General features: G+C 45.6%; 4 protein-coding genes and 1 pseudogene across 22 annotated transcripts; all 5 read right to left on the bottom strand.

Annotated features, from left to right (window-relative positions):
• Nucleotides 1-2359: 2359 nt before the first annotated feature.
• SORBS3 (sorbin and SH3 domain containing 3) lies at nucleotides 2360-34626 on the bottom strand. Of its 7 annotated transcripts, none has more exons than XM_084768008.1 (23): nucleotides 34149-34626; nucleotides 33926-34047; nucleotides 29900-30043; nucleotides 25470-25614; nucleotides 25142-25259; nucleotides 23597-23790; nucleotides 20993-21056; nucleotides 17018-17056; nucleotides 16515-16608; nucleotides 14665-14755; nucleotides 14368-14454; nucleotides 14213-14266; nucleotides 13266-13352; nucleotides 12725-12798; nucleotides 12059-12201; nucleotides 11777-11829; nucleotides 11615-11661; nucleotides 11298-11412; nucleotides 7809-7934; nucleotides 5712-6020; nucleotides 4924-5027; nucleotides 4586-4692; nucleotides 2360-3148 (listed from the first exon to the last, which is right to left on the bottom strand). In XM_084768008.1, the coding sequence occupies exons 3-23, from the start codon at nucleotides 29998-30000 to the stop codon at nucleotides 3087-3089; spliced, it is 2214 nt and encodes a 737-aa protein (XP_084624134.1). In that variant the 5' UTR covers nucleotides 30001-30043; nucleotides 33926-34047; nucleotides 34149-34626; the 3' UTR covers nucleotides 2360-3086. The 7 variants fall into 7 exon arrangements, with proteins under 7 accessions (XP_084624134.1, XP_084624135.1, XP_084624136.1 ...); XM_084768009.1 differs by having other exon boundaries at nucleotides 33926-34011; XM_084768010.1 differs by lacking the exon at nucleotides 33926-34047.
• Nucleotides 34627-37589: 2963 nt separating this feature from the next.
• PPP3CC (protein phosphatase 3 catalytic subunit gamma) lies at nucleotides 37590-113752 on the bottom strand. Of its 6 annotated transcripts, none has more exons than XM_084767151.1 (15): nucleotides 113438-113749; nucleotides 91143-91340; nucleotides 90525-90649; nucleotides 79123-79234; nucleotides 68375-68520; nucleotides 66885-67024; nucleotides 63834-63911; nucleotides 63658-63752; nucleotides 60336-60461; nucleotides 58573-58641; nucleotides 45923-45949; nucleotides 44992-45070; nucleotides 44332-44429; nucleotides 39093-39122; nucleotides 37590-37936 (listed from the first exon to the last, which is right to left on the bottom strand). In XM_084767151.1, exons 1-15 carry the CDS (start codon nucleotides 113484-113486, stop codon nucleotides 37776-37778), a joined length of 1533 nt encoding a protein of 510 aa, XP_084623277.1. In that variant the 5' UTR covers nucleotides 113487-113749; the 3' UTR covers nucleotides 37590-37775. The 6 variants fall into 6 exon arrangements, with proteins under 6 accessions (XP_084623277.1, XP_084623282.1, XP_084623279.1 ...); XM_084767156.1 differs by lacking the exon at nucleotides 113438-113749 and adding an exon at nucleotides 112946-113049; XM_084767153.1 differs by lacking the exon at nucleotides 39093-39122 and having other exon boundaries at nucleotides 113438-113750.
• On the bottom strand, nucleotides 50101-53047 carry LOC311588978 (ribonuclease P protein subunit p29-like; annotated as a pseudogene). The gene has a single exon. The product of its transcript is annotated as a ribonuclease P protein subunit p29-like (transcript).
• Nucleotides 113753-126290: 12538 nt separating the features above from the next.
• Nucleotides 126291-174122, bottom strand: SLC39A14 (solute carrier family 39 member 14). Of its 6 annotated transcripts, none has more exons than XM_084767686.1 (9): nucleotides 173969-174122; nucleotides 141596-141868; nucleotides 139071-139257; nucleotides 136326-136495; nucleotides 133293-133412; nucleotides 132580-132768; nucleotides 132255-132462; nucleotides 131135-131319; nucleotides 126291-129606 (listed from the first exon to the last, which is right to left on the bottom strand). In XM_084767686.1, the coding sequence occupies exons 2-9, from the start codon at nucleotides 141851-141853 to the stop codon at nucleotides 129460-129462; spliced, it is 1464 nt and encodes a 487-aa protein (XP_084623812.1). In that variant the 5' UTR covers nucleotides 141854-141868; nucleotides 173969-174122; the 3' UTR covers nucleotides 126291-129459. The 6 variants fall into 6 exon arrangements, with proteins under 6 accessions (XP_084623812.1, XP_084623813.1, XP_084623809.1 ...); XM_084767687.1 differs by lacking the exon at nucleotides 173969-174122 and adding an exon at nucleotides 156019-156103; XM_084767683.1 differs by lacking the exons at nucleotides 136326-136495; nucleotides 173969-174122 and adding exons at nucleotides 138329-138498; nucleotides 152418-152638.
• Nucleotides 174123-185208: 11086 nt separating this feature from the next.
• On the bottom strand, nucleotides 185209-241228 carry PIWIL2 (piwi like RNA-mediated gene silencing 2). Of its 2 annotated transcripts, none has more exons than XM_084768297.1 (23): nucleotides 241149-241228; nucleotides 238223-238459; nucleotides 235121-235208; nucleotides 234574-234712; nucleotides 233044-233250; nucleotides 232249-232359; nucleotides 219215-219332; nucleotides 218152-218276; nucleotides 216382-216462; nucleotides 215995-216108; nucleotides 207230-207418; nucleotides 206608-206692; nucleotides 205092-205181; nucleotides 203170-203310; nucleotides 201153-201266; nucleotides 200007-200195; nucleotides 198644-198745; nucleotides 197419-197535; nucleotides 196489-196577; nucleotides 196047-196152; nucleotides 189618-189871; nucleotides 188848-188955; nucleotides 185209-186266 (listed from the first exon to the last, which is right to left on the bottom strand). In XM_084768297.1, exons 2-23 carry the CDS (start codon nucleotides 238412-238414, stop codon nucleotides 186110-186112), a joined length of 2916 nt encoding a protein of 971 aa, XP_084624423.1. In that variant the 5' UTR covers nucleotides 238415-238459; nucleotides 241149-241228; the 3' UTR covers nucleotides 185209-186109. The 2 variants fall into 2 exon arrangements, with proteins under 2 accessions (XP_084624423.1, XP_084624424.1); XM_084768298.1 differs by lacking the exon at nucleotides 241149-241228 and adding an exon at nucleotides 240873-240932.
• Nucleotides 241229-242772: the final 1544 nt, after the last annotated feature.

Genomic DNA, 242772 nt, shown 5'->3' with positions numbered 1-242772 from the left:
GGAAAGAGGGGGACCTCAGCTGAGGAGCTGCTTCGCTCAGACAGCGGGTAGTTTCTTGATCGCTGATTGCTGCTGGGAGGATCCGGCCCACTGTGGGCGGTTCCATCCCTTAGCTGGTGGTCCTGGATGGTATAAGCAAAGCAGGCCTTACCAGCCGTGGAGAGCAAGCCACTAAGCAGTGTTCCTCCACAGTTTCTGCTCCAGTTCCTGCCTCGAGTTCCTTTGACGATGATGGACTGTGATACAGAACTGCAAGCTGAAATAAATTCTTTTTACCCCAAGTTGCTTTTGGTCACGTTCTATCACAGCAATACAAACCCTGACTATGACAGGTTCTTTTGTTTTTTGTTTTGTTTTATCACAGCAACAGAGAAACGAAGCCAGGACAGGCAGTTTCCACAGCTCTTTGGGTTTCCCCTTGAAGTATTAATCCATCTTGCTCTCCTGCTCTACAGATAATTTCCTATAGAAGAAGCTCAAGGATTACAAAGCAGAAAGGTAAAAGGATGTGGTAGTAAGGCAGGCAACAGGGGAAAAAAATCACCTTCAGCTCATCCAATCAATTATTCAACAATATTCATTAACAAGTACTGTATTTATTGAGCACCCACTGTGTGCAAGGTTCTGTGCCATACTGTGCTCGGGAACCCTCAAGGATCCTCAGACAGGCTCTGTAAACACGCAGGTTAATCCGCAGGCCTCCTTGCTCTGGGTGGAGTATTCACAAATCCCGCTGCGAAATCCACAGGCCTGACTCTGGCTTGCAGAAAGGACCCATCCTTCTCTGAATGATTCTGCCACACCACACACCCTTCACCTGTCTGGTGGGCGGAGGAGGGGGGCCATTGTAACAGCCTCTGGCCTTCTTCACCAGGCCAAAGTGCCAAAGTAGCCATTTTACAGACCTGCCCCATGGCAGGTGAGAGAGGCTCCAGGGCCTCATCAAAGAGGTTTGGTTTCTACCCGGGGTGGTGGTGGTGGTGGGGTGTGTGTGTGTGTGTGTGTGTGTGTGTGTGTGTGTGTGTGTGTGTGTTTCAACCCTGAAGTGTTTCATGAGGACTCCAAGGAACATAAAGCAAGCTAGGGTTGAGGGATCAAAAGCAGGCCAGCAGGGGGCCCCAGAGAGTCATCCTTTCTAGACAAGAATGGGCTGGACTCGCCCATCCAGAGCCAGACCAAGATGAGCACTGGGTGCAGGGACTGAATGGGAGGAGGGCAGAAGGGCACGCAGGTCTCGTTCTGCAAGCAGCTGTTTAACCACCCTGGCTGAGGGCCAAGGCACACTAAGGCTCAAGGAACTAGCCAGGGCCAGGCCACTGCCCCGTGCACCTAGGCTTTCCCCTGTCCTGACAAAACCAGGCACACCACTCTTTATGCCAATTACCAGCTCTGCCCACTTGCCTCGGGTCAGCACACCTCAAGTGACAGGCTAAGGAGGCAGGAGTACCAGGAAGAAGAGAGACGGCCCAACCTTAGGCCATCCCAAAATCGTCCTAAGTGATTCTCCTCCTCGGGGGGCCTCTGGATTGGGGCTACAGGGCACTGGGGTAGATAAGGTTGACCTGACTCAGGACATGGCCCCCAGATTTCTGAACTTCTCTCCTGTCATCAATTGTACTGTTTGGGTTCAATGACACCCATGTAGCACCTTACTGCCTGTTCAACTGTCGATGACAGGCAAGAGCCCAGCTTCCTATCAGTGGGTGTGGTGGCTCTAAGTGGAGGCTGCAGCCTCTGATTCCAGGCCAACCTGGGTCATAAAGTGAGACTCTGACTCAACAAGAAAGAGATGGAGTTTTCCTTTTCTGGAGGAAAGGCCGGTCTGGGATGTGCTAATGTCCCCAGAGGCCACCAAACCCTTGGGTAAGAAGAATTACTTGGGCTACTCCCATCTGCCCCACCCACTCCTGGCTTCCCCAAACTGAATGTTCAATGACCTGAGCCTGCAAAAGAAAAACACAAGGGCTTGGGGTGGGAATGCAGCACAGAAAAGGAGAATGTTAGCGGAGAGTGGTTAGAAATGTCCTTAAGTTCAGTGACCTCATGGTAACACTCCAGAATCAAGAACACACATGGGTCCCCAGCTCTGACTCTCCCATCAGGCCTTGCCTTGTCGCCACTGGCATTAGTTCTCAGCACCTCTGGTCAAATACCTGGTCCTTGGGTCTGCTGCTCCTTTGTGCCTGTCATCCCTGCTGAGACAGGAGACTGGTGATTTACTCCCCTCCTACACACAGCTGGCCCGCATACCTCGAACCACAAGCGGTGACAAAAAGAACTCCCACAATCCTAAATGGGCAGAGTCCCCTTCCCACCCGCTCCCCTACACCCACCCAAAGGAAAATGATGCAGACGCGTCCATGGTAGCCACGTTTATTTTTACATTCTCTTCCAGAGGGGACCTAGTCACTGGGAAGAGCGGGGAATTAGGGCAGCAAGTATGTCTTCCTGTAAATCTATATTCTGATAGGCCAGGGCAGTTGTGTGCCTCGGTCTGTTAGGGCTGAGGGCATATACACAGAGGCCCTTACCCCTGCAGGGGCTCAGTAGCCTCTGAGGAAGCCTTGAGGCAAGGCCTCTCACTGCGCCTTGAAGGCTGAGAAGGTGTTCCCCACTTTGCTTCCAAGGCCCAGCTGGAGGCCAGAAGGCAACGTGGTGGCAGGCAAGCTGGTGAGAAATGGGAGGAGGCCTTTGGTCTCCATCAGGGTAGGAGGCTGGTCCTTATTAGAGGAACCCCATGGGGGTGAAGCGAGAGCCAGTCCCCTTTAGGGGAAATGCTGGGGGGCAGGGGGGAGGCTTGGGGGGGTTCTGGTCTCAATAAGGCCTGGAGACAGTCTCCACATGAAAGCAGACGTCTGTATTTGAGGGGCGGTGAAGGGGCTGTCAAAGGAATGCCTGTGACTTGCGGGTGGGAATCAGTCCAGGGGAGTTCAAGGGGGTTTGAAAGGAAAGTTACTGGGGATCTCTGCAGATGCTGGGGACACAGGTCCTGGGGGAAGAGGATGTGGGGGAGGAGCTCTCTCCCTCCCATAGTACTACTGCTCCCCACCCCATCCTCGTTGGCTCCAAATTGCCATGGAGACCACTCACACCGGGGCTACATAATTTCCAGGGAATGTCCCAAATTTCTGAGTTCTCCGGGAAACACCTGAAAAAGGAAAGGCACGTTATGCATGCAGGTTAGGGCGCGCCCTCCGCTGACAGACTCTGGAACTGCAAGTGGAATCGGGTTCGCAGCGAAAGGACTTGATTTCCTCTCCTCGTTCCTGCCCCCTAGCGGTGGAAGTAAAGCTGCACTTCCAAACCAACCAATGAAGACAGCTCTGCGCACAGGAGGGACTCCATGTTTCTTTGAGAAAAACCGGGAACCGGGAAGAGGAATCACAGACCTTCTACAGGGAGGAGCCCCCTGATCTAGGAGAACACCTTCATTTCAGAGATAGGTACCCGGCTGCCTAGGGGTAGAGTTGGGATGGTGAGCCAGGTTTCTAGCTTGCTAAGACAACCACTCCTCCCAGAAGCACATGTCCTGGGGTGAGGGAAGGAATGTACTTGAAATGTACTAGTGAGAAGAAGGGGCTAGGCCTTTTAATTTTCTTTCTTTTTAACTAATCTACACATAAATGGCCACATACGGCTATTGGGTAACCATATCAGACACAAGTCCAAGCCACGCCCCATAGCATTACGGCTTCTGCCACAGACAGAGTGCTTCTTCTTCTTGTCTATAGAAGTCTACAAAACTTCATTCATGGTATAAAAGAAACACCAAACTGAGCCACTGAGAGCCAGACTAGAAGGGGACTACATTATCAAGGGTCTATCCCTATGACCTCCTCTTCCCAGGCAGGGCGTCAACCCCTTGGGCATCAAAGTTGGCTCATTAGAAGTCTAGTCACTCACTTCTCTCCCTGACCTATCCTTTGAAGCCAAGAGTACATGAGGTTGGCCCACTTTGGGGAGGCTGGCGGGTGGGTCAGCTGGCACCAGACTAGATCAGTATAAGGCGTTAGGTCTTAGTCCTTTAAGAATAATAGCCTGGGCCAGTAGTGAGGGGTTGAGATTTTCTTTTTGTTTGTTTTTGTTTTGGGGGTGTTGAGATAGGGTTTCACTCTATAGCCCTGGCTGTCCTGGAACTCACTCTGTAGACCAGGCTGGCTCAAACTCATAGAGAAGTTGCCTGTCTCTGCCTCCCAAGTGCTGGGATTAAAGGTGTGCACCACCACTGCCTGGCTGGCTGTGACCTTACATTGTTTCTCAGGTTGTGGGAGTGGGTGGGGCCAGGGTAGAGGATGCTGGGATGTGAGGCCTGCTTGAGGAAGCAGTGGTACACAGAGGGAAGGAGCAGGGGTCTGGGAGTCAGGAATCCTGTCGCAAGTGTGACTCTTTCACTGAGCACACACTGAGGCAGTTTCCCCTAGCCCTTGCCTCTCTCTTCAGGACAGGAAGGAGGCATTGTCAACTCAAAGGGAAGGCGTGGGTGTTGGCTATGTATCTGTATCGATCCAGCACTGCCACTTAAGTCCTAGAGGAGACCCTAAGATAACCTCTTTCTGACTGGCCCTCCCCTCCACAGACTGCATACCCACAAACCAGCCGTCGTCACATTGCTGCATGACATCCACACGGTCCCCTTCTCGGAGTTCCAGCTCATCCTCATTCTGAGGCCTGTACTGGTACATAGCCCGGTACCTGTGGCAAATGACAGTATGGCAGCCAGAGGACTTGGGCTCCTTCCCAGACTGGCTGGCAGTTCTATCAAGAGCTGTCACTTTGGGTGCCCACTCCACATCACCTAAGCATCAAAAGACTAGCTCTCCATAGGAGTTCCCCCAACCTATAGGCGAAGGAGAGTCAGGCCCTGGGTCAGTGTTGCTTGCCAACAACTCCCACCCAAGGCAAGCACCGTTCACTGGTACTCACGGAGTCCAGTGTATCTCTGTGGTGCTTGGGGAGGAGGGCCCCAGGTCTACGGGATGGCTGGTGCTTCGAGGATGGGACAGGGCTGGTCCAGGGCTACTGAGGTTCTGGGGGGTTCATGGGAAGAAAGTCCAGAAAGAGGAAGTGTGAGGGAGAAGTAATAGACTGGGGTACCACAGAGCCTAATGATCCGTTTTCATGCTATTTCATCAAATTCCCAGGCCCAGGAGGCACTTGGTGTGGGCTCAGGCCCTGGGCAGGGTGAGTGGCTGAACTTCTGAGCAACAAGGGTAAAACAAGTCTGAGGAGGAGTCAGGAGCAGCCTTCCCTGCTCAGAGAGGCATGCTGGGTTGAACATGTGGACCCAGGGCCAAGTGCATACTGAAGGATTGCCAAACACCTTTGCTCAGACCTACCCCATCCATCCTCTACAGCGAGAACTGCTAGCTCTTCTACATATGGAGACTCAAACTCAGAGAGTGCAAGCCACTTACCTGCGGGCCACACAGCAAGCAAACACTAGAGCCCTCATACCCAGTACTACCCTTATTAAGATGTACACTGCTAAAGTGGTACTCTAGAGGGCCAAGTCTAGACTGTCTAGGCTGCCCAAAAGCCTCTCTGAGATGGAGGATGAAAGATCAGAACAACCTCAAGGAGGTTGGAGCCAAAGCAAGATGGGGCCATGGTAGGTTCTGCCCAGCTTTCCACACTTCTCTGGAGGCTATCCAGGGAGGATGACCAGTACTGACTAGTCTGAGGAAGGCAGGGTGAGAAGCAGGCCACCTCACCTGGCTTTGGGATCTGGGCTCCTGGTGGGTGATGGGGAAAGGGAAGGCAGAGCGGCGAGGGGAGGTCCGACCTCCCCAGTCAGTGGGATCCACGTGCGTCGAGGGGGAGCTGGGGTGGCAGGCTAGACGAGCGGTGGCTGTCAGGTGAGGCGACGCAGGGAGCTGGGGGCTGTCATCGCAGACCCGGATCCGGGGCTCCTTGTTTATCTGCACGTAGCTGGCAGGGAAGATGCCTTGGCGCCCCGTGCCTGTGATGCGTCCCTCGTACCAATGTTCGTTCACCTTGCGGATCAGGCAGATGTGCTCCCCCTGAGGGGTTAGAGAGGCGTTCACGTGAGCAGGGCTTTCTTGGCCATCACACACCCGAGGGTGGCCTACCTGGGCCATTTCATTCAGGCCTAACAGGGATCAGGCTCAGAGAGGCTCAGCCGGATACCCAAAGTCACATAGCTGAAAAGAGAGGACTCAGGAACAAAGGGAAGACCAAGCTATTCGCATAGCAGGCAGTGCTGGGTTTGGACCAGGTCTTGCCCCTGGCAAAGCTCATAACACGATCAATCCCTAACTCCAATCACTAAGTACATAGGTACGAACCCTAATGCCAAGTCCAAGCTATATGGCCTTGGGCAAGCTGCTCTGCCCCTCTGAGCTTGGTTTCCTCGTGTGTCAAGTGGGATAACTAGTCACCCTAGTTGCTATGAGACACAGAATCAAGGAGTGGCCTTATAAGTAGCCCGGGGCAGATCTTAACATGCCACCACAACTCAGGCCTGTCCCTGACTCACACGTCCTGTGACATGCCACAGGCAGAAAGCATTCTCAGGATAAGCTGATGGAGGTTGGTGTGGAACTGCCACCAAGTCAGCAGGCTACTCTCAGGAGGATGTCCCCAACTCTCACTATCCAGTCCTCTCTCCTGCCCAGCCGCGCACCGCACCTCCTCCCCTGTCTGGAGCCAGCTTTTCTTAGAGGCACTCATTAGGGGTATCTGTAGCCTTTGACCTCAAATTCAACCAAAAGAAGGCTAGTTCCTCATCTCACAGAAACTTCTCAAACTTTCTTCACCATAATCTCTCGCAAAACATACATGTCAGTGACATCCCAGAAGTCATATACACACATGTATGTGTACACACAAGGGCCTCAAGTTTGATACAGTACCCTTTACACACAAAACTTCTTTCTGTCCCTTTAAAAATGTAGAGTATGATCCTCATGGTCCCACCAACCAGGTGATGAAAGACACAATGCTAGGGCCAGGCATGATGGCTCACACCTGTAATCCTAGTATTTGGGCAGCTGAGGCAGGGGGACTTTGGTGAGTCCCAGGCAATCCTGGCCTATACAGTGAATTCTAGGCCAACCAGAATGACAGAGTGAAACTCTGCTCATGGCATTCTTTCAAACATGGAAAAAAATTGGTCAAGCCACGGCACATGCCTATAGTCCCAGCTACTTGGGAGGCTAAGGCCAGAGTATCAAAAGTTCAGGGCCTGAGGGCTAGAGAGATGCTCAGTGGTTAGGAGTACCTGATGTTCTTGCAGAGGGCTGGATCCCATCCCCAGCACCGGGTAGTGGCTCACAACCATCTCTTATTCCTGGTTTCAGGGGATTGATACTCACCCCTAGCCTGCACACTTGTGGTAAACATATACATGCAGGCAAAACACTCATACATTAAAAAAAAAAAAAAGTTCAAGGCTAGCCTGGGCTACAGAGCAAGTGCAAGGCCAACCTGGGCTATAGAATGAGCCCAAGGACAAGCTGGGCTATAGAGTGATTCCAAGATTAGCCTGGGCTAAGGAGTGAGTTCAAGGACAGCTTGGTCAACTTAGCAAGACTCTGCCTCAAAATTAAAAGTAAAATGAGGGCCGTAACTCAGCATTTGCCTTGTGCGGCCAGGGTCCTTGGTTCAGTCACCAGTACTGGGGTGAAAAAAAAAAATCAAGGGTAACCTATTCCAAGGGATTGAAAAAAAAAAAAAACCCTACAATTCTGAGTACAGTTGACATTTTTTTTTTTAATGTTCATTTCACTCTGCAGGATTCCCCCCCCCCCCCACACACACACACTCTACCACGCCCTGCCTGGCCTCACCTTTCGGAAGGACAGCTCCACCTCCAGGTCTCCCTTGAAGGTGTACTGGGCTACGGCGTCTCCATACTCCAGCACCTGGTATGTGGGAGGCTTGATGGGCTTAGGGATCTCATGTGCAGGCAGAACCTGCAGGGAGGACGTGAGAGAAGTTCAGACCGGATAGCAACACCAAACGACGCTCCCGGAAGAATGAGCAGCGCAGACAAGGCTGTTCCTGGTCAGATGTCACATCCAGACACTGACCAGACGCCGCCTTGGAGGTGGCAGTTGTGAGGACAGGCAGGCTCTGTAAGATGGGTCATCCGGGGGAGGTTTGCTGGAGGAAGACGTTTCAGTGGAGTGATGTGCAGTTGGACAGGCAGAGCAGGGTGGTGGATGCAAAGAAAGAAGGCAGCCCAATTAGAGTTGCATGGATACAGTGAGAGTCAGGTGAGACGGTGTGCCAGTTTGAATAAGAATGGTCCCCCATATCAGGGTCATGTATTTGAACACTTAGTCACCGGGGAGTGGTACTGTTTGAAGGATTAGAAGGATTAGGAGGTGTGGCCTTGTTGGAGGAAGCATATCTCTGGGGGGTGGGGCTTTGGGATTTTAAAAGTTCAAGCCAGGCCTAGTGACTCCGTCTGGGCCCCTCCCCCACCCCTGCCTGTGGACTGGCTGTAGCTCTCAGCTACTGCTCCAGCTCCATATGTGCCACCATGCTCTCTGCCAGGATGATAAATGAACGAAGACTCTGAAACACAAGCCAGCCACCAGTTAAATGCTTTCTTCCATAAAAGTTTCCTTGGTCGTGGCGTCTCTTCAGAGCAATAGCACAGTGAGTAAGACATACAGTCTAGAGGTCTTGGTCAGGTTCATTTTTCTCTGCTAGTTAAAGAATACAAAGGAAGCCAGGCGTGGTGGCGCCGCCTTTAATCCCAGCCAGCACTCTGGAGGCAGAGGCAGGCGGATCTCTGGGAGTTTTAGGCCAGCCTGGTCTACAGTTTGAGTTCCAGGGTAGCCAGGGCAAAAGGTATTTGTCAGGGCTGAGGAAACACACACATGCAGCACACAGGGGGAAAAAAAAATAAAGACTCTCTGCAAGGGAAAGCAAAAAAAATTCCAGTCTTTCCTGCGTGCTAATGGTAATTTTAAGCATCTGAAGGCTCTTCCTCCCCTGATTTAGGGTTGGTCAGTTTGAAGAAAGCTAGAACGGCGGATTGGCCCACAACTGTTGTGTAATATGCCCAGTCCACAACCTTGCTGAGCCAGTCCATCAGCAGGAGGCCTGCTAAAGAGACAAAGGCTTACAGAGCCTTTGTTTGAAGCTGGTCAGGCTTTTGTCTCAAGTCAGAAAAGGTGAGGAAGAAGCCAGACATCTTAGAAATTCACCATCTATTACCTAGCCATGGCCTTTCTCCCTCTGCCTACCAGGGAGTCTGTCTAGCTCCTAGTCTCTCAAGGGTTCTGAGCTGCAAAGTAACTTGTTCTAAATATTATTATTATTATTATTATTTGAACACAGGGGTCTCACTGTATAGCTCTGACTATTCCGGAACTCACTATATAGACCAGACTGGCCTCAAACTCACAGAGATCCACTTGCCTCTGCCTCCCAAGTGCCACTACACCTGGCTTAATTTAGTCCATCTTGTACCACCGCTAGGGGGCAAGTGGCCCTTGGTTCAAGTATCTTGGTCCCTCCTCCCTTTTGGCCCCACCATGGCTCTGAAACCCCATGTGTTGTTGGTTGACCCTATTCATAAAAATCAATAAGCTAACTGACCATTTCACACCACACTGAAGATGACTGCTGGGCTTAGATAACTATATATACTTAGTAAAACCACTGAAGACAAAGAGATGAATGTATGGGTGGGCAGACTCTATCATACCTGTTAAATCAAGAGCCTAAATTATAACAGCCTACCCAGATATCAAAGGGAAACCACAAAGGAAGTGGGAAAGTAATAATAAGAAGAGTAGCAATAATAATAATCACAATTTAGTCAGGCCTGGTGGCATATGCCTTTGATTGCAAGCATTTGGGAGGCAGAGGCAAGCAGATCTCTGTGAGTTCAAGACTAGCCTAGTCTACATCCAGGGCTACACAATAAGATCCCGTCTCAAAACAAAACAAAAACAAAAAAATTAATTCTTTTTATTTTAATGTGTTTATTTATTTATTTTTATTTGTGGGATGCAGCTAAAACAGTGATTAGAGAAAAACTTATAGGATCAAATACTAGTATTATCAATCACCTAAACTAACAGGAGGCACGAAGATCAGCATAAATTTGAGGCCAGCCAGGGCTACATAGTGACTTCCAGGCTAGCCTGAGCTACTGTGCCACTCTTGTCAGATGAAAAAGAAAAGAGAAGAAGAAGGAGGAGGAGAAGAAGGAGGAGGAGGAGGAGGAGGAGGAGAAAAGGCTAAACTTTCACTTACAAACTAAACAAGAAAAGTTGAAGAAACAAAAGAATAAAGATGAAATTGAAAACAAAAAATAGAGAAAAGCTGTTGAAACTGAAGTAAGCTACTAGAAAAGACTGAGGAAATAAATCTGTGACCAGAATAAAAGGATACACAGTTGCGACACTGGGACCTTGAGGACAATCGCTAGGTTACTAACATTGAGGAAAGATTGTTGCCATAGAGGTGGCTCAATGAGGGGAGAAGCCTGATGACCCGAGGACCTGGGGACAAAGCCAATAGCAAACAGGAGATCCTGCCTCAAAGTGGAAGGTAAGAACTGAGACCCCAGATTTGCCCTCTGATGACCAGATGTGCACCATAGCTGGTTTGCACCTTCACATACAAACATATCCACACATACATGAATAAGTATATTTTTATAATTTATTTAATTTTTTATTGTATGTGCATTGGTGTTTTGCCTGTATTCACGTCTGTGTGTAGGGTCAATTCCTTTGGATCTGGAGTTACAGACAGTTGTAAGCTGCCACGAGTGTGCTGGGAACTGAACCCAGGTCCTCTGGAAGAGCAGCCACTAAGCCATCTCTCCACACCCAGGAGTAAATGTTTTTAAAATATAAGGGGATATTATGAACAACTTTATGTCAGAGGCTTAGCTAGCTGTGACTTAAGACAGATACTAAAAATAACCTATAGGTCTCGGCCTGTGTTTAGACATGACTCTGCCACTCACTGCAGAAGAGATAATTATGACTCCCCAGCCAGTGTGAGGAACAAACGGGTAACAGTCCTGAAAGAAGTGACACATTTGCAGGTTAGTTGAGATCAGGATAGAAAGATGGGGGTCTGAGAGTTAAAATCTGGGGCCCACATGGGATGTTGGCTTCTAGTCAAGGGGCTCATTTTCCTCCTCTGGGCTGGGAGACAGATAGATAGGTGATGTGTGGGCCAAAGACATTCAAGCAAGAGAGCCCAGAGCTCTCAGTTTTGCAAGAAACCTCAAGTCTGCAGTGTTAAGTCTTTTCCCAAGCCGTAGAGCCTCCCAGTAGGTTTGCTCCGTCTCTCCCACTAACCTCCACATAATTAGCTGGGAAGATGCCCAGTCGGCCATGATGTTCCCCTTCTAGCCAGTTCTTGTCCACTTCTTTGTGGATGTAGACGATGTCACCCTTCTGTAGGGTCAGCTCCCTGCAGGTGAGAGAGCAGGGATACGGCACCAGGTTCCTGAGTCCCTGCCCTGCGTGCCACCTCCCGCTCCAGCCTTCTGCCCACTGAAGTCCTTCCCCACCTCCCTCATCCTCCCCCACCCTCCCTCTACCCACCCCCCACCCCCCTACACATAGTGCAGACTGCCTAAGGATGGAGGGGAAAACCTGAAAAGACCACTTACTTGGGAGACTGCGCCTGGAAGTCAAACTTGACCCGGGCAGCCTTCCTCTGGGAAGGGAGAGAGGACAGAACGGGGCTAACTCAGCAAGACAGGGACCTGCCCAGACAACTCCTTGACCCCTGACCCCTGACCCCTGACCCCTGACCCTGAGGACTCTCTTACCTTCTTCTCCTCCTTCCTCGCAGGGCTGCTACCCCTTTCAGAGGCACTAGGCTCTGTGGAGAAGCACCACCTCAGCTTGGGGAGGTCATGTCTGGGGGGTGGGGTGGGGGGTTGGATCGGGTTGGGGTGGGTTATGTTTCCCCCAACCCAGGTTAGGCACAGGGAAGCAAGGGGCTCTGTGACCTTCCCGGCCCCCCACCCTCCCCTTCCTAGGGCACCACATAGTTGTAATAGAACCAGTCGAAGGCCTGTCACTGCCAACAAAACCAGGGTTTGTCTTACCTCGGGTTGAGGAAGGGTAGACAAAATCTCTCCGTCCCAGAAAGGGACTTCCTCCTCCATCTGCCATTCTGTGGGGGCTCAAGGGTCGGGAGGAACCGAAGTAAGGTGCATGCGGGGAGTTGGGCCTCCAAGGTGAGGATGGGCTGCAGGGACAGAGGCAGTTTGAGTCACCTGTCTGGAACTTTCCATCCCTCAGGGCTGGTCTGCATACCTTACTGACCTCCTAGGCCTTCCCACTACCCATATCCTGTCCCCTGCCTCCCAAGGCGGCTTCCCAGGTCCCAGGCTCTCAACAGGATGTCCTACTTCCCCTGCGCGCCGGAGGGCCGGGAAGGGTGAGGCCTTGGGTTTGCAGAGGTTTCCCCCCCTCCCCCCGCCAAATGTCAGGACTCCGGTCCCACCACCCGCGCTGCCACCCCTGCTGCCACTACCACCACAGGCGCCTTCGGTTTAGCTCAGGTGGCCCTCAGCGGGGGCAGACAGTCCCAGCAGAGGTGCCGTTGGAGTGGCCCTAGGCCACTTTTGCCGATCTTCAGGCCCCTCCTCTAAGGTTCGCCCGTCCCCCATCTTGGGCAGGGCCATCGCCCCCTCTCCAGGCCCTTCCGCGCGCCACGTCCCCTCCCCCGGGAACAGACCCTCAGTGCTAGCAGCGTCTTTGCCACTCACCGGGCGGAGGGCCGCTGCTCCGGGACCTGCTGCTCAGCGGACCGTCCTGGAGTCTGAGAAGTCTGAGAAGAGTTCTGCGCAGGGACACCGGACGTGATCAGAGCCTGGGACCCGGGGACCCCAGCAGCCCCGGCCAGTTACCGCCACCTCCTCCGGAAAAGTTTGCAGCTCAGGAGGGAAGGAGGCCGGAGAGGGGCGGGACGCGGGGTCCTAGAGGCGGCCCGAGCCTTCTTACAGGGGAGGAGGCAAGAAGGAAGGAGGCTGGCCTCGGGAAGCCAGGGCCTGGTTAGGTCTAAGGGTCCCTGGGGTTGCGACTTGGGGGATGGGGCCTGGTAGGGTGGGGGGCCCCTGGAACCGACTGCATCAGAATTGGCCAGGAAGGGTTCATGGGTTAACTTAGAAAGTCGACGCCCAGTGCTTTGCAGCTCAAAGAAGGCTGAAGTCCGCCCAAGGTTTCCAGTTTCTAGGTCTGCCTGCTTCCCTCCGTTGCCTGCTGCTGTGGCTAAGGCCCTCCCTTCAGCAGCCCTCTGGAGGCTGGTACCTTGGGGGACGGCAGACGGTTCTCGATGGCCCGCAGGTCCTTGTCCAGTTCTGCGCTCAGCTTGGCTAATTCTCTCTCTAGCAGGACCTGGGGGGGGGGGGGAATAATATCCTTTGGGGGAAGTGTATTGGTGGCTAGTCAGAGGTCAGAAGTGAGAGGCTGGTCAGGGGCAGGCCTCAGGGAGGGGACAAGGACAGGTTTCCCATGCCTTCAGGCATGCTTCAACACTTTAACCACGCAGGCAGCAGGAATGTGTCACGTCATCCCTGTCACCAGTCCCCAACCCAGACTCCAGGGAATCCCGAGTGCCTTAGTCTTTCCAGGCCTTTTTAAGTTGAGGGGAAAGAAGTGGAATGGGTAGTATTTTTTAAGGACCCGAGGGCCTGCCAAATTCTTTTCTATTTGCTTCCATGGACTTCCACGGCCTGTTCATTGCACCCAACCATCACACAACTCAGACTCATTCCGATGGACTGAGCCTTACACACACATACACGCACGCACACATGGACACATGCACACGCACGTTTACTCACAGGTACACACACACACACACACACACACACACACACACACACACACACACACACACACACCGGCCCTAGTCTCTGCTTACACTTTTTCCTAGAGAGGCTCACTGTCAGCCTAGCCGAACTCAGCTCCATTTTGTGAGTACTTTTGATGACTCCAGTCCACACTAACTGGTCTGTGTGTGTGTGTGTGTGTGTGTGTGTGTGTGTGTGTGTGTGTGTGTGTGTTTACTAGTCATCTACTGCTTTCCGGCACTGTCCTTGGTGCTAGGGATGGAGATGAAAATGGATGGGACTAGGCCAAGCTGGAACCTTGGATCTAGGGCCTTTATCCATGGCTCCTAAGACCACATTGCCTGGAGTCACCCTTGTTACTGCTGACACTGGTGTCCCCCTATCCCACCCGGCAGCACTCACCTCAATGGGCTGGGCAGGCTTCTCAACAGGGCCGTCCACCAGTGGTTTCTTGGGCTGCAGGGTGGGAAGGTTAGGTCAAAGGGGATGGACTCGCATGGAGCAGGTTCCAGGTGAGAGGTGTGGCCAGTCCTGGAGGACTCTGCTAATGCTCTCACCTTATGTCCACTTTCTAGTTCTTGCAGAAACTGGTTCCAGGAGTCTTCCGACCAGACATTCTCTCCTTTCTCTCGACGTCTGGATACCTGCATGGATGTGGGTGGCCATGAGCTTGAGCGGAGGGACCCTGGGGCTGGAGCCAGAGTCTAAAGGCGGGCCTTGTCTTCCCTGACATGGCCACAAGTCCCTTCTTTAGTACGCAAGCCGGAATCAGGGAGTTATCTGCCCCATGGCAACAGATAGGTGTGGCCAGAGACCATGCAGCTGGGGTGGTGTTGGGGGGCAGAATGGCCTACCTGACTTGGGGGGTGGAGCCCCGAAGAGGACTGTCCAAGATTATAGTTAAAGGTCTTTCGAGATGTCTCTTCAGAGTGGTTCCAGTTTCTTCTGAAGAAAGAAAAAAATACCACTTCAGCTTCCTTTCAGAAAAGTGAGGCAGCAGGGTGTGGTGGTGCACGCCTTTAATCCCAGCACTGAGGCAGAGGCAGACAGATCTCTGTGAGTTTGAGGCTAACCTGGTCTACAAAGTGAGTCCAGGACAGCCGGTGCTACACAGAGAAACCCTGTCTTTAAAAAAAGCAAAAATAAACACACACACACAAAAGAAAGAAGGAAGGAAGGAAGGAAGAGAGAAAGAAAGAGAGAGAGAAAGAAAGAAAAGAAAACTGAATAGGCGAGAATGTAACCAAAGAAGGGGCTGTGCCCTTTCCTCTACCACTGTCCACATCCTACAGAGTGAGTCTACTTACCCACTTACTGTAGAAGTACTGTTGTGGAACAGACAGTGCATGAGTTTGGGGTTTGAACCCAGCCTCATCACCTAGTAGCTATGTGACCTAGTAGCTATGGCAAGCTGTATGGAACCTTGGGCTCGACACTGCTAAAAGGAGAGTGACTTTCAAGGGAGCATGTGCTAAGTGCCCAGCAAAAGACCTGTACAAACATGGCTCCACGGGTAGCCAGGATCTCTCTTGTGCAAGAGCATCCCGCATTTGTGTTTGGTGTGGCGTGTGTGCTGGTACAGCTAGTTTTCAGGATGCTACAGTCAAGTGACCTTAAAAACCACAGCCCAGAGTGTAAGATGACACACAAGTCCAAGGAAAGCCTGGGGGCACCTCTTCCCAGGAGATTTGAACCTCAGGTTCATGGGCCTCGGATCCAGTATTAAAACCTGCATGGCCAACCTCAAGTCACTGAGGTGTCCTGTCTACCTTAGCTTTCAGCTTGAGTTTCCTTTCTGGGTGGCTTTCATATCCCAGCCTCGGGTTTTAGTCTGAAAGGCACCCATGGGATAACTGAGCTTATCAAATGATGGCATGTCTGACCACAGGGGAGGACCCGTTGCCTATAATTATGGCTGTTCCCGTTTCGACAATAAAAAGGTGATCATGGGAATGGAATGTGCTGTTTGCAGAAGGAAGTGCTCATCATACGGGAACCTGTGAGTTAGGATGTTTGCAGACTTGCTATAGGCCATCACAATGCAAGGCGCATACACTTGCTCATTCAGTCCTCACAGTCTGCCCCCCCCCCCACCATCCCCACTTACAAGACGAGACATTGACACTCAAGGCCAGATGACTAGTGACAGTGCACTGACCTAGACCTCGACTCAGGGTTCAAGCTGGACCTCTGTCACGACCTCACAGATGACAGAGGCCACCAGTCAACGATGGCTATGCTGCTGAACTGAATTCTGCCCCTTACAGGCACACACAGCTGGTGTACTTAACCACAGAGCAGAGTTCCCCAAGGTGGAGCAGAGCACCTGTGCTCTCAGCACAGGGGAAGGGATGTCTTCCTTTCTCTGGAGGGCACGTCTGAGCCACACTCCAGCAGAAGCCTGGGTTCGTCCACGCTACAGGTTATCTCAGTCTTTAAAGTGGAATAGCCACATGTCCAAGCTGCCTTTCCATCCCTGGTACCCTGGACCCACACATCACTCATGGTCTCTGATGCACAAGAGTGGGTCTATTCCTGCCTCTCTTTGACTCTAAGTGAGTTTGGATCTCTGCAGTGGTGAAGACCTTCTGAGCTCCTCTAGAACCCAGTAGAGGAATAGACTCCTTTCCTGTCTGCTCCCAGGTTGTGTCGTCTTTGGCCACAAGGGGACACTAGTCTCTACAGTGCCTTGCCCACAGCTCACCCGCTAGAAGTCACAGCTGTACCAGGCCTGGAAGCAGGTCTTTGCTGGGGCCCTGGATGCCTGGGGTCCGCAGAAGAGGCACGTGAGGAAACCACTGGAGGTGAAAGACAGACAGACAAGGACTAAGGTTGGACAGCTGTTTAAGGCTCTGGTACCCACTTCCATCCTACCACCTAGATGACAGGCTCACAGAGACAGAGATGAGCCCCCAGCTAGTACATGAGCTTTGTACCAAGGCCTCTATGATACAAACTCCTCAAAACAGCTTTGGGACAAGATGGTATCCCCATTTTACAGATAAGAAAAGAGAGGCCCAGGGAAATCTTGTCAGCAGATGGCAAAACGAGGGCGCTCTGGACAATGAAGGTAGTCTTAGCCATCTCCTGCCAGAGGATTTAGTGTTCCCAGAGGTGGCCCTTAAAGTCCTCTTGCGTGGAATCACACCACCCAGGAAGGCTCAGGCTGTGCCTCCAGACTCAGACCAGTGAACCCATACCCCTCACCTTTGGGCGAGTCTTCCGAGGTCCAGTCCACTTGTAGGTCTGGGGGATAAAGAGGACCAGGTCAGCCATGGAACACAGAGTGAGGACAGGGTGCTCCTCCGGGGAGCCTGCCTAGCCGCTCCCAGCCTCCCCTTCTGCCTGCAGCAGGGGCTGAGGGCTGAGTCAGGGCCTGAAGAATGTCCTGAGGGAGGGAAGGAATGGGGAGGGCAGCCCTTGGGAGGGCTTGAAACGCCTGCCTCTGGCAAGCTTTAGGCCTGGGAGAGCCAAATGGGTGGGAACCACGCCCTTTAGGTCCTCCTGATGGTTCCCACGTACACCTTCTCCTGATGACCTGGTCATGCCGGCTTGGGGAAGCTGTGCTTACCACCACCCCGCCTTTCTCTTCTCCAACTACACCTCCTATTTCTCATTTTGTCCAGACCCACACCTCCCAGGGCCTTTCAGAGGTTGGAGTGAGGGAGGTGCTTAGTAGGAGGTTCCTAAAACCCAAGTGCCTTCCTCAGGGGCCAGCCTTCACCCGCCTCTGCTGCTGGGGCGTCTGCTTGTCTCTCACAGCAACCATACCGCTGTGCCTCCAGCTCCCACTCCTCTTTCCGAACAAGCCTACTGCTCACCGCTGCTGCCCCCACCACTCTGACCAAAGGGCTCAGGACCTCCATGGCACCCAGCCTTGTGGTCAGCTTCCAAGTCAGCTAGCCTGACTCAGTGGCAGCATTTGTCACAGCTCTTCCCATTCTGAAAGTCCTTTTCTCTCATCTGCCTCAGGGAGATTTGCCTCTCCTTCAGTCTCTCTAGAGGCATCTCCAGACTCCAGGCTGCTTTGCTCTCTCCAGTGGGGCTTCTCCAAACCCACATGCCTAGGAGGTTCAGTCCTAAAGACTGTCTCTCCATCTCCCTGTGTGATCTTGGCTAGTCTTGAGGCTTTTCAAATACACTCAGGCTTATTTTCACAGGGCATCTATACCCGTGGATTCAACCAGACCCACTTTGTTAATAGAAATCACATCTATGCTGCACATGTACTCAAACTATTACTTGTCATTATTCCCTAAACAACACAGTATAGTGTAGGCTCCTAAATACAGCCTTTATTTGCTCAGAGGTTAAGAGGACCAGCTGCTCTTCCAGAGGTTCTGAGTTCAATTCCCAGCAACCACATGGTGACTCACAACCATCTATAATGAGATTTGGTGCCCTCTTCTGGCTTCCAGGTATAAAGCAGTCATATTCAATCAATCAATCAATCAATCAATGTAATCTAGAGGCAATATCAGGTCCATGAGAGGATGTATGGGGTTATATGCAAATATGACTACTTATACCTAAATTTATTGTTCTTTTTTTATTTTTTATTTTATATACACTTGTCACTGAACCACATGCATGCCTGGTTCCCCATGAAGGCCAAAAGAGCGTGCCAGAGCCCCTGAGCTGGATTTACAGATGGTTGTGAGCTGTCATGTAGGTGGTAGGAATTGAACCTGGGACTTCTAGAAGAGCAGACACTTAACTCTCCGGCCATTTCAGTTTCTTTTTTTTTTCCTTTGTTGTGTGTATGTGTGTAGACACATGCATGCCACAGCATGTGTGTAAGGGTCAGAGGGCAACTTGCAAACATCGGGCCTTTCCTTCTACTATGTGAGTTTTGAAGATTGTCAGGCCTGGAAGCCTTTCCCCGCCAAGTCATCATGTCAAGCCACTTTTAGCTTTTCTTTGAGATAGGGACTCACATCACAGCCTAGGTTGGCCTAGACCTCATGGCCAGCTTCCTGCCTCTGCTTCCTGAGGGCTCACCATGGAGTCCTACAGCCATAGCTTTGGCTATGGCACTTCATACAAGGACTTGTTCTTGCAGGGGACCAATCTCCTTCAGCTGCTGAGGGGTAAGGATGGTGTTATCTCTTCCCACAGCTCTAGTTTATAGCCAAGCCAAGGCTACTCATTAGGACTGCCAAGGACTGGGAGTCACGGTCTTTTTTTGAGTCCCAGGTATTTCCATGTGCAGCTGAGACCTTGTCCCTGAACTAGCCTTGGGCATTCTGCTGCCTGCTCTACTTGGGTGTGACATGCCCTGAAAACCAAAAGCCTTGTTATCGTTGTTGTTGGGTTTTTGTTTCGTTTTGAGACAATGACTCATGATGTAGCCCTGGCCTGGCTGCCCTGGAACTTGCTGTGTAGACCAGGCTGGCCTTGAACTCACAGAGATTCTCCTGCCTCCATCTCCCAAGTGCTGGGACTAAATGTGTGCGCCACCACGCCAGGCTGTGAATGCATTTTAACCCTGGGCCCTCTGCAGTCTTCCCTGTCTCTAGGCAGCACCAAAGCCAGGCATACTCCTGTGTCCCCTGAGGCAAGAAGACTGAGAACTTTAGGCCAACCAGCCTCAGCTACATGCAAGCTCAAAGCCAGCCTGGAATACAGGAGACCCTGTCTGAAAAATAAAAGCCGAGGCCGGGCGTGGTGGCGCACACCTTTAATCCCAGCACTCAGGAGGCAGAGGCAAGCAGATCGCTGTGAGTTCGAGGCCAGCCTGGTCTACAAAGCAAGTCTAGGACAGCCAAGACTACACAGAGAAACCCTGTCTCAAAAGACAAAAAAAAAAAAAAAAAAAAAAAAAAAAAAAAAAAAAAGAAAGAAAGAAAGAAAGAAAGAAAAAGAAAAAGAAAAGCAGAACAGCAGCGTCATCTTTCAACTTGCTAAGGTTTAAATTCACTCTTGATGCTTTTCTTTCAAGCCGTATCCAAACATGATCCAATGTCAATGACTGCGCTTGGAATCTTCCTGGAATTCCATTCCATCCAACTGCCCACTGCCCTGGACTGGGGTAGACTGGTTAAGAGCAGAGCTTCCATGGTGCCACCCCCCCACCCCCACCCCCACTCCTGCACCCCACACCATCCCCTACCCCCACCCTCACTCCGTCTCCAGCCTTGCCAATCAGGGGAATTGGTGGCCCTGTTTCCTCCATCTCTTCTGCGTCTGGCAGTGTGGGAGATCCTTCCAGCCTTCACTGTTAGAACTCTTCACTCTGCTGCTCAGAATTGCCCAGGGTTCTAGGTTCCTTATTTAGTAGAAGCCAAAGTCCTCTTAGGGACCTCATAAGACCTTACCCTATGACCTCTCTAGCTGTGTCTCCTACCCTGACTCTCCCCCTGCTGCAGCCCAGGGGCTCCTGGCTGGTGTAGCATGGGCTAAAAGAGCTTTCCTTCTGGGTCTTCGGAGCATCCCCTGCAGACAACACGTTCCTCTCTATGCTTTCTGGAATGAGCTCAAGGCCCTCTTCACAGGGTCCTTCCCTGTCTGCTCTGAGTCAGGTCTCAGCCTAACTGCACTAAGTCACTTCGCAGCCTTCTTTGGTTTTATTCTAGCCCTTTCCACCATCTTCTTATTGTGCACCTTCCTAGAACAGTGCTCAGCACATAGTAAGTCCTCAGGCACAGACAGGCAAGAACTGACTTATTGCACAAATGGCCTGTAGCGAGCGTACTGGCTTTTGGAAGACACCATGCTGCCATACTGCAGCCTAACCAAAAGCCCAAGGGGTCACAAGAAGCCCCTAGAGGACCTCAGGGAAACGCCACTGTCCACCCAAGGATGCTCTGGAGGCCACTGTTGACCTCAAGCATTGGTGGAACAGAAAAACGGCCCCCCTCCCTTCCTCCCTCCCTCCCTCCCTCTCTCCTGCTCTTCCTCTTTTCTTTTCTTTTTTCCCCTCTTTCTTTTTTAGATTTTTGAGATAGAGTCCCACTTTGTAGTCTAGGCTATCCTCAAATCTGTGATGCCCCTGCCTCTGCCTCCCAAATACTGGAGTTACAGACGTCAACTTTTTTGATGTATGCTCTTTTCAGGACCACTCACCTTAGAGCTTGGAGAGAGAAGTCAAAAGAATCTCGTAAGCAAAGAAATCCTCCTTTCTATGCCTCCCACAAGTCCCAGATTGTTGGGAGTCTACCGGGCCCTGGAAGGGTGTCTAACCTGGCATTTTCCGGTGAATTTGCTGGAACATTCTCCGATACCAGTCTCTGGGGCTGTCAACACTCTGAGATCAGAAAATTAAAATCAGGTATGTCTGCTCACCCACCCTTCTCAGGCCTCCCTGCTCACCCGTCCTCCCCAGTGACAAGCCACAAGAGTTTTCCTTAATGAGACCCTTTTCTGGGCACCTTGAAATCCCTATAGATGGCCGGGATCTGGGGAATGGCTCTGGTGGTGGTGGTGGTGGTGGTGGTGGTGGTGGTGGTGGTGGTGAGGTGGTGGTGGTGGTGGTGGTGGTGGTGGTGGTGGTGGTGGTGAGGTGGTGGTGGTGGTGGTGGTGGTGGTGGTGGTGGTGGTGGTGGTGGTGGTGGTGGTGAGGTGGTGGTGGTGTGGTGGTGGTGATGGTGGTGGTGGTGGTGGTGGTGGTGGTGGTGGTGGTGGTGTGGTGGTGGTGTGGTGGTGGTGGTGGTGGTGGTGGTGGTGGTGGTGAGGTGGTGGTGGTGGTGGTGGTGGTGGTGGTGGTGGTGAGGTGGTGGTGGTGGTGGTGGTGGTGGTGGTGGTGGTGGTGGTGGTGTGGTGGTGGTGGTGGTGGTGGTGGTGAGGTGGTGGTGGTGTGGTGGTGGTGGTGGTGTGGTGGTGGTGGTGGTGGTGGTGGTGGTGGTGGTGGTGTGGTGGTGTGGTGGTGGTGGTGGTGGTGGTAGTGGTGGTGGTGGTGGTGTGGTGGTGTGGTGGTGGTGGTGGTGGTGGTGTGGTGGTGGTGGTGGTGGTGGTGTGGTGGTGGTGGTGGTGGTGGTGGTGTGGTGGTGGTGGTGGTGTGGTGGTTGTGGTGATGGTGGTGGTGGTGATGGTGTGCACCTGAGTGCATATAGGTACAGGTGGGCACGTACATGTGGAGGCCAGAGGTCTATTGCTCTCCACTAAGTTTTTAAATTTTTCTGTCATCTATTATTGGGGGTGGGATGTGCACATGCCACACACATATGTGGAGACCAGAGGACAATTTACAGGAATAGGACAATTTACAGGAATAGGTTCTCTCTTGCTATCCTACGGGTTCTGGGGATCAAAGTTGGGTCATCAGGAATGAGGGCAACTGCTTTTATCCATCCCTTTACCTAATGTATTTTTATTCATTTATTTTTATTTTTTTAAAGATGTATTTATTATGTATACAAAGTTCTGCCTGCATGTGTGACTGCCCACCACAAGAGGGCACCAGATCTCATTATAGATGGTTATGATCTACCATGTAGTTGCTGGGAATTGAACTCAGGACCTCTAGAAGAACAGACAAGTGCTCTTAACCTCTGAGCCATCTTTCCAGCCCTATTCACTTATATTTTTAAAGATTTTTAAAATATGTATGTGTTGCAGGATATTTGATCCCAGTGTTTCAATTAAAACATGTATGAGTATTTTGCTTGCATCCTCAGAGGTCAAAAAAGAGTGTTGGAGTCCCTGGAACCAGTTGTGGACAGTTGTGAGCTGCCATGTGGGTGCTGGGGAATCAAGCCTGATCCCCCTCAAGAACAAGTGCTCTTAACCACAGAGCCATCTCCTCAGCTCCTTATTTTTATTTTGTTTTATTTCCGAGACCACGATTCACTAACAGGGAGTCTTTGGCTGGCCTAGAACTCACCATGTAAACTGGGCTGAACTCACAGAGATTCTCCTGCCTCTGCCTCCTGAGTGCTGAGATTAAAGGTGCGCGCCACCACACCCGGCTTTTTCCTTGTGTTTTAACACATCTATATGTGCACACACATGCAATGCATACACACGAGTTCATGTTTGTGTGGGTGTAGGTGTGGTTGTATGCGTGTGTGTATGCGTATTGGAGGCCAGAGGTCAACCTCAAGTATTATTTTTCAAGCACTGTCCACTTGTTTTGTTTTATTTTGTTTTTTGAGACAGGGTTTCTCTGTGTAGCCCTGGCTGGAGCTCAGAGATCTGCCTGCCTCTGCCTTCCCCATGCTGGGATTATAAGCATGTGCCTCCATGCCCATCTTTTTTTTTTTTAATGTAAGTTCCAGGGACTTGAACCCAGGCTTATATATATTTAAAAAAAAGAAAAGCACTTTACTGACTGAGCTGTCTCCTTAGTCTTCTTGATGCTTCTACAATGAGCATTTTTCTACATGAGGAAACAAAAGTAACACTGTAGAGAGAGAGGGCATTTCACATAACCCACCACGTCTGGACCTTACAAAGCAAGAAGAGTGTGACTCTGAGTAAACGCAGTTAGCGCAAGATATGAAGGCAATGGAAGGCCAGGGTCGCAGGAGTCCTGGGGGGTGGGGGTGGGGAGGACAGGATCCTTCCCTGCCTGCCTTGGCAATCTCACCCAGGATTCACACCAGGACTCAGCCAGTAAACAGACAGCTATTTTGTGGGTGCTATGCTAGGCCTTTGGGACATAAAACTAAGGGCATCCCTGCTGGGTTTAGCCCTTAAAGTGGTGGCTTTCCGTCTTCGGCCTCTGTACCATATAACATGTGTGTTGACTCAGACGGCCTTCATGCCTCACCCCTATTATACGCATAGAGATCAAACTTAGGAGGGCCTCCGGGCCCCTCTTTCTGTGACCCCCAGCCCTGGACTCACAGATCGGGGAGCAATGGGCATGCCGCTCTCATCCACGGGCCCGATTCCCTGGTACTTCACCCAGCGCTTGTCCCGTCGCTTGTTGTCCTTGGTCCATGTGGCTGACCAGTTCTGGGCATGCTGGGAGGCAGGCTGCTTTGGGCTGGCCGAGGGTCTGCTCCCAGGGCCTGGCCAAGTCTGATACCACGCTGGGTCTATGAGAGGTATGTGAGAACATTAGCTGAAAGGCAGGAGATCCCACCTGTCCTTGTCTGTCTCTCCTCAGAACATTGATCCCTGTGAGTTCAAAGTTTCAACCGCTCTTTGTTTGTTTGGCTGGGTGATGCCAACTCCACAAGCGCCCCAGGCTTCTGCTTGTTTATTTCTTAATTTTAAGAGGAGTTTGTCTGGAGCAGTCTGTGTCCATCCCCACCCCGCTCTGTTCTCCTAGGACTGCCCTAAGAGTTTGCAGGAGGAGGGCTGGGAATAATTACATGTATTAAATGCTGGGGACATCCCAGCTAGGGTGTGGCAAGGCTGATTCTGGGCTGCAGGGGGTTTGGTTGAGGGGAGGGGCGGGGGGCTCAGGGCAGGGAATGGGACTGGAATGACCCAGCTCTGCCACCTACTGGCTGTTTAAGTTTAGGCCCTTTAATCACTCTCATGGTGGCTTGGTTTCTAATTGTATAAAAGGACAGTCATTTCAGCAGAGATGCGGTGACCTTCCAGGCTGTGCCACGGTGCCTAGCGCGTACAGACAACAGCCCGCAGAGAAGCTAGAAACTCATTCCCCAGGCATGTATTCTGTGCCCCCAACTTCTCCCACAACATATAGCATCTGAGCATATGTTCAGTATAATGACTTCAAGGCCAGAGGGTCAAGGGTGTGGATCTCAATGCAGCCTCAGCTACCCCGGAGCATCTCTGAGACTGGATCCTCACCGGGAAGATGCCCATTATAGACCCTGACTCTTGGCTTGGATGTGGATGGATCGGATAAGGTTAGACTCATGAAATGTCTGCTCAGCGTTGTCCTGCTGAGAGCACTCAATAATTAATTGTCAGATGACCGAGGTCCTTAGCGCAGTGTCTGACTCCAGGGAATGCTGAGTAAAGGATGCCATCTCTCGCAGGGCTGGATTTCACTGAGGGGTCTTGTGGAGCTCGGAGACCTTAGGGCCTAGATGGCAAGCTCTCAAGCTGCATCAGAGTCCCGAGTGTCCGAGGGGGCCTGGTCCCTGTCTATTCTTGAGCTAACACTTCTCATCCTCCCATTTGCATCACTGGCCCTGTTACAGTTCCCTTGACCCCTAAGGCCATGGCTTCCTGCACATGTACTTCCCTTGTCAAGAGGGAGGGAAGGGCTGGATCAGACTGTTCTCTCTTCAAGGTTCCTTTCTGAAGATGAACGTGATCACCCAGAGAACACGAAGCTGAAGCCACAGTTCCCTGGGGAATCTTATCGTGGCCTTGAAAGATCCACACCCTTCCACCTGGCACAGGGAACTCGCTCGCCTCCATCCCCTGCATAAGCTTTCTAGACCACATCATCCCAAGCAGACTCACCTGGATGCTGGGAACCATCTCTCCTGGGCGGGGCATAGCCATTGCACACAGTCCTGGGCGCAGGGTCGTGGAACTGGAAATTAAGGGTGTTGGAGCCACCATTCCGGATCACAGGCACCTGTGGGGAGGGGCCGGGAGCAGCAAGCTCAGGGCCCAGGGATTCCACTGGAGTGGGAAGGGATGACAACCTGGGCCTCCTGGGGGAGCCATGGAGATCACTCTGGAGCTCTCTTCAGACCTTCTTCCCTCCTTACACTTTCAATCCTCTGCTCCCCCACCGGGCCTGCTAGTGTCCCCATCAACTTCTGGCCCACAACTGTTCACTCACCCTTGACCCCCGGGAAGATGGGCCTATATGGGTCCGTAGATGGCCAGGGATGAAATCGTCCAGACTGAGCCCAGCAGGGAAGCCTTGCATGCTTGGGTCAAAGTTGGAGGACACAGGATGTGCCTGCTGCTCCTTCGCGTGTGCTCTGCAGGCCAGGAGGAAGGAAGGGAAAGCCTTGCTGGGCTGGACTGCCTGGGACCTCTTGACTCAACCCACTGGTGGGGGAGGAAGGTAGGTTGTGGGAGGGAATTATGGGCAGCTGGGGGGGGGGAGCTCAAGGACCCAGGAAACAGGCAGCTCTGGGCACCCGCCTGCAGGCTGCCAGTGCAGACTCCCAGAGGCACAATAGACTGCTTGTTAGGCCTGAGGCAGGAGTTCTGGGTGGGAGTGGGGGAGGGGAAGCCAGGCAAGGAGGAGGATAGGAGGCTGGCCAGCAGCAGGCATGCAGCCTGCTGACCACCCCCCTCGGGGGCTCTCTGTGCCAGGATAGTCAACTCCCCTAGAGGGAAGGGACAGGGGAACTAGGGCAGCTAACAGAGAGGACCTGAGCACACAAGCCTTTGTTTTCGTTCTTTTGCCACCCTCGCGTCCTGGGTAGCATCTGCTTGTTTTTCAGGCACAAGGGCAGTCAGCATCAAGGCCACCTTCCTGCTGACCACTGGGAAGCAGCCAGCAGTGCCCTCATCCCTAGCAGGGCCAAGGAGAGAGCATGGTGGAGCATTGCCAGGCAGGGGAGCCACTCCTCCTGGGATCAAGGGAATGTAGGCTGCCCGCTGGCCTCCTGTGCAGAGCACAGTTCTAGAACACTCAGGGCCTGTGCTAGGTGGATGGAAAGCGAGGCAGCAGATGACAATGCAACACAAGAGGACTTGATCCTGCCCTGGGGGGGGGGGTAGTGGTGCTAAATTCTAGAAGTCTCTCTCTTGCACACTCACATACACTCCTGAACCTGCAAGCTTGGCTTTGAAGGGAGGGTCCTCCCTTGGCTGACAGCATCATGCTCAACAAGCCAGTAGGTTCTTCTGCCTCACTCAAGGGTGAGCAGAAGGGAGCTCAGGGCATCTGGAAGATGGAGGCAATCAAAGAGGTACACAAAGAGGTCATAGTGCATGGGCACAAAGGGGCTTTGGGGGCCCAGAGAGCTATGGTGCATAATCTGCACCTCTTCACCTTCATAGCTGGATGGGGCCCTAGTGAAATAAACTTACTACCCCCTCTGGGGCTCTCTGTGTCAAGATAGCCAGTTGCCCTAGAAGGAAGGCACGGGGGAACTAGGGCAGCTAGCAGAGAGGACCTGGCCACCTTTTGTCCTGGGCCAAATCCGGCTTGTATGTGCCTGTGGGGTTTGTGGCGGCTCTATGCAAGGCTACCAGATACCTCAGGAGGTATCCTGTGTGTGGTAGGATATGTTCAGTGACATGACTATGACTGGGGTGGGGGTGGGGGGTGCGGCAGGGTGGATCATGTGAGCATCAGGGGGTTAAAATAAAAAGCATGCCAGCAAACAGTCACGTGAAGAGCATAAGAGCTGTGGGGGACTGAGGGCATAAAGACAGTACAACAGAGGCCTGTGGGCCCTCGCCTTCTACACCAAGTTTCTGCTCAGGCGTTGGCAAGGATACAAAGGAGGCTAGGGGCAGCACCCTCTCTGGTCTGCATTTGTGGGGATTCCTTCTGACATCTGAGTAGCCTGTTGGGGACCCAGCCAATCCCTGACTTGTGGGGTGGGGAAGTTGAGTCTGGAGGAGGTGCAGCCCACCAGCTGGATCCAATTAAAGCTCTTACCAACAGCCAAAGACACAAACACACCCCAGTTCCCGCCCCTTGGACTTCTTCCAAGGGAAAGTGAGGCAAGGCAGGATTGAAGATCAAGGAAGCCTGGGCACACTAGCTGTAGGGCTACCCATCCCTGCTTGGCTCGTGGCTGGAGGCCAAGTTGCCCTCAGCATCAGCAGTTGCAACCATCATCAGCTGACAGGCCTTCCTTCCCTAATGTTACTGTCCCACCCTCCTAGCAAAGCTAGAAGTGTCCTCTCCAGGGAAGAAGAGTCAATTCCCCCATCACCACCTGGTTTCAGGAGCTGCTGACCCTGGGGTACCTCTATCTGCTCCTCTCCCACTCGGCTCCATGTAAAGGCCCTCCTGAGAAGACACAGAGGTGGGATGGGGCCGGAAGGTGGTCCTGGTTTTTCTCCCAGCAGGCCTGCCTGGAGACATTAGGCAGAACCCTAAGCAAGACAGGAGGCCTCCTGGGGGATTGGTGTCTGTCCAGCATAGAACAGAAGGTGTCCAGACACCTGTGGTGAGTTCTCAGAAATCAGGCAGCCCCTGCATCCAAGCAGCCCTCTCCAAAGGGCTGAAAGAATGAAGTATTTCTAGGTTTGGTAGACACCTTCCCACCTCAGAGTGAGGCCCTGAAGGTGGGAACTCTATCCTCTGCCTTTCCAGGTCTTACCCAACTACAGCTCCCCGTGGACAGGGTCAGGGTTTTTCTGGATTGTGGGTAATGGAACTTCGCACGATCTCAGAGCCTGGAAGCCCGGGGGAGGGGCTCTATGCCTTCCTCTTGTCCGTCCCAGGCTGTGTCTTGCCTCCTTCCCGCCCCTTTTAGTCCCCGCACCTACCTTCCCCGGTGAGCAGGTTGGAGAGCTTGGGGCCGCCCAGGAGGGCAGGACCATCCCAGCCAGCTCCTGCCTGGCGCAGCCACAGCGAGCCCTCGGGGGGGAAAGAGGGCAGGGAGAAGTACGCGCGGTTGCGGCCCTCGTGACTGGTCAAGACGCTGGGCCAGGCTGGGCGCCCAACGAGGAAGAGGGAGGCCAAGGGGGCGCGCTTGGAGGCAGAACCCTGAGAGTTGTTCGGCGGGAGGAGTTTGGGGCTCAGATTTAGACTGTGAGCCCGGGCTGTGTTGGGGTGGAGTAGAGGTGCCGGCTACTCCCTTCTTCACCCCTGCGAGTGCCCTGTGTCCTGAGAGACACCACAGGACGCTGTGGCCCCTTGCCTAAGGGGCCGGGCCGTCCAGGAGGCGGCGCCGGGAGGGGCCACCAAGGGTCCCTGGGGAGCCCACTGGGTTTCCCAGATGCCTTCTCCGGCCCCCACCGCAAAGCTGGCGTCGGAAGGGGGCGGGCGAGCTGGCGGGGGCCACTCAGAGTTTCCAGCGACATTTCCAGGGTGTGGGAAGCGAGCTGCTTTGCAGAGCCAGGACAGAGGGCAGGAGTGATTAACCAAACAAGCCATGGGAGCCAGACCCCGGGTGGAGCCAGCATTAGATATGCAGCCCGCAGCCTTGGAGAGGCAGGAGACAGGCCCGGAGGCAGACAGGCTGGGACCGAGATAAGGGAGCCCCACAGCCAGGGTGGCCCAGGGGTGAAGGCAGCGCCCACTTGGGGAAGAGAGTTCGTGCCTGTCTAAACGTGCCGGCCGGCCATTTGCAAACCCACGTGTACTGGCAAACCTTAGGATGCTCACACACGTACAAAATTTGGGGAGGAAATTCACCTACGAGAGTAAGCGGCTCCCGGGACGAGCCGCAAGCGCTGCCGAGGATAAGGGTGGGGTCTCGTGGGCGGGGATGAGCTTGGGAGGGTCTTGGTGTTCCCATTCACTGTATTTGTTTTGATATTGCTTTTCCGCTGTTCCTGCGGTGCTGACGTGGATCCCAAAGACACCACCCACTGGCTCTCCATTCTCTCTGGCCCTCCCTCCTCCCCCCTCCTCTTCCAGTCTCCTGGCTGGCAGGTGCCAGGCAAATGTTTACGGACAATGGAAACCCCGGAGTACTTCTAGCGGGTGACTCACTTCTGGGATACCCAAGTCCCCAACAAACCAACCAGTAAAAATGGTTTCTGATCCACTTTAGCGATGTGTTGGGTATGGTCAGTGATACCTACTGCAGTTTCATTGGTGCCTGAGGCAACCTGAGTGTTAGTGGGTTTTTTTCACAACCCCTAGCACACTCACTTATTAGCTTCACATCTCCCAGCTGTGGGGAAAGAACTACTTGTGGTGCTCTCAAACAAGATCCCCTGGGAAACTTAGGCCAAGGAACAGCTCAAGGGGTGACGTGCCAGGACCTCCCTCCATGGGTGAGTCTTGAGGAAGCAGCAAGTAGCTTCCACAGATGTAAAGCTGCTAACGGGACTCCGGCTCTCAGATGTGAGGACTTTTAACAGAGGCAGCTATTTCACAGTGCAGGGGGCTAAAAGCGACTCCCTAATGAGGCCTTTTTTTTAGGAAAACTGAAGGGAGACGGATGGAGTGGGCCTGCAAGAGGGTCCTTCACGCGTGGAGGAGCCCCGAGACCCTCTCTGAGGTCAGGCAGCAGTATGCAGGCCCTCTGAAGCTTGAATTGGCCGTCCATCTCAGGGAAGCAGCCTCTTTCTTCCCTGTGGGATTAAAAGTACTCCCCACTTCCCTCCCCCAAGTTTTCCCACCTGTCAGGATCCTTGGGGCTAAGAAGGGCCACATCACTTTCACTGTCTTCCTTGCTCTCCAACGAAGTGGAAGATCTTCTAACTCCAGGAATCCTGGCCATGCCCCTCACCAGCAGAGGACTTCTTAGGCGCTAAGGCTCTGACCTGGACTCCAAGATAAATATTTAATGTAGAGGGTGCCGCTGAGCTGCTAAAGGTCCCAGCTTCCTGTTTCTCACAAGAGAAGGCACAGACAGCCTGGGCGAGGAGCTGGGGCCTGGCTACTAGTCCCATCTCTATGGGAATGGGGAGTCCAGTAAACAGTCTCGGAGGATAAAGCAGGGGGAGAAGGGAGCAATGGAGAGCTGAGCTTTTTTGCTTAGCTGTTTCAGCTCTGCCTGGCCACTGAGACCTGGCCTGGCTTATCACCTCTGGGGTTGGTGGCCCCTCTGTGTTTTCAGGTATCTGGGGATGCAAGATCACTAGGACTACAGGGCAAGGAAATCCAAGGAAACGTGAATAATCTCCCCCTTTCTGCCCATATTTAGGGAACATTCCTCCTCCTTTAAGAAGATTAAGGAGAAACATGTAGAAAGGTTCAGAGATAGGACTAAGCCACAGGTGTCTGGTTTCCTGGCCCCTCCCCCTAGCTCCAGCTCAGTGCTGCCTTGCCCCAAAGCTGGGCAGCTTCCAGGTAACACAGTTCCAGATAGCGTAGCCCTGGTCAGTATGCTCTGCTCTGTCTTCCTGCACGCCCTCCTGTCTAAGGGGGACCTCCTTCCCTATTAGTTGGCTGCCTGCCCGCCTCTGCCATGGCCTTGAGTCAAGGGCTGCACGTGGCCTCCACAGCCACCTGAGCCCATGTAAACACAGTTACGTAACTGCTGTTTTTCCGAGCTATCTGATTCCAGTCACCAGGAGCCCCACCCAGCCCCGGGCAACCAATTCTGTCTCTGCACATTCCCCACCCCTCACCCCCATGGTAGTCTGTCCTCTGCCACCAACTCAAAGTCCCATTAGTCATTAGTGTTGAGAGTGTAGCATTTGGATGAGTCACTGACATTTCCTCTGCCACACACCCCTGTCCTTCATGCTAGATAGAAGGGCACCTGCTATTTCTCTCCTGCAGACAATCTTTAGTATATTCTTCAGGTAGGCTTTCATATCCATTCTGGTTTGAGCTCCTTGGAGAGTGTTTTCTTCCTACAGACCAGAAGGGAGTAGCCAAGAACACAGAGACTGTTCTAGAGGGGACCACAAGTAACCCAACAGCGAGGAACCGAAGCCAAGTCACCATGGATATACTAGCACAGACCTCTCGACTCTGTTTCATCCCTGGGGCCATCTCCTGACTCCTGACTCCAGCTCCTGCAGTACTGCCAAGCTCTATCAATGGCCCCACATATGCCAACCACTTTTGGGAACAGAGGCAAGCAAGGGAGGAAAGTGAAGTGACCCAGTTTGGGGCTCCAAGGGCCCTCTTGCGCATTGGCCTATCTGGAAGTCTGAGGTTTTGTTTTGGTTCAGTCACTGCAACGTGAAGGAACTCTGGGGATGGTGATGACAACAATAAAATATACAGTGCAGGTCAGGGATGGCCAGTGTCAGACCTGGCAGCTGGGGCAGGTATGTAAAACCCACGAGAACAAGAGGTTTAAAGATTTCAGATCTGCTTTGTAGAAGTATTTTCAAAGCACACATATCACAGGCAGGTGCCTCATGGCTCTCAACATCTATACCCCAAAGGCTTGTGAAAAGAATCAGTCCCTACCCAGTTTACCCAGCCTGTCCTCCAGGAGGCCTGGACACTGACTGATGTCATACCCACCATGTGTTCCTTTTCATGGGTGAACAAACAGATGCCATGGGCTGACAGGATGCCTCTGAGAAGACCAAGCCAGACAGACTTCCTTTGGTTCTTACAAAGGATGCAAAGAGCAAGGGGCTGTCAGCTCTTAGGGAAGCAGACTTCACAGGGGACGATAAACGAGTGATGACCTCAGAGGGGAATACAAGCCAAGCCGGCTCAGCCACAGCCAAGGGCACAGAATCAGGGTCTGGAAAAGTAGGCCTGCCTCAGCCACCTTCCATCCCTGCTCAGGTAAACTGATATGAGAGAGACAGAGAGCTGATTGGTTAACCAGAGGGTACCACGGGGTAGAGCGCTGGTATCCAAAGGCTAACCTATCTTTCTGCCTCCTTCAGTTCTACGATAAAGTCTCCACTCCACAGCATAAAGACTTAATTTACCTACAAGTGACAAATCCAGTCAAGAGTAAGAAGATTTTTAAAATGAAATCTTAGAGTTGTGAGCGAAGAAGAAAAAGAAAGAAAGGAAGGAAGGAAGGAAGGAAGGAAGAAGAAGAAGAAGAAGAAGAAGAAGAAGAAGAAGAAGAGCCATTTAATTGCCCAGAGCAGACAACAAAGTAGGGATTAGGTCCTGGTCTAGCAGGGGCTAGTGTGACTCAGTGTTTCATCTTTCTTTCCTAGGCTCTTCAGAAGCTTCCCACGACTCTGTGAATAAGGGCAAACATTACATCACCTCACTGGGGCTTTAGCTAAGGGATAAGGCCACTGTTAACTCAGGATGTCACTGGGGTAACAGAACATAAAATGCTCACTTGGCTTTTGTGCAGTTAAAAATCTGGGCTCATTTTTCTGGTCTGAAAATTGCGCAGTGTCGTTGTATTTGATGTTAATGTTGCTATTTGGGTCCAGCAGATCTAGCTTTAGCCTTTGCACCTCGGTTGTCATAATCTGTCCAAATCCCTCTCCAGGGCCCCAGCCTTTCCCTATCTCCACCCCCAAGCTGTGCAGTGATGCTTATCTGCTCTTGTGAATTCCCAGCCCCTTGGGATCTATCTGCTTTTCAGAGGTCTCCAAGGCTGGTCTGATACTTCCAAGCTTGGTAGTACAACTCTCCATCAACTCCCTCTGGCTTCTGGCTTTTCCCAGGCTGGAATGTCCATGGTAAGGATCATGTACAAACTTATTAAATGACTATCGTAAAGCATATTTTTTGTGATTTGTATGTTTCTGTGTTATCATTCTTCTTCTTTCAAGGCGAGGCCTCTGCTGTAGAAGTCACAGAGGAGCAGGGGCTAGAAAAGGAGTTAGTGGTGGGCATAATTCCAGGAGGAGGCAGGAGACAAAGGCAGGGCATTTATGTGTGGAAAAGCAGAAACTCAGGAGAGGCCATCAAAGCTTTAACTATGGCTGGAGGATCCTCTCTGGGGAAGGGACTCCATTGGCATTGTCAAGAGATCAGACCAGACATCAGAAACCTGGCTTTCCCTCACCCCTGGAATTACTGACTGGGTCAGAGCCAAATAAAACGATCAGTCCCTGAACCAAGGAAATAAAGACATAGGGAGTCAATAACGTAATCCTTCCATTTTTAAGGGCATTTTCTTCTTTTAATCTTACAACTTCCAACGTACAGTAAGAAAGTTCTTATAAAATGTTTATTCACACAAACTTATTAATGTTGTCTGTGCTGATAGGGAACATTTCTACGACTGTTCCCAAGGTAACAGAAGGCAAGAGAATGCAGGTAACTTCTAAGCACAAGCAAATAGGCCATCACGGCTCAAGAGAGACACCAGCTGCTTTATCATCTAGGCAGCAAAACCAGGACCCAAGCCTGGAAAGGTGATAGGAGAAAGAGCTATGGGTTAGGATGCTGCACGGGAGGAGCGAGACAGGCATCCTGATGGCATCTTCACAAAGGTTCCCAGACAGATGAAAACACATTTTCCCCCCTCTTGTTTTAAGTGCAGGTTTTCATTATGTAGCCCTGGCTACCCTGGCATTTACTGTGAGATCAGGCTGGCCTCAAATTTTCCAGCGATCCTCTTGCTTCATCACGTGCCTACCCCAAGACACATCTTTATCAGCCCCAGTAATAATCTCTGGCTGCCTACTTCTAATCATGTGCACTTCACTTTGATATGCCCACTGCCCCCGCCCCCATAACCAAGCTGACACAGAGGGTACTTGGAGAACTGTGAAAAGGGAGCAGCGAAGGGAATGTGGGCAGGGACTTACAGGCAGGCAGAGTGCTTGGCTCTACTTCAGAGCTGCACAGAGGGATGGTCCATGTCCACGGTCCTTGCTGCTTGATCTGAAACCACCTAGACTTGGCATGAAAGCGTTGACGATGCATAACCCTGGCTCAAACAAAGGTGTTATTTAGCACGTCTTGCTATGGTTGCTGAGGTGTGAGGCCAAGGCCTCCCAGGAGGGAATGTGCTCCCCGTATCATCCTTACCTTTGTGACTGCATAGATGAAGGCAGCTAACACTGACCCCATTCACTTTGGCTGGCTAGATAGAGGCAGGGCAGCTCCCAAATCCCAATGTCATGTAGTCTCCCTCTCAAACTGTCAGTGGTACAGAGCCCTATTGTTACTACAGCTCACTGCTGGCATCCTAGATGAGAGCATTGTGCCTGTCCTTCGGCTGACCAGCTTTCTTCTCCGCACAGGTCTGCTCTTTCCTAGCCCTTCCCTATGGGCTTCTGATCATGGCAAGAACTGAAAGGGATTCCTCCGTGTGCCCCAAACCTCCTCAGTGTCTCAGTGTGCCATCCTGGCAGCTCTTTTCACCCATCTAGCAGATTACAGGAAAGATGGGTCGGGTGTCAGATGAGGTCAGCCCCCACGGCTAGAACCACAAACAACCTAGCAAACTGGAGACTCACTCCCAACACTGAGCTCTAGGCCCACACTTCCTCTTGAATTTTTTTTCTGCCTGGGTAAGGAAAACTGAATGTAAAGCACCTGAGGTTCCACCGTTTCCATAACAGCTAGGTTAAATACTGAGGTTCTAGAATGTTCCCTCAGCACGTTTTTACTAGTTAGGAAATAATTTTCAATACAAATATTGGGCAGAAAAACCCGATGATCATTAATATGAAGAACACTATGACTTGTCAGTGTAGGGCAGGATTTTCCTAAACTAGTACAGCTGGTCACAAAGATTGGCCAGCATAGACCTATTTCTCTCTGTAATAGCCCTGGACTCACTCTGCCTCTGCCTCCAGAGTGCTGGAGTTAAAGGTGTGTGCCACCACCCTCAGTGACTTATTTCTCTAGAGTGGGAACTTTACAGATATATATATATATATATATATATATATATATATATATATATATATATATGTATATATATATATATATATACATATATATATATATATATATATATATATATATATGATACAGGCAATACTTGGGAGATCAGCTAGAAGATTTTCATAAAGGCAGGGGAAAGGATTTCAGCTTCCTCATTTGCAGACTATGCTTGCACAATGGCTGTAAAAGCAGGAAGTCCAGCTGCATCTCACATGTCTTAGGATATTCCTCTTACATACACCAGCTGCCTTGGATTTTGTGTTTGAAAGCCACACAGAAAAAAAAAAAAAAAGAACTAAGGGATAATGAATGCCAAAGCTGGCAGAGGCCTCAAAGCTACTCCACTCTCAGCAATCCTCCTGCCTTCGCTCCTTAATGACATCAAACGATGTTTTCTATTTACCTAACCCATTCTGAAGTGTCAGGAAATCGTTCCTAAGTTACTAGGCTAGTAAAACAAACGTTCACTAGTGAGAAAAACTTGCTTCCAGATAGCAAGCTATTCTGGAAGAAAAGAAAAGAAAGGCAATGAAAAAAGAAAGTGGTGAGTGAGGACAATGCTGGCATTCCTGGACAGTCTGCCGCCTCTGTTCCTAGGCAAGGGGCCACAGCAAGCACGGCCACCCGCTGTGTGAGTGTGACAAGCCATGTATACTTTCATGGTCAATAGCTAGTGGCAAAAGGGGTAGCTGTCATCTTGAGATTGCAAAGGAAACAGAGTATGTTTACATGGCAGCAGACTATTAAGCACCCCCACCCCACGCACATCCACCCCACGTACGCACACATACTATTCTGATTCTAATCAGAACACAGAGACTAAAAAGAGACGTTCCTTTTGTATCAGCTGCTATTTTTTTTTTAACTTTAAAAAAATAGTCTTTGGTTAAGCGTCTATCTGTAGCCACAGGTGGGAAGTCCTGTCTGTGTCAAGTGAAGTTTCAGAAGTTGGCGAAGGAGTGCTCTGACATTCCCAGAACGCTGCTCAAAGAACTGGGTTACCTGGGCTGGAGAAGATGGCTCAGCGGTTAAGAGCACTGGCTGCTTTTCCAGAGGACCTTTCAAGTTTAATCCCCAGCACCCACATGGCAGCTAGCTTCACAGAGATCCACCTGCCTCTGCCTCCCAAGTGCTAGGATTAAAGGCGTGCGCCACCACCAGGCTTCTTTAATTTCTTTGAATGGGAGAAAGTTCTTAAAAAGAAGGTTCCCATGGACCTAATGTGAAACGTGAACAAGTGGGTAATGTTTTCTGGCATCTTTAAAATACAGATTCAAAGGCTGGGCATCCCAGCACTTAGGAGGCAGAGGCAAGAGGATTGCTGTGAGTTCGAGGCCAGCCTGGTCTACAAAGTGAGTTCAAGACAGCCAAGGCTACATAGAGAAACTCTTTGTCTCAGAAAAAAAATTTTTTTTTGATGTCTGATGTGATGACACAAAAGGACTTGGGCAGGTCTCAGTGCTCATGACCTCAAGGCATTCAGAAGTGCAACTTCCTTTGCAGATGCATTCATCTGGGACTAAAATCTGAAAGCAAAAGTCAGACATGCCTGTAATCCCAGCACTTGGGAGGCAGAGGCAGGCAGATGGCTGTGAGCTCGAGGCCAGCCTGCTCTACAGAATCGAGCCCAGGGCAGCCAAGGCTACACAGGAAAACCTTGTTCGAAAAACCAACCAACCGAACAACCAACCAACCAAACAAAACAAAAAACAAAAAACTGAAAGCAAAGGCTCTGGCAAGTGTTGAAACTTTGAAAAATCTCCTTTAAACTTCTGAGGGGACTTTAAGCAGCTCTAAAAAAAACAAAACCTCTCAGTATTATTTAATTTTTTTAAATTGCATTTACTCATTTATGTGTGTCCCACTGTGCTTGTGTGAAGGCCAGAGCACAACTTTTGTGACTTGGTTCTCTTCTTCTACCATGTGGATCGGGGACTCAAACTCAAGTGGGCAGGCTTAGCCACGCCCCTAGCCCACCCTCACTGTTCCTTTTCAGGAGGAACTTTATAAAACACATCGAAGTGAACCAAGGGCTAAAGTAGAGCTGGGTAGTGGAGTACACGTGAGCCGTGTGTTCAGTCCTATGTATCACACACAAACAAACAACACCCCATATTCATGGACCTGAGAGTCCAAAAGGAAGTAAATTATTATGGAAGCCAGTCCCACCTGGATCCTATAATCACTAGATTAGACTGCTCTCTTGTTAGTTCAAGTCTCCCTCAGAAGAGAAGCCACTGAAATCTAAGCGGTTTCCTTTAATGGTCACGAGCAGAAAGGGGAAAAAAATGAGAAGAGATGTTTGAGTTAGCAAAGTGACGAGTTGTAAATGCAAGAAGTCACCCCCTAAAGCAAAAGAAGAGCTAGAAGTCTGAGCCAGAAACTGAAGGTCGAGGTTTCCAAGTCCCATTTTATTACAGGAAGGCCCCTTTATAGCATAAGACTTCAACACACACACACACACACACACACACACACACACACACACACAGACAGACACACACACACAAAGACACACCAGGTCCTTTCCTAAAATTAGGACAAGGGGGGGGGGACAAAACAGCAGTACTTTTTACATATAGTGAACATAAATTAGAAGAATTTATAAAAGTGTCATCTCTCTTACAGAATAAATGCAACTGAATTACAAATGCACCTCCAAGTTTAAGTTGTTTGAGTTGTTTCTGTTTTGTTTCCAATAATAAATAAATACGATCTGTTTGCAGGGCTGGGCCCATCCGTGCTGCACAGGGTCCAGAGTCACTACAGGGCTTTCTTTCCGTGGTCGCTCCGCCGCACCATCTTTGCTGGCCCATCAGGATACACGCCCTCTTTTCGGGGTGGCATTCTCTCATTAATTCGGTCTAGACCTCGGGCTTCTTCAAAACTTCGGATCTTGTGTGAAATTGTAAACCCTCTGACGGCTGCAGAAAAACAGGAGAGGGAGTAGGAAGTGCTCAGGGAGGTGGGAAGTTAACAGCTTAAACCAAGTTTCCAAGCACACAGCGATCTCCTAGGAACATACAGATCTGCTGACAGGCAGCATGTGACTAAAGCTGCCTTGTCCACAAACACTGCCTCTACACAGCTCAAAGTGTGGTAGAAGCTGGCGTAAGAGTAACAATTCTGGCAGAAATAAACTTGACAAATAAAAATTAGTTCTTATTTAGGCCCCGCACATTTGAAATAGTGCTTCTTATGAGAAACCTGCTCTAGCCTAGAAAAAGGTAACACCAGGAGCGCACACAACAACCACACAGACCATTGCTCCCAGCACAACCATCACACTGACCACACAGAAGTAACAAGAGAGCCATCTGCCCAAGACAGCTTTCTGTCTTCCCAGCCAGGAGCTGACCCAGGTTAAAATCCTCAGCACAGCTTCTAGACGCTTCTCCATCTGACTCAACGTTGAAGGTTCTTTCTTGAAGTATTAGAGATTGAACCCTGGGCCTCACACACCCTAAGCAAACATCCTGCCATGGAGCTATAATTCCAACCAGATTCAATTTTGCATCGTCAAGGAATCAATTCCCCCTTAAATCACCTTATCTGATGAACTGACTAAATCTACAGCTAAGGCTTACGAATACCAATGGTTTTCATTAAAAAATTCATGACTTGTACTCCACAGAAACAAAGGTACCTTAGCTGGAATGCCTTAGGGCAACCTCAGAAATGAAGCATCTAAACTAGTCTACTTTGGCCTCCACTCCTGCTAACTGTTTGACTCCTTAGGTAATGAAGCATGCCTATCTGACTCTCTTAATAAAGAAAAAAACAAAAAAACAAAAAAACAAAACAAAAACAAAAAAAACCCAAAACCCACTTAAATCATCTGACCTCTGTCATTACCAACTGTACAAACTTCAGTCACTATGTAAAACTGACAGACTTAGAAAGGACATAGGCTGTGTGAAGGTCGTCTGAGAAGCAGGGTGGCGTGTGGCCATGCTGAGGGCCAGCCTCTCCCTTTCTGTCAGGGTTCTGGAGATGCGAGTGAGTTTACAGAGGCTGGTGAAGCTCTGAGACTGCTGCACAGACCCAGGGGCACTGCTGCTGGGTAAGATACGGTCATACCTTCCTGAGCTTCTGTCGCTTCCACTGTGGCTTTACGACGGCAGGAGCAGTGCATGCAAAAATGAAGACAGAGAGAGAGAGAGAGAGTGAACCAACAGCGGTGCTGCCGGCACAGACAGCCCAGGGTCCCATCTGCCAGCACACCTGCCCAGAACGGAAGTCACCTGGAGTTGAGAGAAGTTAGGGGAGTCCCACAAGGAGCTGGAGGGTGTGCGTAAGGGGTGGTAGGCTCTAACGTTTCTAACACTTCAGCTGGCATGGGATGCTGCTCTCTTCATTTGAAATAGCCAACCGCTAGTTTATGTCTCGTGATCGCACATCACGATGACTTGTCAAATTAGATAATTTAACATCACAACTGTGTTTGAGTCTCTAACTGCTCAGATTGTCTCAAGCAAGCTGTTGCTTGGTTCTATTTAAAAATCTTATTTAATCATGCTTGTTACTGTTCTCTAATGAGTGATGCATGGTCCAACTGTCCTAAACCAGATGATGATGATGATGATGATGGCGACGATGATGACAGAATAGAGTAGTGCTTGAATAGCTCTGGCATTTGGAAGGGGAGAAAAGTAGGTTATAAGCAAGGGGTTACTTTTGGTCTAGGGGGGAACAACTAGGCACCGATTTGAAGTCTAATTCATGTACCCATCTGAGACGGGAGCTATGGCAGAGGCTCACACTGACACCCCATTCGGTTTCTGTTCCTTGTGCAACAGAGCAGGTCAGTTACTAAGAAAGCTATCTTCTCCTTCTCAGTGACAGAAATGGAAGCAATTTAAAAATGAGCACCAAGAGGGAAACTTCCTCCTGCTATTGTTGGTCAGGCAGTAAAGCTGTAATACATGAAAAAGTTCTAGGGTACCGCCTGAAGGATCCCATTAGAATCCTGCCAACTCCTCCAACTGCGACTTTCCTAAGGAAGGGAGGAAGGACTCTCAGCAGCAAGACCACTGTGAGGCTTTACCCATCACTATGAGGAGCAGGAGAACTGCCAAGCTACTTAACCTCCCACTGCAACATGAGAGCCAGCATCTGGGGGCAAGCACTGCTTGTCCTGGCTTGTAGGAAGGCCTGTGTTACAGCACTGCCACTTCCTCCCTGACTTCAGATGGGTCTGAGAAGCTGCACAAGGCAATGGCAGTGACTTCTCACAGAGCGGGATGTTGCCCATGCAGATGTGAGAAAGTGGGAGCCAAAGGTTTGTCTAAAATTCTATGGATAGCAATGGCCTACTTAGATTTTATTTTAGATGTACTTAATTCATGTGTATGGATGTTTTGCCTGCATATATGGAGGTCATAGGAGGGTGTCATAGCCCCTGGAACTGGAATTAAAGATGATTGTGAGGCATCATGTGAGTGTTTGGAAGCAAATCCAGGTCCCCTGCAAGGATAACAAGTGCTCTTAGGACTGTTGAGGACTCTACAGTCTCTCAGTATCACATTTTTGGGGCCCTCACAGAAATTTTTTTTTTTGGACTGGGTATTAGTATATCAATCTGTACCAAGGGACATAACAAGAAAAAAATTATGCCATAAAACTGTTTAGAGTGTGTAAGTGCTTTTTTGTTTGTTTGTTTGTTTCTAGACAGGGTTTCTCTGTGTAGCCTTGGCTGTCCTGGACTCCCTTTGAAGACCCAGTTGGCCTCGAACTCACAGCGATCTACCTCCCTCTGCCTCTGCTTCCCGAGTGCTGGGATTAAAGGCGTGCGCCACCACGACCAGCTTTTTTTGGTTTTTCAAGATAGGGTTTCTCTGTGTAGCTTTGGCTGTCCTAGATTCGCTTTGTCGACCAGGCTGGCCTCGAACTCACAGCAATCTGCCTCCCTCTGCCTCCTGAGTGGTGATGTTCATATTGAGACAGGCTCTCAATATGTAGCCTTGGCTGGCCTGGAACTCACTATGTAGAGTAGATTAGCCTTGAGCATCCAGGGACCTAACTGATTCTGCTACCACGTCTGGCAAAGCCAATGATTTTGATGCTTTTTATAGCTGAACACTACACCCTTTCATCACCTTCCAAATAAGCTCTCTGCCCATTAGCAGCCATTTCCATTTCCCTTCTTCCTGTCATCCCTTAGCCTTAGTCAACTACTGATCTACTTCCTGTCCCTGTACATCTGGACATGTGATGTAAGTGGAACCATGTTAGATGTCTTTAGTGAAAGCTTTTATTTAGCATGATGTGTTTCATGTTTGCTCACATTAATGTATGAGCATGTACTTCCTTCTTCTTAGGGCTAGGTGAAATCCCCACTGTATAAACCTTACTTTGTTATCCAATGGATGAACACTGCCATTGCCTCCCCTTTTAGGGTGTTCTGAGGAATGCCACTTGAGGCTCTGATGGAGAGTGTACAGGTTTTGGTGAGGACATAGCTTATTCCTCTCAGTGGATGGAAGAAATGTAGGGTGGCACTGCTGATTTTATGGTAACTCTATTTAGTCCTCTGAAGAACTACCAGAATGTTTTCTCTACGGTAGCTATAATACAATATCCCCTTCCGCACCATATAAAGGACCCAATTTCTCTGCAATCTCATCGTTTTCCTTTCCTTTTTACCCCCAGTCTTTTTTTTTTTTTTTTAAGATTTATGTATTTATTATGTATACAGTGCTCTGCCTGCATGTATGCCTACAGGTCAGAAGAAGATATCAGATCACATTATAGATGGTTGTGAGCCACTATGTAGGTGCTGGGAATTGAACTCAGGACCTCTGGATGAGTAGTCAGTGCTCTTAACCTGAGCCATCTTTCCTGCTCCTTTTCCCCCAGTCTTAAGGATCAAAGCAAAGGTTTTGTGCACACAGGCAAGAGCTCTGTGACAGACATCTAAGCCTTCATTAATAAGAAAAACTTTCAAGGCAGGGTCTCATATAGGCTGGGTCAGGCCTGAAACTTGCTTTGTGACTAGACTATTGAACTCCTTCCTGATTCTCCCCCGTCTGCCACTCAAGTGCTGAGATTACTTGCATGTGACCACATCCAGCTCTCCAGGCTGGCCTCAAACTCAAGAGATCTGCCCGCCTCTGCCTCCAGCATGCTGGGATTAAAAGTGTGTGCCACCCCACTCAGAGATCTGCCTGCCTCTGCCTCCAGCATGCTGGGATTAAAAGTGTGTGCCACCCCTCTCAGAGATCTGCCTGCCTCTGCCTCCAGCATGCTGGGATTAAAAGTGTGTGCCACCCCACTCAGAGATCTGCCCGCCTCTGCCTCCAGCATGCTGGGATTAAAGGTGCAGCACCACCACCCAGCCTGACTTTTCCCCCAAACCTGTATTAGTAACTACTGATTGACTGTGGGTCCTAATTTCTGTTTTTACATTTATTTTTATTTTATGTGTATGGCTTTTCCCCCCTGCTTGTATATATGTATACCATTTGCATGGTTGTAGCCTGTGGAGATCTGAAAAAGGTGTCAAATCCTCTGGAACTGAAGTTATGGATGGTTGTGAGCCACTATGTGGGTGCTTGGAACCAAATCTGGGTCCTCACCGAAAGTAGCAAGTGCTCTTAGCTATTAAGCCATCTCTCCAGGCCCTTAAGTGTCCCTTTACATTATACTGTGTGTGTGCAAGTGTGCACTCATGAGCGTGCCACAGCACACATGTGGAGGTTACAGAATCCACCAGTGGGTCTGAACTCAGGCAATCAAGTTTGGCAGTTAAGTATCTTTCATTACCCACCGAGTCATCTTGCAGGCCCATAGGGCATTTCCAAATCATCTTCAAACCAATGGCTGCGGGAGTTTTGCTTTTACATGTCCACCTCCTCCCCTTCACGTCCTCTCCTTTTCTTGGTTAGTAACTCATTGAATCTGTTTAGCCTCCTTCATGTGGCTGTGAAGCTAGCCACGGAAGCATGCTCACCCTATCAAAGGCCGTACTCCCATAAGAAATGTGCAGGGTTTTAAAATTTAAGATACTTATTGACTTTTGTTAATTAGTCATGGAGAATTTCTGTGAGCAGTTCTGATGAGAGTGTGTTAGGGTAACAGGAAGTAACACGGGCTAAGAAAAAAGAGCAACGTCTACTTAGCTTCAAGTCCTTACTTGAAAAGTTTTGAAAATTTAGTGATCCACAAAGTTGCTTTAATCTAAAAAAATTTTTTTTGTTTTTTGCTAGATCTCATAAACTAATCTATGAATCAAAGGCAGCAAGATAATTTCATAGATTTGTTTCCTTGAGATATATATGTTTCTTCACACCCTTTTGGACTTGGTCCCGATATATTTTATGTCTCTTCATTCCTGGTTTGAATTAGTGTTTTAATCAATTTAGGGTTACATATACGTTATCCAAAGCATGCAGAATTCTCCAGCAATGTCATCGGCTTTCAGAGCCCATCACTCTCGCTTACTGATGGACAGGAGCTGAGCTGTGCGCTGATGCCAGTGCAGCAGGTCCAGTGGGTGGGCAGTGGCCACGGTGGCAAAGAGCTTCTTCACAGCAGCAGGCAGGGGGGCTGCTTCTGCTCTGGGGCTGTCATGGTAAGACCACAGGAACCGTCCTCTGGTAGGCACGTATGGTAATTTCTCTGGGATAGTCTTGGAGTTGCAGGGTATGGGTACAAATGTGCTTAGCTTTATTGGCTATCAGCTGGCCAGAATGGCTGAGTCTATTTATAAGCTCAGTAGCCTATATCTAATCCAGTGTGCCATAGACACACCAACACTTGATCTTGTCAGACTTTAACATTTCAGCCATTCTTGTGGGTATGCAGTTGTGTTTCCAGATGAGTAACTGCATTAGGCATCTTCGTAGATGTTTGCCGGCCATGTGGAAATCCTCTTTGGTGAAATAAACAAATAAAATCATTGGACTATATTTTAATGTTCTTTTTTCTTATTATTTGTTGTCTATCCTGAAACAAGGCCTTTGTCAGATATAGATAGTGCAGAAATTTTCTGTGGCTTGCCTTTTTCCTTCTCTAACTGTGTATTTTCATTAGGAGAATTTAATTTTAATAACCTTTATTTTCTTTCTTTTCTGTCTCTAATTAAAGACTTTGTCTACTCCAATGCCTGTTCTCCACACTTTTTCTGAATTTGTTTTAAATTTTGCATTTAAATTATAATCTATTTTGAATTATTTTTGTGTGTACACAGGAAGGAATAAGGGTCATGATTCCTCTTTCCATGGATAAATTTCCTTTGCTCTAGTGCTAGGTTCTAAACAAAGTCCCTGACTGCTGGTAACGGGGTGCACCTTTTGGGAAGAGGCATCTTCATACTCACCAGTCTCAATAGTCTTCTTTCCTCCAGAAAGGACCCCCAATGGGAGTGTGCCTGTGGGAGTGAGTCCCTTGAGGGTCAGCACACTCTCACTCTCTTCCCTGCAAAGGAACATGGAAGCCCTGGTTAATGCCAGGGAGCTGTGGCACAGCAAAGTGACATCTGAAGGACAGCAACAGAAAGGCAAAGAGGCATGAAGACAGGTCCCCCATCTTCATCTGTCCCAGGTTTTCTGCAAACACTTCAGATTAAAACAGTTAGCCAGCCCTTTTTTCACCTAGAGGCACTGGTAGCAAGGCATTGCTCCCCACACTTTATCCCATTTGCTCTAACTGACAACACGTGAGCGAGGTCCTATTATAATCTCTAGTTTATAGACAAGAAAAGCTAAGACCCAGAGATTGAACCCAAGACAACACAGCTAAGGAAAGCCAGAATCTGAACATGGGGAAGCTGGCTCTAAAATCCACACTAAATCTCTACATCTATGCAACTAAATGAAGGTTTTCCAAACACTCGCTTTCGCATGAAATCTGGTTCAACCTGCACTTAACCGGAAGTCTTGCAATTCCAGCCCCAGACTGTAACCTTAGAAACACTAAAGCTAACTTCTAATGCACTTCTTAACTTCCTTTAAACCACAATGTGATGACAGAGCCTTACCGAAGAACTGAAAAGACCCGCGCCATTTTCCCAATGGCTCTGACTTTATTCTTGATGACTTCTTTTCGAGTTGAAGTGCCTTAGAAAATACAAAGAACAAATGAGTTAAAGGAATGCGTTTAACAAGACAGCTCTTTTCAAATGCAAGATGGACTGTCTTTTGTATTTAAGTTAAAGAGAAACTTAAAAAAGGAGAAGAATCAAAGCCTATTAAAAAAAAAATTAAAAATCCCAGGAAGTTCCAAGGAACAAGGGGGAAAACAGGAGAGAATGAAGGAGAGCATGGATGAAGGGGTCACAAAAAGACACTGGGTCATGGATGGGGAGCAGGAAGTTTTGTAGTTCTGAAATGTTGGACGCAGTGACTAATGAAACACAAAGACACAAACCTCACAATGACAGCTCTACAAGCCAAAATCTCTTTTGAGAATGCTGTATACCACCTTTGGATGCAGGGTCTGGTCTGCCAAAGGGAGCAGCTGTCCTGAACACAGGAAGAGTCACTTTCATTCTACAATCTTCATTATTCACACCAGTGAGCTACTTGTTCCTTCAGAATACTGCTAACAACTGTGCCACACAGATTACAAGGATGGGTAAGGTATTCTAAAGCCCCACCCTGAAGTTCATACAAGACTTTAGGGCCTTTATCTTAAGATTTAGGAAACAGCCCAAACATGAAAGGAAAGATCCAGGCATACACCAGGCTACAGCATCCAAAAGTCAAAGATACACAGGCTTTCCCTCCTCTCTCCCACCTCTCAGTCCTTCGTGACCAAACAAAAGGTCCACAGAAAACAGCCATTCCCACTGAGAGGGAGGGTGGAAAGTCCCATGAAACTGCTCAGCTACCAATTCAAAAGGACCAAGCCATCAATGGTGGCAGAGCAGACAGCGAGAATTTAGCTCACAGCACATTTCAGTAGGATACCTTTCGGAGAGCTTGAAACGTAGTGATCTTCAGGGAGAAGAGACACCAAGAAATAAGGAGATGAAGACAGACACATGGGTGGAGAATGCGAGTTTGCATGGAAGAGAAAAAAAAATCCAAGTGAAATACATGGAGAGGAGCAGGCTGTGAGGGAAGCGGCTCAGAGACTGCCTGCACCATGACAGCCAAATACAGACTCTTTTTTTGTCCTTTCTCCCATTTCTTAATAGTTTAACCTTTCCCATTAATTCCCATCTACTATTATCTAACCCGCCTCCCCCCCCCCCAACCCAGCATGAAAATAACACAAAGATACTGCTTGTAGGACCATACAAAGAACAAAAACAACGGACAAGAGTAGTTTACAGATCTCCCAGCAGGAACACTGAGCTGCTGTTTGACTTGCTAGCACATCTCATTTTTCAGGAGCCATTTTCCCTTTTATAGGTCTAAGCCTTCAGGACTTCAAGTTGTTTTCTGTGTCTTCTGTAAAAGCCTTTGCTTAGGGGTCTGATGATCATTGGTGTTTGCTCATGATTAAGACAGGGAGGGAGTCAAAAGCTTCCAGAGCTGGGGAAAGGCAACTGATGGCTCTGAGCATTGCGTGTTGGGCCTCTGTTAGGGAAATGAGTTCTTGTTTGTTATTTACAGTCCAGATCCAAACCTCCTTTGGTTTTAGACATCAGCCTCCAGACATCAGAGAATGGACAGAGATCCCATGGCAAGCAGGGCTTTAACAGCTTTTCCAAAGGCTTTCATCTATTTTCCTTGGGTGAGCACAGAGTCCCTGCCTGTGCCTCTATTCCTGGTTCTAGAAACCAGTATTGACATTTAGCATCCCTTGGTTACTAAGTAGGACTTTAGTGCTCCCAAATCAACTAAGTGAATATACTAATGCATCTTAAAAACAATCTGTTACCTTGTTCCATTCCTAGATAGACTTTAAGGTCTGGTGGTTCTTTCTTACCGCAAGAAAATATCTTTGGGTTGTTTTTATTTTTGTGTCAATTTTTTAAGTAGCAGGTCTTATTCTGGCATTTTCCTACATGTGTTGTTATGTGTCTTCTAAATTGCCTCTCTTTCCACTGTCCTCCTCCAGCTAATTTGTTTTCTCAGCTTCCAAAAGCTCTATTGCCTCCATCTGTAGGCATGTAACTTTTACCTTTTTACTATGAAGCACAATGAACTTCCATGTTTTTATAAAGCAAACTGGTCACTACATAATTTGTTAAAAAGCACATGCCTATAAAAGTAGTCACCCAGGGCAATACCAATGTTGTGCACAACCCACAGTACCTCCCCTGTCTAAAGGACACCACTCTTTTGCTTTTCACTAGGTTTTTTTCTTGCTGTTGTTTTCCATTTTACCATGTTTGAATACATCCATATGCACTTGTTTTTCATTGTTTTTTATAAATATTTTTTCTTTAAAGATTTATTTATTATTTATACAGTATTCTGCCCACACATGTGCCTACCCACCACAAGAAGATACCAGATCTCATTACAGGTGGTTGTGAGCCACCATGTGGTTGCTGGGAATTGAACTTGGGACCTTCGGAAGAGCAGACGGTGCTCTTAACCTCTGAGCCATCTCTCCAGCCTTCATTTTTTTTTAAGTTGTATTTTTCCTCTCTTTGTGTGCACACTCAGCAAGTGGAGGTCAGAAGACAATTTATAGGAGTTATTTCTTTTCTTTCATCATGTTGATCCTGGGCATTAAACTAAGATCCTCAGGCCGGGCAGCAGGTACCTAAACCTACTGAGTCATCTCACTGGCCCAATTTTCAGGTTTTGGATTTCATATAGTTGTACAATTAAGCATTGGGGGTAAGGGGGATCTGGCTTATTTTATTCAACATTATGTTTGTAAGACTCATTCACATTTCACTGTGCCCATTTTTATCATCACATACTGTTCCACTGTAGCTCTATGCCACTATTTTGTTGTTGTTTTGTTTTGTTTTTTTGAGATAGTCTCTTTACATAGCCCTGGCTGTCCCAGAACTCACTAAGTAGACCAGGTTGGTCTCAAACTCACAGAGATGTTGGCATACAGTTATTGTTTAATTCAAATGCTGATTTCTGTATCTCCCATCTCTGGTTACAAGCCTTGTTCTGAGAATCTTCTGTCTCAGTGTTGTATAAACTCTGCTCCCCAATTGTATGCCAATAAAGCAGCTTATAGCCAATCACTGACTGAGTAGGGGAGAGAATAGGTCTGGACTTCCTGCCAGCCAGGGGAGGGGGAGTTAGAAGCGGAAGGAGGGGATTCAGCAAGGGACTCAGACACAGGCAGGGGTGTGGGAAAGATGAAGAAGATTTAGCTGGAGCAAAGAAAGAACTAAAGAGCAAGTAACTTAGGGGTTTTGGCAAAGATGGAGTCAGAATAACATAGAGGGTTAAAGACAGACTTAAACTGCTCAAGATTGTGCTATAAAGCTTTATAAACAAATATAAAAGAGTCTCGATAACTTGTGTGATAGTTGGGTTAAGAAATAAAGTAAGAGAAACAGTTTTATAAAAATGACTTTAACAGAGATGCGCCTGCCTCTGCCTCGCAAGTGTTAGAATTAAAGGTGTGTGCTACCTTGCCTGGTTGCCTATGCCACAATTTATCACCTGTTCGGCAATAATTACCTGGGCTGTTTCTAACTTTTGGCTATTGCATGTGAGGCTCTTGTATGTATATCTGTAGATCTGTGTTTGGTACACATATGCACCTGTTTCTGGTATGTTTAACTCTGGATAACAGCTTAGCACTGTCCATTAGAATGGGATCTACATATTTTTCCTGGTGTGTGTGAACACTCCCATTACTACATGTTCTTGCTTACACTGGGTATGGCTCATCTTTAATTCTGGCCAATCTGGTAAGTATGAAGTATTAGCTCATTATGATTTCAATTTGCACTTTCATGATTACTAATGTGGCTGAATATCTTTTCATATTTTTATTAGCCACTTGGAAATTCTCTTTGTGATGTGTCTATTCATCCCTCGTCATCTTAATTGGCAGTAATTCAGTCTTTTGTCAATGGGCCATGTGTTGGTAGTACTGCAAATATCCTGTCCTGGGCAGCTTGACTTTTCACATGCCGAACAGAGTATTTGAATAAGCAAATGCTTTTATCCTTATTTTGTTTTTAAAAAAAAATGTGTATTTTATGAGTGCTGTACCTATAAGTGTAAGTGTCTCATATGCATGCAGTGCCCTCAGAGGCCAGAGAGAGCTTTAGGTAAGGCTCCTGGAACTGGAGTTGGCAGCAGCCACATGGGTGTAAGAACTGCACAAGCTCTTATTCACGGAGATGTTTCTCCAGCCCAGATCTTGCTTTCAGTGTATTTAATTTATTAATAATTTTCTAGGAGGCTAGTACTTTTTGCATCCTGTTTAAAGGATTTTTCCATTGCAAGGTTATCAAGGTAATTCTTCATTATAAACACTACACACTTCATTATTTTACATTTAAGTTTTTTAAAACTGTTGCTGTTTGGGGTTGGAGAGATGGCTCAGTGGCTAAGAGCATTGTCTGCTCTTCCAGAGGTCCTGAGTTCAATTCCCAGCAACCACATGGTGGCTTACAACCATCTATAATGGGATTTGATTCCCCCTTCTGTCATATATGCAAATAGAACACTCAAATATATATATATATATATATATATTTTAAACCTGTTGCTGTTTGTTGAGACAAGGGCTCTCTATGAAGCTCAGGCTAACCTTGAATTCACTACATAACCCCACTGGCCTCAGTCTGTTCTCTTGCCCAGTCCCGAGTGCTGAAAGGACAGGGGTTCATCCCTGCCTTGTTCTTCTTCTCCTGTTTTTGCTGTGATGTAGTGATGCTAACAAAGCCACCCAGGACCTCACAACACTGGGCAAGTGCTCCACTGCTGAGCCCCAGCCTCAGCCTCTCTTACCTTTCATATCTGAATGAAATATAAGGCCACAAAAAGTAAGTATTTTGGAGGCACAAAATAAATTCCATATGAATTTATTTTTTCAAAAGTATTTGTTTAAAATGCCAATATTAGCCAGATATGGTGGCACATACCTTTTTTTTTTTTTTTTTTTTTTTTTTTTTGAGACAGGGTTTCTCTGTGTAGCTTTGGCTGTCTTAGACTCGCTTTTGTAGACCAGCTGGCCTGAACTCACAGCGATCCACCTGCCTCTGCCTCCTGAGTGCTGGGATTAAAGGCGTGGCCATACCTTTAATCCCAAAGCTGATGGATCTCTGTGAGTTCAAGGCCAGCCTGGTCTATGTACTGAGTTCCAGGACAGCCAGGGTATACACTGAGACCCTGTCTCAAACAAACAAACAAACAAACAAACAAAGCCATTCTCCAGTACCACCTCCAATAAAAATCAAGTATCCATAGACATGTGGCTTAATTCTGGATTCTCTAGTCTGTTTCAATGCTTCTCTAATCTTTTTTTTTTTTTATTAAGCATACAATGTTTTGCTTGCATGTATGCCTGCACACCAGAAGAGGGCACTGGATCTCATTATAGATGGTTGTGAGCCACCATGTAGTTGCTAGGAATTGAACTTGGGACCTTTGGAAGCTCTTAACCTTTGAGCCATCTCTCCAGCCCCTGAATTAATCATTTTAATTACTGTAGCTTTACAGTAAATCTTGACATATATAGAACAAGCCCTCTTCCTATGGTATTCTCTAAGCCTTGAGCCATTTCCCTATGAAGTTTAGAATCAATCAAGGTTAGGTGGTTGTACTGGCTAGTTTTATGTCACCTTGACACAGCTAGAGTCAAGACAGAGGAGGGAACCTCAATTGAGAAAATGTTTCCATAAGATCAGGCTGTAGGCAAGCCAGTAGGAGGACATTCTCTAAATTAGTGATTGACGGGGGAAGGCTCAGCCCGTTGTGGGTGGTGTTAGCCCTGGGCTGTGACCCTGGAGTCTATAAAAAAAAAAAGCATGCTGAACAAACCACGAGGAGCAAGTGAGTAAGCAGCACCCCTCCATGGCTTCTCAGGTCCCTGCTCACTTGAGTTCCTGCCTTGATTTCCTGTGGAGATGAACTGTGATGTGGAAGCATAAGCCGAGTAAACCCTCCCCTCCCCAAGTTTCTGGTCATGGTTTTCCTCACAGCAATAGTAACTCTTAAGCTGGTACCAGGCCAGTGGGGGCAGGGGAGGGCTGTGTAAGCACTCTGGAACTTTGGATTAGAAAAGCCACTGAGTGTTGAGAGCTCAATGAGCTGTTCTGTAAGAGGCTGGATGGTGAGAATGTTGAGAGCAGTGCAGACAATGGAGGCCTGGCTTGTGAGGTTTCAGAAGGCAGCAGAAGCTGGAGCAGACCATTTGATTACTCTGTGATATCTGGTCAGCTGGGGCTGAAAAATTGGCTGTGGTTAATAAAGAGACCAGAACCACTAAAGTACAACCTTTGCTGTACTGGATAATTGACGGTGGTCAGCTGGAGCTGAGAAATCAGTGGTGATCAAGAAGAAACCGGCATCATTGAGGAGAAATCTTCTGGGAAGTGTTTCCTGAGAGTTAGCCAAGAGTCACCCAGGTGGTACTGGTTTTGTAGGCATGAAGGGGTCATGGAGACCAGCTGAGGCGTGCCACTGTGAGAGGCCATGGTGAAGGGGCACCCTCAACAGCAAGACTGGCAGGGTCATGGAGAGGAGCTGAGGCTGCGCACCACGAAGAGAGCGTAGGAGAGGCTATTGGTGAACGCGCAGCCGAGCAGAAGACCCCAGCACTCTAGGGATGCCAGCACCATGGGATGAGCAGCAAGAACAGCAGCGGCAGTAGAGTGGGGCCTGCCCGAGCTTAGAGGACAGACTGTGCTGCATACTGAGAGGCAGAGACTGACCACAGTTCTTTGGGGGAACCCAGAAGACGGTGAGTGGGTCCCAGACATTGGGGGCTGAGTTACTTATTCAGATAGAGTTCGGTTTTGCTTTGTTCAGATTGTGACTGTGCCCTGGCTCTTCCCACTTGATGTGAGAAGGTATTTAATGTAATTTTGATTTTTGCAGGAGCCCACAGGTGAAAGATTTTGAACTTTTAAAACATATTTTGGAAGCTGGGCAGTGGTGGTACATGTCTTTAATCCCAGCACTCAGTAGGCAGAGGCAGGCGGATGGATCACTGTGAGTTCGAGGCCAGCCTGGTCTACAAAGTGAGTCCAGGACAGCCAAGTCTACACAGAGAAACCTTGCCTCGAAAAACCAAAATAGAACAATACCCGATTCAGCACGGAACGTTCAGCAAACACAGAAAAGTGTGAGACAGAACGTAAAGGCCCCTTGTCCAGATCAACTAAGGCTAATCCTGGTGTGTTTTCTGACAGTTTCCTCTCTACGGAACTGAAGCCACCTTAAGGTTACCTGAAAATGCAAATATCTAGCCCTGACTTCCTCCTGCATTGTTCAATGTTCTTCACCCACCCTGCTTTCCCTGTAGAGGCTGGCTACATTCAGAAGATTCTTCACAGAAAAGTGGGCATTTAGGGTGTCCCCAGTTCTCAGCTGTCAGGGGCATCTGTCTCCAGTGGCAAGAGTTCACAGGTCAATTTTTCCCTTTGCTTTGAACTTCTTGGCAGACCGCTCATTTGACCTAAGCTGTGATTTGCTTCCACAAATGTAGAAAATGATGTCATCAGTTTCTATGGGAAACACACAATTTAGCTTGGGGATAACTTTCAGGTGGTCTTCTTTGATGACGATCTTAAAGACATGCTTGGTCTCCTGAAGAAGGATTCCTGTGACCCCCACAGAGGAGGGGCACTTGGATTTTGTGAGTGTCTGGCTTGAGCCCATAGCACAGGCCTCAGATGTACTGCTTCCGGAGTTCATGCAGAGGGAGGAAGAGACTGTATATTTATTGCTCTAGTTTAATGTCAAAGAGCCACATGTCTCTCTGTTGGGCAGAGAGGCTTTGGATTTCTTCTTCTGCTTTGGCTTCTGGTGAGTGAAGTATTCCAAGACCACACCCTTGGGCTGTAGATGGCTCTCACAGTCTTGCTGGTTCAACTATGGTATGTTTTGCTTCAGGGAGGCACGTACAGCCTCAGCCTGCTGGGTTCCCTGCACATCATGGTCTTTGGCTTCTTTATGAGAAAAGACATGGTAGATCACACTCTTCATGGTGATGACTGCTCCTTCAGGACTCACTCATTCCTTTTCTTCACTTCTTCAGCAGCTTTCACCCACTAGGATTCTTCCTTCTCTAAGTTTCTACTTTTTCAGTTGTGCCCAAGAAATAACCTGGGTAATCACAGTACACAGACTCGCTCTAGCCCGTGTCTATGGACTGCGACCAGATTTCAGATGTCGTGATATTAATATTAACGTGCCATCTTGGGAATATATGAAGAGGGAAAGGTTCTAACTGAAAAGTGGTGTGTTTGTGTGTCAAGTTGACAAGGAGTCAGTTGTACTGGCAAGTTTTATGTCACCTTGATACAAGCTAAAGAGTCATGAGAGAGAAGGGAGCCTCAGTTGAGAAAATGCTTCCATAAGATCAGGCTGTAGGCAAGCTAGGAAGGCATTTTCTTAATTAGTGATTGATGGGGGAGGGCCCAGCCCACTGTGGGTGGTGGCATCCCTGGGCTGGTGGTCCTGGGTTCTATAACAAATCAGGCTGAGCAGGCTGTAAGAAGCAAGCCAGTAAGCAGCAGCCCCATGGCCTCTGAATCAGCTCCTGCCTCCTGGTGCCTGCACTGCTTGAGTTCCTGTCCTGACTTTCTCTGATGAACTGTGATGTTGAAGCATAAGCTGAATACACCCTTTCCTCCCACAATTATTTTTATATTTATTATTATTATTTTTTGGTCACGGTGTTTCAGGGGTCACGGTGACAGTACCCCTCAGCCAGTGGCGTGTTTGCTACTCTACAGCCCTTTGCTCTTGCACTTTATCCATATACCTGTTTTCATAAAACACGGCTAGATGTATATTCTCTTCTGTTTCATTTTTCATTCCATTTTCCCTATAACTTAAAAGTTACATAACAAACTATTTTAGCTGAACCTAGAGATTGCACTATGAATCTATTGCTTACTAAAATATAATGCTAAAGGCCAGAAGAATGCTGGTTTATCATGTATGATGAGAATGCATAGTCCCCTCTACATTTTACATCTATTCATCACAGTATTGGTTTTTGGGTTTTTCAGTTTTTTGTTTTGTTTTGTTTTTGTTTGTTTGGTTGGTTGGTTTTTTGAGACAGGGTTTCTCTGTGTAGCCTTGCCTGTCCTGGACTCATTTTGTAGACCAGGCTGGCCTCAAACTCACAGAGATCTGCCTCCCTCTGCCTCCTGAGTGCTGGGATTAAAGGCATGCGCTACCACTGCCCGGCACAGTATTGGTTTTATATGCCACTATTATTAGCATATGTTTTATTTATTGAGTCCAACAAGAATCCATGTTCACATAGTTCTGCACATGCTCTCTACCACTTGTACTCTTCATTCCTTCCTGGGTTTCTAACTTCTTTATAGTATTTTCCTTCTGGTTAGAATTTCATTTAGTATACATCTTCTGCTAATTCTCTTAGTAAAAATTTTAAGGGATGGAGAGGTATCTATACATATTTTACTTTTATTATTAAAATATTTTTGCTGTGCCTAAGATTGTAAATTATGAGTATTAATTTTCAGCACCTCATGCGTGTTGCTCCAAGCCCTGGTTTGCTGTTGCCATAAAGAACCTGCCTGTGCAGCTGCTTTCAGATCCCTCTTCCATCTTGAGGCCCTCACGTCAAGTGCTAGGACCCCTTCTTAGCATCTGCTGCTGTGTTAAGAGCTTCCTCTGGTAAAGCTCAGTGCCTTCTCAGTTCTTGGACCTGTTCAAAGACTACATCTTTCCCATTTTCTAGGTACTCCAGGCACGTATCTGCTACGCCTGTTCATTATATGTTCTGGTCTCTTAGCTGTTTTTGCATTCCCTTCTTGTCAGCTACTTTTATTCTGACCTACTTCCAGGTCAAGTAGTCTGTGTTTTTACTTCATTAAATTTGCTAATTTGTTACCTTTATTTTTTTCAGCCCTATAATTTCATTTTTGATCCTTTATAAAATCTGCTACATTCCTTCTTATAATTCACAGTTCTCTAACACCATTTTCAGCCTGGTCTTTTAAATTCTTAAACAAATTAAGCCAGGGATGGTGGTAGACACCTTTAATCCTAGGGCTCTGGAGGCCTAGGCAGGTGGATCTTTGCAAGTTTCAAGGCAGCCTAGTCTACATAGTGAATTCCAGGCCAGCCAATCTAACAAAAAGGAAATTAAGTTGTTTTTTAAATTTCATTTTGTTTTGTCCTGACAAAACCAGTGTCTGTGGACTCTGGAGGGCCTATATTTAATTTCTACTGCTTCTGAAAATTCATTATGCATCTCTGGCTGGCCCAGAACTTCCACAGACACACAGACAGACAGACAGACAGACTGACACACACACACACACACACACACACACACACACACACACACACACACACACACACACTTTCCTCTGTCTTTTAAGTATTGGAATTAAGGGTGTATGCCACCATGCTTAGATGGATTTTTAAAAAAATTTTGTTATTACTGCACGTGTGAGTGAGTATGTGGGTCTGTGAGACTGACTGTGTGTCTGTGTCTATGTAAACAGAGGTTTGTTCCACAGTGTGAACGTAGAGGGCAGAAAACAACTCTGTGGAGTTGGTTCTCTCCTTCTGCCTTTTTGTGGGTTCTGAGGTCAAATCTAGGATGTCAGGATTGTGCAGCAAGTCTCTCTCCCAACTGAGCCATCTTGCTAGCCCTGTTTCCGAGAATCCTTCATCTTCCTCATTCTGTTGTTGTGTCTCCTCATTTGCCTGGTTATTTTTGGTAGCCAGCCACATATTATACTTGACAGACTGCTTACTAAGATCTTGCATGCTGTTATTTTACAGAGGTCTTTTTGTCAGGTGTCTGCGGCTACTTTGTGTCAAAGCCTGAGACAATCTGCTCTTGCAGATTCACCCTGTGAGGTCCCAAACTAAAGAACAGAAACTTAGGATCATGTGCATACTCTGTGGGAGGTCTTAAAAACCCAGTGTTTTTTTCTGCTTATCTACACAAGGTTACAAAATTAAACTTTTAACCCCCCCTTTGAAATTCATGAATGTTCTCAAGAAAAATGGTTTCAAACATTAGTTTAACTGCATTTCTCTTTTTCAATTCTCAGTCTGCATTTTTTTTTTTTTTTTTTTTTTTTTTTTTGCTATTTTGTCTGCTTTCATACGGGTTTAAAACTATGCCAAAATTTTTTGTTTTTGTTTTTCAAGGCAGGGTTTCTTTCTTTCTTTCTTTTCTTTTTTTCTGGTTTTTCAAGATAGGGTTTCTCTGTATAGCCTTGGCTGTCCTGGACTTTGTAGACCAGGCTGGCCTTGAACTCACAGCGATTCACCTGCCTCTGCCTCCCGAGTGTTGGGATTAAAGGCGTGTGCCACCACTCCTGGCTTCAAGACAGGGTTTCTTTGTGTAGCCTTGGCTATTCTGGAACTCTGTTGACCAGGCTGGACTTGAACTCAAGAGATCTCTCTGTCTCTGCTTCCCAAGTGCTGGGATTAAAGGTGTGCACTGCCACCACCCATCTTCAAAAAACATTTTGTCTAGCTTTTCTGTCTTAACAGGCAGGGCAGAAGTAGAAATCCTTAAATTGTATTACTTGTAAAAACCCAAGTTCTGAGACTTGGTTCTGAGCTGGTTCAGTGGCTGGGGTGCTTGCTACGAAGCTGGACTGAGGTAGAGCCCTATAACCCACCCAGTGAAGAGAGAGAGCCAACTGCACACTGTGCAGCCTGAAGGTGCAGGTCATGGTGCAACTCATGGGAACTAGTTCTCTTTTGTCACGTGTGTCCCAAGGCCAAGGCTCGGGTCATCAGGCCTGTCAGCAAGGGCCTTCTCATCAGCTGAACTATCTCTCCAGCCCAAGAAGTTAACACAGATCATAGTTTATAATCATTTCAATTTCTATTTAGATTTGCATATAAGCTATATTAGATCCAGTTTTTAAATATACTTCATGCTCCCTAAGTTCTTTTTAAAGTTTCTCTTAGACTTTTTTAAATGATTGGCTCCATTCAACAACCTTTTATCCAGAAGAAATCACAAGCTACACTCCATCTGGTTTGCAACCTTCCATATAGAATCTAATAATAAATATGTTTGGGAATCTCCTGTAGACACCCAGTGAGAGCTGTGTGTTCTGCATCATACAACAGCTTATGTAATAGTTAAATGAATTGCCTTGGCACAGGCCTGCACAGAATGTGAATTGGAGATTTATACTTATGTGACACCATATTCCAGAAACTCCTGTATCCTCAGAAGAGTTAAGGCCTACCTTTCAGATCAGACCATTCACAACACACCAGAAGCACCTGGTTACAACTTAGTTTAAACTTAATTCTTCAAAAGGCAACAAACTAATCTATAGTGATAGAAACCAGAAAACAAAGCGCTTAAGTTCACACATAACCAGTGTTACTATACAAAACGACAATACAAAGATATCTCACATACCAATATGGCAGGCAAATCATGCATATAATCCAAGAGAAAACACTAGTAATATATGTATTGACATTCACAAAATAGAAAAAAATATGTTTTTTATTAAACATCATAAAAGCATAAATTAAAATGTTAGGGCTGGGATGCATCTCAGTAGTAATAGCTGCCTAGCTTGCACAATGTCTGAGTTCTAGCCTCAGCAGTGTGTGTGTGTGAACTCTAATAAGAAAATAAATAGCACTAGGAAAAAGCACTGTGAGCTATGAACCACATACAGAGATACAGAGTAACACTGCCTTTAAAAGGCTGTCAGTATCAGATTAAGTTTTAACTATTAACTAATATATATGCAGTTTCTAGACATTTGACCTCAAAAATAAACAAGAAAATGTTACTCTTAGAGCTTCTAATATTACATTTCTTTCTTCTATAGCATGTATCACTATCTGCATTATGTTTATTTCTTATTTGGCTTCTTTATAATACAATGCAAGTTTATTGAGAACAGAGGCATAAGCATCATTTGGTACACACAGGGCATCTAACAGAGACTGTTGATAGAACGTGCAATGATTTATCTATACAAATTTGAAAAACTGTTAGCAGGGTTTTTGTTTGTTTTTCAAGACAGGGTTTCTCTGAGTAGCTCTGGGACTTGCTCTGTAGACAAGGGCTGGCCTCGAACTCACAGAGATCCACCTGCCTGTGCCTCCTGAGTGTTGGGATTAAGGGTGTGTGCCGCTACTGTCTGTTGAAAAGTTGTAGCAGTTTTAAAAGCTAAAGTTGAGGGCAAAGGATAATATCCAGCACCATGTCTTGGTTAGCACAGAAAATGACGAACATGAGCAACTGTATAACCATAAGAAACTAGACTGTAAAGGAAAACAAAAAATAGATATGAAGACAGGGTACCATGTCACCTCACTTTTGTAAATGACAAAAATGAAAAGAAAAAAAAATCTATGTAAAGACAAAGACAGTTTACACATAGACATTAACGGTAGTCATCTGAGATGGCAGAATAGTGACTATTTTCTTCCTATTCAGTTTCCTATAGTTATTAGGCTTTTTCTTTTTAAACAATAAACATAGTTCTTTCTAGTCTGAATAAGACTAGTTTAAATAAGTTTACCTTCGTCGTCGTCGGTGATCATTTCATCATCAGAGCATATGTTGAGAATATTGACCAGCATCTCTGTAACTGTATGACAAAATAATGCAAAGTGTGCACAGTTAATTTGGCACTTTCAAATGTACATAAATAAAAATACATTAAGTAAACACTGGCAGAACAACTTATCATATTATAAGTAGCTATAAAAATTAGCATTAAAAGTAGACCATCAGGTTCAGAGAGAACTTATGCCCATACTTGTCCTGGTTAGACAAGAATCTAAGGATTCTATCACAGATTTGCTCAATTTTATTAGATAGCTGTTCGGAACCTTTGGCTCAGATATGCATATGAAAATGTCTTCTCATTTTACAAAGAAATTACAATAGGCCTACATTCAACAGGCCTGTTTTATGTTTGTATTGTCACTTGTGGCTCTGTTTTATGTCTGTGTAACTCACTCATGTAACAGTTTTATACCTGTACTCCTCTCTTGTGTAACTGTTTTATGTTTGTGCAGCTCATTTGTGTAACTGTTTTATGTTTGTACTGCTTTCTCTCATGTTGGGAGTTGGTCTAGTGATATATATTCTGATGCTAATTACTGGCTCCCAGGATCTAGTTGATGCCCTGATGAGCACATTCTCAGGTGCCCCAAATATTACTGCATAACCTTGCCTTCCTGTTTGACCAATAAAAAGCTAATACTTGAAAGGGGGCGGAGCTAATACCTGGGGCAGGGCTGGAGGAAAGAAGGTGTGGCGAAGGTTTGTGGGCTTTGGGAGAGAAGAATCTTGGGAAGGAGAAACAGACAGATACCAGAAGAGGAAGAAGGAAGAGAGTCACCATGGGACAGGAAAGAGCCACGTGGGCGCAGAGGAGGAATTCTGAAATTCCCCATGAAAAGACATGGCCCAGATGAACAACATTAGCAGTATTTGGGGGTTATGGATGGGAGGTAGCCCAGATAGAAATTATTAAAGCATATGGCATAGCATAGAGGCTGGGAAATAAGGGAAGGTAGTTAGGGGGTTAATATCTGCCATGCTCCAGGTGAAATAAGGCTATTCTAAAATCTCTCAGGGGCCTATGTCTTTATTGATTGTGGTGGTGGGTTGGGTAATACTGCCATAATAATTATAAGGCTATAATAAACATTAAGTTAACAGCAATACTTGCCTAACTGTGTTTTGTGTTTACGCAGCTCACTTGTGCAGCTGTGTTTTATACTTGTACCGCTCACTTGTGCAGCTGTACACATAAAACTCTACGACAACAAATTCTGTCTAAATCTCTTTAGGACTGATAATTCATGCAAGAAATAGGATGGTGGCCACACTAACATCTTGATCACACAGGACAGTTGCTCTAAATTGATATTTCAGATTTAAAAAAGCATAGTAGGCTAACATTCATGAACAGATTAATAGTATTTAAAAATCTTTGTAGAGGGCTCAGTGGATCAAGGTGTTCCTATGCAATCCTGGTGACCTGAGTTCAACCCCTAAAGCTCATGTAGAGGGAAGAGGAAAGAAGAAACCCCACAAACATGCCACAGTATGTGCCCCCAATCCTGTGCGCACGCACACACACACATACACACGATGCACATACGTAGATTTTTTTTGTAAGTAAAAATTAAAAAAAAAAAAACCTCTGTAGAGAACAACAACAACAACAACAACAAAAAAACAGCACACGTTTCTGATAAGCTTTGGGAATGTAAAGGTGTCTCGGTCAGGAGAGCGCTGGCGTTTAGACAGACACTGGCATTCTCTTACCTTTTTCTCCAACAAAAGGCAAAGACCACGTGAAAACATCCATGAAGTTTGGGAGCCAGTAGGGGTGTGGAGAGCAGTTAAACTGCCTGATGTTCATGACATTGTTTTCATATTTCAACACTGCAGCTAAAAAGTAAAAAGCAAGACGCTGGGCACAGAAAGCAGCTAGCATGCTTCGTCCCTGTGAACTGACTACACAGACTTTTCAATGACTTGTACACTCAGGCCAGGGCCGGGACAGCTTGACAAGTCTGAAGACTTTTATTGGGTCTGTTCTTTTAGGGATTACCACAAGGAACAAAGTTAATGGGCAAAGCATGGAAGGCACTGTGCTCTGAAACACTAAAAGTCTGCTGTACATTAGCTAGCAAAGAAACCTTAGATTCAACAGGAAAACTTCCTATACTTCCCACTTACTGGCCAACAGTTACAAGCCCAGCTTCAAAGGGCAAGTATCACCCACTGAACGGACACAGACTGTTTAGCTAGTCATAAGCCACAGCTAAAGCTTTCTATAAACTCTCTCGGATTTATCAAATCACAGTGGGGGCGATACATGGTAAACCTGGAGCAATTTATAATTAATGTCAAGGGAGTATATAATCTATCCTCACAGTGAATTTGTTTAAAATTTATTTTATTTATTGCATATGAGTGCTTTATCTGCAGGAGGGTATCAGATCACATTATAGATGGTTATGAGCCTCATGTGGTTTCTGGGAATTGAACTCTGGACCTCTGAAAGAGCAGGCGGTGCTCTTAACCACTGAGCCATCTCTCCAGTCCCACAGTGAATTATTTTAAAAATAGCAGTATCTTCTAGTCTTGACATTGTGAGAACTCCTAAAAACATTTAACAGTAACCATGTCACACAGTACATGCCTACTTGTTCCAAGCTGATTTTTTGTATGCTTTTTTAAATGAGCTCTGGCAAAGTTTTATTAAATAAGAACTTTCTTCTTTCACTTTTCACCAGTCTGTCCTGACATGCTTCTAATAGATTCAGAATCACCTGGGTCAATGACAGCCAGTGCGCGTACTCTGTAGTATTTTCTGCATGCTGGGCCCAGCTCAATAGTATTGCCGCTGTAGTGACGGACACCACTTCTGGCCAAGACGGCACAGTATCTCCTCAAGCTGGGACATTGTTGTCCAAGATAAGCAATTTTGCTTGGCCCTGTCTAATCATCTTCAGAGTGTTTGTACCCCAGCTTGCTCTTCCCACTTTTTAAACAAGCTGGATCCATGAGTTGACAGCCTATAGCGACTTTTTGTTCTGTTTTTGGTTTTGGTTAGATAGCATTTCTCTGTCTAACAACTCCGGCTGTCCTGGACTGGCTCTGAATACCAGGCTGGCCTCGAACTCACAGAGCTCCTCCTGCCTCTGCCTCCTAAGAGCTGGGATTAAAGGTGTGAGCCGCCACCACATCTTCCTGCAGCCATATCTTCCTGCCTTAGGTGAGAGACAGCCCCGACCAAGAGTAGCTGCCAAGGTGTCTCGGGACTGACAAAGGCGCCTTTATATTTTTAAGTTTCTTATTCTGTATCACCTATGCTGTTCTTTGTACTATTCTTTCAACTATGCTTTTCTGTTGGTTGGGTTTTTGTTTTGTTTTGTTTGGTTTTTTTTTTTCTGTTTTGAGACATGGTCTCTCTCCTTTCTCTCCCCTTTCCCCTCTTTCCCCCCTTCCCCCTCCCCTCTCACTATGTACCCCAGGCTAGTCTTGAATTCAGAGATCCACTTGCCTTCTGCCTCCTAAATTCTGAGATTAGTAAGGTGTATGCCACTATACCTGGATTTCTCTCAATTTTTCTTACTGAGACATGAAAGACAATTCTCTAGGAATGACAGACCAAGATCACATTGGGTTCCTGTTTTCTTGCTGTGATATAGACTAGTGTTCTAAACTTTAAGTTACTGAATATCTAAAATATATACGACAGACTACTAAAAACCAAACAAAAATAGGATTTCCAGTTTTTAAAAACTTAACTTTGCATTGGGCATGGTGGTGCATGCCTTTCATCCTAGCACTCAGAAAGCAGAGGCAGGCAGATCTCTGTGAGTTCGAGGCCAGCCTGGACTACAGAATGAGTTCCAGGAGAGCCAGGGTCACATAGAAAAACCCTCCCTCGGGGTGGGATGGGAAAGTTAGGGGGAAAACAAAAACAAAACACCACCAAATGAGTCCCAGCACTGGGGAGGCTAAAGCGGGATGGTGAGTTTGAAGCTGGCCTGGGCTGTTCACTGAGAGTTTTTTAAAATACTGAGGAAATAAAACGAAGTATCACCAAATGGTGATTTTTTGAGGTAATGTTATCAGATTATGCTAACTAACTGCTCTAACATAACTCTGAAACCACTTGTTAGTTTTACATTTTGACTCACTTATACCATCTACTATGATCACTATTTATATCCCCAAAGAGTCCAGTCTCTTAGGAGATGAAGGCCAAGGAGCAGCTTACACTCTAAACTTATTGACCTTCGTTCCAGTAAGAGCTCCTCTTTGCCTGGAGAGATGGCTCAGAGGTTAAGAGCACTGGCTGCTCTTGCAAAGGTCCTGAGTTCAATTCCCAGAAACTACATGGTGTCTCACAACCATCTACAATGAGATCTGGTGACCTCCTCTGGCGTCCAGGCAAATGGAACACTGTATACATAATAATAAGTAAATAAATCTTTTTTAAAAATGAGTATTTCAAGTGGGGGTGGGTTGGCAGAGGCAGGACAGATCTCTGAGTTCAAGGCTAGCCTGGTCTACAAAGTGAGTTCTAGGACAGCCAAGGCTCTATCTCGAGAAACCAAAATAAATAAAAAAAAAATTAATTAATTAACTCTTTAAAAAAAATCCCTTGGAGTATGGTAGTGCATGCCTATAACCCTGTCACTTGGGAGACTGAAGCACAAGGGCCCCAAATTCAAAGCCAGCCTGGATTACATAGCAAACCCCTGTCTTGAAACAAAGCAAATGAGAAGGGGGTGGGGAAGGGCGAGGTGTCAGGATCTTGTGGAGGCAGCTGCAGAGCAGGGTAAGATACCAGACCTTGAAGCTAAGGTCTTCCCCATGCTAAGCACATGCTTTAACCACAGAGCCACATCCCTTACCCACTGACTGAAGTTTTATCTGACTGAAATTTTGTACTTAAAAACTTGTGTTCAGGATCTAGCCGAGGGGTAGAGTACCTGTTTTGCAAACATGAGGTCCTGGGTTCAATCCACAGAATCAAAAAACACAGTAATAAAAATAAAGCACCAAATGAAGCTAGAGCTCATGGCCCCTGACAAATGCACACTCATGTGCTGCGGGGCTGTGTTACCTTTGTTGTTATAGACATCAAGGTAATTGGGGGCAGAGAAGATTGTGATGAGCGATGGAAAGCCGGTCACCTGGCTCTTCCTGTACATTCGGTACCTGCGAAAGAGGGAGAGCTCAGGCATCTGCGCACTAAAGGAAACTTCTGCAGGGATCTACAGGGGGCCTAGTGCAACTCACCCAGCATCCTGGGCTTCGTGGGCTCTGATTATTGATAACAAACTGTTGTTCTGTAAAAATTCACAAACTGCAGGGTAACTGGAAAGGAAAATGAGGAAACTTCAGTCCAGAATCACAGCAGTTTTGTTTTAACAGGAAGAAAGGGAGAACTCAATCTTAGAGTTGCTTTAAGGTTACAGATACTACAGACTACTCAATTTTTAAAAGATTTACTTTATGTCTATAAGGGTTTTGCCCTTGTGTGTACGTATGTGTACTGCATGAAGGCCCAGTGCGCGTAGAAGCATAAGGAAGGTGGCAGCAAGTGCTACAAAATGAGTGCATGGTTTTCTTCAATCATTAAACCTTTAGAAAAAGTAAAAGAATCCACATATAGCTTTGTATGTAATATCAACAGCAAGATAAGACTAAGCACAACTATTTCAGGAGTAGATATACATATTACAGACCATCATATTCTACTGATATCTGCATATACTCCTAAAATGGTCTTATTATTTCTACTTTTCTGGATGACACGTAGGAAGAACTAGAGAATATAAAATTACCCTGAGATTTGTAGATGTTAATTACACATTCGTTTCTAGAATTGGGATAAAACTAAGCTGGTATACTACTTGCCTAGCATATGAAGTCCTGGGCTCGCCCCTGTACCACACACTAGAGATGCTACACACGCTTGTCACCCCAGGACTCAAAAGGGAGACAGAAGAACCAGAAGTTCAAGGCCATCTTTTCCTACAGAGTAAATTTGGGACCAGCCTGGGATGCATGGGATCTTGTCTGAGAAAAAAGGGGGCAACTTTGTTTTCTACTATGCTCAGTGGAAAATGTTTGCTTTTCAGATCAAGTGTATATGACATGATCATGATTGCAGAACAGGAAGTCTTGGATCTTGATTGTCACAGACACAATGATCTATCAGCCATTCACAGACTATGAAGTGGTTTGGGGGAAGCCTTGGGAATGAGCTGTGAAATTTTGATAAAGCCTAAGACCAAGGAGTCATGCCATGACACACTGCTCCTGGGGGCTGTGTTAAGTGTTTCAGATGTTTTCTATAGAAAGACATTTTATATAAATATACTAATAAATCATTAACAATGAACTCAAAGCCAGTAACAGAACTCACACTGGACAAATCTAGCACAGACCTATTTTCTTTGTAAGTTACATTATAGCCTGCTGTGGGCATGAACACTAGACAGCGCTTAGGCACTATCCTTGAGTACCATTGTCAACACTGAAATAGATCACTGGCAAATAGTGTAAAAATAGTAATGAAAATGTAAGATAGAGGCTGGAGCGATGGGTCAGTGATTAAGAGCACTTGCTGCTCTTGCAGAAGACCTGGACTTGGTTCTTAGCACCCACCTCCACAATTCCAGTTCTAGGGGATCCAATGCCCTCTTCTGGCCTCCATGGGCACCAGGCTGACACATGGAGCAGAAACATACATGTGAGCAAAACACTCACACACATAAAACAAAAGAAACTGAGACTGAAAAAAAAAGTCAACGAGGTGCCTCAGGTGCTTCTGTTGTTCCACACAGTGTGCAGAATGCTTCAGGAGCTCTGTGAGGGCTGACTGGGTTACACTGAACTCAGGGGAGCGCGAGGATAGCTGCAAGCCCCAGGCTAAGTTTTTGAAGGAAGGTTTCTGGATAAAAGACCTGTGTTGTAAGAGGTGCTGGCCAGTGACCACAGAAACTCTATCAAATGACATTCAGCCAACAATGCCAAGTTCTTAGGCAATGTCAAAAGAAGGACATTTGCTCAGCTAATAAGTCACTAGAAAGATGGCCGAGTAGAATTTAAGAAAATAATTTAAAAAATATGTTTAAAGGCAAATTAAGGCTTCTTTTGTATACGTGTATCACCTAATTATTGTACTATCTTATCCAATTAGCAAGTTTTGTTTTGTTTTGAGACAAGGTTTCTCTGTGTAGCCTTGGCTGTCTTGAACTTGCTTTGTAGAACAGGCTGGCCTTGAACTCAGAGATCAGCCTGTATTTGCCTCCCAAGTGCTGAGATTAAAGGCCTGTGCCACTGTGTTTGGGTAATTAGCAAGTTTTTTAAAGAACTAAATAAATGCATTATTTGTCATGATAAAACACTGGAATTAAAATAATATGGAAGGGCTGGAGAGACGGCTCAGCAGTTAAGAACACTGGCTGTTCTTCCAGAGGACCTGGGTTCAATTCTCAGAACCCACATGATAGCTTATAACTGTACCTCCTGTTCCAGGGGATCTGACACCCCCCACAGACATACATGTAAGCAAAGCACCAATGTACATAAAATATAAATACATTTTTAAAAATTAGATTTCAAATGTCCTTATTTTCTCCACTTTTTTTTCTTGGTAAACAACACTAGGAGCTCACATGTGAGCTTCAGGACAATAACCAACTTCCAGGAAATGTCCTAGGTTTAGGTCACAGTGTCCTGGTTTTTTGTGTTTTGTTTTTTTCTATAGCAGAAGTTCCAAAATCTGGAGCTTTTAAAAAACATAACAGGACCCCTGGTCCAGGCCTTCTGAATTGGAATCTCTGTGGAAAAAGTAAAGTCATCTGATTTTTTTTTTTTTTTTTTGAGATGGTTTCACTGTGTAGCCTTGGCTGTCTTGGCACCCAGTATGTAGATAAGACTAGCCTTGAACTCACAGCAAGCAGCCTGCCTCTGTCTCTCAAATACTAGGATTAAAGTTGTGTGCCATCATGCTTGCTTAATATCTAGTTTTTTATGAAAAAAAATATATGCAGGACTAGAGAGATGTTCAGTGGTAAAGAGCACTTCTTGTTATGAGTGCTCTTGTTATGGGTCCTCTTGTAGAAGACCCAAATTCAGTTCTCAGCACCCACACTGGGCGCTTCACAGCTGCCTATAATTCCAGCTTCAGGGGGTCTTATGCCTCTGGCCTTTTTCTATAGGCATCTGCACTCATAGGCCCACACCCATGTATGTAATTAAAAATAGTAAGAATAAAGCTTTAAAAAATAAAATGGCTCCCCTTTTGTCTCCTTGCTTTCTCCGTGAGGATCAGCTCACCTGAAGAAGTAGGAGCAGCCGCGGACAGTGTTGTGGGTGTAGTGCTCCAGGGTCTTCTCACTGCCGTAGTCCTCCGAGGGGTCAGACCAGAGCAGGTCACACACTGGCCCAAAAGCAGGAGGCTCTGTAAACCTATCTAACTAGAAGACACACAAGAGCCAAAAGAAGAAGAAAAGAAGTCAGAAAAATAAAAAGGTTCTTGGAACTGTCAAAAACCCCCTTCACCTACAGGAATGCATTAAAAATGAGGCAGTGAGCCCCCAATGAGGGTTCTGTAATACATGTTAATAAATATCCTATCTCTGTAATCTAAGAATCCTATAGAAAAGGGCCTCTCATTCCATGCTGATCTAGTGCAGCATTCTAACTCAAATGTGGAATCAGGCGCCATGAACTCCTTAGACTAATGTAAAGTTAATTTCAGTTTTCAGTGGGGACAGGGTTACAGGAGAGCAGCGATTCTGTCCACTGCGCACTTCATCCCGATGGAGATGTTTCCTTTTGTAAAACGCCTTTTATTCTTTCCATTCCATGCAATGGGGCTACTTTAGTATTTGTTATTAGCTTATATTTCTAGTCACTGCTGCTGTAATTAAAGATACAAAAATCAGAGACTATAAATAATTAGATTTTAAACAGACTGGAACATCTGAGAGTCAAGAAGAGGGCTTCTGCGGAGTGAGAAGGAAGCTTTTTATTGCAGCTGACTCACAATTGTTAAACACAAAATCCACCAAAGGAGAAAGGCTAGATACTTAAAAAGCCAGCACAGAGCTACGCCTCATACTGAGGAGAGCGCTGTGAGCACAGGGAACTCCTGCTTGTATCTCTATGTGGGAACTGAGAGGATTTGAAGGCGAGGAGGCGCCATGAGCAATGGTGCACAAGGCTGGTCCTCTTCGCCCAGTCATGAGGACACGGAAACTTGAAAATAACCACATGTAAAGCAAGTGGAGCATGCAGCCCCTGTCATTAGGACGTTAGAGTCAGTGCCTCTCAGAGCTGGCAGGGCTCGGGCACTCACTCACATCTCTCCATTTTACCAAGAGGACGTCCTCACAGGTCAGGGGCCCAGCCAAGGCTCCACATTCATGTTCCTTCCTTGCACACTGGAACATAAAGCTTCAGAGCTGGGCACGGCGGCACATGCCCAATAGTTCTAGCATTTTAGTGGATGAGACAGGAGAACTGTGGAGTTCAAGACTAGCCTGCGCTTTACAGAGAGACCCTATTTAAAATATACACTTAATCTTAAAAAGTTTCAGAGTTATACTATAAGAATAGTATGCTTTTATTCAGTAAGACTTAATTTTAGCCTGGTGTGGTGGCGCACACCTGTAATCCCAGCACTCGGGAGGCAGAGGCAGGCAAATCGCTGTGAGTTTGAGGCCAGCCTGGTCTACAAAGTGAGTCTAGGACAGCCAGGGCTACACAGAGAAACCCTGTCTCTGAAAAAAAACAAAAAAAGAAAATAGCAAAAGGTTACTTACCTTCCTAATGTCGTCTAAACTAGTAATTTCAGGTGACATTCCTCCGTGTACACAGAGAAACTGCTGGTTTAAGAGAGCAGCAAGAGGAAGACAGTCGAAAGTGTTCATACATGCATCATACACCAGTTCTGAATACTTGATCCGACCTGCCAAAAGAGGACAAAGTCAGGGGATAAACAGTGTCATACTGGAAGAGACCCTGAGCAGGAGAAGCCAGCTCAGAAGCCACTGGCATCAGACAAGTCTGAAGACCCTGTCCCTGAGAAGATGTCTTTCAAGAGCGTCCTTTTGCTTCTAAAGGCAGGTATGACCTTGGATTCACTTTCTAGCTCTGCTGCCCTAGAGACTTGATGAGGCAGCTGGCTGCCAGCTGTCTTATTAGGCAGCATCACAGTACCTAGAGGGAGGCTATGGTTTGGGGCGCCTTTGAGAGTCCTTCTAGGATCCTCAAATGCTGCTGGTAAAGCATTTTATGAAGGATGCTGGCATTTGTGATCTGTGGGGCTTCTAAGGCAGAGTGGATCCCCCCGCAGCCCAAGTGGAACTATCCCCACAGAACTGAAAGCTATTTCTGTATCAGACACCTTTCTGACTATCTTTATGTGTATGAATGTGTGTTTGTGCACTAAGCGCATGCCCCCTGCATCAGGGAGCAGAAGAGGGCATCTAATACCTTGGAACTTGAGCCGCATACCATTGTGGTTCACCAAGTGGGTGCGGGGAACTGAGCCCAGGTCCTCTGGAAGAGCAACGGCTCTGACTGCTGAGCCATCTCTCCAGCCCCAGCGTACCTTCCCTTTACATAGTGAAATGCTTATGTTACCTTGCCTGTGGATCTCTCATCATTAACATTTTTTCCTACAGCCATGCATTCTTCTAGAATGTCTTTATAAAACTTAGATCACTTGTTCACTTGTCACTTGTTAGGTGCTATGTAAGATTAGGTCTAACTTTATTTTTGAAGTGTCATCTAACCTCAGAGCTGTTTCAATAACCTGAAGTTACAAACAGCTGGGACAGTTGTGGGCTGCCATGTGGGTTTCGAGGACTGAACCCTGGTTTTATGGCAGAACAGCCAGTGCCAGTGTCCAGTTGCCTTCCTCAGCTTTTAAGTGAACATGAGAATGGTACCTACTTGGTAGGGACTCTGTGAAGATGATGTTAGCACATAGCTGTAAGCATTGTGTGCCAGGCTTGGGTACACTGTAACCTTCACAGCACCAGGGCTTGTAAGGATTATCATTCCCATTATGTATTTGGGGAAACCAAACCACATGGGATGACAGCATTGCCAAGATTCCAAGCTATAGCGCTAAGGATCTAAGGCCCAAACTGAGAGAGTTAGGTTACAGATCATTCATCTGACCACCGTGCTGGCTCAGGCACTTAGCTCACTGACGTATATACTATGGTCACTCTACACATGTGTACTCACTATCCATGTGTAGCTATGCATTCATCAGAGAAAATTAGGAAAATATTGAAAAACGGGACTACAGATGCCATTTCTAGTCGAGTCCCCCCCAGGGGGATAAAGGCAACATTTGGCCTCCTATGTACCCACTTACTAATGTACCATGGGTTTCTTTTCACCTGATTAGGCTTTTGGCCTCCTGTCTTAGTTTACAAAATAGCTCGGTACTCTGTACATACTTGCTGTCTCTCTCCAGAGCTGGCATTTGTTTGGAAGTAAGCTAAGGACTTTTTTTTTTAGTCGTTAGGGTGGTGTGAACCACAGAGTAGTATGTCACTCTTACAAAGGGATTTCTATTGACATGAGTAACAAAGAGGGTTCTGCACTGGGTTTTAGGAGAAAATGTTCAGCACTGACCACATATTAAATATTTTTTGTTTGTTTTTATTTTGAACAGATGTTATACCCACAATTGGATCTGCTTTTGAAATAGCAAAGTAAGGGGCTGGAGATACGGCTCAGTTGTTAAGAGCACTGGCTGCTCTTCCAAGGGACCCAGGTTCAACTCCCAGTACCCACATTGGGAGCTCACAACTGTCTGTAACTCCAGCTCCAGATGATCTGACACCTTCACACAGACATACATGCAGGCAAAACACCAATGCACATAAAATAAAAATAAATTTCAAAAATAGAATAGAAAAGAAGTAACAAAGTAAGGCTATAACTATAAAGAGGAATAAAGCTGCATCAGTCCAGGTTCTTACAAACTCTGGGCTCATATTAAAGTAGCATATGCTGTAAAATGAACGGCTTTAACTGCCATTATGATAGTGTGCAAAGAGCCCACAGATGCTCTTAAACCCAAATCCTAATCGTGCAGTATCCACCACAAAGAGAAAACCTGAATTTTCATGAATGGAAGGCCTTCTCACCTCAAATGATCCCTTTGTTTACACTTTCCTTTTTGTTTGTTTTGGGTTTTTTTAGATGAGATTTCTCTGTGTAACAGTCCTGGCCATCCTGGAACTTGTTGTGTAGACCAGGCTGGCCTCAAACTCACAAAGACTCACTTGCCTCTCCCTCCCCAAGTGCTGGGATTAAAGTCGTGAGCCACCACACCTTGCTCTGGTTTACACTTTCTTTTAGGGATCTCTAGTCTTTCCCACTGTCTAGACACTGTGCACTCTGGTCTAGATTAAGATTCGTTAGCCTCACTTTATTCCATAAAGCCAAAGCCAGGCTTTAGCACTAAAACATGCCCTTTTCCCCCTAGAAGTTTAGAGATTACAAGAAGAAAATCAACACAAATCACCACCACCAAGACAGTCTGACTTGATGTCTACAGCTCTGTTCTCTTGTAGGTGACCTCATCTTCACAGAGTCTTAGAAGAGAAGGAACTCAGTGGACCACAGAGCTGCCTGCATGCATACTGCCATGTATACCTGCAGTCGCCTTAAAACACAGCTTGACTTTGAAACCCAAGACCAATAGTGTAATTTACAGAAGACCTGGAGCTGGGTACTTTATAAAGAAAAGAGCTTTGGTTAGCTTATATTTTTGGAGGTTTCCGGGTATGGGACCAACATTTGGTTCTTTACTGATGAGGACTTCATGTTGGGAGAATACATTAAAGAAGAACAGAACACAGGAGGCCAAAGACTAGAGGAGCCAGGCTTAGCAGCCCTCCTGGAAGAACTAATCAGGACCTCACAGTTACTTCCTTCTAAAGGCAGCGCCCCCAGTGACTCCCACTAGGCTCGACCTATTGAGGTTTCTCTTGTTAAAGAGTCCACACTGTCTGCTAACATGCCACACTGAAACCCACACATTCCTTGGGGGCGATACATTCAACTTATGACCACACCACAGCATCAAGAAAGAAAATGCTTGTTTATTTTGAAAGTCTATCTTTAGAGTTCTTTTCTTTTTTATTTATTTAATCACTTTATGGAGTAATCTCAGCCTCCTCTCCTCCTAGTCCCACCCTCACACCCCCTTCCCCTCCTTTCTTTTCATGGGTACTAATCCACACTGACACCTCAAGTCGCAGCAGGACTAAGTGCATCCTTTCTGAGTGAGGCCTGACAAGGCAGCCCAGCTAGGGGAAAGGGATCCAGAGGCAGGCAACAGAGTTGAGTCAGAGACAACTTCTACTATTGTTAAGGGACCCACATGTTAACCAACTTGCATATCTGCTACATACGTGTAGGGGGCCGAGATCCAGGCCATGCATGCTCTTTGGTTGGTGACTGAGTCTCTGAGAGCCCCTATGGGCCGAGGCTGGTTTGTTCTGTAGGTCTTCTTGTGGTGTCCTTGACCCCTCTGGTTCTCTCTATCCTTCCTCCCACTCTTCCACAAAACTCCCCAAGCTCTGCCTATTGTTTGTCTGTGGGACTCTGCATCTGTTTCCATCAGTTTCTGGATGAAGCCTCTCATAAGACAGTTGTGCTAGGCTTCTGTCTGCAAGCATAGTGGAGTATCATTAATAGTAACGGGTTAGCTCTCTCCCATAGGGTGGGTCTCAAGTTGCCATTCCCTCAATCTCTGCTCCATCTCAATCCCTATACTTCTTGTATGCAAGAAAATTCTTGGGTCAAAGGTTTTATGGGTGGGTTGGTGTCCCCATCCCTCTACTGGAAGTCCCATCTGGCTACAGAAGGTATAGCCAGTCTCACTTGACTTCGGGTTCCTTAACACCCCCACTGCTAGGTGTTTCAACTAGGGTTACCCCAAGACTCCTGGGAACCTCTCTGTCCCAGAGACACCCTCTCACACACAATTTCAGTTCCCTCTCCCCAGTCCCCCCTCGGTTCTCCCTATACCTGATGCCCACCTTTGATACCCTCCCCACCCCCTCTCCCACCCAGGTTCCTGCCTTCATCTACTTCAGATGTCTATTTTATTTCCTCTTCTGAGTGAGACTCAAGCATCCTCCCTTGGGCCTTCCTTGGGTCTGTAGACTGTAGCATGGTTATCCTGTACTTTATGGCTAATATCCACTTGTAAGTGAGTACATAGCATGTCTGTCTTTCTGGGTTTGGGTTACCTCACTCAGGATGATCTTTTCTGGTTTCATCCATTTGGCTGCAAATTGCATGAGGTCTTTGTTTTTAATAACTGTGTAGTATTCTCTATTACTTCATGTTTTTTCCTTCCTGGAGAGTCGTGGCAAACCTACGATCTGCCCACTTGAAAGTGTTTCCTTATACCATAGCTCCAACTTGACAACCATATTAAAATACAAAATCAGAAGCTGGAGAGATGGCTTGGATGCTAAGAGCTCTGGATCCCTAGAACTGGATTTAAGGAGAACTGTAAGCTGTTGTATTGGTGGAGACTTGGTGCAGTTCCCATCACCCACACATACCAGGTGGCTCCCAACCATCTGTGACTCCAGTTTTAGGAGCTCTGATCATGCTTCTGGCCTCTGAGGGCACCTGCACACATACAGTGCACATAACTCTGGCAGGCATACATATATACACATGAATAAAAACAGACTCAAAAATACAAGACATTTTTATATAAACTATAGTAATAATAATTTACTTACACATCATTAATGAGCAAAAAAGAGGGGGCTGAAGAAATGACTCGGTGGCTGAAAGCTGCTCTTGCAGAGGACCCAGGCTCAGTTCCCAGCACCCACACAGCAGCTCACAACTCATCCCCAACACCCTCTCTGGCCTCCTCAGGCATGAGGCACTAAAAGCACCTCCTCTCAAAGAGAATTTAGTTATTTTTCTTTGTTATTCAAATTATCTTATGCTTTGAGAAAAAAAAACTATTTTAAAAAGCTGCTTCTTGTTGGCTACAGAATCCCTGTGAATTATTATTAGACGCCATTCTTCATACGGGCATGAATGAAGATTTACAGATGTCTTTTTTCTGCTCATACAAAGAGCAGAGAACCAGCCTTGATTCTTCTGTGCATCACACACACCTTATACATCTATAATTTTATGACTATATAATGCTTGTGAGAAATTATGTGTTTTTAGAACAAAAGAATTGGACACTGATGCTGGATCATTCCTCTCAGCATGCTGGACACTGACATCCTGCATCCTTCATGTTCCAGCACCAAGTGCTTGTGTTACTGTGCCTCATCAGAACAGGACAGCTCCCAGGACAGCTTCAAAGAAAGCTTCCAATCCCAATTGGTCTAGCACTTCAGGATTGTCCAACTTAGGACTCTGGTTAAGCCTGGAATTTCTCAACATTTAGAAACTGGACTACAAATGCTATTCCTAATTGTTGAACCATCTCCCCAATTTTATTTGGGCCCCTACAAACGTATTATTCATCTCAAATCAACTGGAAAAAAACCTTAGGAGAATGATGCCCTATTTCCCTTAAAGGGGGTTTGGGTAGGTTTTTGGTTGCTTTCTTGGGTGATAGATATTTATTTTCATTGGGAGTTGGTTATAAGTTATTACTGGTATTATTCAGAGAGAAAACAAGGGTGGACTCAGGGATATCTCTCCTTTCCTTTATCCTTCATTCTTAGGTTTGGAGATAGGAGTGGAAGGGGGATACAGAAATATATAGGGATGAAGGACAAAAAGTAGATTAGTGAATCTACTCCTCAACTTAATTCCTTAATTGTTACTCAAAAGGTTATTTTTACTTCACTGATATAGAATTTTGTATATAGATGCAAAATAAGTTTAATTTTAGATAACTGGTATAGAATTCAAATTTTAGATTATTCTTCACATACATTTTATATATTTCTACTCTAATATGTGGTATTGTACCCATACAACTCAATTATAATACAAGGCTTACTTCCAACACTTTGAAAGTGCTATTGCAGACTGTTTAGGATAACTAAGTTATACAAGTTAGTTGTTAGTTGATTAAATCATGGTCATATCAATTACTAGTCTATTTTTATCACAAGAATGTACATCCAAGGTGTAACAGAAGGATACGATTCTACAGAAAGAAAAGGTAAAATAGATAAGGTCTTCAAAAACCTCAGAGGCCTACAGAATATGGCATTTAAAAGATGTTTTTATTATTTCAAAGCTACATTTGCAATGAGACAGGTTAACTCCTGGCAACACTCAGCCTACCTCAAAGAAGATGATGAGCATCAAAGAATCTCCTTATGGAGATGGCTTCAAATGTGGCAAACAATCCACTGGGGAAAATGTCCTCATTTCTACCACAGACAGAGTTCTGCCTAAAAATGGGCAAGCTTGGATGCAGGCAGAGTTCAATGACCAAACTCCGCCAAGACAGGGTAAGCAAGTCCTCAATAGTTCCTGCCTCACAAATATGTCTACCAGATATATTGGGCCAGAAGGCTGAAGATGATGCTCCAACGATAGAGAGTTTTGGGTGACTGTTCAGGTAGCAAACTGTCTCTCTCATCTTCTCATTTGGGAAGCTGCTAACCTGCACGCCCTGAATACTCAGGTAATTAATTTTATTCCCTCTCAAGTCTCTGATGGGGTTGAAGACCAGATAGTTTAGTTTTACAATTAAGCTTAGTTGTTTAGGGATTAAAATGTTTTTAGCTCTAATGTTTTAAGTTGATAATGATAAGATATGATAAATATTGATTTATATTCAGAATTTTAGACACACCAAGATAAGAAAGATGTTTTCTTCAAGTCTGCCAAATACAAATAGCCAAAACACCATGGATTTAACATATATATAATTCCTGATTGTTTCATGGTTCTTCTTGCTGTAGGTAGTTTATTGTGTATATAGAAAATATATAATAAAAAATTGTAAAAAACAAAACAAAAACAAAAACAAAACAAAACTTCCCAATATAAGGATGAATGTAACGGAGGCCTGGTTGACATAGGCCTGTGATTCCAGCTATCTAGGAGGTAAAGATGGGGCCCAAAATTTCAAGGCCTACCTGGACCTTATACTTTGTCTTAAAGCAAAAAGTAAAAATAGGACTTAAAAAAATTTTGATCTGAGCCAAGAACAGCACTCTCTTTAAAAGCAGTAATGGGCCTGCAGCTGCACACTCTGCAACTGTCACTCAGCATTAATTATATGGTTCTGATTCTAAAAGCCACAGTGGCCCACAGGCAAGACCCATGCACACAATGCTCTTTCCTTATATAGCAATAACATCTTATATTTGTACTTCAGTGTGTATGCTTGCTCCAAGATTTATTTGCATCTTGCATGAAGCATTAGAATCAAGTAGGAGATAAAATACACAGGAGACTAAGTGACTGGGCTGAAGTACGGCTAGAAGCACACTGAAAGCAAATGGAGAAGAGACATGAGCTAAGGAATTCTGGGCAAAATAAGATGCTTTAAAGCATTTCCTGAAGCTATTGTTCTATCTTCTAAAAATAGTCAGAACCAATTTTGGAACCAATTATGCTGATCACAAAAGAAATCTGCTTCACTCTCCACCACCAGAACCCACAAAGGAACAAACAAATGAAATCTTTTGCTTAAAGGGGGAGAATAGGTGGGAAGTTACAGTAAAGGTCCCTTAAAAACCAAACCAAACCAAAAGCCTGAACCTAAGTCCAATGAGCTGCTGTGCATAGCCTGGGCAACGCAGAGGACTCTCTCTCAAACAGAACCACACCCACTTCACTCCGAACAGGGCATCTACAGGCAACTTTCTTGCTGCTCACTTAATTCTAAGTGCAAGTAGCTGATTTCCATCAAGCAGATTCCAGGGCCTTTGTCAGCTGTTTTATACATATTATTTAATTTTCGAGGCAAAACAGTATGTTTTAGAGAAACTGCAAAGTACTTCAAAACATTCAAATTGTCAAGAGTAGAGAGTTTTCAAAGAGATTGACCCAGTCTCATTTCTTTTACATCACGTGTGCACATGGACACACACATTAATGTCACAAATGTGGAAGTCAAAGGACAACTTTCGGGAATTAATTCTTTGCTTCCTGAGGTTGCTCAGACCATCAGGCTCAGCAGTGAGAGCTTAGCCATCTGTCCCGCCCTGCAGTCATTCTTAAACAAGTGCACACAGCCCAAGTACTAGGAGTGTTTCAAAAACCATTTGTGGGCCAGAGAGACGGCTCAGTGTGACACGGCACTTGCTGCTGAACTGTACCTAAACCCAATCCTCGGGACCACACAGTAGAAGGGAGAGAACCGACCCAGTGACCTCCACTTAAGCCACAGCATGCTCATCCCCATGCACCCCCACACAAGGCTACACAAAGAAACCCTGTCTCAAAAAACCAGAGAGAGATAGAAGGATGGAGGGAGAGAGAGGAAGGGAGAGAGGACAGAGGGGCGAGAGGAGAGAGAGAGAATGAGAGAGAGAGAGAGAGAGAGAGAGAGAGAGAGAGAGAGAGAACAAAAGCCCTTTAAATACTTGGTTCCCAACTGAGTCACTTGTAAATTAACAGCTTGAAAAAAAAACCCATAATAGTGGCAAAAAAATGATTCAAACAATACTAGAGCAGATATGAAAATAAGCCCTTCTGACCGAGCAGCAGAAGTAAGCACTTTGTTTCTCTTCGCTAACAGCACAGCTGAGCATCTTTCCACACTGCACATCAGATCCCTTAATATTTAAATAGTGGCCTAGGCCTAGCATTGTTTTAAAAATATTCTGGGGCCAGGAAGATGACTCAGCAGGTGGAATACTGTCTGTGTAAGCTGAGGACCTGAGTGCAATCCTGGGAACGCCCACAAATCAAGGTAGAAGGGAAGACTGCACTCCACAGAGACTTCTGACCTCCACACGCCCACATCCTCTCTGATACTGACACAGTGGCCCTTTATTGACATGGAACTATTTTTTTGTTGTTGTTATAATTAACACTGCAGTGAACATCCTTAAGAAGCAAATATCTACTGTTTTGCTTTTGTCCATCTGTGTTAGACAAGCTCTATGTAACATGACTTCCAACCACCCACTTCTTGAGTCTGTGGGACTCTGACTATGATGAGCCTCTCACTGCTACACTTCACTAGAGAGAAAGGGGAGAGTCTCCTGGCTGGGCCTGGCCTGATCACACCAACCTTTGAAGAGCAGAGGTTTGCTCCAGCTGGCTGCCTATACAAGTCAGAGACTCATCCAGGCGGGGCCAGAAGAAAGCCAACCCTGGGAACTACCTATGGGAACCATATGTCAAAAATCTGAAAGCAGCCTTTAAAAACTAAGAGTGGCTCAACAGTTGGAAGCAGGCAGGAAAGTAAGGCCTCCTTTAATCCACAGTGGCAAGGAGTCCAAACAACTGCTGTCCTCAGAGGAAGATGCTAACACAGTCCTCACATACATAGCATGGTCCAAGCTGAGCAAAGCCTACTGGAGAATCCAGACTTCTGACTGTGCTGTGACATGATTCATGTGTGAGTCACTAAACTCCTGACAATTGCTTTGGCAGCAGCATACAATCTGCATAATATCTGACAACTCAAAATACCGAGAAGAGGGGATGCACACCTGCAATCTTTACGAATGTTACACCAGTTTGTTTGCTTGCTTGCTTATTTATTTATTTATTTATTTATTTATTTTTGGTTTTTTGAGACAGGGTCTCTCTGTGTAGCCTTGGCTGTCCTGGACTCGCTTTGTAGACCAGGCTGGCCTCAAACTCACAGCGATCTGCCTGCCTCTGCCTCCCAAGTGCTGGGATTAAAGGCGTGCGCCACCACGCCCGGTTATTACACCAGTTTAAATACCTATCAAGAGTAAATTTAATCTGGAAACCCTTCCTGGTCATTATCTGATGATGTGTTTATCGCAGTCATTTCTGGGGTTGGGGTGATCTGAAGATCCTTTACTTGCGACAGACTTTAGTGCCTGAGCAGATTTTCTCCTGTGCTGCTTTTTGAGACAGATGGGTTTCATACAGCTTAAGCTGCCCTTGAATTCACCAGCTAAGGCTGGCTTTGAATGCTAATCCTCCTGTGTCCACCTCTCAAGTGCTGGGACTACAGGCATAACTACAGAACCTGGCTTACAGTACTTTTTAATAACTCTGACCTTTCCTTTCAGGCTCCACTGGGAGGAAGGCTGCTGTCATGGCCCACCCCATGTCCAGTGAAGGAAGCTACTAGCAACACTATGAGCACACGAAACCCTGTCAGATGGAGACCAACCTATCAGTAAAGTGATGTGTGGGTGCTGAATAGACTCATTCTCTGAGGAGCAACGCAGGAGTGTTTTCTTTGTCTTCTTTTAAACAGGCTCTCACTCAGCTTCAAACGTGGTGATCCTTCTGCCTCAGCCTCCTAAGTGTTGTGTACAGGCAACAGCCACCAAACCTGGCTTGATTTTTTTTTTTGAAGGTATGATCTTGACAGAGCACGGCAGCACATGAGATACCCAAACATTCTAGAGAGCCGTATACTTACACTCCTGTTTGAAGGTGAAGTACTCTGTAAGATGTCTGCATTCATGATTTCCTCGAAGCAGAAACAATGTTTTGGGATGGTTAATCTTTAAACTCCATAGATACAGCACACACTAGGAGACACAATTAGAGGGTAAATGTTCTTCATGATAATACATTAAGACAATTTATCTAAAGCCAAATGACGTGCTATATGGTATATCTCACTGTAAGCCCCAAGTTGAAAAGGTAATCTTCTAGCTTTTGCATGTTACCCTTAAACTTGGTAGGATAAATAGCCTTCATAAAAATCTCTCCTAAGTATCTAAACAGTGAGAACTCTCTGGGAAAAGCTACCTACATACATATTATAGTCCTAAAATCTGCATCACTATTTTATAATGGAAAAACACTAGAATCAGAAACAAAGCAAGACTATTAACTATTTGTCATTATTCACCATTACAATATAATTAGACAAATGAAATCAAGTAAAAGCTTCAGTATAAGTAAAGAAAAAAATTAAAAGTATCATTATGTGTAGACAATATAACTGTATAACAGAAAAGTTGATGATAAAAGCAAGTTAAATAATAAAAGAATTCATCAAAATATGATATACAATTAAATACATAAAAACAAGCTTTTATATAAAAATAAGAAATAGGCTACCATGTTAGAAAAATTATATTCAGAAGAGCAACAAAAAGACTGGGAATATAGCTCAGTTAGGAGAGTGTCTGCTTAGCATGCACAAGGTCCTGAATTTGAACCCAACACCCATAAACATAACATGATGTCCCACACCCACAATACTAGCACTTAAGAAGTGGAAGCAGAAGAATCAGTGAGGAACCTGTAGTTCAAGGTCAGCTCCGCTACACAGTGAGTTGAAGCCACTTAGGCTACATTGTCTCAAAAAACAAACAAACAAACAAACCAACCAGGAGCTAAAAGACTGATGGCTCCTCCTTTTGTCAGTGACAGCCTTGCAGAGGAGACCCCATGGCAGCTGGTCTCCATTCCTTCTTCATGAGCTTGGGATGGGTTCCTTCCCCCCCCCCCCCACCTTGGGGAATAGGCTTCACTCCTGATAAGCTTCCTGGTTGTTTCTCAAGAAAATCAAAGACCATCAGCACCTAGCTCCAGTGATCTGAACAGCCCCAGGCCAGCGAGATGACCCCAAGCCCCACACAGCCAGGTGCCTGCTTCCCCCATCTCTCCTGACTAATTCTCTCTGGACTGTTTCTTTCTATGACTGTAAACATAGACAGTGCTTCATATTGTTACTGAGAAGATCAAGATGAATAACTTAAAAAAAAAAACAAACCACAATGTCTTGAGCCAGACAAGGTAGCATAGGCCTGACATCACTGTACTCATGCAAAAAGATGATGAATTCAAGGGTAGCTTAGATTACGTAAGAAACTCTAGACCAGCCTGGTTACATAATAAACCTCAGCTCATGAAATAAAATAAAGTAAAGAACCTGTGCCCCACCATGTGCCATAATATACCAGTGGTCCAGAAACAGCTCCAAGCTCATACGAACATCTGTACACAATAAAAGTGGCATCTCAAACCACCAGGTGAAAGCTGAGCATGGAGGCTCATGCCTGGAATCCCAGCACTGAGTAAGCTAAATCAGGAGGACTGCCTTGCATTGGAGGCTAGCCTGTGCTACAGTATAAAATCTTGTCTCATAAAAACAGAAAGAAAAAAAAAAAGATCACTAGGGTAGTGAGTTTTTTGTTTGTTTGTTTGTTTTTGTTTTTGTTTTTTGTTTTTAATGAAACAGCCCTGGGATTAGATGCCATTCCAAAAAAATTAAAATTGGATCTAATCATACATAGCACCTAACAAGTGACAAATAAACAAGTGATCTAAGTTTTACAAAGACATTATAGAAGAATGCATGGCTGTAGGAAATAAATTTTAATGACGAGAGACCCACAGGCAAGATAACAAACATTTCACTATGTAAAATTGAAGGTTTACTGGAGCTGGAGAGATGGCTCAGCAGTAACAGCTGTTGCTCTTCCAGAGGTCCTGGGCTCAGTTACCAGTACCCACATGGTGAACCACAATTGTATGTAACTCAAGTTCTAGGGTATCTGATGCTCTCTTCTGATTTCTAGGGTACCAGGCACGTACATGGCACACACACATACATTTTGGTCAACATTCATAAAATAAATTTATCTAAAAAAAAAAAAGGGCCAGGTGGTGGTGTATACCTTTAATCCCAGCACTCAGGAGGCAGAGGCAAGCAGATCTCTGAGTTCGAGGCCAGCCAGGTCTACAGAGCCAGTGATACAGAAAGAAACCCTACCTCAAACAAACAAACAAATTGCATAGTAAAGACAAGGTAGCAAAAACTGACAAACTACATATTTACTCAACTCTTGACCTATTTCTCTAAGTCATGTATTTTGATCAATATGAAAATACATACATGCTGAGACACTGTCATAGCAAAATATTGGCAATGAGGTTAAGCAACACCAGGACACTATAACAAAGAACGAGAAAGAACTATATAAATTGCTTTTGGAGTCATTTCTAGTTAGGTGGAAAAAACAATATAGAAAAGAGTATGGGATGTTACCCTTTATAAAGACAGAAATAAATGAAATGCACATATATCTGCTTAAGAAACAAGGAGAAGTTTATAAGTTGAACACTATAGAGGAAATAGGGGAGGGTGGGAACCCATGGGCGGGGATGAGGTGGATGGTTTCCCTCAGATTTATTTTGAGAGGGAAGGAGAGAGAGGGTGAAAGACTGTGTGTGTGTGTGTGTGTGTGTGTGTGTGTGTGTGTGTGTGTGTGTGTGTGTCCCTATCAGTCTGTCCATCTGTCCACCTGTGTCTGTATATATAAGTGCAAATGACCAAGGAAGCCTCAAAGTCCTGACCCAAATGCTTTTCAAGATGCCTAATCTGTTACTGATACCTCTTATCCTTATCAAAGATTGATTACCAAATTCCAAAATCTGAAATACTTCAGAATCTGAAACTTTGTGAGTGCCAACATGGTACTCCAAAAGGTTTAATTTTGGAGCATTTCAGCTTTTTTTTTTTCAGTATCTTTATCTTTTATTCTTCTCTAGTGAAAGAATAGTTATTACAAAAAGTTAATATACACTCACAAATGTTTATGTTTTCCAGAAGCAGAAACATGGGCTTTAGCTTATCATAACCTTTATATATACTAGACTACTACATTGAGGCATTTTGTTTTCACTGAAACTATCAGATCAATTGCTAATTAATACATTAAATAGTTCTAATTTTATTTTATTCACCTCTAATGTATTTTCAATTGTCACATCAGCCAAATACCTTCTGAAATTTTTTTACCATTTTTAAAATTAATTTGTTCATATTACATCTTGATTGTTAGCCCTTCCCCTGTTTCCTCCCATTCTTCCCTCCCTCCCACTTCCCCCCTTCTCCCCTCCCCTATGTCTGTGATTGAGGGAGACCTCCTCCCCCTATATATGCATTTCAGCTTTTTTTGGATGAGGGATGCTCCACTGGTAAAGTCTATACGAATGATTCAACACCCAAAAAAGCTCTGCAATCAGAAACACATCTGGTCTCGAGCATTTCAGATTCAAGCACTCAACCTGTACTAGATTTGATTCCTAACTGTACTGTCCTTAGGCTCTAGCAGTCCGTTTACTGCGGAACAGTCAGAGTAACTGTTCTAAAATACAAACATGACTGTGCCACTCCTCTCAAAGTCTCCCAAATCAGAAAAAAATAGCAATTAAAATAACAACACAGTGCTCCAGCATACAACAGGGACATATGCTCAACCATGTTCATAGCGGCCTTATTCATAATAGCCAGAACATGGAAACAGCCTAAGTGTACCTCAGTAGAAGAATGGATAAAGATACTGTGGTACATTTACACTATGGAATACTATTCAGCTATTAAAAACAAGGAATTCCCGAAATTTGTGGACAAATGGATTGAACTAGAAATGATCATAATGAGTGAGCTAACCCAGAAGCAGAGACTCAAACAGTATATACTCACTTATAACTGGACACTAGCCCAAGGGGCGTGTCCCATGAAAGTCTTCACTTACCAGGAAAGTGGGATAGATGTGAGGATATCCTATTGGGACTCTAGGTGAGAGAAATATAGGAGATACGGAAATAGAAGGATCCAGAGGGTCCTAGAAATCTACAAGAAGAACACTACGATGGGCAGATCTGGGCCCAGGGGTTCTGCTCGAACTATGGCACCAACCAAGGACAATACATGCAGTCAGCATCAAACCCAGACCCAGATCTAGCCAAGGGACAGGACATTCTCCACAGTTAAGTGGACTGACTTTCACATGAACTCTATTGCCCCATATTTGGCCATGTCCCCTTGATGGGGAGGCCCAATAGCACTCAGAGGAAGGATAGCAGACTACCAAGAAGAGACTTGATACCCTAGCATCATATTCAAGGGGAGGAGGTCCCCATCAGTCACAGTCATAGGGAAGGGGAATGGGGTGAAAGCGGGAGGGAGGGAGGAATGGGAGGATGCACGGGATGGGATAGCAATTGAGATTTTATTTTTCAATTTTAAAAAAAGAAATAAAAATAAAATACCAACACAGTGGCTTCATACAGAACTCAGAACAACTCTACACTCCCTGGCTATGGTATACAAGGTCTGCCAACACCCACGCTCTGTCTGTCTCTCTGCTGCATCTCCTCACTCTCCTCCCTCACAATTTTGCCCACTCCCCTAGTCTTGTTACTATGTGGGGGGTTCCTGCCACTGGGCTTTCACTCACTATGCCCTCTGCAGAGAATGACTTTCCGCTGATCTACGCTTGCTCTTGAAGGTCATTCCAGTTTCTACCCAAATGTTACCGCGCCTTAAAGGCCTCACTGAACCATCTAACTTAGTTGTTCCAATCTCCCTTTATACCTTTACTCTGATTTCAGCTTCATGGATGGGAAACAATAATACAGAAATTAGAATAGAAAACACTCAATAGAAAATCAGGAACTTAACTTTAAGAATGTGACTTAAAGTCAGACATGCTATTAAAGATGTATTCAAGTGAGATGACCAGTGGGTAAAAAGGCTTGCTGTATAAATCTGGTGACCCGAGTTCAATCCTGGGGACTCACATAAAAGTGAAAGGACACAGCAAATACCACAAAGGTGTCCTCTGACCTCTGCATGTGCACTGTAACACACCCACACCCACATACATCATGCACATACACCCCTCCCCCATATAGTAACACACTTTTTAAAATTAAAGGTATATTCAACAAGACACTAACTAGCACTGAACAAAATAAAAAATGGAAAATAAGCTTGAACCACTTTCGGTACAGTGACACAAAATCTAGTTAGCTGGGCCTGAGAGATAATTCAGCGAGTTAAGAAATTTGCTGCCTAAGTAACAACCTGAGTTCAATTCTTGGGACCCACAAAGTAGAGAGAACTGGCTCCTACAAATTGTCCTTTGACATCTATAGGCATGCATACACACACACACACACACACACACACACACACACACACACACACACACAGCTTAAAAATTAAAATCTAGGACATAGCTACAAAGCCAGTGAGCATTGTCATTTAACAAGATGTGGAGAAGCAGATGCTCAGTGATGGTCTCAACACTGTCACACAGGAACCAAGCCCTCTGTGATTCACAAAAGGCCTGCTCTTCACCCTGAGTCACACCTCACAGTCCTCACTGTCATGAAATGGCTAACCCAGGACACACGTCCACACCTGAAATGACAGGGTGGAACAGATGTCCAAAGCTCCCACCTGCAGCCACAGCATGGGGAAGGCAAAAGGGAACAGGTGTTCAAAGTCACCTGTGGATATACAGTGAACTCGAGGCCAGTCTGGGCTTTATGAGATTCTGCGTCAAACAAAGGAAAGCAAACCCCAAAGCTTTAACTTTTCAAGAGCCTCTTTATATAGAAAGATGTCCATCAGATAGACAGACAGACAGACAGACAGACAAAAAACACGAGTGTCTTCTATGTCAGTGGGCAGAAGGAGCCCGTGCTTGTCTTTAAGCTGATCCCACGTGGCAGGATTTGCCTTAGCAAGTTCAGAACACTCAGAAATCACTCCTGGGTTGGGGTAAAAGCCTTCCTGTCTTGAATCTGCAAGTTTCCCCTGCCACCCCATTCCTACTTTCTGAAATAAAACGGGGGTTTTGTTAAAGGAAGGAGGAGGAAAAGGCAACAAGCAACCTTCTAGAAGCCTATTTATCTAATATCTAAGTAATGGTAAATTAAACCATGGAGTTTATGCCATTATTTATATGCCTTTGTAGAAAAATTACTGACCAAAAATGCTTTTAATAGGATGCTGAATGGAAAAAGATTACAAAAGGAGTATTCATGGTAGTCCTGATTTTCTTTTGAAAATGAATGTGAGGGGCCAGAGAGACAGCTCAACAGTCCTTTGCAGATGGCCCAGATTCAGCACACAGCCTGCACGTGGTTACTCACGTCGTCTGCTAACTCCAGTCCCAGGGTGTCTGACACCCTCTTCTGGACTCTGTGGGTATTTGCATATACATAGACATGCATGCTGGTATGTCTGCACACCCGTAAATCCATACTCATAAAATAAATCCATACTCACAAAATACATGAATTAAATCTAATAAAAGGGATTGCAATATAAAAATACATATAAACATAAGAAAAAACATTACAACAACAAGGCAAGGCAAGGGAATAGCTTGGAGTACAGTCAGTATATAGCTACAGTGTGTGAGGGACTAGATTTCCTCTCTGGCAGCAGAAGAAGAATGAAAAATAGAAAAACAGGGGTTGGGGGCTAGAGAGAGGGTTCAGAGGTTAAGAGAACTGTTTGCTCTTCCAAAGGTCTTGAGTTCAATTTTCAGCACTCACATGGTAGCTCACAAGCATTTATATTGTAATCTGATGCCCTCTTCTGGCATGTAAGTATACATGCAACTAGAGCACTCATATACATAAAAATAAATTTAAAAAATTTTTTAAGATTAAAAAGAAAAAGATGGGCTGGAGAGACGAGCAGCTCAGAGAGCTTGTTGCTCTTTCAGAGTTTACTACCTGACTCCCTCCTTTGGCAGAGCTGCTTGTAACTCTAGTTCCAAGGGAATCTACAACTCTCTTCTGCCTCATAGGCACTTGCATATAAGCGACATAAACTCACACACACACACACACACACACACACACACGCTCACATACTAAAAATTTTAAGATAATAAAATAAAAACATTAAAGATAATGTCCAAAAACTAAAAATAAGCTGGACATGGTGATTTATGCTTATGTATGCTTTATATAGGGGGTAGAGACAGTCACATCAGGAGTCCATGGTCAGCCTTAGCTACATAGCAAGTTTCAGGCCTGGGCTATATAAGATGCTATCTAAGAAAAACTGGGAGAGGTGGTAGCTGGAGAGATGGCTCATCAGTTAACAGCTTTTATTGCTCCCGCTAAGGACCTGGTTTTGTTCCCAAGACCGACATACAAAAGTTCCTCTAACTCCAGTTCAGGTGATCGGCAAATGCTGTCTACTGACCTCTCTGGACATGAGGCATGTACTTAAATACATTCAGGCAACATTTATATACATAAAAGAAAAATAAGTAAAACCTTAAAAAAGAAAAAGAATTAAACCACCGCTATTACTACCAGTCAAGTTAAAAAACATCATATAAAACAAAGTCAAATGCAAACTACAATTTATTACTATTCATTCACTTAACAAACTGAATACCTACTATGTATCAGAAGGCTGGGGTAGGTCTTTAAGATTTATTTTGATTACTTTTAGTTTGTGTGTCTGTGTATGCCTGTGTGTTAGTATGTGCACACAAGGGGAGGTGCCCAAAGAAGAGTTATTTGGATCCCCTGGAGCTGGAGTTGTAGGCAGTTGTGAGCTGCCTGATACGTGTGTTGAGAACCAACCTTGGGTCCTGTGCAAGAACAGCACATGCTTTTACCCACCGAGCCATCTACTAGCCCTTGGGTATGGTCCTCATATGAAATGACTACTGTTGACTACAGGAACACTTCTATTATACTGAAAGGCCTGCTCATAAGAGAGCCTTTCCTATTGGATTCTCCTCCAGAGAACATGAGGCTCACTCTACTGCTGCGTGGCATCCTTCACATAAGTCTTGCCTGGACTGTATCTCTACAGCCTGCTAGAAAGTTGGCACTCGGGAAATTACTGATGACAAAGGGGAAAACATCCAACACAAAATTTCCTGGAAATGGTATGTAGACACAAATTTCACTGTGGATTTTAAAATGTGAGTCAGTAATTGTATCAGTGAATTGAAACTATTTAAAAATCAGGAAGTAGAGCCAGAGGAGGGCATATGCCTGGAGTCCAACTACTTAGGAGGCTGAAGCAGAAACTCATGACCAACCTGGTCTCACAGCAAGTTCCAGGCCAGCCAGAGCTACAGAGAGAAACCATGTCTTCAGAGAGAGAAAGAAAGAAAGAAAGAAAGAAAGAAAGAAAGAAACTGACAGACAGACAGATAGACCAGCCTGACTTGGGGAACACAAAGACACCTGCCTCCAAAATAGAGCAAAATCCCAAAGGCTGGGGATGGTGCTCAGCAGTAGAATTCATGCTGGGTTTAATCCCAGCACCTAAGAATAAATAAAAATTAAATTAAAAATTTAAAGGCCTATTTTTAAATAAATGTTAAGTCATAATAATAAATAATTAGAAGATACTTTGTCATCTTTTTATTTTTTTAAGGTTTTATTTTATTTTTAAGATTCTACATACATCGGTGCTTGTGTACACACATATGCCCATAGAGGCCAGAAGCATCTCATCTTTCCCAGAGCTAGAGTTACAGATGGCTATGAGCCACAAGAAGATGTGGGTGCTAGGAACTGAACACAGGTCCTTTGCAAAAGCAGCCTATGTGCCTAACTGCTAAGTTGTCTCTCCAGCCCCAATATTTATGTTTAATAACTTGTCCCAGGGACTAGGGATTTAGCTCAGTTGGAGAAGTATTTCCTTGACATGCACAAAATCATGGTTCAGTGTTCAGGACTACATACGTATTGAGGAAGTACAGACACAGGGCAACCAGAAGTTTAAGGTTATCCTCAGCTAGATAGCAAATTTGAGGCCAGGCAGGCTAAATCTCATGAAGCACTGCTTAAATCTAACAAAAGCAGGGAGCGGCGGGGAGGAGAGGAGGGGGAGGAAACTGTGGTCTGGATGTAAAAGAAAATAGGGGCTGGAAAGCTGGCTCAGTGGTTAAGAACATGTACTGTCTTTGCAGAGGACCTCAGTTCAATTCCCAGCACCCACATCAGGCAGCTTAAAACTGCTTATAACTCCAGCTCCAGGGGACACCCCTAAGCTCAGGTACATGCACGTATACAAGCATACACACATGTACCTGTAAATAAATTATAAAATATTAAAAATAATAACAGGAAAAAGGAAAAACAGCAACAACAAAATGCTTTCTGTTAAGTAAAACAATGAATGGATAATTGAAAACCTTATTCTTCCTTTCTGCCTCTTAAATCATCCGTGCTAACAGCCACATAAAGAGTAAGTGCAATGCACCTTTCACACAGCCACCCTTTGGCACTGTCACCTTTCACACAGCCACCCTTTGGCACTGTCACCTTTCACACAGCCACCCTTTGGCACTGTCTACTGAGACGATGTGACTGGAAAGAGGGCAGGTTTTCAGTGACACAGTCTAGAAGCACGGCCTCCATTCATCCCAGTACTTCCATTGAGGCCATCCTTCGATGCTCACTGTGAGCAGCAGGACAAGGCACGGCAGTGAAATGGACTTACTGTCTTAATCCATAGCAATATCCTATGTCCTTCTCAATCTGACACGGAGTAAATTTAAGGCAGTAGCAAATAAAACTGAATTTTTCTGACTCAGATTGTCTCTCCATGCCCTCCCCCCACCTTTTGCAGAACTGGGAATTAAAATTAGGAACTTTTGCATTCTAGGTAAGCACTCTGCCGCTGGGTTACATCCCTAGCACCCTATAGCGCCATTTAAGTGAACACTAAAATAAAAAAAAAAAATTTTTTTTTGTTCATTCTTCCTGGGTCTTCAGAACTAGCTCTTCTTTGAACAATGGGTAAGATAGTTGAGTTACATTTAAAAACAACTGAGGAGGAGGAAGAAGAGGAGGAAGGAAGAGAGAGGAGGAGGAAGAAGAGGAAGAGGAGGAAGTGGCAGAGGAGGAGGAGGAGGAGGCGACCTTTCTCTACCAGGAGCAAGCTAATACAGTGAAGTTCTCACATTATGAAGAGCACGCAGCCTAAAAGAACTACAACTCTATAGAATTTGTCATCTCCTGCTTTTTCTGGACATATTACAAACTTGACTATGAAGACTTCTTCAAAAATAATCTTTTATTTGTGAAGCTTGTAGAGGTAACTCCATAGACAGCAAACATGAATGTGTTATAATTGCATGGTAGTCAAGCCTTTGTATTAGGTCCTAAAATAATTTTATGTTTACACATATGTTTTTATTTCTACTCATTTTCTCATCATTTATTTCTTTTCTTTTCTTTCTTTTTTTTTTGGGGGGGGGTGTTGTTTTTTTGAGACAGAGTTTCTCTGTGTAGCCTTGGCTGTCCTGGACTTGCTTTGTAGACCAGGCTGGCCTCGAACTCACAGCGATCTGCCTGCATCTGTCTCCCGAGTGCTGGGATTAAAGGCGTGCACCACCACACCTGGCTCATCATTTATTTCTTAAAACATACAAAGGTAGGGGCCTGGCGTGGTGGCGCCCGCCTTTAATCCCAGCACTCGGGAGGCAGAGACAGGCGGATTGCTTTGAGTTCAAGGCCAGACTGGTCTACAAGGCCAGTCCAGGACAGCCAAGGCTACACAGAGAAACCATGTCTCAAAACAAACAAACAAACAAAAAAAAACATACAAAGGTAAACTCTCAGTTTTTATTAGCTCCACTTCACACTTCACTTTCCAGTGAATCCTAATGTCTGCCGTGTGCAACAGGACAGGAAACCCTCCTGTGAGGAGCTCATTGGTGCCTAGTTCTCCCAGGAAGCTAACTTAAGAGTTAGCTGTAGTCTTATAATTAAGGTTATCTAATCCAGATGCTGTTTAGAATGCAAAGCTATGTGTATCCTTTCAACATAGCCCAGACAGCATCTTTAAAGGGAAAGCTTAGCAAAATTAGCTTAATACAGCTTTCTATATGGCAGGTTTTCTACCTGTTCAAAAACAGATTTTTAAAAAATAAAATGTCTCTGGTTAAATGTCAAAAGTAACAAAGTGGGTAAATTCTACCAACACTCACATTGTACTCTCTCCTCCTAAGGAATGGAGAGCAGATCTTTTTAGAAGATGATACAATAGGGGCAGCAGAGCCAGGTTAACTTTACCTCTATACTGAAATAGCCTCTGTCCACATAGTCACCCAGAAAGAGGTAGCGAGTATTACTAGGTGATCCCCCAATTTCAAACAACTTCATCAGGTCGAAGAATTGTCCATGAACATCACCACATACTGGGCAAGAAAGACATGAGGCGAAAATTATAAATTAGAAGAAAAAAGGCATTAGAGCAACATGGCCCAAGTTTAATATTTAATTTAATCACTTCGGCTTTTGATTGTACTTCTATATAATTAGTTATGCAATCAATATTAAATACCCCTACTAGAAATATTAAGCAGTTAATAGTATACTTCTTTTTTTCAAAACAAATTCATCTTTAAGTGTGTGTGTGTGTGTGTGTGTGTGTGTGTGTGTGTGTGTGTGTGTGTGCATCTGCCTGTGGGGGGTATGTATAGGAGTGCAGTGCAGGCATCCATAGAGGCCAGAGGTGTGAGATTTTCCCCTATAGCTAGAGTTACAGTGGTTGTGAACCAGATAATCTGTGTACTTGGAATTAAACTCTGGTCCTCTAGCAGAGTGGTATGTGCTCTTAGCCATCCAGCTTTAGCCCCTAAAGTTGCCTTTTAAGGAACAAAAGTTCTGACCGTGAAACGCACGTCACACCTGTGATTGGAGCGTCCACCTCTATCATAGTCTTCTCTTGCCTCAGGATGGCAGCGCCGTCATTGATTATCTTTAAGGCTACTTCCTCTTCCACCCGGCCTTCTTTTACCAAATGGTTTTTCAAAACATCCATTTTAGGTTTCCCATTCTCAAATACTTCCTTCAAAGTTAGCCGTTGGGTTGGAGGAAAGGGGACAGCTAAGAAGAGAAAGAAATAATTTAAAATATTTAAATGTACAGATAACAACGACAAGCATACTTCTTAGAATAAACTAAGCCTCATAAGCAATCATAACTTCACAGTATTAGAATAATGTAAAAATTCTAAGATACTATGTATCAGAATTGATGATCCTAATTTTTTTTTTTTAAAGAATATGACTTCTAAATTTTATTTATTATGTATACAGTGCTCTGCCTACATGTAACACCTGAAGGCCAGAAGGGGGCACAAGATCTCATTGTAGATGGTTGTGAGCCACCATGTGGTTGCTGGGAACTGAACTCAGGACCTTTGGAAGAGCAAGCAGTGCTCTTAACCTCTGAGCCATCTCTCCAGCCCCAGTGATCCTAATTTTAAAACGGTCATAGTTCAAGTCATGTTGGTAAGTCTGTACATTTGTCTCTCTTTCACACACACACTGAATAAATTAATAGATGAATGAATGAATGCAACAAAGACATATGTTTTAATGACGCAGACGCCTGAAGATGTAGCTCAGTTGGTAGAGGACTTCCCTTGAATGGACAAAGGCCTGGGTTCAATCCACAGTGTCACATAAAACAGGCTGGGTGGCTCCCACCTGTAATCCCATCACCTGGAATGTAGAGTCAGTTGGGACAGAAGTTCAAGGTCATATCCAGATACAAAAAGAGTTCAAGGCCAAGCCGGGCAACATAGGACCTGGCAGCTATTTAGTATCTGCTTTCAACACTTGACCTAATATAACTTTCAACTATCAGGTAAAACCTTTGAAATGCATTAATTTAGCAGGCTGCTAGCTTCCACCAACCCCAAAGCTAAGAGTCTCATGCAGATAACGCTAAGACCTATAACTCTGTTGTAACCTGCCAACTTGATGCCTTGATTTATGACTCTTCTGTAGCTATAAGAAGTCCACATAACCCCTTCCACGCCAGAGCGTGTTATTCAAGGTGTAATTTGACAAGACTTAAAATTACTCGAAAGACAGACCTCTCAGTATGTCTATGAGGGTGCTTCCAGAGAGGCCTCACTGAGGGGGTAAAATCCATCAAGTCAATGACATGCTCCAGCAGGAAACCCGGAATAAAGAGCTCCAAGGAAAAGGTGGTATGCACCTGCCTTGCCTACCTTTATGTCTTCCTGAGTGGGTGCATCTATTGCTACTGCTGCCGTCAGATTCTAGTTTTCCCAGCTTCCTAGCACTGCCTCCTCCAGGGAGCTCCAGGTCTCCAGTGCCAGATGGGTACCGCTAAAGCATCTGGCTTCCTGGATTGAGCAGCTCCTGGGGTCTCAGACTCTCCACCATACAAAGGACTCCCACTGGACCCTACTGCATGAGTCAACCTAATAGATTTTTTATAATAATGTATACACACATTTATTTGGTTCGGCTCTTCTATAGAACCCTGACTATACGAAAATTGGTACTGAGAAGTGGGGCTATTACTCTGACTACTTGACCACGTGGTTCTTAGACCTTTCACAATTTCTTCTTGTGTCCTGAAAACTTAAAATGAGGATAAATTAAAAGGTAATATACTGGAGCTGGAGAGACAGCTCAGAGCACTTGCTGCTCTTGCAGAGGACGTGGGTTCAATTCCCAGCACCCACATAGTGGCTCACAGCCATCTGTCACTCTAGTTCCAGGGGATCTGACCACCAAGTGCACCAGGCAAACATACATGGAGGTGAAATGCTTATATATATTAAACCAAGGAAAAGAAATAAATCTTTTTTTAAAGGGAATATACTAAGAATTCTTTTGTGGAGGAAATTCCAACACAGCTCAACATCCAGGCTACAGCATGGTTATTGCTTACTGCTCTTAGATCTAGAGTGAAAGCAGAATCATAAAAAAGACACTATGTGCAGAGGAAGGAACATGGGCAACTTTAAGGAACATGTGCAGACAAGGTGGGTGCACACAAAGCAGCTGCAAGTGCTGTAAGAGATTAGCATCATTAAAGAGGAACTTCCCAGGTTGCACTGGGACAATAGGAAAGGTACTCAATAGCTCCAGCTTATGAAAATAGAAAACCTTTTGAAAGAAGGAGCAGAACTAAGAATGCAGCTGAGGGGGTTCCCTGCTCAAAAACAACAACAACAAAACAAACAAACAAATGGCCTAAGGCCTAGAGAAGTGTTTTCCAGTTCAGACACAAAAGGGCACAGAGGTTACAACAGCTGCAGGACGAGGGAACCAAACAGCATCTTGGGCTGCCAGCAGAACACAGCAGCACTGTCCACATGGTGGTGGCTTTGCAGTTAAATTCATGAGCTGAGGGGATGGTAGCACCCACGGTCAGACAGCATCACTCTGCCTCCTAAATGGACACAATGGGACCAGCTGCCTCGCGTCTGCCACAGCAGCTAGAGAACCGCTCTTGCTGCCACATCTTCCCTGCCGTGTTATACTACAGCCTTGAACTGGGAGCCCAGATAAGGCTTCCTTCCTCAGTCGCTGTGTTGAGTATCTGGTTACAGCAATGAGAAAAGTGGTATAGCAGCAACCCAGAGCTTTAGCCCCAAAGTATGGTCAGTCACATTTGGCTCAGAAGCTACAATCTTGTTCCTTTGAGGTAAGAGATGTGTTTTAACAGTGGGCTAGTACAGAAGAAAATGGTGGTGGTGATGTTGTAAAGGAGCTATATTTAAATAGAAAACTGAAATGCAATATTTTTGTAGGAGTTTAGGACAAAAGCCCTGACTTGAAGGTTTACAACAGAGTAGGTTTGGCCACCTGTCCCAAAATGTCAACTGAAAAGGCAGATGAGTGGTGAAAGGCAGGAGAGAGCTCTGTCCCATGTGGCTGTGCTAGGAAGAAAAATGTCTGGTGACCTAAGATCTGTCTTCAGGGTTCTGAAAGGAGACCTGAGAACAGCTGGGGCATCTGCAGGGCTGAGAGCTCAGCAATCTGGATCAGGGTGGTCTGCTTGACCGCTATCTGGTCTACCAAGAAGTCTACTGCCGGAGCAGGGCAACAAAGTTCTTGTTGTGAGATTATTCTCACATAAGGGAGTGGCCTCACAGGGTAACTACTCCCACTTGGCGGGGTAGTATCACCACTGTGTGATCTGCTTACAAAGTTCTGGAATTTTAAAAAAGTATCTTAGATTCCTATGTCTTCACTTTTGTATTTCACAGAGAGGTTTAGTAAATTTAAGGTTAATGAATTTTAAATTGCTGTTTTTAGATATACTCTCCTTAAGTAATTAATATGGCTATGTGCAGAGCTGAGCAGGAATCTGACCCAAAGTTTAAGAGGACAAAAGAGACATACAACACGAAGTCTGAGGTGCCAACATTTTATTCAGGTTTCAGTTACCAACTATGGACCTACAAGTGAAGAACTAGTGCTTTTTAGCACAGCAGCCTTTTGAGTCCCTTTAAGATCAGCCATGCAGTTAGGACTCATGAAGCTGGGTGGAGCATGTGTGAGCCCTGGGGTTTGAGTCTCGATGTTTAAAGTTAAAAAGAACCAGAGACAGGGACAGAGAAAATAAGAAATCCAGAGAGTACTTACACTGACTACAGGGGAGAGACCGGCATTTTTGATACTGTGTGCTCAGGGCAATCACTACAGTTCTTTTAGCTGTTCAAAACCAAACTGGTCTAAAGAGGAAGGCTTAAGAAACCTGAAGCCAGGGTTTTAAAGTTAGATAATTAGCGTGCTCTCCTACCTGCGTCTCCACTAAGAACACCCATGCTAAATGCAGACAGCCCTGAGCTAAAGCACTGTATTGATCAACTTGCTACTTACACGCGTCCCAGCTAGTATGCATCAGGTCACCTTGAACCCTCCTCTTTTTCGCTTGCTGCAAGTCGCTATTGATGAACTCTATTCCCCAGGCTGACATTTTGTTATTGCTCTTACTCATCTTTATTTACATGTATGTACACTTTGACCCATTATGACATTGGTTATAACAGAACTGACTACAAAGAAATTAAAGCTTTCTTTTGAAAACGATACTTTTCTTTTTAAAAAATATGTATTTATTTAAACATTTTCTTTTTCTTTCTTTTTGGTTTTTGGAGACAGAGTTTCTCTGTGTAGTCCTGGTTGTCCTGGACTCGCTTTGTAGACCAGGCTGGCCTCGAACTCACAGAGATCCTCCTGCCTCTGCCTCCCAAGTGCTGGGATTAAAGGTGTGAGCCACCACCGGCTTAAACATTTTCTTACTGTTAAGTAGACTTAAATTTTTTAACTTATTGTTACAGACTGTTGCTATGGACATCCTGTAACCCAGGCCAGCCTTGAACTCTGGACACTCCTGTTTTAGCTTCCCAAGAGCTGAGATTCTAGGCATGACCACACTCTGCTAACCTCCTTGTAATACTTCTTTCCCCAGATCTTTGATTTGTTACCCTGCATATAGTGACTTAAACCAATGATTACTTACTAGCTTCAAACACTAAGGACGATGAATTCAGAGAAGACACAACAGGGCTGCCTCTCTCCCAGCTGGACAGTAGAAGGCCCAGGGCTAGAATTGTCTGAATGCTGCTCACTTCCTCATCCAGCATGCCTGTCAGCTGAAGCTCAGCTCAGGGTTTTGATGAGCATACCGCATGTGTCCTTTCATGTGACTGAGTTCCGAGGACAAGCATCCAGAAAGAGCAAGCCAGAAAGAAGCTGTGCCCTTCACACCACAGCCTCATATGCCACATCGTGTCACTCCCAACTCAGAATGCCTGAGAATTCCCAAGCCCTCCCTGGTTCAAGGGAAGGAAAAGTAGATTCCACCTGTAGCACAGGTCTGTGACAGCTTGAGGCCTCACTGGTGCTAAGGCCGTTTACTGGCAGTAAGAAGGCTGGACTGGGGTTCAATGTTAGAGATTGCCCGGCATGAATACGGCCTACCCCTACCCTCAAAAGGAGAGGAAACGAATACAGGCCCTTGGCAAATCCTTGAAGTCAAAATGCTCTTTTTATAGCTTTACAGTAATTAGAAATATTACTTCTTGGGTTTTGTTTTGGTTGGTTGGCTAGTGGGTATTTGTTTTTTGAGTAGGGTCTCACGAAATTATAGCCCGCATGGCCTGAAACTTGCACAGACCAGGCTAGCTCAATAGCTTGCGTTGATTCTCTTCTCTGCCTCAGCAGTGAGGGATTCCAGGCATGCCTGGCGTACAAATGCACTCCTCTGTCAGAACTGGGGGTGACAGAGACTGATGCACAGTCCTTAAACATGCTGAGCATTAACTATGGCTCTTCCAGGAGCTGCATTGGAACTAATGCTGGCTGCCCTTTAAAATTATAAGAGAGGGGCAGGAGACATGGTTCAGCAGTTAACAGCACTGGCTGCTTCTTTAGAAACCTGGGTTCAATTCCCAGCATCCACATGGCATCTCAAAATTGTCTGAACCTCCAGTTCCAGGGGATCCATAGGACCAGGTATGCATGTGGTACACATAAAAAAATACCCATATACATAAAATAAAATAAATAAATCTTCAGGGCTGGAGAGATGTCTCAGAGATTAAGACCACTAGTTACTCTTCCAGAGGACATGGGTTCAATTCCCAGCACCACATGACAGTTCAAAACTGTAATTCCAGTTCCAGATTATCCCACACCCCACACAGACACACATGCAGGCAAAACACCAAAGCACATAAAATGAAAATAAGTAAATAAAGAAAGAAAAGAAAAATTTTTTTGTTGTTTTGTTTTTCGAGACTGAGTTTCCCTATGTAGCCTTGGCTGTCCTGGACTCACTTTGTAGACCAGACTGGCATCGAACTCACAGTGATCCGCCTGCCTCTGCCTCCCGGGTGCTGGGATTAAAAGCGTGTGCCACCATGCCCGGCCAAAAATAAATAATTTTTGTTTTTGTTTTTTCGAGACAGGGTTTCTCTGTGTAGCCTTGGCTGTCCTGGACTCGCATTGTAGACCAGGCTGGCCGCGAACTCACAGCGATCCGCCTGTCTCTGCCTCCCAAGTGCTGGGATTTAAGAGGTACACCACCACCGCCCGGCTAAAAATAAATACATTTTTAAAAATTACTACATGATGATTCATAAAACAGATAAGATGAGCATAGCAAAGGACAATGTGCATCACAGATTATCAAAACCCAAGGTAGATCCTCCAGATGCATGTCCCAAGATAAGATCCTCTAACAAAGTAAGTAAAGAATTAAATCTAACAAATCAAGGCACAAGACTCAACCTAACACTAGAGCTTTGCAACTTCTAGCAACTCCCTAGTTTACACTCTCTTACTGGTTCTTGCCCAGATTGCAAACTGCTATGTAAAATCTGACAACCGCTACTACTCTAGCAGCAGCCATGGTGAGTGCCTGCCCACAGCCGTCTCCCCTTTCAAAGAATATGCAAGTTCCTCGGGCTCTCTCTGCCTCTTGAAACATGTGGAATAAATCCAACATTTTTTTTTCTTTTTTAAGAGTTTGAGAGAAAACTAACAGGGCAAGCAAACTGTAAATCTCTGGCTTATTTTGTTCTCTTCCCTATGGTTCAAGATTCTAGGTGGTCATGGGCTCTCAGCCCTCCCTTTCCTGTAGGTGCTACAAAGACCTTTACCCCTGACCATAACCAAATACTAGAATAGTTACCCAGGTACTTGTACAAATAAACAATGCAAATCAAGTTTTAAAAAATTATGGCCTGGGGACTGGAGAGATGGCTCAGTGGTTAAGAGCACTGTCTGCTCTTCCAGAAGTCCTGAGTTCCCAGAAGCCACATTGTGGCTCACAAACATCTACACTGGGCTCTAATGCTCTCTTCTGGTGTTCAGGTATACAAGTAGATAGAGAGAGAGTGTGTGTGTGTGTGTGTGTGTGTGTGTGTGTGTGTGTGTGTGTGTGTGTGTAAAATAAATCAATCCTTTAAAAAATTATGGACCGGTGAGATTGGCTCAGCAGGTAAAGGTGCTTGATGTACAAACCTGGTGCCCTGAAATCTATCTCAGGAACACACTTGAAGGTCAAAGAAAAGCTCTGCCTCCATAGGCATGCCTCACACACCATAAACACACACACACACACACACACAATATTATTTTTCCCTAAACAAAATAAGCAGATGAACAAATAAAAAGGAAGATTCAAACTGATAATGCGGTATAGGAAACATAAATACAAATTCTTTTCTGAGTTTCAGTCTGGGACACAAATGTGTCATCTCCAGGACCTTAAATGCTGCTGTGCTGCCTCTGTCAACCAAGTGACAGAATGAATCATCATCCAGGAAATGGGCCAGTGCTTGAGGTCAAAGTAGCTATCGTGAGAGGCTTGATAAACATTACATCCTATCAACCAAGGGCGCAGGTGTCCATGGCTCACCTGCCCTAAGTGGTAACCGCCCTGGTTTAACTAAAGAATGATCGGAAGCAGAAGCCACGAACTGCTTGAAACGCTCAGGAAGGTACTCAGACGTGCAGAGCAGATACACTGACCCAAAGCATCAGTTCCCTAGACACTCAGGATCCCAGTTGACAAAGTGATCCAAGCTTCCAGGGAGCTCATGCAGACTAAGGCAAGCCACTCAGATTAGATTTTCACACCCCCCACCCCCACCAGACTCACAAACATCTACACTGGGCTCTAACGCTCTCTTCTGGTGTGCAGGTATACAAGTAGATAGTGTGTGTGTGTGTGTAGTACTCAGTGTACTTCAGCTCCTTTATACCTTTTGCAGACTTCCTGCCTCCTCCTCCCAGCATGCTTGGAGCTTTCAGGGGATGACATTACTTTCTGCAATAAGCTAAATAAATAATTCATTTTTCATTATGCTATGTTCCTGTTCTTTACATTGTTAAGGAAATGACTGATGAGAGGGATAAGAAGAATTTTTGCTAAATACCTTTTAAAAGTATATAATATAGTTATTACTAAGTAAAAAAATGAATGACTTTAGACTTGTTTCACTCTATTATAAGTTCATCAAACAACAGTAACACTACTAATATTCAGTCTTGTTGGAATTCACCTATGAATCAGTGTATTGCTGGATGTCGGCAGACAGGAAAATTCCCTGTTTTTATAAGCCTAGAAAATGACACAGCAGTTGAAGGTGGCAATGAGTTTGATATCTTTAATTTATGGAAACAAACCACAGGGCTGGTGAGATAGTTCAGTGCCGTTCAAGCACCCACGTGAAAAAGGTTGGCACACATAATCCTAGTGCTGGGAAGGCAGAGATGGGCGGGTCCCCGGCATAATCTACTTAGTGAGCTCAAGGTCAGTAAGAGATTCTGTTTCAAAAAGTAAAACCAAAGCTCTATGAGGTGGTGCACACCTTTAATCCCAGCACTGAGAGGCAGAGGCAGGCAGATCTCTGTGAATTTGAGGCCAGCCTGGTCTATACAGCAAGTTCCAGGACAGCCAGGGCTACATAGAGAGATGCTGCCTCAAAATAATAACAATAGTGTGTGTATGGTGTGTGAGTGTGTATGTGTGTAAGAGGTTTTAACTGCTAAGCCATTTCTCCAGCCCCTACAGATTTCTTAAAATCACAGATATGATGTACTGGGTTGGGGATACAGCTCAGAAGTAGAGCCCTTCCTTAGCATGCACAAGGCCTTGAGTTTGATCCTAGCACCACACAAAGCACATGCATACACACACAGACACACACAAACACACACAGAATAAGGAATGCCAAACTTTTATTTTTAGTTAAGGGATACTTAAAAAGTACACAATCTCTTAGAATCTTACCAACTAAAATGACCACTGTTAACATAATAATATATGCATTATTATTTTGTTATTGAAATGTTACTTTATAGTCAGTTATAATGTAGACATATTATTATTTTTTATTTTATTTTATTTTATTTTTGGGGAGGTGCTTTTTGAGACAGAGTCTCGCTGTCTTTGGCTGTCCTAGACTCGCTTTGTAGACCAGGCTGGCCTTGAACTCACAGCGATCAACCTGCCTCTGCCTCCCGAGTGCTGGGATTAAAGGAGAGTGCCACCATGTCCAGCTAGACATATTATTCTTAATTTGTAGTAAGCTGGTAAAATTTTCTTGTGCAAGTAAATATTCATAACTATAATTTTTAGAGCTGGCATCATCTAGTTAGTCTGCTGCTGTTAAAATACTAAAGGGATCACTGCTGGTTTGCTTTGCTAATACAAAATAATGTAAAATAGCATGTCAACGAGCTGTAAGTGGCCAGTTTAGTGTGCTCTCTTATATGCTCCATAAGGACTTTGGTATCTTTCACCTGCTTTTCAAGCATATGGCTAATTTACAGTTCTTTAAATACAGAGTACCAAAACCACACTCATGTATGAAAGCTAGCTGGAACACCGTTATGCATATTATAAGTGTTTTCCCTAAAACATTCCTTTTAAAGGAAGGCATTTTAACCTAGACAATATTTCAAAGCACATTTTATCTTTCAAAGGCAATTTATTGATCTCCACTTACCGACGGGCTGTTTGTCTTTTTCTTTCAGACTTTCAGTTCAATTTCTCAGTAGCCTAGCAATCTCACAACCCAGCTTTAACCAAAGTAATCACCTGCATGAAATCTGCATTAATTTTATAGTAGTGCCTCTATAACTACTTTTTAAAACAAATTTATCGATGTTTAAGGACTATCAGCTGCCCACTAGTGCATCCCATTTAATATTTTTTTACATACGTATACAACAATCAATACACAAAATATTCTCATGGCCCCTAAATCTCTCCTTCTAGTCAGGAATGGTGGTTTACACCTGTAATTCTCACACCAGGAAGGCTGAGGCAGAAGGTAGAATGGTTAGGAAAATTTGAGGCCAGCATGGACTAAACACCAAGACCCTGTGTCAAAAAATAGATGAACAGATAGGGCTGGAGTGATGCCTCAGTAGCTAAGAACACTTTCAGGCCAGGCGTGGTGGTGCACGCCTTTAATCCCAGCATTTGGGAGGCAGAGGCAGACAGATCTCTTTGAGTTCGAGGCCAGCCTGGTCTACAAAGCAAGTTTAGGACAGCCAAGGCTACATCGAGAAACCCTGTATTGGGGGGAAAAAAGAACACTTTCAGAAGACCAGAGTTTGGTCCCCAGTACCCACAGAGGGAACAGACCCAGCGCCTTCTTCTGGCTTCCTTGGGTGTGTGCATGTGTGCCTTCACCTCCTCAGCACTGGATTCTAGGCACAAGCCATCACATCTAGCCTTTTACAGGAATGCAAGGATCAAACTCTGGTCCTCAAGCTTGCGTAACAGGTACTCTGGCCACGGAGCTGAGTCCCAGCCTCCTACTTCCTAATACATACATTAGAGCATCATGCCCTGGGCTGGAATGAAAATAACCAGAGAGAGCAGGAAGGCAGGTGTGTAGGACCACACGCTCCAGCTTGAACGTCACAGCTTCATCTCCTGCACCAGGTGGAGAGAGTAACAGTTTAAGTCAGTCATTCAGTGTCACCTTTTAAAAGATTATACATTACTAACACAAACACTAATACCCTAATAAACCTGTTTCTATTTCCAGCCTAGAACTCTGGGTAATAATGACATTTGTTAAAAAGTGATGTTCTGGAATCGTTGATTGACAATGAGCTCTTAAAAAGGTTTTTAAAGTAAAATTCTAAAATACCAAGGGGAAAAAATACTAAGGAAATAATTACATTATAGCTAAGTAATTACTTATTTACCCATTATTTTCTATCTCACTTTGTGGTGCCATGTGGCATATATAAGATTAGCACAGGAGTCTCCTTTGATGAAACTCACATTCTACTTAAGTAAGATACAATGATTTGCATAAAACAAGATAGAAAAGGCCATGCACGACAGCACGTGCCTGTACTCTCAGCACCTGGGACGCAGAGGCAGGAGGGTCACCCCAAGTTTGAAGCCAACCTGGCCTATGTAGCAAGTTCAAAGCCAACTACCGACCTAAGAGTCTATCTGAAAACAAAACAACATCAACAAAAGATATAAACATAAATGTGAAATACACACGATATGTATAGAAAACTGCACACAGTGCCTCTTAGCGCTGTGGTTATTGTCAGTCTAGGACAGACTGTAAGCATGGAAAAATCACAAAGAGAGTTGATAACTAATGATGGCTACAGCAATGAGCCACAGGCAGCCCCAAATTCACTTATTAAAAGAAAACCTGCTTAGTTGTCCTTCAACTTGCACAAAAATAAAAAAGGGAGAAAAGAAAAAAATTCCAGACACATATGTAATACTTTATTTATTTAGTTAGTTTTTTTTTTCAAGACAGGGTTTCTCTGTGTAGCCTTGGCTGTCCTGGACTCTTTGTAGACCAGGCTAGCCTCAAATTGACAAGAGATACACGTACCTCTGCCTCCCTGAGGCGGGGATTACAGGCGCGTGCCATCATGCCTGGCTAGGCAATACATTGTATATACGGAGATTTTAATCTTTTAAGATTTATTTTATTTCACATGTATGAGTGTTTTGCCTGCAGCTGTGCATGTATACTATGGTGCCCATGAAGGTCAGAAGAGGGAGTTAGGTACCCTGACGCTGGAGTTATGAACAGCTGTCAACTGTGATGTAAGTGCTGGGAATCAAACCTGGGTCCTCTGTAAGAGCAGCCAGGGATCTTAAGCAGTGAACCATCTCTCCAGCCTCCATATGAATATTTAAAATAAACAACTTTTTAAAACATAATTTGATATAATGTGATATAGTAAATAATATTAATACCACATGCCAACTGTATAAATATAAAATATTCAACTTTTCTATACCCATTTCAAAGTTTTTATTTTATTTTTAATTGTATGTATATGTGGTGTGTGTGTGAGTACAGCCCCCTCAGAGGCGCCAGATATCCTGGAGCTGGAGTTACAGTTTGTGTGTGTGCTTATGCATTATATACCTTGCTTATGTTATCTTGCCTACAGACACCACAATCAGGATGTTTATCCTTGGGCTGGGAAGCCTAGCTCAGTCAGTGGTCAGGGGTTTGCCCAGTATTTACATATGTAAAGTAATAAAATGCTGTTCAACAGTACCATCAACATAAAACTCTTTATAATATTTCTCCTTTATAGCAACACCAATAACTTTCCCCACCAAAAAGATAAACTTTCCCAGCCCAAGGATAAACATCCTGATTGTGGTGTCTGTAGGCAAGATAACATAAATAAATAAGGCATATAATGCGTAGACACAAACACAAAGACAGACAGATACACACACACACACTTAAAAATATAAAAAATCTTTTTTAAAAAGGGAAGTCCCATTTGAGTGCCACAGGGTATTAGGTAGATGTAGTTATTTAGATAGGGTGTTTGTTTAGGAACCTTGCATTTCTAAGAACTGGGATTGCTAGGAGTGATCTCCTGTCTTTGTAATCGCATGCCTGTGCGCACCTCTGGCACTTGAGGCAGAGGCAGGAGAAAAAACGAAGATAACAAGTTCAAGGCCAGCCTGAGATACATAGTAAGACCTTGCTCAAAAAGCCAAAGACAAGAGTGGGCAAGAGGGGACTCAGCAGGTAAAGGCTCTGGCTGCCAACCCAGATGACCTGGCTTCTACCGCAGTAATCCACACACAGCAGGAGGGAACCAGTTCCTGCAAATTGCTCATCTGGCCTCCGAAAGCATGCCCTGGCCTGTGTGTACTCCCTCACTACCACCACCAGCAAATAAATACATAAATGTAACCCTGCTCATTTATTTCAGTCACCCTGCTATGCAACACACATCCAAAGCTCCCTCCTTCCCACGGCGAACCCTGCACCCTCTGCTCAGCAGGCCTGCATTCCCCGCCATCCCACCAGGCCTTCCCATCTGCGCTCCACTCACTTCAGCTTTATTAACTTCCACATGGAGGGCAGACCTTGCAGAAGCTGTCTTTCTGGGCCTGGCTTATTCCGCTTATTAGTTTGTACTCCAGATTAGTCTACGTTGTCACAAAGGGCAGGATTTCCCCCGTTAAGGCTGAGCGCACACTGTGTGTGTTGTGTTTGTGTATGCACATTTCATGGTCATGGATCCCTAGGCTGACTCTCTTTGTGAATGACGCTGCATTGAACACAGGAGGACAAACACCCCTTCAACAGGATTGCTTTGGTTTCTCTGCATGTATATCCAGCAGGAGAATTCTAGATCACATGGAGGTTCTATTTACTTTTTGGGGGTCTGGAGGACAGCTTGGTCAATGAAGAGCTTGGCTTTGCAAGCACAGAGCATCCGTTTGATCCCTAGAATTCATGTAAAGAGTCTGTGTATGAGTGGTAATCCCCGCAGCAGGGAAGCTGTCCGGGCTCACTGGCCACGCCAGTCTAGCCTAACTGCTACGTGGCATGCCAAAGAGAGACCTTGTCTCAAAGGTTGATGATATTTCTTTCTCAGGATACCTAAGACTGTACTCTGACCTCCACATGCATGGGAACTACAGCTACATATACCCATAAACACATGTCCCTGCCCACCCAACAGCATCATCATCATTATAAACATTTATAGTGGCCTCATATAGCTACCTCCACTTTTATTATGGCAGCACCCACTAGAACCATTCCACTTTACTTTTAAACTTCAGCAAAGCCTATCCATCCATAGAAAAACATAAATTGTCTCATCTCTTTAGCCACTGATCATGGAGTTTAAAAGATTATCATTTTACAGAGTATGGGAGCAAACCTTTCACACCAGCTGTGGTCCAGTTTAGTCACCCACTTTTCCATGGGCATTAGTCACAGGCAGCTCCATGGCTCTAATTCTCTGCTGCACTTTCGGGAGGCAGGTTATTAAGTGCTATACTGGGTGAGGACCTGCTAAGCAGTAGCTAAGCTTCTAAATATAACCAAAAACGTATTCAACACATTTCTGTAAGGAAGAACTCACAAATACTTGTTTATGAATAGGCAGATTTCCAAAATCCTATGTATATGGGAAAAAAAAAAAAAGTGAATTTCAGCATTTTTCTCCTTAAGTATTTTAGGTTTAAATCTTTGCAAAGCTAAGAAGACTTAAGGTTGAAAAATATAAAATATTACTCTAACTTTTCATTTCACATGCCAGTTTACATAGAACAGGTTTCCTTGTCAAATTTCATCAAGATTTATGATTAACACCCACCTTCATGTTGAGGCCTCAAATATGCTAAGCAAGCTCTACAGTGAACTACACCTCAATGAAAGCTTAACTTATTGAATGACTGCTAGCATCTGCTAAGTGCCTACAATGGGAACTGAGCTATGCACTTCACACAGATCATTCTTTAAATTCTGAGGCTGGTGCTAGCTACTATTTTAACTCTATGGCTAAGAAAAGTAAATAACAGAGCACATGCTCTTTTCTATACTATTATCCTAAAAACAAGCTTCTTACAATTGCTCTTAAACAGACCCCAGGCACCTAGTGAGTCATATGTGAGATACTGTATTCAGCTTTAAGGATACACAACTATTGCCCTTGAGAAGAACAGTTTAGTGTGAAAATGTTTTGGGGGGAGGGAACAGACCCAAGGTTTTGTGAATACTAGGCAAGCGCTCTACCACTGAACTATAGTGTACTACTTCCAGCATGAAACCTCCCAAATGTTTGTAAATCTGGGGCTGGAGAGAAGGCTTCATGGTAAGAGCACAGGTTGCTACTACAGAAGACCTGCATTCAGGTCCTGACATCCACAGACTGCCTCACAAAGATCTGTGACTCCATTTCCAAGGGGCCCAATACCCTCTTCTGGCCACAGGGGGAACACACACACACCCCTGGCCACACATGATACACATACATACACGCAGACAAATGCTCATGCACATAAAATTTAAAAGGAACTAAATCATTTTTAAAAGTTTATAAAGCAGCCAGGCATGGTGGCACACACCTCTATCCCAGCACTCAGGGAGGAAGAGGCAGGTGGATCTCTGTGAGTTCAAGGCCAGCCTGGTCTACAAAAAGTGCAGGACAGCCAAGGCTACACAGAGAAACCCTGTCTGGAGGAGGTTGGCGGGGGAAGGTTTGTAAAGCAGTTAAGATTGTTAAAGGGTGTTCACAGGAAATAGTGGCAACAGTGGCGAAAGCAGAATCTATGTATACAGACTTACTGTGTGCCTGCCACTGCACTTTGGAGAGTCTATTAATCTTTCCTATCACCCTGTAACTTAGTCTTCATTATCCCTCTTCTAGAGAAGCAGACTGCCCAACTGGCTTGCCCATGGTCATGCAGCTACCCACTAAAAGGAAGAATTTGAATCTAGGGAAATCTGGCTTTGAAGGCCATGATCTAAAGCCATTATACTTTACAGCCATCTAGTAGAGAAAAAATCATCAGAAGTCCTCTCGGCTCAATCTTTTTTTAATTTATTCATATTACATCTCAATTGTTATCCCATCCCTTGTATCCTCCCATTCCTCCCTCCCTTCCATTTTCCCCTTACTCCCCTCCCCTATGACTGTGACTGAGGGGGACCTCCTCCCCCTGTATGTGCTCATAGGGTATCAAGTCTCTTCTTGGTAGCCTGCTATCCTTCCTCTGAGTGCCACCAGGTCTCCCCCTCCAGGGGACGTGGTTCTCGGCTCAATCTTGATGAGGCAGGTTGTAGGACAACTTCTACACGGAAGTAATGCCAAGTCACAGATGGAAAACACCCAGGGACCAACATGCAGTGGTACAGTGGGTTGGAGATGTGATGTGAGACGCTGAAGAGGAAGTGGACAGAGAGGTTAGGGAGCCTTGGCATGGGAGGCAGTACTGTTCACCAACTCAGACGCTAGCCTCCAGGCAGGAAGTACTCACGAAAGATTTCAAGTGTAAGAAGGCCTTTACATTGAAGGCCACATGGAGAAAAAACAGTCAAGCAAAAGGCCACTCAGTGGATAAGGAAGACGTGAAAGGGGGAGGCAGGTTATGCCGAAGCCAGAAGGCCAGCTCACCTCATCTGGTGGGACTGGCTCCATAGTGAAAAGCAGAAGAGCTGAAATGGCTGTCACTTGAGCCAGTTACCAAACTGGTAAGTGATGGACAGGACAGGAAGTAAGCTTAGAAAATCCTTTCTCCTCTACTCACTAATAGCTTTAGTATCTAGCTTCAGCCTTTTTCCCTCCTCACGTCTAATAAAATTAAAAATTACCACTACTCATCATTTCTTTATGTGATACTCTAATATCTTTATAATTATAGATTAGGTTACTAAGTCTTTTTGTTTTGTTTTTGTTTTTCGAGACAGGGTTTCTCTGTGTAGCCTTGGCTGCCCTGGACTTACTTTGTAGACCAGACTGGCCTTGAACTCAGTGATCCACCTGCCTCTGCCTCCCGAGTGCTGGGATTAAAGGTGTGTGCCGCCGCCGCCACCACCACCACCCAGCACTAAGTCTATTTTTAAATACATCAAAATAACTTTGCTATCTTCCTTGTAAGTTTTTGTTGTTTAGGTTTCTTTATCCATTGTATTTTGTGTGTATGACTGTTCTGCTTGTGTGAATGTATGTGCACTGCATGCACGCCTGATGCTCAAAGACACCAGAAGAGAATGGCCTGCAACTGGAGTTACAGACGATGCGAGCCACCATGTGGGTGCTGGGACCCAACCCTGGATCTTCATAGGAGCAACAAGCGCTCTTAACTGCTGCGCCCCCCCCCCCCCAGCTTCTTAGTGGATCAGTCACCTGCCCTCACGCCCCGTTCTTCCCCTCTTCACTTCCCCTCTGCATATGGCACTTCTGATTGACCTGCCTTCTCCTTCCTCTTTGGTTACTCACAGATGTTTCTCCATGCACTAAAACTTGAAAACTGTTATATGCTAACTGTTCATACAATGAAGGTAGGAATGAGACTGGGGCGTGCTTTCATTTCCGTTAGTCATTTGGCAATTAAATAGCAGTGACAGGCCAAAATGACTACAAATGACACAATTAGCTGAATAATTCTCTTACAGATAGATGCACATCTAAAAATTAAATTTTTCCAAAAATATCACTCTAATGGAAAAGTGTTCTATTCCTAGTACCAAATATGGCTTAAGAAAGGACTTTAATTATTTGTCACTTTGACTCATTAGCATGTTCCTGTTAACTCATCTGGCAACTTAGAGACTTTATAGTAAACTGTGGTCATAAGTTATTAGACTGGATGCAAAGTTCAGTGCTACGGTGCTTGCCCAGCATGCACAGAACTCAAGGCTCCATCCTCAGAACTGAAAACAAACAAGTGACATGGTGCTTTGTAGAAGACTGTACCATTAAATGTGTAAGATTAAGCTTTGGTCACAACCAATAACACAGGCTAAGGAGAACAGCGTCTCTGTGCTCAAAAATGAATTCAATGTTTAGAATGTCCTTTCCGCAGTTTGAGTTCTATTCAGATGTATGAATCTCAAGAGCAACTCCTCCAAGTGCCTCATGTCTCAAAGTTTGCAGGTTATTGACTACAACTGCAAGTCAAGCACAGGCCAAACCCTGCTGGCATGCACAAGTACATGCTGTAAGGCTTATTTACATTGAAAATTCACATACGGAGATGTTTCTCAGGATTGGTATTGTGCTACCCCACTGAAAACCTAAGATACCAATGTAGGCTCAAAAAGACTTTCAAGCCAATGCTACTCAGAAAAACCCTGTCTCAGGGGAAAAATAAAACTAACTTTCAAATCATCTCAGGCCATCTGCATCCTTCATGGGAGCATTTAGGTAAAACTACAATATTTATGTTAAAATATGAAAGGTTTGTATGTGTGAATTTGCTTTCTTCTTAATTCTAAACTCCAGGAGGTACAAATGCAGCAGCTGTTTCGAGCATGAAGTTTTGTTTGTTTGTTTTTTGTTTTTCTTTTTAAATCTTCTTTCTGCCTTTCAAGTTCAGACTAAATTTTAAAAAGAAAAAGAAAAGAAGATGAAGAAGAAGCAGCAGCAGCAGCAGCAGCAGCAGCAGCAGCAGCAGCAGCAGCAGCAGCAGCAGCAGCAGCTGCTGCTCAGTGGTTAAGAGCACTCTCTGACTTCTCTTCCAGAAGTACTGAGTTCAATTCCCCACAACCACATGGTGGCTCACAACCATCTATGATGTGATCTGATGCCCTCTTCTGGCCGGCAGGTGCACATGCAAATACAGCACTCATCGACACAAAATGAAGTAAATCTTTTTTTTTTTAAGAAAAAAAAAAAGAAAAGAAGCAACTTAAAACATCTCATGACATGAAAGAGGGGGGGAAATCCCCAAAGAAGAAAAGAAACTTGAAAATCGGGGGAAGGGGGTGTCAAATGGGAAAAAATTTCATAACCCAGTTCTTTGGGGTCCTAGTTCTCTGCTCCAGATACCAGCAGCAGGACCAGTAGCAGAGGCTCTGCCTTAGAGGCTCATAGAAACATGACTCTCAAAGCAGAGAAACAAACGAGCACAGTTAGGACACACAGTTAGGGTAGCACAGTTAACAACACTTAATGAATTAGTAAAATCCTAAGAAGTTTCAAAGATAAAATAAACTGCGGAAGAGCTGGGCAGACGTTCACCTCTTCATCCTTGTGGATAGGCTTCCACTCCTGTAACCTCTGCATTTCAAAACAGCTGTTTCTTGGCTAGGAGGAGGGTTGTATGTTTAACCTTGTAATAATTTCATCTTCTTCCTAACCTTGGCATTTTTCGACTGCTAATGAGTTCTCCTAACCACTTATGTAGCTAGAGATCTAGTCTGCAGTTGGGTATGGTGGCACACACCTGTAATCACGACACTTAGGAGGTTGAGAAAGGAGGACTGCAACAGTTTAGAGGCCAGCCAGGGCTACATAGCAAGATCATGGGGTAGGGTGGGGGGTGGTGAATATGAAACTGATGAATATGATGTTTCTTAATATTATCTCAAGTTTCCACAATCATAGCATCATTTCTACTAACTATGGTAAACAAGAAATTATTACAAATTAGGTTTTGTTTGTTTGTTTTTCAAGACAGGGTTTCTCTGTGTAGCCTTGGCTGTCCTGGACTCACTTTGTAGACCAGGCTGGCCTCCAACTGCCTCTGCCTGCTGGGATTACAGACGTGTGCCACAGTGCCTGGCTCAGATGAGGTTATTATTCAGAAACAAGTGTCCATAGAAAGGCACAGTTAAAAAATTAAAAAAAAAACTGGGTGTGGCATTGGATGTCTTTGATTGAAGCCTGGGAAGCAGAGGTCATCCTGGTCCGCATAGTGAGTTCCAGGCCAGCCATGCTACACAGTGAGAACCTGACTCAAAACAAACAATGTTATAACGACAGTCAGGGCTGTAGAGATGGCTCTTCTGTTAAGGGTGATGGCAAAGGATAAAAATATAATGAATCCCATTATTTTAGGTACAAAACAAAACAAAACAAAACACTAGCACATACACAAAAGATAGCTCTCCAGAAGCAGGAGTCAAAAAGGTTTCTACCTCCTTCAGGGTCAGAAAGCTGCATTCAAAGGACATTTAAAATGCAATCACGCCCACCCACCTACTCTTCTCCAAGATTTGCTCACACAAAACAATTAAGCAGGCTTCAAAGTTAACAGGAAATAACACAACCGAAAATAACGGGTGTGGCGCCACCTCCAGTGCAGCTTTGGAGCTGTGAATAATGCGGACAACTGTCAGATCAGGAGCCCGATACAATAGCCATTCCTGCTCAGTCACAGCCGGCACGTGCGGCTCCTTCTTTCTTTTTTAAAAACAGGACTGCAAGGTGCCCAGTCTGGCCTTGATCTCACTTTGTAGCTGAGAAAAGCCTCGAACTCCTGACCCTCTTCTCTCCACCTCTCCAGTGCTGTGATTACTGGCATTCAGTGCCATGATTGGCCTCACACCCCATGTTGTTAAGAGAGAATTAAGCTATTTCAACTCAAGAATAAAGTTACACAGAACCCGACACTGCTGAGGTCAAGTGCTCATGTCAAAGTTCTCGTTTGTACGGTGAATCCACACATTATAAGCATCTGAAATCATTTACCTTTATTAATTTAATTTAGGCTTGGGACTGGAGAGACTGCTAACAGCACCTGCTGCTCTTTGTAGAGGACTCAGGTTCTGTTGCCAGCACCCACATGACAGCACACAACAGCCTGTTAACTCTTGAGGATCCTCTTTGGCCTCTGAGAGCTCCAGGCATGAGCATGGTGCACATCCATACATGCAGGCACAATACTCATATACATAAATAAATAAATCTAAAGAAAGAAAGAAAGGCTAGGCATGGTGGCATGCACCTTTAATCCAAGCACTAGAGTGGAGGCAGAGGCAGGCAGAATCTCTGTGATTTTGAGGCCAGCCTGATCTACATAGTGAGCTCCAGGATACCCAGGGTTACAGAGGGGAGTGCCTGTCTCAAAATGCCTTACACTGGGCATGTAGTATATAATCCCTGAATTTAAGACTGCGGTGAGGAGGCAACCATGAGCCTGCCTGGCTGGACCACAGACCTGCTCAACCACTCACACACAGAGACATAGGTCTTAATTACACAGTAGCACGTAGCAATTTGTAATTCCGCTAATGAACAAGTGTGTATCCTATCATACAGACCGTAAAGATGGAATTCACTCAGCTGTAAACACGCCTAGTAGTAACAACACCTGTGCTTCAAGTGTCTTTCATTTCACTTCTGTTTAAGTGTAAGAAAAGGTCATTGAAAAACGTCCTTTATCCATTATGGTGGAAAGAGCTGGTACAAAAGGAGATTAGACTTTGTGGTTCTTCAAGGTCTAAAGGTGTCAGTAAGCCTTGCTCAGGCCTCGTTCATCCTGACTTGACACGGGATTCAGGCCTAACTGGTTCCCTTGCCTGCTGTAGCTGAGAAACAGGCAAATTTTGACAGAGAAAAGTACCGGAAAGAAAAAGAGGGACGAAACACTACCATGGTACAGTGGTAAGAAGTCATTTTAACATAGGAGGAAACCGCCAATACCGTCACAGAGCCGAGAGCACTGACCATATTAACAGTACAGTTCAGAAGTTAATGGACTTAAATGGTGACCTTGCTCCATCAGAGAAGGTTGTAAGAACTGATTTCTGAGTACTAAAAGAGGCAAATATCCTCCTTATGGGGGATGCTGTGAAGACTTCTGCTAAAACAACCATGACACCTAGCTGTTAATGGACTAATATAATTCATATTATATATGAATAACTGACTTAAATCCCCAATGATACCAAATTCTGAGACGGAAAGTCTCGAAAGTGCCATATGTACAGTTCAGCAAGGCAGAGAACCAACCTTTATGACACTAATGACATAATAACATTTATCACCTTTCTCTCTGTAAGCACTCAATGGGCTTCCCCTTTAAAAAAATATCTTTGCTAACCTTAGTTTCCTAATATCTTAATGAAATAGGGGAAAGTGTTTTAATAGTTTTCCCCCTCCTACTGTGATGAAAATGACCTCACCTAGAAACAGCTGGTCTAAGCATATTCCCTTCTTAGAAAACAGTGCTTTCAAACCAACTTTTAATGGGGGGGGGGGGGGAGGGGAGGAGTCTTACAAGTCGGGACAATAGAAGTACATGGATCAGTGATTATGTTTGACAGGTCCTATTGGGTAAAGGACAAAAACTATTCCACAAAACCCCTCAAGATTTAGAAACACTTTATGTTTTCTTCTTCTAATAACAATGAAAATCAGATATAATGGTAGACATGTCACAGATTATTATTCACCAAGTCCCTAGAGCCAAAGGGAAAACAGAATACCCACATGCCAAGAAATCTGTAAGCTCCTTCAAGCATCATTAAGAAAACTTCTTGCTTCTTTTAGTAAAAGCAATGACTTGTGATATCTAGAAAAAAATGGGCCAAACACGCAGAGTATACCCACCACACCCCTCAAAGAAAATGTAAAGGGTTAGGCAAGGCGCTGTCAAGAAAGCGCTGAGCCTAAGGAAAGGCACGACTTGGGCGACCCAAGTGAACTCCCTGCTCACACAACCTTAGACGGCGTCCCCAGATAGGAGACAAGGAAAAGGTTAGCAGGAGGGACCGCCTGGATGCTGTGGGAGTGGATGGCGGGCGCGGGCGCTCTACCCACCTCCCGCTAGGTACCCGTCCAGCAGTCACCGAGGACGCCGGCGGACGGCCGCCCGGTCCTCCCCGCGCCCTGCAGCGCCTCCCGCCGCTGCCTCCATCCCCGCTCCTCGAGTCCCCGAGCCGTCGCCCGGCGGAGGGCCGTTCCCCGCGGCGCACTCGGCACCTTTGATGACGCGCTCGGTCGTGGAGAACTGAGGGCGCCTCCCGTACATGGTCTCCTCCCGGCTCCGGCGGCCCGCAGGACACGAGCCGCCGCCTTCGTCCCCAGCAGGCTGCGCTCGGAGGGTCGGCAGCCACCGTGCCGGGCCCCGGACTACGGGGCGTCCTCGGACGGCGGCGGCCGCAGCGCTGCTCCCTCCCTGCGGCGGCGCCCGCGGCTCGGCGGGGACGACCGCGTCGAGAGCGACGGCGACCGCGGCTGAGGGAGAGACAACTAGGGAAGATCCGCGACTGCGCGCGACCGGGGCCCCGCGTGCGCGCCTCCGCGCTCACAACTTCCCGGCGGCCCCGCGCGCCGCCGCCGCCGCGCTGTGCGCACGCGCGTCTCTCGGCTCTCAGCTCGGGAACCCAGCCGCCGGCTGTTGGCACGTGTAGGGAGGATGGTCCCAGCCTACTGCTTGACGCCCCAGCCCCTGCCTGGAGCATCCCGCACCAACCAGCCCCTGGAGCCACAGAGGCAGCGACGGTCTTGGGAGCAGTCCAGCGTCCTGATTCTCCGTGGCACCGAGTCTGTGTCCCCTTAGCAGTGAGAGCCTCTGTCTTCTCATGAGCCCTGCTTACCTCCGGGTCCCCCACCCACTTTTGTCTCCAGAAGAAATTAGCCATTCTGCCCTGTTCCTCAGATTACCCTCTCCTATTCCCCAACCCACCAACCCTTGAAACTCCTTAAGTCACTTCATGTTTTTGTTGAGTGCAGCTTGTATCTAGTATTCCTAAGGACCTTCTTGCCTATCCTTACTGCAGTCCAGCACTTGGGAGGGTGGAACTCCCGTTCCTGAGCAGCGGGTGTCCCTCGTTCTCCCCTGCCCCCCTTCTTACAAGAGAAAGCAGAGTCACTGGCTTCTGAGATGCTAGCACAGACCTCCTTGATGAAGGGAATTGCCTTCTAACCAACCTTCCCTTACGTGTCACCTGCCCACTCGGGTGCATGTATTCTACCATGGTACAGTGACACCGCACCTGCCTCTATCGTGGTGTGTGTGTGTGTGTGTGTGTGTGTGTGTTGGTTGGCTCACCCATACGAGCACATGTGGAAGCCAGAGGTCCAGGTAGGGTGTCATCCTCTATTGACCCTCCCTTTAATTTAAGAAACAGGGTCCCATTAAACTTGAGTTAAACTTGAAGCTGACATACCAGCTAGACTGGATGGCCCACAGCAAGTCCTCTGGGATCCACCTGTCCCTCCTTCCCCCATAGAGTTGAGGTTTTGTTGTTTTGTTTTTGGATTTGATCTGTATAGATTTATGTACAGAAAGGGGGTTTGAGGATAAGGGCTAGAATCAGACCCTAAACTTTCTCTTGGTGTGTTGACCTAAGACCTTTCACAGGAAGGCACACTTGAGGAAGGAGCACTTGGGGACTCAATAAAATGTGGTTTTGTTTTCACAGAGCCTGGCTTCAGGCTCCCACAATGAGAATGGTTCAGAAATTTAAAGAAAGTTCTCCATTTAAGAAGCAATCAGGCTGGAAGAGCAATACCCATTCTTAACCACTAGTCACCTCTCTGGTCCCTGGACTTCTTTCCTAACTCTATTTTATTGATATTTGGAATCACATTTATTTGTTGTGTGTATGCACTTGTACAGTCAATCTTCCCTGTGCACATATGGAAGGCGGAGGATAACTTGCAGGAATTGGGTCTCTCGTCCCATAGTGTTGGTCCTGGGAGTTGAACTTGGGTCATTGGGCTTGTTAGCATGTGACTTAATCCACTGAGCATCTCAAAAGTCCTGACCTTAAATTTCTGATCCTCCCGTCTCTATCTCCTGAGTCTACACAGTGAGTCCAGGACAGTCAAGGCTACACAGAGAAACCCTGTCTCAAAAAACTGAAAAGAAAAAGAAAAACAGTAACAGAAACAAAACAAACAAAATAAACTCAGTCCAGTCAGATGTGGTGGTGCACATCTGTAATCTTAGCACTCGGGAGAGGGCCAGAAGTTCAAGGTTATCCTGGCTACTTTGCAAGGTTGAGGTCAGCCTTGGCCATGTGAGATCCAGTCTCAAATAGCAAAACAAAACCAAGTCAGTGGCAGAGGATTTGACTAGTATAACTTGGCCAGAGTTGGAGCTCAAGTGTCAGAAAAACAAACAATGGAACTAGGGATGTGGCTCAGGGGTTACACATACACACACACACACACACACACACACACACACACACACACACCCCTATACAAAACCAGCTCAGTGATTTCAGATAAGGACTTTCTAAGCACAAAGGTAATTAAAGTAATTAAAGATTACTATGTTTGACTACTTGAAAAAGATAAACATAATTAAAGGCATAAAACAAGAAAGTATTTGCATCTCACCTGTCAGTGTAAAGAATGCCCTGTTTAAAAAAAAAAAAAAAAGACCCAGCACAGCAATTTAAGTGTTGGGAAAGGCCAAGACCAAACAATTCATTATATGTATGGGGGTGGGGGATTGGTTTGGTTTTTGGATTTTTTTGTTGTTGTTTCTTTGTTTTGTTTTTGGTTTTTCAAGACACAGTTTCTCTGTGTCACCTTAGCTGTCCTGGACTTGCTTTGTAGACTAGGCTGGCCTCGAACTCACAGAGCTCCACCTGCCTCTGCCTCCCTGAGTGTTGGTGTTACAGGCATGCGCCACCAAGCCCAGCTAATTCATAATCTTTTTAGTCATAGTGATGTATGGCTGTAATCCTAGCACTGGAGCAGTGGGGGCAGAAAAATCCCCACAAGTTTGAGGCTTATCTACACAGCAAGTTCTAGGCCAGCCATAGCAACACAGTCAGATGAGAGCCTGTCTTAACAACCACAGAAATCGCATAAGTAAAATAAAGAGCTGGGGAGATGGCTCAGGGGGTTAGAGAAATTGCTTTGCAAACCTGAGGACCCGAGTTCAAATTCCTAGTCCCACATATAAAAGCTGGGTATGCTACATGAAACCTCAACACTGAAAGGTGGGCACAGGCAATCCTGGGCTCTCACTAGCCCGATAGCCTAGCCCAAAAGGCAGGCAAACTCTGGTTCAGTGGGTGACAACAAAGTGGGGGACAATCTATAAAGATGAAGATACCAAATGTCTACCTTTGGCATCCACATGTACACATTCACATGTACACAACACACACACACACACACACACACACACACACACACACACCATATGCACACAAACAGACGAAGAATAAAAAAAAAAATTGGCACTAAAATTTAAGAATGGGACCAGCCTGCTAGTACAGGCCTGTAATCCCAGATTCTTGGGAGGCTCAGGCAAACTAGAAAGTTCCAAATCGGCCTAGAGTACAGAGTAAATTGAAGGATAGCCTGAACAACTTAATGAGACTACGTCGTGAAATCAAAAGTAAGAATGAATAAATAAATAAAAATAAAGCAGGGATGGATGCAATTCCATGACTCCTATAATATAATCTTAGCACTTGGGTGGCTAGGGCACTGTTAGCTACATAATGAGTTCAAGACCAGTCTGGGATATATGAGACCCTGTCTCAACAACAACAACAACAACAACAACAACAACAACAACAACAACATACAACAACAACAACATACAACAACAACAACAAGCAGGCAGGAGCTGTATTCTAGTTCATGAGAAACAGAATGAGGAAGACTACAAGTTCTAGGCCAGCCTGGGCTAACAGTGAGATCCTGTCTCAAACAAACAAACAAGATTCACTGAGCTAACCACAACCCACGCCTCTTTCTTACTATTCTCTGCACAGGACAAAACTACCTAATAAATTAGAAACGACCAACATTCACATTAAGTTGTTTGAGTTGGCTCATGGCTGCAGTCCCAGGCCCAGGCTGAAGCAAGAAGGTCAAAGGGTCAAAGCCAGAGCTGGGGATAGTGGGTAGCATATGACTCTAGAGCAGGAGGCAGGGAGATCAGTTCAAGATTATCCCCAGCGACATATCCAGTAGAAGTCTAGCCTGGGCTACACTAGATTTTGTCTTTTAAAAAATAAATAAAGAGGGACAAAAAGAAAAGGCAAAAAGGGCTTTTGAGTGGACTGAGCTATATATTGAAACCCTGTTTCAAAAACCAAAAGGGACACGTGTTTCACTGGGTCTCTATTAATTACTTTAAATTTAGGTTTCCATTTCAGGGCTTGTGAGACTTGGAGTATTTCCCTAAGGACTGCAGAAGTTTTAATTAATGACCTCTAAGAAATACATGATTGTGAATGCCTTTAATTTAACAAAAGTGCAGAGGGTCACAAGTTTCTATTGCCCTGGAACACTAAGCTGGCTTCAATGTCGATTTACATGAAGCCATGAAATCTCAGCTGTGTGCAGGCCAAAGCCTGAAGAAAGCTTTAGAAACAAGAATAAAACAAGCATTTCTAATGATTTGTTTTAGCTTATGTGCATTACTGCTTTATCTGCATTTATGTCTGTGCTGGGTCCCCTGGAAATGGAGTTATAAACAGCTGTGAGCTGCCATGCGGGTGCTGGGAATTGAACCTGGGTCCTCTGTAAGAGCAGTAACTGCTGAGCTGTCTCTCCAGCCACCAAAACAAGCATTGCTAAAACAGCCACATGGTTGTTTTGGAGTGTATGGTTTCTGATTCATGTGAAAAGTACTACATAAATCTGTGCATACTGTGTGGTGTGTGCACATGTATGTGTGGTTGCAGGTGCACATATGCAGGTTTGTGCCCAGAAGCTATAGGGGACATCTGGTATCATTTCTTTATCACTCTCCACTTTCTTCCTTTGAGGCAGGGTCTCTAACTGAACCTGGAGCTAGGCTGGCGGCCAACAAACCCCTACAATCCTGGGATTTGAATTCAGGTCTTCATGCTTGCACATGCCTGCACATGCTTACACACGCCTACAAATGCTTGCACATGCCTGCTCAGTGAGCACTCTTTCTGACCCATCTCCCCAGCCCTTAAAAAAAAAAAGATTTATTTATTTATTACATACACAGTGCTCTGCCTGCATGTACACCTGCAGGCCAGAAAAGGGCACCAGATCTCATTAAAGATGGCTGTGAGCCACCATGTGGTTGCTGGGAATTGAACTCAGGACCTCTGGAAGAACAGCAAGTGCTCTTAACCTCTGAGCCATCTCTCCAGCCTTCCCCAGCCCTTTTTGTTGTTTAACTTTTCTTTTTAAAAAAAATTCCCTAGTAACAATGTCTTTTTGGTTTTTGGTTTTTCAAGACAGGGTTTCTCTGTTTAGCCTTGGCTGTCCTGGACTAGCTTTGTAGACGAAGCTGGCCTTAAAATCATAGAGATTCGCCTGCCTCTGCCTCTCCAAGTGCTGGGACTATAGCCATTTGCCAATGCGTCCAGCTGACAATGTTTCTTTTTAAATTTAGTTTAATTTATACATGTTATGTGTATGAGTGCTTTTATTTTTAATTTTGTGTGTATGAGTGCGTTTCCCACATCTGTGTCTGTGCCATGTGTGTACCTGGTGCCCAAGAAGGCCCAATGATGGTGTCAGACCTCTTGAAACTAAAATTATAGAATGTCATTAGCTGGGAGTCAAATTCCCATCCTCTACGAGAGCAGCAAGCGCTCTAACCATTGATCCATCCCTCTAGCCCTGTCTTAGTCCTCTATGGCTGCGAGGAGACACCGTGACCACGGTAGCTCCTATGAAGGAAAGCGTTTAAGTGGGGCTGGCTCACAGTTTCGGAGGCATGATCATCGCGGTGGGAGGCATGATCATCGCGGTGGGAAGCATGGCGACATCCAGAAATACATGGTGCCGGAGGAGCTTCAAGTTGTAAATCTAAATAAATCTGCAGGCGCCAGGAAACTGAGTGCCACATTGGGCGTAGCTTAAGTCAAAGAGACCCCAAACCCCATCCCCACAGCGACACTCTCCCTTCAACGAGGCCACGCCTCCTCATACTGCTGCTCCGTATGGGCCAAATATTCAAACACGTGAGTCTATGGGGACCGTTCCTACTCAAACCACCACAAGCCCCAAATGATATATTTTTTTTTAAGTAAGCAAACAAAGCAATTAAGGCATCTTTCTTTCTTTCTTTCTTTGATTTTTTTTTTCAAGACAGGGTTTCTCTACATAGCCTTGGCTGTCCTATAGACCAGGCTGGCCTCGAACTCACAGTGATCTGCCTGCCTCTGCCTCCCGAGTGCTGGGATTAAAGGCGTGCGCCACCACACCCAGCCAAGGCGTCTTCTTATGCATGTATCTTTATACTTTGTTCTAATTCAATTCATCCCTCATTCATTTTACGTTTTGTTTTGTTTTCCTGAGACAGAGTTTCTGTGCTTCCCACCACGCCTGGCTCCTTTTTACTTTTTATTTTGAAATTCCTAAACTTCCCAGGCTGGCTTTGAATTTACTCAGTGGCCCAAGTAGGCCTTAAACTTCCAACCCTGATTGCCTTGGCCTTCCATGTCTGTGCCACCAGGCCGTGTTAAAATAGATATTCTTGGAGCTGGAGAAATGACTCAGTGGTTAAGAGTACTGGTTGCTCTTCCAGAGGACTCAGGTTCAATTCCCAGCACCCACATGGCAGCTCATAACTGTTTTGTAACTCCAGTTTCAGTGGATTTGTCACCCTTGCACAGACATAAATGCAAGCAAAACACCAATACACATAAAGTAAAATTTTTTTAATTTATTTTTATTTATTTACTTAAGTCCATTTACATATAATATAGCCAATTTATATATTATATATACATGTATTATATATATGTATGTATCGATTAGAAAAACACCTATGTGGTATATGTACATGTGTGTGTGTGGTGGTGGTGGGGCTGGGGGGAGGGGGGTGTCATGAATCTCTGCATAAGTACAGAGGCCAGAAGAAGACATCATAATATACCTTATTTTTGTGAGATGGGGTCTATTATTGAACCTGGAGCTGGGCTGGCAGCCAGCAATTCCCAGTGAACATGGCCTATGCCTGTAATTCTAGCACTGGGGAAACTGAGGTCAGATGTTAGTGAGTTTGGGCCAGCCTGGGCTACCTACTGAAAGTATTTGTAAAGGATTGTCTTTACAAAAAAAGAAAAATAAAAAGGTAAGAATGATAGGAAACCAAGCCTATTTAGATGGTTGTAAGGAAGTGAAAAGCTGAAGAATGTCTTTCCGACTGGCAAGCCTCCGCTTACAGGCTGATGTCCAGGGCATTGTTTTGGGGGTCATGTGAGAACCTTAGCGGCATATTATCCGTTGGTCTTTCTGGGAGAAACCCATGTATATTACTTTGCTTTCTGAGAGAAAACACTGACCAAAAGTAAACTGGTAAGCCAAGTGGTAGCATACACCTTTAATCCCAGCACTCGCAGAGGCAGAGGCAGAGGCAGAGGCAGAGGCAGAGGCAGAGGCAGAGGCAGGCAGAGCTCAATAAATTGGGGACCAGCCTGGACCACAGAGTGTGTTCCAGGCACATAGCAAGACCCTGTCTTAAAAAAAAAAAAAAAGGACAAAAAAAGGGGCTAGAGAGATGGCTCAGCGGTTAAGAGGACTGTCTAGTCTTCCAGAGGCCCTGAGTTCAATTCCCGGCAGCCACATGGTGGCTCACAACCATCTATAATGTGATCTGATGGTCTATTCTGGCATGCGGGTGTACATCCAGGTAGAGCACTCATATACATAAAATAAAGAAATAATTTTTTAAAAGGATGAAAAAGTAATGTATGAAATAGTTTGTGTGGCCATAGTTCATCACTAAGGGAAGCCAGGTCAAAAAGGCAACACCAGAGCTCGGAGGCAGAAACTGAAGCAGAGACCACAGAGGATGCTGCCCCTGGCTCGTTCAGCAACCCTTCCCATACAGGCCAGGTCCACAGGCCCAGAGATGATACCGTCCATGGGCCGGGGCAGTTAGCAAGCAAGAAAAGCCCCACAGACCAGCCCACAGGCCAACCTGATGGTGGCAATTACTCATTGAGGGTCCCTCTTCCCAGGGGACTAAGTGTCAAGTTGAGAAAACTTATCAGTAGAGAATCCTTTCTTTCATGCACTGTATCCTGTTAGCTCACTCCTGCAACAGTTCAGTTTTATGTATTGCATATATATTTTTTCTATAATTATGTTTTATTATTTTTAAAGATTTATTTATTTATTATGTATAGTGGTTTTGCCTGCATGTACACCTTCACGCCAGCAGAGGGCACCAGATCTCATTATAGGTGGCTATGACCCACGATGTGGTTTCTAGGAATTGAACTCAGGACCTTTGGAAGAGCAGCCAGTGCTCTTAACCCCTGAGCCATCTCTCCAGCCCCGTATTGCAGATATTTCTAAGAGCATAAAGCAGATTAGGTATTTTGACTCCAAAGTTTCAGATGCCAGCTCCTGTCTCCTGAACTCTGACTCCCATCTACTTCCCCAGCCTTTCCTCTGGGGCTGTTACAGTTAGGGCAGCCTGGTCCTCTCCTACATCTTGGCCTCAAGCGCAGCCAGCTTACACTCACCCCGCCTCTTGCTTTACTGACCCTTTAGCTTGAAACATTTTTCTTCTCCTAGACTTTCACAGAGTTATAACTCAAGTCAAACGACCACTGTCCTGGGCCCTTCCCTGATACCCAGCATCCAAGTGAAAAGTCAGGGTTGCAACGTGTCCTGTAACCTCAGCAGTGGCTGGGGACAGGGGGAGAAGCACTGGGCTTGCTGGCTGCCAGAATGGGCCATGTCTCAAGAAAATAAGATAGATTGTGATGTTCTCATCTGGCATCTGTACTCGTGTAGGTATTCATGAACTCACACGCACATGTATGTACACCACATATGCATGCATGTGTGCCCTCAAATCCTATATAAATAAACCATCATCATTCTTAGGAAAGAAAGATCTAAATTCCAGACTTTAACTGCTCACTCATTTTCAAAATAAGAGGGCCAAGACCCAACCAAACCAAACTAAAACAAACCCCAAATCCTGTAATTTCTGACCTTGTGTTATAAACTGTGACTTGGACCTTGGATATAGGACGCCATCAGACCACAGCTTAAAAGAGTCCGTTGGTGAACCTCAAAGTATAGGGAGCAACCGAGGGGACAGATATGACCAACGCACATCACATGCATGTATCAAAGCGCCTCAGTGAGTGCCGTGAGGAGAGACTAGTTTTAAAAAGACAGTTGTAGGGTACCTGAAAGAATCTCACATTTCAGGAAGAAATGATCAAAAAGAGTTTTTTCTTCCTTACCAGCATCTATAATTAGCACACATATCCCCAAGCCTTGAACATCCTGACCCTCCTGGCTCCACCTCACAAGTGTTGCAATGTTGGGATTACAGGCTTATATTACACATTCCAACAGAAATATGTATTTAAAGAGAAAACACCTTATTTACAATTACTTCAGCAAAGGGTTTGTCAGGGACCTCCACTGAGATATGACCTGATATGTTTGTGAAAACCCAGGGGGGCTGGGTGTTCCTATCTATGAGCAAACCACAGGTACAGAAGTAAACCTCAGAGCCTCATGGAAAAAGCACTTCCTAGTTTATGATCACCAGGCCAGAGAAAATCTAGTTATTCCTTAACTATAATTGATGCTGCAACCAGCATCTGGCAGACTACCTGCTGCCAAGAAAGTCTGTTAACTCACTTCCTTTCAAATCAACCTTGAGAGAGGAAGCTGAAATGTTGAAAATATGTGGGGGGGTGTTCATGTACATATAAACACACATTTATGTATGTTTATACACATACGTGTACACACATACACACACACAATTTCCTTGGCCTTAATTTTCTTTCGGGCATGGGGGTTATGGGATGGAGAGACAGATCAGTACTTAAGAGAAAGTACTGCTCTTGGAAAGAACCTGAGTTCAGTTTCCAGTATCTCACAACCAACTGTTTAACTCCAGCTCCAGGGGAATCTGATGCCCTCTCGTGGCCCCTGAGAGCACCTGCACTCACATGCACAGACCCCTCCCCAATTCCCATAGGCATATAATTAAAAATAAAATCTTCTAAAGTTATTTAAGATTTTATTTTTATTTATACGCACGAGTGGTATTGCTTGCACGTGTGTATGTGCATCACATATATGCCCAATGCTTCGTGCCTGCAGAATCCAGAAGAAGATGTCAGACCCCTTGAAAATGGGATCACAAACGGTTGTGAACCACCACATGGATGTTGGGGGGAAAAAACCAAGATCTTCATTAGGAGCAGCAAGTGCTCTTAACCAACAAGTCATCTCTTTAGATACCCCTAAAGTATTTATTTAGTGTGGGCTAGCCTCACATATACCATAGCACCTTTGTGGAGGTCAGAGGAGAACTTGCAGGGGTTGTTTTTCTCCTTCTACAATGTGGGTGACAGGGTCACAGCTCAGGTCATCGGGACTGGAGGCATGCCCCTTACCTCCGAAGCCCATATATACATATATGAGTATGGTGCACTTTTAAAGCAGGTTGGAGCCAGGCGTGATGGTGCATGCCTTTAATCCTAGCACTTGAGAGGCAAAGGCTAAGAGTTCAAGGCCAGCCTAACCTACCAAGAGAGTCCCAGGACAGCCAAGGCTATAAAGAGAAACCCTGTCTCAGGGGATGGGGGTGTGTGTGTAGGCGGGGAGAGCAGTCTAGAAGACAGGGATTGTGACTCAATGTATTCCAGAAAAAGGAAGAGACTGACTTTCAGTGGGCGTTGCTTGGGTAGACCTACCAGTCTTCAGGAGTATGTGTATTCATGGTAGACCACCAAGTGCACACACATTTCAAAATAAACATACATTTTGTGTGTCTGCACAGAGTATCTTTGCTATTTCTCAGAATGGGTTTTCTTCAAATCAGATCGGAGCATCACTGACTAGGAAAGAAGCAAGGAGGGAGGAAGCCTAATTACCTCAGAAGACATTTCCAGTTCTAGTGCATCTCACCCCCTCCCCCAAAGGGCTTAGGAGCTAAGAGCATTACCAGAGAATGTCTGCACTGACAGCTTTAATCATCTTAAAGCCTGTTTACTTCCGTGCTGCGTGAGGCATACTTCTGCCCCCTTCAAGTATGTCTCTAAACACACGGGCACCAGCTGAGAAACAGGAAGCATCACTCCGAAACAGATGCTGCCTGAAGAAAAAGGCGGCAGTCCGCAAACCCAGGTGTACCATCTGGCCTTCCCACTCATTCTTTCTGCACAGCAGGTGCTGACCTATCAGACAGCAACTGAAGGCTCCACGCAGGAGTTCGGTGTGAAAACTTCAACTAACAATGCAAGTCCTGGCAATGAGTTATGCAAAGAGAAAAACCAAAACCCTGCCTGGGAAAGAAGTAAGAGCACACGAAGTGGGAGTTCCCAGAGAAAGAATAGACGCCAGTGCTGCGGCCAGCGTCCTCTGTGACTACTCCAGCCAATGCGTAGCAAATTAAAAGGCCAACATGAGCTGAGCAGTGGTTGCACAGGCCTCTCTAATCCCAGTATTTGGGAGGCAGAGACTTGCAGATCTCTGTGAGTTTGAGGCCAACCTGGTCTACAGAGAGAGAGAGAGAGAGAGAGAGAGAGAGAGAGAGAGAGAGAGAGAGAGAGAGAAAACTGTACAGAAAAGGGGGTGAGGGGAAGACCACATGAGGGCTTAGATGGCTAAATGCTTATTGGCACTAGATATTCTTCCAAAAGACCCAGGTTGATCCCCAACACAACTGTTGGTGGCTCACAACCTTCAGGGGATCTGATGCTATTTTCTGGCTTCCAAAGACACTACAGGCAGGCAAGTGGTACACACATGTAAATGCACACCCTCCCCCACCCCAACCACATATATTTAAAGACCACTATGATTTGTGGATGCTGTCCCAGGATAGGTGGTTTTGCAGAGCTATTCTAAGCTCAGAAAAATACTGTTTTGCCTCAGGCTGGGCTTAGTCAAAGTCCACAACTGCATCCTACCAAGACCAGAATAAACCTCAACAAAGCTCTGGCTGAAATCTTAAGGGCTCAGGACACTATTTCAGAGGGTGCCACCCACTCATGAGCAGTCTCTGATACTCAGGATACTGCCTGTAACTCATGATAATTCACACTCTAAGTTTTTTTTTTTTTATGTTTTTTTATTTTATGTGCACCGGTGTTTTGCCTGCATGTATGTCTGTGTCAGGGTGTTAGATCCCCAGGAACTGGAGTTACAGACAGTGGTGAGTTGTCATGTTAAGTTGTAGGAATTGAACCTGGGTCCTCTGGAAGAGCAGCAAGTACTATTAACTACTGAGCCATCTCTCTAGCCTCCTTCACACTGTAAGATGGTTTCCTCAGTGAACTATGGTGAAATCTCTCTATGTGACCATTACCACGAGTCCTCTGTAGGTGTCATCTAACAAGAGCTAGGTAAACACCATCTTATGACCTACACAGAGTAATTATCCAAACAAGGACAGCTCTTTGCTTTTACAAAAGGAGCAAGATGGCTCAATGGGTGAGGTTGTTTTTTACCAAGCCTGATCACTTGAGTTTCATCTCCAGACCTGTACACACTTTGACATGTGTGTACATATCAATGTGCATGCACGCACATACACACACACAAAATGTAAAAAAAATAAAGGAAAAGCAACATAGGTGGAGTTCTATACAAAACTCTAGTATTTACTCTTTACAAGGCCTCACCCATAGCTAAGTGCTTTGCTCACCCGTAGCCCAAAGCGAATCGTTTTTAAAGTAAGTGCATTATATACTATGTGGTGTCCCTTCCAAATTCCCATAGCCAAAATGTAAGCCAGATCTGGTAAAAAGCACCCTTTGTAAATCATCAGCACATGACTGCCACCTTGTGTCAAAGATTCTTCATTACATCCCAGATCTTCAGGCCAAAAAAAAAAAAAAAAAAAAAAAAAAAGACAACTTGGGACTCTTACCAATTACAGAATATAGCTTTATTTATAGAATCTTACAAATAAAACATTTACAGTCCACATGACATAAGTTATTTTCTAATTCTTCTCATAATACCTGAGTTATTTAAAAAAATACTGTGATGGAACTGTAAAGGGAACTATGAATAAAATCCTCTTTCTTTTTGTAAAAATCATCTAGCTTAGCTACATCTCTTTGGAAGAGGGTTCACTAAAACTGGATCCTAGGTGATCCAGAGAGAGAAGCCTTTAAAACCCAGAGTGAAGGGTTACTGAAGAACGCTCCCCCTGCTGACACCAGACACTAGATACTGGAGTCAGGGATGAGGTGTGCAGTGTCAGACCCCAGGCCTGGGTCAGGGCTCCTCTGGGTACAAGTACTTTCCTTGCTAGTGTTAGCAGGAGACAGAAGCTACAGGCAGTAAGGCCAGGGGAGAAAAGTCTGCCAAACAGCTTGCCACCCTTTAAACTTTTTGTTTGTTTGTTTGTTTGTTTTTCAAGACAGGGCTTTTCTTCGTCACCCTGCCTGTCCCGGAACTACGTAGACCAGGCCTGCCTCTGCCTCCTGACTGCTGGGATTAAAGCTGTCGGCCGCCACTGCCCATAGACTTCTCATATGTACAAATGCTTAAACCAGTAAGTTCAACATTGAAAAGTTAAAAAAAAAAAAAAAGTCAATGGACACCGTCTGTTGCCAACAGCAAGGATGATCAGTTGGCAGACTGGAGCATGCTCCCCACCCCGACCTGAGCCTCACTGATGTGGCCTTCTGCTCTGAAGAGGCCCCAGGATTTCCCTGCAAAGGCAGCCAGCTGCCAGCACAAGAAACTTCTAGAGCTCGTGTGAAGTGTGTGTGGCAAGCGCTCTATCTCATATTTAAGACTACTTTTAAGCTCTTCTAAATACACTAAGCCACCATCCTATTCCGGCACAAAGGGTATTTAAGGAATAACGGGATCCAGAGGCGATTCTAAAATTAAAAATAAATTACACGAACTAGGTAAAGCAGAATCTTTCAATCTTTTGGGGAGGGCTGAGGTGGTGCTGGGAATGGAATTCAGGGTCTCACACACACACTAGGCAAAAGCTCTATCACTGAGCCACACCCTCAGCTCTGTACTCCTAAACGCTATGGTTTTATCTTCATTCTGTCTTGCTGACGTAGGAGCTCGCTCCGAGCCTCCTGATTCTGCTTCCTAAGCGCTGAGACCACACCCTGCTCAGTCTTACATTTGAGTTTCTGTCAGTTTTCTGATAGCTCCTGAAGCAGTTGTAGGGGAAATAAAACAGGGGGTGGGGGGGGGCACTCGTCTTCAAACAGTAACAACCATGACTATGACGATACGATGTTAGCTTAGATGCTAACATAAAAGGAATTGGTTCTTTGGTAAAACTGGACCCTCGTGCTACCAGGACCCGGTCCTGACATTCAGTCTAGAACCTTGCTTTTCCTCTTCTTCCTGCCTCTTCTCACAGGCAAGAGGTTAAGACCAAGAGAACTGAGCAAATGCCTAAGTTTCCCCAGTTGTGTTGTCAGGGTTCCTGGTTTCAAGCATGTTTCCTCAAGAAGATGAAGAATGAACATACAGATATGTACATGTGGCCATACGTATATGAACACGTATGTGTTGGTGTGTGTGTGTGTGTGTGTTCATATACATATGCTGCTTCTAATGGACAGTTCTCCTGTGGCAGGAACAGAAAGACTCAGGCATTGGCAATGAGCCAGTACTGTCAGTCATGCAAACAACGGCCCCTGGGCTGTGACTGTGGGCACCACTAAGAAAGGCTCTGGGAGAGACTGGCTCCCCAAAGTGGCTAAGGAATCCACATATCAATATGATAATAATAAATTAATTCACTTAGTGAACCTGGAGGTGAGCGCCCCTGGAAGCCAGAGTTCGGAGGAGGGGGCTCCACAGGGCCTGGGGCTGGCCTGGGGCGTGAAACGACAAGCATAACCATCTGTTTTTCTGGACCACATGAAAGCAGTTTACACTCAATTCAATCCAGGATTCAATCTTGTTGTCTGGGACCAGGAAATGGTAGGCAGACAGTGCCCTTTTAAACCCACTGGCAGCAATGACGTCTGCAGCCCTGACCTCAAGGTTTGACCTTAAGGTCCAGAGTCCCTTGGTATTCAACTATTTCTGCAATTACCAAGTCCTAAGTGTGACACACACTGACTCCATTTCTGATTACCTTCGTCACGACAAGGAAGAACCAACCATGTCCCAATTTTATGAGTCAGGTTCTACTTGGCAGAAGTCTTGACCAGGGGAGATGAATTTGTGCAATTTCCCCTCTAACGCAAACACCTTATGTGCTCTGACTGTGCTCCTGGTGAGGCATTTAAAAAGTATCTGGAAGGAAGCCAATAGGAAGGTGTGAGAATCAGGGCAAAAGTGAGCCAGCATAGAGCTCTTGTGGCTCCAAAGAAGGTCCACAGTGGCTCACCTGGCTGATGACGTGACTCCAGATGCTGCACACAGGCAGCACGCAGCCTCCCAGTGGAAACCAGGGAGCCCCAAGGAGACAGGAACCCATCCCTAGTTTAACTTCCTTTTCACTCAAGACAGTCCCTGCCTCTCTTGTCTGCTCTACTCATTGGCTTGGAATGTCAAGTACGGGGAAAAACAAACAAACAAACAAACAAACAGAGGATTCTTGTCTGCTGCCCTTTCTCTGTAAATACATGAGAAGACATCTGAAGATGGACCAGCTTTGTGAAGTCCAGGGCACACACATTTAGGGTCACAAGCCTCAAAGCTGGAGGCCACCCTCAGATTTCTAACCAAACCCTGACCACTGGCTTCATTTTTACATTGTAAAAGATTCCACGTCTCTCGGTGCTTCTTCCAAGAGACAAACATGAGGGTGACGAGAAGGAAAAGGGAGGCGTGTCCTACACGTGGCATTTCAGTTGCAGAATCGTGAGTGGAAAGGGTCGGGGAGCTGGTCCGAGGCACTAACTACCTAGAGATTTGCAGGGCGGCTTCTTCCTGGGACAGTGCGTTCAGAAACAGCTGATGTCTGAATGCAGGCAGGCAGGCTGTGCCAGTGTTTAAAGAACTGTCTCTTCCATGGCGCTTCATGGATGCTGAGTCCTCAGGCCAGGAACCAGATGGCCTAGAGCCCAAATGGCCAATGCCACGGGCTCCCCACTGGCAGGGTCTTACCCGATCTGGATCTGCCCTGAATACATCGTGAGGACCAGCATGATGGAGAAGCCGGTTAAGAGGCCAAGATTCTGGATGACAAAGGGGACCAAGAAGCTGTCCTCCCTTTCGTCCTCTTGGCAGACCTCGTTCATCTCAGGGAACTGAGGAAGGAGAGAAAAATGAGTTACAGATTCCGTTACCATTTTGCCAGTCACAGTGATTAGGACGAGTAATGGTTTGAACCCCTCTCCCCAACCTGCACCCCACCGCCAACCCCAATTTCAGATGTCTGACTCTCAAGTGGCGCTGGCATTTTTGGAAGTTCTGGAGACTTCTCTAGAGGAAGTAAGTCACTGGGACATTATCTTTGGCCATTCCCTGTAGCTCTCAACAATATGGCTGCTAAAACAAGACTTGAACAATGCCGACACCAGTTGACATGTTGGCACAGACTGGGGAACCTCACAAAGCCCACCGCCCCCCTCCATAGATGAAGGGTTATAGACAATCAATGACTACCCAGGTAGGGAGAACTCAGTCTTCCCCAGGGATAAGCCCTCTTAATTGGGTATCCAATACACATATACATACAAGCAACACTAAATGGACTCAGCAGATTGTACATGTATAATAGATATGTATTATATATCTCTCAATAATAATTAGAGAGAAAGAGGCCATCAACTTGAGAGGGAGCAGAGGGGTGGGGGTGGGGATGATATATATATATATATATATATATATATATATATATATATATATATATATATATATATATCACCATTATTTTGTGGTACACAGGTTTTAAGTAATATTCTTTCTTTCTCATTCACGTTTTTCTTTTTGTCTACATGTTACACCTTTTCTATCAAATTTAAATAAGGACCCTAGACTCAGTAACATCAATTTTTTTTTTTTTAAATAACAGAGAGACCAAAGCTTTCCCTTTAAAACCTAATGACCTGCTGGGTAGAGTAGTTCATACCTGTCTGCCCAGCACTGGGAGGCTGAGGCAAGACCACAATGACTTAAGGGCCAGCCTGGGCTAAAGAGTGAGACTCTAGTCTCAAACATAAGCAAAAAACAAACAAACAAACAAAAAAAAACAAAACCCTAATGCTGCCTTGAAAATGTCTTATTACTATATTGTTTGGGATTTTAAAAAAATTTTATCTGCTGTGTACAGGCATTTTGCCTGCATGTATGTCTGTATATCACGTGAGTGCTTGGGCCCTTGTACGACAGAAGAGGTAGGAACCCCTGGAATGGGAGTTTCAGGTGGCTCTAAACCACCATCCCGAGTGCTGGGAATCAAACTTGGGTTCTCTTCAAGAGCAGCCATGCTCTTAGCAGCTGAGCCATCTCTCTAGCCCCGGTTTGCTACATCTTAAATCAGTGCACTGGGTGGCGTGTAAAAGAGACCTCAATAAAGCTGTTATTAGAATCAATATCGTGGGCTGGTGAGGTGGCTCAGTGTGAGAGAAGACTAGCTGCCAAGACTGAGGACCTGAGTTCCATCTCAGGAACCCCTACGATGACGAGAACCAAGGCTCACAAGCTTTTTTCCACGAGAATGAACACACACCGATACAAAACTCAATGTGAAAAGAATTAAGAAACAAACACTCTAACGTGGGGCCTTTTATCTGGCCCCCTCCTATCCATGAGTCAATCACAAACCACACTTACCATGTCAGCTAGAGCAATATACAAGAACATTCCTCCAGCCAGTGCGAAAATCCAGTTTGCAGAGAAGTGACTGCCAGCCAGGATGCCAAAGGCCAGACCCACATAGCAGCAGCAAGCAGAAAGGAAGTTGAAGAAGAGAGCCTGCTGGATGCTCATACCGGCATTGAGCAGGATGACAAAGTCTCCTACAACAGGGATGAGAGCAGGAAGGGTGTTGAGTCGGGATGCAGACTGCTAACGAATCAGACTGCTTCAGCTATAGACAAAGCACGCATGGGTTAAAATCCCAGACTCAGATGGTACTGGGACAAAGGCATCTCTATCTTCCAAATCTCACCATGGCCGCTGAGCATGGGGGATGGACATACTTCATAGAGTTTTGAAAGCACGTAAGTATCCAGCAGTGGCCTCATTGCTCCCCACCTAGAGGCTGGAAATAACTCACAGGACCTTTAAAAGTAGATAACTAACTAGCAATGGCCTTGTTTCTTTTTTGACGGATGGTGAAATAAAAATAGCTCCCTTTCTCCTAACGCATGGTAGTTCAGGAAACCAAATTGAGAGAGGGAGACGCTTGTCGTGAGCCAATAAATGCCAAAGTTAGGACTCTGAGTTATGGCTGAGTCTTGAGCTGTGTTCTTAGTCTCCCTTGATTAAACACATCCTTAAGCTCTGGCTTGTCTGGCTTTTCACCTGCCACACTGACAGACTTCCAGCTTCCATGGGATGAAAAGGACGTAAGAGATGATCTTCACTGAGCATCCAGAAGAGCGTGTGGCACCTGGTAAGTCCTTTTCAACATCTGTTTGCCTATAATCCCCTTGATGAGTCTAAAAGGCAGGTGCAGTCATTGGTCTCACCACACCAGGTGGGGAAACTGAGCCACCGCACATGGGGCTCACGGGATTAAAAACCTTCCTATTAAAGAGCTCCAACATTCTAAGCTACGCTCCATTCAACTGTTTCCACTCACCAGTTCGACTGAACACGTTTGAGACTGTGTGTTAATTCAGTGAGTGCTGTGGTGGAGGAGGGAGGCAGCAGGGGATGGGACACACGAAGGGTGTCTCAGACAGAAACCGAGACAGCCGGCACTGAGGGCTAGGGAATGTGCACTCACCTAGCTCGTGTGGGAATTCTTCACAGAGAATGGCCACTGACGTACTGATGCCTTGGAAAACGGACACGGTGAAGGAGGCACCAATAGCCAGGCCATCGATGAAGTTGTGGAGACCGTCGCTTAGGGTGATCATCCAGGCCAAGGTGCCAATATCAGAGTACCGCACCCCTTTGAGCCAGTAGCAAGCACTCTGGGACGCCTGCAGGTCCTGTGAAAAGCATATCCCAGCGGACTTTAGAATAGAGTGACTTTAGGTAAGCCCGACTCATCAAGGCCACGGCTTCCTGAAGGCTTGCCCAGGAAGAGCTCATGATTACTGACTGACCTGCACAGACATAGAGCTTACGATGACCTTCTCCTGCATGCCCAGGGCCTTGCCATCCAGCTCGCTGTCGCAGTGCTGAGGGATCATGTGGCCCAGGTCCCCGTTGTGTAGCTTCTCCGTCACACCCTCCTCCTGGTCCTTCTTGGAAGGAAGTGTCTCGGAGGTAAAATGGTTATGTCCGTGATGGTGCTACGGAATGGAGGGGGATCAGGGTTGCTGACCAAAGCCACAGGCTGACACAGGACCCACTTAGAGGAAGCACGCTTACGGCTGGGGAAGACCTTATTATCCAAGGGAACTAAGCAGGCCGCATGCAGGGATATGGGGAAACTGCTTTATTCAGTGGCAACTCATATGAGGGCAGGGCTTTCTATTAGATAACAGCACAATCCCTTGGTATCACCCGATCCAGGGAGGTGACCACTACTCTAGTGCTTAGAGTTTTCCTTCAAGATGGCCATTTCATTAAGCTTGAACAGGCAGTGTTGATCCCATGCCAGGCACTGAGGCCTCTCATTGGAGCTACTCTAGTCAGAGCTGTTCCTGGATATACATCACCAAATCTCTTTACTGTCTTCTAGAGTGAGAACGCCAGGCTGGCCCCACAAGTGCCTTCACATGCCGCTACGCCTCGCCGACCTATGTCAGCATAGTTTTGGAGCTAGAGCTCCCCCCCCCCCCCAGATGTTTCACCGCTGCCAATTGGGTCTCACCTCATTCTTCTGCTTCAGGAGCATCTTCAGGATCTTCTCTGTGAAAAAGAAAAGGTAGAAACCCCCAAACACCACTGCAGACTTGGAGACATAATTGTCCTGAGGGTTGAAACCAAAAGCCTGTGGGCACAGGAGAACAGAGTGAGTTCAAGTCCATGACTGCTCATCACTCCCTCTCACCTGCTTACTACTCTCTCCACTCTAGGAAACAGGCAGCCTTGGGAGCTCTGCGGTCTGCCCCTTCTCTCTTGCCAGCAAAAACCCAGCCTTGACACTCTCCTGACTCGCCAGCATTAGCCTGGGTGTGCTGGGTATTCTCTTCTGACACAAAAGACAGGCCATCTTTAGGACTGTCTCATCCTAGGGTTTGGAGCCTGGAACTTGTGAGTGCGCGCTAGACAATCACCCTGCTACTAAGCTCTCTAGCCCTTAGGGTTTTATTCTATGTGTTTTAGATTTGCTTTATTTTTATTTATGTGTGTGTGTGTGTCTGTCTGTCTGTTTGTGAATGTGCATGTGGGCGCCCAAGGAGGCCAGAAGAGGGTGTCAGTTCACCTGTACCTGGAGCTGTAGGCAGCTGTGAGCCCAGTGTGTGCTGGGAACCAAACTCTGGTCCTCAGAAAGAATAGCAAGCATTTTGGATGCAGAGCTATACTTGGGCTGGAGAAAAGACACTGCAGGTGATTTTCTGTTTTGTTGTTGACAATGATGACCTGTTTGTTTTGTTGTTGTTGCTGTTGTTGTTTTGGTTTTTCAAAACAGGGTTTCTCTGTGTAGCCTTCGCTGTCCTGGACTCATTTTGTAGACCAGGCGGGCCTCGAATCACAGCGATTCGTCTGCCTCTGCCTTCAAAGTGCTGGTACTAAAGGCACGCGACACCACGCCTGGCTGACGACCTGTTTTGGTACAGGATCTCATTCCACAGCCCAGGCTAGTCTCAAACTCACAGCGATCTCCTACCTCAGACTCCTAAATGTTTGGATTATAAGCAGAAGCTACAATGACCACCATGACTGGCTAACTTTCTTCCTCCTCATTTCTTTTTCCTTCTTTCTCCCTCTCCCCACACCCCACTCTCTCTTTACTAGGTCTCACTACATAGACCAAGCTGTCCCCAGATTCACAGAGGTCAGCCTTCCTCTACCTGCCCAGTGCTGGGATTTTCTCCTTTTAATGAGGACACTGTCTTTATTTCTGTCAGTACTTAGACACACAAGCAGTCAGCAAATTCCACCGTTAAAGGGAGGCCACTGCGTTTATTTTTGCCTCATCCTTGGTTGATCCACCCATAAACACAATGGGAAGTGGTTTAGTTACGATGGCTAAAAGGGGGGCTCCATCTCAGTTCCACAGCAGGAACTGCAGCCTTGTCCTGACCACAGAACCCTGAAAAGACCACAAACCAAAAAAGCAGGATGTGTCCCTGCAGGCATCAATCTTGGGGTGGTTTAGAGCCAGGTCTAGTTATGCCTACAGGCGAGGGTGAGGTGGGACGGTCCTCTGCATCTGGGAATTTGCGGCCAGCCTCCCAACAAAGATTCCACCTCTTTACAATGTAATAAAAATATTTTTGAAGAGAATGGAGTGGAGGGTAGTTGTTTTGAGCTCTTTCTGGAAACTTCACTTATTAAGTTAGGAAGAAGGAAGAAGGGCTCAGGATACCACAGCCAGAAGCAGCCAGAGAGCTAAGCTCGGCTCCTGGTTTATGGCTCAATTCCCGGCACTCAGCAGGCTGAGGCAGGAAGACAGCGAATGTGAGACCCTGTCAAAAACAGAACTCGAACTCTCTCTGGAATAGGACACAGCCAAGAGCTGACCCTCCTGAGAGGGAGCCCCCAAAGTACTTCAGAGGCAAGAGCTTCCCCTCCAGGTGTGTGAAGCAGCACACTCAGTCACAACTCGAGCATCATCGGCAAATGCTAAAGACCAAGTCAGTCCTTGAGAAGAGGTGCACCCTGGGGGAAAAAGTGACTGCAAAGAGCCAGGAGGTGGGGTTCAAGAGCACAGGACTCATTAGGCCTGGGCCTTGGGCTTAGGGGAGTGACCTTCCATGCAGGTCAGGCTCTGTGGGTTATAAATAAATAAATAAATAAATAAATAAATAAATAAATAGGTGGAAAGATACGACAGTTGCTCCACTACGAACACAAAACAACACTGTGGAAAGCAGTGTTCTCCAGAGCATGTGAAATTCTCTCTTGCCTTTGCTCGGGCCTGCCAGACCACCTACAGTGAAATGCCTTGTGCTTATTATAATTAGTGGGTCTACTGAAGGTATCTCACTAAATCAGGTGGACCGTCTCCAAAGATGACTACCCAGGCTGACTACACTGGCTCTTTTCTTCTGTGGCGGATCACCCCACACGAAGGTGCTACAGATGTACTGTTGCCTTTGGATTTCCTCTGCCCTCAAACTGCCTTCCAAAGAGAACTGGGTTTTGACAGAGACCTGTGGATTCTGTTGTGGTTTTGTTTTCCTGAGCTGAAGCCTTACACTGAAAGGCAGAGCTACGCTAGCTTGCTTGTTTCCCATTTTTGTTTTTTATATCTTTTTACTATATATATTTGTTTATATTTGTGTGTGTATGAATATTTTGCCTGTGTGTACACATGTGCTGCCTGGTGCCTGCACAGACTAGAAAAGGGTGTCCGATCCTTTGGAACTGGAGTTACAGACTGTGAGCTCCAGGTGGGTGCTGGAATCCAACCAGAGTAGCCAGTGTCCTTAACCACTGAGCCATCCCTCCAGTCCCAAGTCACCCTGGCAGTTCACACAACAGTTCCAGTATTTTGGAGGCTCTCACATGCCTGTGGGGTGGAGCCTATTGTTTACCATTTTATACCAAGAACAGGGAGGTATGGAATCCGGAGGTGGCAAGGATGGGATTTCAATCTAACTCTTCAACCTCTCCTAGTCCCTGCCTTGGTCCTAGCTTTCCTTTCCAAACAAAAGGACGCTGGGGGCCTGTCCCTGTACCGGCTGCCCCCTAACAGATGGGGGTGCTTTGGGGAGAGTGCTGCAGCTTGTCATACCTCAGGGATGAGCTGGAAGAGGGCGTTGGAGTAGAGGGTTCCAATCGCCAAGGCTATGAAGTAGAGCAGCAGCCTCTTGTAAAAAGTCTTCTTCATGAAGGGCACCACGCTGGCCCCCATGAGGGAGCAGAGGGAGATGACGGTAACGCAGAGGATACCGTACCCCCATACTGCCAGCCCACCCAGGACAGGGAGCAAGGCAACCACCATGAGGGAAAGGAGGTCGAGAGGAGAGTTGTGGGTAGTAACGAAGGAACCCAAAAAGAAAACCAGAGACAAGTAGGGAGGGAGGGAGAGAGACATAGGAAATCTGTTAGTGATTCGAGTCTGATGCAATTTCCTTTAATCAGTGGGGGGGGGGGGTGAGGAGGAATCTGAGGTGGTCTTGGAAGCCTGTGACTACTGTCCCTGCTCCTGAGTTGGCCCAGGTCGTACCTGGCAGCTGGTGTGACTGACAAACAGGGCAGGATATCCCTCATCACTCACATGGCCAACATGTGCCCGCTCAGGCCCAGCACAGACTTTGGACTCGAGGTCATTTAATAGGACACCAAAGCCAGCGGGAAGAAAATGTTTGGTGCGCCACTGGCTCTGCTTCTGCATATTTAAGCCATGTCATGGAGGCTTATGTGATGACGCGCTACCCAAGGATGATTTGGTTTGTGCAAGATATGGACAAAGTGGTGCACAGGGCAAGAAGGAGCAGAGAACAGGCAAGATGCGCTGCCCATCAGATTTGGTTTCTGAGCAGTTGTGTCTGTTCCTGCTTGCTCTGAGAGGGGCCCGGTGTAGAAAGCAGAGTTCCAAGACCAACTCGTAAAAATGTATTTCAAATGGCACACTCTGGGTTGTGAGAACAGCCCTCAGGAGGAGCAGTACAGGACCGTACCAGGTTACAACCCTCAGTGTGACCTGAAGGGTAGGTCATGGACAATGGCAGTAGTCCCAATCAAACAGGCAATGAAACATTTCATTTCAAATCCTTAAAAAAAAAATTAGTAAATTCAATGGCAGGAGCTGAAAAAAATAGCCCAAGATGAGGCCTCCCTCTAGAGCCATGTGGACTTTAGAACTTCTAAGGGAGCTAACCTTAGCTCAGTTCTTCCCTCAGGACAAAGGAGTGGGTGGGGCACAGCACCTTTACTCTCCTTGGTTGAGGAAGGCTAGGATGGCAGGAATTTTTACAAAAGTTTCACCACACCAAAATGGCCAACTAGGTAGCTAGGACGTTATTTCTCCAACATGTGCCTGAGCTGAAAAGTGGGCAGACTGCCAACTTGGGTCTTATTTTTGCAGCTCCTTCAGTGATGACGATTAAAGAACAAAATTACTAAACATTTTAAAACAGTGGGGTGGGTGTCCCAGGAGGTCAGACCTGTCAGGGAAAGACCAAGATGCAAGGTACAAACCAGTGAACTTCTCTCTCATGTATTGCATTTTGTTTATTGTTGATGTTGTTTGGTTTTGGTGGGAACAACCTATTTGCTAAGTTGCCCAAGCTGTGATCCTCCTGCCCCAGATTTCCAAGCGCTACCATAGCTGCCTTGGTTAAAGGCAGGAAGCTCTTGAGGCAGTTCTACACAGATTCTCACGGTAACCTCCCTCCTGTCCACTGCATTCCTCATGGATGACCAAGCGGAGTCCATATGTGAGCCCCAGGATTTCCCTTACACAGATGGGGCCTGCCTGATACATTGCACCCACAAATTGCAAATTCTGCTTTGGACCCCTATAAATGGGGCCTCTGGAATGCAGTCAAAAGAGACCCCTGAGAGAGGACACGTGTTAAGAACCTTGCATCTGACGTCACCTGAAGGGGCCGGAAGCCAACCTGAGTGAACAGAGGCACGAGAAGTTATTGGAACCCCCTAATGTGAAGAGGAAATTTGTTTTTCGGGGTGGCAGTTGTCGGGGGCCTTAGAACATAGAGGGAGAGTATCAGCCAGAGGGGGACCCGGCTGAGGCGGCCCAGGAAGAGCGGACGCGCACCCCTTCTACTGCACCTCTGGGATGAGCTGGAAGAGCGCGTTAGAGAGCAGCGTTCCAATGGACAGGGCGATGAAGTAAGTGAGCACACGGCTGAAAAACGCTTTCTCCGTGCAGGGCAGGACCAGGACTCCCAGGAGAGAGGCCAGGTTAATCAGTGAGACACTGAGGAACCCAAAGCCCCACACTGTGGAGGAACAAGAACAGACGAGGGCCTCCATTACTGAGGGCGGGCACTTCCGCTGCTGACGGTGATCTAGGCACACAGAAAGCCAGCAGCCGCCTCAGGAAATGTTTGGTTACTCCATCTCTTTCTAGGGAAGCCTCAGAAGGACAGTGTCAAGGTTGCTGTCTGAACAGCTTACCTTTTAGAGGGACAGATTGGAGACCCAACATGGCAAAGGGCATACCATGAGTTAGACAGTACGTGTATTTATGACGGCAACACGTGTTAGGTCAGGTAGCCCTTGCTGGCTAGACAGGACTGACTCAGATAGGGTGAGTTCACTCTAGCTAGAGGGGAGGTACTAGGGGGCTGGGTGGGGTAGAGTGACAAAGTAGCCAAGGGAGGTCATAAAGGTCAGCACCCTTACAGTTTAATGAAAACAAAGCATGAGTTTAAAAAAAAAAACCTATTCGCCTGGCCCCGTGTTCACCAGTCAGGCCACCCGGGGTCTGGTGATGTAGTGTAACAGTCTATTGCACATGTCGGTCACCAAAATGCAGCAGCTCTCTATTCTTCCCCCGCTCCTCACTTACCTTCAACGGCACTTGGCTTCCCCTCCTCAGTCTGCTCGTTTTCCTTATTCTCTTGGTTTTCTGAGGTGCAGGCCTGGGAATTCAACTGCTGGAGAATGGTGGGGCAGAACTCCTGAAACTCACTCACCCCGATCTGAGACTGCTCGCTGAAATTGTGGGCAGCAAAGAGATCTCCAGAGCTAAGGCACTGAAAGCAGAGATGGGACAGAAGGGCTCTTAGAAACTAAAAGCCCTGCCCTGCACTGCACAACTCAACCAGGCAAAGAGCTCAACCCAACTGGCTGAGAAATAAAGGAAAAAACAGACCAGCCAAACTGCGCAGAATCCGGAGACCCATCTCCAGGCATGAGAGTAAGGAAACCCTGCCTTGAAAGCCTGGTTCGAATCTCAGATCAGCCACCGCCATGACAAATGCTTAGTATACTCTACTATAAATGTTTGCAGGAAGAGTTTCTGAATAATCGGACTCCAAGTGGGACCTTAATCTCAGCTCCTTGGGTGGCTGGAGGCAGGGAGATTGCAGCCTCAGAGGATGCTTGGGCTACAAAGCAAATTCAAACCCAGCCTGCACAGTTCAGCGAGACCCCCTTCTCCGAGTGAAAAAAAGAATAAGGTAAAAAGAGTACTGGGAAGGCCAGGCGTGGTGGCATACGTCTATAATCCTAGCACTGAGGGAGGCAGAGGCAGGTGGATCGCTGTGAGTTGGAGGCTAGTCTGGTCTACAAAGCGAGTCCAGGACAGCCAAGGCTACACAGAGAAACCCTGTCTTGAAAAAAAAAAAAAAACCAAGAACAGTGCTGGGAGCTATAATTCAGGTTAAAGTGTGTGTCTGGTATTCACCTGAAAGGCCTAGGTCCAATTCTACTGGGGGTGGGGCAGGAGTGGAGGACAAGAAACCAATCATAGGACCAGGATGTGGTTTCAGAAAAACAGGATTCTATCTGTAAACCTGATAGCAAATTTGGCTGTACTTCACAACAAACTAGGGAGCTACCCTGCAAAAATGCTGATTACAGATATGTATGCTGGAGTAGGGACCTGTGCTGGCTAGTAGATACAGGCACCCATAGCCTGGGGAAGTCTTGCCTATCATGGGAAATACAAACAAACTCTTTCTGCACGCAAGCATGTGTGCGTGTGCTGCATGTGATGTGCGCACGCAGTCATGAAGCCAGGAGAGGACCTGAGTGTCCTTTTTCACTACTCTCCCTGCCTTACTCCCTCGAGACAGTCTCTCGTTGAAGTTGGAGCTAGGACGGCAGCCAGCAAAACACAGCCCTGGAGGATCACAGAATGCATGGCTTCTGGGCCTCTTACCTGGGGGCTGGGGATTCAAACTTGGGTCCTCAAGCGGTCAAAGGAAGGGCTTTTATCACTGCGACATCTCCCTAGCCCACACGGCCATTTTTCTAATTGTGTTTTAGTCACAGAAACCGCAGTCCTTCTCCAGCTGTTCGTTGTTGTTGTTGTTTGGTTTTTTGTTTTTGTTTTTGTCTTTTAATTAGAGTCAACCCTCTGGGAATGCTGACAATATAGGTTTTTAGATCTAGAAAGTTAAGGGCTGCACTCTGATGCCCCAGAACCCTGCTGCAGACCCTAAGGCCACTTTGTAAGTTCTCTGTACTCAGGCCTGCCACTCACTCACTGCCCATGTGTCACACTTGGCCTCCCCAGCGATGCTGACACTTGTCACACTTGAGCAGCTCCCTCCGTATACATGCCATACAATGCCCTGTCCACTTCCTCCTTTCAACGCCCAGCCTATTCATCCCTCAGGGTGTGGCTTCAGCATGCCCCATGCACAAACCCTCAACTGTTCTGGCACCTTCACACCCCTGTGTCCTAGGCAAACCCCACAATTACAGTGCATGCCACAGAACGCGATAATTCCTTTTCATTCCAGCTAGCTGAGCCACTCACCCCGACTGTGGCATGTGGGTCCTCTGCAAGAGCGGCCAGTGCTCGTAACCACTGAGCTCCCTGACTGTGATGTGCATTTCTCCACTTCCCATGATGCTCAGTATGAGGAACAAAACAGAATATAAGGACTCTACTGGCTGACCTCTAATGGGCTATGACAACAACCCCAGACTCTGAGTAGCTCAGATGAGACTTAGAGACTAGATTAGCAAGAGCCTGAGACTAGAGTCTCTGCCTCCATCCCTACAACCGCCAAGAAGGCACTCCCCAGAAAAACAATGCCTCCTGCATCTGAAGGGATCGTGAGGTGCCATCTAGCACGGGATGCAAATAGTAAACTCTGATGGACGTGCTGCCCTGGGAGCCATGATTTGCCAGCGGTGACCCAGGTACAAGCTGCGAGGCATCTGGGGGCCGAGGATCCCCTTCATACCCCTTTGTAAGGGCACAAAGCCCCATGTGGGTAGCCAGGAGGCCTCACTAGAGATGCAGAATGTGCTGACCCCAGCGAAGTGAGAGCTTACTGCCACCAAGGCCTACCTATCCCTCTTTCGAAGCTGTGGGGCTGCTCTGTGCCGGGCAGCATTAACTGAGAGGAGCCTTACCGTGGAGACGTTCCTGTGTCCTTCCTTGCGCTGGGTAACGTTATCCCGGCCTACTCCCACACTGTTGAGTAAGGTCTTCAGCTGTGGCAGGGTAAGGCTGTCATTTTCTCCATAGCGTTCCATGAGATCTTCCAGGAAAGACTTGGCAGTGAGAGGCGGCAGCGCAGCAGAGGAGGCTTGAGCCCGGGGGACAGACCACCCCAGAGCAAACAGCACCAACAGGAGGCAGCTAGGGAGGGCTGGGTGCAGCGGCTTCATGGTGACCAAATACACCTAGAGGAACACAAAAAAGCAGGGTTAAGGCGAGGTCCTCTTATCTCTCTCCACACACTCAAGTACCTCAGAGTACATTCAAGGGCAAGGGACTCCTCCCCCTCCCCCGAGTAGGATGAGCATGGAGTTCTGACTTAGCCTCCCTCTCTATGTGCTCCACCTGGCTTTGGAGAAATCCTTTTTTATGAAGAGGTAAAACAACAAGAAAAAGGACACGCTGGGCCCTGGGGGACATGCCTCTCAATGCCTAGCAGGGAAAGGCAGGCGGGTCAGGAGTTCAAGGCCAGATTCAGCTACACAGCGAGCTCTGGCTAACTAGGAACCTGTTCCACCTGAAGGGAGGGGTATGGTGGCGAGCCTGCTTCAGGTGCCCAGGCCCCTGTAATGAAACCCACTGAGCCAAAACTAACTAACTCTCTCGCTGGAGAAAAGAGACCAGTTGGGGAGAGAAAGGCAATCAGTGGGAAAGAGACAAGAGAGGAGCGTGAATAATGCCTTGCATACATATGTTAAACAATACCCATTACTGTGCGTAATGGGTTTCATTATGCTAATAAAATATTGCGCTAGAATTTATTATTATTTTATGTGTATGGATATTTTGGCTGCATCTATGTCTATGTACCATGTGCATACCTAGGTGTCCCCAGAGACCAGAGGAAGGCATCTTATCCCCTGGAACTGGACAGTTGTGAGCCACCATGTGGGTGCTGGGGATCGAACCTGGGTCCTCTGGAAGAGCAGTCAGTGCTTTTAGCCACTGAGCTGTCTCTCCAGCCCCCAATAAAAAGTTTTAAAGAGAAGTAAAACAAAAGAAAAAAATGGATAGAGAAATTCTGTGTTAGCCACACAGTTAAGTGTTTAGCAAAGCAGGAGACCCAGGTTCCATTCCCAGCATCCAAAGCAGACACAAACAGATAATTAAAAACAACGATGAGGCTACGGTTCTAACAAAAAAGCTTTACAGAAATACTGGAAGAATCATAGATTAATCATATCTCAGATTCTCCTCTAGTAATTCAAGAAAAGACATTTAGATAAGACAAAACTAGATTAGGTATGAGTTTCAATATTGGAACCTTTAAACACATAAAATTAAAATGAATAAAACTTAAAAAAAAAAAAGCCAGACAGAAATGTGTTATGGTCAGCTAAATCCTATCAATTTCATGGAACGGCATGTGGCTATAAGAGAAAAAAGATATGTCTATAACATCACATTTTAAAGCAGATTTATATAATACATATAGTCAAGAACAGAGGAAGAACAAAGAGAAATTCGAGCTGGCCATGACTTTCCTGTTAATCATTTACTTCCCTTAGTACAGTGATAAATTAACGACAGCAGCAAATGTGAGGAGAGGCCAGCCTAGAAGAACTGTATCACCACAATGGGTCCTCCCTGGGGGGTGGGGGGTGGGGTCCAGCATCAGAGGCCTCACCGTGTACTGCTCCAACTGCCCAGAACAACAGCATAGCAGCCCCATGGCAAAGCAACAGGCCTGTCTGAGCCTTGCCTGCCCCTGCTGCTCACAAACAATGTGATCTTGGGTAAGTTACTTAACTGGAAACATCACAGAGTGATCCATCCAGGGCAGCTTACCATAGCCATTAGGATCAAACACAGCTTGGATTTCCACACCACTGCTTGCAAGAGAAAAGGCACCAGGCAAGCCACTCAGCCTCAACTGCCTCCACCTTCTCATCTATAAAGTGGTACCCACCTCACTGTCAAAATTTAATGAGCAAAGTGATGGCGAGGCCCTAGCCATGAACTACCTGAACTGAGGTACTCAAAATCTGCCTTGACCAGTTAAGACTGGCCTGTGCTACACACTGAGGCAAAAGAAAAAGGGAGTGAGTGTGGGAGTGAGGAGGAAGAAAGGAAGATGACTACAGCTGAGTCACAGAGTAAGTGTACAAGGCCCCGGATGTGATCCCAGGCTTGGTGGTGCACACCTTTAATTCCTTGGGAGGCATGGATCTCTGTGAGTTTGAGGCCAGCCTGGTCTATATAGTGAGTTCTAGGACAGCGAGAACAAATAGTGAGGCACTGCTTCAAAACAAACAGAATGCCAATAACAGGGAGAAAAGGAGAGAGAGGGAGGAAGGGGAGGAATTAGAATGAAAAAAAGAGAAAAAACAGAAACTAACAGCTAGACAGCAAAAATCTGATCATTCAAAACCTGACCGCTGTCCTAAGTTTGACTTTCAGCTATCCATGGGCTGTCATGAGACCCTGTAACCACCTTAACATCCAACTAAGATTCAACTCCTGCACCCTGTGGGTCATGTACCCGAGGGTATGCTGTCTTTAGATCCCACATATGGGACAGGAAAGCTGGGGGCAAAAAAAAACAAAAAACAAAAAATCTCATTCTTTACTCAAGAAGCAGAAGCAGACAGATTTCTCTGACTTCAAGGCCAGCCTGGTGTAGTTAGCTAGTTCCAGATCAGCCAGGGCTACATAGTTAAGACCTTGTCTGAAATAAGTAAGTAAATAAATACATAAAATTTTGGGAGGTTGCTCTTCAGTGGAATATAATTTTAGCTGTATAACTGGAAAGACCAGACAAGGGCAAAAAGGGCAGTCTGCAAAACTGTCATTTTGCAACTCAGTGCTCTGCAATCACCACCAAGGACCAGGTTAATCTATGCTTTGTGGGGCGGATCTTAAGCAAAAATCACACTAAAAACCCACTGTTCAAAGGAAGTGGTTTGTCTGGCATGGTAGCACGTGCCTTACTCCCAGGACTTGGGAGATGAAAGCAGGAGGATGAGATCAGCCTTGGCTACCCAGTGAGTTCAAGGCCAACCTGGGTTATTCACATGAGACCCTGTCTCAAAACAGAAACATGAAGGGAGGGAGGGAGAGGGGGAGACAGGAAGAAAGGTAAAGAAGGAGAAAAAGAGATAGGTGGGGAGGGAGGGAGGGCCTGAGGGAAGGAGGGAGATAGGTTGGCTAGAGCCAGCCAGCTGTGACCGGTCTGTTTTTCCACTGTTGGCACAAGGGCTGGATGTGTGAGGGGCAGAGGCCTGCCTGCGCAGCTTTGGTTAAGGAGAGCCGGTGAGCGGCACTTAGCCTTTTCCAAGGGCAAATCTTGCCCCCTGACATTCACTCATTGTTCCCTTCAAAGAAGTTGGGAAAGGTAGCCCTGCTTAACAGATAAAGGGAGCTGGGAGCTGGCGGCTAGGGCAGGAGCTCTAGAGGCAGACTGAATTTTTCATGAACTGAAGTCAGGCCTGAATGACATCCAAGCCCTGGCATCCACTGTGGGCTTGGCATGAAGACGGTGAGCGTGTGGCCCGGATGCTGCGGAGACCCATGGAACTAACTCTGCAGGCCTCCGCACCGGGATCTGCCAATTTCTGTCGGCCCTAGTGGGGACCCTAGATCCAGGCTAAGGATTCCCTGAAGATCTGGGGGGAGGGACAGGCAGGCATGCTGTCAAGGCCAACCTGTCTTACAAGGCTCCTGCTGTAGAATCCTAGAACAGAGCACTGCTCCTACTCCAAGTATCTTTTTCAAAGTTCCCTTCAGCAACTCCAGAAGGCTGTTAAAGAGGAAGCAAAAGCCCCTCATGCGGGCACCGCAGCTGGTTTTACTTTGGCAGCTCCACCCAGATGGGCATTCAGGTAGAGGTTGGCATTTATGATGGATTGTTCTATGGAGGCCTAGTGGCCCCTTGATCCCTCCCACGGCTTTGAGGGGCAGCCTGGAATGCTAGAGAACTGACCCCTTCGGGCCGTACCATCACACAAGCTCCTGTGCTTCTGCAGGAAACCTCTGCCCCTCCCTGCACTGGCATGGCTGCTTGCTCCTCTAGGAAACACTGCTTTGGGCTTTGCAAACAAAAATGCTGTCAGGACTCTGAAGTGCATGCAAGCCAGTCCTTGCAGGTGAGAGACCTAGGTGAGCAGAGCTCTGTCACGTGGCTCTGCCCTTGAGCTCACCCCACCAAGAGTAAGGGAACCTAAACACAACTGAGGCAGTGGGAACCCTTGTCAAGAGATCTAGGAACCGCTGAGGGCTCTACAAACTCAAGTGACCCTGGCCTCTTGGTAAGCACGAAGGGCGCTTTCTGCTCCAGCAGAGACTTGGTTTTTTTCTTTCTTATAAGTTTTTTGTTGTTGTTGTTTTTTTTTTTTTGGTTTTCTGGTTTTTCGAGACAGGGTTTCTCTGTGTAGCCTTGGCCGTCCTGGACTCCCTTTGTAGACCAGGCTGACCTCAAACTCATAGAGATCCACCCGCTTCTGCCTCCTGAGTGCTGGGATTAAAGGCATGCACCACCATGCCTGGCTGTAAATTATTATTATTATTATTATTATTATTATTATTATTATTATTATTATTACTATTTGAGACAGGGTTTCTCTGTGTAACTTTGGCTGTCCTGGACTAACTTTGTAGACCAGGCTGTCCTTGAACTCACAGCAACCCACCTGCCTCTGCCTCCTGAGTGCTGGGATTAAAGGCGTGTGCCACCACTGCCCGGCTTGTAAATTATTCGTAAGGGGAAAAAAATCTGTAAGTTATTCTTAGAGGAGAAAAAAACAAAAAACAACAACCCAATGTTTACGGAAGACCTTCTGAAGTTAGCCTGGCCAGGTGGCTCACATTGATAATCTGGACACTTGGGAGGCAGAGGCAGGAGGGTTGCTATTGTACCTATGTAGCTGAGTTCCACACCAGCCAGGGGCATGTGCATACACACATATGCACACACATACCAAACAAGCAAGCAAACAACAACAAAACCCAGATTCCTTGGAGGAAATACACACACACACACACACACACACACACACACACACACACACACACACACAGGTCTTACCATAGGTCCTCACTCAGCGGCCTCAGCCCCGAGTCTGGCTGTGTGGGAGCCTCTGAAGTCCTCCCAGGGAGCTGAGCCAGCAGTGCTAGGAAGAGTAAGGCAGAGGCAAGGCAAGGCTCTAGCGTGTGGCTACTCAGGCCAGGCCCTGCCCATTAAAGAGCTGCTGGAGTCTTCCCCCGCCCTGGACCACTGGGCTCAGGGTCAGAAGTTAGTGACTCTAAAGCCTCAGGTCTGTCTCCAGGCACTAGGCCTAAGCCTCAGAGGACAGCATGACTCTCATCCTGGAATCCTGGAACACTGTGATGGCCCCTTGTCATCCTCAGGCTCCTAAGTTAGAATGCTGCCGACTATCACCCCCTCATTGGGTCCAGAAGCACCTACAAATGGCGGGTCTGCCTGCCCTGTTGGCACACTTTTCTGCAGTATTTACCGGGCTCTGTTTTTTCTAGACCTAACCAAGGGAAGGAAAGCACTTACTTTTTTTTTTTTTTTTTTTGAGGTAACTATGTGGTAACTTGCCAAGAGATTCAGTCAAGCTGATCACTGAGGAGAATAGAAACTTGTAGGAACTTGGAGTAGCCAAACCTCCCTTCCCTGGCCCCACCAGCCAGCCAGGATGTCCAGTACTCTGTACCCAGATTCCTCTGAGCACAGCCATAAAACAGACACAGACACACTCGCATAGGCTCCGAAACAAACTCTTGCCCAGGCAAGAGTGTTTCTGGACCCACCTAGATGTGTACTTGTGACCCTACTCCTCCCCTGTCACATGGAGTAGTAGTTCCTAGGTGACCAATCTGAATTTCACCTCATCTAATCTTGTTTACCCTTGAGGACAGGATGCTTGAGGAGTCAGAAGTTCCATTTCAGGTGGGCTAGGCAGAACTGGTTAGCTCTAAGACGGCTGCCAGAAGGAGCTCTTTTGACGATCCCTGACTTCGTTGCAATCCCAAATTGTTTGCTAAACGACACACCTCCCAACTGCCTGACCAGGACTAGAAAGAACACTGCTCTTCAACTGAAGCCCAAACTGTGACAAGCTGAGCCCACCGGGCAGCAGCACTTGGGTGGCCTGTGGCTGGGTGGGGTGGGGTGGGGTGATTGGGGACAGAGGGATGGGACATGAGATCTGGGCAAGCCTGGTCTCTGTGGTTAAAACTCTATCTAAAAAACAAAACAAAACAGAAAGAAAAACAGGGCCTAGGGAGATGGCCCTATGTAAAATCCTGCAGTGGAAGCCGGTGCTTGTATCTCAGCACTGGGAAGATGAAGGAGAGAGGCGCCCTGGGGTTTGCTGGCCTGCTAGGGGAGCTCCAGGTACAGGCGGCAAACTCCACCTCCTAGAATAAGGGAAGGGACAGTTGAAGAAGATGCCCAAAATTGACCTCTGGGCTTCATATACACTCCTAGACATTCACTCCTTCACCTGCATGCACACACACAGCTGTGTGCACAAATATACACGACATATACGCAGAATGTCAGAGAACCAAACTCTGCCAGTAACTCAGACCAGAAATGCCAACAGAGGAGTCTTGAGAAAACTACTGGTAATGGATGAAAAACAGGTAGAAAAGCAAGATGTGGCAGACATAGATGTGCAACACAAAATTTCCTTGAGAAGAAGGAAAAACAAAAAACAAAAAACCAAACCACACCTGAAGACTGAAATAGCCCACTGCGCTCTAAAAAATGTTCAAGACAGAGACACTGCCTCATTCAGATACAGAATGAAAGGACAAGACAAGGTTTTCCCATGATTCATAGGCTTTAAAAACAAACCAAACGCCTTGGGGCTGGAGCACTGGCTCAGGGGTTAGGAACAGATGTTGCTCTTGCAGAAGACTGGGGTTAGGTTCCCAGCACCCACCTGGCAGCTCACAATCACCTGTAACTCCAGTCCAGAGAACCAACACCCTCTTCCGGCCTCCACAGGCTCTTGCACACGCATGATGCACATAAATTTAGACAGGCAAACACACAAAGAGGTCTTGGGGAGTGGCCCAGGCAGACTTGCAGTTCATGGTTCCCTGTCTTGCCTCAGCCTCCTTTGTTGGCCTTCAGACCTGGGACAAGTAGCTGAGGTGCTTTTTAAATCAGGCTCTCCCAGCATCCCTCAGTCCTTACCTAAGGAACTTCAGTAAACTAAAAGGAATTAAGTAGCATAATCAGAGTGTGAGAAGGGAGAATGGTTTTCTTTGAAACAGAGCAAGAGTCAATAGGCACTGTGTAAAATGAAAACAAGTAATTATGGATGACTCACAAGCAATTAACTTTGCTGGGTAGAAAATTATCTCTTGCAAGTAACATATTTCTTTAAAACTTAATTCCTTTTAGTTTACTGAAGTTCCTTTTTCTTCTGTTGCAGTGAGAAAAAAAAAGCAAAGCTTTCCTACAGGAGTATTTATATCTATATTTCAATGTCCATTTCTGCATGGTTATGCCTGGAAGAATATTTGGAATATTGATGATGCATATTGTTTGTTTAGTAATTTTTGGAAACAAGGTCAAAATACATAGCCCTTGGCTGTCCTGGAACTCACTATGCAGACCAGACTGGTCTTCAGCTCACAGAAATAGCCTGCCTCTGCCTCCCAAGTGCTAGGACTAAAAGCTACATGGCCCAGCAAGAGGGTGGTTATTCTGTGGCGTGGAGCTGACTGGGCTTTGCTTTGTTCTGTTTCAGTCTGTTGGTCTATCCCAGTAAAGTGATGTGGGATGCAACAGTGTAAGAAAAGACAACAGCGCCAGCATCTGGGATTTCCTCCTCCCTGCCTTGGAAACGGCCTCATGTAGCCTAGGCTGCCCTCGATTTGATATGTAGCTGAGGCTGTCCTCGAGCTCCTGAGTGCTGAGATTCTCAGAGCCACACTGATCTGTGCAGTACTGGGGATCAAACCTAAGGCCTTGGGCATACTAGGCGAGCACTCTGCCAACTGAGCTACAATACCAGTCCCAACTCTCTAAGTACAGCACAAACCCTAAAACCCACCAGGCGGTGGCGTACCTGGAAGCAGAGGCAGGCTGATCTCTGGGAGTTCAAGGCCAGCCCAGTCTACAAAATGAATTTTAGGACAGCCGGGGTTACAGAGAAACCTAACAAACAGAAAACCTAAAACCCAACAGAAACAATTGGTGACACATCTGATCGCAAGTGTTTGCCGACCAACACTTCACTATATCTTCCATCTCGATGGTCAAACTCACAACGATGCAGTCTTCCAGGCAAGTCTCCATATCCAAAATTAGACCGCTGGCAATTATTCTTTTTCCCACTTCCCTTTATGGAACCCAGGGCTTCATATACACCAGGCAATTGCTCTACCTACCAACAGGCTACAACCTCAACCTAAGCAGCAGCCTCCAAGCCCTGTATGCCTCTGGAGTCAAAGAGCTTCAAGGAGAACTGTGCTGGTGCAGATCTGTGATGGATCCCAGCTACTCAAGTGGCCAGAGGCAGGAGGAGCTTCAGGTCAGGCCCTGCCCGGACTACAGAGTAAGTACAAAGGTGGCCCAAGCAACTTAGTAGGACCCTGTCAGAAGTAGGACACGGGTGAAGTGGCAATGTGCCTGAAATTCCAAGCATTTGGGAGGCAAGGGCAGGAGGGTCAGGAGTGTAAGGCCAGCCTTAGTCATATCATATAGAAGGGCTAGCCTGGGCTACAGGAGAGCCTGTCTCACCTCCGCTTCCCTCAAACAGTCCCTGCCTTGGGGGGGGAGAAAAAAGGCTAAAAATGTAGGTTCTAGGATCAACCCCCAGCACCACAAAAGAGGAAAGAGAAGGGGGCACAGCTGAGGTGGAGCACACCTGTAACCCCATCTCCTCGCCAAGCTGAAGCCAGGGGATTATTCTGATTCCAAGGGCAGCCTAGGCCACAAAGGGAGATCGTGTTTGAACCAAGTAAAAAGAGGTAAACTATCCCATCTCAGTCCCTGCCCGCTCACTGTGCAAGCATGGTCCAGAGACTATACCCACCCACGACAAGCGATCCCGGGGCCTTCCTTTACCCGAGGGAAGAGCCAGGTGAACGGAACCGCGGGAGCACAGCCTTGCGGAGCACAGCCTTGCTCACCGGGTCCAGGCATTCAAAGGTTGTATTATTCCATTCCTTCCCACTGAGCCACTTTACAGTTTTCCTAGTTCCTGTTCCAGGATCTGAGCCTCAAGCTATGGCATGCTAAAGGCCACCCAGGGTAGAAGACTTCCAGACAGCACGGGAGGGGCAGGGGCCCACTCGCTCACCCCAAGAAACCTCAGACTGCCAAAAGGGGAATAGAAAAGACCATTAAAGAAAGAAAGAAAGAAAAAAAAGTCAATGGTAATCCAGAAGCAGGGAAGAAAGTCAAAACCGGTACCCTGGAGCTCACCATGCAAGTATGTGCTGATCTCCTTCCTGGGTGTCGGCACAGTGGAGAGAGGAGGTTATACAGCCAGAGACGGTGACCAGGGCCTGAGACAGCCAGCACAGACTGACCAGGAAGGAGTATTTAGCCCCAAGCTGAGGCTGGAATGAATTTAATGACAGCCAAGCCCAGGGCTGGAGCCAGGAGAGGGAGGGAAAAGCATACTTCAGGGCTCAGGGCCCACCAGGAACCTGGGCCTAACAAAGCCAGAACTTCCAAAATTTCTTCAGCCAGGGAGAGACAGGGAAGGGGTCCAAGGGAGCCAGCCAGCACTTCCCACCAAAGCCTGGCCAAGAGTCACTCCTATTCTCATCACTCATCCATTGACAATTCCCAGATTGCAAAAGTGTGGCCTGCTGTCCCTCTAGGTTCACTGCTGTTTGCTAGACCATAGTAGTGTCCTGCATGTGGCCTACGCAATGCGGTGCTCACTCACGTCTCTCACATAGGCAAATGCTTCCAACTTGTTACTCAGGGTCAAATAAAAAGCAAGGCCTAGTAACCAAATCATAAATGCTTTTTCTCACAAGCATCTCCACTACATCCTCTTCCAGGGGGCCACGTATCACTCTTAGCTCCCCAACTATTTTCGATACTAACTTTCTTCCAACAAGCCTGTTTAACTGGATGTTTGTTCTTTTAAAGGCAAAGAGGGTCCTTCAGTATCCCTTTGGCAACACGAGCCTGGCACAGTGCTGGGCACACAGGGGCTAGATGTAGATAGAGACTTTCTGATCAAAGGTGTGACGTTTAACCTCCTATCTTACTATCTATAAGGCCCTTACACCCCAACACCTCTTTCTACAGCCATTCTGCGTCCCTAGATGCCCCCACAAATCATGTGAAGTCAGCTGTCAGGGCCGTATACTGTTCCCTCTTCTAAACCATTCCTTTATTGTAAACACACACACACACACACACACACACTCCAGCACAAACACACAAAATTTTTTTTGTTTTGTCTTTTATTTTCAGGATGGATTTTGTCATGCGGCCCTAGCAGGCCTAGAACTTACCACATAGCCTGCCCAGAGTAGCCCTGAACTCATGACAATCCTCCTACTAAGCTCTGGGATTATGGGCAGGCACCATCATACGGGGTACGTGTCACTTATGTTAAATTAACTAAAAGCTAGCTTATACCTACCAAACCTAAAACTCAGTCCCGGCCAAGCACACACCGGCTCCCAGAGGAGAATGAAAACACGGAGCTCAAGCTCAACTTCAGCTACACAGCCGAGTCTGGGTTACCTCAGACTGTCCCTCCAAGTAAGAAAGAAATGAAAAGCAATGAGACAAAAACCCACCTTCATCGGAGAGTTTGTTCATTCGAGAAACGGTCACTTCCAATGACCAAGAATGATGTGAGTCTCTGAGGTGCAAATGACACCGGGTACCTTCTTTCACACAACAGGTTAAGAGCCCCCAGGAAAGAAACTTCCCAGTATGGCGAGGCCAAGGCTAATGTGCAGCTTAAGGCTTACCTGGCCAAACTGAGCCAAGAGATCCCACACAGGATATTTGGCAGAGATGAGGGAACAGGCTCTAGGCTGAGCTCCCAGGGCCTGCTCCCAAGATCATGTTGCTGAACTCTGTCTGCTGCAAGGGCTTGCTACTCGGGCATCTGGTAGCTATGACATAAAGACATCGCTGCCAGGAAACCACTCCAGCAAAACACATGTCCTCGGAGTCTACCCTGAAGAAGAGGAGGCCCAGCCTCTCCTTACGAAACCGTTACAGATACAATGAGCACAGATACCTGGCAGAGTCTGAGTCACACTGGGAATTTAGTAGCACACGGATATCTGAACAGAGTCTACTTTCATTGTCATGTGCAATGCTAACGCCCTAAGCTAGCAAGGACCTCGTGCGTGTTAGCCCCCTGGCATGAGCACCACAGGGAGACGCTGAGCTGTGGGATAGCGATTCACTTGGCCTGTGAGGAGAGATGCTATCTGGGAGTCAGCACTGAGCACGGCCGCGAAGCTGGGAGTGGGGTGGGTGAGCTACCATACCAGTGAGCTACACTTCCAGGCCATAAATGTGTATTCTTATTTTTAATTTCTCAAAGATTTTTATTTATCTTTATTTTGTTTGTATTTTATGTGTTTGCCTGAACGTTTGGGCATCCGAAGCCCCAGAACTGCAGGTATAGATTGGCTGTGTCACCATGTAGGTGCTGTGACTGGAACCCAGGTCCTCTGAAAGAGCAGTTGGTGCTGTTAGCCACTGGGGCATCTCTCCAGCCCCAGGAATGTATATTTTTGATTCTCTACCCTTAGTAGGCCAAACCAGAATTTATTTTCCAAACGGAAGTGTGTTATAGACAGAACAGGGCACTAGGCATAAACTACCAGTTACGTTAACAAAGACACCCAGGGGACAAGCTGCATGGCCCCTGCCACAGACAACAATCAACCTGGTATCAGAGGACACGAGAGCTCCCCTGAAGGAAAGTTCAGACCCCCAGAACGCATAAAAGTTAGCTGGGTGGGGGGACAGGACAGTCTATGAAGTTGTAGCCATATTTAGGGACCCGGTAAAGATGGAACATCGAGAACTTGAAGTTTGCAGTGGCTAGACACCAGCGGTCACACAGGGCAGAGGGTTCTGTGCTATAAATGTAAGGCTTGAAGGAGTCAAGAAAACCTATGGTTTAGTTGTGGTGGGAATCAAACTCAGAGTCTCAAGCATGCTAGGCAAGTGTGCTGCCATTGAGCTATACACCTACTGTTGGTTGGCTGTTTTGTTTATTTGCACTCTCACACTGTAGTCCAGGTTGGCTTGGAACTCACTACGTAGCCTAGGCTAGCCTAGAACTCCTGGCAGTCTGCCTGCCTCAACCACCAAAGAGCTGGCATGAGCTACCTACATGGTACCTACATTCCTGGCTGCATCATGGAGAATGAGCAGGGAGGAAGGCAGATGAAGAGCAGGAGATTAAACAGCAGGCTTTCACACACGTCCACAGGACAAGTTCAGTCTAAAGGGCAAAAGTTCTGTGTTGGCCTCAGACATAACAGCAACCCTGGCTATTATGCAGGCCTCAGAATTGTGCAAGCAGCAGAAAAGAGACCACCCCCAAATTCAGGCTAAGACAAGTCAGCTCAATTTCCTGCTACAGCAGGTAGGCAATTAAAGTAATGTGCACTCCAGTCATGTGCAGTAAAACATACCCCAAGGGCCTTTGGCTGCACTGCTTGGGGAATGGCCAAGACCATCTGCCCCAGCACCCCTTATCCCCAAGCCCCTCCAGTCCTCTTACAAGCCAGTTCAAGCCCAAATCCTCCTCAAAGGCTCCAGTTAGCCAGTCTCCATGGATGAGACAGGCTGGCATGTGATCATTAATGGAGGGAAGTCGCGCTTTAAGTACACAATCTTCAAGTTCACCATTGCCTGAGAACCTTCTGGAAGGGCAAATTCTCAACACTTCGAGGTAAATGAGAAACGGGTAGGCTCAGCCCTGTAGGTTTGATTTGGGGCTCTGGCAATTGTTCCTGCACACTAAAGCCTGAGGTGTGCCACTCCACTTCCATGAAAACCAGAGCGGGCAAAAGAAGGAACTGCACGGCCCTTTGCACTCAGTTTCCGATCTCCCTCACTGGTCACTGCTTGCTGCACAGAACCTAGACACCCTACACTCCTGAGAAAGAGGGTTACTAGAAAAAGTAAGAGTAAAGGGAAAAAAACCCCTACCTCCAAGAAGGCTGCAGAGAGAGACGGGGGATGGGGGGGAGGGGAGAGAGAGGCAGAAATGACACTTACTAACCCCAACTCTCCCACTTACGCAGTCTCTTACACAGCATACTCTTTGGCCAAGGTCATAGCCAGCCAGTGAGTCATTGATTACTAAGATGCAAGGCTCTTCCACATCCTCTGCTTCCTCACTGTGTGACCACAAACCAGGGCGGCTTCCTTCCGAAGATCTCAAGCCCGCCTACTCCCCCTCACTCTAGCCAGGTGGCTGGACTCTGCTTCCTCTCTCGGTCTGGCGGTCAGAGTTCTGTCTCTCTTTAGGACCCAGCCTGCCTTCCACCTTCATCTTCATTATTCTTTCCTAGGCTCTGGTCTCCACGCAGAACATCACATGCACACAGGCACGCGCGTACACACACACACACACACACACACACACACAGGCACGTGCGTACACACACACACACACACACACACACACACACACTCCACCACCCAAGTCATATGCCCACCCTCTGGACTCAAATGTCTGATGAAGACAACAGAAAGTTACGTGTGCATGCTCGCCCTATCCAGGAGGTGAGCAGAGCCGAGAGGACTGAGAAGGTCCTGCAGAAGCGTCTCCACTCTGTTCCAGTCCTCCCCAGCACTGCCTCAGTCCAGCCAGCCCCATTCTCACATTCCTCTTTGACTCAATGTCATGGTACTTAGAATCAGGCTTATACTCTGGGCTAACTGCCCTGGTTGTTTCTTAACAGTCCGGGAAGATGGAGGTCCTTCACTAAGTACTTGCATATAAAGTATATAAAGGAAAATGCTTTTATACTCTGACAATACCTCACCCTCCCTAGGCACTGCAGAAACTTCAGACTTCACCGTGGAAGCATTGGGTAAGGCCACGAGGGACAAGAAAATCACAACAGGGCTCGAGAGATGGCTCAGTGGTTAAGAGCAACGTCTGCTCTTCCAGAGGTTCTGAGTTCAATTCCCAGCATCCACATGGTGGCTCACAACCATCTATAATGTGATCTAATATCCTGTTCTGGTGTGCAGGCATACATGCAAACAGAGTACTCATATACATAAAATAAGTAAATAAAATCTTTAAAAAAAAAAAAAAGAAAGAAAATCAGCACAGTAGCATCTTCTAGAAGCACCCTGTGTTAAGGAGACAGTCAAGGCCCACCTGGTGCCCCCTACCCCCAGATTTACCTAGCTCAGTCCTGGCCAGAGCTCTGCAGAGAAGCTGTCAAGTGCAAACACAGATGGATTCCAGAGCAAAGGCGAGCAGTGTTCTGGCTCATCTCGCAATGCCGGAGATGAGCACATGCTATACAGATCAGGGCCACATGAGCAGACCTGCTGACACACTGCCACCTCCAGGCAATATGGTACCAAAATGAGTTCCCAACAGGGCAGCGATGTCTGCATATACTTCCACTCCCTCCCCAGCCTCCCACCAACTGCTTGCCTATTTAAAAAGGATAAACATTCTAGGCAGACTTAAAGGCTTACGCTCTGCAGCTAACACTAACCCTAGCTCTAGTTTAGGTAATTTTCAGACACAGAGATGAAAGAAACAGGCATTAAGACAGTTATAGGTGCTGGAGAGACAGCATAGGTGGTAAACACTTGCCTTGCAAGCATAGAAACCTGAATTCAATAACCAGAACAAGAAAAAACAAAACAAACAAAAAACAAAACCTGAACTCAGTAAACAGAACAAGAGTGAAAAAAGGGTGTGGGTGGGTGGGTGTGCGCGCATCTGGACATGGGGGTGGGGGTGGGGGAGGTGTTACAGAGGTGGACACAGGTGGATCCCTGAGGCTCACTGGCCAGCTGGCCTAGACTACTTGAGACCCCTTCTGAAAAAAAAAAGGTGGCAGTCTGGAGAACGGGCTCGATGGTTAAGAGTCTACGCTGCTTTGCAGAGAAACAGAGTACTGTTCCCAGGCTCCACATTGATCTGTTGAAAAGTGCTCATCACTCTACCTCCAGGGTGTCGCGCACCCTTTTCTGGTCTCTAAGGGCATCTACCTACACCCCCACGTACAAACACACGTAATCAAAAATAAATCAAATCATTTCAAAAAACAAAACAAAAAGGGCAGGCAACACCTGGCTAACACCGCCCCCGGTTGTCCCCTGGCCTCCATGCGCAGGTGCATGCAAACACATACACCAGTACACATATACAACACAAGAGAGAACTTAGTGACAGAGACGCCATTCACTGAAAAGCCTGTGGACAAGCCAAAGGCCAGAAGGTAGGTACAAAACTTGAGGAGATCCTCAGGATGCAACTGGATGTGACAGAGTGCACACAGGGAGGAGCTTTTAACAACATGTGATGCTATTTGTAGGAGACCCCTTCTAGGAGGACCTGGAAAGTCTGTCTGAATCTGGAAACACTGCACTAGGAACTTCTGGGACCAAGAGCCCAGCTGAGTTTTCCTAGTAACACCAAAGGAGCAGGAGGAATTTGACAAGAGATGTTCGCATGTTGGTTACTGAAAAATCTCTGACCTGGCCTTCCACCTCACACCTACCCCACTATTGTCAAGAGACCTTTCTAGCTCTCTCTTTTTTTTTTTAATTTTTAAATTAAAAATTTGACCCACATGTATGTCTGTGTGAAGGTGTCAGATCCCTTGGAACTGGAGTTACAGAGAACCACACGAGCTCCCATGTGGTTGCTGGGAATTGAACCCAGGTCCTCTGGAAAACCAGCCAGTGCTCTTAACTGCTGAGCCATCTCTCCAGCCTCTCTTTTTAACAGTGTAACTAACATTAATTCTACATTTACTCAAAGAGGTACTTCACCAGACTGATAGTGTTCTTAGCTTTAACCCAGTTAATGTTCTCTCCCCAAAACTAGACCGAAATTCTAACCTTTTGCTGGGCTTTAAAAGTTTCTGTATTAGCTAGGTGTAGTGGCACATGCCTTTATGCACTTGGGAGGCAGAGGCAGGTGGGTCTCTGTGAGTTCGAGGCCAGTGTGGTCTACATAGTGAATTCTATGACAGCCAGGGCTACATAGTGAGACCCTGCCTCAAAAAACACAAAAGAAAACAGAAGAGGAAGATGAGAGGCAGGTCCTTCCCTTCCCCACATCCCTAAGAACAAAATGCCCAGAGAGGCAGCTATCTGATAATCTGACCAAAAATAACATTTCACTTTTCCCCTGTGGTAGGGGAAGTTAAAGGGAACCCCGCAAGTACAGGCTGTTTCTAGAATTTCTCAGCTGCTCATGGAAACTCTGAGTTTTGCTCCCATTACGCACAGAACCCCCATCAATGTGCCAACTGCACAGCCTTGCTGGGGGAGGGGGCCAGCGGCTGCTCACAAGAGGGAGTGGACAATAACCAAGGTCACAGCCTCGTACACAGAGAAGGCGGCTCACCCACGGTCAAGGTCTCTGTCCTGGGACCGCTGGATGTCACAGGGTGGCAGAAGAGGGAAACACGGGAACTTTGTTCCCATGGCAGGACAGGCTGTCCTATGCAGCATTCTGGTTAGCTGCCCAGCTCTGGAGGAGTGGGGTGACTGTACTTTTTGCACCTTTCTGGGAAACGGGATGGGAATAGTCATGGCTTGCTGCCCTGGAAACCTCCCAGGGACCTGGTATCCTGAGAACTTGCCCAGCCTGTCACATGCAAAGTGTCCCAACACTGGGGAAATAGCACTGGAATACCCAAAAGCTAGAGAGATCCCATAGGCCAGGGAGGGCAGAGCAGGGGACCAATCTTCAGGGAACAGAGCCAGCCTCCCCAGAGGCGACCATGGCTGCAACTAGACCCCAAGCTTTGTACTTGGTGCTTTAAGAAAACAAGAGTCTCGGTGGGCTGGCAAGGGAACCCTCTGACTTCCAGGAAAGGGCAGAAAAGCACCCAGTGTACAGGGCTTCAGGGTTCTCTCTACTGGCAGAACGGTGTGGCTTCCAGTTTAAAAAAACAAAAAAACTACAGCTGGCTGTGTCAGCGGTAACAGGTGTCCATCTCCGGAGGATGAGCTGGCAGCCCCATGCCACATCCTCAGCAAGTCATGAGGACAAGCTGTCAGAGATGAAAAGGGTCTTACCGGAATGGATGGAAAGGTGAGTGAGATCCAGGAACAAGTTAGCAGAGGTCACTTAACAAAAAACTATTTATTTTTGTTTAATTATTTTTCTTTAGTTTGGTAACAAGGATTGAGCTTAATTGTTTGTACATGCCAGGCAAGCACTAACCACCATACTATGTTCCCAGCCATTTATTTATTTATTTATTTTAATTTTTTTTTTTTTCGAGACAGGGTTTCTCTCTGTAACCCTGGTTGTCCTGGAACTCACTCTGTAGAACAGGCTGGCCTCAAACTCAAGAGATCTGCCCGCCTCTGCTTCCCAGGTGCTGGGATCAAAAGGCGTGCACCATTACTGCTAAAATATTTTTTCTTTTTAATTAATTTATTTTATTTTACTTGCATGTATGTCTGGGGGTGGGGTGCCATATCCTCTGGAACTGAAGTTACAGATAGTTGTGAATTGCCATGTGAGTTCTGGGAGTTGAAACTGGGTTCACTCAAAGAGTAGCCAATATCCTTAACTGCTGAGCCATCTATCCAGACCCGCAATCTTATTTAAAAACCTGAAAAACTGTCTCAAAACAAACAAACAGACAGTGTCTCATTAAGTTGCCCAGACAATCCTCAAACATAAGAAGGCCTGCCTCTGCCTCTAAAATGACGGGACCACATGCCTGTGCCATCAGCCCAGAAACAAATACTGGGTGAGCAGTTAAGTATCACTTATTCAAAAGTCTCATGGGCCCAGGCTGTAGCCTCCTGCCTCCATCTCCTAGGATGACAGGCATGTGGCTCCACAAATGCGAGGCAAGCACACTACCAGGGAGCTGCACTTGTGGCCTTCGCATTTTTGCACATTTATTTCTGTTTCTGTACATCTGTGTGTGGATCCGTGTTCCACAGTGCACTTGGGAGTCAGCCCTCTCCTGCCCTGTGCGTCCCAGGGTTCCAGGCTATCAGACCCACTCACTGCCTTGCATTTTACATCTTGATTATCAGTATTAATAAACTTCCTTCGGTTTGCAAACAGTAATATTTTTGTTTGCCCAAGTGCCTGCCACTCACTCCACTCACTCCCCTCTCCTCCTTTTTTGCTGAAACACACACAACTTGTTCTTGGTGCTGGATTTAGGAGCTCCTTGCTGAGGCTGGAGAAGGAATGCTCAGGGGTTAGCTTTTCTTGCTGCTTTTCCAGGACTGCTGTTTGGTTCCTAGCACCCATATTGAGTGGTTCACAACTATGTGTAACTCCACCTCCAGGGGATCTGGCACCCTCGGCTAGCATCTACAGGCACATGAATGCACATACTACACAGGCATGCGAGTGTGCAAACACACACGCAAACACACACACACACACACACACACCACCTTGATGGTTAAAGAATCTATGTTCCTTATTCCAGGAAAAAAAAAGACATTGTATATTAACCTTTGGTCACATGTTCAAATGGTTTCCTAATTACTTCCTTTGTAATTTTGCTCAACTGGTATTGGTGACATAATCTTTTCTTTCTTTCTTTCTTTCTTTTTTTCTTTTTCTTCTTTTTTGGTTTTTCGAGACAGGGTTTCTCTGTGTAGCCCTGGCTATCCTAGACTCTCTTTGTGGACCAAGTTGGCCTTGAACTTACAGAGATTCTCTGCCTTCCAAGTGCTGGGACTAAAGGCGTGCGCCACCACACCCGGCCTTTTGCATTTATTGTCATGTGTATTTGTATGAGTCCCTGTGCACCATGGAGGGTATTACATCCCCTGGAACTGGAGTTGCAGGCAGTTCTGAGCTAACATGGGGATGCTGGGAATCAAATACAGGTCCTGTGCAAGAGCAGCTAGTGCTTTACTCACTCAGCCACCTCCCCAGCTCCTAGTGACACAATTTAGAGTCACACCTTAGAGTTTCTGCTTTTATTAGCATGATTAGAAAAACTTTCCCCAAGCCAGGCATGTGGGCACACATCTGTAACCTCAACCAGTCATGTGGGCACACACCTGTAACTGCAACCAGGCAGGTGGGCACACACCTGTAACCTCAGCCAGGCAAGTGGGCACACACTTGTAACCTCAGCCAGGCAGGTGGGTACACACCTGTAACATCAGCCAGGCAGGTGGGCACACACCTGTAACATCAGCCAGGCAGGTGGGCACACACCTGTAACCGCAACCAGGCAGGTGGGCACACACCTGTAACCTCAGCCAGGCAGGTGGGCACACACTTGTAACCTCAGCCAGACAGGTGGGTACACACCTGTAACCTCAGCCAGGCATGTGGGCACACACCTGTAACCTTGGAGCAGAAAGCATGATCTCCACAAAGTCAAGGCTAGCCTCGTCTACACAAGTTCCAGGCCAGCCAGGGCTACAGAGAGACTGATGAAAGTTAAGGAATAGAATGAACAACAACAAAGATCTATGCAATTATGGCCGTGTACATTTGAATTTTTTTGGTTTTTTTGAGACAGGGTTTCTCTGTGTAGCCTTGGCTGTCCTGGACTTGCTTTGTAGACCAGGCTGGCCTCGAACTCACAGTGATCCACCTGCCTCTGCCTCCCGAGTGCTGGGATTAGAGGCGTGCGCCACCATGCCTGGCTTCTATATATTCTTTTCTAAAGCTAAGTGTAGAGTTCAGGAACCCTGAGACTAGGGGACCTAGGGACCTATCTCAAGTTATCAGACTTGACTTCAAGTGCTTTTTAAGCAGGCAGATATGTCAGCTCCTCAGGCCCCGCCTCCAGGAACTTACTATGTAAACCAGGCATGCAGCACCACATACTTTTCTCTCTTGCTGTCTCTGTCTGTCTTTCTCTCTGGGGTGCTCCTTCCCCTTTCCTGCTCTCCCATACTTCTAAAATAAACTTCTCCATATCATTAAAAAAAAGATTTGATTTTTGAGACAGGATCTTGCTTGCTAATTAAAGCCTTAGATTCGATCCCTAGTCCACCCCAAACAAACAGACATCAAGTCACAACCTTCCAAAGACAAGTATCTAAGTGGACAACAGAAAAGACTGTTAATAATCCATGCAATAACATGTATACAAAGGCTAGGAGTTATAGGAGGCTCTGGGCCAGCAAGATGCCTCAGTGGGTAAAAGTGCTTATAACACAAGCCTGGTGGCCCGGGTTCAATCCCTGGAGCCCACATAAATGGGCAAATGGACAGACCATCCTCCACAAAAATATTCTCCAATCTCCACATATGTGCCCTGGCAAATGTACCTCCAATCATGCATGCACACATAAAATAATGTTAAATGAAAATAAGAGTTAACGGTGTTCTGAGTTACACAGACCTCAGCCTGAACCCCTGACCCTACAGTATCAGCTTGAAGGATCTAAGTCAGGAAAGACCCAAGCCAATGGGACTTAGTTACCTTACAGATAACAGCCGAAGTTGAAACACTCCCCCCCAAAATAGTGAGATACAGAACATAATAAATAGTGGCCAGGCGTGGTGGCTCACACCCTTATTCCCAGCACTCAGGAGGCAGAGACAGGTGGGTCGCTGTGAGTCTGAGGCCAGCCTGGTCTACAAAGTGAGTCCAAGATAGCCAAGGCTACACAGAGAAACCCTGTCTCAAAAACAAAACAAAACAAAATATAATACAGTACCTACTACACAGTAACTATTAGTTGTCTAGAGACAGAATGAAATGGACAAGAGAAATAAAGAAGGCATGGAGGCACAGCTCAAAGCTAGAGCACTCAATGGTCCCCCAGAGCCAGCCCTGTACTTCTGACAGGGAGACCCCGCACTCAGGAGTCCTCTGTACTCAGAACTGCTATGCTACAGAGCCTCTGGTCAGAGTCAGATCAGTCTTGAGAGATTCTCAGATCTGCAACACCAGGGAGGCAGGGAGCCTAGCGTTGGGCTCTGAGCCAGAGAGCATCCAGGCTGAACAGCAGTATCCTCCACACTCCTCTTTTTCATAGCTCCATGAGCCAGATCTTCCAAAGGCTGTCTCCCTGTACCCTAAGCTAAGTGGGACCCCCAAATCTCTAGAACCTCAGGATGTGATCTAAGTAGGAACCTGGGGGGGGGGGTGCAGGGGGAGGAAAGAGGCTCTGTTAATGAAGTCAGGCAAGGATCTCAACAGGACAGCACCCTGGTGTCTTTGTCAGAAAGGAGAGGAGGCGGTGACAGACAAATACACACAGGCAACACCAAGAGACCCCACTGGCACCCCACCCCCGCCAAACCACCCACCTTGCAATGCTGGAAAGGGCAGGAAGGATTCTTCAAGAGGAAGAGCCATTGGAGTAGAGTCCCACCCACACTTGGTTTCAGACCCCTGGAACTGTGAGAGAGCAACGGTGCTGCTGTTTGAAACCACCAGATCTGCGGCAACTTGTCAGGAAAAGTAACACCAAGCAAATGCTTTGGTGCTGGGAGCAGGGCTGGAACACTTGAGCTGTGTTTATAGTTCTAAGACGACTCCTGGGACCCTGGCTTTGTTTGTGGGCAGGACCTGTAACTGAGCCGGCATTCCTGTGATCGGCTTGCACCTCCAACAGATGGAGGCTGGGCCGGTGGTTGACAAATGTGGGGAAAGCACCTGCCACCAGGAAGAAAGAAGGTGGAGGTAGGAGAATCAGGAGTTCAAGATCATCCTCAGCTCCAGAGTGAGTTCAAGACCAGCTTGGGTTACAGGAGACCCCTGCCTCAAAAAGAAAAGGGGAGAGAGGGAGCGGGGCATGTACTTACATTGGCAGAGTGCTTGCTGAAGATAAACAGAACCCAAACACAAACCTGCACAGCGGCACCTGCCTATAATCCCAACAACAACAGAGGTAGAGGAAGGAGTATCTGAAAGCCAAGGTTTGAGGCCAGCCCATGATACATGAAAGCTTGTCTCGGAAACAAAACAAAACAAAACAAAACAACAACAAGCAAGAGATAGAAGGAAATTATGGGGAGAGGGTTTTATAGGAACTGAGAGTAGTTCCTGGACAGCAACCAATGGAGGGGAATCCATCCTACATCTACAAGGAGCTGACTTCTTCCCAACCTGGCGAGTCATCCTTCCAGAAAAGAACTATATGACTGGCTCTTTAGTGTTAGCGTTGTAGGCCTCCCAGCAAAGAAGCCAGCTCATCAACTGCGGAGACTGCCCAACAAAAATGGGTAATCACAAAACGGGGTTGTCTTAAGTACTTCTCTGCGTTGCACTAACACGCCTGCCTGCTTTCATAGACAACACTACACGCTTCTGTTTCCTAGAACTGTGAGTGACAAGTTCTGGTTATAGGTGGCAGACCTGAGCTGAGCAGGGCTATGTGCTCCTCCCTCTGGGGTGAACTTCCATTAGCCCATCCTACCGACCATGTTAAGCACGTGACTACTAGAGCAGAGGGCATGGAGGACATTCAAAATAGTAGTTTCTGACTATGGCTGTTGCAGTAGTTTCACCCAGGAGGACATTCTGGTTTTTTAACATCAGGAATGAGTTAAAATAATACTGAAGCTAGGAAGTTAACAAGACTATTGCTTAGAACAGATGCAAAGCCAGGCAAGTGTCATATGCCTACAAAGCCAGCGCTAGGGACACCGAGGCAGGAAGAACACTGAGATTGAGAACAGGCTGGGTTAAACAGAGACTCCATCTCAGAAGCCAAATGAGGCCTGGGGACATGGACCAGCAGGTACAAACACTTGCCCTGAGCCTGACGACCTGAGTAGCATCCTCAGAATGGGAAAGGAAAGAACTGGTTCTAGCCAGTTGTGCTCAGACATATGCACAGGTGCGTGGGCACAGCCAATCAGCCAATCAACGTAAAATGAAAAAAATTTAAAGACAGATAAAACAGTTGCTTATTCCCTTCACTGCTAAGCCTTATGAGTTCTAACTCAAAAATGTGTGTGTGTGTGTGTGTGTGTGTGTGTGTGTGTGTGTGTACACACATCTCTCTCTCCCTTCTGCCTTTTTATCTCATCTTTGGATACCAGCCAAAACCCTACAGACTTAAACAGGACACTCAGGCTAGTTTCCCCCCCCCCCCCGCAGGATCCTCCCCCCACTCTTTCCACAGCCACTTGTAAGTCTCCATAGCCAATATGCCAAAAACACGAGTTTCTTCCTCTTCTGCATCCCCTTCCTTCCAGCAAGTGTCAGCTTTACAGCTCACTTGCCCTGTTTTTCTCTCAAACTCTAATAAAAATTTAAAGTACTTGAACTTTAAAATAGATAGATAGATAAATGGATAGATAGATAGATAGATAGATGGATGGATGGAGGATGGGTGCAGATGCAAATGACAGGAAGTGGGATGCAGTGGGGTGAGGATAGAGCTGAGAGGGGCAGTCAGAAAGGATGAGATCAACGGCATTCACTGTATCCTGATGCCACTGTAGGTACCAGTGTCCATGCTAGCCAGGGACACTCGCCTCAACCTCTGGATTCTATCATCAAGAAGTTCATTGAAGCTGGGTGATGCTGGCTTCTTACGCCTTAAAGCCCAGCACTCAGGGGGCAGACATCTCTGTGAGGTTGAGGCCAGCCTGATCTACAGAGTGAGTTCCAAGACAGTCAAGGCCACACAGAGGAAAAAAGAAGCTCCATGACATCAAATCTCCAATCTACACGTGCGTATGTGTTTAGATCAGTGTCAGGACAACAGGAGCAAATAACCTACAACACAACATGGTGACAAGAGTCAAGAGTCCTTCACTGTTGAAGAAGGAAGTTATAAATAATAAGGCAAAGATGTACAAATAAAATGAATTAATGGTGTTAGGTTGAAACAAGAGGTATCTGAAGGGCTCTAGCAGGCCTGAGCATGGCAAACATGGCGCCGACGGGTTTTGCCTTTCTCCTATCCCCTCTGCCTCGCTAAAAACCATTAGGTTACATTTCTTTCTTTCTTTCTTTTTTTAATATTTATTTATGCATTATTTATACAGTATTCAGAGGGCACTAGATCTCATTACAAATGGTTATGAACCACCATGTGGTTGCTGGGAATTGAACTCAGGACCTTTGGAAGAACAGCCAGTGCTCTTAACCTCTGAGCCATCTCTCCAGCCCCAAGGTTACATTTCTAAAGCTAGCCACCAAGGACTATTCCCTTATTTGGCTGGTCACTTCCTCCTCCTGAGGCTGACCACCAAGGCCCGGCTACCAAAGAACTTTAGTCCAACAATCAAAAGGCCCCTTTTGGTTACTCTAATTAGCAGGCCCAATTAAAATGAACCAACTCATCCTAACACAGGGTTTCCCCTTTTCCCTTTATAAACTGCTATTTGCCTATGGGCCACACCCATCTCCTCTTATGCAGAGGCAGTCCTTTGTCCCTCTGGGGCAAATATCCCTTCCTGTCCCTTGCTCCTTTTCCCTTCTCCCTCATCCTCTGTTTCCTGTCTTTACCTCTTATTCGCTGTCCTTTGTCCCTCTAGGACAATTCAATCTTCTTTGTGCTGAGAATTTGGTTTGCTGTGTCCACTCAGTTTTAGTATAGACATGGATTAAAATATAAACTGAGAGGCTGGGACCTAGCTCAGTTTATAGTGTTTGCCTAGCATGTAAGATTAAGCCCAGGGCTGAGAAGCTGGGCATGGTAGCACACTCCTTTAATCCCAACACTGGGAGTGCAGAGACAGACAGATCTATGTGACTTCAAAGCCAACCTGGTCTATAGCCTGAGTTGCAGAACAGCCAGAGCAATACAGAAAAAAACTATGTAGAAAAACCAAAACAAAGGCTGGAGAGATGGCTCAGAGGTTAAGAGCACTGGCTGCTCTTCCAAAGGCCCCGAGTTCAATTCCCAGCAACCACATGGTGGCTCACAACCATCTATACTGGAATCTGGTACCCTCTTCTGGTATGTAGGTAAAATATTGTTTACATAATAAATAAATAAATAAATCTTTTTTTGAAAGAAAGAAAGAAAAAACAAAACAAAAAGCTCAGGGCTGATTACACACCTGTAATCCTAGCACTTTAATCACAACAGGATCAGAAATTCAAGGTTATCCTCAATTACACAGCAAGTTAAGGCTAGCATGAGCCACGTGAGACTCTCCGTTCAAGGTTTTTCTAACCCATACAACATATACAGAGGAACATACAGTGGGTTAGCTTCATTGTGCCTTCCCAGGTGTGTTTACTACAAGGGTAACAGCGCACCTAGCACAAAGTCCTTTGTCTCTCTACCAGGCTCTTTGGAGAAGTGGTTGATTCCTGGGCTAATGAGGGAAGTGTTAATATGAACAAGGATTATCTGATGACATTAAAAAAAAAAAGTCATTAGTCCCAGGACTCAGGAGGCACAGGCAGGTGGATTGATGTGAGTTTGAGGCCAGCCTGGTCTACAAAGTGAGTCCAGGACAGTCAGGGGCTACACAGAGAAACCCTGTCTCGAAAAACCAAAACAAAGCAAAACAAAACAAATAAAGTCATTCTTGGGGGAGGGGAAGAAAGGGACTTATCAAAAAAGCACAGAAGATGGCAAGGAAACTCTTAAAACGGTCACTGGCAGGGTAGGGATAGACGCAGCCCATCGGAACAGCGCCTACTTCACACATGTGAGGCCTTTGGTCCAATTGACAATATCACAAAAGGCAGAAGGGAATGGGGTGTCATAAGATCCCAAACATTAGGATAAAAGCTAACACAAGAGGATGGTCAGTTCTTCCTTTCAGCAGAATCTTACCTAACAGACGCAGTAGGAAAGAGGGAAACAGAACACAATAATCACTCTGCAAACAAGATCCACAGATGGATGCCAGTACCGGAGAAACAGGATTCCAGTCTCCAAGAATTGCCCTGCTTGGTATCTTCACTAGGGAGGAGTTGTAACATACACCAACTCAACCAAGGAATCAAGAAACACAGCAGGTAGGGGCCGCTTCCTGCCAGTCTGAATTCTGCAACAAGGGCTTATGGCTCTGTGTGGAAGTGGTACCAACATGTGTCCTGGGCCTCAGCTTGGGAGGACCACAGAGGAGAAGCCACTTTTCCTGGGAGGATCTGACCTGGCTTTATGTCCTCTGTCCTACCACCTCTCCTCTGTCCTCCCTAGGTGGTAAAAGAGAACCTAGGTACATGATGGTCCCTACCCTGGGGCCCAGAGTCATGATAACTCACTGGAAGGCAAACAAGATCACTCAGCAAGTAAAAACACCAGCCTGCAAGCCTAACATCCTGAGTTCAATTCCAGAAGCGCCATAAAGAGATACAGATACCATGGTGGGTGTGTGATGGCATTCACCCAGAATCCTAGCATCCCTGCAGTGAGATAGAAGGCACAGCCAGGGGAATCCCCCAGAAGCTTGAAGGACAGCTAAACTGGGCAAGGCAGCAAGAAAAGACCCTGCCTGCACAGGTGGAAAGAGAGAACAACCCTGAAGTTGTCCTCTGACCTCCACACTAGCTGTGGTACACACAGACACACACACACAGACACACACAGACACACACAGACACACACACACACAAATGATTATGATCCTCTAGAGAGCAACATCAGCATTCTTAGACAACATTCTTGCTCAAAATGCATGGTCACACCCTAGAAAAAGAGACCAGGGAATCTATTATCAGAGCTGGGAAGAGACCCTAAGGAGAAACTCAGTGTGATGTGGGTGGGCACATCAAACCCCGAACACAGAAAAAGGATATTAGTGTAGGCACCGTGACATATTTAAAAAGGTTATAATGCTGTGCCAATATTTGATTTCCTGGTCTTGGTAAATAGACTCCAGGGTAAGGAAATCCATTTCTACAACTCTTTTGAAACATCTAAGGTCAGTATCATAAGTTTAAAGTAACAGCTGGGTGTGGTGGCTCACCTGTAATCCCAGCATTTAGGAGGATCACTCTAAGTTCAAAGCCAGCACAGGTTACATCTGAATTCCTGTCTCAGAAGGAAAAAGGAAAGGCCTGTGCCCCCAGCTTCAGGGATTCTAATGCCTCCACCTACTCTTGTGCAAGCATGCACATGAATAAATTTTTTTTAAAAATCTTCAAAATAAGGAAAGAAAATGAAGCATAACGGGAAATGATACCCAACAAGCCTACGTGTGGTGGCACTCAACCATCCGCAACTCCAGCTCAGGGGAACGCTACACCCTCTCCTGGCCTCTGTGAGCACTGCGTGAAAGTGGTGCACAGCTATACATGAAGGAAAAACAGTCATACACATAAACTTAAAATTTTTTAAGGCATGAAAAATGAATAACCTACACAGTTACAAAAGTAAAAATAAATTATTACGGAGTTTAAATTAAGTGTTACCTAAAAGAAAATAGGATTCTAAATTCTGTTTGTAAATGTCACTTTTTAATGAACGCTAACTAAATGGTTGCCTCTAATCTTTTGCATAGGCTGTACTTAACAGTCTGCGTAGGACTGCCACCTCACAAAACGTACTGTACATGCTGCAAGAGTGCCACTTGTGTGCAGAGCTACTCACTGCAGCCCCATGTGTAAATGAAAAAATGATGAACACACAGGGTTAACACAGATGTTAAAGATGACAGACAGCACTTTTCCTATGGAATACTACACGGCTCTAACAGAGAACAGTAAACATATGAGACTGAACAGCCAAGGTACTAACAGGGCCACTAGGATGGTGGCAGGCAATGTCTGAAACACTGCCCAAGATCGTTTATTTTAAAAAGGCAGAGTGGGGGAACAGGACAATGAATGCTTTCGTTCTTTTCTTTTTTTTTTTCTTTTCCTTTTTTTTTTTTCTTTTGACTGCTCTGATCTTTGAACTATGTGACAATAGATAGAGCTTAAGGAAAATTATTTCACAAAGGGCTGGAAATACAGCCCCTGGCAGAATACTACCTGGTGTACACAAGGCCCTGGGTTCTGTCCCCTGCATCACAAACCAGGGACAACAAGCGACCACAGGTGATATGTAGCTCTGATTTTCATATACAATTTCCAAGTCTAATCGGAGGACTAAGCCCAAAAGGTTCACGATGCTGTCAAAGGCAAAGTGTTAGCCTAGCACAACGGGAGGAGGTGCTAAGTGAGCACAACACATACAGGTTTCTTTTTCAGTTTTTCGAAAAAGGGCTTCTCTGCGTAGCCCTGGCTGTCCTGGACTCACTTTGTAGACCAGGTCGGCCTCGAACTCACAGTGATCCACCTGTCTCTGCCTCCTGAGTGCTGGTATTAAAGGCGTGCACCATTAAGCCTGGCTATATGGGTTTCCTAAAAATATTTATATATATATATATATATATATATATATATATATATATATATATTTACTTGTGTGGTTGGATACACACATGTGCAAGTCAGAGGATGACTTTCGGGAGTTGATCCTCCCTTTCCACCATGAGGGTCCTGGGGACCCAATACCAGTGCTGAGCCTGACAGTGAACTCATTTGTCCACCCAGCCACCCCACAGCACCCTAATCACCCACCTTTTGAAAATTACACATTCAAGTTTTTTGGAGAAAATAAAGTCTGGTGAGATAACTCAACAGGTTGTTCCCCTAGCCTCCACTGTGTACAAGACACGTGTGCTCACAGACGTTCACTTGCACACCAAGTAAATGAATCATGGAATTTGAAAACAAAGCAACAACAAACAAACGGACAAAAAGCACTTTCAGTATAAAGTTTGAAACCCAGGACCTGTACACGTTAGGCAAGTGTTCAACCATTGAGCAACACTCCCGCCTCCCTCGTTTTCTTTATGGAATAATATCAAACACACTCCACACTGAGCTATACTGACTACATACCCCTCATCCATTAATTCACAACTTCTTTTGTTTTTGTTTTTTGAGACAGGGTTTCTCTGTGTGACCTTGGCTGTCCTGAACTTTGTAGACCAGGCTGGCCTTGAACTCACAGTGATCGCCTGCTTATGCTTCCTAAGCCCGGCCCTAATTCACAACTTTTAATGGGTGTTTTTATAATAATATTGGAATCCCCGAGAGAAGCTCTGGCAGTGGACCATAATAAATTAAAGAGCATCACTTCATTCCACTAAACTCTGGGCTCCCGGGGCCTGCTCTGACTGAGGAACTCAGAGCCCTGGTTGTCATGGTTAGGCAGGTGAATTCCATAGCCGCCAAGCCTTTTGGCCTGACATACACTGGAAGGCCCAGTAGGGGGCTCTGCTTCCCCAGCTGGTCCCAGCCCAACGAAGGGCCCTCTCAGGAGACTCCATGGAAGTTGGGGTTTGGAGTCCTTGTGATGGCCAAGCATGAGGCCCTGGCTGGCAGCAGGCCTGAGTTCGCAGACTCTGGACTTCTTATCTCCTGGCATTCTGACAGCGGCCAGCCTGGAAGTCAGAGAGGGCCCACTGTAGACTCTGAGGTGTGTGTGGGGGTGGGGGTGGGGGGAGATAGCATGACCCTTTCCTCCTTTGCTGCTCACTCTGAACCCTCTCTTTCCTCCAGAGGCTGCAAGGGGCTTCCCCAGACAAACGAGACTGCAGCTGACGCAGGAACCCCCTCCCTTGATCCATCCAATATGCTGAGCGATCACTGACCCCCCTTCCCATTGTGCCAAGGAAAACACGTGACTATCAGTAAATTTACCGTTGGGGGGGCAGAACACTTCCTTGGTTATTTCCCCCAACAAGTCTCTGCTACTAGCAAACAATGTGACTTGGGGACACCGATTAACCTCTCTGGATCCAATATCTTTCATTTTAAAAGACACTCCAGATAACAAGGCAGCCTGTGTTTCTGCAAAATGGCAGGTGTTACTTTCTTCAGGCATTAAATGGAACAGAGAGAATAAATACATCTGGTAGGGTTGCCGGGCAGGCAGGCGGGGGTTGGAGAGAGAGCACATGCAATCTATTCACCCTGCTAGAGATTGGCTTTGGGGTGCAAGGAAGGAAAGAGGAAGGAGGTAGGAAGTCTTAGAAAGCAGGACCCTTCCCGTGTTTGACAACTATCCTACCTAAACAGGGGTGGCGGCGGAGGGGAGATTGGAGGGGTCCTTCCTGGCCATTGCTAAGGCCCGAGGAAGAACAGCCTCTGAGGAAGAGAACTTTTAGACTCAAGACAGAAAAACACCCATTTTCTCATCTATCTGTGAGCCATTCCCTGGCCGACCACAGAAAAGCAGTCTCCCCAGGAGGACAAGGGACACTTTATACCCTGCTAAGGAGGACACAGTCACCTTATGTCTGGGTTCCCAACACCCTTACGACCAAGCCTCGTAGAACTGTTGAGACTCTAAGCCACACAGTCCAACCCACAAAAATGGTGGCACTACCTAGGCGTCAGCTGCCACATTCCAGACGTGACCACAACGTTCCACCAGCCAGTGGAAACAGACTAGCTGTTGGTGATGTGGACAGAGAACCACCTAGCTCCAAAGCCCTGAGTACTCTGCCACTGGGCCTCACCTCTGACAGAGCTCCCCTCTCTAAACTACTCCAACCAGCCAGGAGACCTCTTGTGTTGCTACTGAATTCCTCACTTCCCACTGCCTGAAGGGCAGAGCAGCCTCCTGCCTTGCACCCACCACAGTGGCTGCTGGAAGAGTGCGAAGCCAGCACTGTATGTGGGAACCTGAGGCTCCTGCATCAGCGCTGGGTTTGGAACAGAGCTCTGGCTTCTCCAGGAGCCTGTAATTCCCCTCCTCTTGTCGAAATGAAAGACCAACTGCACAGCCTCCTTCATTCCTCAAGTCCTTTCGTTACTTAGCCAATTTCTGAGTTCTTTAATCCCTGCAGCTGGGCCTCTGCACTGTCCAGGTGAACAACAAAAAGCAGCGCCTAGCAGCAGCAAGACGTGTTCTGCCACAGTCCTTCTAGAAGAACCCATATCCTGGATCAGTTCAGTATCTCAAGCCACACTGATAAAATAGTCAGACAAAGAGGATCCACACTCTACGTCCTAACTTTGCACCACTGGTAAAGAGCTCAACTGAGTCACTGAAAAGAAACTGTATGGCTTTTAATCCTAGTTGTTCAAAGTTCTGGTTCTGGACATTCCTCGGTCATGTGGCCACGGAGGCACGTCAGGGCCCCTCAGTGCATAAGGTTTGCTCTAATAGGTAAGGATTATTGATTTGTACATATTTTGGATAAACAACTCAGACTGGCCTTAGTACTAACTAACCTGAACCCTCCCCAAGGTCGCAGATGTTAGGAGCGGGAACTAAACAGAGGACACGGTGGTTACTCCAGGGTCAGTTTCCACCATGCCCTAAAACCAACACCGCCCCCCCCCCCCAGCAAGTACTGCCTATCCCAATGACCTGGGGCTGGGTAAAATGGGCTAATGCTACAACTCCAAAGCAGGTTACTTCGGAAAGGCATTCTGCCCCTCTACCTTTCCATTTAGGCCACAGGAAAGGGCTCCGCCCCTCATCAAACCAAACTCAGAGTCCTCCTGAAGTCACAGGCCACGTTAACTATTTGGTCTGGACGATCAGTTTGGGATCTAGGCTCAGGAGACACAGGATCCTCAAAGCAGAACCCACAGCCCAGAGGCAATTTTCCTGGTTAGAGTCCACCTCAGAATATCAAGGTGAATCTGGATGGCTACTTTGGCCATGACCCTAAAACTCCAAGAGCGAGCAGCTAGTAACCAGATCACCTAGTTTGCTCAGTCCCAACCTAAAAGACTCCAAGAGTCATCCCTGCCGTTATCCAAGTGGGAATTCAGCGCGATACCTCCCTTGCGGTTCTCCACTCTAGCCCAACCCAACCCGAAGAATCCGGCATCACTCTTCAGCCGGAGAGTGGCCTGGCTTGTGAGCAGGGAAGAGGGCACACAGGTTCCTGAAATGCAAGATCCAGACAACAAGCCCCTTCCGAGCAGCCGCCAGCACAGAGCATCAGATCTGCCATCTACTCCGCTTCCTCTGCGCTGTGTCCCCGGGCTCTAGAAAGCTCATCTCAGCCTTTTCCGCGCAGCTAGCGACCTCCCGGGCGTCCTTCTCTGGCTCATATATCCCGGGCCCTCTAGCTAAAGGGACAGCGCTGTGACCTCTTTCCCCTCGCCACGGTGGCACAGCGATCAGGTGCCACCATGACCGGGATCCGGGAGTGCGCGGCCTCACGAAAGACTCCGGGTCCTCGGCGTGCCGCTGTCCCCAACCCCCACCCGGCGTCCCCTAGCCTGGAGACGCACGGGCTCCCATCCTGCGTGACCCGCTAGGTCCTCACCTGAAGTCTTCCAGCCGGCAATCAGACCCACGCAGCCTCACTTATCCAGGCCCCAGGGCAGCCGGCGACACAGCTACTGAGTGGGTGCGTCCCAGCCGACAGCCACGCGCCCCCTCTCTGCGTCCGGCCCCCGCCTCATGCGCATGCTCCGCCATATACCCCACGCGTCACCGCAGGGCCCGCCCCCGCCCCGCCCCGCTCCCCTGGGTCTGCCACGTGGGACCGTCTGCTGCAAGCAGTGACCAGTTACCCTAGCCAACCTGGTCCTCCCTCCATCGCTGTGCATCTTCGACTCGCATCCTAGCGCTCTTGGCTTCATCCGTCCTTCCTCTTGAATTTCATCCTTGACTCAGGAAACCTCCCATCTGTCTTTCTGCCCCCTTTGTGGGAAACTTACAGCTTGGCCTCCATCCTGTCATCCTGAGGGAGAGCGACCCTCTCTGAGTAGGTATATATGTTTTTAACACTGCTGATGAATCTAAGAGGCTCCACTGTTTCCCTTAAAGTCTAACATGTTCTCTAAGCAGGATGGAGTGCCCCATAGACTGTGTTTCTTTTGCATGCTCCAGCCAACCAAAATGACTTGTGACGCTCTAAATAAAAGATTATATTCACTTTTTAAGATTTTTGCACCACTTTCTCGCTGTAATCACATTCCTAAGGAGCCACGTCAAGCCCTAGGTTTTGTTTGACGAATGTTTTAGGAGGGAGTCTCTTCCGCTGTAGGAAGGGACTATTGTGTTGGAAATCGAGCCTCGGATATGCAAATTTCTTGAGAAAAATAAACCACCCACCAAACTCTTATTGTTTTATTCAGCTGAATATTATTAGGATTGTTTCCTCTATAGCGTAACCAGCTGTCACCTGGGGATAGGAGACCAGTGAAAGGACTTCAAATGGCACCGGAGCTGGCTGGCTTCTGTACTAGCACAGGGAAGGTGCCCAGCTGGCTGTGGTTATCTCTAGATTTGCTCAGTTGAGAAAAGGTATCCAAGTGCTGGGGGAAAGTTCCCTCAAGAAGGAAGTTGAGAGGAAAGGAACTTAACGTCCCTAGAACAGGTGGCAGAAAGGAAGCAGCGCCCACTGGCAGCTTCGGGGCTGGCTAGAGAAGTGGGGGAGCACTAAAGTGTGTGTGTGCTGGCTGGGGAGTGAGAGCCAGCCCTGGTGGTGCAGACCTACCTATAATCTTAGCTACTCTGGAGGCAGGGGGATCTCAAGTTCAAGGCTAGAGCAATTTAGTGAGACCCTTTCTCAAAGGTAAAAGGAGGGCTGGGTACCTGTTGGTCCAGTACATTCCTAGACCTGCTTGAAGCCATGGGAACCAGCCTTGCAAAACCAGGTCTGGTGACACACAACAGTAATTCAGCATTTGAGAAGTAGAGACAGAAGGACCCCAAGTTTAAAGTCACCTTTGGCCCCATAATGAGTCTGAGACCATCCTGACCTACCTGAGACCCTGTCTGTAAATTAATTTCTTGCCTAGCATATACAAGGTCTTAAGCTTAAAAGATTAAAAAAAAACAAAAAAAAGGACTGAGGCCAGTCAGATTCTCCTGGTCACTCAGTGTTTTTCTAAAATTCAATTATCTTCACTCTGTAATTACAGTGTTCCAATGGGTAAGGGGGTGGGGAGCTGTGATAGTCCACTCATTTACTTTCTGAGTGATTTTGAGGTAATGATAACTCTTGCAGAATTTCCTCCAGAGCCCCTTCAACTCTGTAATAACACTGATTTTTGCCTTGGTTGAACTTACAGTGCTTTTCAGACATTATGTCATCCACTTGGGACTCCAAAGTGCAATGGGCTGTCACGGAAGGTCAGTCCCCCATCAGAGCTTTCCTCGAAGGAGTATATAAAAGGAATGAGAAGCCCACCTAGAGATAAGGTATCTGATACTTCAAACACACAGAGCCCTGAACAGGATGAAGCTCATAAATCCACATCCCACAGGATTCCAGGCAGGATGTCAAAGACTTCTCAGAGTGCGTCTGTGATGCCAGCACTTGGGCAGAGATCAAGGGGTCAAGGCTACTTCAGCTCCATTCTGAGTGTGAGATCAGCCTAGGTTCCAAGAGACCCTGTCTCAAACAAACAAACAAGCAAACAAAAATACTAGTGGGGAAGAGAGGCTGGACAGGGGCATTCCACCACAGGACCTATCTGTGTGCCATTGTCATTTGTTTGTGAAACTGTCAAAGTCCACGGGGGCAACTGGAGTTAAGCTATCTCAAGCTGATAAGCTATGCACAAGAGGAACACAATTAATCATTAACACAGCTCAGAATCAAAAGGTCCCAAGTCTCTGCATCCACCCCCACAGGAGGCAGACCCTGACTAGGTCCTACCCTGCCCATGACAGTGATGTTCACCACACACACATAGTGACAGTTTGGAGACAGGGTTCCCTCCACCCCTTACTGTACCCCTTTTTCCTCTCATCCCCTTTCCATGTGTCTTCCTCTCATTAAGCTTCTTGGTTGTTCTGAAGTACATTTGATTTACTCTTTCAAACTTTTTGGAAACCCATATTTTTTTAAGGCAATGAACTTGATGTACATTGATGTACTTGATGTACATGCTTGAAGCCATGGGAGCCAGCCCTGCAAAACCAGGTCTGGTGACACACAACAGTAATTGAGCACTTGAGAAGTAGAGACAGAAAGACCCCAGTTTAAAGTCACCTTTGGCCCATAATGAGTCTGAAACCATCCCTGAGCTACTCCGGTTCCAGGAGGATCTGAGCCCCTCTTCTAGTCTCCAAGGGCATTGCACACACCTGGTGCACTTCCAGGAATGAAGGCAAGTCATTATATATATATATGGAAAAATAATATAGTGTCACAATTCCAGTGTAAATAATATAGCAGGTTTTTTTTTTCATAAAATATGGTCTAAAAGTATAGCTCCTTTGGTAGAACATTTGCCTAGTATGCTTGAGGCCTTGGGTTCAATTTCCAGGACCAAAAAACAAAGGGCCAGGACTGGTGTCCCTTGCCTTTCATCCCAGCACTCAGGAGGTAAAGCATTCGGGTGGATCTCTGACTTCAAGATTAGTGACTAAACTTTATTCTGTGAGCCTTACTGTTGTGGTCTACAGAATTACTATGGCTTGTGGAACTTGGATTTTTTTTTCCCTTTCAAAGCATTTCATTTCTAATATTAGTGGTTTCTTATTACATTTATCTATTTATTATGTATATGTATGTGTTTGTACACACTCAGGCACTGTGATACCTGTGTAGACGTCAGAGGACAACTTGCAGGGGATGGTTCTCTCCTTTAAACAGAGATTGATCTCTGGTTGTCAGGCTTGGCAGCAGTGCCTTTAGTCTCTGAACCTTCTTACTGAGACCCAAAGTATTTTGTTTCTATCCCTAACCTTAGGCCTTAACCTGTGTCTAAACCCCCAATATAGCAGTTTGCACATGGCAGATTCTCTATAAATATTTGTTGGATTGGCCAGCAACTCCCTCAAAAGCTGATGTTGGGTAATGCTTAAGGGAAACAAGAAACTGACATGGTCACAGCCCCTCCCAACATATGTAGACAGATTTCCCGTAGTAGTAGTGAGGGAAACAGCCCTGCAGGGCAAGCCAAAGAAAGGAGACACCCTTCTTATAGTGTGGAGGGGTGGGGCTGAAGACTAGAAAACCACAGCTCCTGAGTCAACCACACTGCCAGGACAGGCAGGGGAAGAGCAGAGCAGCCAAGACTCCATGTCCTCCCTGTTAGTTTTGGGCCTTGTTGGGTTTGGCCAAGAGTCCATGGCCTTTCTCCAGATCGTTAGATTCATTAGCAGTTTCTGGTTTTTCTTTATTTTTTAAAATATATTTTATTAATTTATTCCTATTACATCTCAATTGTTATTTTTTGGGAGGGATGGATTTTCTCCTCCCCCACCCCATGTTCTGGTAGGACTTAAATTTAAGAGGCTCAGAGAAAACATGAAGGTGTCCCACACCCCAAAAATATGGTCCAAAGACCCATGTGTTAACAGCCTATGCTGCTAGGCAAAGCTCAGATGATGACCAGTGGCCTTGGCTATGAGTCACCTATGAGCTTCCAACCCAACCACACTCAAAGGCAAGTGGAGAACGCCTGGCTCTGGAGTAATTACTGACGGGAACTCAAACTGGACGGACAGATATTACCAGTATTCCATAAGATTTGTTTCTCCTTACTTTTGGAAATTTGATTCTTCTCTGTTTTGTTCTTGTGTTTTTAAACTTCTTTATGTGTATTTTTGCTTGCATGTACATATATGTACCATACACAAATAGTCCTTGCAAAGATCAGAAGAGGGTATTGGGCCACCTGGGACAGGAGGTAAAGAAGGTTGTGAGCATATGGGTGCTCGGAACCCAAGCCAGGTCCTCTGCAAAGGCAGTAAGAGCTCTTAATCTCTGAGCCATCTCTCGGACTCCCTTGAATTTTTGACATTTATTTTGTGTATGGAGGGGTGCTACATAAGTGTGTGGAGGTCAGAGGACAACTTAGGGGAAATGTTTTCTTTTCCACCACTCGAGTCAGGGAACTGTCAGGCCTGGCACAAGGCCTTCCGTTCCTGAGCCAGCCACCAGCCGTTCCCTTCATTCTTCTCAAGTCTAGCTGAAGGGCTGCCCATTTTGCAACTCTTTTCAAAAACACAATTTATGGTTTTGTTGGCTTTTCTCTGTTATTTTTCTGCCCTCTATTAATTTCTGGTCTAATCTTTATTTTTAAAAGATTAGCTCAGTGTAGTTGAGCTCCCTGGGAAGCTAAGGAAGGATCACTTAAGCCTAAGAGCTCAAGACCAGCTTGGTCAACATAGTGAGACCTCCATCTCAAAAATTAAAAATAAGATGGGGGGGGGGAGGAGAAAGGAGGAAGGGAGGGGGGAGGGAAGGAAGGAAAGAGAGAGAATCCGTGATCAGGTGGCGGCGGCGGCACAGCAGTGGTGGCTGCAGCAGCAGCAGCAGTGGCAGCCACACCCTTTAATGCCAGCACTCAGGAGGCCGAGGTAATGCGTTTGAGGCCAGCCTGGTCTATGGAACAAGTTCCAGGATAGCCATGGCTACACAGAAAAATAAAAATAAAATAAAAAATAAAAAACAAAACAAATGCACACATAATAAAACCACAGCTTGGCATAGGGATACACTATAATCTAGCCACTGGAGAAGCTCAGCAGACCAACAGCACGCTTGAAGCCAGCCTGAGAGCTACACAGCAAGACCTTGTCTCAAATCAAACAGAACCACCATCCCCAATGGATCCTCACAAGACTATTTTGGCCCACACTTGTCTGAATGTACCATTTTACCTAATACCTTTTTTGTTGTTGTTGTTGTTTTGTGTTGTGTTGTTTGGTTTGGTTTTTGGTTTTTGGAGTCCTGGCACTCACTCCGTTGACCAGGCTGACTTTCAACTCAGAGATCTACCTCTGCCTTCCAAGTGCTGAGATTAAAGGCATGTACCATCACCTCCTATTATATTCCTTGTTTCTAAGAAGGTGTATGGACAGGTTCCATTGAGATGACTCAGGTAGGTAAAGGTGTGTGCCGCCATTAAGCCTCATGACCTAAATTCTATCCTTGGGACATGGCGTCCTCTAACCTCCACACTCACATTGTGGGGTGCATGCCCCATTCCAAGTAAGTTTTTTGCTTTTTTTTTTTTTTTTTTAGCTTTTCAAGACAGGGTCTGTTTTAGCCTTGGATGTCCTGGACTCACTTTGTAGACCAGGCTGGCCTCAAATTTACATCGATCCACCTGCCTCTGCCTTTTTCACCTCAGTTCACAGCAACACTGAGCAGAATGTGGTACTCACCCCCATGTCCCTGGCTCCCCTGTACACACAGCCACCACTACCACTGCTATCCCTAGCCAAGCCTATACCCACAGCACTACCTCCCGGCATCCATTGTTTTTATAAGGGTTTGTTCTCACTGGTGATATGGATTCACTACTAGAGTTTGATAGAGAACAACCGCACCATTACAGAAACCCTCTGTACTCAAGCTACTCTCCCCACAGCCCCAAACTATACACTTGAGTCCATCAGTCAGTTTGCTCTGATTTTCCAAAGGATTTTAAAATTTTTATGTGATCTCTTCCTCATTAGTAGTCCTGCCTATCACTTTAGAGACTGGAGTTCAATTCCCCAATGGGAGAGTGTTATCCATTCAACCAGGTTCAGTGGCACATACCTGTAATCCCAGCATTAGGGAGGCAGAGGCAGGCATATCTCTGTGAGTTCAAGGCCAGCCTGGTCTACAAAGTGATTTCAGGACAGCCAAGGCTACACAGAAAAACTCGTCTTGGAAAACAACAAAAAAAGCAAAAACCAAAAAAACCAACCAACCAAAAAAACTTGCACAAAATTTTATGTGTATGGGTATTTAGCCTGCATCTATTTCTACAGTGAGTGCATGTCTGGTGCCTAAGGAGGCCAGAGAGGGTGCTGGGTCCTTTGAGACTTGAGCTACATGTGGTTGTAAGGCATGATGTGTGTGTGATGAGAATTGAACTGGGGTCCTTTCCAAGAACAACACATGCTCTTAACCATTGAGCCATCCCTCCAGATCACTTGATTGGTTTAAAATCAGAGCTTTGTCTTTGAGATGGGTCTCAACTACTTAGCCCTACTTAACTGGAACTATCTGGATTAGGCTAGCAGTAAATTCAGAAACCCACTTGCTTCTGCCTCGTGTGCTCAGATCTTTAAAAATTGTGTGTATGCATGCATCTGTGTGGATGAGGGGACCAGAAGAGGGTTCTAGCCATCCTTTGACACTTTCTGCCCATTCCTTTCAGACAGGTTCTCCTTGAACTAGGGGCTTGTATTTTCTTGGCTAGGATGGAATCCAACAAGCCCCACAGATCCTCCGTCACTCCCCAACTCCAAGCTGGAGTTATCGGTGTGTGGCTCAACTTATTAAATGGGTGCCAGGATCCAAACTGGTAATTATGTAGCAAGCATTCTCAACTGCTGGGCTGTCTCTTTAGCCCCTCAGAGATGTAGGGGTTGTCTGGCGCTATGCATTCTAATGCTAATACATGACATACACAGTGTGTCTTCTTTTCTTTCCTTCTCCCCTCCTCTCCCCCTTCCCCCCCAGCAGAGTTTCAGTGTGGAACTCTGCTAGATAAAGTTGAAGTCTGACGTCTCCGAATAGCCATCTGTGCTCAGTCTATGATGGTGGACTCCCTTTTCTCATAGGAGTTCACACTGCACCTGATCTGGTAACCCACATCTTATAAGGAATATCACATAGCCCTCAGGGAAGATCACATACTCAACCCTTTCCTGGTAAGAAAACTGGCTTAGAGGTTGGAGAAATGGCTCAGAGGTTAAGAGCACTGAATGTTTTTCCAAAAGACTCACAACCATCTATAATGAGATCTTGTGCCCTCTTCTGTTATGCAAGGGTACATGCAGGCAGGACACTATATACATAATAAATCTTTAAAAAAGCAAACGGGTTTAGCAATCCCCACCCTATGCTAAGGAGATCCTAGCCTCCAGCAAATGACCTTTAATAGTACTTATGTTATTCCCTCAACCATAGCATAATTAAGTCCCGTGTTTTCCTTCTTGTGCTAGGACCCTGTGCCACTGCATGGAAATGAGGTGCTGTGCCACTGCATGTAGATAAAGTATCCTGGAATCATTGGTCCTAGCGTATCAGACACATTCACCCACAAACCCCTCCCCAGTACACAAGGCTTAAAAATAAAGGTTGCTGGCATGCTTGCTCACTCTCTTGCTTGCCATTCCCCTCCCATGACTGCCTTGACACTCCATTTATTCTGGGGGGAAAAAATCACCCTGAATGCCCAAGGCTGGACTGCCTTAATTGGCAGTCAAGGCAGCTATGGCAGAACTGCCTTGGCAGCCCCTCCACCACCACTGGCTGGCTCAGTGCTGAGACCCTACCCCCATGCACCCCCAGACATGCCTGCCAGCGGGTTTAAGACACCTGCCTGCTTCCTCTGCTGTGCTCAGCACTGCATGAAAGGCTGTAACAATTTTGGTATCATCACCAGTTTGTGGAGGTCCACTGACATCTGATCCCAGCCATCTCATTCTAAAGAGCTAAACTGTCACACCAGCGGAAGCTCATTGTCTACCTCTCCCAGTGAAAGCGGGGACCTGGCCTGGTGCCTAGGCCATGGGCCTCACCCTGAGCACTCTAAGCTGCCCCTGAGCAAGAAACAGACCTTGGGACCTTTGATCTCAAGGTCTGCCCTTTCTCATCCAGAAGCAAGCAGCACCTGAACCAGTCCAGAATCCAGGCCACCCACCTGATGCTGAATGACATCTCACTGTGTACCTCTGGCTGCCAGTATGTGAACGAGGTTGGGCTTACAGGGCCTAAAAATCCCACCTGCCTTTTCCTCCTGGAGGAATACACCACAACACCCAGCCTCATAGCTCTTAAAATAAAACATATTTGGAAAGCTAAAATCTTTGGGGTTTTTTTGTTTTTTTTTGTTTTTGTTTTTGTTTTTTTGTTTGAGACCAGAGTTTCTCTGTTATCTTGGCTGTCCTAGACTCACTTTATAGACAAGGCTGGCCTTGAACTCACAGGATCTGCCTGCCTCTGCCTCCAAGTGCTGGTATTAAAGGCATATGCCACCACACCCAGCAATAAGGCTAAATCTTAGTAAAAAATAAATCTTATTTTTCCTGTTTTGATTCTGTTTCCAAGAGATTTTCCTTTCCAGAATGTTCTATATGGGAATCACATATATGATATTACCTTTAAAGATTGGCTTATTATATATTATTACTTTTTTATTATTTGAGGCAAGGTCTCTTATAGCTCAGGCTAGCTTCAGATTTTTTGTGTAGCTGGATAACCTTTGATTGATTATAATCATGTGAGTTCTTAAATATTTGGAGGCATAAGGAAATTGGGGAATTGACTGCAGAGCTTCATAGCTGCTAAGTGAGGGCTTTACCACTGAACCATGCTCTATCCTTTATTATAGCATGTGTGTCTGTGTTGTTTTTCATTATGTATGTGTGTAGTATATATTTACATATTATATAAAAGTATAATACCTATAAATATATATGTATTTTTGTTTATATTATGTCTTATTTATAAATATGTATACTTATATACTTTATGTATAATATATAGAATGTATGGATATTTTGCCTGTATGTGTGTCTGTGCACCATGTGCTTGGCTTGGTACCTATGGAGGCCAGAAGACGGCATCAGATCCTCTGAAAGCTGCAGTTACAGATGGTTGTGAGCAACAATGTGGGTACTGGGAATTGAACCTAGGTCTTCTGGAAGAGCATCGGTGCTCTTAAGCACTGAGCCATCTCCCCAGCCATATTCATCCATGGTCCTGGGGATTGAACACATGTCATCAGGCTTGGAAGATAGCTCCTTCATCCAGTAAGCTTTCTTACTGATCCAATTTTTATTTTTATTTAGTTTTAAAGACAGGGCCTCACATTCCAAGCCTGGCCTCAAACTCAATATATAGCCAAAGGTGCCAGAGCTCATGATCCTCCTGCCTCTGCCTCCTAAGCATTGGGACTTCAGGCCTAAGCCACCCTAAATGACAAATATTTAAGAACAAGATAGCAACCAGGTGGTGACGGATCACGCCTTTAATCCCAGCACTCCAAAGACAGAAGCGGATGTCTGTGAGTGCAAGGCTAGCCTGGTCTATAGAGTGAGTTCCAGGACAGTGAGGGCTACATAGAGAAACCTTGTCTCGAAAAACAAAACAAAACAAAAAACAAAACAAAAAAAAAGACCAAGAGAGCTTAGGAAGTGAAGGCAGTTGCCATCACACCTGACTATCTCTGTGACACACATGGTCAAAGTAGAGAACCAACTTCTGCAAGTTATCCTCTGACCTCTATCTCCCTGCCTCCCTACATACATAATAAAAAATGTAATTTAAAAAAACCTTTTTAATGGTAGAGAGGCCACTGTGGAAAGAGCTTACTGGCTCTCTCTTGAGCTAATAGCAACTGTTAAGAAAGACTGACAGGGGCTGGAGAGATGGCTCAGTAGTCAGTAGCACTGGCTCTTCCACACAACCTGGGCTCAATTCCCAGTACCCAAATGGCAGCTCATAACTGCTGTAATCCCAGCATCAGAGGATCTGACACTTTTGTACAAATAGACATGCAAGCAAAATACCAATGCACATGAAATAAAAATAAATACATTTTAAAAACAGAACGAAAGAATGACAAGCCAGGGGTGGTGGCACACACCTTTATTCCCAGCATTCAGGAGGCAGAAGCAGGTGGATCTCTGAGTTCAAGGCCAGCCTGGTCTACAGAGAGAGTTCCAGGACAGCCAAGGATACACAAAGAAACCCTGTTTCAAAAAGAAAGAAAGAGAGAAAGAAAGAAAGAGAAAGAAAAAAAGGGAAGGAAGGAAGGAAGACAAGCCAAACAAATCAAGCACGCATACCAATTCCAGTGCCTTACTGAGCAGGTCTCCTGGTCTGCTCACAGTGAAGCCACTTGGCTCCCAAAATTGCTGCCTCTGATGTGCAGAATAACAGAGGAATAACTCTAACTTTTGATTCTCTTTGAAGGAAAAGCATTATAGCCACTTAATAAAGAAATCATAATCTTTCAGACTCAACTACACACACAGATTATTTTTATTTTACACCTCGGGGCCCAACTGCTTGGCACTGAAACTGAAAAACAAGGCAAGAACATTAGGTATAGAAAGCACAAACATTCTGGCATTACGGTTAAGTATCTGTCCTAGCTAAAGGGAAAGGAGTGCAGGACAGCAACTTCTAAAGCAAATTCAAAGTCCAGAAAGTGAATTTTGTTTAGCTAAAGACCTGTTTTTCAGTCTGTTCTGTTTAATTCTATGGCTTTTACATTTCAGGTCTCAGCCTAGCTTTGGTCCTAAGCTCCAAAAACCAGGGGCGCAGTTGAGGACCCCAATAATCATCCCAAACCTAAGTGCTGCAACAAACTAAGGGCTTTCTCTTCTTTAAGCCCAGGCCTGGCCGCTTGGTGAGTGCACTGACACTGATCGTCACAGCCCCAGTTGCTCTTCAGCACTTTGACATTGAAGCTCTTTGTATCACACACTGCCACTTAAATGAGTGTTTCTGCTCAGTCCCCTCCCATCCATCCAACCCACCAAAACATAGATACATATAAATTTGAAAAGGTTAAGTAAAATTAGCTTTTAAAACCCAGTAAAGCAAGGGATGATCCATTTAAGCCTGAAGAAACTTGAAGATTTTGAAACAATTTACTCAACATCAGTCAAAAGAGCAAAGGCATGTGCCTGTCAGGGGCTGCAGGAAAGTATTCCTGGGAGAAGTGGGCTCAAGGCCCAACAGTGCCTTACACTGTTTTTACTATGTCTTTCATACATGCTGTTCTTTCTAAAACATGATGCTGCAGAGGCCTTTCCATAGCCCTTCCTAGCTACCCAAATAAAGTAACTGTCTCCTTTAAGATGTCTGTGATGACTTCACTCCTATCACTTCTGGTACCAGAAATGGTATGGGCCTAAAGGCTCAACCACTGGTAACCAATGGAGGCTTGCTTCTTTCTTTCTTTCTTTCTTTCTTTCTTTCTTTCTTTCTTTCTTTCTTTCCTTATTTGGTAGGAGGATTTCTGAGAACTGGACTTGGAGATTTGACAGGCTAAGAACATGCTTCATCACTGACCTGCCCCCAGCCCCTAGAAGTTCCTGACACCATGTTCTACACAGGAACAGTCCCTGCCAACACTGCTCTGCTCCACAAAGGCTAGCAGCTGGGAGTCGGTACTTAGAAACTTGCTTCCTTGACACCAGGTTTTGGTTTTGTTGTGGGCTTTTGGGGAACAAGGGTTTGTTTTTGTTTTTTGAGACAGGGTCTCACTCTGTAACCTTGGCTAGCCTGGAACTCAGCATGTAGCCCAAGCTGGCCTTGAACTAAAGATCTTTCTTCTTCAGTCTCCCAAGTGCTGGGATAAAAGGCATGCACCACCACTCTCTACTATCATATCAGGGTAAAAAGAAGAACAGAAATCAAATTCTACAAGGATGGAGAAAGAGAAAATGCCAACATAAAACCCTACTGCCACTTCTGTTGATTCTGAGAGAATGAACAGAGCTGGAGTCCAGTTGCTCCTTGCAGCGATGTCCACGCTCCCAGTTACAGGAAGAAAAGGTTCTCGCACAGCTGGATGGCTGGTTCATGATGCAAAATCTGTCCGGACAGGAAAGCTAGCTTGTGGGCATACTTGCAAGGAGCTGGAACTCGAATGGTGCCAGGCCAATTCCAGTACATGTGGCACAGTTTGAAAGTCAACCTAAAATTAAGAAGAAAATGTTTTAATCACTTTCACCTCTACCGGGGGCAGACATGGTTTCACTCTTGGGCATACAACACACAGCACACATACCAACAAACAAGGAGGGGGGGTGGAGGTGGAATTCTGGGAAACTTAATGTTTTTCAGGAAGCATTAGTTTTATATTTGTTTGCTTGGTTTGCCTTGGGGTACAGTTTCTGAACTATCTTTGCCTGGGCTGGCTTGGAACTCCACTAGCTCAGGTTGGCTTTAAACTGCCAATGATCTCCCTGCCTCAACATCTCAAGTGCTGGGATTATAGGTGTGAGCCACTAGGTCTGAGAGAGAAGCCATTATTTTTTATCTAGAATTGTTTACATTTCCACGTAAGCCATAGAATGGGTATCTTCTAATTTTAAATATTAAATTTAAATAAAATTAAACTTAGGTATTATATTTTTAAAAAGAAGGGGCTGGAGAAATAGCTTAGCAGTTAAAAGCATTTACCTGCTCTTCTAGAGGAGTCAAGTTTGGCTCCCAGCACCCACATGGCAGCTCACAATCATCTGCAACTCTAGTTCCAGGGCATCTGACTCCCTTTTCCAGCCTCCACAAGCACCACGCACATACACGTGTGTGTGTGTGTGTGTGTGTGTGTGTGTGTGTGTGTGTGTGTGTGTGTGTGTAAAATACCATACATGTAAAATACAAAAAAGCCGAAAATGGCACAAAGGGAAAGGCTATGAAAGGGCATCCAGTAGTCTACTGGGTCTATATATCATGAATAAATGTGGCTGTGTGTCATAGTCATTCGCAGTGGTTATATATCTATCTTCCCACCTGGCTACCTAGCTAGCTAGATTTGTGGGGGTTGTGGGTTTTTTGTTGTTGTTGTTGTTGCTGTTGCATGCATTGTCGTTCTGCCTGCATGTGTGTCAGATCCCCTTGAACATGAGCTACAAACAGCTGTGAGCTGCCATGTGGGTGCTAGGAATGAACCTAGGTCTTCTGGAAGAACAACAGGCCTACTAGCTAGTTTTTGAGACAAGGTCTTATTATATAGCTGTGACTGTCCTGGAATTAACTATGTCCTTCAGATTGGTGATTCTCTGGCTTTGGTCTCATAAGTGATAAAATTATAAACATTTTCTACCACATGCAGCTGGAACAATCTGTTAAAATGTAAGTGCCACCAGGCATGGTAGTGCATCCCTGTAACCCCTGCTATCTAGCAGGCTAAGTTAGGAGCATGACTTCAGTTCAAGAGTTTGAGACCAGCAGGGCATGGTGGCACACGCCTTTAATCCAGCACTCAGGAGGCAGAGGCAGGTGGATTTGTGCGAGTTCAAGGCCAGCCTGGTCTACCAAGTGAGTTCCAGGACAGCCAGGGCTATAGAGAGAAACTCTGTTGCGAAAAACAAAACGAAACAGAAGTTTGGGACTGGCCTGGGCAATGTAGAAAGTCCATTTTTTTTTTAATTTTTAATTTTTTGGTTTTTCAAGACAGGGTCTCTCTATGTTAGCCTTGGCTGTCCTGGACTCACTTTGTAGGCCAGGCTGGCTTTGAACTTACAGCTATCTGCCTGCTTCTGCTTCCTGAGTGCTGAGATTAAAGGCGTGTACCACCATGCCTGGCCCAACAAGTCCATTTAAAAAAAGTTTTTTAAATGATTTACTAATTTTTATTTTATGTGCATTGTTGTTTTGCCTGCATGTGTGTCCGTATGAGGATGCTGGGTCCTCTGGAACTGGAATTACAGACCATTGTGAGCTGCCATGTGGGTGCTGGGAATTAAACCCGGATCCTCTGGAAGAGCAGACAATACTCTTAATCACCAAGCTATCTATCTCTCCAGCCTACAAAACCATTTTTCTAAAAAAAACTTAAGAAAATACCAACATTTTATAATGCATAGGAGTGAGGTATGGCAGTCATCCATATTTTCTTGAAGTTCTTCAAATGATTTTAATGTAAAAGCAGGATTACAGATCACTCCTCAAAAAATAAATTAATTAATTAAACTCTACTATGTGAATATTTGGGGGAGTCAAGGGGTAAATTATTGGGGTAGAAGGCTGGGAATGGTGGCGCACGCCTATAATCTCAGCACTCAGGAGGCAGAGGCAGGTGGAGCTCTGTGAGTTCGAAGCCAGCCTGGTTTACAGAGAGAGTTTCAGGATAGCCAGGGCTATTACACATGAATTCTGTCTCAAAAAAATAAAATAAAATTGGGATAGAAAGCTGGCTTAGTTGGTAAAGTGCTTACTATATAAGCCCTGAGTTCAGTTCCTTCCCAGCAACTACATGGGGTATGCTTGTAATCGCAACACAGGACACAGAGACCTTGTCTAACTGGGGTTCCAGATCCCAGTGAAAGGCACTGTCTCAAAAATCAAGGTAGACAGCTGCTTTTAAAAAAGGTACTTTATGTTGACCTCAGCCTCCATAACTATGCATACACGTACAAACACATTCATACACACACACACACACACACATACAAACATCCAAGGGGTAAAATATCGTGAGGGACAGCGACTAGTGCCTTAGCTACTGGTCAGGATAACAGGGAGAACAGTTACATTTCTGGCAGGCTTACCTCTGCATGTGGTCAGGGCTCAAATTTGCAGTGTTCAGGACACAGATGTAGTGTGTAGGTATGCCACAGCCCTGTCGCACATGATGGGCAAGAAGGTAGAAATCCACCCTTAAAAAGAAAGAGCACCGACTAGTGAGAGACTGCAACCTTCTGAAGACCACTGTAGCCCCACCATACAAGGCTCAGGGAGGAAAATGACAAAGTCAATTACAGGAAAGGATGCGCGTCCGTGCGTGCATGCGTGCGTGCGTGCCGTGTGTATAGGCTCATGAATGTAATCTCAGCACTGAGGAGGCTGAGGAGGAGGTCAGCAATTTGCTGAGCAGCCCGGGCTACATAAAGAGTTTTTTGGGGAGTGGTATGGGCTACCTGAGACCCATACCATAAGAAAGAAAGAGGGGGAAAAAGTATACCTAAGAAATAAAAGCACCCTGTCTTGAAAAAAAAAAAAGAGAAAGAAAAGCAAAGCTTTGTTATAAAAAAAAATTAGGGCTCTGAACACAGCTTAGGGGGTCAACTGCTTGCCAAGCACTCATGAGGCACAAGATGTGTGTATATGGGAGCATGTACTTGTGTGTACACACATGTCTGAGTATCTGTGATTGATGGAGATGAAGCTATGCTCATATTGAGAGTCACCACTGGGCTCAGGCAAAGCTTGCTTTTTCAAGTCCAACATGAGGATTCCATCCTGTCCAGGGATATTCAAGCAACAGACAGCTTCTCCTACTTAGTCTTCCTCACCTGAGGACCCTGTTTCACCTACTTACCACTCACAGCTGGTTATGGTATGGTCAACCACAGTCCCAGGGGAGGGGGTCACAAAGTGATCAGGAGCAGCAAGGTACAGATTGGTGCTAATCTTTTTCTGAACGACAAACACCACCATCTTGGGGTGGTAGTTATCAAAAGCTTCAAAGCACTTCTGCAGCTGAGGAATCTCGTAGTTGGCAACTGTCTTTAGCTGGCCATCAGACACTCCATCTCGGTACACCACGATCTTCTCTGGGAGACAGTGGTTCACCTGAAATGACACCTGGAGAAGGTGATTCCAGGGGCTCTTGGCTCAAAGACCACAGTGCAAAGCTCACACTCATTGTACAGGCTGGAGACTTGGCAGTTGGTCCCATAGCAGTTAGGCCCTAAGTACGTGACTGCCAAGCATGCCAAAAGTTTATAACCATTTCAAGATTTGCTCAGAGTACCAAACAGCCTGATACAGACAAGGTGCTATAAAATATAAAAGCAAGACACGGCAATTATGAGTCACATGCTCATGGCCTACCCTCCAACAGAGAGAACAACATTAAAAGGCAATGGCAAAAGCCTGATGTGGTTGCACACACCTGCAATGCCAACACTTGAAAGTCTGAGACAGGAGGATCACCATGAGTTCTAGTACAGCTGAGCCATACAGTGAAATATTGTCTGATACCTTGATGATTTATCAATCAACAAAGAGTTCTTTTTATTTCTTCATCAGTTTAATAGTTTTCCACATGTGAATCTTGCTATATTTTTTTCTTCCTTCCTTCCTTCTCTCTCTCTCTCTGTCTCTGTCTCTCTGTCTCTCTGTCTCTCTCTTTCTCTGCACTGGCTAGCCTGGAATGCACTACACTGGCCAGGTTAGCCTTGAATTCATAAGCGTTCTGCCTGCCTCTGCCTCTCAGGTGCTGGCCACACCTCTAATCACCATAGTCAGGTTGAAGTTCCAGCCTAGTAGTGGCTCACAGTGGAACTCAAATTTAATAGATGAAGCAGGAGGCACTCACACTACATCCAAGCCATAGTTTCCCATCTTTGTAAGCATTTGTTTTAAGATTTATTTTATACATGTGTTTTGCCTGCCTGTATGTGTGTGTTCAGCATGTGAGTGCTGCCTGGTGCCCTAAGAATTTAGAAGATGGTGTCAGGTCCCCTGGAACTGGGGAGAAGTGGTTGTAAATTACCATGTAGGTGCTAGGAACTGAACCTGGGTCCTCTGTAGAAGCACCAAGTGCTCTTAACCACTGAGACATCTCTCCATACCTGACTTTTTTTTTTCTTTTAGAATTGAACTTTAAATAAAACCACACACACACACTGCCATTGAAGACTAAAAGTGATAGCATTTGGGAGAAATAAACTTCAATTTCCTTTCTTTAGTTATATTAGTTAGGACTTCTAAAATGAAGCTGCAGTGAACAGCAACTGGACAGGAAGCTACTTTTGCTTGCAGTGAGCATGGTTACTGCTGTATAATGAGAGGTGGCTTTACCAAAGCTATGCAAGGCTAACTCAGAAGGGACTTCAACCTATGTGACAAAAAAATACCTTACCCAGGTCCTCCATGAAAAACCCCTATATCTAGTGGCATCACATTCATGAGAAACTTCAGCTAGCTGCTTCCCCTCTAAGATGAAGAATAAAGTAATAGCATCCCCATGACTGTTACTGCCAAGAACCACAAACTGGGTGGCCCAAGCATCAGACATCTGTTATCTCGTGGTTCTGAAAGTTGAAAGATGAAATAAAAATGTAAGTAGTGGGCTGAGGATGTAGCTCAGTTAGTGCTGACCTAGCATGCACAGACCTCTTGTCTGATCCCAGCACTGCATGATGTATGTGTGGTGGTACACTCCCGAAATCCCTGTGCTTGGGAGGTAGAGGCAAGATGATTAGAAACTCAACAACATCCTTGGCTACACAGTGAGTTTGAGGCTAGCATGGAATACATGAGACCACATTTGTTGATGTTGATGTTTTAAGACAGGTTTTCTCTGGGTATCCCTGGCTGTCCTGGAACTCACTCTGTAGACAAGGCTGGCCTTGAACTCCAAGATATGCCTGTCTATGCCTCCCAAGAGCTGGGATTAAAGGTGTGTGTCATCAGGTCTGGCCTGGATGAACATGAGCCATGTTTCTTCTGAAGGCCCTAGAGAAGCATCTGTTTATAACCTCTCAAGCTCACAGAGGCTGTGAACTTCTGCCTCAATCTTCAGCATTGTTTGCTCAGTAGGTGTGGTCATCAGTGTCTCTGCTCTTTCACATTTTCCATCTTAGAATAGCAGACATAGCTGGATGTGATGGAGCATATCAGCACTGTTGATGAGACAAGGTGATTACAATTCAAGGCCAGCCTGGCATACAGAGAGCTAGAGATCGACCCGAGTTACACCAAGAGACCCTATTTCTATAATTCATATGCTCCCCAAATCAGAATAGCAGCCACGGGTTAGGAACCACCCTAACCCAGTCCTACCTCCCTTTGCTGACCAAAAAACCAAACTGTTAAAAAATAAACAAACACTGCTTCATTTTGTTTCTACAATGTATTCATACTACATCTGGATTGAGAATGCTGCTTCATTGCTACCTTTTCAGATACTGCTTTAGTCCTTGTGGTTTTTGCTGCTTTGTGAATTATTTCTACATGTATGTTGTATTTTTAACCCTACACCCCCAGTATCTGTTGGCTTCTCTGGTTTTTTTACCTTTTGCATCTCTGTGCTTCAGTCTGACTGCTTTTTTCTTGCCTTTCTTTAGCTGTATTTAAAGCACTGTTACCCATTGTTTTGGACAGCAGCATCCATGTCTGCCTTTCCCAGGAATCTCTAAGCTGACATCCTACTCTACAGCCTCTCAGAATGTGACTCTTGTTTTAGATAATGACACAAACACAGAGGTAAGAATGTGTGAAAACCCATTTATAGGACAAAGAAAGAGGAGAAAAAGAAATCAACTCACTGTCACCTTCACCTCAAAGTTCTTGCCTCAGGAACTATGAGGAAATACATGTCTGTTCTTCAAGACCTCCATCATGGTACTTTGTTATAGCATCCTTAGCATAGTGACACACTCATCTACAGAGTGTCCAACCTCAGTGATTACAGTTTTACTTCTAAAAACTGTAGGTTTCAAAGCTTTCAGTTCATTGTCCAAATTCTTGGTACTGTTTTTTCCCTATCTCTTTGAAGATACTAAGTTGTTTTTTTTTATTGTTTTTTTATTCATTTATTTATTCTTTTTAAACACTGAATTATTTGGGGGCAGCACAGACATGTTATGTGCACACGCTGGTGTGAGGTAGGAACAGGTTCTCTTCTACCATGCATGCTCCAGGGAGCAAACTTAGATGGTCAGGCTTATTGCAAGCACCTTTACCCACTTGGCCATTTGCTGGCCCTCATCTGTCTTTTGAGATGAGGGTCTCACTGTATTGTCTGATGTAGCCTCAATCTACAATCCTCCAGTCTCAGCCTCTGGAGAAGCTGGGATAGCAGAAGCAGAAGACGCAAGGCATGTCTCTGTGAGTTACTCAGGACAGGAGCTGCTGGGAGGGCCTGGGCTTTGGCTTTGGCCCTCTAAGAGTAACTTTCTGACCTCTCAGCTGCACGTCCTTAGGGGAAAGGTACCCAAGAGCAACCCTTGTTTCTCTGCATTTCTGTTGTTTCATTTTCATCTTCACTTTCTTAGTTTTCTTATTTCATCAGGTCTTTAATTGAACTGAAGCCGACTGGAGACAATGGCTCATATCTATGAATCTAGCCCAGATTAATAGTGATTTCTAGGGTAGCCTGAGCTACTATATAAAACCCTAGCTCAAAATAAACAACAACAAGAACATACACAAATATAGAGAACGTGCATATGGATATTCTCTTTTCAAAACCAAAAGCCAAATATGACGTTCACATAAGCAAACAGATAATGTGGGCTCTGGAGTGATTTACCTATTAAAAATCTGGGGGCAGGTTCCTGGGTGTCTGGGTACAGGCACTGACAAACTGGGAAAAATCAATATCTTGGATCAGTAGAGAAAAGTTTGAGGAATTGAGATGATTCAAAGGTGAATTATACTTTACTCTAAAGGACTATAACACCTCTCACTTCAACACACTCTGGGGTATGGCTCATTAGGACCCCAAACTGAAAGATGGAGGTGTTCTCGTACCATCTGTCCTTAGTGGGGTCTATCTGCTAGTGACTATCCTGCAAAACACTGATGGACTGTCAGGAGCACTCCTGGAAGGTGTTTCAGTTACAGAATAAGGCCTCCAAGAAGACAAGGACAGCGGCCAAGAGCATCAGAGCCAGCTTTGTCTGATTCTGTGTTTTGGAGAGTCTCACTGTGTATGTAGCTGTGCAGCCCTGGCTGGCCTTGAACTTGCTACATTGCCATACCTCTACCTGAGCACAGGAATTGCTCTGGAGTGTCTGCCTTGCTCCACTGAGTTCCCCCTGCCCCACCTGCAGCTTTGTCCCAATGGAAACTGAAAATCAGCCATCACCATGGCACGGGATAGGGAGAAGACAGAAATCCTTGAAGATGGGTTAGTGGCACATACGTGTCTTCCCAGCATTTAAACAGGGCAATCAGAGAGTACAGCTGGCCCCATGGTGCACTCAAGACCAGTGCTATTAAGCTATCAATAGCTATTTAGCTATCTGACTAGAGGCATCACAGGCTGCATGTAAATCAGACTACAAAGATTATAGAGTGCACTCAATCACAGGGGTGACTAATCAACCTACCACACCCATAAGAGCATCCCAGTGAACGTCTGAATACCAAGGACCAGGTAAGTAGTCATGGTTGACAGTTCTCCACATGCCTTATCATATCTTGTGCCAGGAGATGAAGTGTTCTGCCCTCACAGAGGGAACTACTGAAGTTCCCTGTGTAGCACTTCCTGACTGCGACAGTGCACCCCATCTCCTAGTTGACTTTAACATCCATCTTTTTCCTAAAACGAACCCCAAATATGGATAGAATAGCTTAGTGAGTTCTGTGTCCCTTTGGTGAATTACCAAAACTGAGTAAGATTTGGGGAGCCACCCAAACTTCCAACTTAGGCTGGGGCAAGCTTGGGTAAACTGCATTGTTCAGCCCTAGATTTTTGTATCAACAATGATATTTCTGAAATTAACATTTGCTAGAAAAGAGCATTAGATAGGAAAAACGGAAGACAAATTAGGAGACTACCATCTAGAAAACAAGAAAAAGTAAGAAGAAACAGAAGAGGAAAACATCAAAGGAATAAATAGAAAAAAAAAAGCCTCTTGCAAGCTGGATGTAGTGGCACATCTTCTAAGCTAGCACTTGGGGTGCAGAGCTAGGTAGGTTTCTATGAGTTCAAGGCCAGCCTGGTCTACGTATGAAGTTCCAGAACAGCTCCTAAGGCAAAGAGAGACTTGTGTCAAAAAACACAACAAAAACCCAGTGACAAGTCCGGGAGTACAGCTCAGCGGTAAAGCCTTACCTAGCATGTTCAAGGTCCTGAGTCTGATCCCAGACACCACCCAAACAGAGAAGGGAGAGTAGTGGCATAAGCAACAGACATAAGTCAGCAGGATGTGCTAACCAGTAAGCAGTACAGCTCGAAGACCCTTGGGAGAAGGACAAAAACCAATCATTCTAACTAAGGGGGAGAACAGTGAGGGGAAAAGAGCAAAGTGTCACAGAAGTCATCTTTGAGTTAGGTCCTAGACGACAGACAGAGCTTGCAAGCAAACAGTAATAAGAAAAGAAATAACAGAGTTTGGTGATAAATTACCACAACATTTGGCTCTCCTAAGAACAGGAGTCCACTGTGTGACACTGCAGGAATCTTAATTCCCTAAGAGACAAGGTGGGGTTTCAGGTACTGACTTCAGTCACATGCATCCCAGGTCTCCTGTGCTCTACCTGCTATACAATGGCTACACTGGCCCCAGGAATGGGAGCCACTTATCATTGCCTCCTTTGATGTCCTGACCAGCACAAAAATCAGAACCTGGCTTGCTCACTCTTGTAGACCTTGTATCAGCTTAATGACAGCAATTCTCCCTGGGTAGCAGTCTTTGAAATTATGAGAAGTGAATTACAGTGAAGCTTCTGTCCTAAACTAAAATGAACAGTCAGCAACTAATGACAGTCATAAATAGCTAAGCACAGTAATAAGTTTTAACTGTTGGAATTTACCTCCAGCTCAGCCAGTAAGGGCATGGGAATTATGTCTGCAGGCACCAGCTGGTCAACCAGTCAGATCTTTAGTACTCACCGAACAGCAAGCTGCTATACAGAACAGAAGCCTGGAAGGGGACGAACACTGAGCCCTCTGCAGGGTTATGGCTCTCAGACTCACCTTTGAGTCCTCCGACCATGTCAGATCCCTGCTAACAACGTAAATAGGCAGCTCTTAAAAATGTAGAAATGTTAGAATTTCTGGTCTCCTCACCTCATAATACTTTTTCAAGGAGCCCACCAGGCAGAGCTTCAGGCTGTCCACAATCTCCTGATGTGGCATCTGGAACACCACCCTCGAGTACCATTTGGTTAGTGTACTAGGCAAGGGAGGAGGAGAAGGAGAGACACAGAGTGAGGACAGTGAGCAGCCATCCCCCCGGGGAGGGCCTGTGGTCTGCTGTGTAAACACACACACACACACACACACACACACACACACACACACACACACACACACACACGCAGAGCACAGGCAGCAGATCTGTGCCTCTGCATGGCAGTCACTCGGCAGACACAGCTATTAGAGAGGGGCAGGGGAGGACTCAGCGCTTCTTATACTACGACACACAGTGCCCAGAACTCGTCGGTAGATGGACAAGGTCAGGCATCAAAGAGAGGCAGCCAACATTAGGACAGCTGTGATTGTTGCTTACAGATTTATGCTGGCAACGAAGCCGACCACAGAGCGCATGCCTCTGCTGGGGTCGTGGTAGACATCCATCCCAATCACCATTAATTGTTTCTAGGATGGAAAAACAAAGACACAAAAACAAAGCTCAAACCCAAGCAATCCACAACTCCATCTTTATTATTTTAATGTCAAAGCACCGCCTATCTAATTTAGGTAAGAAAACAATCTCTGCAAAAGAAGTAAAGACTGCAATCAACTTGACTTTTGTTGTTTTAAGATTTAATTTTTTAAATTTATGTATAGGAGTGCTCCATCTGCATATACACTTGCATTCGAGAAAAGGGCATCAGATCTCATTATAGATGGCTGTGAGCCACCATGTGGTTGCTGGGAATTGAACTCAGGACCTCTGGAAGAGCACACAGTGCTCTTAACCTCTGAGCCATCTTTCCAGCCCCCAACTTGATGTTTTATTATAGTTTTTTTTTCCTTTTGGTTTAGAGATCTGCCTGCTTCTGACTGCCAGAGTACTGGGATCACAGGTGTGCGCCCTCCTACCTTGACATTATCTAAACACAAAGAACAAAATGAGATCTAGACCAGGGATCAGCAAGTATTTTCTATGAAAGAAAATGAATAATTCTGTATTGTGAGCCAAGTCTCCCTAGGAACCATGTAACTTTCTGCCCTTTTCTCTACCATGGAAGACTAATGCAGCCAATGCAAGTGTACTGAAATACTGAGAACTGAATTTCAGATAATCTTCATGTGTCAGGAAATGTTATCTCATTTTTTTTCACCATTTCAAAACTTAAAGTACATGATTAGCTCATGGCCTGTCTAGTAACATGCAGTAAGACAGCTGAACTCCTGAGTCCACACTGAGAGCAAGAAGGGTGACAAGAGGGAGGATGGGAAAGAGCCAGGCACTGAGCAGATACAGTTCACTCACCAGTGGGATATCCACTCCCCAGAGCTCACCACCCAGTTTACAGTTCATCTGAAGTAAAATTTTCTGAGCCACACTCCGAAGCCTGGTGGGTTGACCAATGGTTCGGACATTGATGACCTGTAATGACAAGACCAGAGTATCATCAACCTCTTAGGAAATGTTAACAGTTCTAAAGTACCAACATCTCTTGGCTCCATGCCCTTCCTCTGTCCCTCCCAACAAGGAAACTGAAATCAGAGGATGCTCAACTCCCTCCCATGTAACGGCCGAGCGTTTGTGTTCAGTGACCCCATACCCTCCATACACCCAGATCTCTGTTATTTTCAGAACTGAATGTAATCACTATGCAAATAGCTGTTATCCTGTATTGACTAGGAAATAAACACAAGAGTTTCCTTTTTGGTCTGATGAGCTCAGTAGAGGTGTAATTTTCTTTGAGAATGTTTTTAAACTATGGTGAAATAGCTGATGTAGAATCCATAGATAGGTCAGGCATGGTAACATGTTTGAAACTCCAACACTTGGTGTATATGGAGGAAGGGGGTTGAGGTAGGAGGGATATGAACGCAAGGCCACCTTTGTGTACATAGGGAGGACCAGGCTAGCCTTGGTCACATGAAACTGTCTCAACAGACCGCTAATACTGAGAACTGAGTATATTGTATTAAGAAACTTGAAATAGCCGAGCATGGTGGCGCACACCTTCAATCCCAGCACTCAGGAGGCAGAGGCAGGTGGATCGCTGTGGGTTCAAGGCCAGCCTGGTCTACAAAGTGAGTCCAGGGCAGCCAAGGCTACACAAAGAGACCTTATCTTGAAAAACCAAAAAAGAAAAAAGAAAAAGAGAAAGAAACTTGAACTAGCATATGTCTGTTATTAGTAATCTAATTCTAGGGTCACTAGGCATACATACACATAATACACGCATGAACATAGAAAAATTTTCAAAATTATCTTATTCCAAGTGACATTTTATAGTTCCCTAGGAAAAGTATTTTCCCTCTCAGAGTGAAGTCTAGATGTCCAGCCTCGGTCCTGGGAAGTACCCAGGGATGCGGAGAGCACAAGAGCCACTGGAAGAGCTATCTGGGGCTGCTGACTCATTCTAATAAGAATCTGTCAGCATGAGGCTCTGCTGACACTGGCCTGAGAGAGCTATCAGCTTCCAGAGCTTTAGAGAAGCTGAGCTGGGCTGCACCTTGCTTCTCACTCCACTTCCACTCACCTGTGAGGGCACTGGGGACTGCACACAGCACAGCTTTTTGATGGCCCCATAGAGATCGTCACGTGTGCCCATGATGATGCAAACAACCATCTGTATCTTCCCCTAGAGGAGGCAAGCATACACTGTCAGGACTGATCATCCTAGGGACTTTCTTGGGACACAGATAAGGTACATAGGGAACTGAAAAAAGCAGATGGTGAACATTCCAGCCAGAAGTATCCATTGAGTCCGAACTGCCATGTACTAACACCTAGAGCTGGCTTTGACTCTGTGTCATTTATTAGGAGTCTTGCGTGTCTAGAGCAGGGCCAGGCTTGGAAGTACACAGGGTTCTAAGACTGCCACTCGGCCTTCCCTCAACGACTTCCTGTGTTCTTTAGTCAACTGAGCAGATGTTAGACCACAGAGCTTCAGCTGAGGAAGCACAGCACGTGTAGCGCTGTGCAGATGTGTGCTCTTCACTCTCTGTGAGGGACAACAGACTCTGCCAGCAAGAGGCCTGGCAGAGGCCTCTATGTCGCAGGACTCTTAACCAATATCAAAACAGAGGACCTTCCAAGAGGAAGATGTAAACAGAAAACACCACAATGCTAAGAGACTCCAACTCTAGGACTGATTTCTCCACAACAATTCACCAGACACTTGGGTTCAAGATCTAAATATTTCCAAAGACTTTTCTTCTACCTCCATCCTCTCCTTTGGCTTCCTCCTCTATTTTCAAAGGTCTTGAGAGATGGCCCAGTGGTTAAGAGTACCTGCTGCTCTTGGAGAGGACCTGGGTTCAAGTCCCGGGGCCCATGTGGCAGCTAATAACAGTCTGTAATAGCAATCTCAGGTATGGAGCACATACACTGTGGACAGATATGCATGCAGGCAAAACTTTTAAATATCTTATTTACAAAGAGATAAGAAGGTAAAGTCTGGAAGCTGGGATGGGAGCGCCAGATCCAGTGTTCTGATCAATTATCAGGATCAGTTAATGTGTCTATGGCCAAGTTCATCACCAGGCAATGTGCACTCTGCGCCAGACAATTCTGTTACAACTCAGAGCTGAATCCAGAGACAGCACTTGGCCCAAATAGTTGGTTCCTGAATACAATGTGTTCTACAGATAATGAACTAAGTCAATTGTCTTTCAATTTCATAAGGAAAAGGCTAAAGAGAATGAGCCAACACAGAATGAGAAATAAAAATAACCAAAGGGCATGAAGAATAATACAAAGTTTCATCTGAAAATGAGAAGGATACAAGCTCCTGGGCATCATCGCGTGACAATCACTAACAGACTGACAATCCAGGTAATTTAAGATTAGCATCCATTCAGAGAGCTTGTAAGTTTACTGCAGTTCAGTTACTTTATTACCTCAACTCCCAGTAAGGACTGAATGGTCCGGATATAGGTCTCTATTCGGTCATCCTTCAGTTCAACCCAGGCTGGGGGGCTTATGCGCATGCCAATGGGGCCAGCTATCTTCTCCAACATGTTAACCAGCTCTCTGGCTTGGTCCATTGCTCTCTTTGGGTAAAAAAGTGCCCAGAAATGCATGGGAATCTAGAACAAGCACATAATGAATTTAGACTTGGGGGATTTTCCTGTAGAGAATAAATGACTTTGCATTCCTTCTGCTTGAGTTCCTCTGTCTTATATAATTCCTAGCATCTCACAGACTTAGACACAAACACTGACAGCCTTATAATGAAATACTATACAACAATGAAAATTGAAGATCTATAACTACATCCAACAATAAAAATGAAGTTCAGGAACACAAAGTTAAAGAAAGAAGCCAGACATTAAAGACTAATCACCTGGGCTAGAAAGATGGCTCAGTGGTTAAGAGCACTGTCTGTTCTTGCAGAAGTACTGAGTTGAATTCCTAGCAACCACATGGTAGCTCATAACCATCTATAATGAGATCTGATGCCCTCTTTCTATGTATATATGTAATAAATATATAAATCTTGAAAATAAAATATTTATAATTTTAAAAAAGAATATTCAGTCTTTCATACACACACACACACACACACACACACACACACACACTACACATAGTGCAAAAATAGGTAAAAAGAATCTATGTTTTTGCCAACTCAGGACAATTGTTATTCCCAGGTAATGAGGGCAGTAATAAGAAGCAAATATGGTGAGGGGGTTGAAGGCATCTGTAAATCTGTTTCTTAATCCTTAATGTTGGTTATATTGGTCTATTTAATAGAAATCAAGTTATACACTTCTTAAGTGTTTTTTAACTATGCTATATTTTAATAAAGCTTTAAAAGTTGATGCTCTTTATATACGGCCACAAAGAGGAAGAGAGAAGAAAAAAGGAAGAGCAGGTGATGAGCTGACACCAGCTGAATCACCATAGTAACATACTTCCTTCCCTTGAGCCTGTGGTCAGAGAGAGGGCTCCCCCCCAACACTGCTCTCCAGAAGGGCCGGGCTCTCAGAGGATACCAGATCTCCAGTTTCTCCCCTTTGGGGAGTACTTCCAAAATCACTCACAGTCAGGATGGAAGCATCTCTGGTCACTTCCTTAACCCAGTTCAGGTCCTCGGACGTGACAAATGAAGTGTTCCTTAGGTTAATCCTCTCCATGGGTAGAAGGCGACCTTCGATCTATATAGAAAAGAAAGCACCACTGACGCAGAGGCAGCTGCAAGTCTTCAAGCAAACACTGGTCCTGCTGCCTCTGAAGCCTTCTCTGCTCTGTGGAGCTTGACCTATGACATCCACCTCTTCTTTCTCTCCTTTATAGTCATGCTGGCCTCCAACTTGCAATGTGGTGAGCAGAGAGTCAATGCCAGGAGAGCCAATACCAGAGCCTGAGGCCTTTACCACTGTACCCTGTGACTAAAGGCTGGCCAAAACTTAGGTTGTCAGGTTTGGAAGCTAGTGTCTTTACCTGCTGGCATCACTGGCATCATTTTCTAATAAAATTTTTTGTATGTATTTCTTACTATGTATGCAAGTGTGTTTTTGTGTGTGCTGCATGTGTATATGTTTGTGTATTTCTGTGTGTGTAGGTCAGAGGGTCAAATCATTAGGTTATCTCCCTGAGCCCAGACTGCCTAGACTGGCTGGCCAGAGAGCAGTGGAAATCTGTCTGTCTGTATACCTTCCCCATGTGGTATGAAGTTATACAGATACATACCACCAGGCTCCTGCATACACACATACACACAGTAAATAGAATGTAACAATATTTTCTCAAGACCGGGTTTCTGTGTGCAGCCCTGGATGTCCTGGAACTAGCTCTGTAGACAAGGCTGGCCTCAAACTCAAAGATCCGCCTGTCTCTGCCTCCCAAGAGCTAGGATTAAATGCATGTGCCACAGCCACCTGGCACAACTTTTTTTTTTTAACAGAAGAAAAATAAAGACACAGAACTCTAAGAATTATACAGGTTAGGCTCAATCTCTAGCATCACAGAAAAATAGCCTAAAAAATTAAAACAGGGCTGGCAAAAGGCTCAGCACGAAAGGCACCTGTCTGACTGAGTTTGATCCCCAAACTCTGTAAGGTTGAAAGGGAGAACTGATCCTGCATAATGTCTTCTTGCCGACACATAAGCACCATGGCCTGACCCATACACACACAACAAATAAATATATACATAGACAAACAAATATATAAAACAAAGATAGGTAAATATAAGACAAAATGTTAGTTAAAATAATGCTAGGAGCAGTATAGAGCTTGGGGCAGGGGTGGAACATGGCTTTAATCCCAGCACTTAGCATGCAGAGGTAGGTGGAGCTCAGTGAGCTTGGGGCCAGCCTGGTCTATAGCAAACTCCAGGCCAACCAGGGCTACATAGTGAGATCCTATCTCAAAATAAACAACTCTGTGCTGGAAAATTAAAATGAGGACACTTGTAAGTTAACGCTTTGCTTGCTTCCTACTTGACCAGAAATTAATAACTCTGATCTTTGGGAAATACAGAAGAAAAGTCTACAAACAAGGCTAGCAGATTAAATCAAGGGAATTCAGATATCATGAAAAAAAAAAGTTTAACAATAAAGTCAAGAACATGCGGGCTGCATTCCTCACATGCTTAGTTTGCTCTTTGTACCTTTTAACATATTCGTAATAAAACTATGAACAGAAGAAAAAAAAGAAAAAGAATAAAGGCAAGGGGCTGGAGGGTGGCGTAGTGGCTGCTCTTGCAGAGGGTCTGGGTTCAGTTCCCAGCGCTCACATGGTGGCTCACAACCATGTGACTCTAACGCTCTTCTGGCCTCTGCAAGCCCTAGGCAGGAATGTAACTAACATTCAAAACCGCAGACAAAATGTACACATAAAGATAAACACAACCCAAAACACAATGAAACAAAGAGCAAAGCCAAACCCACAGTAAGGACAGGTGAGGATCTCCTCTTACTTCACCCAGCTCCAGGCCCTGGTTTGGGCGGCCTGCTGCACACATGCATGCACACACGAGTGCACACACGCGTACACACACACACACACACACACACACATACACACACACACACACACACATGTGCCTCTGCTTTACCTTGTGGACATCTTTTTGCAGACTGAGCCCCCAGCGGGTCAGCTCATTGTTGGCTGTCTCATTTTGTGAAATTCTCTGCAGCAGACACTCCAAAGCACTGTGATGCTGTTTGGGGCTTAGATTAATCTGCTGAGTCAAGTCCTAGACAGATATAAAAAGTAAGATTGCAAGTTCTAAGCATCACTCCCTTTAGCAGTAGGTTAAATAAAACTCAGTGCTCTGAAATGTTGCCACAAGCCATCTCATGCTCAAGGAAATCAGTGGAAATTTACCAAATGTAGTTAGAAACTTTTGTAAATATTTCTCAGGAATATGGATGAGGTACATGGAGAAAAATTAATAATAAAATTAACAACTTTTAGCATCTCCTCCTCTCCTCCCCCCTCCCTCCCTCCCTCCCTCTCTCTCTCTCTCTCTCTCTCTCTCTCTCTCTCTCTCTCTCTCTCTCTCTCTCTCTCTCTCTCTCGTGTGGCAGGGCACACTTTTAATCCCAGTACCTGGGAAACAAAGGCAGGTGGATCTCTGGGAGTTGGAGGCCAATCAGGGCTGTAAGACCCTGTCTCAAAATAATTTATTATTTTTATTTTTATTTATTTTTTGGTTTTGCTTTTGTTTTTTGTTTTTTCAAGGCAGGGTTTCTTTGTGTAGCCTTGGCTGTCCTGGACTCACTCTGTAGACCAGGCCGGTCTCAAATGCACAGCATCCACCTGCCTCTGCCTCCCCAGTGCTGGGATTAAGGGCATGCGCCACCACTGCCTGGCAATTGATTATTTTTTAAAGCTACTGACTCTGCTCCAGGACATTTGATTTCTTTCTCAAGGTGTCTTTTAAATTAAAAATTCCTAAGAGAGTCTATGAACAGAAACAAAGTGGGGAAGGCTTAATTACACCAATCTCAAATCTGGGGAAAATCTAGGAGGGAAGGCCAGAGGTGGCGAGCTTATGCTAGGACAGTAAGCCACATTCAGGCTTGTCAGTGTCACCGTAAGGCTATTTTCCTCTCTAAACTTGCCACATTATAGGCACTATGAAGGATGCTTAATAAGTGTGTCTGAGGAATCATGAACCATACAGCTGCTGTTCAGAGCTCCTGTGGGACTAGATAGATGACTGATAGACAGACAGACAGAGATGACAGAGTTAGAGAGATGATAGAGAGATGATAAATCGAGATAGATGAAAGAGAGACAATAGGTAGGTAGGTAGGTAGGTAGGTAGAGATATATAGACACTGGAGAAATTACCATCAGGGGGTTGGCAGCTGTTGGGAAAGAGCAGGAGCTAAAGGATCGGAGAGTAAACTTGACCGAGTCTCCCACAGGGCCTGTCTGCTCCCTTAGGCTCTCTGTAATGCATCTTGAAATCCTACATGGCATGTGGGTCTGGAGAAGACCAGAAAAGCAAGGTGGCAGAGAGCAGCTGAAGTCCAGACCACCTGGTGGACGGCAGCAGTGAAGGTCTGGCTGCACGCTGCCAGGGTCATTGCCTCTCAGAGATCCACGAGCTGATGATGCTCCCAGGGCCTCAGAGCTCCACTTCTCATCTTCCCCCTCACTGGCTTTTGCGTCACTTTCCTCCATGCCTTCACATAACTGATCATTTAGAGGAACGCTACAGTAATTGGTATTCTCAAGGAGTCTCATTTACGGTTCCCTAATCAGCTAACCATCGACCACCTGACGAGGAAGGATGAGGACAGGGCTGTTCCTTTTCTCTCAGAATCTAGTGCTTACCTGAAGACCTCCAAGGCCATGACATGTGCAGCGTGCTCTCTCTGGGAAAGCATGCACATGTGAGTCTACGGAAGGGAAACTGGAGCCCAAAAGAAAGGGCTTGACCAGGGAGTCAGAGATGGAACCTCACCTACTGCTGCTGCTCACCCCAAAACAGCAGGCACCACCCCCCAACACCAAGACTCCCACCTTCATGGCCCTGAAGTCCTTCTTCATCTTCTCAGGGATCCCCGTCATGAAGGAAAGCTCAGGCAGCAGCAGGATCTCACCCTTCAGCAACTTAGACAAGAAAACAGAGGGAAAGAGGGACAGAGATGGCATCCCAGGGTCCATTCAAGGCAGGTGCAGGTCTGCAGTGACAAACCTGCCACTGAGGAACTTTTATAAAGCCCCAAGGAGAGGACAACAGCACAGAAAACACTGTATTCTGCCTTTCATATCCTCAGACACAATACAGACAGCTGCTGTGGCAAGTAAAACAAAAAGGAAGGGAGGGTGTCACAAGGAGAGAAAGAAAGAGGGAAAAAAGCCCAAACAGTTTTGTCAATATTGAGCCTCAAAACAACAGCAAAATGCTGGTCTCCTCAAGCTCAGTGTCTCCTCCCAGCCACCTAAGCCTTCAAGGTTGAGAGGAGGTGGGGCTGGAGAGATGGCTTAGCAGTTCAAAGCACTTGTAGCTCTTGCAAAGGAATAGGGTTGGGTCCCAGAACGCACAGAATGGTTCATAACCATCTGAATCTCTAGTTCAGGAGCTCAGACACCTTCTTCTGACCCTAGTGGACATCAGGCATACACATCTTGCAGAGACAAACACGCAGCCAAACACCCACACACATAAAATAAACATCTGAGTGTTTTTTATTAAAAAAGACCAAGTGGACTATCACTGCAATTCTCTGGGCCCTTCACCTATTAAAAATAAATGTCTGCACCTTCCCTCTTGAATCTACAGATTTATTTTTATTATATTAATTATGTGTATGTGGGCAGGGGGAGGTAATATGCACATGAATGCAAGCGTCTAGAGGGCACTGGAGCTGAGATTACAGTAGTTATAAATCACCAGATGTGGATGCGGGGAATCAAACTCAGCTCCTCACGAAGAGCAGTATGTGTTCTTAATCACTGAGCCTTCTCCCCAACCCTGTAATTTTTTTTTTGAGAAGAGTCTCACTTTGTAGCTTTTGCTGTCCTGGAATTCACTATGCAGACTAGGCTGGCTTCGAACTCAAGAGATATGCCTGCCTCTGCCTCCCAAGTGCTAGGACTGTAGACATGTGATACCACACTCATATCAAGAGCTTTAATCTTTTTTTGTATATGTATGACTGTTTTGCCTCAGGTATATATGTATCTGGTGCCCACAGAGAACCAGAAAAGGCCTAAGAGTCCTTGAAACTGGAGTGATAGACAGTAGTGAGCTGCCATGTGGGTGGTGAGAATGGACCCCAGGTCCTTTTGGAGAGCAGCCCGTGCTCTTAAGCGCTTTATCATATATATCTATATATGGAATTCTTCTTATGCCTTTAACCCAGTTGTTTATGTGAGTATTTAGGTCCTCTTGGTGTAGCCTGGCAACCCTGGCTAGAGGAAAAATAAAAACATTTCCAACATGCCTCAGCACACTGCACACATGCACACAGGAACACAGTGCACACAGTGGCCAACAGGAGAGAGGACTAGTGCTGGAGTGCCAGCCACTCACTGTGCCGTGGTTGTTCTGCCTCTCGCTGGGCCTGTGGATGAGCAGTGGCTGGTCATCTTCTTTAACTGTGATCCCGTAGTTCTTGCTGAAGCAGGACAGAATTACAAAGTGTCACCACTCCTACAACAGCCCTGCAGCTCTTCCCCAGTGCCAACCATTGCAGCTTACACAGTGCCCTCATGGAAAACCCATCAGAAGCCAAGCACAGCATATCTAAGTGGAAAACGCAGGCTACAGTTTCTTTGCTAATAGACAGAGAACAAAGGCTATAGCCCAGGAGAGAAGCATGTGAAAATGAATCAGGCTAAAGAAATTAGACAACAGAAAGATGAAATAAAAGTCTAATGATTAAAGACTTGAATTTCAATTCTCTCACCAGACAAAATCAACAAGAAAAATACATCATAGCTCAAAATTCACTTCTACAGTAATTACCAAAGAACCAGCTGTAAGGACAGCATGTTCAGGCCAGACCACCACAGGCAAGCTCAGTTGGTCTCAGGTGCATTCCCAGTTTACAGATCTGTATACAATGTCAGCTAGTGCTCCATCAATGGCATCAGAGTGTGGGAGAGCACGTCCCACCTCCACCCTCTGACCAAAGTGAGGCCCTCATTTGTACCTGTAGTACTCCAGGAACGTGATCTCCTTCCCATCAGACATCAGGAAACTGTCTTTGGGGGTCTTGTTCCAGTCCACGTCGTCGATGCGGTATGTCCGGTTGTTGTAGCGTGTGATGACGATGCTGCCAACCAGAAGCTTGCTGCACTCGTCCTGGAAGTGTTCCTTGCTCTGCTGGTACATAGCATGCCTTTGGGAAGAGGCGGGAGGCTTGGGATGGCATTCATACACTCAGGGTCGAAAGAGAGGGTTAGGGGACAGTAAATGATTTAAGGGCCTAAGGGTTGGGTCACAGCTTATACTCTTTTATAGCTATAGTCATGACATGACCCAACTATCAGTTTGCTTTTGTTTTTTACTTTTTGGTTTTTTGTTGTTGTCGTTGTGTTTTGGTTTGGTTTGGTTTTTTGAGACAGTTTCTCTGTGTAGCCTTGGCTATCCTGGACTTGCTTTGTAGATCAGGCTGGCCTCAAACTCACATTGATCCACCTGCCTCTGCCTCCCGAGTGCTGGGATTAAAGGTGTCTACCACCATGCCTGGCTTTGCTTTTTACTTAAACTATGTGAATGTGGTATGTATGTCTGCATATTAGTGTATACATGTCAGTGCAGGTGCCCAAGGAAGCCAGAGGCATTAGATCCCCTGGAGCTGGAGTTAGTTATAGGAGGTTGTGAACTATCTGATGTGGGCGCTGGGAATCACATTTGGGTCATCTGAAAGAACAGCAAGTGCTCTTAAATGCTGAGCCATCTCTCTAGTCAACCCCAACTCACTTCTTCTTGAAACATGGTCTCACTATGATGCAGCCTTGGCTGACTTAGAACTTACTATGTAGACTAGGGTGAACCTTAACTCAAAGAGATCTTCTACCTCTACCTCAAGAATCCTGGGATTAACGGTGTGTGCTACCACGCTCAGCTGTTTTTTGTTTTTTTTTTAACTGAAGTCTCCCAAAGAAAAGTCACTTGTATTGTATGTTTTTTTTTTAAATCCAGGGCCATGCATGGTGGCACATGCCTTTATTGCCAGCACTCCGGAGGCAGAGGCAGGCCGATTACTGTGAGTTACAGGCCAACCTGCTCTACACAGTGAGTCCAAGACAGCCAAGGCTACACAGAGAAACCATGCCTCAAAAAAACAAAAACAAAAACAAAAATAAAAACCCAAAAACCAACCAACCAAACAGAAAATCCATGATAGAAAGAGAGCTCAGTGGTTTAGAGCACATGTTGATCTTTCAGAGAACACAGGTTCAATTCCCAGCCCCATCTGGGAGGCTCATAGCCATTATAACTCAGATTCCAAGGGATCTGACACCCTCCTCTGGCCTCTATGAGTACAAAGCATGGACATGGTGCACAGACATACACACAGTCAAAACATCCATACACATAAAGTACCATTTTACAAGTTTTAATTAAATACCCTTGACCTCCAAATACAACGAAGAGTGAAAATTCTGTAATTTGTCCATCTTTTCTCTTATTTTAAACCACAAATTAAACTGCATGTGTGGGGTCTAAAGAAACATTACTAAATGGTTTAAAGCAGGGAACATCTATGTCTTATGGCTCGGTACAGTTGCTGCAGATGGAGAAGCCCTTCTCTGAGGTGAGGCTGTGCATATGGGGCAAAGGGATCTGTGGGTATTTCTAGTGAACTTTAAATTATGGCTTTCATCAGGTTTTTACATCAATGTAAAGCAAAGTGAGTGAGTTCTAGGCCACACAACCAAGTGGGGGGGGGGAGAAGGAGAGAGGAGAGAGCAAGCGAGAGAGAGAAGAAAAGAGGAGAGAGAGGGGAGAGAGAAGAGAGAGAGGGGAGGAAGGGGAAGGCAAATGTTTTGGCTCCTCTTATGTAACTTAACACACAGATTGGAATTATCTGAAAGGAAGAAAACTCAATTGAGAAAATGGCTCCGTATGATCCACCTGTAGGGCATTGTGTTAATTAGTGATTTATAGGGTAGGGCCAGCCTACTGTGTATGGTGTCATCCCTGGGCTGGTGATCCTAGGCTCTTTAAGAAAACAGGCCAAACAAGCCATGGGAGCAAGCCAGTAAGCAGCACTCCTCTGCATCAGCTCCTGCCTACAGGTTGCCCTGCTTGACTTCCTGTCCTGATGGTTTTTGGTTGTGAACACTGATGTTGAAGCATAAGCTAACAAACCCTCTCCTCCTTAAATTGCTTTGGTCATGGTGTTTCATCACAGCAATAGTAACTCTAACTACAAGAGTCAGGCACAGTGGCACACGCCTGTAATCCCAGCACTCGGGAGGCAGAGGCAGGCAGATCTGATTCGAGGCCAGCCTGGTCTACAAAGCAAGTCCAGGACAGCCAAGGCTACACAGAGAAACCCTGCCTTAAAAAAACAAAAAAACAACAACAACAAAGAAAGAAATCAGAGGCAGGCAGATTGCTGTGAGTTCTAGGCCAACCTGGTCTACAAAGGGAGTTCAAAGCAGCCAAGGCTACATAGAGAAACCTTGTCTCAGAAAAAATAAAAGAAAGAAAGGAAGAAACCCTAACTAAGACAGGAAAGACAATTCACATGAGAGAAAATATCTCAAATTATGTATCTGACAACATATCTGTATCTAAAATTCACAAATCTTACAATTACAAAATGCATTTTTGGGACTGGAGAGGTGACTCAGCAGTTAAGAGTACTGGCTGTTCTTCCCAAGGACCCAGGTTCAATTCCCACCACCCACTACCCACTACCCGCGTGGCAGTTCACACCTGTATATAACTCTTGTTCTAAGGGATCTGACACCCTCATACAGATTACATGCAGGCAAAACACCAATGCATTTGAAATAAATAATTTTTTAATGCATTTTAAAAGTCAGTTGACGATCTAAATATTTCACCTAGATACAAAAATGGCTAGAAGATACAGAAAAACAAAAAACGCGCTCAATATCATTGGTCATAGGAAAATGTCATTAAAGCCACAGTGAGGTTCATTTCACCTACAGAGGTGGTTAAAATAAAAACAGATGATGGCCAGGCAGTGGTGGTGTACACCTTTAATCCCAGTACTTGGAAGGCAGGGACAGGAGGATCTCTGAATTTGAGGCCAGCCTGATCTACAAAGTGATTCCAGGACAGCCAAGGCTACACAGAGAAACCTTGTCTCAAAAAAAACAAAGAACACCTCAGAGGCCTACAGAATACCGCATTTAAAGATGTTTTTATTATTCTAAAGATTCTTTGACAACAAAACAAGTTAACTCCTGGCAACACCCAGCCTACCTCAAAGAAGATGATGAGCATCAAAGAACCTCCTTATGGACATGGCTTCAAATGTGACAAACCAGCCACTGGGCAAAATGTCCTCTTTTCTACCACAGACAGAATTCTGCCTAAAAATGGGCAAGCTTGGATGCAGGCAGAGTCAACAGCTGAACTCTGCCAAGACAGGGTAAGCAAGTCCTCAATAGTTCCTGCCTCGCAAATATGTCTGTCAGATATATTGGGCCAGAAGGCTGAAGATGATGCTCCAACATTACAGAGTGTTGGGTTACTGTTCAGGCAGTAAACTGTCAGTTTTTTCATTTTGGAAGCTGCTGACCTGCACTTCGAGTTCACTCAAGTTTTATTCTTTCTCAAGTCTCTGATGGGGTTGAAGACCAGATAGTTTAGTCTTACAATTAAGCTTAGTTGTTTAGGGGTTAAGATGGTTTTAGATCTAGATAGATGTTTTAAGTTAATAGAAATGAGCTATGATAGTGATTTTCATTCAGAATTTGAGACTCAACAAGATAGGAAAGATGTTTACTTCAGTTTGCCAAATACAAATAGTCAAATCACTAAGGATGTAACATTTATATAATTCCTGATTGTCTCATATTTCTTCCTGTTGTATGTAATTTATTTTATTTGTGTAATAATATAAATGTATATGTTAAAAATAATTTTAAAAGGAAAAGAAAAAGTGTTCAATTAAAAAAATAAATAATTAAGGCATATGAAAAAAAAGCCCAAAAATCTCTGTACTTCTACCAACCACAGGGATATGTTCTACACACACAATAAAGAAGTTATTGCTATTAAAAAAATTATCAGAGTTTGTTATATAAATGCATGAAATTTTATAGTAAAACCCACCATTTTGTAGAATTAAAAAAATGTTAGGAAAAAAGAAAAACATCTACTGATAATGAATGGATGTACCTACATATCTGTTACTTTCTGTCAAAAATAGAACAAATTTGTGTACTAAAAGAAATGTTTATTTAAAAAAAATAAAAACAAACAAACAAAAAACAGATGACAGCAAGTGAGGCTACAGGTAAATTGGAGCCTTCAAACACCACTGGTAGGAACATAGGAAGTATCAATCTGTCCTTGGGCTAAATAAAGGATAAGAACAGAGCTCATGGAAATGGCAATACACACCAAGATCTGGCCATGAAAGTTCCCAGCCAAACAGGGACCTCAACAAAGTAACCCTCAAACATCTAAGTAATTAAATACAGCAAGGTCGGCAAGGTGGCTGCCAGGGAAGCTTATCGACCTGAGCTTGACCGCTGGGACCCAGGTGGAGGGGAAGGAGAGAAGCAACTCTACAAAGTTGTCCTCTGACCTCCAAACCCAAGCCGCAGACACACCTACAAACATTCACACACACACACACACACACACACACACACACACACACACACACACACACGTAAATAAAACATTTTAAGTTCACTTAAAAAAAGAGACTTGAAGTTGGACAGAGAGTTTCGTGGTTAAGAGTCACACAAAGAAGAGCAGGAGGAGGAGCCTAGACATAAGCTTCTTTTTTCAGTCTCTGTGGGGCAGGAATTAAGAGTGGCCTAGCAAGGCAGCTCCCACAAGGATGCAGGCAAGGTCTCAGCCCAGCTTCAGCCACCTCAAGGTTAAACTGAAACATGATCATTCTACAAGGCTGGCCAGTACCATGGCCAGTGGCTTCCCCTCAGATAAGTGACCTAAGAGACAGCAGGAGAGCACACCAAACAGAAGCAGTCTTCCATTCTCTACCCTCCCTCGTCTTTTATTCACTGAGCTATGTGGGATAGTGCAGCCCATACACAAGTGCAGAGGACTGCACAAGGATTTCACGGCACATTATTAGGATGTGAGGAGGAGCTTCTCCTCGACCAAGTTCTGTTCTGGCTCTTCTTAACAAGGCTTCCCTTTTCACCACTGCACTGTCCGATTTATGGCGTCAGTTTAGCCAGAATTCCAGCCTTCATTCCTATCATCCCCATTACACAACACACACACACACACACACACACACACACACACACACACACACTGTGTCCTAGGCCAACCACTGCAAGAATCCTCTTAAGTGTGTTGACTAGAATCCTTCCCCATGGTGCTTCTCTGGTACTAACTCCCTTCTACTCTCCCCTACAAGTACTGCTACTGCCTTATCCATTCCCATTTTCCAAGACAGACGTGTTGGTGTTAGCCTGTAGTGCCAGCACCTGGGGGTTACGGCAGGATTGCTCCAACCAAACCAGGAGTTTGAGACCATCCTAGGCAACAGAGCAAATGCCCACCTAACACAGCCTCACTTTGTCTTGTGGTCTTGAGACTTTAGTCCATCCCTCCCCACCGATGGTCCTCACAAAGGCTACATTACCATTCCTAAACAGGTGTCACAAATTCTTCTTTAACAGAGACTACAACTAGATAAACTATAGCAAAACTTCTGAAAAGACAAAATTTAAGGACACTTTATTCTACTCTATCTATCTATCTATCTATCTATCTATCTATCTATCGTTTTTTGAGACAGGTTCTGTCTGTCTGTCTATCCATCTATCTATTGGGGTCTGTCTGTCTGTCTGTCTATCTGTCTATTGGTTTTTCGAGACAGGTTTTCTCTGTGTAGCCCTGACTGTCCTGGACTCACTTTGTAGACCAAGTTGGCCTTGAACTCACGGAGATCCACCTGCCTCTGCCTCCAAGTGCTGGTATTAAAGGCCTGCACCACCATGCCTGGCTTAAAGACAATTTAAAAACAATTTTAACATAGCCAGCTGGCTTGTGAATACAAACAATGAAAGCTAGAAGATAATGGAAAACAGACGAAATATTAGAAGAAAATATCTACTGATTGCAAAATTTTAGTTTAAAAAGCTAACTGACAGTTCTAGATAAATATCCAAATTGTCATCAGTAAATTCTAAACTAAAGGACATACTGTAGTATTACTTCAGGCAAAAAGGAAATCATCCCAAGGAGAATCCTAAAATGTACAGAAAGGAACACAGAACAAATAATATTTCAGAAGACTATACTGAGAAACTTGCAGCAGAGTGGGCCTGTCAACATTCCATCATAGGGGTAAGGGACCACTCTCCCCTGATTTATATGAAGTTAAAAGTTGTTAGTGGGGAGGGGCTAGTTGAGGTCCCACCCCTCTCTGAAGTTCCAATGGTTGCTAGGTTATTGGAAAGCATTTTCTTCAGTGTTAGCATAGCTCGTAGTAAATCAGCCCTCATCTGTGCTCATAGGAATAACCCTAAACCTGCTGAGTTGCAAAAAATATGCCCAACAAAATAACAGGCCTACGGGGAGGAGAGCGGCTGGTTAGGAAGAGACAAAGAGTAAGCAAGAGTAAAGGAAAAGGTGCTAGGGCAAATATGATCAAAGTACATCACATACATATATTCAAAAGATTATGAAGCCACCATTGTATTTAATTAATATATGCTAATAAAATAGCAAAAAGGAGCCAGGTGTGGTGCCACATGCCTTTAATTCCAGTACTCTAGAGACAGAGGCAGGCAGATCTCTGTGAGTTTTAGGCCAGCCTGGTCTACAGAGTGAGTCCAGGACAGCCAGGGATACACAGAGAAACCCTGTCTCAAAAAAATAAAAACAACAAAAAGGGAGGTTTATGAGCCTTCCAAAAGGACACAATGAAGACAACACCTGAAGACTTGAGAAAACAGAACTCATCAGGGCTCTGCTGGCTTGAAGGCCAAGGGGCTGGAAAGCAGCACTGCCCTCACTCTGAGGGAGAACTTCATTAATAAAGGTAAACACCTGAGCTCACAGCGCTGCCTTCTCTGCACCCTTCTCTAAGGAGATGATGGAGGCTATGTGGTGCATCAGAGCAGGGAGCAACACAGAGACGTTTTAGGTCTGAGACCAAACAGGAGGTAGCACAGGAAGGAGGTGCGGTATTGCAGTCAGGCAGAAGAAAACCCAGCCAAGCCACTGTACTTAGCAAACACCTGAAGACAGTCCTCAATTCCACTGGGATAATCATTAAATCAGTTACTGAGAAAGCAGCAGCAACATGTAACATTGAACCCACTAGATAACCTATTTGCTTGCTACTATTTAGAAGCATGTAAGTTATTCCTGGGTAATAGAGGGAAAGTTACTATTTCTGAAGACTGAGCTGCTCTGACTTCTAAGAAAAAAGCTTCTTTTTGGCTGTTTCCTGGGATCTGTAAGAACAGAAAAGGTCCAGAGGAGGAAAGCTGCCATACTCTAGAGCTGAGTGGCTTTGCACTGCAGTCATACTAGGGGCCAGCTTGGATCACAGCATGAGTTCCAGGCTAGCCTGTGATACAGAGCAATACTGTCTCAAAAGTACAACAACAACAACAACAACAACAACAACAACAAAAACCTCAACCCAGCAGTCACTTCAGTCTGTGTGCCACATAATGGATGATGCCTGACGTACAAGACTTACAAACAGGGCTCAGAAGAGGAGCTAACTTGATTCCCAGTAAGTATGAGCTCTAGGCGAGCAGACATCTGGACACTCAGACCCCCTCAGATTTCAGGAGAGAGGACATCTTTCAGTTCTCTGTTTTGTTTTGTTTTCTGAGACAGAGTCTCACACTGTAGCTCAGGTTGGCCCAGAACCGTCTAGATAGCCTGGCCTGTTAGGTTGGTCTGGTGCTCTGTGAATTCAGATGCTGATTTCTGAGCCCAGACATCTGGTTGCAGTCCAGATATGGGCATTGTCATGTCTAATGATCAATGTTGTATAAACTTTGCTCCCCAATTATCTCTGATTGGTTAATAAAAAAGCTGATAGCCTGTTAGCTGAGGCAGGAAATAAGGACGTGGGCATTCCAGCAGGAAAGATGAATTCTGGGATACAGTGAGAGGTGAGAAGATTCACCCAGGCCTGTGACCAAGATACTGAAACTGAGGAGAGGTAACCAGCTATTTGGCACACATAAAATAGAATAAACGTATAATTTAAGTAATGAGATAGTCAGGGAACAAACCAAAGCTTCTGGCCAAGTGTTTATTCATAAATAATAACGTCTCAGAGTCGTTTCTGGGAGCTGAGGTGTGGGGAGGAAGGCCCCAGGTTACAGATCAACAGCTACACAGGCCAGGCTTGAACTTGAGCTGATTCTTTTGCCTCAGCCCTGGGCTGAGTCACCATACCAGCCTTTTATAATACATTTTATGATTAAAAATCCCCCACAGAGGGGGCTGGAGAGATGGTTCAGAGGTTAAGAGCACTGTCTGTTCTTCCAAAGGTCCTGAGTTCAATTCCCAGAAACTACATGGTGGCTTACAACCATCTACAATGAGATCTGGTGCCCTCTTCTGGGGTACAGGCTCACCTGCAGGCAGAATACTGTATAAATAATAAATAAATAAATAAATAAATAAATAAATAAATCTTTTTTTTTTAAATCCCCACAGAACAGAGGCAGCCTGTCCTCTGACTACCCATTTCTGGACTTCAGAAAATCCTCATTATGTTAAAGGTGGATGCCACCATTCACTCACATGACATCCAGAACAGAGTCATTCCGAATGACCTTATGAGAGACATCAGCGAGCAGGAAGAGACCTCCATCTGTCCTCCGGATGCTGGCTGCGTAGCCGGGCCAGATCTGCAATCTGCAGAGAAAGGTATTCTAAGAGCATCAGGGTCACAGAATTCCATGCCCCATTTGACACAATGCTGCTACTGTCCTTCCTGATAATAATGAGGAAACCCTAAGGGGAAAATGGAACCAAATCAGTATACAAATTTGCTAAAAAGATAAATAAACAAAATAAATTAATTGATAAATTGTACTTACTACCACAAAATATTATTTAAGTTTTTGTCTTAAAATGCAATTTTTCTTTCCAGAGCATTCAAAAGTGAAGAAGACAAAACCCACCAACCTGTGTTGCTGTAGTACCATGGCGCTTGTAGGGTCATAGAAGTTTCTCCCCACAAGCTTCATATCCAAAAGTTTCATTACCCTGAAACAAACGGCGGGGTGAATTTCCTTTCTCCTTCTCTGTGCTGGGTTGGACCAGAGCCCCATATTTGCTAGCCAAGCACTCACCCTGCACCCCAAGCCTAATAGAAAAGTTATCCAAAAGTTCCTACAGTTTTAGCTATGGCTTCCTCTGCAAGACTGATGATACAGAAAAGCTCCTGTTCTTTGCATAATGTGGCCTATGCTTAGAACAATGCTGCTACAGAAAAGTAAAGCTAGGAAGGCATGCATCTGGAACACGTACAAATGGCTGAAGGCTCTCTGTATGCAGCTCACCGAATCCACCGCTATTTCCCAGCCTAGTTACATTACCGACCACCCACCATGAACTAAAGAGAACGCAAGTGAAACAGTTTCCAAATCTGTGAAGAGCCCCTCAAGGGGACTGTGTTTGTTCCAGCAGCTCCCCTTAGGTCCTAGTTCATTAAGTGAGAGGTACTTTGGGATTAACACCTGTGCAAAACTGAGAGCCTCTCTAAAGAAGATAAATAATTATAAGATATGCATAATATGTTTAAGCCTAGACTACCAAGAAGAGACCTGATACCCTATGAGCATATACAGGGGGAGGAAGTCCCCCTCAGTCACAGTCATAGGGGAGGGGAGTAAGGCGAAAATGGGAGGGGGGAGGAATGGGAGGATACAAGGTATGGGATGACAATTGAGATGTAATATGAATAAATTAATAAAATATATTAAAAAATATTTAAGCCTAGAAAGTATCCCCTACCAAATATATTTGTTCTCTGAGGAGCCCCCTCACAACGCTATTGAGGAAACAATACTGACATCTGTCTCAGCTGAGTGCAGTTGCTCACTAACCCCAGCATTACTGAAGCTGATGCAGGAGGGTCAGGATAGGCCATTCTCGGCTACGTATCAAGTTTGAGACTAGCCTGAGGTACACAAAATCCTGTCTCAAAAACAAACATCTGGTCTAAAAATTCTCAAACTAATCCAAAGGCATCCATTTCCTGCTTAGCTATCCATACACCTAATTTTAGATACCAAACCTGCCCTATCCAGGGAGAGATCTTTTTTTTTTTTCCGAGACAGGGTATCTCTGTGTAACCTTGGCTGTCCTGGACTTGCTTTGCAGACCACACTGGCTTTGAACTCACAGAGATCCACCTGACTCTGCCTCCCTGAGTGCCGGGATTAAAGGCTTGCGCCACCTCAGCTGAGAGATTTTTTTTTTTAAATCTATTATGTATACAGTGCTCTGCCTGCATATACGCCTACATGTCACAAGAGGGCATCAGATCACCTTGCAGATGGCTGTGAGCCACCATGAACTTGCTGGGAATTGAACACAGGATCTCTGGAAGAACAGTCAGTGCTCTAAACCTCTGAGCCATCTTTCAAGCCTGAGAGATCATTTTTGAGTGAGTTGATAATAAGATCACTCATTAAGGACTTCCAAACCCACCCGGAGACAGAGACACTGTGTGTGGCATATTCTATACTTCCTGGCGTGGTGAGTTAAAGGCACAAGGCCGCAGCGGCTCCTTACCACCTGAAGACCACATTGTAGTTAAAGGCACAAGGCCGCAGCGGTTCCTTACCGCCTGAAGACCACATTGTAGTTAAAGGCACAAGGCCTCAGCGGTTCCTTACCACCTGAAGACCACATTGTAGTTAAAGGCACAAGGCCGCAGCGGCTCCTTACCGCCTGAAGACCACATTGTAGAAGGGAATGCACAAGTCAGAACTCGGCTCAAGGATCTTCGTGAGCTGAATCTTGATGCTTATCTCGGCATCATCAGTTTTCCTCTGGCTTTTTAACTCAACAACCTAACAAACACAATGAACAAGAAACGACTGACTGACAGGGGGAGTGGCACACTCCTATAATCCCAGCTCTCGGGAGGCAGAGGCAGGCAGATTTCTGTGAGTGGAGGCCAGCCTGGTCTACAAAGCCCGTTCAGGACAGCTAAGGCTACACAGAGAAACCCTGTCTTGAAAAACAAAATAAAATAAAACAATCCCCCCCAAAAAAGGAGAGGAAGAAGAAAAAAATGACAAAGCTACAAAGCCTTAACCCTAACTCAAGAGTTCTAGAATCCAAAATGTGGCTTCTACTTTCCCATTACCTTGAGCTGTCAAAACCAGTATGACAATAAACAAATATAATTTTTTTTTTTTTTTTTGGTTTTTCAAGACAGGGTTTCTCTGTGTAGCCTTGACTATCCTGGACTAACTTTGTAGATCAGGCTGGCCTCAAACTCACAGCAATCCACCTGCCTCTGCCTCCCACGTGCTGGGATTAAAAGCGTGTGCCACCACGCCCAGCCCATAAAATTAAAACTTGATCTTTAAATTGCCTTTATGTACATGTACATGTGCAGCATGTGTATGCAGGAGCCCAGGGAGGCCAGAAGAGGGCGTTGGATCCCCTGGAACTGGAGGCGATGGCCGAGAGCCACTCAGCAGGGGCGCTAGGAAAGGAAACTAGGTCTCTGCAGGAGAATCAAGTGTTCCTCACTGCTGAGCTATCTCTCCAGGCCCTGAAGTGGACATTCTGAGCAATTGTCACAGAGCCCAAACACTACCACTCCATTGTCGTGAGGAGGCATTTCTTAAACTTAAGAGGGAAATTTCTGCTGTGTTCTGCAGAAATCTGCCTTCTGTATAAAAATGGGAAGGTTCAAATCAAATTGTCTAAAAAGACCACTCAAACCATCAGCGCACGCAGGAGTTTTACCCACACCATAATCTCCCTAGGGTCTCACTTGCTGAAGCTTAACAGGAAGATAGAGAATAGAGCCATCGAAAGCAGTGACAGTTCCAGTGACAGACTGGTGGTCCTTCAGCATGCCAAACCTCATGCTTTTGCACTCCACATTGGGGCTGCAAAGTAACAAAGAGGATTTTAGCTCAATTTGACTCCAAAAGCAATCTTTATGACAACTGTGCAAAAAACATAGTACTTGGAGAAGCAGGTTTTTTTGTACCTGCACTCCACCTAGTGGTCATATTTATAATTACACAGCGGACTAAAGAGACAATGACTCAAGTATGCATGCTGCTTGAGTAGAAACACATTAGAAAATGTAAATAATTTACCAGGCTTAGAGTGTATGCCTGAAATTCTGCTACATGAGAAGCTGAGGTGGCCTCTCTGAACAACAGAGAGAGATCTTCAGGGAAGGCAAAAACAAATAAGCCCAACCCATAATTCTGGACAGCTAGCTTTACATGTCATGTATATCCTTCAGGCTTCAGAGCAGGGGATCAGAACACTGTGCAAGAGGCCACATTGTAAGTATCTAAGGCTTTACATGACCATAGGATCTTGCATCTCTGTTGTCAAGACACAAAAACAGACATAGCATGGAAACCCATGAGTGTAGCAAAGTTCCAATAAAATTTCACGGTGAAACACACTATGGTCCAGCCCTGACCTGGAACTGATTGTGCTCCACCAATTCTCACTCTGAGTCTTCAGAGGCACACTTTTTTGTTTGTTTTTTGTTTTTCAAAACAGGGTCCAGCCTTCCCCTATGGTCCATGCTAGGCCTGCTTCCTGGGACTCCACTTGGTTGTTTTCTCTGCCCCCTTCCCTTTCCATCAGATGTGAACTCTGCTGTTCCTCTATCCCTGGTAGGAAATCGGTTTTGGAGACAAGGTTTCAGTGTGTAACTACCCTGGGGGTCCTGGAATTTGCTTTGTAGACCAGGCTGCCTCTGCCTCATGAATACCGGGACTGAAGGAGTGAGCTACCACTGCCCAGCTCCCTGGTACAAAATCTTGCTGCCTTCTTTCTGGTGGTGTTGTTGGTTTTTGTTTTGGTTTTGTTTTGGTTTTTGGTTTTTTGAGACAAGGTTTCTCTGTGTGGCCTTGGACTAGCTCTGCAGACCAGACTGGCCTCAAACTCACAGTGATCCACCTGCCTCTGCCTCCCAAGTGCTGGGATTAGAGGTGTGCGCCACCACGCCCGGCTCTTTCTGCTCTCTTTATCATTCTTCGTGGGTTCTGAAATGAGTGGTAAGTTGACAGGCTATTCCTCATGGCCTATGTTCTCCCTAGTTCCTTTTTTAAAAATTTACTTACCATGTATAATGTTGTCTGCATGTACACTTGCAGGCCAGAAGAGGGCATTAGATCACATTAAAGATGGTTGTGAGCCACCATGTGGTTGCTGGGAATTGAACTCAGGGCCTCTGGAAGAGTAGCCAGTGCTCTTAACCTCTGAGCCATCTTTCCAGCCCTGCCTAGTTCCTTTAATCTTGGGCATTTCCCCTGTAACTCCCACAGACCACCAAGGGTACACTGAAGCAATTCAGATAACTTGTGGCCATCTTTGATCGTCACAATTCTGTGCCTTTCCCCCTAACCATCACTTTCTTCTCTCTTTCCAGTCTGCCTTTCCCTCTTCTACCATACCATCATCTAGTAGCTGTCCTTCAGAAATTCCCATTTCATAGTGGAGCCATTTAAGAAAAAAGCATGGAAGCTCTTCAAAAAACTGAAAACAAGGAGATGTATTAATTGGTAAACTTTCTTCCTTGCAAGCCCAAGGACCTGCGTTCATCCCCAGAACCCATGTAGGAATTCATAGCATGATGTCTATGTACCACATGTGTACCTGAGGAGGCCAGAAGAGGATATCTGATACCCTAGGATTGGAGCCATGATGGAGATGTTGGGAACTGAACCCAGTTCCTCTGGAAGAACGGCAAGTGTGTTTAACCACTGAACCATCTCTCAGGCCGCCATAGCATAACCTTATAGTCCCACAGACAGGAGGATCTCTGGGGCCTGTTAGCCAGCCAGTCTGGCCTAATGTTTTCTGGACTTCACATGTGTGGACATATGAACACTTACAAATACACAATCAATTATTTCAAAGAAACATCTACACATATACCTAGATTTACCTTTGCAAATTCACAATAGCCAAGACATATTCATCAGCAAGTGGATATAGGAAATATGAAATACACAAGAGTTCTTCAGCATATCTTTTATTATTCTTTTAAAAGTTTTGTGCATGTATATAATGAATTTTAGTAGTTTTCACCCCAGTGCCCTCTCTCATACCTTCTCCCTCCCCAGATAGAATCAGTTCTTCTTCCTAAGAAGTTCCCCTCCTGGGACTAGAGAGATGGCTCAGTGGCTAAGAGCACTGTCTGTTCTTCCAGAGGTCCTGAGTTCAATTCCCAGCAACCACATGGTGGCTCACAACCATCTACAGAGATCTGATGCCCTCTTATAGCATTCAGGTGTATATGCAGACAGAGCACTGATACACATAAAATAAATAAAATCTTAGGAGGAGGAGGAAGAGGAAGAAGAGGAGGAGGAAGAAGAAGAAGAAGAAGAGAAGGAGGAAGAGGAGCAGCTCCCTCCTGAACTTGGGCAGAGACACCCTGCTCAACCAGAGGCTGTGGTGGTCTCCTTCTAGAAGTCCAGGTAGGCCACTTTGAGATTCCCTCTTACACCTTGCAGAATGGCTAAGATCAGTAACACAAGTGACAGCTCATGTTCATAACGATGTGGAGCAAGGGGAGCACTCCTCCATTGCTGGTGAGAGTGTAAACTTGTACAACCATATGGCAATCAATATGGCAGTTCCTCAAAAATTGGGAATTGATCTACCTCAAGACCCAGATATACCACTCGGGCATATACCCAAAGGACACTACATCCTACCACAGCATCACTTGCTGAACTTTATTCACAGCAGCTTTATTCATAGTAGACAGAAACTAGAAACAACCTAGATGGCTCTCAACTGAAGAATGAATAAAGAAATGTGGTAGATTTACACAATGGAGAATTACTCGGCAGTTTAAAAAATGGCATCATGAAATTTGCAGGCAAATGGACGGTACTAGAAAAAAATCATCCTGTGTGAGGTAACCCAGATCCAGAAAGAAAAACATGGTGCATACCCACTCATAAGTGAGTCTTAGCTGTTAAATAAATAACCATGCTATAATTCACACCCAGAGAGGCTCAGTAACAAGGAGGACTCTAAGGGAGAATGCATGGATCTCCCTGGGAAGAAGAAACAGATTTGTGGTTGGACTGGGGGTGGGGGATGGGAACGGGGATAGGAGGTATCAGATGGGGTGGGGGTGGAGGGAGTAAGAGAATATGGGCAGAGAAGACTGGAATTGGAGAAGATGTGGGGGATGAACTGGAAATGTACTGGAGTGGAAACTCTAGCAGTGACTCCTAGTGATGGAAGACACAGAGCCTGTAACAACAAAGGCTTCCAGTGGTGGAACTGGACACCAACCCAGCCACAAAACCTTCAACCTACAATCTCTTGCCTGCAAGATGTACTGGGCAATGGTGGCACAGAACTCATGGGACTGACCAACCAATGACTAGTCTAATTTGAGGCCCACACCACATGAAGGAGCCCATGCCTAACATTGCCTGGATGACCAGGAACTGAAGGCTGGACAGCCCAGAGACCTAGGGCAGAACCAAACATGACTGACAAAAACAAATAATTTTTAAAAACAAAGAAAAATCAATGAAATGATTCCTAGTGTCCTCCTATACTCATAGACCAGTGTCTAACCCAGCCACCATCAGAGGGCCTTCATCCAACAGCTCATGGGAGCAGATGCAGAGACTCACAGCCAAATAATAGGCAGAAAGAGAGCCTAGGTTGGAGGTCTCCATCAGGTCCCTCCTCTTAGAGCTTGGGGAACCCTGCAGAAGGAGGGAAAAAGGAATTGTAGGGGCCAGAGGGGTCAAGGAGAGCACAGCCCTTGGAATCAACTAAGCAGGGCTCATGGGGGCTCACCGAGACTGAAGCGACAGAAGCAGAGCCTGCGTGGGTCTGCGCTAGGTCCTCTGCATACATGTATAGTTGGGGGTTTTGTGGGACTCCTGACAGTGGGAGTGGGGCTGTCTCTGACTCTTTTGCCTGCTCTTGGGACTCTTTTCATCCTACTGGGCTGCCTCTCCCAGCCTTGATATGAGGGTTTGTACCTAATCTTATTGTATCTTATTGTGCCATGTCTGGTTGGTGTCCCTGGGAGGCCTGCTCTTCTCTGGGGAGAGATGGGGATGTGGAAGGCAGTGGATCTGAGGAAGAGGGGAGGTGGGGGAGGAGACTGGAAGGAGAAGAGGGAGGGTGTGGAAGGACTGTAGACAATATCCCAGGTGAAGGCTGTATAGGTGGATCTTGCCTCAGGCTCTGCGGCTTGGAAACACCACCCACATCCCACTGAGATGAACAGTACTGAAGACTGGGAGGAATCCTCCTGAGTCCAGGATTCAGGAAATGGACCGGAAACTCCAGCCAGCTGAATGTGTTTCTAATCAAACATCACTGGGGAGAGGGATCCTGGGAGGAGACCGGCCTTACACACACACACACACACACACACACACACACAAAACCAAACACAAACAAACACAAACTGAGAGGACTGGAGAAGGCACAGGTTCGGAGCAGGAGCGCGTATGCATCAGGGAAAGGACCAGCACGCGGGACGGACCAGCGCGCAGGCCAGAGACACCTAGGGACTCTCCTGTGGAGCAGACACTGGAAGGTTTACTCTTATTTCCCTTGAACCTTTTTTCCCTCTTGCGTAGGATAGCTGGGTTGTATAATAAAGTCTAATTGTTAAAAAACAGAGCCTAAAGGAGGGGAAGCTGTGGTTGGGATGTATTGCATGAGGGAGGAATAAACAAAAAAATTGTATGAATGCTTTAAAAAAATCATAATCCAAAAACCAAACAAACAAAAACGAGTAAGATTTTCTTAAATCCTATTTAAAAAATAAATTCCCTCTCCTACTTTCATGTTTAATTTATTTTATTTTTATTATGTGTGTCTGTACATGTGTGTCTATGCATAATGTATGTGTCTGATGCCCATGGAAGGCAGAAAAGCATGTCAGATGCTCTGAAACTAGGGTTATAGATGGCTGTGAGCCAACACGTGGGTGTGAGGAATTGAACCTGGGTCCTCTCAAAGAGCAGCCAGTGCTTTTAACTGTGGAGCCATCTCTCCAGCCCCTACTTTCATGTCTTTGTATGTGACCCACTGAGTTTCATGTCATTGTTTGCATGATGTTACTTACTGGAATATGGGCAACTTTTCCATGACTACACCAGTGAAAAAAATTATATATACCCTTTCCCCAATGACCATCAGCTACCACTGTCTCACAGCGGGGACAGGGCCTCATCAGCCCCTCCTCCACCCATGATAAAATGTTGCTCTGAAGGATGACCACCCTGCAATGAATTCATGAATGCGATGGCCATGTCATATTTACAAGGGTTTTTGTTTTGGTTTGGTTTGGTTTTTCTTTTTCTTTTCTCTTTCTTCCTTTCTTTTTCTTTTTTCTTTTCTTTTTTTTTTTTTTTTTTTTTTTTTTGAGCCTTGGCTGTCCAAGAACTCTCTTTGTAGACCAGGCTGGCCTCAAAGTCACAGAGATCCGCCTGCCTCTGCCTCCCGAGTGCATGCGCCACCCTGCCCAGATTGCTTGGTTTCTTTAGGTAGCACACTTCCCTATCCACGGGCTCTCCCATTCTCCCCATTCCCTCTTCCATATTGTCATAGGAGGCTCGGTGGAAATGATACAATTGACCTATTTAGAACCAAGATCTTTATTATCACTTAATTCTTAACATCTGACTGGTTATGATCTATGTATCAAATATACATACATACACACATACATACATACATACATACACACATACGAGACAAGATCTCGCTCTGTCGCTCAAGCTAGTCAGGAACTCACTATGTAATGCAAGACAATTCTGCTTTGGCCTCCAAATGCTGGGCTTACCAGGATGTGCCAATACCCCACTTCTGTAGTTGTAAAAATGAACTCTGTCATTTGCAGTATGGATAACCCTAGAGGACATTATCCTAAGTGAAATAAACCAGTGATTAAGAACAGCCAGGAGGTGGTGACGCACTCCTTTAATCCCAGCACTCAGGAGGCAGAGGCAGGCAAATCTCTTGAGGCTAATCTGGTTTACAGAGAGAGTTCCACACCAGCCAAGGCTACACAGAAAAACCCTGTATCAAAAAACAAAAACAAAACAACCAAATAACAACAACAACAACAACAGAAAACTCTAAAAGGAACATGTATTGCTCTTGCAGAACTCTGTTCCTAGAACTACTTCCAACGGCCCACAGCTGCCTGTCACTCAAGCTCCAGGTGGATCTGACATCTCTGGTCTCCTTGTGTACCTGCATGCATATGCCCACACACAGATACAAATACACATAATTTAAAATATTTTTAAAAGGTCTCATGTGTAGGTGGAATCTTTAAAACAACTCAAACAGAATAGGATAACGGTGGGTGTACACATAAGGTTATTGTGTAATTCAAACGCTACACTCTATGCTTCCCCTCCCCCATATCTGGTTGCAATCCTTGTCCTGAGAATCTATCTCAATGTTGTGTAAACACTGCTCCCCAACTGTATCCTGATATGCCAATAAAGCATCTTACAGACAATCTGTGAGCAGGGGAGAGAACAGGGTGGGCTGAACTTCCTGCCCACCAGGGGAGGAGAAATTAGAAGAAGAAAAAGAAGGGATTGAGCCACAGACAGAGGTCCGTCCAGAAGAGATGAAGGGATTCAGCTGATCAGGGAAAGCCATGAAGTGCAAGTATCTCTGGGATTTATTCTGAGAGGAAGCGAGACTACTGTAGAGGGTTAAGAATGGAGTAATAGCTGCTCAGTTCTTGTGCCATGAAGCTTGTTAAAATAATATAATAGAGTCTCAATTATTTGAGTGATAGCTAGCTTAAGAGAGAAACTGAGAGGGTTGCAGAGATGGCTCAGAGGTTAAGAGCACTGGCTGTTCTTCCAAAGGTCCTGAGTTCAATTCCCAGCAACCACATGGTAGCTCATAACCATCTATAATGTGATCTGGTGCCCTCTTTTGGTATGCAGGGACACATGAGGCATGATATAGACACTGAGAAACAAACACAATTTAAAAAAGATAACTAACATTTTAGCATACCAAGTAGGGTAGAACTTACACTAATATAGCAATAACTTACATAGTCTAAACTTAAACAGAAAACAGTTTCTTAGCTCTATTCACTAAGAGAGCAACCACAGATTCTAAGGCAGGAGCTCACAGCTTCCTGGTTAAACACACCCCACCAACCGCCCCAGGTACAGCAAGCCCTCCTGTTGGCTGCAGGAAAACAAAAGCTGAAACAAACCCCAGAGAGGCAAAGCAGAAGCAGTCAGTTTAAAAAGCCCTTGCTGAGAGAGGAAGCAAGACTTTCCTAGCCAAGGCAGAGGCTAAAGCTGGCCTGACTCAGGCAGGCCAGAGGAGCAAACACTTGTGGACCCAGAAACTTCCCAGAGTGGGGGAGGAGTCTGATCCTTTGAGGGAGAAGAAAGCATGTCCCAGGAAGTAGGACCCCCAGACAGAGAAGCCTCAAGCAACTGAACTGTCTGGAAGGGAAGCTGGGTCTAAGAAAATAAAGTCCTAAGGGAGCGGTTTTGAGATAAAAGAAGATTACTTTCTGTGTTGAAAATGGAGGACGACAGAGTGACACAGTACTTCTGGATTCCATTTGTTTGTTTCTTTCAGCACACAAATAATTTTTTCAGTGATTACAGTTTTGTGTATCCTCTTTGGGAGATTGGAGAAATCAGATGCTAAATTAAAGGCCACAGAGCAGAAGTTGGAAAATTCTTTGAATCAAAATTGGGAATCTTCTGAGAAATTTAATCTGGAACTTGTAATAACACCAAAAGAGGTAGTTCCACATGAGGAAAGTCCACAAAGGCTTGAGGAAATTACAGAATGGTAGTCTACTGAGGTGCTGGGTAGAAAGGCCTCAGCTACAGGCCAGCATGGTCAGACTGGAAAGTCTGTGTATTGTCAAGGTTCAATTACTGGATGAAGGTATGATAAAGTAGAAATGCAGATGCTGTTTGGTGCTGCCTTGGATCAAGGCCAGACAATGGCTTGTGTGCTTCATTTTACAGGGATTAGAGAGCTGAAATACATGTACCACGCTATAGGTTTATATTCACAATTCCAATGGGCTTTTTTTTCTTTTTTGCCTTAAATTCTGGAAAGCATGATTCTAAGGTTATACATTTATTAGAGAAGGTGACTGTCTTGGAGATGTCTCTGTAAATTGGGTTGATGGTGCTTCAGGGTGTATACTGGAAGACAACATTGGCAGACAACAATTTTGTAGACATTATGACACAAAGTCTGTTACAGATATAATTTATAATCCTATAGTTCATATAATTATAAGAAGATATAACAATACTTTTTAAAAGGTAGCAATAAAACAGAAGGGGAATATAATATCTCCCCTAAATAGATTAAATAATGATTTATTGATGTTAAAATTTTTAAATAGGACAAGTAGCACACCTGCTAAGATACACTGGACTTTAGAAAGGACTGCTGAATTAGATCAGGATATAAAGGCCCTAATTCCAAAATGGAAGACAGGAAATATGTTGCATTGGGGAGAATATGCTCTTGTCTTAACAGGAAGCAAAAAGCTATGTGTTCTACCCAAACTGTTGGAAATCAGATTTGATAGGGGAGACCGCCTGAAGTTCTTGGCTGCAGACAGAAAGAAAAAGATCAGGAAGACCAAACAGGACAGATACTATAATTTGTGATCTCTCCACATGGGAACAGCTCTGATACTATCTCCAGCCAGGACTTTGGCTATGCGTGGCAAATAAATCTGTCTACAAATTCTTCAGGACTTATCATGTCATTCTTTTAAATGGCATAAATAAAAATTTATTTTCAGTTTGGTTTTATAGTCCAAACTAATTTATACAGAAAAACAAATACCTTACCTGCTCAAAGAAAGAGCAGAGAATTTTGTTGTTGTTTTTGTTTTCAAGATGGGGTAGACCTGGACTTGCTTTTAGACCAGGCTAACCTCAAACTCACAGTAATCCACCTGCCTCTGCCTCCTAAGTGCTGGGATTTAAAGGCGTGGGCCACCACAGTTCAGCCCAGAGAATCATCTTTAACTGAACTATGCTCAATGCACATGCCATACATGTATTAATACAAAAATGTATAATACCTTGGAAGATTTATATATTTTTGCAGAGCAAGAGGACTAGACACAAAAAAAGACAAGTAGCCCAGGTGATCCTACCTCAGAGATGGCCTCAATAACTGTTTCCTCAAGTTTGCATCTGGGGCAATTGCAAAACAGCCAGCTAGATCATTCAGCATCAGACTGTTCCTGTCAGAACTTAGTTAAGCTCCGAACTTTCTCAGCATGCAGAGATTAGACAGCTAAAGTTACAGCTATCTTTCTTAAGACAGATAATAACCCAGTATTCTTGGGCCCCTCAAAAAGAAAAGCTATATCCCAAATCAGCAGGAAATAATTAAAAAAAAATACACTCCCACTCCCAAGAGGGGACAGATGGTTTTCAGTCATCTATGGATGATAGATGTTTGTTATTGTTTTAAAGGGGTTGGTTATAGGAATAATAAGTAAAAGGTAGATTATTGAATCTACTTTTGGACCAAAGAACATTAATAAGCCAAAAATCTTACATTGGTATAAATCTTGTATATGGATATAGCTTTAAGATTATATTTTGTTACAATACGATAAGGTATTATACCTATATAATTCTTAAAACTGCAATGTTAAATTCTAGTCCTTTTGAAAGCTGCTATTACCAACTGTTTAGGATAATTCAGAAATACATATTAGCAGTCAGACAATCAAGCTCATGGTCATCTTAGATACTAGTTTAGTTAATTACAAAAATGTTTCCTAGATTGACAGGTAAAAAATAGCTAGAAACAAAACAATTTAGATTAGATAGACATATGGTCTTCAAAAACCTCAGAGATCTACAGATTATGGCTTTTAAAGATTTTATTAATTTAAGGCCTTTTTGACAATGAGACAGGTCTGCTTCTACTTCAAGAGCACAAAAGGCTTTATATGTGGCATGTTAGCCACTGGATGAGAAGATGCTCTTGAGTCAAATGCAGACAGGACACTGTCCAAACCAGACAAAATGGGTGAGTTCGAAGCCAGTCTGATCTACAAAGTGAGTCCAGGACAGTCAAGGCTATACAGAGAAAGCCTGTCTCAAAAAACAAAAACAAAAACAAAGACAAAATGGGCACAGGGAAGTTGATTGCCAAGCTTTGCAAGGACAAGGTAGGCCAGTCCTTCATAATTCCTGGTTCACAGAAAAGTCTGTCAGATATTCTGAGCCAGAAGTTTGAAGATGATGTTCCATTGTTATGGAGAAAGTTTGGGGGACTTTTCAGGCAGCTAAATAGGTCTATCGTTTCTATACTTTTAGATGCTGCTTGCTTGTACTTCCTACATATTTATATAATATTTATTCCTTCTTAAGTATCTGATGCAGTTGAAGACTAGATATAGTCTCACTGTTAAACTTATTTTAGGATGACAGAAATCGATAGTAAAATACTTTATCCAAGGGTGCCAAATATAGAAATGTAAATCTTACCTAATAATTTTCCTAATTGTTATATTACATATAATTTGTTATTATAAGAGAAAGAGCCTTTTATTAGACTAAATGGGGGAGATATAGGCATAAGGTTACTGTGTAATTCAAATGCTGATTTCTGTATCCCCCATATCTGGTTGCAATCCTTCTTCTGAGACTCTCCAATCTCAATGTTTTGTAAACACTGCTCCCCAACTGTCCCTTGATATGCCACTAAAGCAATTTACAGATAATCTGTGAGTAGGGGAAAGAATAGGGCTGGACTTCTTGCCCACCAGGAGAGGAAGAGTTAGAGGAGAAAGTACGGATTGAGCCATGGGCAGAGGTGCAGAAGAGATCAGGGGACTGAGCTGATCAGGAAAAGCCATAAAGTACAAGTATCTCTGGGATTTATTCTGGGAGGAAGCCAGACTAGCGTAGAGGGTTAAGAATGGAGTAGTAGGGGCTGGAGAGATGGCTCAGTATTTAAGAGCCCTGCCTACTCTTCCAAAGGACCCAGGTTCAATTCTCAGCACCCACATGGCAGCTCACAACTGTCTGTAACTCCAAGATCTGACACTTTCATACCAATGCACATAGATTAAAACTAAATAAAATATTTAAAAAAAAAAAGAATGGAGTAGTAACAGCTCGGTTATTATGCCATGAAGCTTGTTAAACAAATAATAGAGTCTCAATTATTGGGTGATAGCCAGGCTAAGAGAGAAACTGAGAAACAAACACAGTTTTATAAAAATAACTTTAAGGGGGGAGAGGGGAGATGAGGAGTGGGAACGTCCATCAATGCAGCAGTGCTGCAACACAGAGAGTGAGCTTGAGTGGGTATCCTACAGCAGTCAGAGCATGTAACCATAATTTGTGATATCCTGTTAAAGGTGACATTACATGCTCTCACCACAAGTAAATGATGTATTAAATATGTTCATTAGTGTCACAATGGGTACACACAGCAAACCTTATGTTCTGCTCCATTTATAGTGTCAGAAAAGTGCAAATTTCCATCTTCACATTGTCTTCAAATGTAGTTCAAAACATTTGTTTTTTTATGATTCCAGCCAATAAACTCTAGAGAAAGGCTTTTTCCTATGATCGTATATAGAGAACATAAAGTATTCTGAACCCTTATGCTAAAACATAGGAAAAATCCTAAAATGTTGCTATAAAATTAAAGTTCTTTTTTTTTTTTTTATTTCAAACCAAGTTTTTCTTTTCCTTTCTTTCTTTCTGTTTTTTTTTTCTTTTTTTGGGGGGGCAGTTTGTTTTGTCTTGTTTTTTCAAGACAGGGTTTCTCTGTGTAACAGCCGTGCAGGCTCTCCTGGACTCACTTTGTAGAACAGGCTGGCCTCAAACTCAGAGATCTGCCTGCCTCTTGCCTCCCAGGTGCTGGGATTAAAGGCGTGCGCCATCACGCTCAGCTTTGTTTTTTTCAAGACAGAGTTTCTCTGTGTAGTCTTGGCTGTCTTGGATTTGCTTTGTAGACTATGCTGGCCTCGAACTCACAGAGATTCACCTGCCTCTGCCTTCCTGAGTGCTGGGATTACAGGCATGCATCACTGCACCTGGCTTTGTTTATTTTGTTTTTTAAGATTTGTTTCTATTACTTTTAACCATTTGTGTGTATATGTACCTATGTTCGGGTATGGTATTAGATTCACCTAGAGCTGGATTTATAGCTGGTTGTGAGCTGCCCAAAAAGGGTGCTGGGAACCAAACTTGGCTCCTTTGCAAGAGCAGCATATGCTCCTACGCACTGAGCCATCTCTCCATCTCCGTACTCCTTAGCTTATGGAGTGTCACTGGAGAGACAAGAACTGCCAATAACCATGGTATGTATATAGGAGAATCTGGGCTTTGTGAGTTGTGGATCTTATACAAGTGGTAGGAGTTTAAGAAAAGGAATAAAAAATTACAAAAGATGAGTCAAGTGGTCATGGAAGGGTGCTGGGGTTTTGCTCAGTAGTGGAACATTTGCCTTGTATGTGTGAAGCACTGAGTTCAAGCATCAGTACATACAGATCACGGGAGGAGCCCATGCCAAGCACGGGCCCTGAGCTTCCGGTCCATTACTTCAACACTAAATCCATTTCTAGCTTCATACCATGAGCCTGAACCTATTAAATCAAAACCCAAAGTACACACAAATACTACCTTTGGACATCCTCCCAGAACCTTGAGCCAGGCTAACTGCATGAGGAGTCTGGAGTAGTTTAGAGCAGTACTGGGTTAATTTCAGGGATCCAGAGCATCCCTGTCCTCTAGGAAGGGCACAAGGAAGAAAAAGAGCCGTACCCACCTGAAAGTCACGTGATACTGATAAACTGCTTCATTATGACACTGGATTTTGATGAGGTTCAGTCCCAAAGATTGAGGTGTTCCTTTTGATCCTTGCTTGACTAAAAGCTCTCTGGGGAAAGAAAGGGGTGAGGTGAGCACAGGCTGGCATGATAATATACAGCTTAGTTCCATTTACTCTGAGGCTAAGGCAGAAGATCCCTCGAGCTCAGGAGCCAAGGCCAGCTGGGACTACAGTAAAACATACACACCCCCACATTATATAGCCTAATAACCAACTAAGCAGCCTTCATCAAGAAAAAGACTGGAAAAAATGTCCCAACTAACTTACTGATACACAAACTGTGAGTCAGTATGTTCTAACACAACCACATGTAACTACACAGCAAAGTAATCTGGGAGGCCCTACAAATAGCACTACAATAAACAAGGCCAGCTACCTAAAAACAAAGAATTCATTCCAAGGAGAGAGGCAAAGTATTGTTAATATTCCTCCTAGGTGACTTCATTATCTTCACCATGACAAGAACTGTCAATCTGAATGTGGAAGGGAGGGAACAAGCCAAGAGGCTGCTCACTGAGAACACCCTCTGTTTATAGTCATCCTTAAACCCACTGCACTTCTTCTGGAATCTCTTCATCTACCCCCTCTGTCAAATGGCAGAACGCCCTCCAGCCCCTAGCACCCCATAAGAATGCGGACTCCCAGAACAGTGTCCACAGCTCAAGAGCAGGCTACAGGGCCCCCCTTCCTCGCCATACCCCTCCTTCAGAGCAGAGGGTGCTCTTTACTCACTTTTCCTTGCGTTCCATAGTCAGGACTGGAGGAGGATCTGCAGAGTGCAGTGAGGTTGGAGACAGAGCTGGAGGCTGTGGCAGCCGTGGGGGATCCCGGGCAGTCAGACCAAAGGCACTGGGAGGCTTGTCTATTCCTCTGCCTATCCTACTGGCTGCTCTTCCCAGTGGTAACAAAGAGACATCAGAACTGCCTCTTCCCAGCATCCTGAAGCAAGAAAGGCAAAGCAGGGCCCTTCTAGTCTATATTACATCTAGACCATCCCCTTAAGTGAACAATTCCTCTTATTTTTAAAAACTAGACATGAGGGCTGGAGAGATGGCTCAGAAGTCAAGACCACTGCCTGCTCTTCCAAAGGTCCTGAGTTCAATTCCCAGCAACCACATGATGGCTCACAACCATCTACAATGGAATCTGGTGCCCTCTTCTGGCCTGCAGGTGTACAAGCAGGCAGAACACTGTATATGTAATTAATAAATAAATCTTTAAAAAAAAAAACAAACAAAAACTAGACATGAAAGTTGGTCGGTGGTGGTGTATGCCTTTAATCCCAGCACTCGGGAGGCAGAAGCAGGCAGATCACTGTGAGTTTGAGGCCAGCCTGGTCTACAAAGCCAAGTCCAGGACAGCCAAGATAACATAGAGAAACTCTGTCTCAAAAAACCAAAAACCAAAACCCAAAAAAACAAACAACAACAAAAAACAAAACAAAACAAAACTAGACATGAAATTTATTACTGAACATGATTTGGTGGAACCTCCATGGAGATCTGGAGTGCAGAGCCTGTCATTTGCTCAGGGGATCACTACTGGGGTGCATTTGACCTCACAGCCATGCAAGATAAGCCACTTCTCAGCTACTGTGCCTTCAAATTCATCTACATTTAACTTAGTGAAGCACGGATCTTCTTTGAGGTATACGGAACTTGAACCTGGCTCTACACAGGGCCTCAATGACATGTTTCTTATTCTGCAGCTTGGTGTCGATGACCACGATGACCTGATAGTGTGAACCCTGGCCACTGCCCTGGGGCTTCCCAAAGGCACCATGCAAACTAGCCAGACATGAACAGCCTCCACAAAACTGTCTCCAAGGTCCCTTAGGACTACCACAGTGGCAACAAGGTATACCCTCCCCCCATGGAGGCTGCTGTTTGCAGTCATTGCTTACCATTCTTTTCTTGGAGGGGTACTCAAAGGGGCCCAGGCTTAGCCTCGGGCTTCTCTTAAAATAATGGCTCACTCACTAGGCACTCTTGGCAGGCCCTTTCTCAGAGCCATCTTCCTAGACAGAATTGAAGGGAATGTGACTCCTATCTTCCATCAGGGAACCTTGTGAAGAGTCAAAGGAAGCTGTGATGTACCTACTGGGAACTACTCTCCCTTCCTAATGACGGCCTGGATGAGTAGCCACCAACTATTCCTGGTAAACACCAGCATGGATGGCCATCTTGGAAGGTAACACACCTGTTCCAGAGCCTCTCACAGCATCTGGCACTTGAGGTTACAGGACAAAGTAACTATACCCACCTACTCCAACCAACAGAAGCCTCTGCCAGCTTGCTATCCCCAGCTGCCAGCACCAAAGGATCAGGCAAAGAGGAACGGGGTTCTTCTCTGTCCTTGAGGACCATATTAGCAGACAAGCCTCGACCTAGGACGCCTCTGCCTGCAAGAGCCAAACCTCGGCTGTTACTCAAACCTCAGCTGTTACTGTGATGTTAGTATGTTGCAGTTAGGTTTCTAAAGGCAAACCATGTGGACACAAAAGTCAAGCAACCACACATGCCTCCATAACATGAAACCCAAGAAACCACACATGCCTCTATAACACGAGAACCAAGCAAACACACATGACTCCATAACACAAACCCAAGCAAACACACATGCCTCCATAACATAAGAACCAAGCAAACACACATGACTCCATAACACAAACCCAAGCAAACACACATGACTCCATAACATAAGAACCAAGCAAACACACATGACTCCATAACACAAACCCAAGCAAACACACATGCCTTCCTAACAGGAGGCACAAGAGCCTCCGTACTTCCAGCTGACTCCCACATACCTAAAGGAGGTACTTCTCGTTTTGAAGGGGTCCGGATTGTTGTGTCAAGGCCCATGCCCCGGAACATGGACACCAAACCCACAGACTCCTAGGGAAAGGTAATTATTAAGGTTATCCTAAGAAATAGATTAGAACCCTAGAAACAATGGCTTTCTAAGTAAAAAAAAAAAATGCCTTCTGTAAATCCCATCAGTGTTACAAGGATAAGGGGTATCAGCTGCTAAGAGGAAGAGTGCCTGTTTCCACACTGCAGAACCTGAGTTCAACCCCCAAAACCCACATGGGGGAAGGAGAGAACTACTCTCACAAGTTGTTCCCTGTCCTTCACATGCACTCTGTGGCATGTGTACACACACACACACACACACACACACACTACAGACACAAACACACTCACATATCATGCATATACATGCAAAATAAATGCAAAGGTAATAAAAATTTTTAAATGGATAAAACACTTCATTATTTTTTCAATACTTATTACCATGTCTTATTAGACTTTAAAGTAAATGTTGTTTGACTAAACACCCCATGAATTTAAGGGTCAGTTAAGAGCAGTAGTTGCTCTTCCAGAAGATCTAGGTTCAATTCCCAGCACCATGTGGCATCAAGGGACCCAATGCCCTTTTGTGCCTCCTTAGCACCAGGCATACATGCGGTGCACAGACATATATGCAGGCAAAATGCCCAAACACACAAAAATAGGGAATATACTTTTTAAGAAGTCTATGGCTAGGTTTGTGGGCACATACCTTTAATCCTAGCACTCAGGAGGCAAAGGTAGGTGGATTTCTGTGAATTTCAAGCCTGGTCATCACAGTGAGTTCACAGGACAGCCAAGGCTATATAGAGAAAACCTGCCTCAACAACAACAACAACAACAAATAATAATAATAATAATAATAATAATAATAATAATAATAATCTATGAATTGATGTACAGTATAATAAAATACCACAAAATAGGTGTCTGGTTTTCCAGGTTTTATTATTTATTTATATATTTGAAATAAGATCTCACTATGTAGCCTTGGCTGACCTCAAACTCACAGAAATCCACCTGTTTCTGCCTCCTAAGTGCTAGGATTAAAGGTGTGCTCCACCACACCTAGTTACTTATATTTTTACAAGATTTATTTATTTTTATTTTATATATGTATGACTGGTTTTGCCTGCATGTATGTGTGTGTACTATCTGTGTGCTTGGTTACTGTGGAGACCAGAAGGCAGCATCAGATCCCCTAGCAGTGGATTTGCAGACTTATAAGCCAGCGTGTGGGTGTTAAGAGCAGCAAGTGTGTTTAACTGCTGGCTATCTCTTCAGTCCCCATTTTTTTCCAAGGGGAGGGGGAGGTTGGTTGGTTTTATTATTAAATGTAAATCTATTTAAGTTTAAAATTTTTTAAAATTATTTTCTATCTTTGTGTATTAGTGTGACTGTGGGTATATGCAAGTTGGAAGACAACCTCACGAACAGGCCCTATCTTCCACCTTCTTTGAGACCAGTCTCGTGCTGCTTGTTGGCTAGTGCGTACACCAGGCTAGCTGGCCTGCGAGCATCTGTGGATTCTCCCATCTCCACTTCCCAGATCCCTGTAGGAGTGATGGGATTAGACGCTGGGTTACAGATGAGGGTCACTGTGCCCAGCCTTTACACGGGTGCTGGAGACTCAAACCCCGGTCCTTATGTTCACACAACAAGTACCTTGCCCACTGAGTCTTCTCCCCAGCCTGTTTCCAAGTTTATTTCCTACACAGCCAAGGTGAAAGGTAACAGGAACATTAGTTAACCAAGTTTATGGAAAGAAAGAAAGATTATTTAAGGATATCAGAAGTTTAGGGTTTTGTTTTGGTTTTTTAAACAAGCTGGTCTCAAACTTGCTATATAGTCAAAGATGAATGCTGAACTTCTGAGCCTCCTGTCTCATCTCACAGTGCTGGGATTACAGATCTGTGCATCTGCACCTGGTTTGTGTGGTGCTGGGGATCAAATCCTAGGTTCCACGCATGCAAGGCAGGCACCATACCAACTGAGCTGCATCCTCTGTCCCGTCTTGTGGGTTTTTTTCCTCTTAAACAATATCCAGTGAACCCTGCAACTGTGCTGCTGTGGTAGTCCTGAAAGCTTGCTGTTTCACCAATTAGAACTGCTAGGCGAATAAAAGCTACTACATACAAACCAAAGCATTTCATTTGACTAAACATAAAACATTGTGTCAGTTTTCTTAGAAAACCTTGTACCTATCACTTTCAACTCTTCTTAGAATAATTATAATTTGGGGGCTGGACAGATGGCTCAGCAGTTAAGAGCACTGACTGCTCTTCCAGGGGACCCAGATTCAATTCCCAGCACCCACACAACAGCTCACAACTGTCTGTAACTCCAGGATCTGAAACCCACAGACACACATGCAATCAAAACACAAAAGCACATAAAATAATTTTTTAAAAAATCATGATGTCACATTGGCTGCTCACCCTGTTCATCCACACTTAGAGGCGCGCCCCCCCCTCTGACCCCCCATATCCACCTTCAGGATTATGCGTGATGCTGGCGGCCTGGCGTGGAGGCTTATATAAAGCTTTTTTAAAAAACCATGATGTCACTACGTCTATGTAGCCTTTATCCTTGAAATATGAACTGTAGATGAGTACTGTTCTTAAAATCACTTCTAACTGGGAGACTAAACACATTCACACTACAGGAGCACCAGTGAGGGTTCTCTTTATTTTCAAGGAGTTTTTGGAAGGCGCAAACTAAATAGTTATTTCTGCAGAGGCAGGAGTTGTTGTCAGTACTACAGAGCTAATCAGAGTACACTCTGAACACTCAGAAGCAGCAAAAGGCTGTGTTTAAACCCCTCAACTATATATCGAAGGATGGAAAACGGAGAAATGCGTGGACGGAGGACTGCGGCTAGAAACCACCCGTAAGCACTGCCCCAGTCCATCTAGTGTTTATTTTGAGGCACCTTCTCTAGGACTTGAATTGCATGACCAGAAAATGCAACTACTTGTCAAAAAAATAAATAAATAAAAATAAAAATAACAGCCCTTGATCCTATAGAAAGCACCCCCGTTTGCTAAGCCGTGTCTTACCTTTTGTACCAGCTGGAGTTGTGGGCTGGATTCCTCTGGCTTCCTAAACACAAGGCCTCTGCCTGCAGGTCCTGCCCTACCCCAGCCTGGGTCCAAAGGTCTAGGAGCTTGTGGCCAACAGCCTGGCATCCGAACACATTGAGATGGGTGGACAGGAGTAGGCCCCCTGAACAACGGCCGGACAGGATCCATTGAGAGGCTGCAGAAATGGTTGTTGATTCTGTTCTGGTTGATTACCTGCCAGCATTTTCAAATCATTAAAGATTCACCATCTACTGTAAATAGTTTTCTGATGAGAGGTGAGAGATGTATTAAAATCTATGGATGTGACGAGTCATCAGGAGTCAGTTTAACACTATGTCCATTAAGCAGAAGAGCCCTAGGGCCTGGGTCCTGTCTAGTGACAGGGTCTTTCATTTTGTGCAGTGGGACTTACTTGTCATCAGATGGTGGACGGTTAATGCTCAAGCCATACCAACTCCCAGCTTGGAGAAGGAGGTGGGCGTGAAGTCCCACCCCTAGGCATGAAGCTATTGGCAACTGATAGCTGGAGAGGGGACTCAGTTTCCTTTATCAATGCATCCTCTAGCAAAGTGACCACACTCCAGAGAAAGGCCACACATGCAGGAGTATATATATGGGCAGCACATATTGGATTTGATGGGTGTTTTTTTTTAAAGTTACAAAGTTGGACCGGTAGGGAAGGGATGGGTCCGAGAAGAGTTTAGGAAGGGAATGTGTATGACCATAACACATAAGGGGTGAAGTTCCCAAGGAATTAATTTTTTAAAACCTTAAAATCCCCAGTTTGCCTTTTCCTTCTTTTAAAACAGATACACAAAGTAGAGGAGATTCATTGGCCAAGTCAGATCAGTGACAGGACCAGTATCTCATAACAGATTCATTTCAATGGTTTCTTTAAAAAAAAAAACAACAACAACAACAATCATTGCCAGTGGTGGTGCACAAGTTTGATCCCAGGAAGCAGAGGCAGGCAGATCTCTTGTGAGTTCAAGGCCAGCCTGGTCTATAGAAAGTATTCCAGGACAGCCAGGCCTATACTAAGAAACCCGGTCTTGGGCAGAAAACTTTTGGGTTTTTTTGTGTGTGTGTGGGTTTTTTTTGTTTGTTTTTGTTTTTGTTTTTTGCTTTTAAGGCCTTGCTATGGAGCTCAGGCAAGCCTTTGAACTTGCAATCTTCCTGTGTTTTGGAATTATAGGAATAAGCTCCCATGTCCCATTAAGGACCATATTTCAGCTAAGAACAATCTGAGCACCCTCCTCTAGCCAAAGCCCTTTTTGAGCGTCTCCACCTACACAGCCTCTCTGGGAGATGTCCATCAAAGTACCTTTAACCACATATTGTAGAAGGGAACAGTTGTTTTTGTGTATGGGGGTGAAAAGTTATACTTAACACCTCCTCCATACCATAAAATTGTCCTGTCAACAAACATGTATGGTTTTTGCTTTGTTTTCTCCTATATGTTTTCCCCCCTTAATCTATAACTTAGCTCTACTCTGTTGGGTTTAGTTGCTTTTCTGAATCTTTATCCAGGTTTGTTGTTGTTGTTGTTGTTTGTTTGTTTGTTTGTTTGTTTTAAGAGACAGGGTTCTCTGTGTAGCCTTGGCTGTCCTGGACTCACTTGAGAACTCATAGATCTGCCTGCTTCTGCCTCCTCGAGTGCTGGGATTACAGGCATGCACCATGGACCTGGGTCTTAATCTGGTTTTTTACAAACACGGGCAGAGCTAAGGTCTCCAGGGTACAAAGCCTCTGTCCTTTGCTGGCTCTCACAGGTTCCATTTAATTTCTTCCCTCCCCCAGCTAACTAGGGGTGAGCCCCCCCCCAGCCTACCTCAAATCTATGATCCATCAGGCCTCTTCAAAATCACTTTCTAATTAACAGATTTCAAGATTCACTCTACAAAGGGTTTCTCTCATTGTCCTGACTCATTCCTGATCCCTGAACAATCTTTTTTCTTTCGTTCTTCCTTTTTTCCCTCTTGGGCTGGGCATCAAATCCAAGCTCTTATGTATGTTAGGCATGCACTCGATCACTGAGTTACATGCCAAACCCAGGAATCTTTTCTGAGCTTTTGTAAACCTGCCTGCACTGTTGGCTAAGGAGAAATCCAACCTCAAATAGAAAGAAAACGGACACGCAACTCCTCATTTGCTAGAACTGCTTGCTTCTTTTTTTTTTTTTTTTTTTTTGGTCATCCCACCCTAGCCTTACCGAAGACTCTAGAAGTCAGTTGCCACCTAACTGGTACATAAGAAGTGATACTATAGCGCAGGCCTCTGTAATCCTTTTTTACCCTCCTATGATCACAGGTCGGACCCCTCCTCCGGGAGGCCTTTCCCTCAAGTAGGTTTCCTCCCCGAGTTAGTTCTAACATTCGCCAGTGAAGGGTCCCAGGCCAGGCCTATCTTCTCCAGTTCTCCACGGGTGCCCTTTGGGCTGGGACACTAGGCCTCAGGGCCTAACCTGAGGCCAAGTCCTTCAAAGCAAATTGCCACCCAGGGTCCACGACAGCCAAGTACCAACCACCAACTGGATTATGGCCAGCTAAAAGTCTTGTCCAGAGATCTCTTGGGGTCTTGCGGCGCTGAACCCCCCAAGAGAGTGCCCTCTCTCCTCGAGCCACACCTCTTTCCCCTCCTATTCCACGCCCTGCGTTCCTCCGTTCCTCCGACACACACGCGGCCTGGAATAACGAATTCCAGTCCACCCCGCCCCACCCACACGCCACCTCTGCGTTGTGGGGGAGGGGCGTGGGGTAGGAGATAACCCAAGAGGGTGGGAGGGGCCCTGGCTGGGAGCTCCCAGCGCACCACCCCCTGGAGCCCGGACAAATGCCCGTCAAGGCAGCACCAGGGCGCACTTAACCCTCCTACCGTCCACATCTGAGTTTTGTTCTCTCACCTGGCCTCGAGTCACCAGGAACCTGAAGCTGCTTTGGCAGAACACCACCTTCACCACCCGACCCGCCACTTGGAACGAACCACGTGCCCCAAGTCCTGACTTCCGGGCCTCCCTAGTCCAGGGACTCAGCCCATTGGCCAAACAACATGCCGCTCATAAGATTCCATTTCCTCATTGGCTCGCCCTTTCATGTAGTCCAGCTATGTGGAGGTTGAGCTCAACCCCGTGCTAGAAGTTACGGGAGTGATTTTAAAGTGTTTTGCGGGGCAGAGGGTTGTCCTAAAATCCCTTTCAGTGGGTTCCTCCTGTAAACAAATTTAGCTAATACATTCATTGTTGATGGTCACCTGCGCTGTCTTCCAAGCATAAAGACCGTAATATGTGAGCATTAAATACCAAAGTTTGATAGCGGGGCTGTAGCTCAGTGGTGGAACACTTGTCTTGCCCAGGACTGAGGGGTGCAACAAAGCTACCACCCTGGGGAGAAAAATGAAACTGTTCTCCAACCCTAATGAAGTCCAGCTCCCTATCCTTTTTGGAACGCTGACCAAAGCTTGCATGGAAGATTCACACATTACATGATGGCGCACACCTGTGATCCCAGCACTGAGGAAGGTAGAGGCAGGCAGATTTCTGTGACTTCGAGGCCAGCCTCGTCTTCAAACTGAGTCTAGGACAGCCAAGGCTACACAGAGAAGCCCTGTCTTGAAAACAAACAAACAACAAACACTCGTTGCATATTTGAAACAGTAGCTTATGGAAAAGAGTCAGAGTCTTCGGGTGTGTGACTACAATAGTTCTTCGAGCATCCCTGACTGTAACCTGAAGCAAGCAGCAACTTTTATTACAAAGGTTGTAGGTTGGGTTCCTTAGCTTTTCAGTAGCTTCCAGGTAATCTGTACACCATGAGTACTATTTCATCAAGGAAAAATCTAATTTTAGCCAGGCGCGGTGGAGCACGCCTTTAATCCCAGCACTCTGTGATGCAGAGGCAGGCGGACCTCTGTGAGAATGAGGCCAGCCTGGTCTACAAAGTGAGTCCAGGACAGCCAGGGCTACACAGAAAAACCCTGCTTGAAAACAACAACAACAACAACAAAAATTCCAATCTTAGTGTTCACTGGAGATAAAGATGGAAAGTATTTAGAACCCTCAGCATTTGATGGGATTCTTTCCAAAACTAAGCAACATCTCTTGCCGTTTATATTCCTTGTTGGGGCGCTAAAGTTGCTAGTAAATGTTTCATCTTTAGGGCAGCATTTTTTTTTTAAAGCACACAATAATACAGCACTTGTTTTACGTGCTTAAGGCCCTGTGTACAATCCCCAGCTCCTCTGAAAAACAACTCTTTTTTTTTAACTACTGATTATATTTTTTTATTAATTTATTCATATTACATCTCAGTTGTTAGCCCATCCCATGTATCCTCCCATTCCTCCCTTCCTCCCACTTCCCCCCTACTCCCCTCCCCTCCCCTATGTCTGTGTCTGAGGGGGACCTCCTCCCCCTGAATATGCTCATACGGTATCAAGTCTCTCCTTGGTGACCTATTATCTTTCCTCTGAGTGCCACCAGGCATCTCCATCCAAGGGACATGTTCAAATATGGGACACCAGAGTTTGTG

This window comes from Acomys minous (assembly GCF_964271855.1).
Source record: "Acomys minous genome assembly, chromosome: 18".
Lineage (NCBI taxonomy): Eukaryota > Metazoa > Chordata > Mammalia > Rodentia > Muridae > Acomys > Acomys minous.
This window is presented reverse-complemented; position numbering and strand designations above follow the sequence as displayed.

Excerpts from the sequence above, each read along its gene's own strand:
- PPP3CC (XM_084767151.1), bottom strand. The coding sequence starts at position 113,486 with ATGTACGGGAGGCGCCCTCAGTTCTCCACGACCGAGCGCGTCATCAAA. Across the intron at positions 91,341-113,437 it reads GACCGAGCGCGTCATCAAAG|CTGTCCCCTTTCCTCCAACC; the intron begins GTGCCGAGTGCG and ends TTCTCTTCTTAG. Across the intron at positions 39,123-44,331 it reads AAAGAAGACTATTGAGACTG|CCACAGTGGAAGCGACAGAA; the intron begins GTGAGTATGAAG and ends GCCGTCGTAAAG.
- SORBS3 (XM_084768008.1), bottom strand. The coding sequence starts at position 30,000 with ATGGCCAGGATTCCTGGAGTTAGAAGATCTTCCACTTCGTTGGAGAGC. Across the intron at positions 25,260-25,469 it reads CATCTTCCCGGGGGTCAAGG|GTGCCTGTGATCCGGAATGG; the intron begins GTGAGTGAACAG and ends CCCTCCCCACAG. Across the intron at positions 4,693-4,923 it reads ACAGAGATACACTGGACTCC|GTACCGGGCTATGTACCAGT; the intron begins GTGAGTACCAGT and ends CATTTGCCACAG.
- PIWIL2 (XM_084768297.1), bottom strand. The coding sequence starts at position 238,414 with ATGGATCCTGTCCGGCCGTTGTTCAGGGGGCCTACTCCTGTCCACCCA. Across the intron at positions 219,333-232,248 it reads CAGTATCACGTGACTTTCAG|CCCCAATGTGGAGTGCAAAA; the intron begins GTGGGTACGGCT and ends GTTACTTTGCAG. Across the intron at positions 218,277-219,214 it reads TTCCTGTTAAGCTTCAGCAA|GTTGTTGAGTTAAAAAGCCA; the intron begins GTGAGACCCTAG and ends TGTGTTTGTTAG.
- SLC39A14 (XM_084767683.1), bottom strand. Across the intron at positions 139,258-141,595 it reads GACACAGGAACGTCTCCACG|TGCCTTAGCTCTGGAGATCT; the intron begins GTAAGGCTCCTC and ends CTCTGCTTTCAG. Across the intron at positions 132,769-133,292 it reads TCCTGAAGCAGAAGAATGAG|CACCATCACGGACATAACCA; the intron begins GTGAGACCCAAT and ends TCCATTCCGTAG.